Source organism: Tachyglossus aculeatus, chromosome X4 (genome assembly GCF_015852505.1).
Source record: "Tachyglossus aculeatus isolate mTacAcu1 chromosome X4, mTacAcu1.pri, whole genome shotgun sequence".
Taxonomy (NCBI): Eukaryota; Metazoa; Chordata; class Mammalia; order Monotremata; family Tachyglossidae; genus Tachyglossus; species Tachyglossus aculeatus.
The window spans coordinates 43,064,465-43,352,822 of record NC_052098.1 but is presented as its reverse complement, the minus strand read 5'-3'; the positions used below and the strand labels follow the sequence as shown (position 1 = coordinate 43,352,822).

Genomic DNA, 288,358 nt, shown 5'->3' with positions numbered 1-288,358 from the left:
AAGGCACTGACAAATAGAAATTGGATTTGATAAAAACAGGCCACTCCTGCCTCAACCCCATCAATGCCCTGACCTGGGTCCTAGGATCATGAAAGCTGCCAAGTCATTCTAGGTAAATGTATTTCCCTGCAATCAATCAATCAATCAATGGTATTTATTGAGCACTTACTAGGTGCAAAGCATTGTCCTAAACCCCTGGGAGAGTACAGTACAACAGAACTGGTAGACACACTCCCCACCCACAGCAAGCCTACAGTCTAGAGGGGGAGACAGACGTTAATATAAATAAATGAATTACAGACATACATAAGTGCTGTTGGGCCGAGGGTGGGGTGAATAAAGGGTGCAAATCCAAGGGCAAGGGTGACAGAAGGAACTGGGAGAAGAGGAGCAGCATGGCTTAATAATAATAATAATAATAATAATAATAATAATAATAATAATGGTATTTGTTAAGCGCTATGTGCAAAGTACTGTTCTAAGCGCTGGGGGGATAGAAGGTAATCAGGTTGTCCCACATGGAGCTCACAGTCTTAATCCTCATTTTACAGATGAGGTAACTGAGGCCCAGAGAAGTGAAGTAACTTGCCCAAAGTCACACAGCTGACAAGTGGCAGAGCCGGAATTTGAACCCACAACCTCTGACTCCCAAGCCCGGACTCTTTCCATTGTTGAACACAGTCCGTGTCCCAAATGGGGATCACAGTCTTAATCCCCATTTTACAGGTGAGGAAACTGAGGCCCAGTATAGTGAAAGGACTTACCCAAGGTCACACAGCAGACAAGTAGCAGAGCCAGAATTGGAAACCAGGTCCTTCTGACTCCTAGGCCTGTGCTCTATCCACTGGGCCACACTGTTTCTCGAAGCAAGGAACATTTAATTTTTTAGGAGCACTATTATTGGAAAGAGCACAGGCTTGGGAGTCAGAGGTTGTGGGTTCTAATCCTGGCTCCACCACTTATCAGCTGAGTGACTTTGGGCAAGTCACTTAACCTCTCTGCTCCTCAGTTACCTCATCTGTAAAATGGGGATGAAGACTGTGAGCCCCACGTGGGACAACCTGATTACCTTGTATGTATCCCAGCGCTTAGAATAGTGCTTGGAACATAGTAAGCGCTTAACAAATACCATCATCATCGAGAGGAAATGAGGGTTTAAGTTGGGGAAGTTCTCTTGGAGTAGGTGTGATTTTAATAAGGTTTAGAAGATGGGGAGTATGATCATCTGTCAGATATGAAGGGGGAGGGAATTCCAGGTCAGAGGCAGGATGTGGGCACGGTGTTGGCAATGAGATTGGACAGATCATGGTACAGTGAGTAGGTGGGCATTAGAGGAGCAAAGTGTGCCGACTGGGTTGTAGAAGGAATTCAGAGATAAGATAGTTGTAGGCAAGGTGATTGAGTGCTTTAAAGCCAAAGGTAAGGAGTGTCTATTTAATGCAGAGGTGGATGGGCAACCACTAGTTTTGTAGAAAAATGATCTGGACAGCAGAGTGAAGTATGAACTGAAGTGGGGAGAGATAGGAGGCAGGTAGATCAGGAAGGAGGTTGATGCAGTAATCAAGACAGGATAGGATAAGTGCTTGAATTAATATAGTAGCAATTTGGATATAGTTTTCACAAAGTGACATGCCCAAGCACCTTTAATCAGAGGCTATTTATAGATGTATCATTAAATACTGACTTCTGAAGAGCACCGATTCCATTGGTTTCTTCTCAACTCTAGAACGCTTATATTTCCATGTAACGTCTCTAAACTGCCCCACAGTTCAAAGACTTCCAATGTCTATATCCTCAGAGTTGACGTCTCCTAGGATGACGCGCAATCATAATGCCTCTCAAAGATGAACTGCAAATTCTAAAGCACCTACCAAGCCATTCCTCCCAGGAAATTAGTTCCACATTCATCTTGCAGGTTTCAGCTTTCTTCTGCGATTTCATCTCACCCTCAGGAATGCTTAAATCTCAAATGCACGAGTTCAGCTTGTTCCTTGATTTTTTGATCCCCCACTGTCAGTTTAAACTGCAAATAATGGAGAGGAGCAAATTGGTCTTTTAATATTTGATTTTCTAGAATTTCTAATAAAAACAGAAATGATTTTGTTAATTTGACATTCATTGTTCAGCAGAATTCTTTGCTAGAAATTAACATATAAATGGTGCTATCATAAATAGAAAATAATATTTGCAAAAGCTAATAATTTGATACACTGATTTTTTCCTTTCAATTTGCCCTTCTCCCCTGTCCTTTTAATCTTTTCATCTTTCCTTACTTTAATATCAGCCAAGGATAGTTGCATCTATACTCCTCCACCATTAGAGTTTAGGGTAAAAATTTTGATTATAAAAAAAGCAACCTAAGAACATTTTTTTTCCATAACTGAAATACAATTTGGTTCTCAAGTCCAAGGAAAAAGAAAAGGAAGATTAATTTTTGCTCCTACCAAGTAGGTTCACCCTTGGAATCAGGCTCTGATTTTAGCCCATCATGAAAATGCACCATTTGGCGGGGTTAGGGGAAGGTGGTTAGTCACACAAGAGCTTCCTTTCCATCTGGAGAAGGGAGGGCACGTGAAATGTAGCATGACCTACACAATAGCTCAGGGTGCTACACAGCCACTTGAGGAATTAATAATTTATAAACTATTGCTTCAGCTTTGTTTGGAATACAAATGAATATATTCCTGTCTCATTGAAATTGATGTCTTCCTCCAAGCTAGAGTTGTTTAGCACCTTTAATTCTGAAGACTTAGTTTTACTGTTGAGCCAGATTCCCAGGGGACTAGAATCCTGAGACCCTCTTGGGGAGTGAATCACACTTTACCTGTAAAGCATAAATAACTTTTTTTTCAGTTAGATGACATAATGGGTTGGAAAGAGAGCCCCCCCCCCCCATCCCCACCCTACTTCAAAGGAGCATCAGTTAGTAAAGAAATCCACTCCCCATCAGAGATTCGAGGCTATCATTGCATTGGATGCTAGCCACTTCAAGGATTCAAATGTAGTATTCATGTGGGTAGCAGACGTTCAACAGATACCTTTAGCAGCAACTAATGGGATTTTTCTGTGCATTACAAAAACCCGAATCCTGCCTATGCATCCCTTAATTGACCCAGAGAGGAAGCTCCAAATTGTGTGCAGCCAGGTGACCTTGTTTACATAAATCAATACAGAAGAGAGGCTTTTTCAGAGGCAGAAGTTGGGGTCAATCTGCAAATGTGTTTTATCCTTTGAAAGATTTCTATTAATCTGCCTTGCTCTCTGATGATGTTGATTTAGAGCATTCATTATAATGAGATTTTTTTCCATCAAACTGATGCAGCCACTTTTAAGGTGTATTATTTTGTCCCAATTACAGCTTTTAGAGGAAGATCTCTAACTAGGAAAAATTTATCCAAATGCTAAACACTACTGTGAGCCTCCAGGGATTGTGCCCTCGCAAGGAGAGATAATTTGGGCTGAAAAATGTCATTTTTTTTTCTAATAAAAGAAAATCTACTTGTGTGACCTGTGAACTGGGAGTGTTTTTGAAGTCTTCTCAAGTGGCCAGTGTACCAGCAAGAAGCAGAGAGGAGTCTTTAAAGGAGTATAAGACCAGTTGAAAATTTAGTACCTAAATATGGGTGTCATGAATTTTATTGGATGCTAAGGTTTCAGGGTATGGAGGGAAAAGAGGTACTCTCAAGGAGAAGCTCCTATTTAAGAATTTATTTAAGCTCCTATTTGAGAAGCAGCATGGCTCAGTGCAAAGAGCATGGGCTTTGGAGTCAGAGGTCATGGGTTCAAATCCTAGCTCTGCCAATTGTCAGCTGTGTGACTTCAGGCAAATCACTTAACTTCTCTGCGCCTCAGTTGCCTCATCTGTAAAATGGGGATGAAGACTGTGAGCCCCATGTGGGACAACCTGATCACCTTGCAACCTCCCCAGCACTTAGAACAAAGTGTTTAATAAGTTTAATAAGTGTTTAATAAATGCCATTTAAAAAAAAAGAAGAACATGGATGCCATCTCAAATGAAGGTTAGTCCATTGTCTTACAAAGCGGCATGGCCTAGCAGAAAGAGCACAGGCCTGGGAGTCAGAGGAACCGGGTTCTAATCCTAGCTCTGCCAATTGCTTGCTGTGTGAACTTGGGCAAGCCACTTTACTTCTCTGGGCCTCAGTTTTTTTATCTGTAAAATGAGGATTAAGACTGTGAGCCCCATGAGACATGGGGATTGTGTCCAACCCTATTAGCTTGTATCTACCCCAGCACTTAGAACAGTGACTGGAACACAGTAAGCACTTAACAAATATCACAATTATTATTATTGTTATAATTATTGTTATCTTGTATCTGCCCTAGAGCTTAAATACAATCTGATTGAATTCCTCTTGCACTGTGAGCCCTCAGACAGGCAGGGTCTGTTTCTAATCAATCAATCAATCAATCGTATTTATTGAGCGCTTACTGTGTGCAGAGCAATGTACTAAGCGCTTGGGAAGTACAAATTGGCAACATATAGAGACAGTCCCTACCCAAGAGTGGGCTCACAGTCTAGAAGGGGGAGACAGAGAACAAAACCAAACATATTAACAAAATAAAATAAATAGAATAGATATGTACAAGTAAAATAAATAGAGTAATAAATATGTGCAAACATATATACAGGTGCTGTGGGGAAGGGAAGGAGGTAAGATGGGGGGATGGATAGGGGGACGAGGGGGAGAGGAAGGAAGGGGCTCAGTCTGGGAAGGCCTCCTGGAGGAGGTGAGCTCTCAGTAGGGCCTTGAAGGGAGGAAGAGAGCTAGCTTGGCGGATGTTGGGAGGGAGGGCATTCCAGGCCAGGGGGATGACGTGGGCCGGGGGTCGACTGAGGGACAGGCGAGAACGAGGCACGGTGAGGAGATTAGCGGCAGAGGAGCGGAGGGTGCGGGCTGGGCTGTAGAAGGAGAGAAGGGAGGTGAGGTAGGAGGGGGCAAGGTGATGGACAGCCTTGAAGCCGAGGGTGAGGAGTTTCTGCCTGATGCTCAGATTGATTGGTAGCCACTCAACCCCGCACTTAGTACAGTGCTTGGCACGTCATCATCGTCAATCGTATTTATTGAGCGCTTACTATGTGCAGAGCACTGTACTAAGCGCTTGGGAAGTACAAATTGGCAACATATAGAGACAGTCCCTACCCAACAGTGGGCTCATAGTCTAAAAGGGGGAGACAGAGAACAAAACCAAACATACTAACAAAATAAAATAAATAGAATAGATATGTACAAGTAGAATAAATAGAGTAATAAATATGTACAAACATATATACATATATACAGGTGATGTAGAGAAGGGAAGGAGGTAAGATGGGGGGACGGAGAGGGGGACGAGGGGGAGAGGAAGGAAGGGGCTCAGTCTGGGATGAGCATTAACGTGGCAGCAGTTTGGATGGAGAGGAAAGGATGTAGTAAGCACTTAACAATCAACACTATTAGTAGTAGTAGTATAATCCACATGTTCTAACAATGGGATAGGACAGACACCTATCCCTTGAAACTGCTTCAGATATCTTTGTTGCAATGAGACTGAACTCTTTTTCTTAAAACTTCTCTGGATAATGATACATTTCCACACTAAGCAGCAAGCATCTCTGGCTTGCCAAAGAAAAAAATAGCCATCTCTGGCCACTGCCTTTCCTCCAAAAGAGTCTTGCTATAAACAGCCCTGGAAGATGATTCTGCTGATAGTATTCTCCCTATTCTAATTCATTCATTCAATTGTATTTATTGAGTGCTTATTGTGCGCAAAGCATTGTACTAAGCACTTGGGAGAATACAATATAACAACAGACACATTCCTGCCCACAGTGAGCTCACAGTCTCCCACTCTAGCCTCTCTCCCTGCTGGTATCACCTATGCACTTAATAATAATAATAATAATAATAATAATAATGGCATTTATTAAGTGATTACTATGTGCAAAGCACTGTTGTAAGCACTGGGGAGGTTACAAGGTGATCAGGTTGTCCCAAGGGGGGCTCACAGTCTTAATCCCCATTTAACAGATGACATAACTGAGGCACGGAGAAGTTAAGTGACTTGCCCAAAGTCATACAGCTGACAATTGGCAGAGTCGGGGTTTGAACCCATGACCTCTGACTCCAAAGCCCGGGCTCTTTTCACTGAGCCACACTGTTAGTTCTACTCTAAACACTTGGGTGTTCAGTCCACCTCCATCCCTGCCCCATGGCACTTAAGTATTTATACTTATAGTCCTTTGCTTTCTCTTCCTGTAGTTTATTTTAATTTCTGCCTCCCCCTCTAGACTGCAAGCTCCTTGAGGGCAGGAATCATGTCTACTTACTCTATTGTACCGTATTCTCCAAAGCACTTAGTACAGTGCTCTTAATGCAGTAAGCACTCAATATATACTATTGGTTGATTATTTGATTGACAGTGAGGCTGCATCCATGAATGCCAGTGGTCTTTGAGAGAGAATCTCTTGCATACCATGCCCATGAAAATATAGCAGGCATCTTTTCAGGCCCTTTGCCATTCTTGAGAGCTTTGTTCACACACCAGTGGTAAAGACCGGGAAAGGATAGACCTTAACACCAGCAGGACATGTGCTTGAGTTTGACATAATAATAATAATAATAATAATAATAATAATAATAATAATAATAATAATAGTATTTGTTAAGTGCTTACCATGTGCTAGGTACTGTACTAAGCCCTGTGGGGGTATACAAATTGGGTTGGACATGGTTCCTGGCCCTCATGAGGCTCAAAGTCTCAATCCCCATTTTACAGATGAGGTAACTGAGGCCCAGAGAAGTGAAGTGACTTGCTTAAGGTCACACAGCAGACCAGTGGCAAAGCTGCGATTAGAACTCATCATCATCATCATCATCATCAATCATATTTATTGAGTGCTTACTATGTGCAGAGCACTGTACTAAGCGCTTGGGAAGTACAAATTGGCAACATATAGAGACAGTCCCTACCCAACAGTGGGCTCACAGTCTAAAAGGGGGAGACAGAGACCAAACATACTAACAAAATAAAATAAATAGAATAGATATGTACAAATAAATTAAATAAATAGAGTAAAAAAAATATGTACAAACATATATACATATATACAGGTGCTGTGGGGAAGGGAGGGAGGTAAAATGGGGGGATGGAGAGGGGGACAAGGGGGAGAGGAAGGAAGGGGCTCAGTCTGGGAAGGCCTCCTGTAGGAGGTGAGCTCTTAGCAGGGCCTTGAAGGGAGGAAGAGAGCTAGCTTGGCTGATGGGCAGAGGGAGGGCATTCCAGGCCCGGGGGATGACGTGGGCCGGGGATCGATGGCGGGACAGGCGAGAGCGAGGTACGGTGAGGAGATCAGCGGAGGAGGAGCGGAGGGTGCAGACTGGGATGTAGAAGGAGAGAAGGGAGGTGAGGTAGGAGGGGGCGAGGTGATGGAGAGCCTTGAAGCCCAGGGTGAGGAGTTTCTGCCTGATGCGCAGATTGATTGGTAGCCACTGGAGATTTTTGAGGAGGGGAGTGATATGCCCAGAGCGTTTCTGGACAAAGATAATCCGGGCAGCAGCATGAAGTATGGATTGAAGTGGAGAGAGACACGAGGATGGGAGATCGGAGAGGAGGCTGATGCAGTAGTCCAGACGGGATAGGATGAGAGCTTGAATGAGCAGGGTAGCGGTTGGGATGGAGAGGAAAGGGCGGATCTTGGCAATGTTGTGGAGCTGAGACCGGCAGGTTTTGGTCACGGCTTGGATGTGAGGGGTGAATGAGAGAGCGGAGTCGAGGATGACACCAAGGTTGCGGGCTTGTGAGACGGGAAGGATCGTAGTGCCATCAACAGAGATGGGAAAGTCAGGGAGAGGGCAAGGTTTGGGAGGGAAGACAAGGAGTTCAGTCTTCGACATGTTGAGCTTTAGGTGGCGGGAAGACATCCAAATGGAGATGTCCTGAAGGCAGGAGGAGATGCGAGCCTGGAGAGAGGGGGAGAGAGCAGGGGCAGAGATGTAGATCTGGGTGTCATCAGCATAGAAATGACAGTTGAAGCCGTGGGAGCGAATGAGGTCACCAAGGGAGTGCGTGTAGATCGAGAACAGAAGGGGACCAAGCACTGAACCTTGGGGAACCCCCACAGTGAGAGAATGGGAGGGGGAGGAGGAGCCTGCAAAAGAGACTGAGAAAGAACGACCGGCGAGATAAGAGGAGAACCAGGAGAGGATGGAGTCTGTGAAGCCAAGGTCAGATAGCGTGTTGAGAAGAAGGGGGTGGTCCACAGTGTCAAAGGCAGCTGAGAGGTCGAGGAGGATTAGGACAGAGTAGGAGCCATGACCTTCTGACTCCCAGACCCGTGCTCTATCCACTATGCCATGCTGCTTCTCTACTTGTTTTTGCAGGAGGGGTGTTTGTTTGCACTGGGCCAGCCATGCTTTATCACCCAGTTCCTCTGTGCTTAGCAATACATATGGCTGTGGCTCCTGCTCTCTGTCACCGGCAACAGGCCAAAGCTGCAGGGAAGTGAAGGTGTTTCACAGTGGGAGGGGAAATGACTGGGGGAAGAGCTGCCTCCATCTGAGCATGCTTTAGGGTGTCTTTTGATGGGGGTCGGAGCGGCAGTGAAGACTCACACAGTTATGGAGCCCTCATTGTTCGCATGACACCCTCGTGAATCCAGACCAGCTGACAAGATCAGACCAATACAACAGGAAGCTGCCTATTTGTATTCCTATTTTCTTTATCCAACTCATTTCTCCTGTAATTTTGGTCCTAATAAACAGAAGTTGCAAAATGTTTTTCCTTTTGACAAGTCCAATGCAATTATTAATGGACGATCTGAGATGGTTTCAGTCAGGCCAGACAATTTCTCCCATCAACCCTTGGGCAATTCCATTTGTAAGAGGCTAATCTGATTGGCATTTCATCTGTCAAATTCGCCAGCCCAGGTTGGTATGATATCCATCATGCCAGCTTTCAAAATCTGTCTCACTGAGGCCACTAAATAAGAATTCCTGAGAAACATAAAGGGAAGTCACCAGGCTGTTGTATTAATAAAGAGCTAGCCAGCTGATCCCAGCCCTTCCTTATAAACATGAACCAGCCAGATGGACATTCCATGTCTCAGCCTGATTTTTAGAAATCCTGGAAAACAACAACCCTGCTTTATCACAATCTAGACTTCTAGGTACCATTTTAGCCCTTCATCATTCATTCATTCATTCAATCATATTTATTGAGCATTTACTGTGTGCAGAGCACTGTAGTAATGGTAATGTGAATGTATTTGAGGTCCTTTCACTAGGTAAATTTTCTCTGTATTAATTAACTTCCATTCTAATTCGGTTATTTAAGACGTACTTGCTGTTTATTCAAAAAATCATAATAAGTCCATTACATCAGCAACTAAAACCAAATACGATTTTAGAGGAGTCCAGGGGTTAAAGCGGAATTGTCAAAGTTAATGACCAGAAGGAAAAAGTTCTAACACTTCTGAAGATATCATTTTGGTCAAATCATTATTTTCAGATATTATTTCAAACTATATGGGGAGGACCCCCTCTCACCTCCCGACACCGAGACGATCAGGGGATAAACTAAAAGTCGACTGCTGTAAACTAAAGGTCTGCTGGCAGAGCTAGTTTTTCAAGCAAGGAACTCTATCTGTAAGTGGTAGGGCAACATACACTTCCATTGCTGAGGCTTTGCCACTACCACAACCCACTAGCCCAGCTATGGGCATTGGCTGGGCATACTTTTTTGCTCCTTCCTTCCACACTTTGGTTGCCACCCCCTGTTCTGCCTATCCAACTGCTCCAACAACCATCATTCCCAACTCTGCCACAGACTTTGTGGGACCAAAGCAAAGACAACGCTAGCAAGGAAACAAATAGGATACAATGGTTGGAGAGGATAATAATAACAATAATAATAAAGGTATTTGTTAAGTGCTTACTATGTGCAAAGCACTAAGTGCTGGGGGGATACAAGGTGATCAGATTGTCCCACGTGGGGCTCACAGTCTTAATCCCCATTTTACAGATGAGGGAACTGAGGCACAGAGATGTTAAGTGACTTGCCCAAAGTCACACAGCTGACAATTGGTGGAGTGGGACAGAGAGCAGGAAAGGAGGTGGGAGAGTGGATGGAAGGGAAAGTGGGAAAGAGAATAGGAGGGGAGAGTAGGAGGTGTGACCCTGGAGGTAGTTGTTGTCAGCAGCGGCAGCAGCTATTGAGCTCCTACTGTGTTCAAAACACTGGATTAGGCACCAGGGCATGTACAGTTAAAGCTGAAGTCACCCGCCCTGCCCGTGAAGTGCTTACAGTCTAATGGAGGAGCTTGCAAAGTAGTATTATGAAAGTACAGCTGGAAGGGCAGGCTGACATCCTCTTATTGCTGCCTGAAACTGCTGCTACTGGTGAGGTATCATTGCTACCCTCAAAAGTCACAGGCCCAGCAGCTTTTGGAGACTTAATTGAATTCCTTAGTACAGCCACCAGTTAGAGCAGAGGCCTGTAGTAATCCTCAGACAGCCTTAGGTCGCTCATTCGACTCCAGCTCGAAGGTCTCTGCACTTTCCTCTCTAGACTGTAAGCTCATTGTGGGCAGGGAATGTGTCTCTTTATTGTTCTATTGTACTCTCCCAAGCACTTAGTACAGTGCTCTGCACACGAGTGCTCAATAAATACAATTGAATGAATGAATGAACATAAGCCCTCACTCCTGAACCATTGAGAAGTCCTTAAAGGACTAAGTCCCATTCCCCAGCATCCTTCAGAATGTTCCGCATCCCATCAAAAACCTCTGATGGGCATCACAGGTTCGTCCCAGACTCCTTGGATCTGTAACTACCCTTGGATCTGTGACCTTTGGGCATTTGATATTCACCCCACCCACAACCCCACAGCACTTATGAACACGTTTTTAATTGTATATTCTAAATTACTTATATTAATGTCCATCTCCCCCTCTAGTCTGCAAGCTCGCTGTAGGCAGGGAATGCAGCTGCCAACTCTGTTGTACTGGACTCTCCCAAATGCTTAGCATAGTGTTCTGTAACATAATAAGTGCTCATTAAATACCATTGATGATGTTGACTGTGATGATGATGAGTGTAGTCTGTAATAATAATAATGATGATGGCATTTGTTAAGCACTTACTATGTGCAAAGCACTGTTCTAAGCTGTGGGGTAGATACAATCAGGGTGTCCCATGTAGGGCTCATAGACTTCATCCCCATTTTACAGATGAGGGAACTGAGGCCCAGAGAAGTTGTGACTTGCCCAAAGTCACACAGCTGACAAGTGGCAGAAGTGGGATTAGAACCCATGACCTCTGACTCCCAAGCCCGAGCTCTTTCCATTAAGCCACGCTGCTTCTGTAGACATTAACTGGAGGAGTCAGGGACCCATTTTCGTGGCAATAAAAGCCATGGTGAGGGTTTGGCCAATTGCTCCAACTCGACAGCTAGAACACCCTCCACTGGACACCTCAGATCTAATACTGATGTTACTGTGTAGTGGTGTGGGCGGTAGCATCACTGGCTCTTTGGGAGCACATGCTACTACAATGCCCCTTCCTCCTCTCATCCCCCACAATCTAGAAAGATGGCCAAGCAGTCTCTCTTTGGACAACCTCCACAACAGGAAGGAATCATCAAACCCTATCCACTTGGATTGCCTGAGTAGCCCCATTCCCGGGACTTTGCAAAATGCCTGCATGCGCAACTGTATTACCTAAGCCCACACTTTATTTTAGCATTGAAGGAGATGCACCAGGTGGGACTCAATTTATTAACTATCAATTCAGATCCTAGGGAGGGCCTCATGGCGCTAAATCCTGGATTTAACAGAATGCTAAATGACACCCATGCCAACATGCTCCCAGATTAGCATGCAGGAAAGACAGCACCAATTAATAAAACAATATGCCGACAAATGAACAGCATAGCAAAGCCACATTAGGAGAACATGCAGCCAGGATGCTTTGGGCTATGACTGGCTAATGCTTTCTCCTTTTCCCTATGGTTTTCTGTCACGTTCTTTGCAACAAATGGAAGAAAGGGGGGACAATAGTGATGTCTCTTTATCTTAAGCCACAAAAATAATGGCTCTTCTGACCTAGAGCTGGTCTGTTTGGTTTGTTGTTTTACTGTTTATTTTTCCACCCACCCTGCTAGGGACCTACTTAAGTCAGGTTCATTGTGGCTTCATGAGTTTTTTGTTGTTGTTGTTGTTGTTGTTTTATCATTTCTCCCTTTCCCCGATTAGTCTTTCTGGGGATGTCAGAACCTTGGGAATTAACCACAAATGATGATTGTAAGAAAACCACGGGGAAAAAAAACACCCATTCCACCAGACTTCATCTTCCCTCAGATCTGCTCAATCTCAAGCACTTAATATGGATTTTGAACAGTTTCAACACTGACTCCCTTAAGGTTTTGTCTTTAAGAAAAAATAAAAAAGAAGCCATTTAAACATCAGTTGGGGACCAACTCTGCAGTTGGATGACCACAGTGTTTCCAGAATGCTCTGTGCCTGCTGACTACGCACTCTGCTCTTTGACAATTTATGCCCTAAATCCCCTAAAAGTTTAATGAAAACAAAATCTTCCAAAAGGTATAATTTTAAGAAGAGCATTAGTGAGCCCATGGAGAAGTCCCAGTTTAGATCATTAGCCCCTACTGGAAGACCTATAGGCACAGAGGAAGTTACGAGCAATTCCAAAAGAGGAAAAACACTGAAAATCCAACTCAAGTGCTTCCTGAGATTTAGCAGCATTGCTGCTTCTCTGTTTTGCTCTGTTTTCTGAGCCCTGTCTCTGTGCAATCTGCCAGGGTCACTCGAGGATATATGTGGTGGCTATCATACATCCTCCAATATTCAATTCCCGGATAACACTGAAAGGTAACATGCAGGAGACTTTCTACCAATGTCAGGGAAGTCAGCCATGGTCAGCCATTGTGAGCTCCTCATAGGCTCCTCACCAACAGCGTGAGGTGGGGAAGGAGTGTAGGAGCCCCCAAAGAACAATGAAACTGAGGCAGCTGCCCCTTTTTGCCCTGTTGTTAAAGCATCCCCTCCTTCTCACCCAATACCCAGGGTTAGATGCATCTACCAAAGTCAAAAATCTGAAGTACGGAGGGGTCATATATCACACTATCCCCTTCCTGTCCTCCCTTAAAGGACTCTCAACTCTTTACATTCAGAATAAATATCTTGCCTCAAGCTCCAGTTTCTGGAGGGGTGGGGGGATCAGGTGGGAATGGTTTCTCGAAAGGAAAAGGAAGAATATTTTGGAGACTCAGCTAAATTTTCTAAACAGATTCATTTTCCTCCCATGTTTTTGTCCTGTTGTCAGGACTGGCCTAAAATAATTAACCAATCAGCAGCACTATGATTCAGAGGAGGCTAGCTATAGCTTAGAGGTGGCTTTCAACTCTACTCAACTGAACAAGCCTTACCTTTCCAAACCCTTCAGGATGAAGTGTGTCTGCTCTCAGGGGCTACAGAAAACAGGTGCAGTGTCTAAACCCCTGGAGCAGGGTTCAGAGGGAGGGAATCTACATAGTAAGGAGTACTGAGGAGAAAATTTGGCTGTTCTGCTGTTCTGTTTGCTGGGATCATTAGTTCGAAAGACTCAAATCATGAATTGTGAGATAGAGAGAGAGAGAGAGAGAGAGAGAGAGAGAGAGAGAGAGAACATTACATTCAATGTCTGAAAAGGAATTTTGACTTTGTGTTTATGTGGTTAAAACTAAGCCAGGGCTTTTTGTGTGGTGTAAAGAGCCAGGTTTCTGTCTTGTGCAGGGTTTAGCCTTCAGAGTAAAGAGGATTACCTCAGAAATGACTTTACTGAGTTTATTCTATGGGTAGACCCAGGAATCAGCCATTGTGCTTTAAAACCCTCACTTTATAACCAGATCAATTTCCTGCAGCCTGTGTTTTGGTAGAGGGAGAAAAGGAGTGAAAGCCAGGTCCTCATAAAATCATTTACTTCCCTGAATAACCACAATAAACCCTGATGTTTTCCCATTGCTATGTGAAAGGCAGACCACCCCAAAAAATTGACCACCAACATCTCACTGCCTGAGCTTCCAAAAACTGGGAATCTTTCAGAAGGGAGCCCCAGGAAGAGGCTTGGAGCCAAGCCCTGATTGTGCATAAATCTCACCTGCTGCCAAACCTATCATTGGCAGGATTTTACTAAACAATTCCTGGTAGTGCTTTAATAAAGCAAACCATTTCCTTGCATACACTGAGAAGCAGCATGGCCTAGTGGAAAGAGCACCAGCCTGGGAGTGAAAGGACCTGGGTTCTACTCCTAGCTCTACTAATTGTTTGCTATGTGACCTTGGGCAAGTCACTTAACTTTTCTGTGCCTCAGTTTCCTCAACTGTAAAATGGGGGTTAAATACCAGTTCCTCCTCCTATTTAGATTGTAAGCCCCATGTGGGACAGGGTGTGTATCCAACCTGATTAAATTGTATCTTCCCTAGCACTTAAACAATGCTTGACATCTAGTAAGCACTTAACAAATATAATAATAATAATAATAATAATAATAACAGGGTAGTCTCATTTCTAACCTCATAACAATCCTGAGAGGGAAGCATAAACAGGTTTCATTCTCCCCATTTTTCAGATGGGGAAACTGAGGAACAGGAAGAGTAAGTCACCTGGGCAGTGGCTGCTCAGACAATGCTTCAATTTGCTTGATGTTTTTCAAGTGAATCTGCCCTCTAGACTTTCAAAGAGTTTAGTTGGTTGTTCTCGCCAATAGCTTTAGTCATAACCACAGGCAATGGCTCATGTTCAATTGTGCCCCACACTTACCATTTTCTGGCAGATATCCCGGCCACACTCCAGGGAGGAAAATAAACTCAGTTGGAACTGAAACTTGGTTTTCTGTCCTTTGGGTCTTTCAGGACCATCAAAACCCCCCTCCTCCTGGGTTGGTTTAGCCTTCTGCTCTATTTAGGTGAGATTCTTTTTCTGTAGAACTGTAGGCTTAGAGGGCGCCCACCACCACCACCACCAGCCCCCTCCCCCCACCAAGGAAAAGAACTTCAGTACAGTTTCCATGTGTCCCCCAGTCAATCTAGAATTGGGAGAACCCTGGCTCTCTTTAGTTGGTGACCCATTCTATGCTGCCAGTTCCAGAAATCCATGGCCACCTACGCTGTGCCCATACAGCAAATTCTACCATTTTGTAACTTGCCTTTCAAACTTATGGATCTACCAGAGGAAGGTTGTTAGACACTCTGAAATCTTTGGACAGACACTTCACCTTTGTCACTGCTTATTGAAGAACATTTTCCAGGTGGATTTTGGACATGTCCCATCTGTACAACAAATCCTTTCCATGCATCTCTGATACTCAGAAAGAGAATGTTCGCCAAGTTGATGCTGGCTTGCAACGGACCAGCTCCTGAGAATGAATGGAGTTTTGCTCTCTTTGAAGATGCTGCAAAATGATTCCACTTAATAGAGCTGTTTAGGATGCCACACCTCCAAAGAGTCTTCCTGATATTGTGTAGTATTCTGGGTACAGCTGCACCCATTCACTAGACAGAGTAGGCTGACACTGGTGAACTCATTTGGTGAACAAATTTGGGAAACTCATTTCGAGGTCTGAAAGAATGGAAGTTTAACTCTCCAACAGTGAGACTCACACGGGTCCTTGGTTGGTCGGGGGAGAGGAGCACATTCTGTTACTTCAGGCCCTGTGCCAGATGAGCAAAAGTTGTTCCCCTTCTTTCATCCAGTCACCCAGCGTGGCTCGGATGACAGCTTTCCCCGGAAGAGCACAGTGCTGGAAAATTTAAAGTCATCATGCTCTTAGACGTAGGAAGAAACAGAGCCACTTTGCCTCCGGAAAATCCTGAAAACACCAGATGTTTGAAAAGGAATAGCATACATAAGGAATGCTCTATTTAGAGAAAGAATCTGAAGCCAACTCATCACTGACACTGGAGTGTTCTGGGGAGAAAACAGTAGAGTTATTGCTCTTGACAGACAGAGCATTGTGTACTTGAAAACCTTGTATCTACCGCAGAACTTAGAACAGTGTGCGGCACATAGTAAGCACTCAACAAATACCATTATTATTGTTGTTGTTGTTATCCCTAGCCAATTTGGGAAGAGGCGGGTACTTTTACCTCACCTCATGTAACTGAAGATGCTCATGTTGGAGGGAAAATTGAAAAAGGGAAGGACCCCTTTTTTGTCATTTAGGAGATGACCAACAAGTCAAATCTCAATTATTCAGAGATGGCTCTGGATGGATTCTTCTTACCAACATGCTCTATCTCTGCTGAGGCTGTTCTTGGGACGGTACCATCCACATGTACTCACAGCCCTTCCCAAAGCTCTTTTCTACAGAGCTGTTTTCTTAAGCTGTTTTCTACAGAGAAAGAGAAACCATGAAAAGGGATTGCTGCAGAATCCCCTTGGCCATTTGGGAAGCGCAGGTGCTGAGTCCCCATCAGCAAGTTCAAGCATGTGTAGCGTGCTGCATCTGTCACTGTCTGTCTCTACTGAGGCTGTCTCCTGGCACATGCTGAGCCCATTGCCTGCCTAGAGCTCTGAGATGCCAACGGTTCCACCCAACTCAAATTTCCTAGGCTGAGCAGAGGCAAAATTCTCTTTTATTTTATTTTATTGGTGGTGGTGGTAGGGGGGAGAGACACCTAACAGGAGCTAGGGAAATCCCCCACTGATAAAGGCAACCATGCCCCATCTCTCTAGGCAGAGACAACCACGCCGATAGTATTTCCAGCCCTTCCCCGAGGCTTACAGGGAAACCAGCAGAATGCAGAGATGGAGAGGCATCTCACTGAGTTGGTAGTCCTCAGGGATGGAGCAGACTAGGGGCTGTGGGACCTGCAGTGGCCTCAACTCAACACCTGGTTTAGCTTTCAGCAGCCTCAGATATGGTTTTATTATCCTTCTGTTTGACCAGTCTCCTCGCATTCTAAGTAATACTAGCCCTCCGAGGCTTCTGAAGCTTGTAAAGGAAAGAAAGTTATTTTAATTTTTTTCAAGTGAGCTCGAGGATGCTAGATTTGGTACACATCATACAAAGGAATGGAAATAAAAATGAAAAAGGCAGGTTGATCTATGAGAACCAAATTGACTTTTGTCTCAAGATGTCCCTTCCCTCCTCACCTTACCCCCAACTAAGAGGGCTTCTTTTTCTACTTTCATAACTCACACCCAAATTGGAATGTTGGGGAATTCCAGCCTCAAAGCACAGTTCTCGTTTTGGGGGTCAGATTCTCCTTCAACGAAAAGGAAGATATAACTCCAAAATGAGCCCCGAACAAGGAAAAAAAACAGCAAATTTTCTACAGGGCTGGCACGACTCTATCCGGCTCTAGATTCAAAAGCAAAATCTCCCCATTGCAATTTACCAATCCTGGATTATGTGTCCTCAAATTGGAATGAAAGTGGAAGAGGTGTTGGAAGCAGTCACAGGTTTCAAGTAAAATTTGCAGGTCAAGAATTCAATTTACAAATCGCCTAAGAGCAACTTACGAAAATCCAAATGCAGATAAAGATGGGCTACTCCTTTCCCTTCTCACAGTTCCCAAAGGATTAGAACCCCTGATTCTTGTCCTTCCCCCCACAACCAATTCATCCGAAACATATGGGAAGTACTTGAGCTGAACACAGTTATCTCCCCAAGCATTCTTTACTGGTTGCTACTGGTGGAGGACAGAGCCCCAAAATTCAGTTTCAACAGAGAACATAGAGAGCCCTCTGAATCTGATTCCATTCTCTAAAACTGTACAAGCTCTCTCCTCTCCACAGACAAAATTGTCCCCAAGAGATATTACTCTTGTCTCTATGAGCTCTTCCAGGACACCTATCACCAGCAAGCGGTGAGGCTCAGACAAAGAGCATCCTCAAGAATGGTCCTTGGAATATAAAAAAAGCTGCTGAAATGGGAGGGAGAGTAAAAGCAAAGGGAAATTATCTTTCTCACCAAATGGACGCTTAAGAAATACTATTACCACTATTACTACTACTACTACTACTTCTAGCCCACATCCTGCCTCTGGCCTGGAACACCCTCCCTCCTCAAATCCGATAGACAATTACTCTCCCCACCCTTCAAAGCCTTATTGAAGTCACATCTCCTCCAGGAGGCCTTCCCAAAATAAACCCCACTTTTCCTCATCTCCCACTCCCTTCTGCGTCACCCTGACTCACTCCCTTTGCTCTTCCCCCCTCTCAGCCCCACACCACTGATGTACAGATCTGTAATTTTATTTATTTGTATTGATGTCTGCCTCCCCCACACTAGACTGTAAGCCCGTTGTGGGCAGGGAATGTGACTGTTCATTGCTCTTTGTACTCCCACAAGTGCTTAGTACAGTGTTCTGCACACAGTAAGTGCTCAATAAATACAACTGAATGAATATCACTACTACTACTACTATTTTCCTACGCTGCTCCGGTCACAGCATCCCAAAAGCCACCTTAGCTTTTATTTATTCATAGATTCGTTTTTCCAAATTCTATACACATTTATCTCTATTTTTCCTCCTACTCCCACTGCATATATACAATTTGTGTCTGCCTGCCTCCCTCATTAGATTTTAAGTTTCTTGAGGGCAGGGACCAGATGCATAGTACAATCGATCAATCAATCAGTGGTATTTATTGAGTGCTTACTGGGTGCAAAGCACTGTGTAGTGGATAGAGCATGGGCCTGGGAGTCAGAAGGTCATGGGTTCTAATCCCCCTTCCACCACTTGCCTGTTGTGTGACGTTGGGCAAGTCACTTCACTTCTCTGTGCCTCAGTTACCTCATCTGTAAAATGGGGAACAGTGTCCAGTGCTTAGAACAGTGCTTGGCACATAGTAAGCACTTAACAAATACCATAATAATAATAAAGGGGATTGAGACTGTGAGCCCTACATGGAACAGGGACTGTGTCCAACCGATTTGTTGTATCTAATCTACCTAAGCACTTAGTACAGTGCCCAGCACATAGTAAGTGCTAAACAAACACCATAATTACTGTTATTATACTAAGTTATTGGGAGAGTACAATACTACAGAGTTGGGAAACACATTCCCTGCCCACAGTGAGTTTCCAATCTAGAGGGGGAGATAGATATTAACATGAATATACTACAAATAGGTACATGAATGCCATGGGGTGGCGGGTGGGGTGAATGTCAAGTACTTAAAGAGTACAGAAGCAGTGTGGCCTAGTAGATAGAACACAGGCCTGGATACTGCCTCCAACCCATGGGACTCAGCAGTAGGAACTGAGGTGCTGAAAATAAAAATCCTGATGCCATGGTACTAGTTGAAAACTGGACCGTTGGTTTTAAAGCTGGACAAATGACCACTCTTGTTTCAGTGCACCCAGAATTGCTTATTCCTGTTGGGACCCCAACTCGGTTTCTTACACTACCCCAAGCAGGGGGGTTGGGGGGGGGGGGGTGTAACAGCTTTACCGGAATCCAAGGTGCTCTCAATTGGTCCATCCCGAGGGGCCCCACCCTTTGCTCTGCTCCACAAGGTCAAAGGGCAGAAACAAGATCTTTTTCTTTTAGCCCTAAAGAGAGATAAAGTTATGTGTACTCTGCTAACTCAGAGGGAAAGTCATGCAACCCGTTTAGAGAAACGTGTGTCAGTCTCCTGCGTCCTCGTTTGAAAAAGCCAGGAACGAAGCCTAGCTCAAGTCTTCCTGAGGCTCAGACCTTTGCTTTACCTGCTGAGGTAACTCTTTCAACAATGAGTGCTGCACAGGCTTTGCTTTACCTTTCCCCTCCATGCAAATAAAACTGAGAATTTTCTCCCACTATACAGGTGACTCTCCCTTAAAACAGACCTGCAAAATCTCTAGAGGAAAAAAAAAAACACAAGAAAACATTGATGTAGATTTATATCAGTACGACCTCCAGCACAATATACAGTTTTGATTTGTTTTTCCCTTCTTGTTGTTTCTGTAGTATTCATATTCATATCCTGCAATGGAACAGTAATTCACTTAGAAACATGCCACTCTGTCTAGATTTAACTTGACTAATTAGCAAGCGGGGGCACCTATTGGCTTTGGAGTATTTCACCAACCTTTTCTCCTTTTCTGTGGAAAGCAATTTCCCCAAATAATGACAAGATAACTGGAAACTGGTGAGGGACACAGAGAACCCAGAGAAATGTCTCCACCCTTTTCAGGAAGCTGACATTTTCCTAGGCTGGGGTCTCTAATTACAGCACACATCAAATTCCATTATCATTGGGAAGCACCCTGAATTTCCAACTCGATAACTTTCTTTTCCCCAGCCACAGCGCAGGTAAAGCTCAATCGGGGAGAGGACTGCTTCAAACCCAAATGCAGTCCTGTGGCCTTCTCTACGGAATAATGATGTTCCACCCGTCATGCACTAAATTTCTGCCTGGCTTCAGATTGTTCTGGGTATGTCAGATGTCTAGCTTTAATGTGCTGCATAATGCTGGGGTGAGGGAGGAAAAGGCCTTGGAAAGGGAGGGTGGAGAAGAGAGGAGGCGGCTCGAGAGACCTTGAAAATTCTGGCTTCCTTGAAATCAAAGTGAACTGTCCATGAATTTTCCAGTATCTATGATTATATTAATTCCAAATGAAAACAAAGTTACATAATGCCTTAGATTTTCTAATTCCCGCTGACGAGGTTGAATTACAGGCATCAGGAAATGGAAATGGATCCCTAATAATTATGGTATTTATTAAGTGCTTACTCAGTGCCAAGCACTGTACTAAGCAACAGGCTAGGTACAAGATAATCAAAGCGGACAATCCCTTTCCACATGGGGCTCACAGTCTAAGAGGTAGGGAGAGTAGGTGCATCTGGTCCCTGCTCTCATTCATGTTTGCCAGCTATTTCGAGATTGCTACTGAGCTTGTCTACCTTGCAGGAGGTCTTAGGTCATTCTTTGGGCAAAAACCTTCCCCTACTTCTAGCTGTTATACCTGGGCCCCTTCCTCCCCCCAGGGACAGATAGAAGCTAATCAGGTTGAACACAGTCCGTGTCCCACATGGGGTTCACAGTCTTAATCCCCATTTAACAGATAAAGGAACTGAGGCCCAGAGAAGTGAAGTGACTCGCCAAGGTCACACAGCAGGCAAGTGGCAAAGCTGGGCCTAGAATCCAGTTCCTTCTGACACTCAGGCCCGGGCTCTTTCCACTAGACCACCCGGCTTGTTTGGTGGTTATGTCAATTTTATGCTGCATGTGTGCTGAAACAAACAGAATAATGATGGAGTCTCCTTTTAAAAAGGATGGACAAGCATCAGTCCAGTCACAAAAACGTCAGGTCTGAGAATTTAGGCCAAGGGATCCATTACAGTCCTAGTTGCACAGGATGATTCACATTTTTTTAATGGCATTTGTTAAGCACTTACTATGTGCCAGGCACTGTACTAAGCGCTGGGGTAGATACGGGGTAATCAGGCTTGACATGGCCCTTGTCCCATGTAAGGTCACAGTCTTAACCCCCATTTTACAGATAAGATAACTGAGGCCCAGAGAAGTGGAGTTACTTGACGAGGGTCACACAGCAGGCAAGTGGCAGACCAGGGATTTGAACCCATGGCCTCTGATTGTCAGGTCTGTGCTCTGTCCACTTGGCCATGCTGCTTCTCATCATTGTCATCATCAAATGACTAAGCATCTTCCCTCTAGTTCCCCCAATAATGACAACTTAGGAAGCATCTCTTCACCTATTTGTTGGGGGCAAATCAGCCCTTGTCCAGCCCCATTTTTTCATGGTATTTGTTAAGCCCTGTTAAGGGTTTCAAACACTGTTCTAAGCCCTGGTACAACTTAATTAAGTCAGGCCAAATCCCTATCCTGCGTGGGGCTCACAGTCCAAGTAGAAGGAAGAATAGATATTGAATCCCCATTTTACAGTTGAGGAAACTGAAGCCCAGGGAGTTAAGTGACTTGTCCAAGGTCACACAGCAAGAATTTGGCAGGGTAACATTAGAACCCAGCTCCTCTGACTCCCAGGCTTAGGCTCTTTCAACTAGGTCACACTGCTTCTCTAGGTACTAAACAGAACCCTCGATCTACACTCACTCCCTTGGTGACCTCATTCGCTCCCACGGCTTCAACTATCATCTCTACGCTGATGACACCCAAATCTACATCTCTGCCCTTGCTCTCTCTCTCTCCCTCCAGGCTCGCATCTCCTCCTGCCTTCAGGACATCTTCATCTGGATGTCTGCCCGCCACCTAAAACTCAACATGTCCAAGACTGAACTCTTTGTCTTCCCTCCCAAACCCTGCCCTCTCCCTGACTTTCCCATCACTGTTGACGGCACTACCATTCTTCCTGTCTCACAAGCCCGTAACTTTGGTGTCATCCTCGACTCCGCTCTCTCGTTCACCCCTCACAACCAATCCGTCACCAAAACCTGCCGGTCTCACCTCCGCAACATTGTCAAGATCCACCCTTTCCTCTCCATCCAAATCGCTACCCTGCTCATTCAAGCTCTCATCTTATCCCGTCTGGATTACTGTATCAGCCTCCTCTCCAATCTCCCATTGTCCTGCCTCTCCCCACTTCAATCCATACTTCACGCCACTGCCTGGATTGTTTTTGTTCAGAAACGCTCTGGGCATGTTATTCCCTTCCTCAAAATTCTCCAGTGGTTACCAATCAACCTACGCATCAGGCAAAAACTCCTCACCCTCGGCTTCAAGGCTCTCCATCACCTCGCCCCCTCCTACCTCACCTCCCTTCTCTCCTTCTACAGCCCAGCCCACACCCTCCGCTCCTCTGCCACTAATCTCCTCACCGTGCCTCGTTCTCGCCTGTCCCGCCGTCAACCCCCGGCCCATGTCATCCCCCTGGCCTGGAATGCCCTCCCTCCACACATCCACCAAGCTAGCTCTCTTCCTCCCTTCAAGGCCCTACTGAGAGCTCACCTCCTCCAGGAGGCCTTCCCAGACTGAGTCCCCTCCTTCCTCTCCCCCTCCTCCCCCTCCCCATCCCCCCACCTTACCTCCTTCCCCTCCCCACAGCACCTGTATATATGTATATATGTTTGTACATATTTCTTACTCTATTTATTTATTTTATTTGTACATATTTATTCTAATTATTTTATTTTGTTAATATATTTTGTTTTGTTCTCTGTCTCCCCCTTCTAGACTGTGAGCCCACTGTTGGGTTGGGACCGTCTCTATATGTTGCCAACTTGTACTTCCCAAGCGCTTAGTACAGTGCTCTGCACACAGTAAGCACTCAATAAATATAATTGAATGAATGAATGAATGAGTATGGGATGTCATACGACCAACATAATGCAGCAAAACACAATTATTATCAAAACAACTTAAGGGCATGACCCACTGACAGTAAATTACCCACAGGGGGCTCTTCCACACTCGATCAAAAACCCAGAATATTGATCATTCAGTCATTGATGAGGCAGCAGTGGTGTTCTGGGACACACTGGATAAACGGGCAACCCTATTTAGGGATGCACTCTTAGGGGCTAGAAAAGACACCATAACTATTTCCTGCCTCGTTCACTCAGATCAGGACCAGAGCACTGTGCCTGCTGAACTTTGCAGTGCTAAAACCAATAAAAAACTAACAAATCAAAGAAAATTAACATTGCATCATTGCTTCTACATGATGAGAGATGGCCCTTTTTGAAATTCATTCTCTAACTCCTTCTCTATGAAATTGAGATGAACACATTTTAATAACTTGGTTGACAAATGGTGATGGAAAAGAAATGAATCATCCTCATCATCACGAGTTAGGATTGAAGAGGACATTTGAGAACTCATCTAGCCCATCCTCCCAAGACCTTCAACCGAGTAGGGCACGCAACACAGTAATTACGATAGAAAATCTTCACTTGGAAAACTGGACAAATTCCCAGAATGCCAAGCCCCTGGGTGGAACTTCCAGGAGTATGGGGAATAGAATCATCATGTGTGACATTACTAAGGGGTAGGACTTGGGCCAGAGAAGCCACTGCTCCTCACGGCTCTTTGGAGAAAGCAGTTTATCCTCTGAGCCACTGGATAAATGAAATTGAAATGTACCTTCTCCCCAAATGCTTCCATCTCTATCTCTCTGATCTTTTCTCCCTCTATATCTCCATATCTCTCCATCTCCGCCTCTATCTCTGTCTCTCTCTGTCTTTGTTATACCTGACCAGAACATAGATCATCTTGCTGGTTTACCAGGTGAATCACCAACTCCTTTGTACTGGATGATAACAAGAAAGAAAAGAAACCACTCAAGGATGGCTTTTGGAGGAAATGAATAGCATGACTCATTCTAAAGTAAATAACCTTGTTCCATGAGCTCAAGGGGCCAGAGAGTGTCTTGATCCTAAAGCAGCTGTATTTTGAATCACCCACGTGCTAAACCTTATAAAACCTTACCCTGTGTTTTATATCAGTATTCCTCAAAGTAGGTGATACTTTTATCTATCCAATAGTAAACCAAAAGGTTTTAACTGTAGCATGTGTGAAGCCTGGAACAAATGTCTGTCAGGCTCTTTGACCTCTTCTACTAAGGTATTTCCTTTGCCATAATGAAGAAACACTCATCATGAGCAGCTCCAATTTCAGACAGATGAAGCTGATCCTCTGGAGAAGCCCTGTCACAGAGTGATTCCTCCCACAGAGAAAGGAAATCTGGAGAGGGAGAAGCAGCATGGCCTAGTGGAAAGAGCACTGGCCTGGGAGTCAGAAGACCTGAGTTGTAATCCCAGCTCTGCCACATTCATTCATTCATTCAATCATATTTATTGGGTGTTTACTGTGTTCAGAGCACTGTTCTAACCACTCGGAAAGTACAATTCAGCACTAGATAGAGACAATCCCTACCCAACAACAGGCTCACAGTCTAGAAGGGGGGAAACAGACAACAAAACAAAACAAGTAGACAGACATCAATAGCATTAAAATAATTAAATAATAATGATAATAATGGCATTTGTTAAGTGCTTACTATATGTGAAGCACTGTTCTAAGCGCTGGGGGGATACAAGGTGATCAGGTTGTACCATGTGGGGCTCACAGTCTTAATCCCCATTTTACAGATGAAGTAACTGAGGCTCAGAGACATTAAGTGACTTGCCCAAGGTCACACAGCAGACATGTGGCAGAGATGGGATTTGAACCCATGACCTCTGGCTCCCAAGTCCATGCTCTTTCCACTGAGCCACGATGCTTATATACACATCATTAATGAAATAAATAGAATAATTAATACGTGCATATATACACAAGTGCTGTGGGGAGGGGAAGGGGTTAGGGCAGAGGGAGGGAGGGGGTGATGGGGAGGAGAGGAGGAACAGAGGAAAATGAGGGCTCAGTCTGGGAAGTCCTGGGAAGTTTCAGTAGGGCTTTGAAGCAGGTAAGTGAGCTAGTTTGGAGGATGTGAGGAGGGAGGGCATTCCAGGCCAGAGGTAGGACATAGGCCAGGGCTCGACGGTGGAACAGACGAGAACGAGGCACAGTGAGGAGGTTAGCAGCAGATGAGTGGAGTTTGCTGGCTGGGCTGTAGAAGGAGAGAAGGGTGATGAGGAAGGAGGGACAAGGTGATGGAGAGCTTTGAAGCCAATAGTGAGGAATTTTTGCTTCATATGAAGGTTGATAGGCAACCACTGGAGATTTTTGAGGAGGGGGGTGACATGCCCAGAGCATTTCTGTAGAAAGATAATCCGGGCAGCAGCGTGAAGTACAGACTGAAGTGGGGAGAGACAGGAGGTTGGGAGATCAGCAAGGATGCTGATGCAGTAATCCAGTCGGGATATGATGTTGATTGTACTAACACAGCAGCGGTTTTGATGGAGAGGAAAAGGCAAATCTTGGTGATGTTGTGAAGGTGAGACCGGAAGGCTTTGGTGACAGATTGGATGTATGGGGTGAATGACTGCTGTCTGTTGCATGGCCTTGGGCAAGTCACTTCATTTCTCTGTGCCTCAGTTCCCTCATCTGTAAAATGGGGACTAGGACTGTGAGCCCCATGTGGGACATGGGCTGTGTCCAACCTGATTATTTTGTATCTACCCCAGAGTTTAGCACAGTGCCTGGCACATAGTAAGTGCTTAACAAATACCATTAAAAACAACAACAACAAAATAAAAGACTGGGAGATCTGGAGGGAGAAGTGGGGCTTTGACCTACCCAGATGCGTCCCAATCCTCCTCCTTGATATTTTTTAGAACAGATCCAATTCCACAAGCATCCTGGGAAAGCCCTACTTAATGGGTGAGCTGACAGGGCCCATACCCATCTTTAGGAGGCCCCAACATCAAAAGTGTGCACAAATGACTCCAAGAACTGAGAACTAAGATATAACCCGTCCAGAAATTATAAAAGGACATGTTAATGGGAAATATCAAGAAGATAGTGGGCTGGAAAACCCAAAACGTCATCACCATCATCAACAGAAGCAGCATGGCATAGTGAATAGAGCAAGAGCCTGGGAGTTAGAAGGTCATGAGTTCTAATCCCAGCTCTGCCACTTGTCTGCTGTGTGACCTTGGGCAAGTCACTTCACTTCTCCGGGCCTCGGTTACCTCATCTGTAAAATGGGGATTGAGACTGAGAGCCGCAAGTGAGATAGGGACTGTATCCAACCTGATTTGCTTGTATCCACCCCAGCACTTAGTACAGTGCCTGGCACATAATAAGGGCTTAACAAATACCATAATAATTATTATAACACTGACATTTATTGAGTACCTACATTGCACATGGTGCATGTCAGTCTCCCCTGTTGGAGTGTAAGTTCTCTGTGGGCAGGACACATTTCTTGTGCTTCTGTTGTACTTTCCAAGCACTGCACTCAATGGGAGCTCAATAAAAGCCAGTACTATTAATAATGAAAAATAATAATAACAATATTTGTTAAGCACTTACTATGTTCCAAGCATTGTACTAAGCACTGGGATGGATACAAGCCAATTGAGTTGGATACAGTCCCTGTCCCACGTGGGGCTCACAGTCTCAATCTCCATTTTACAGATGAGGTAACGAGGCACAGAGAAGTAAAGTGACTTGTCCAAGGTCACACAGCAGACAAGTGGCAGAGCCAGGATTAGAACCAATGACCTTCTGATTCCCAGGCCCATGCTCTATCCACTACTCCATGCTGCATTACTACTACTACTACTACTACTACTACTACTGCTACTGCTACTACTACTACTACTACTACAAACACTTGGGAACAAAGAAGATCTGAATTGAAGAAAGGCCCTGTCCACAAAGAAGCTTGCAGTCCAACACAAGAACGCAAACACCAAAACCATCATTAGTCAAAGATGACATGTCAACCAGGTGGAGTCATAAGAGTTGACGATAAGCCTGTACATATATAGTTACAATTGGCAAAATGTATTTAATTTGAGTTGTCATCCTCAGTGATACGGTGAGTACACCTAACTATGAGCTTTCGCCTCATTAGAGATCAGGAACAGCCTGATTGGCCATGACAACGAGGTGGAAGGAAAACACAATCTTTCCCAAATATCAAGCTTGATAGGGGTTTTGAAGTTCAGCCAAACAGAGACCATCACTGATTCCCCTTCTTTGAGCGCATTGAGAGGGATACACATGGGCAATCACCAGGAATCTTGTTGAGGGGAGCTCAACAGAGCCATCAACCCACAAGAGAAGTTTCGGCAACACAGAATAATAATAGCTGTGGTATTTGTTAAGCACTTACTATGTGCCGGGAACTGTACTAAGCACTAGGCTGGATACAAGTAAATCAGGTTGGACACAATTCCTGTCCCACATGGGGCTCACGGTCTTAATTCCCATATAACAGTGATGACACAACCTGCTGTCTGCCAGAGCCCCAGTGGGGTATGGCTGCTTAAAGGGGATGATTCCCTCAAAGTGGCTTTATCCCAACTTTCATTCATTCATTCATTCGATCAATCGTATTTATTGAGTGCTCACTGTGTGCAGAGCACTGGACTAAGTGCTTGGGAGAATACAAATAACAATTAACAGATACATTCCCTGCCCCAAACGAGCTTGGGGCAGAAGGAAGATGGGAGGAGGAACCAGCCTGTCACAGAGCTGCCAAATGAAGATTGACTGTTGGACTGTGGGATTCCTCCCTTCCCACCTCAGGTCCTGGTAAAATCTGTCATGGGGTGGGGAGGAGAAGGATGGGTGGGATTGAGGGCAGACCTGGCATCCTTTGCTTTCTGCCAGAGGGAATCACTGCTGGTTCTTTCCTCTCACGTGCTCACTCGTTCATTCTCCTGCACAATCTAAAGGGGGAGATGGACATTAATATAACTATAAATAAAGAAATACATAAGTGTTGCAGGGCTGAATGGGGGTGGAAATCCAAGTGCAAGGGCAGTACAAAAGGGAGTGGGAGAAGAGAAACTGGGGGCTTAGATGGGGAAGGCCTCTTGGAGGAGATGTGCTTTTAATTAGGCTTTGAAGGTGGGTAGAGTAATCATCTGTTGGATAAAGAGGGAGGGCATTCCAGGCCAGAGGCAGGACATGGGCAGGATGCATAGGTTGGCATTAGAGGAGGGAAATGTGTAGGGTGGGCATCAACATCCAACTCTATATATCTCTGAGTATCTCCTCATAGAGCTGGAGCTGGATTCCAACTTTCACACTCACTCTCTTGTCCTCTCCCAACAGCCAGAGTTCGAGTGGTGTTCCTTGCAATAGCCAGGGCACTTGCAGTGCTTTTGACTTTCTTCTAAGAGTTGGGTTTGGATTCTTGCTTTTTCCCTCAAGCAGACATTCACTCACTCTCCTGTCCTGTCTCCACAGCCAAGGTCAGAGTGAGATTTCTCACTGTAGCACAGGTGCCAGCAGGAAAGTGGGGATTTGATCACCAGGGATTCCTAGCACACAAGCTTCCTCCTCCCACTCTGCATGGCTTCTGCTCCCCTCATGGATCTCACCAGCCAGACAGCAGCAGACACCAGAGTTGTCCTCTCCCCTTGGGAAGCAGGAGAAGAAGAAGAAGGGAAGAGGCAGATTATACTTGATCACTGGAGAGAAGAGACAGGAGTTTGGGGAAGCCAGTTTGGTGTGTGTGGTGGGTTTGGGGAATGTTGGGGGGTAGGGTGGGGGGGCATAATAATAATAATAATGAATACTGATGGTGCTTGTTAAGCGCTTACTTTGTGTCAAGCACTGTTCTAAGTGCTGGGGCAGATACAAAGTAATCAGGTTGTCCCACACAGGGCTCACAGTCTTTATCCCTATTTTACAGATGAGGCTACTGAGGCAACAGGGAATTTAAGTGTCTTGCCCAAGGTCACACAGCAGACAAGTGGCGGAGCTGGGATTAGAACCCACGTCCTCTGACTCCCAAGCCCATGCTCTTTCCACTAAGCCATGCTGCTTCTAAGACAATCCTATCCAAGCCGCCAGCAAGAATTGATCCAGCACTGTATATAAGTGCCTGAAGTGCATCCTTTATTTTACTTGTACATATTTATTTACTTATTTGTACATATTTATTCTATTTATTTATTTTATTTTGTTAATATGTTTTGTTTTGTTCTCTGTCTCCCCCTTCTAGACTGTGAGCCCACTGTTGGGTAGGGACTGTCTCTATATGTTGCCAACTTGTACTTCCCAAGCGCTTAGTACAGTGCTCTGCACACAGTAAGCACTCAATAAATACGATTGAATGAATGAATGAATCCCCTGCTAGACTGTAAGCTCAATGTGAGCAGGGAACATGTCTACCAACTCTGTTGTATTGTATTAATCAATCATATTTATTGAGCACTTATTGTGTGTAGAACACAGGACTAAGTACTTGGGAGAGGACAATACAACAATGTAACAGGCACATTCCCTGCCCACCCGCAGTGAGCTTACAGTCTAGAGGACCAATCCATAATAGCTGCGATGGCATTCAGACAAGCAGAAGAAAGATCCAGAGCCTCATTCATTTTTTCACCGGGAGAGAGGGAAAGCTGTATGTTGCTCTAATAGTAAATATAGGGCAAACTTGGCAGACTTGCTTTGGTTCTCAGGAAGAAATGATAGCCCGGGAGGGTCTTTTTTTTAAATGGTATTTGTTAAGTGCTTCCAGTGTGTCGAACACTGAAGTTAATTAAGTTGGACACAGTCCCTGTCCTGCATGGGGCTCACAGCCCAAGTAATCACAACCTCACACATCACGGCGCATCACAAAAGCTCATGTGGTTTTAATGTCCGACTCCCTCGCTAGACTGAAAGTGTCCTTTATACACAAGGATCATATCTATGAACTCTATTGTTTATTATTTTCCCAAGTACTTAGTACAGTGCTCTGCATATGGTAAGTGCTCAATAAATGCTATTGATTTACCAATTGATTGTTTTTTTTGGTTTATTTTTGTGAGTGACCTGTGACTCTGATTTTAAAGTAGTAGTGGTAGAAGCAGCTGCATTTATTGACTGCCCACTCGATGCAGTGCTTTGCACTGAGCACTTGGGAAATGCAATCAACCAGTCAGTGGTATTTTTTGAGCGCTTACTATGCACAGAGCATTGTACTAAGCAGTTGGGAGAATACAATGCAACAGAGTTAGCAGACACGTTCCCTGTCCACACCAAGATTAGTCTAGAGGGGGCTTATAGTCTAGAGGGAGAGAGTGCAGAATAACAAAATGATACAGTCCTGCCTATGAGGAGCTTAAATGCTAACAGGGGAGATGAAAATATTTTCAACTAGAGAGGTAAAAATAGAGTGGACATTTAGACGAGAGTGGTGGACATAAATAGGTTCATTTATGTGTGAACATAATAATAATAGTATTTGTTAAGTGCTTACTATGTGCCAAGCACTGTTCTAAGCTCTGGGGGGGATACAAGGTAATCAGGTTGTCCCACATGGGGCTCACAGTCTTAATCCCCATTTTACAGATGAGGCAACTGAGGCACAGTGACGTTAAGTGACTTGCCCAAAGTAACACAGCTGACAAGTGGTGAAGCGGCATTAGAATCCATGACCTCTGACTCCCAAGCCAGTGCTCTTTCCACTGAGCCACACTGCAGGTCTAATACAGTTAGGATACTGATTTCCTCTGTGTGTATTGAGTTAATGAATTCTTCCAGCTGCAAAGTGACCTCTGGAGTTTGAGCCCCTGTTTCACTTCAATCGGTGCCAATGGAATTCTTGACAAACTGTTCTTTTCTGAAATATGTACAATTTGGGGTTTCAGTGTTAGGTGTTGTTACAGCTCTGGCACAGACTGGTCCCACTGGATCTTCATATCATGGTTCCACACACAGTTCTCCACCTGCAGAGTAATCTGAGAGGGACCAAATTTGTATGTGTCTGTCTCTGTGACACCATGTTTTACTTTCAAGATGATAAAGAAAAGATGATGAAGATGAAGAAAAGAGAAGCAGCATGACCTAGTGGAAAGAGCACTGATCTGAGAGTCAAATGACCTGAGTACTAATCCTGGCTCTCCCATGTGTCTGCTGTGTGACCTTGAGCAAGTCACTTAACTGTTCTGTGCCTCAGTTTCCTCAACCATAAAATGGGGATGAAATACCTGTTCTCCCTCCTACATAGACTGTGATCCCCATGGAGGACAGGGACTGCATCTGACATAATTAACTCATACCTACCCTGGTGCTTACAACAGTGCTTAAAAGGAGTTTTAACTTAACACACAGTAAGTGCTTAACAAATACCATTTTTAAAAAATGTCACAACTTCTCATGCCTCAGTAACCTCATCTGTAAAATGGGGATTAGGACTGTGAGCCTTATGTGGGACAGGAACCATGTTCAACCTGATTATCTTTTATCTACCCCAGCATTTAGTACATTGCCTGGTGCATTGTAAGCACTTAGCAAGAATTCATTCATTCTCTCATTCAATCATATTTATTGAGTGCTTATTGTGTGCAGAGCACTATACTAAGTGCTTGGGAGAATACAATATAACAATAAACAGACACATTTCCTGCCCACAAAGAGCTTACAGTCTAGAGGAGACAGGCATTAATATAAATAAATAAATTACAGATATTGTACACAAATGCTGTGGAGCTAGCAGGGAGGTGAATAAAGGGAGCAAGTCAGTGTAATGCAGAAAGAAGTGGGAAAAGAGGAAAGGAGGGTTTAATCAGAGAAGACCTCTTAAAGGAGATGTGCCTTCAATAAGGCTTTGAATTGGGGGGTGGGAGAGTAATTGTCAGATAGGAGGAAGGAGGGCGTTCCAGGTCAGAGGCAGGATGTGGGTGAGAGATCGGTGGTGAGACAGACGAGAACAAGGTACAGTGAGAAGATTAGCATTAGAGGAGTGAAGTGTGTGGGCTGAGTGAAGTACCATAATTAGTATTATTATTGTTGCTATTAATTTCAACAAATACACAGGCTGGGGAAAGTCATTCAGACTAAATTGAACATAGGCTTCCTCTTAAGGAGTACCAACACTGTAAAGGATTCTGCAAACCCCTAATAATAATTGTGATATTTGTTAAGCACTTACTACGTGTCAAGCACTCTTCTAAGAACTGCGGTAGACACAAGGTAATCAGGTTGGACACAGTCTCTGTACCACAGGGGGCTCACAGTCTAAGTATGAAAGAGAATAGATATTGAATTACCTACTTTGCTCTGTGGCACAGAGCAGTTAAGTATTTGCCCAAGTTCACAAAGCAGGCAGATCCAGGATTAGAACCCAAGTCCTCTGGCTCCTCAGGCCATCCTCTTTCCACTAGGCTGTATTGCTTCCCTACAGTTTGGTTTCGCATCTACAAATTCTAATCAGTTTTCATTCCATGAGGAATTCAGAGCAGGGTATCAGTTGAGAATTTTCATGGGGGAGTTGGGTGATGAGAAATAGTGTGGCCTAGTGGATAGAGCATGGGGCTGGGAGTCAGAAGGACCTGGGTTCTAATGCTGGCTCTGCCACATGTCTGCTGAATGACCCTGAGTAAGTCATTTATCTGTGCCTCAATTACCTCATCTGTAAAATGGGGTTTAAGACTGTGAGCCCCTTGTGGGACATGGATTTTGTCCAACCTGATTAGTTTATATCTACATCAAAGCTTAGTACAGTGCCTGGTACATAGTAAGCGAAAAACAAATACCTGTTCTCCCTCTAATTTTAAAAATAATTAATTTTTTTTAAAAAAAGTGTCCTTTCTGAGTCTTGACAGTAATCCGGGGTGTGCCTTGTTGACTGCAAATGTAGGCTTTTTGTCCAGAGATAGTGAAGTTCAGGGAGAGGGCTTGTCTATCCAAGCACTACCAAGACACAGGCAGGGCATCTTGGAGTAGCTATGGTGTGTCCAGTTCTCCAGAATTCAGTTCCCAGAATAAGTTGGGGGATTTCTTGGGAAGAAAGCTTCACCAGGCAAAGCCTCACTAGTACAAGAGATCAGAAAATGGCCCCAAATGCTCACTCACTATATAATCCCACAGGAAGCATATGCCTATTGATTTCCTAGTGGACCTCTTGCCTCTCTCTCTCTCTCTCTCTCTCTCTCTCACACACACACACACACACACACACAATGAGGTCCTCACTTGAGATCATTTTGGATGAATGGGAGATTCACCAGATTAGAAAATCCAACAGTGACAGTAATTTACTCCTAAGGAAAGGAGGTTCTCATATTCCAGCCCAAACTCAATGATCCATGGAAAAGGAGGATAACTGAAATCTCCAGGTAATACCAAAACCTCATTTCACACCTGAAATACACTCTCCTCTCCTACCAAACTTCATGTCAGAGCACAGTGGGTTTTCTTAACATGAGAAAAAGGGGTGTCTATAGAACTGTCACCTTCAGGATCGAAACCTGGCTGTAAGATTAATGGAAGGGGCAGAGACAGGCAATAATGTTGCCCCAGAGATCAGGGCTGGGAAGCTTAAAACAGCCACGACCAAACTGCTTTATTAAGCTCTCCAGCCCTGGTCTCTGGGGCAACATTATGGAGTAAACCTGCCCCTTCCAGCAAAGCTCCTTGGAAATCACAGTGTAGTGCATTGCACCCAGCAGATACTCAAGTATCATTACAACTCCTCTCTCCTTCTCCATTGCTCTCATCCCATTCTAGGCATCTGCCCTCCTGCTCATTCCGCTTACATGGGGCACTGATTGTGCTTTCCAGCTCCTTCATGAACAGCGTTACCAGGTCCTGTGTTGTCCCACAAAAATCAGCTTGTTTCCTGAAAACAAGCAAGAAAAACGGCCTGTTTTGCCAACATTTCACAGGCTTCTTCCCCGCATTCCTCCCCACCCCACCCCCCAATCTCCCTCTGTCTGCCCTTTGGTGGAGGCCTAAGGGGCTCTGAAATGACCAAAAAATAACAATAATAATAATAATAGCATTTATTAAGTGCTTACTGTGTGCAAAGTACTGTTCTAAGTACTGGGGAGGTTACAAGGTGATCAGGTTGTCCCACAGGGGGCTCACAGTCTTCATCCCCATTTTACAGATGAGGCAACTGAGGCCCAGAGGAGTGAAGTGACTTGCCCAAAGTCACACAGCTGGCAATTGGCAGAGCCGGGATTTGAACCCATGACCTCGGACTCCAAAGCTCGTGCTCTTCCACTGAGCCACGCTGCTTCTCTAATCATAAAGTGCAAGGAAAGAAGAGAGAGAGAAGCTAGCTGCCTGGATAATGAACCCACTGGATACTCTGCCCCTGGATAACTGGGAGATGATCATGTCCAAGAACCAACCAGCACAGCAGGTCCTAAAAGACCACCCACTTAATTCTGCAAGCTCAGGGGGATTTCAGGAAAGACATACTTTCAGGAATTGAATCTAGTTGAACCCAAGACCCAACCTGCCAAGGGTCATATATCGTTAGTTCCCTTCTTTGGGAGAATTAGACATGAGAGGGAGAATAAAATCTAAATATTTCCTTGTGTGGATCAGCTAAGGACTGAGACACTTTCACGAGAATGAAACCACCTCCTGGGCCTTGGCTACCCTGTAGTTGAGCCCACAGGACTCCAGATGACCTATTCAGTACAAAATAAAGATGGACACAAAGAGAGGCATCATAAATCCCTTTTCCTTAGATATTGGACTGGTATTTCTGTTGTCAAGAAATACTCAGCCTCAGACCCTCAGTGAAAAGGCAGAACACCAGGCAAGTGGACTTATGTCCATATCCAGAATTTATTTTAGCACCTGTCTCCCCATCTAGACAGAAAGCTCATTGTGGGCAGGGAACGGCTCTACCAACTCTGTTGTATTATACTCTCCTAAGATCTTAGTACAGTGCTCTGCACACAGTGAGTCCTCAGTGAATACCACTGATTGATTGATGGACTGACCAATCATGAAAGGTGTTGCTGAAACAGTCAGGGACCCTCCCTCAGGAACTGGGGTGATACTTCCAATATTCAGTTTTGATCTGAATCCTGTACTCCTCAAGTGGATAAAACCATTAAACCAAGTCACGGGAGTCCATTTCTCTAAGAGCACCTTTACTACTGTCAATCTGAAGTGAAGTCAGTGCTACATTTTGGTTTATGTCCTGTGGCATTTAAGACTTGAAAAGAAACGGTCTCCTTCCATAAATTATTTTTTGTATTCCAAATATTCCTGCATTTTCTCCCCAATAGAGTTTCTGTTAAGTGAATCATTAGTCGAAAAAGGATAAAAAAATATGCTTCCTGTCCAGACAGCTTAGCCTCCAAGTGTGATATGCTTTTAGCAGAGGAGACACCCCGTTGGGAGTCCAACATGATTACTGGCCTGGTTACACTAAACAATAACCAACCTGCTCCAGGAAACCCTGCAGGGAAATCTTCAAGTCCCATTAAGAGAAGCAGAAGCGATAGGATGGATGGGGGGAGGCAGTGACTCCAGGAAGCTCAGGTCCCCCACCAAACTGGATCAGAGGGTCAAAGGACATTCAGAAGCAAGGCACATCACTCTAAAACCAAGGCTCCCACGGCTGAAAAATAAAGACTTGGTCATTGCATTGTACTGCATTGTCAGAACAGTGAGTTCCTGCCAGACTTCTGTTCAATTTGATCTGGGCCCAACATTCTCCATCCCAAAAGGAGTCCATGATTTCAACTTTTGAAGACAGGGAAAGGGTATCTTGAAACTGAAAGTTTGGGAGGTAGGAGTCAGGGACAGAGGAAGCTCACACAATGCCTCTGGAGGAGGGAAATCTGATTTATTTGAAAATCGTGGGGAGAAAATGCATTTCTTAAAACAATCCTTTTGTTTCACTCCAGCCCTATCTGAGAAGAAAGCTTGGGATTCATTAAGATTGGCCTTGAAAATGCACAGCAGATAGGGGCAGCTCTATGGAAAACCTGGCCTTTTTTTTCAAGGTGGACCCCTGATCTTACAAGTATTTAATTTCAAGAGGTGGGGTTACCTTTGACTGGCAGAAAAAGATTTTCTGTCCCATCAGCTGCTACTAAGAATTCAGTCTTGGGAAGGGCTTTTTTTAGGTATGTGCATACAAATGGATCTATGTACTTATTTATTCATCCTTGGTTTGAATCAAGGAGTTTGAAAATGATATTAAAACCCAAATGGAGCAAAGGTCCAGTTGTTGTAGACAGGCTCACTAATCAAACACAGACTGGGTAATGGGTTCTGTGCTTCACTCGATAGGAAGTAATTACTATAACATTAGCTTTACAGTGTTTAAACAACCATTTCATTATATTTTTTCTACACTGATTAAATTTTCTCAGCGTTTATAATGCATCATTACATCTGCCTTCCACATAGATAATACCCAGCATTGCTGCTCATTAAAAATTCCCTGCTCTCTTTCATCATTTTAATAAATCTAATTTGGCTAGATTTACATAAAGTTTGATAAAGAGTGTAGAGTTCTTTGAGGACTTGTGTGCCATTGATCAGAAGCGTCTCACCTTTTGCTTGGAAAAAGCAGTTGTTTACAATTCAGAACTGGACCTTAATGGAGAGGAAACTGGAGATGACAGAGGCTCAGGCTATTGCCCGCGATGATCAGTGTTTTCAGAGGCTGGAAAGGTGTGGATGTGATTAGGACGGGGCCGTTTGGCCTGTTTCTTAATATGTTGCCCAAGGAATTAAGTGCTTGGAACAGTACCAAGTGCATAGTAAGAGCTTAACAAATACCATAATTATTAATTATTAATTCAAATACACAACACCACCATCCAAAACAATAAACTCGTCATCCTCGCTTTCTTCTTCAGAATTCCCATTCAGTTTCACCACTTAGTTGGAAACGTAGGTTCTGGCTTTGTACTAAGGAGGCACACGTGGACAGTGGCGGGAAATAAGGCATCTCTACCATTCTTTCATTCTCATAATGAGACAAGCAAACATTTCCAGCGTAAGAGAGATCACTGATCCTGTGAGATAACCATCAATAGGTGCTTACAGGAGCTTAGGCCCCTATTCCATTGGAATGAGAGAAATCTGCAGTCCTATAGGTTTTTAGCTGTGGAGAAAAAAGCCATTGTATTCCTGGGCTGGTGGATCAGTCTGGCTCATCTCAAAAGTCTACAAAGAACCGAGAGCCTCCAAGCAGAGCGGTAAAGAGTCAAAGATTCTGAGCAGAGCTAAGACCCAAAGTCAGGCAGGTCTCCCCAGTCCAACCCAAGCTCCACCTCATGATGAAAGACTGAGATTAGGCTTGCTTCCTCTATGCACTTCCCACCCCCCACCCTGCCACCTTCCAGAGCATAGCCACAATAGCAACTGTCTCCACCACCCCCTCAGTCAGAGGGAGAAATTACCTTTATAAACATCATGGGCAAGACCCCCACATCACGATCTCGCTACTGTTTCTGCTGTTACCACTGCCATTTCTGTGTCCAACCCAATTTGCTTGTATCCACCCCAGCTACAGTGTGCACAGTGCCTGGCACATAGTAGGAGCTTAACAAATACCATAACTATAATAATAATAATAATAATAATAATATTAATAATAAATTCCCTGCCCACAGGGAGCTTAAAGTCTAGAGGGAGCTCACAGTCACAGGCCCAAACAACTAAGCAAATAAATAACCCCTTCAGCAGGATTCAAACTGTTCCCTGGACTGGACTAACTAAATGCTGGAGTGGATACAAGCAAATTGGGTTGGACACTGTCTCTGTACCATGTGGGGCTCACAGTCTCTCTCCCCATTTTGCTGATGAGGTAACTGAGGCACAGAAAAGTTAAGTGACTTGCCCAAGGTTACACAGCAGACAGGTGGTGAAGCCGGGAATAGAACCCATAACCTTCTGACTCCCAGGCCCGTGCTCTATCCACTATTCCATGTGACTTCAAACCAACTCTGCTGCATTGTGCCGTCCCAAATGCGTAGTACACTGCACCACACATAATAACCACCCAATAAACATCTTTGATTGATTGATTGGTCTGCTTCAGCTAGTTTGGCTCCAGTGTACAATTTGGCTGCTTGGGCTGGTCATGTGTAGAGAGACTGAACATATTATTTTTGTTGAAACCTGAGATATTGGGTCTTATGCATTTTCCTCTCTCTTTGGGCAACCATGAGATGGGAGGAGGTGAGGGAGGTGTGGAGTTAAAGTCCCACAGAATACTTGAATGTCTTGGTCTAGTAGAAAGAGCACAGGCCTGGGAGTCAGAGGACTTGGGTTCTAATCCCAGCTCCATCTGTCTGCTGTGTGACCTTGGACAAGTCACTCAACTTTTCTGGGCCTCAGCTCCCTCATCTGCAAAATGTGGATTCAATACCTGTTCTCCCTCCTATCTAGAATGTGAGCCCTGTGTGGGATCAGATTATCTTGTATCTGCCCCAGTGCTTAGTACATAAGCACCATAGGTTCTTATGGTGCTTAGGTGCTTATTTGAACCCATAGGTCATGGGTTCAAATCCTGGCTCTGCCACTTGTCAGCTGTGTGACTTTGGGCAAGTCACTTAACTTCTCTGTGCCTCAGTTACCTCATCTGGAAAATGGGGATTAAGTCTGTGAGCCCCACATGGGACAACTTGATTACCTTGTATCTACCCCAGCACTTAGAACACTGCTTTGCACATAGTAAGCGCTTAATAAATGCCATCATTATTATTATTATTATTATAATGAGCACTTAACAAATACCACCACAGGTCCCAGAATGTTGGGACACTTAAACTGAGCATGAACTGAGCATTCTCCAGCCTGGACAAGGAAGTCCATGCATTTACTGTGAGCTAGAGAAGCAGTGTGGCCTAATGGCTAGAGCACGGGCCTGGGAGTCAGAAGGACCTAGGTTCTAATTCTGGCTCTGCCACCTGACTGCCGTGTGACCTTAGGGAAGTCACTTAACTTCCCAGAAGCACATTTAGGGCATAAGCCTGCCTCTGGCACCATTTTTATATTGTTCTGGTGTCAGGTGGTAGGAGTTTGTTCTCTGGGCATTGTGGTTATGCCACAAAATCCCTAAAATTTCTGGGGTAGCACCCTCAAGAAGGTAAGTAGGACAGGGGGAGCAGAAGGTGAGCAAAATGAGGAAGAAAATTGGATGAAGTATCACTGCCCTGCCATAGTAAAACTCAACAATGAAATGGGTAAGGTGAAATCCAATCCCCAAACGGAAGATGGTACTGTTTAAGCACTCTAGACTGTGAGCTCCCTGTGGGTAGGGAATATGTCTACCAACTCTGTTGTATTGTATTCTCCCCAAATGCTTTGTAGAGTGCTCTGCACACTGTAAGTGTTCAATAAATACGATTGATTTACTGATTGATCTAACCCTGGGCATCAGGGTGTTTACCAAGTACCTCTACAAGTCCCAGAATGTTGGGAGACTTAAACTGAGCATGAACTGACCATTCTCCAGGCTGGACTTTTGTTAAGCACTTACTATGTGCTAGGCACTGTACTGAGTGCTGGGGTAGATACAACTTAATCAAGTTGGTCACAGTCCATGTCCCACATGGGGCTCACGGTCTTAATCCCCATTTTACAGATGAGGTAACTGAAGAATGGAGAAGCTAAGTGACTTGCCCAAGGTCACAAAGCGGACAAGTGGCAGAGCCAGGATTAGAACCCAGGTCCTTTTGACTCCCGGGCTCGTACGCTATCCACTTAAGCCACACTGCTTCTCAGAAGGGCCTAGGAATATATGATAAAGCAATTGCCATTAAATGATAATTATATATTTGTAATTTTACCACCATACAGTTTATAAATTAGAAGATAAACCTGAAATTACTTCACTTAACATTCACATTTGAAGAATTTTGACCTTGCAGCACAAGAGATGGTGCTGTGTGTGCTTAATCCTAATCCAACTCTTAGCTCTCCCCTCCAGGCATGACTCCAGAGAATCTCAGTGTCTTGAACCATCTTCACATGGGAGCCCTGGACTTGGTGGGTGTACTGAGCAAAGTGCTTACTACAGTGCTCTGCACATAGTAAATGATCTATAAATGCCATCAATTGATTGGGTGAACTGGAGGGAGGTGGGGAGTGGGGGGTAGAGAAAGAGAAGTTAGAATGTGAAAATGGGTTTGATATATGGAGAATCACTTTTGTGACAATTTTTAAGGAATTGTCCTGTTCTCTTTATCAAAGGGTAACTTTACTGCTAGAACATGCTCGGCACATCAGTACCGCTATCACACTTTCAAGTATGGATTTTCTACATCTTTCATGGCTCAGCTCTTTTGACACTTTTTCTATCTAGGCTGTTAGTCTAGGTAGACTTGGGAGACTTACTTTTCAAAGTACTCCTTCCTAGTGGAAAGAGGCATGGGTCAAGGAGACCTAGTCCAAGCTCTAACCCTGGTGCCTCAGCTTCCTCATCAGTAAAATGGGAATAATAATAATACCTACCGCTCCCTCGCTCTTCGGGATACTGTGAGAACTAAATGAGATAATCAAGGTGAGAGTACTTCAGAATAAACACAGTATACAAATACGAAAGGTTTTTTTGTTTTGTTTTGCTGCAATTCCCTGCTGTTCAGATGACACAAAGTCTTGAGGCTGAGGACACGGCTACATTCTCTGAAATGTTGGAAAGAGAAAACTGGACACCACCTCACAGCCTAGAGCGATACTTCCAAAATTTTAAGAATGTTCAAGAAATTCAACTGCACAAGCCCCCTAAGAGGAAGTATAGCATTAGTCCCAGAAAAGGAAGTTGAGGCCCAGAGAACTGAGAGGCTCATTTGAAGTCACCACCGTGAGTGGGTGGTCAATGGAGAAATTGGACCCAGAAGTTTCCCATTCTTATCTGTGGGCTCAAGATGCAGACTCTCTGTTGTGAATAAAATTGTGGCTTGGCAAATATCCCTTCACTCTAAAATGCCTCGGTCGGCCAACCTCCCATCTCTATCGGGACCTCATGGTGGGAAAAAAAAATGCAACAGTCTTGAACTAAATCTGGGGAAGGTTTGCATGACTCTATCCCATCACCCATCACCCTACTGTTTGGATTTGGAGTACAAATCATAATTGAAATGCATCTGGCATTCACAGAGACCAGACCATGTAAAATCAAGTCAATGGTTGAGATCTGTTCATTCTAATTTGAATCTTCCTCCTTACCCTTGCCCAATCTATCAGAAGGCATTGCCAATATTCTGGAAAGTAAAGGCAAAGCTTTAAGGATGGTGGTTTCTTGTTATGGAAAAAAAAGCAGTCAGTCACTCATATTTACTGACTGCTTACTGTGTGCGGAGCACTGTACTAAGTGCTTGGGAAAGTACAATATAACAATATAACAGATGCATTCCCTGCCCACAATGAGCTTTTGGTCTAGAGGGGGAGACAGACATTAATGTAAATAAATTATAGATATGAACATAAATGCTGTAGGGCTGGGAGTGGGGTGAATAAAAGGGAGCAAGTCAGGATGACACAGAAGGGAATGGGAGAAGAGGAAAGGAGGGTTTAGTCAGGGAAGGCCTCTTGGAGGAGATGTGCCTTCAGTAAGGCTTCGAAAGTGGGGGAAAGTAATTGTTAGGTATGAGGAGGGAGGGTGTTTCAGGGCAGACACAGGATGTCGGTGGCAAGATAGATGAGATAGAGGTACAGTGGGAAGGTTAGCATTAGAGAAGCGAAGTGTGTGGGCTGGGTTGAAGAAGGAGAGTCGTGACCTGAGGAGGAGGGGGCAAGGTGATTGAGTATTTTGAAGCCAATGGTGAGGAGTTTTTGTTTGATGCAGAGGTGGATGGACAACCACTGGAGATTCTTGAGGAGAAGAGAAACATGGCCAGAATGTTTTTGTAGAAAAATGATCCAGGCAGCAGAGTGAAGTGTGCACTGGAATCCGGAGAGACAGTAGGCAGGGTGGTCAGAGAGGAGGCTGATACACTCAGGAGGTGGGATAGGATAATTGCTTGTATTAGCATGGTAGCAGTTTAGATGGAGAGGAAAGGGTAGATTTTAGTGATGCTGTGAAGGTCCAACCGACAAGATTCAGTGATGGATTGAATATGTGGGTTGAATGATAAAGAGGAGTTAAGGATAATGCCAAGGTTATGGGCTTGTGAGATAGGAAGGACAGTGGTGCCTTCTATGGTGATGGGAAAGTCAGAGGGAGGACAGGGTTTAGGTAGGAAGATACGGAGTTCTGTTTTAGACATCTTATGTTTGAGGTGATGGGAGGACATCCAAGTAGAGGTGTCTTGAAGGCAGGAAGAAATGCAAGACTGCAGAGAAGGAGAGAGATCAGGGTTGGAGATGGAGATCATCATCATCATCAATCGTATTTTTTGAGCGCTTACTATGTGCAGAGCACTGTACTAAGCGCTTGGGAAGTAAAAATTGGCAACATATAGAGACAGTCCCTACCCAACAGTGGGCTCACAGTCTAAAAGGGGGAGACAGGGAACAAAATCAAACATACTAACAAAATAAAATAAATAGGATGGATATGTACAAGTAAATAAATAAATAAATAAATAAATAGAGTAATAAATATGTACAAACATATATACATATATACACGTGCTGTGGGGAAGGGAAGGAGGTAAGATGGGGGGATGGAGAGGGGGACGAGGGGGGAAGGAAGGAAGGGGCTCAGTCTGGGAAGGCCTCCTGGAGGAGGTGAGCTCTCAGCAGGGCCTTGAAGGGAGGAAGAGAGCTAGCTTGGCAGATGTTGGGAGGAGGGCATTCCAGGCCCGGGGGATGACGTGGGCCGGGGGTCGATGGCGGGACAGGCGAGAACGAGGTACGGTGAGGAGACTAGCGGTGGAGGAGCGGAGGGTGTGGGCTGGGCTGTAGAAGGAGAGAAGGGAGGTGAAGTAGGAGGGGGCAAGGTGATGGAGAGCCTTGAAGCCCAGGGTGAGGAGTTTCTGCCTGATGCGCAGATTGATTGGTAGCCACTGGAGATTTTTGAGGAGGGGAGTAATATGTCCAGAGCGTTTCTGGACAAAGATAATCCGGGCAGGAGCATGAAGTATGGATTGAAGTGGAGAGAGACACGAGGATGGGAGATCAGAGAGAAGGCTGGTGCAGTAGTCCAGACGGGATAGGATGAAAGCTTGAATGAGCAGGGTAGCGGTTTGGATGGAGAGGAAAGGGCGGATCTTGGCAATGTTGCGGAGCTGAGACCTGCAGGTTTTGGGAATTTGGGAATCATCTGCATAGAGATGGTAGCTAAAGCAGTGGGAGTGGATGAGTTCTCCAAGGGAGTGGGTGTAGATGGAGAATAGAAAGGGGGTTAGAACTGAGCCTTGAGGGACACCCACAGTCAGCAGGTGGGAGGCAGAGGAGGAGCCTGAGAAAGAGATAGAGAATGAGCAGCCAGAGAGATAGGAGGAGAACCAGGAGAGGACAGTGTCAGTGAAGCCAAGGATGGATAATGCTTCCAGGAGAAGGAGGTGGTCCATAGTGTCAAAGGCAGCTGAGAGGTCGAGGAGGATTAAGATGGAGTAGAGGCCATTGGATCTGGAAAGAAGGAGAAAATTTGTGACTTTTGAGAGGGTGATTTCTGTGGAGTTAAGGGGACAGAAGCCATTCACTGAATTGACATTGATTTTCAAATCACCATTAGATCAATCAATTAATCATGTCCATTGAGCTCTTTATGTGTGCAAAACCCCCTACTAAGTGCTTGGGAGTGCAATCCAGTAAATAGACATGATCCCTGCCCACAAGAAGCTTTCAGACTGTAAGGGGAGATGGGCATTAGAATGAATTACAGATGGATATGTACATAAGTGCTGTGGGGCTGGGGTGAAAATCCAATTACTTAAGGGTTACAAACCCAAGTGGATAGGCCATGTGGAAGGGAGGGCAAATTGGGGATGTGAGAGTTAGTCAGGAAAAGCCTCATGGAGGAGATATGATTTAGAGGACTATGAAAATATGGGGAGAGAGGGGGTGTTGGTTATGAATAGGGGGTGGTTCCAGGCCAGGGAGAGGATGTTGACAAGGGGTCAGTGGTGAGCTACATGAGATAGAGGTACTGTGAGTAGGTTGGCATTAGAGGAGTGAAGTGTGTAGTTGGGATTGTAATAGGAAATTGGCGAGGTAAGGTGGTCAGGGGAGAGCTGAGTGCCTTAAGGATAATGGTAAGGAGTTTCTGTTTGATGTGGTGGTGGATGGACAACCACAGGAGGTTCTTGAGGAGAAGGGAGACATTTCTGGTATTTTAGAAAAATGATCAGTGCAGCAGAATGAAGTATGGACTGGAGGGGGGAAAGACAGGAGGCAGAGAGTCAGCAAGGAGGCTGATTCAGTAAGCAAGGCAGGATATGATAAGAGTTTGGAATGGTGAGGTAGCAGTTTAAATGTACAGGAAAGAGTGGATTCTAGAGATGTTGTGAAGGTAGAATCGACAGGATATGGTAACAGCCTGAATATGTGGATTGAGTGAGAGAGATGCATCGAGGATAATACCAAGTTGACAGACTTGCGAGACAGGGAGGATGATGGCGGTGACCACAGTTAAAGGAAAGTCTGGGGGAGGGCAGAGTTTGAGTGGGAAGATGAGGAGTTCTGTTTGGGACATTGAATAGGAAGAGGGAGATGGGATGATACCTGGAAAGAGCCATGGGGTAGGAGGAGGGTTTTATTTGTTTTTTTACAAGAGGGTATACATGAGCATGATGGAAAGCAGTGGGGAAGAAGCCACTGAAGAGCAAACAGTGGAAGATGGTGATCAGGGAGGGAAGAAGGGATGGGGCAAGAGTACTAATATGATTCAAAGAGATGGTGTTGGAGGTGCAGGTGGAGGGGTTTGATTCTGAGAGAAGGAGGAGATCTCTTGCAATACTGCTGGGAAGGATGGGAGAGTTGAAATGGGGAGTAGGAGGAATCTGGGACTGGAGAGGAGGATGGGATATTTTAGAGAGATCATTCCTGATGGTTTCAATTTAATTGGTGAAGTATGTGGCCAGATCATTAGGGGAAAGGAATTGCAGGAGAGGGGGTGGGCGGAGGCTGCAGGAGCTTGAAGAGGGAGTTAAAAGTCTGAAACATCAGTCGTGGGCAAGGGCATGGGAGTCAGTAATGATGGAGAAGCACTGTTGCTAGGAAGAAGAAAGGACAGAGTTAAAGCAAGTGAAGATGAGCTTGAGATGGACAAGGTCGGCCTGAAGTCTGGATTTCCACCAGCAGCATTCCACAGCTTGAGCATACGAGAGGAGGAAATGCCCTGTGGAGATCATCCAGGGCTGTAGGTAGGTGGTATGAGATCGACGAGGGACTTTTCTCTTTCCATTAATTGATTCATTCCAGCCAAATGATAGAGAAGGACACACACAAGGATAAAATACAATTGTACTTTTTCCCTACAGATAAAAGGTTCTGGAGCTGTCAACTGTCAAACCTGTTGGGATGACTTCAGGGAGAGGGAATTTCTCAGTGATGCTTCCCCAGAGTCCAAATGGTGGTTTGGGAGGGTTTAGGGCAAGGAAATTCTTAAAAAATCCTCCCTTTCTTCATTCACCTTTTTCTAGACTAGGATTTTTGTTCTGTCATTGACAGGGAATGTGTCTACCAATTCTGTTGCATTGTACTCTCACAAGCACTTAATATGGTGTTCTAAGGTAAGGGCTCAATAAATTTGATTGACTGTTAGTGTTTGTAATAATAATAATAATAATAATGATGGCATTTAAGTGCTTACTATGTGCCAAGCACTGTTCTAAGCACTGGGGTAGATACAAGGTAACCAGGTTGTCCCACGTGGGGCTCACAGTCTTAATCCCCATTTGACAGATGCGGTAATTGAGGCACAGAGAAGTTAAGTGACTTGCCCAAAGTCACACAGCTGACAAGTGGCAGAGCCAGGATTAGAACCCATGACCTCTGACTCCCAAGCCCAGGCTCTTTCCACAAAGTCACGCTGCTTTATTAAGCACCATCTGTGTATTTCTTGCTTCCCCTACAGAAGCACCCATTATTACAGAAGAAAACTCATGGGTTAAAGACAATCCATCCTAAGATTATATAAAACATCCACTATCATGGGAATTTGTTATTATTAGTATAAATCATATTTATTGATGTTTACTATGTGCAAAGCACTGCACTAAGAGCTAGAGAGAGTACAGTATAACATCAAATTCCCTACCCACAAATGCTTACTATGAACCATGCACTGTACTATGTGCTGGATAGATAGAGGATAATTAGGACAGGCATAGTCCCAGTCCCACAAGGGGCTCAGAGTCTGGGTAGAGGAGAGAGAAGGTATTGAATCCCCATTTTACATTCACAGAAACTCAGGCATAGACAAGTTAAGTGAGTTGCCCAAGGTCACACAGCAGGCCAGTGGGAGAGCTGAGATTAGAACCCATGTCCTCTGACTCCCAGGCCCAGGCTCTTTCCACTGGGTCATGCTAATACTCATCTCAATAAGCTTCTCATTTCAACCCAGAGGAATTCAGTAATGTTTTGAACATATTCAACCAAAAGTTCATATCCAATCAATATGTAAACCTATTATTATTTATATGATTTAGTATTATTTATGGTACATCTGTATTATTATGATCTTTCTTAAGTGCTTACAATATGCCAAATACTGTGTTAAGCCCTGTGGTATATTCACAGATGATCATCAATTCACACAACGGGCTTCTACTACACAAACAGTTCACAGTCTAAATGGGAGCAGACAGACATACAGAGCACCAAGAAGAAATTATGATCAACAGTGAATTACAAACAACAAAGAGCACATTTAAGATTGAACAATTCAAAAGAATAAAATTCAAGTAAGCAAATAAAGCAGCTAAGGCTCCTCCCTGTTCCAGGCAACAGTCATTGGTGACCACTTTGATAACTTTCTTCACTTCCAAAATCAGTATGGAGAAGACTGTGATTGAATAACCAGAATCATGATCTTCCCCAGCCCAGGGTACATGAACTAGGCAGAAGAGTCAAGCAAGAAGATGCAATCTCTACACTGGCCCATTTTATCCCTATTTTATTACAATCCTCATTTTCTCCTAAGATCTCTAAAATGGAGGAGCCCAAGCCAGAGCATAATAGTGCTGATCGCTTTTTTTTTAATGGCATTCATTAAGGGCTGGAGTAGATACAAGTTCATCAGGTTGGACACAGTCCCTGTCCCACATGGGGCTCACGGTTTCACATACAATCTCATTGCCTCTGTTTTCCCTCATTGCAGGAGTAAGATGTGCCTCCACCAGCACCATGCCAGGTCTTATTACAGACTGGTCCTAGATTGCAACTAAAGTAATAGGATTTCCCAAGGAGCGACATTGGGTATTCGGTTTTCCAGGTGGACAATTTCTGCTCAAATGGAACTTGATCCGACTGGACAATGAGATTGTGGTCCTTACCCTCAAACTCACTGGCAACATGAAATGTCATCAGCTAACACCCTGGTGATCTGCCAAGGCTCAAGGTGGATAGCTCTCTGAGGGATTTATTTTTAATGACTTTGAGGATGCAGGCTTACTGAGTATTGGCTGGTGACCTCAGGCAAGTCACTTAACTTCTCTGTGCCTCAGTTTCCTCATTTGTAAAATGGAGAGTAAATACCTGTTCTCCCTCTCCCTTAGACTGTGAGCCCCATGTAGAACAGGGGTCATGTCTGACCTGATTAGGTTGTATCTATCTTAGCACTTAGTACGGTGCTCAGTGTATGCTTAACAAATACTGTAATTATTCATTTGCCCTGGACTTGGCAGAGACATGAACCAAGACATCAAATCCAGGAAATTGTGAAATTTTCTTGGCACTGTAGAAATATCTCAACTGACTGGGTTTTCTCAGGGCAGACATAATTTTTGAATTGCATTTTTTGTGAGGATATTGTGTTTTCCCCATGTCTGCATGGAGCAAGCTGAATATATGATGTCAAGCAATTGCTACACGAAAAAAGTTTTGAAGTTAATGATGGTATTTGTTAAGCGCTTACTGTGTGCCAAGCACTGTTCTAAATGCTGGGTATCTACAAGGTAATCAGGTTGTCTGTGTGGGGATCACACTCTTAATCCCCATTTTACAGATGAGGTAACTGAGGCACAGGGAAATGAAGTGACTTGCCCAAAGCCACATAGCTGATAAGTAGCAGGATCAGGATTAGAACCCAGGACCTCTGACTCCCAAGCCCATGCTCTTGCCACTAAACCACACTGCTTCTCTATTAAGTTCCCCCCGCCACACCTACAAGCTTCCCTCACCCCAGGAATCTCCATTTTAACTGTCTGACTGTTGGACAGCATTTCAAGATTTTCCTACCCCTCATTCCTTCCTTCCCCTTTCAGGGTTGCATCTGGAGAGTTTCTAGTACTCTACCAGTCTTGACCACGGGAGGGGAGAGTCAAGCAGAGGCATATTCATTCCACTCCTAGCTTGGACAGTGGCTAGCAAGTGGAAGACAATCTGCTACGAGTCAAAACTCACGTGTTCTGGGCAGCACCAGCAGCATGGGAGAGAGTCGAGGGCAGAGATTCAAGTTTACTGTGCAGAAGGAGGTAATGGTATACCACTTCCATATTTTTACCAAGAAAACTCTATGGATCCACTACCAGAATGATTGCAGATGGAGGTGGGGCATTCTGGCAGAGATGTGTCCATGGTGTTGCTATGGGTCGGAGATGACTTAGTGTCATAAGACAAGAAATTCTTTCCTCCCAATATGGACACCTTTCAGGGCATCCCAGCATCGAAGGAACCCAACTATTCCTTTCCTGGCATCTAGGGAACCCAACCCAATTTGCATGGGAGAAGGGAAGTACTGAGCCCCAACCCAATGGAGAGCTCTATCAATGGGGCAAATTCCCCAGCTAATCAAGAAGCCCTCAGGAAGACGCAATTTCATGAGAAAAGTCAGCACTAACTCAAGCTAATATTTTGAGCCTAGCATGCTTAAACTCTGACAAAAACAATCCACATCATTTCCTACTAATTTTCTGGGTAACATGTAAGCTACTGAAATAGCCTCTAAAAGCAAGAGTAGTTGATTTTTTTTAAGCATACCACTAGGATCAACCAGTGCCAATATGACCACTGCTTCCCTATGGATCCTGAAACTGCCATCCCTAAACTAGTCTTTATAGCCCTGCACTCTGTTCAGACAAGGCATATTATTAGGAATAAAGAGGAATGCTAGATACTCCACCCATAACCATTATTACGGATGTTCAGAAAGGTAAGAACACCCAATTCGTCCAACTATCCTGGGGTCATTGTTAGAGACACAGTCTTGAGCTAGATAGTAATGGCATAGTTCATGGTGTTATGTTCCCATTCATTCACTAGATCTGTATCTCTTTATGCCCCATCAAATTTCATAGACAAAGGACTTTTCTAGAAAAGCATGACTGCTTTCTGGACATTTGGGCCCAATGGAATCCCACTGGGATAGATTTTTTATGCTGTGCACGCACTACAGAATAACCATCTGAGGCCACATCTGAGAACTGGAGATATGCAGGTAGGAACCTAGGATTCAGACTAAGGATTTCTGCAATGGTGCAATCAAAGAAAAGCAGCATGGCCTGGTGGATAAAGCACGGGCCTGGGAGTCTGAAGGTCACGGGTTCTAATCCTGGCTCCGCCATTTGTCTGCTGTGTGACCTTGAGCAAGTCACTTCATTTTTCTGGGCCTCAGTTACCTCATCTATAAAATGGGGATTGAGACTATGAGCCCCATGTATGACAGGGACTGTGCCCAACCCAATTTGCTTGTATCTATCCCAGTGCGTAGTACAGTGCCTGGCACATCTTAGCAGATGACTCTCCCCTCATGGAACAGAGGACTAAGGAAGAAGGTTGTAGTTGTACTTACAAAATGAAGACAGATCTTATAAAAAAGACTAACCTCCAAACAGCAGCTCTTCATCAACCACTGCCTCAAAAATCATCTTTTCATTGACTTTCCACTTGAGACATTCAGTAAACCCTCTACGCTCCACTATAGGCCATGGCAATAAAATAACATCTAGAACGATTCACAGGTGCGATATCCAGAAGATCACATCCAAAATCCAACCTGACTCAGAATGTTTGCTCTAATAGGAAATCTCTTCCTACTTAGAAACATCTGTTGTTGAAAAATGAACCAGATTTTCCTTTTACAGCAAAACCATGTTGTTCTGTTGCTCTATGGCTGAGAGAAAGAAAGAAGGAATGCTATACCTGAGTGGGGATTCGATAACCTGTTCTCCCTCTTATGTAGACTGTGAGCCCCACGTGGGACAGAGACTGTGCCCGACCTGATTATCTTGTATCTACCCCAGCCCTTAGAACAATGCTTGACACATAGTAAGTCCTTAACAAATTGGTATAATTAATTATTATTACCTGAGGCTTTTTGTTTCTTTTCTTTATGCCTAAAGAATTCTCAAAACATTTCAACTAGCAAAACTCCTGGAGAGCTCCCATGAGGTAATAATAATAATGATGGCATTTGTTAAGTGCTTACTATATGTGAAGAACTGTTCTTCTAAGCACTGGATATGGGGCAGGCAGAGAGCTGACATAGCCTATGGAAAATGGATGGCAGACAGCGGTGGTGTTAAGTTGCCGCACTCTCATCACAACATGACAACTATTTGAAGATCCCAAATTCTAGTTTCCATCAATTCCCTCAAAGCTCCTTGATGACCTCCATCCAACCCTTACCCCTAGTTTAAGAAATACTGCTCTAGTCCTTTTGCACTCCAGGTAAATCACTAATTCCTTATTCTCACTTAAGCTCAGAGTTCCTGCCTGTAAAATGGAGATAATAGTCACCAGTGGCCAAATAGCTTGTTGGTGTCTCAGATGAGAAATTGTTCTTGTGTCTACTAAAAATTCTTGCCACTTTTGGAGAATAGAAACCATGGTCTAACTGCTTAGACTAAAAAAATTGTATTTTGTAAATGTACAATAGCTGAAGGCTTTGTCATCATCTTGGCACTTATTTTCATATCTATAATTTATATATTTCTATTATTGTCTGTTTCCCCCTCCCTCCAAATTGTAAGCTCGTTGTGGGCAGGGAATATGTCTGTTTATTGTTGTATTGTACTCTCCCAAACGCTTAGTACAGTGCTCTACACAGTAAGTGCTTGATAAATGCAACTTAATGAATGAATGAAAAGTGGGAGTATTTCAAAATTTGAAATTAAATAAAGGAACTTTGAAGGGATAGCTTAGTTATAGCTAGCACTTTCACACAAGTGACTGCAATTTACCTTCACTATATCCCTATGACATAGGGAGAGGCAAGTGGTATTCTCCCATTGTCCGGGGGGGCTGAGGTCCACAGAGTTTGAGTGACTTGCCCTGAATGGCAGGCCAGTGGCAGAGTTGGACTAGGCCAGGGATGGGCTTCCCTAGCTGGGGTCTTTCCCCTAGGACATACAGGTTCCCCCTACTGCCGAGTCAAGGGTCAGTAAGTAGGGATGTGTTATTTGATTTGGAGTTTCATGCTCAAATTCACTAGCCCAGCTGACCTGAACCTCTCTATTGTGTGGGTACGCAATATCTATCTTTTATTTTCTGGTCAGCCCTTTGTTTCAACATGGAGCCTTTTCTTCTGGGAAAATCCAGGGGGGTTTTTATCTCCCCCGCCCCTTAGTAAATTATACTCTGCCTTTCAGCTCCCTGATTACATGCTGTGCTGACAGCCTTCATCTTTTATGGGAATTACCTGACAAATATTACAACAGACATAGCCGGTCTGAGCTCATTAGCTAAAGGCGGGAGTTTGATGCATTGTGCTCTGCCTTCAACAGCAATCTTGTGAGCAGGCAGCTATTCAGGACTGGTCAGTATCTTTATCTCCAGAATGTGCAGTTCTCTGTCCTCCCATCTCTGTCCAGGGGATTATTTAGCAGTTTCAATGTATTTAAACAACAAGATCCTTTCAAAGGCAAAATGTTGGCCCAGGTTCAGAGAGAATATTCCACCAAAGACCCATGGTTTTTGAAGTCTCTCAAAAAGTCAGGCTTTAAAAAAAACTCAAGATTGCTATGAGAGAGTTGTATTCATGGACAGGATACAGTAGGTTTTAGAAAAGGTGGGTGCCCAGAGGGTCTGGGTGGGGAGAGGGAGGGAGGGAGGGAAGGGGAGGGAGAGAGAAAAAAAAACAGAAAGGGAAGGAGAGAGAGAAATGGACCAGAGAGGAAGTAGAGTCTCCTCGTAATTTCATTCCATAGCTGTTCTCTGTAAGGTGCCCTTCCTGGTAGTTCTCTAGTTATTTACCCTACAAATGGAGCAGGAGAGAATTTTGCCCTTTGGAGAGAGCAGGCAGCTGGAAGAACAAAAGAATAATCTCCAGGAAGGAAATTAGAGATACCAGGTTGCTTAAGTAGAGCAGACTATACAAAAGCACTTTTGAAAAGTTGCCTTCAAAGTCAGGCTTTGGGAGTTTATTTGGCCATTTATGAAGCCAGCCGTTATGCCCAGACACAAGCATTTCTAAATGCAATCAACCAGTTGTCCCCGGGGTGGGGGGCCTTGGGGTTACATATAGACATTGGCCAAGTCTTCATGGGGCAGGCATATTTTTGGAGACGATTTTTACAGGGGAAATCTTGGGTTTTTTCCCAAACTAGCTCAAGAAAAATCAGCAGGAAGCTATCATTAAGAGGGCCTTCACCATGGAGACAAAAGAATGCTTTTGAAGCCCTCTCCTCATTTCACTCCAGAGCCTGCTCAGGAACCCAGACATCAGTATGGCAGTCTGATTTTGATGCTACAGTTCAGGTTTTTCCATTCCCCTCTCTCTGCCCTCCTTCTCTCTCCCTTCCCCCTCCCCCACCCCAAGGAATCCTATAAAACAAAAGCCCAAAAAGCCACTTCTAATGAGGTTTTCCCTGTTTACAAATTGAAGATTCTTATTAATCCTTAGCAGAGTCTTAGGGAACACACATTAGGCCACCAATAACCCAGTTAATGTTGGAATTTAGCACTCTATTCTTGGTGATCTTTGGATTGCAGCAGCTAAGCACTAGGTACAGTGCACTGCAAACAGTAAGCACTCAATAAATGCCTTTAATCTACGGACAACAGTGAATTAGGCAAGTTCCTGGGCAAATCAGGAGTGACATCTGCAAATGCCATCTCACAGACACAAGTGGTCCTTTCCACTTAACAGCAAAATCACTAGTTGTAAATCTTCCTTTCATTGGGATGAAAACAGGGCTATTTCTGTTTGTAAAATGCCACATTTCTTTCCCAGCACATTTTTGTTTTACCCTATGTAGGCTTAACTGGTGAGGACACACCAAATACTGTAGTCCAAGTTTAGCCTGTTTTCCTCATAGATGATATTAATAATAATAATAATAATAATGGCATTTGTCAAGCACTTATTATATTCCAGGCACCGTACTAAGTGCCAGGGTGGTTACGAGAAAATTAGGTTGGACACAGTCCCTGTCCCACGTGGGGCTCACAGTCTTAATCCCCATTTTACAGATGAGGTAACTGAGGCCCAGAGAAGTGAAATGACTTGCCCAAGGTCACACAGCAGACAAGTGGCAGAGCTGGAATTAGAAATCTGGACCTTCTGACTCCCAGACCCATGCTTTATTCACTATGCCATTGGTACTAGAAAGGGTACCTTAGCTGATCCTAATATGCTAAAACCCACCTGCCCCTTCCTTATTTCACAATCTCCTTTCTTTTGATACACTTCTTGAGGGATACATTTTGTGCTCTGGACTGTAAGCTCCTCCTCTAGACTGTAAACTCCTTATGGTCAGGGAACGTATCTACCCACTCTGTTATACTGTACTCTCCCAGGCACTTAGAACAGTGCTCTGCACACAGTAAGAGCTCAATAAATACGATTGATTGATTGATATGTTTCTGTGTCTTTTCCATGGTCTGAGGGGTGCTGGACTGGGAAAAATTATTGGAAAAGGCATCCAACCCAGATTGCTTTTGAGCATCACCCGTATGCACACCCTAATGATTTTCCATTATTTAACAGCCCTCACAGTCAACCATGTCTTACTTGTAAGTCATGTAAATCTCTCTCACTGCACCATGAAGCCATTTCCTCTTGTTCAATCCCCAATTGAAAGAGACCAGCTGGGCACCTTCCTCTTTGTAACAGCCCTTCATATACTTAAAGATTGCTGGAAAGCCCCCCTCTTCCTGTGGCTACTTAGTAAATCTAAGAATAATAACCAAGACATTCAGGGAGCTGATGGCCTCCGTCACCATCACCACTTAAGTGATCTAATTCACCATATGTTTCTCCCAGGATATTCAATGAGACACTACAGCTGTTTCCCAGTTATGTGCAAGAAGGCTTGGGTTGCCATGACTTAAATTCAGGGCAAATCCATCACAATTGTTACGAGTCCCAAGATTTCCCAGCCATCTGTAGAACAGTGCCTGGGCAGATTCTGGAAGCTCGGGATAGGGGCGAGGCAGTCTTTGCACAAATCCCCTTTCATCCAGTGCTGCCAATGTTTTTAGCACTTATTGTCATTGTTTTGTTAGAGTTCCAATCTGCAAATATGACAATGGGTGGGTGGGTGGGGTGAATTAAATGTGGCACTAGGGGTAAGTACACTCTGCAGCAGCAAAGGAACATGTTTCTTTTGGAGGAGGAACAGTCCTTTGTCAAGATTGCACACCTTACACACAAACGAAACACACACAGACACACACACACACACACACACACACACACAGACTTGGAACACTACGAAGGGACCCTCACAGTTTTGATAGTCAAGGGGGTTAAAGAGCATTGGAAGGCAAACTGAAAATCAGAACAATAGACAACTTTCAAGGCATTAGGGGGTCAGTCATCTTATCTCTTCAGCTTCCAATGCCCATGAAAATCACCTGGCAGCTAGGCAGGGAAGAGAGAGAGAGAGAGAGAGAGAGAGAGAGAGAGAGAGAGAGAGAGAGAGAGAGAGTGTGTGTGTGTGTGTGTGTGTGTGTGTGTGTGTGTGTGTTGTGAGGTGGGGGGGTTGTCAAGCAGAAAGCTCTGAGTCCTGACCCAGCCACTGAGGGACACTTCCAAATGCACCCCGGAGGCCACCCCGTGATAACCAAATTTGAAATCATTACGGTTTATAAATAAATTCACATTAAAGAAAAATCAAACTAACCCATAAGTGAAGCGACTGGAAGGCATGGCAGTCCACGGGATGGCTCTTATCGAGATCCATAAATCATTCTGTCAATTACCACTTTTATCCTTCAAAACTTCCCAAGCTTGCCTGAACTGATACAGCACTTGCAGGAGCTTGTTAAAGCTCCTTCTGTCCAATCCGGCTCTGTCCAGTGGGAATGTCATTTCACCCTCCTGCCAGAAAGAAAGCCAACATCTTCTGGGTTACAAACAACATCCAAAGAGGCGTGGAGTAGAAACTCATCTTGTGGACATGTTTAGAACCCTTAAATATCGTTATTTTGTCTTGAACTAACTGCAGCTTTGGCTAATTACTAAGGGGCTGGGGGAAGAACTTGTCTGGCCACTAGAGAGGCCAAGCAATCAATCAATTATATTTATTGAGCACTTACCATGTGCAGAACGCTGTACTAAATGCTTGGAAGAGTACAATAAAGCATTCCACAAGGAGCTCACAGTCTACAGGGGGAGACAGACATTAAAATAAATAATGGCTATGCATATAAGTGCTGAGGGGCTGAGGGTGGGGTGAATAAAGGGAACAAATCCAATTGCTAGGGAGATGCAGAAGGGAGAGGGAGTAGGAGAAATAAGGGCTTAGTTGGGGAAGGCCTCTTGGAAATGTGTTTTTACAAAGGCTTTGATAGCAAGCAAGATAACGGACTCCTGTGTTCCATGGAGCTAGACAATAGTTCATTTGGCCATTCTCAAAGCAGTTTGGCATGGTTAGGGGAGTGGTGGGCCGGGGCTTCTGAGAGAAGCTCAGAACCCCCTTCCCCAAGGGACATCCCCCCACCCCCTGAGAGGGGGTGTATGCCCGACAAAACGGAGCCCTCGGCCACCTGGTGGGAGTGGCCCCATTCTTCCGGGGGGCCCCCGATGGGCACTTAAAGCGGTTGAGGGACTGCCTTTGGAGAGGGGCGGAACTGGGCTCTTGGCCGATTAGCTGTCTGTCCACCCTTCTGGCCACCGAATGTCTCTTGGGCTTTGGGTCTCCCCCACCGCTGAGCCCTCCCGCTCCCCTGCTCCTCTTCTCCCACTTCACCCCAGCTTGTACCCTTCACCCCCCTCAAGCCAACCTAGGCACTGTGCCTCGTTCTGCTCTCTCTCGCCCCCGACCCCTTGCTCAGCTCTCCCCCCTGCCTAGCCTCCCCACTCCGGTGAGCCAGAAGATCAGTTTGAGGCCGTGGGAGAGGATGGTTTATTTTATTTTATTTTATTTTATTTTATTTTATTTTGTCAATATGATTTGTTTTGTTGTCTTTCTCCCCCTTCTAGACTGTGAACCCACTGTTGGGTAGGGACCGTCTCTATATGTTGCCAGCTTGTACTTCCCAAGCGCTTAGTACAGTGCTCTGCACACAGTAGGCGCTCAATAAATACGATTGATTGAATGAATGAATGAATGTGAATAATAATAATAATAATAAGGATGATGATTATAGCATTTATTAAGCACTTACTATGTGCCAAGAAATAAGCTAAACCCTGGGGGGGATATAAGACAATCAGATCAGGCCCACATGAGATTCTCTGTCTAAAAGGGGAGGGAGAACAAGGAGAACATCCCCATTTTATAGACAATGGGAACCGAGGCAGAGATGTTAAATGATTTGCCCAGATCATACAAAAGGCATTTGGTGAAGTCAAGATTAGAACATGAGTCTCCTGTGGATAGAGCACAGGCCTGGGAGTCAGAAGGTCATGGGTGCTAATCCCGGCTCCATCACTTGGCTGTTATGTGACCTTGGGCAAATCACTTCACTTCTCTGAGCCTCATCTGTAAAATGGGGATTGAGACTGTGAGCCCCAAGTGATTTGCTTGTATTCACCCCAGCACTTAGTACAGTACCTGGCATATCGTATGCGCTTAAAATATACCATATTTATCATTATTATTATTATTACAAATTGGAACCCCTAGGATGGTTGAGCTGGAAGTTACTGGTTGGTCCAGGCTAATCATGGTTGGGCGTGGGGGAGGGGTGTACTAGCAATGGAGTGATCAAATCTCTCCCTAACCTAAAAGGTGGGAATACTCTCATATCTGTTCCACTCCTTCTGTTTTGCAAATAGCTTCAGAGGTGGGCTCATTGTGGTGCTATAAAGGAAGCTGAAAAGGGAAGACAACAAGACCAAGTTTAAACATGAACAGTTTACATTTAGCCCAGTGCCCACCATAAACCTTCAATAGGTCCCCTCCCCATCACTGGTAAGCAAGGATGGAGTGTAGGGGGAGGACACTGGTGTATATTAGGGCCTAGAGCCCACTAAAACCTCATCTTGATGAGGAGGGGTGGGTAATGATAATTAACAATAATTCTGGAATTTGTTAGGCACTTATAATGTGTCTAACACTGTTCTAAGTATTGGGATAGATACAGGATAATCAGGTCAGGCACAGTTCAATCAATTGTATTTACTGAGCACTTACTGTGTGCAGACCACTATATTAAGCGCTTGGAATAGTGCAATATAACAATAAACAAACACATTTTCTGACCACAACAAGCTTACAGTCTGGGGGGGGAGACAGACATTAATATAAATAAATAAATTACAGATATGTATATAAGTGCTGTGGGGCTGGGGCCGGTGGGAGGGGAAGAATGAAGGGAGCAATTCAGAGCGGTGCAGAAGGGAGAGGGAGAAGAGGAAAGAAGGGTTTAGTCGGGGAAGGCCTCTTGGAGGAGATGTGCCTCCAATAAGGCTTTGAAGGGAGAGGGAGCAATTGTTTGTCGGATATGAGGAGGGAGGGCATTCCAGGCCAGAGTTAGGACATGGGCGAGAGGTTGGCGAGGAGATAAATGAGATTGAGATAGAGTGAGAAGGTTAGCATTAGAGGAGCGAAGTGTGCAGGCTGGGCTGTAATAGGAGAGCAGCAAGGTGAGGTAGAAGGGGGCAAGGTGATGGAGTGCTTTAAAGCCAATGGTGAGGAGTTTCTGTTTGATGCAGAGGTGGATGGGCAACCACTGGAGGCTCTTGAGGAGTGGGGAAACATGGCATGAACATTTTTGTAGAAAAATGATGCAGGCAGCAGAATGAGCTATAAACTGGAGTGGGGAGAGATGGGGGCAGGGCAGTCAGCAAAGAGGCTGCCACAGTAATCCAGGCTGGTAGGATAAGTGATTGGATTAATGTGGTAGCAGTTTGGATGGAGAGGAAAGGGTGGATTTTAGCAATGTTGTGAAGGTGGAATCAACAGGATTTAGATTTTGGATTGAATATATGGGTTGAATGAGAGAGAGTAGTCAAGGAAAATGCCAAGATTATGGGCTTGTGTGACAGGAAGGGTGGTGGTGTTGTCTACAGTGATGGGAAAGTTAAAGGGAGGACAGGGTTTGGGTGGGAAGAGAAGAAGTTCAGTTTTAGACATACTAAGTTGGAGGTGACAGGTGGGCATCGAAACCTGATCCACATGGGGCTCATGGTTTAATTAGGAGGAAAAATTTGTATTTAACCTCCATTCTACAGATGAGGAAATGGAGGCCCAGAGAAGTGAAGTGACTTGCCCTCGATCACAGCAGGTAAGTAGCGGAACCAAGACTAGAACCCAGGTCTTCTGACTCTTGTGGGTCTTTCCATTAGGCCACATTGCAAATATTGATTTACAGAGTCTCCTGTTTAGGCACTTACTTATTCATTTACCCAAAGTTCCATGCTCTTTATCCTCCCTATATATAAATTAGTTTGTGTTCATCTCCCCATTCGATTGTAGGATCCTTGAAACATGGGATCATACCTTTTACCTCTATTGTACTCTCCCAGGTACTTAGTACACTGCTCTGTGCAGAGTAGTCCTGGAGAAAATACTATTGATCCATTGGCTTTAACAGAGAAAGAACAGAGAAGAATTGTGGCCTAGTGGAAAGAGCATGGGCCTGGAAGTCACAGGACCTGGGTTCTAATCCTGACTCTGCCATGTGTCCTCAGTGTGACCTTCACTTCTTGGTGCCTCTTTTGCCTCATCTATAGAAAGGGGATTAAGACTGTGAGCCCCACGTGGGACATGAACTGTGCCCTACCTGATTTCTCTTTACCCCAGGACTTAATACAGCACCTAGCACATAGTGAGCACTTAACATTTTTTTAATGGTTTTTGTTAAGCACTTACTATATGCCGGGTACTGTACTAAGTACTGGGGTAGATACAAGCTCATCAGGTTGGATACAGATCATTTAATTCTATTTGTTCTGACGATTTTGACACCTGTCTACATGTTTTGTTGTCTGTCTCCCCCTTCTAGACTGTGAGCCCATTGATGGTTAGGGACCATCTCTATATGTTGCCGACTTGTACTTCCCAAGGGCTTAGTACAGTGCTCTGCGCACAGTAAGCACTCAATAAATACGATTGAATTAATGAATGAATGAATGAATAAAACACATAAACAAAAACTTACCAGGGCTCCAAATTTCCCAGAATCACAGCCTCCAAAAAGCCACTAAGTCACTACATTTGTCGACCAAGAGACCTTGCTTCTTAAGAGGCCACTCTGTCTATAAACTGTAAAGTATGTGTAACCCGAGCTCTGCTGTTCAAATCAGAGGTCATGGGTTCAAATCCTGACTCCGCCAATTGTCAGCTGTGTGACTTTGGGCAAGTCACTTAACTTCTCTGTGCCTCAGTTGCCTCATCTGTAAAATGGGGATTAAGATTGTGAGCCCCCCTGGGACAACCTGATCACCTTGTAACCTCCCCAGCACTTAGAACAGTGCTTTGCACATAGTAAGCACTTAATAAATGCCATAAAAAAAACTATTACTTTTGGCCAGGATCTTGGGGATACCTGAGGGTGCTGTTAGGGATGAGCTCAGAAATTCTCCATATTGGTTTATAAAAAGTCGTTCCTTACAAAGACATTACACTTCACTCCCGCTACAGGTTAATTTTCCCTTTGCAGATTTACCTTTTCCCATCCTTCCAATTTAGCCAAAACCAGTTTGGTTTCTGCCCCACCTGTCCATTATTCTGCCAAAGTTGAGTATTTAGAAAGCCAATCCCAGAAGGCCTGGACATCTTTACACATAGTGATAATGATAATCATAATATTAGAGCAGGTGGCTTGTTTAAGGTCTAGAGCCAGAGTGAGAAGTGACAGAGGTAGTTCCCTCACTAACAAGCTGGAAATTAACTTCGAGGAGCTCAGCAAAGGTGGTAACTGGTACCTGATGTCAGAGTTGATTACCAGCTTCTGCCAACTGGGCACTTGTGAGGCATTGAGAGATCCAAAATGGGAGTAGAACGTGAGCCTGTTGTTGGGTAGGGACCGTCTCTATATGTTGCCAACTTGTACTTCCCAAGCACTTAGTACAGTGCTCTGCACACAGTAAGCGCTCAATAAATATGATTGAATGAATGAAATAACCCATCGTTCCTACATTCAATAGCTTTAACTCAGTGAGCTTTTCAGGATGGCCAATTCTGCTTAATTCCCAGGCACTCAATAGGCCTAACCTCACTGATCTCCTACTACAACCCAACCTGCCCGCTCTGCTTGTCTAACACCAACCTACTTTCTATACCTCAATCTTGTCTATGTCGCTCCATTTCCTCATAGACTGTGAGCCCTATTGTGGGACAGGGACTGTGTCCGACCTGGTGGTCTCCTATCTACCCCAGCACTTGGCACGTGGTAAACGCTTAACAAAATACAACTACTATTATTACAATTACTCTTACTACTCTTCAAAGATAAATAGACCATTTGGGTGAATGAACAAGATGGCTGGCAGGGAAGCCAGGGACTAATCAATACTGAACCTGCCAGAGTGCAGGGTAGTGGTAGAAATACTAGAAAAGGTATTTATTGAGCACCATCTGGGTGCAATGCACTGTACTGAGCACTTGGGAAGGTATAACAGAAGCAGGAGACACATCCCCTGTCCACAAGGAGCTTATACAGAGGAGCAGCATGGCATAGTGGAAAGAGCACGAGCCTGGGAGTCAGATGGTCATAGGTTCTAATCCCGGCCCAACTACTTGTCTGCTGTGTGACCTTGGGCAAGTCACTTCATTTCTCTGTGCCTCAGTTACCCCATCTGTAAAATGGGGATTGAGACTTTGAGACCCATGGGGACAGGGACTGTGTCCAACCCAATTTACTTGTATCCATCCCAGCACTTAGTACAGTTCTTCACACATAGTAAGTACTTAACAAATACCATCATTATTATTATAAACTGGACACTGGTCTGTTCTGCACACCATAAGCACTCAATAAATTCCATATATAGCATATGAACAATAAGAAAAGAGGACCATTGGTAGCCATCTCTGGTGCAAAATCCCAAAGTATCCAAGGTGAGATGGTGAGATAAGCCCAAGTCTGCTCAGAAGTAGACCCAGGCTGATGACAAAGCCTTAAACATCCTTATTAGTCAATCCCCAGGGCATGCAGGAATTGTCTCCCTAACAGACAACCAGGCATTCAGAGACCATACAATGTCCGAGTGGGTGTGATATTGCCTGGTTCTTGGCACAGACTTGGAAACGTGTGAGGGAGACCTCGCCCTTTCTTCTCTCTAATAACAATGGTGGAGCCAGGGAAGGGCACAATCAGTCAATCAATCAACTGTATTTTTTGAAAGTGCTTACTGTGTGCAGAACACTGTACTAAGCACTTGTGAAAGTACACAATAATAATAATAATAATTATGGTACTTGCTAAGTGCTTACTGTGTGCCAAGCACTGTTCTTACAGTGGGGTAGATACAAGTTAATCATGCTGAATTAATCAGTCCCTATGCCACAGTGGGGCTCACATTCTTAATCCCCATTTTACAGATGAGGTCATTGAGACACAGAGAAGTGAAGTGATTTGTCCAAGATCACACAGCAGACATGTGGTGGGGCCGGAATTAGAACCCAGGACCTTCTGACTACCAGGTCTATGCTCTATCCTGTATGCCCAAGAAGGAAATCCTTCAAGCATACGTGGGGGGCTGGGGGGCAGGGGAGAGTGGGCATAGGTGCCAGAAACTCATTTTGAGTGGGGCAGAGGAAAGGAGGCATGGATTTTAGTGTGAAATAGGGACTGGGAGGACATAGGCTTTAGACTAGCTAGCAGGCCAGATAGCCACTATTTTGTGTCTTTTCAGTCCTGATTGGAAATTCTCAGGTTTTGCAAAGACCTGGGATGAACTAGGCTGGGAGACCTGCTCACAAAACATACTTGCTTCCAAGGAGTCGATATCTATGCTTCTATGCTGGGGCAGGCACGTGGTTTTCTGCTCTTCCTTACTTTCCATGCAGTACAGGGTTGTTTTCAAAGCTCCATGAGCCAGTCTTAGTTGGGAATGTTGGCTTTCCTCCCAGGAGACATGCCACAAATTCTTATAGGAATAACCAACACTCAATGAGACAGGAGGGTCTGGAGTTTAAAGGCATGCTGGGGGCGATGCGTATCAAAACTTCCAATTCATAAGAACCTGTGACTCCTTTTACTTGAGCTGTCACTGTCCTGAGAAGGATCTCTCATAACAGGGTCCGCTGGGTCACCACAGGGACTAAAGACATGTGCAAGAAAGCAGACATGATACATTTTAACCATTATTCACCCTTATTCCTTCGGGGAAAGAGAGATGAGAGGAAAAAATTGCTTGTTGTACCACAGGCTGACTTCTTTCCAAAGCTAATTCTACGCTTACTTCTCTTTGGCTGTCTCTCTCGGGAGATGAGCTGTTGGGGGTGTGAATTGCTTTTTCTTTTTCTTTCCTTTTTATCCTTTTACTGGGAAGTCGGGGTTTTTGAAACTACAGATGAAAACCACTGAATTTCCATAATGTGTGCATGTGGGTCTATTTCCGCAGGATAATTTCCTGACTATCCCAACCATGAAATGCAAATGGAGTTTTAGGGAATGGATTCTTGGTTTTTTAATTCTCAGAGCCTCAGACAACCTTCTCAACATATGGGGGGTATTGCAAATAACATGGGTCTTATTTTGTCAACAGTTCTAAATCATTCATTTAGAGCTCCATAGCCATCCTACTCCAGTTTGCGGCCAGCTGCCGAAGGAGAAGACAGCTGCCCCATTGACAATTCTTTAGCTAGGCAGTGGGGAAAAGGCTGGGAAGGGAGGAGGTGGAGAGAAAGAAGAAGGGGGAAGAGGAGGAATAGGAGGAGGGGAAGGAGGAGGAAGAAGAGGAGGAGGAGAAGGAGGCTAAGCAGGAAGAGTAGGAGAAAAGAGAAGAAGGAGGATGAGGAGAAGGGGAAGCAGGAAGAGGAGATGGGGAAGGAGGAGAAGAAGTGGAAGCAGGAAGGGAAGGGGAGGAGAAGGAGGCTAAGCAGGAAGAGGAGGAGGGGAGGGGGAGGAGGAGGGAAAGGAGGAGGAGGTGAAGGGGAAAAGGGTGGTGAAGGGGAAAAGGAAGAAGGAGAAAGGGAGAGAAGGACGAAGAAGGAGATGAAAAGGGAGGCGGAGGGGAAGGAGAAGGGGAAGCAGGGAGAGGAGGAGGAGAAGGAGGAGGAGTTTGATCAAAGCCCTAGCACATGTATAAGACCTTGTGCTAGCAGGAACCAAGTCCTGGAATCTGGCTTCAATGTCAATTAAATCTATTTCCAACAGAAAAGAAACGTTGAGGAAGAAAATTGGTGGCCCATCTTTTTTTAGAAAAAGTGAAGGAATTTTTTTTTCTTTGGCCACACTGATAAGGAAACTTACTTTTCTGAAGGATATTTTAAAAAGAGATTTTTAAAAATTGGCCCATGAGGAAAGTAAACTTTTAATGGTTGGTGACCTGAGATGGCCAGCTTCCGTTTTAGCTTCTTTTCCCGTTCCACTCGGTGGCCCAGATTGTTTCAATTGATAAGCAGCAGCTGAGCCACACACAAGGCTCCCGATAAACAGCAGTTACAGGAGGGAAGGAAACACAGGCCAGCTTCAGCTCCGTGATAGAAATCTCCAAATGCCAAACCTAATAAAGCCAGCGAACATGGTTCCTACAGTGCCCCCAAATGATGCCCTGAGGGGTTTCTCAGGTTAGTTTCTGTCACAGCCCTGAAGTTACTTAGATATATTTGGGGTTCTAACAGTGTTAAAAAGGATTGCATTTCCTGCTTTTCAGCCGTTCCCGATGGCTTCCATCTCCGGATTAAGATCTGGATGATCTCCAGGCTGCACATAAAAGTGTAAGCAGAGGAAGGAGGAGAAGGAAGGAGGTGGGGGAGGTGGAGAGCAATTTGCATTGCTCTTTATGTTTTACCCTTGTTTAATGTCCTATAATCCATCCAGTGGCAGATTCATTCATTCATTCAATCGTATTTATTGAGCGCTTACTGTGTGCAGAGCACTGTACTAAGCGCTTGAGAAGTACAAGTTGGCAACATATAGAGATGGTCCAAAGATAGCTGATGGGAAGAGTACTAAGAAGGCCAGCTTCAGTTAACAGTTGTGGGTCATGGTCAGGGAACCGCTTGACCTTTCCTGAATCCCACTGGGGAAGGGAATTGGCTTTTCTTACTGGCTGGCTTAGTATGAAGTGAGTCACCCATTTCCCTCTCCACCTGAGTTTCCTCCTGAGGAAAATGGGGTTGTCGATGTTCACCTCCCTCCCTCCCTCTGAGGGGCAGAATGGGGTTCATTTGATACTGCTTGGAGAAAGCACACACCCACATTCATTCATTCATTCAATCGTATTTACTGAGCGCTTACTGTATGCAGAGCACTGTACTAAGCGCTTGAGAAGTACAATTCAGCACTTAATGATTATACCCTTCCCAAATCAGTCATTTTTCAATGGGATGGTCAGTTTCTCCCTGGTTTGCTTTTTCACCCTCAGCCTCTCCAAGAGAAATTAACAGATTGACTGACTGGCTGCAGCTTGTTGTTCTCAGAAGGCCAAACGGGCGTGGACAAAACAGCGGGTTTCCATGTGACCATTACCGGAACTGCTGCCGATGTTTTTCTGTCAAGCTGCTCACTCTAATGGGAAAGGAAATGGCACAGACAGAAAGCGTGTTCTCACGCAGTTTCTCCTGAGTCTCCCAAGGGCTTTCAGGCATCTTTTAAATATATTCTTTAACCCCCCAAAAAATGCATGTTGGCATTTTTACTCATTGTTATGAGGAAGTCTGTTCATCCCAGGAAGACGGTGTAAACGATATCATTACCATTCAAGAAAATAAAAGTCGGCATCTTGGCATCTGGGGTGTGGGATTAGGTTGGATAGCCATCAAAACAAATGGGGGCCAGGAGAGGGCTCTTGAATTACCCGGAGAATTGCGGTCAGCATCCCCCAAGCCTTCCAAGACTAGAACCCATCCTAAAGGCAAGCAGCACACCTCAAACTAACAAAACCTTGAGTCTGAAAATACCTCCTTGGGGACCAGCTGCATTCCAGGGAAAGCGGCTGAAAGGCTCAGGGAAAAAGCACCCATCCACAGAAACAGCTCTACTTAACACGGTGTTAACAAAACACGGTTGTTTCGCTCTTAAACTGTTACAAGGATGCTAACAACCATTCTTTCTCTAATGTTCTAAGCTGTTGTCCATTTGAAAATACTTCAAGTGCCACCTTCTGGCGATCTGAATCTATTACATACTGCATTCCCTGTCCGATCATCCCTGAAGCCCAGAACACAGTATATGGAATCCCAGAAAATGGAGTGGAAGGGTCATTGAGTCCATGCACCTGTCTCCAGGAAGGCTCTGCATGAATCATATCACATATTTAAGAGGGATTCTGTTTCCTCTTTGGCTCCTTCATTTCTACACGCTAACCATCTTCAGTTTTCAGTGATCTTTTCCTAATACCGAGGGCAAATCCCTTGCTGTTATGGAAACCTTTCCCCATTCCTCAAGCAACTGCAGTGGTTGCCCATCCACCTCCACATCAAATAAAAACTCCTCACCATTGGCTTTAAAGCACTCAATCACCTTGCCCCCTCCTACCTCACCTCGCTACTCTCCTACTACAACCCAGCCCACACACTTTGTTCCTCTAATGCTTACCTTCTCACTGTACCTTGATCTCATCTATCTCACTGCCGACCTCTCGCCCGCATCCTACCTGTGGCCTGGATCACCCTGCCTCCTCATATCAGACACATAATTGGTCTCCCCCACTTCCAAACCTTATTGAAGGCACATCTCCTCCAAGAAGCCTTCCTTGACTAAGCCCTCCTCTCCTCTTCTCCCACTCCCTTCTGTGCTATTCTTACTTGCTCCTTCATTCATCCTCCTTCCCATCCCCAGAGCATGTATGTATATATCTGTAACTTATTTATTTATCTATTTATATTAGTATCTAGCTCCCCCTCTAGACTATGAGTACATTGTGGGCAAGAATGTGTCTGTTGTTATTTTCTTCTCTCCCAAGTACTTAGCACGGTGCTTTGCACACAGTAAGTGCTCAATAAATAAAATTGACTTCTTGCTGAAGGGTTGGAGAACATGTTGGTACTCTGCTCTGGCTGAGCAGAGTTTTTCCATCCGAGGGAGGAATGCTTTGCTGACAGATTTGGAAAATAATGAAGACTGTAAGCTCTACCAACTCTGTTATATCATACTCTCCCAAGCAGTTAGTACAGTGCTCTGCACACGGTAAGCACTCAACAGATGCTATTGATTGACTGAAGTAGGAAGGAAGATGCGGCACACTGCTACTTGGCTCTATGAACAGGGACAATGGAGGACCATCTCTCAGCTGGGCCTAGGCCTACATGATATTCACATTCATAAAAGGGCTATGGCACCTTATGCTCAATACCTACAAAGGAAAGGTGGCCATATTGCTGAATTGTACTTTCCAAGCACTTAGTACAGTGTTCTGCACACAGTTAGCGCTCAATAAATACGATTGAATAAATGAATGAATATGTCCAATTTTATCCTGACAGTCCAGTTTTCAGTAGCAGTGGTAGCAGCAGTGGTATTTATTAAGCACTTACCGTGCACGTAGCACTGTACCAAGCACTGGAAGAGAATACACAGGTGGGAATTAGAGATGGTCTCTGCCCCCTGGGGGGGTTCACAATCTAAGAGTATAAGCAGGGAGAAAGGACAGGAGATGGACACATCAGGAGTAATGAAACATTAAACCACAACACAAATATCCAAAATAAAAACAAAAATCGGTAGGGTGCTGTGGCTACAGGAGCAGATCGTCAGGCTCAGAGTCCACACCCAGAGTCACTTTCCTGCCTGAGGGATGAACATGTTTGATCCCCACCCCAGTGCACACAGAGCATGCTGGGAGCCGGGGTCTTCTGTGGCAAGAGGCAAACCGGTAGCTTTGCAGCTTTCTGGTGTGAATATGGCACATTAAGGTTCAGTATTGGAATTTTCAGCACCTGATCTCCCTCTTCCCTTTCCCTCTTCCTCACTTCCTGACAGTGGCTTGGAAGTAGCATTGATAGCCAGAGATCTGGGAAGGGAAGCAGAAGGATTGCAGATGGAGGTGGGGCGTTCTGGGAGAGATGTGCCCATGGCATCGCTATTGGTCGGAGATGACTCGACAGCATAAGACAAGACAAGGGAAGAGAACACAAAGGCTCTGGAGTCCTCCTGGAAATACAGTATAGGTTCAGGTGACTCCAGGTGTATTTCCACAGAATGACCTACAGGACATCATTATGCTATGGTATGTGTCCAGCAAAACTCATGTAACATCACATGAATCTCCTGCTATTTTCCTACTGGCCCACCCTACCCAGCCCCAAAAGGAAGAGTAGGCATGCTCCCCATGGGAGAAGAATCTATCTCTTTGGGATTAGAAAGAAGAGGGATTAGGTTTTCCCCACCATTGGAAAGGGGGAAGGGAGCACCCTAAGATACAGAGGCATCGGGGCAGAGTTTCTGAGATGGGCTGTGAGAAATCACAGTCACTTCTTTTTTTTTTAATGGCATTTGTTAAGCACTTATTATGTGCCAGGCACTGTACTAAGTACTGAGGTAGATACAAGCAGTGTGGCTCAGTGGAAAGAACATGGGCTTGGGAGTCAGAGGTCATGGGTTCTAATCCCAGCTCCACCACTTACCAGCTGTGTGACTTGGGGTAAGTCACTTAACTTCTCTATGCCTCAGTTACCTCATCTGTAAAATGGGGATTAATAATAATAATAATAATAATAATAATGGTGTTTGTTAAGCGCTTACTATGTGCAAAGCACTGTTCTAAGCGCTGGGGAGGTTACAAGGTGATCAGGTTGTCCCAAGGGGGGCTCACAGTTTTAATCCCCATTGTACAGATGAGGTAACTGAGGCACAGAGAAGTTAAGTGACTTGCCCAAAGTCACACAGCTGACAGTTGGTGGAGCCGGGATTTGAACCCATGACCTCTGACTCTAAAGCCCGTGCTCTTTCCACTGAGCCACGCTGCTTCTCTTAAGATTAAGATTGTGAACCCCACTTGGGACAACATGACCACCTTGTACCCCCCCAGCACTTAGAACAGTGCTTTGCACATAGTAAGCGCTTAACAAATACCATCATTATTATTATTATTATAATACAAGCTAATCAGGTTGGACATAGTCCATGTCCCACATGGAGCTCACAGTTTTAATCCCCATTTTACAGATGAGGCAACTGAGGCCCAGAGAAGTGAAGTGACTTGCTCATTGTCACACAGCAGACCAGCAGCAGAACCAGGATTAGAACCCAGGTCCTTCTGAGTCCCAGGCCCATGCTCTGTCTGCTAGGTCATGCTGCTTCTCTGTTTCTAAAGAGTCCTCTGTCTACAGGGGAAAGCTTATATCTACTCGCAAAAGATAGAGTCTTGTTAAAAACAGGTAAGAGTTTTAGCCCCTTCTTTCCTCGTCTTCTCCAGCTTGCCTACCACCCTATCCTTCCTCCACCCCTTGTGCTGCTTGAATGGTGATGGGGAAGAAAGGGGAAAGGATATCTTAAGCTATAAATATCTGACTATTAGTAATCCACTCTTGAATGAGACCATGATCAGTCAATCAATCAATCAGTGGTATTTATTGAGCACTTCCTGTGTGTGCAAAGCATTATACTAAGCACTTGGGAGAGTACAATCCAACAGAATTAGCAGATATGTTCTCTGCCCATAATGAGTTTACAGTCAAGTCCACCCAGCTTTGTATTGCCTCCCCCACCAGTGGCACTGGTAGGAACCAAGAGATTAATGCCCTCTTTGATATTCTCCTAATGGTTAGGAATGGATTCATTCAATCGTATTTATTGAGCACTTACTGTGTGCAAAGCACTGTACTAAGATAATCAGGTTGGATACAGTCCATGTCCCTCATGGAGTTCACAGTCTTAATCCCCATTTTACAGTTGAGGTGCAGTGTGGCTCAGTGGGAAGTGCATGGGCTTTGGGGTCAGTGGTCATGGGTTCAAATCCTGGCTCCATCAATTGTCAGCTGTGTGATTTTGGGCAAGTCACTTAACTTCTCTGTGCCTCAGTTACCTCATCTGTAAAATGGAAATTGACTGTGAGCCCTCTGTGGGACAACCTGATGACTCTGTAGCCTCCCCAGCACTTAGAACAGTGCTTTGCACATAGTAAGTGCTTAACAAATACCATCATTATTATCATTATTATTGAGACAACTGAGGCCCAGAGAGGTGAAGTGACTTGTCCAAGGTCACACAGCAGACCATGGATCTTCTAGCATCTCCAAGTTTCCCCTCACTTTTTCATTCATTCATTCAATCATATTTATTGAGTGCTTATTGTGTGCAGAGCACTGTACTAAGCACTTGGAAAGTACAATTCAGCAACAGATAGAGGCAGTCCCTACCCTACAATGGGCTCACTGTCTAGAAGGGGGAGACAGACAACAAAACAAAACAAGTAGACAGGTGACAAAACAAGTAGACGGGTAAAGGAGTGATTTGAAACTCTTTCTGAACTTTGCGGCATCCCACTTTTTTTACTTTTTACCTGGAGGGAGTCGGTGTCACTCCCTCACTCCCCTCCACCACAATCATCTGAGAGAAATTCTAACATTTTCCCACTGCAAAGCAAAGGGGCTGTCCAAATTGCAGTGACCAAAAACATGGGGCTAAAGTGGTGATTTGTAGATGTATCCATGGGGTTCACACCGGCAAACTCTCAAGCTGAATTATGTATAAGGTAGGCAATATGGCCCTTCTCAGGGTCGCACCTGGAGAGGTTCCAATACCCTACCAGTCTCGGCTACAGGAGGGAGAGTCAAGCAGTGGCCTACCCATTCCATTCCGAGCTTGGACAGTGGTTAGCAAGAGGAAGGTAATCTGCTACAAGTCAAAACTCACCCATGCTGGGCAGCAGCGGCATGGGAGAGAGTCGAGGGCGGAAACTCTAGTTTACTGCGAGGAAAGCGGCGATGGTAAACCACTTCTGGATTTTTACCAAGAAAACTCTATGGCTACACTACCAGAATGATTGCAGATGGAGAGTGGGACTTTCTGGAAGAGATGTGTCCATGGTGTCGCTATGGGTCAGAAATGACTCGACAGCAGAAGATAAGACAAGGCAATATGGAGAGGAGTTAATAAAGCGCTTTAGGATCGCCCTGGGAGGAAAAAACCTCCATAAGGATAGAATAAATACGATTGAATGAATGAACACAAGTCATTTTAAAATCATATTCTGTATTTCACACTCTTCCGCCTCATTCTCTTTCCACACAAAAAAGTGAGTGTGATCTGACAACTTTTTGGTCATTGCCCTTCAAGCCAAAGTCAACTCCAGAGAAATGTTGGAATCCATCTGGAAGGCCAGGCTGATTTTCCTTAGCTCAACTGTTGGTGTCCATATCCATGTTTATCTCCCCTACCGCCCCCCAACCCCCACTCCCCAATCAGCAGCAGTTCACATGGCACTGAGTTGGAGCATTGTTTAATGGGAGAAAGCTTTCAAAGTGCTCCTTTCTGAATGGGAATAAAGTGCCTATTGAAACTCAGAATGCTGTTTCATTGTGGGTCTGACCTTGGCTTCATTTTCTCTTGCTCTCTCCCTGCATTCCTCAGAGGTATGGACAGTAACGGGGCTGGGGAAAAGTCATCCAGCAGCTTTTTGAAAATAAAATTTGAGAAATTTGCACAATTCATACGGGGCTCATTGTTGGTGCCCAAGTTTTCTAGTTGTCAGCTTTTTATCTGGAAACACAGAAGAGTGGCAGAGACCATAGAATCCCAAGATGGGGGAGGTGGAGAGAGACCTGTGGTGCTATGAGGGGGCCTGCTTACAATGGGCCCCCTTTAATTCAGCAGAGCTTTAAGGGAGGCCTATGTTAAATAGGTCACTTAGACACCTTCCCCTCTGCTCCTGTCCCTTCCCACAGAAACCGGTAAGAAGGCTCTGATCCTAAGAAACCCCTCGGGACATTAATCGGTTTTGGTGGGGCACTGTTTTGTTGTACAATTTTAAATAGCAGTGCTATTGTAATGGACTTTGGCTAGTTCCTGCAGCAGTGGCACTTTGTCATTCCAGGAAACAGAAGCTGATACATCCATAAATACCACTCACTTCTAAACACATTGAAAGACTGCTCTCTCTGCCCCTGGAAGGGGACACTCAGGGACATGAAGAAGAGTAGACCACAAAGAGTAAACAAAAACTCCTCACTATTGGCTTTAAAACTCTCCATCACCTTGCCCCCTCCTACCTCACCCTCCCTTCTCTCCTTCTACATGCCAACCCGCACATTCCACTCTTCTGGTGCTAACCTTCTCACTGTGCCTCTATCTCACCTGTGCACCGACTTCTGGCCTGGAACGCCCTCCCCCCTCAAATCTGCCATATAATCACTCTTCCCCCCTTCAAAGCCCTACTGAAGGCACACCTCTGCCAAGAGGCCTTCCCAGACTAAGCCCTCTTTTCCTCAGCTCCCAGTACCTTCCACATCACCTTGAAGCTATAGTCCTCAAACTCCTCACTGCTCCAGGCAAGGCTGAAGTACTTACAACCTTCTCAACATTCACATGGTTTCTGCCTGCTCGACCCAGTAAGAGGGCTGAAAGGGTGGCAGACACCTCCCTGCAGAATCAGAGCCATGATGGCAGTCAAGCGCTTAGTACAGTGCTCTGCACACAGTAAGCACTCAATAAACATGACTGCATGAAGAGGAGACACCTTTTGTGGACTTCAAAGCCCGGGAACCTCATGGCACCTTCTGCCTGGTCTGCTCCCCTGAGGTCTGATGGCCTTCGAAACTTTTCATACTCACAGGCTCCTACAGCCTCTAGAGTGTAAGCTTGTTGTGGGCCAGGAATGTGTCTGTTATACTGTTATACTGCACTTTCCCAAGCACTTAGCACAGTGCTCTGCACACAGTAAGCACTCAATAAATATGATTGACTGACTGCTGCATCCAAATACCTGAAGCTCAGACATCAACACGAATCTATCCACAGTTAAACTACAGGAGGTCACAAAGAAAAATTCACAGGCAATTAAGAACAAGAAGAGAAGCAAACAAAAGACAAAACAAATGGTAATTCTCTAGGAAAAAAATACAGCGACAATTGGAAACACCAGAAGGTTAGAGAAAACACATGGCTTTCCAGCCTTCACTGAACCTCTCTACACCACTCTCTCTACTGAACTCAACTCACTCACTCCCCTATCCCTTTGTCGATCTAGTACCAATGACCTGCATCCCTGGATCACCTCCACATTTTGCTTCCTTCACTCCTGTGCATGCACCACAGATCGCTGCTGGTGGAAATCTAGATGCCAGGCTGACCTTATCCAGCTCCAGTTCATCCCTCTTTATTGACAGCTATGCCCACTGTCCTTGCCTGTTGTTCCAGATGCTTAACTCCATCCTCCCCAATCTGTCCCCCTGCCTCCCCTATCTCTTGCCACCTACTTTACTGAGAAAGTTGAAACTATCAGGCGTGATCCCCCTAAAATCTCCCCTGCTCCTTTCCAGTCCCTCCCTCCTCCTGCCTCTCCTTCAACTCTCCCATCTTTCCCAGTAGTATCTCTAGAGATCTTCTGCCTTCTCTCAAAATCCACCCCCTCCACCTATGCATCTGAACCCACCCCTTTGCACCTTATCAAAGCACTTGCCCCCTCTCTCTTTCCCTCGATGACCACCATGTTCCACTGTTCTCTCTCCAATGGTTTTTTCCCCACTGATTTCAAACATGCTGATGTCTCCCCTATCCTAAAAAAACTCTCCCTTGACCCCACAACTCCCTCCAGTTATCAATCAATCAATCATATTTATTGAGGGCTTATTGTGTGCAGAGCACTGTACTAAGCGCTTGGGAAGTACAAGTTGGCAACATATAGAGACGGTCCCTACCCAACAGTGGGCTCACAGTCACAGTTATCACCTCATCTACCTCCCTCCTACCATTCCTAAGCAGTGTGGCTTAGTGGAAAGAGCTTAGGCTTGGAAGTCAGAGGGCTTGGGTCCTAATCCCACCTCTGCCACTTGTCTGCTGTGTGACCTTGGGTAAGCCACGTAACTTCTCTGTGCCCAGTTACCTCATCTGTAAAATGGGGATTGAGACTGTGAACCCCACATGGGACAACCTGACTACCTTGTATCTACCCCAGAGCTTAGAACGGTGCTTGGCACATAGTAAGTGCTTAACAAATACCATCATTATTATTACTGATTATTATTATTATTCCTCTCCAAACTCCTTGAGCAAGTTCACAGAAACCACTCTCTCTCAAAGGTAACAAATGATTTCTTTCTTGCCAAATCCAATGGACTATACTCTATGCTAATCTTCCTCGACTTCTCAGCTGCCTTCAACACTGTTGACCACCCCCTTCTCCTGAAAACACACTTTCCTCTCCTGGTTCTACCTCTGGCCGCTCCTTCTCAGTCTCTTTTATGGGCTCCTCCTTTGCCTCCCACTCCCTAACTGTGGGAATCCCTCAACATTTAGCTCTGGATCCCCTTCTATTCTCCCTCTACACCCATTCCCTTGGAGAACTTATTCACTACAGTGGCTTCTACTACCACCTCTCTGAATATGATTCTCAAATCTTCATCTCCAGCCCTTATCTCTCTGCAGTCTTGCATTCCTTCCTGACTTCAATACATCTCTACTTGGACGTACCGCTGACACCTCAAATTTAATATGTCCCAAACAGAATTCTTAATCTTCCCACCCAAACCCTGTCCTCCCCGTGATTTTCCCATCACTGCAGACAGCACCACCACTCTTCCTGTCTCACAAGCCCATAAACCTGGCCTTACTCTTAACTCACCTCTCTCATTCAACTGACATATTTAGTCTATCGCTAAATCCTGTCAGTTCAACCTTCACAACATTGCTAAAATCCACCCTTTCCTCTCCATTCCAGCTGCTACCACATTAATCCAAGCACTTACCCTATCTTTATCCTGATTACTGTATCAGCCTCTTTGCTGACCTCCCTGCCTCCTGCCTCTCCCCACTCCAGTCCATACTTCATTATTCTGCCCAGATCATTTTTCTACAGAAATGTTCAGTCCATGCTTCCTCGCTCCTCAAGAACCTCCAGTGGTTGCCCATCCACTTCTGCAACACACAGAAACTCCTCACCATTGGCTTTAAAGCACTCAATCACCTTGCTCCCTCCTACCATACCTCACTGCTCTCCCACTACAACCCAGCCTGCACACTTTGCTCCCCAATGACACCCTATATACTGTAACTGGATCTCGTCTGTCTCGCTGCTGACCTCTCGACCGTGTCCTGCCTCTCACCTGGAGTGCCCTCCCTCTTCATAGCCAACAGACAATTACTCTCCCTTCTTTCAAAACCTTACTGAAAGTCCAGCTCCTCCAAGAGGCCTTCCCTGACTAAGCCTTCCTTTCCTTTTCTCCCACTCCCTTCTGCATCTCCCTGATTTGCTCCCTTTATCCACCCCCTCCCTCAGCCCCACAGCACTCTGGACTGTAAGCTCGTTGTGGGCAGGGAATAATAATGATGATATTTGTTAAGCACTTACTATGTGCCAAGCACTGTTCTAAGCACTGGGGGAGATATAAGGTAATCAGGTTGTCCCATGTGGGGCTCACAGTCTTAATCGCCATTTTACAGATGAGGTAACTGAGGCACAGAGAAGTTAAGTGACTTGCCCAAAGTCACACAGCTGACAAGTGACGTAGCCAGCATTAGAACCCACAACCTCTGACTCCCAAGCCTGTGCTCTTTCCACTGAGCCACACTGGAATGTGTCTACCAATTCAGTTATATTGTACTCTCCCAAGTGCTTAGTACAGTGCTCTGCACACAGTACGTGCTCAATAAATGTAATCGATTGACTGAACCTAAGATTAAACAAAACAAAATAGCTGGGTTCTTTGGCAGGACTCTTCTATCTACCCCAGCCTTTAATACAGCATTTGGCAAACACTTATCATATATCAAAATTATTATTATCACTGTGCAATCAAGAAGTAGAGATAATAATGAATTCTCAGGCCTGGCAAAGTTAAGTCTAAAGTGACTTTTGGCAAGAGTGGAGAACAGGGCTAAGTCTGAGATGGATGTGTCCTAAAATAGCAGATTGGAGGCTAGAGGAACGTGAGGAACATGAGAGGGAAAAGGATCAAAATGAAGTGGGCTGTGATGGGAATGAGAGAAAGAAGCAAAAGGGGATTAAACATCTCACAGAATTTACACGTTTGGTATTTGGAAAATGTAGTGTTTTGTGATTCACCCAGCATTATAAGCTCCTGGGATGAGAGAGATATTTCTGCCACAGAGGGTGTGTGGAAATGTCAAGGGTACTCAAGAACCTCCAACTGTAAACTACCCAGTGGCAAGAGCCTTCTGCAGGGTTGGCCCAAACTGGGCAAACTGGGCAATGGCTTGGAGTTCCATTTCCTTAGAGGTGCTTCGATTATCGAATACAATTATGGGCTGTGGGCAGGATCGGGTCCGAAAGAGTCTTCATGCTCCACCCACAGGTTTAAATCCACCTAAGGCACCCAATCAATCAATCAAACATATTGAGTGCTTACTGAGTGAAGAGCACTGTACTAAGTGCCTGGAAGAGTACAATAGAACAATATAACAGACACAGAACCTGCCCACAGCGAGCTTACAGGCTAGAAATAAATACATTGCAAATATGTGCATAAGTCCTGTGGGGCTGAGGGTGGGGTGAATAAAGGGGGGCAAATCCAAGTGCTAACTGGGCACCCAGGATTGTACTGAGTGCTCAGAACAGCACTCTGCAAACAGTAGGCACCCAGTACAGTGATCTGTTAGGATGACTATTGGACACGGATAACTTTTTAAAATTTACTTGGAGAACCAAAATACCCAAGGCTCGCAAAAGCTACCTGTGGCCAGAGGTTGAAAGGGGGTTGGGCCTGATTGAATAAGGAAAGGCAAGTGGAAAACCGACCACCATTAGCATGGTGGGAATCTGTTCAGTCATAACCTGCTCCAGGTCCTATTATTAATCTCCAAGGGGGAATAAAGAGGATGAGTGAAGAATGCATTAATCCCAACGTACTTATCGCGGCTCCGATTTCAAGAGCACTATTCACTAAAGCCTTTTCATTAATGTTCGGCAGGTGTGATATCCTCCTACTCTGAGACTCAGATGCTAAGAGGGAGAACAAATGGAATTAAGGACAGAGTGGGCCTTTCGCCTTTCGTGGCACCAGCAACAAGGCCGATGGGAAAAGCAAAAGCGTGATTTCAAAATCAATTTGGGCTTACATGGGCACTTGAGACAGTGATTACCACGTGGGAGGGAGAGGATAATATCTGCCAGGAAAAAGCCAGACCTTGTCAGACTGACCCAGAAAATGGTGGTAAAGGTGACCCAGCCACAGAAACAGAGCTAGTCTCTCTCCTGGCCTCCACCAAGTCGATGCTTAAGGAAGAGCCTCTGTCAAGATAAGGAATGATGGACAATGTGACAAATTAAAGAGGGTCAACAGAACAGGAGTCAGTACTCTATAAATTCCCAAAGCCCTGGTGAATTTAGCCCATCCTGTGTTTTCTCAGGATAATAATCAACTGGCTGACTCCTGTAGCCTAACAAAATTGACTTGTTTTTCCTATGTCTAATTGACCGATGCCTGCTATGGCATCAACCTTAGGGGTCCGGAAAGATAAAGACTTAATATCATCCCACAGAGTGCCAGAGACCTAATTAGTCTGGCAACCCAGAGGAGGGATAGCTTAGCAAGGCGAGTTCCCTTAGGGGAAAACAAGCACAAGCTTTGAATAAGGTGTTGTTGAACTGTGTAAGATCTTATTTGGGGGCTAGTCTATCCACATGGCAAAAAGATCCTTCAGGTGACTGAAGCCCAGATGAGCCCATGTCCCAGTAGCCCCGGGACATCTCCGATCACAGAGCATTGGGGACGCAGTCCAACACTGGTTTCTATCTGTTTCCAAATGAGTGGAGCTTGGGCACAGAAGAGTTTTTTCAACAAGTTGAAGGGACGAAGTTCACTGCCTTCCTTCAGGCAAAGGGATTATTCCAGGAAAGCCCCTCCCCTCAACCCAGGTGAACAATCAGGGGTTGATGGTCAATCATTTGTAAAGGGAATAGAGGAAGGAATATTTCAGTCCTGTGAGAAGTGGGGAAGCCCCAGGGGTGTTACTGCTGTTTTCTGTTCCTATGGAGGAAAGGAGTGCCACATGAGCAATATTGGCCTGTGGAGCAATAAAGACAGCGGAATCTGCTGCTGAGAAGAAACCACGGTCACAGACAAACCTGGCCAGCCACATCATTCATTCATTTATTCATTCAGTCGTATTTATTGAGAGCTTACTGTGTGCCGAGCACTGTATGAAGCACTTGGGAGAATACAATACAACAATAAGCAGGCACATTCCCTGCCGACAATGAGCTGACAGTCTAGAGGGGGAGAGGCAGACATCAATACAAATAAATAAAATTACAGATATGGACATAAATGTTGTGGGGCTGGGACGGGGAAGAGCCAAGGGAACAAGTCAGGGCGATGCAGAAGGTAGTGGGAGATGAGAAAAGGTGGGCCTTAGGGAAGGCCTCTAGTAGGAGATGTGCCTTCAATAAGGCTTTGTGGGTGAGGAGGAAGGAGAGTAATTGTAGGATTTGAGGAGGAAGATCGCTCCAGGCCAGAGGCAGGATGTGGGCTAGGAGTCGGTGAGATAGGCAAGACCGAGGCACATTGAGAAGGTTAGCACTAGAGGAGCGAAGTGTGTGGGCTGGGGTGTAGAAGGAGAGAAGCGAGGTGAGGTAGGAGGAGGCAAGGTGATGGAGTGCTTTAAAGCCAATGGCGAGGAGTTTTTGTTTGATGCAGAGGTGGGTGGACAACCACTGGAGTTTTCTGAGGAGTGGCATGCCATGCCCTGAACGTTTTTGTAGAAAAATGATCCGGACAGCAGAGTGAAGTATGGACTGCCCCTTCTAGACTGTGAGCCCGCTGTTGGGTAGGGACCGTCCCTATATGTTGCCAACTTGTACCTCCCAAGCACTTAGTACAGTGCTCTGCACACAGTAAGCACTCAATAAATACGATTGAATGAATGAATGAATGAGAGGCAGAAGGCTAGGAGGTCAGCAAGGAGGCCGATGCAGTAACTCAGGCAGAATAGGACAAATGATTGTATCAATGTGGTAGGAGTTTGGATGGAGAGGAAAGGGAGGATTTTAGTGATGCTGTGAAGGTGGGACTGACAGGATTTAGGAGGGATTGAATATGTGGGTTGAATGAGAAAGAGGAGTCAAAGATAATGCCAAGGTTACGGGTTTGTGAGACAGGAAGGATGGTGGTGACATCTACAGTGATGGGAAGTCAGGGGAAGAACAGGGTTTGGGTGGGAAGAGAAGTAGCTCTGTTTTGGACATGTTAAGTTTGAAGCAATAAGAAGATATCCAAGTAGAGATGTTTTGAAGGCAGGAGGAGATGAGAGACTGGAGACAGAGAGAGAGAGATCAGGGCTGGAGACATAGATTTAGGTATCATCCGCACAGAGGTGGTAGTTGGTACTGTAGACCATTGGGGAACTTGGGGAGACAGTGCAAATCATTCAGCATCATAATAATAATAATGATGGCATTTGTTAAGTGCTTACTATGTGCAAAGCACTGTTCTAAGCGCTGGGGAGGATACAAGGTGATCAGGTTGTCCCACGTGGGGCTCACAGTCTTAATCCCCATTTTACAGATAAGGTAACTGAGGCACAGAGAAGTTAAGTGACTTGCCCAAAGTCACACAGCTGACAGTTGGCAGAGCCAGGATTTGAACTCATGACCTCTGACAACATGACATGACAACAGATACACTTGTTTTTTAATGGTATTTGTTAAGCACATACTATGTGCCAGGCACTGTTCTAAGTGCTGAGGTAGATAGAGGGTAATCAGGTTGGACATAGTCCCTGTCCCACATGGAGCTCACTGGCCTAATCCCCATTTTACAGACGATGTAACTGAGATACAGAGAAGTGAAGTGACTTGCCTAAGATCACACAGCAGACAAATGGTGGAGCAGGGAGTAGAACCCAGGGCCTTCTGACTCCCAGGCCCGTGTTCTATTCACTAGGCCATGGTGCTTCTCACTTTATCTCATCACAACTCCTAGAAAGAAACACATCCTGTGTATGCCCTCCCTTTCCTTCTTCCACAGTCACACATCAGTCCTTTCAGTTACACCGATACATAGATAAAATTTCAACATCGGTATCATTATTTTTGAAACTAAGGGATATAATTAAATGCACATGTATAACAGGTTAATCATTCCTTATATGTCATTGTTGACCACGCAAATATGAGGTTCAGGGGTGTTCAACCTTCTATCTCTCAATCAGTCTTTCAGTGATATTTATTGAGCACTTACTATGTGCAGAGCACTGTACTAAGCACTTGGGAGATTACAATACAGCAGAATTAGCATTCACATTCCCTGCTTCTACAGAACCATGAGACTTGAACTTACCACGCAAGATATACCCAGCTTCTTAAACAGTTTAGACAGTGTCACTATGAGCCCTTTTCACCATCAAATGGCAGTACAGGATCACCAACCATGAAGACCTAAAATATGTCAGCTCAACAGCTTTGAGACACTGCTCATCATGGCATGTCACGGGAAGAGAATGGTTGGCAGCAAGATTACCGAGGCAGCACCTGTATGAGGAAGGTAAGGGAATTACACACATGCTGGGAAAACGAACTATATCATTTACAGACACAGTGAAACAGTCTCACGCAACACACGCTTTCTTTATGGCATTTGTTAAGCTCTTGCTATGTGCCAGGCACTGTTCTAAGCACTGGACACTATTCTAAGCTCTGGATAAGAAAGCAGTGGCCTTTTGGAGACCAGAGCAGAGCCAAGATTTCAGGAAGATCAGAGACCAAGAAGTAACCTTGAAAACAAAAACAATTGTAGCAAGTGACAAATACATCAAGGTGGCAAAGACCAATCGCTATGTGATTGGGATGGTTTGGGATGTCCTCCTGGGGTTCTAGATTGAAATTCCTCCGAGGTAGTCACCTGTGCCTGAACTATGTCTATCTGCAGCCCATATTAGACAAGACGTTCCTCCACCTCATTTGCCATTAGGGATTTTGTGATTCCAAGGCCCACAGCCTTCCACACTCCAAAGCCTACTTAGCAATTGGCAATTGGCTCTGCTGATTGCTTGCTCTGTGACCTTGGGCAAGTCATTTAACTTCCTCCGTGCCTCAGTTTCCTCAACTGTAAAATGGGGATTGAATCCTCCTCCATCCTAGACTGTGAGCCCCATGTGGGGCAGGAACTGTATCCAATATGAATGGGGAACACTGAAAAGGTACACTAAGATTTAAAAAAAGCATCTCACTATTGCTAAAGAGAGGTTCAAGCATTAGGTAAAATCACTCATCAGCATTTAGCAAGTTGGCATTGGAATTTCTGCTGTTGAATTATCTAAGTCAAAAGAGAATAAAATAAAATCCAGCCCCCAAATCAATCAATCAATGGTATTTATTGAGTGCTTATTGAGTGAAGATCATTGTATTAAGAGCTTGGGAGAGTATGATATAACAGAGTTGGCAGACACGTTCCCTGCCCACAACGAGCTTACAGACTAGAGGGGGTGACAGACTTTTATAGAAATAAATATAAATAAATATATTATAGATATATTAATAAAGTACAGATACAACAAATAAATTACAGTTATAATAAATATGCCATGCTTACCGGTTTCTAGATCTTCCCCTATCCTCTGGATCTCAGTTAATAATAATAATAATAATTGTGGTATTTGTTAAGCGCTTACTATGTGACAGGGAAGCAGCGTGGCCTAGTGGACAGAGCACGGGCCTGGAACCTGGGTAATGATCCCGGCTCCGCCACTTGTCCACTGTGTGACCTTGGGCAAACCACTTCACTTCTCTGTGCCTCAGTTACCTTATCTATAAAATGGGAATTAAGACTGTGAGCCTCATGCGGGACAGGGACTGTGTCCAACCTGATAAGCTTGTGTCTACCCCAGCGCTTAGAACAGTACTTAGTAAGCACTTAACAAATAGCATTATTATTATTATTATTAATAACTTCATTCCCTCCTCAGGGTATAGCTGTGGATTCCTAACACAATGCTGAGCTGGGACTGAAAGCCCCATGGAGGACAGGGACCGTGTCTGACTTGGCAATCTTGTATCTACCCCAGCGCTTAGTAGAGTGCTCAGCACATTGTAAGCACATAACACCATTATATTCAACACAACACTCCAGCACCACAATAACCACAGACCAGATCTGATTTGAAATGTTTCAGTCGTTGAGTCGTGTTGTATGTTTTTCCTCCCTTTGCATTTTCCTCACCCTGACAATCTCTTCTTAGTTTCTTTTTGTTCAGCCCCATTTAGTTTATAATCGGAGATACGGTTCTAATGCCTCTAATTAAGGTTTTCATTTTTCCCTAAAGTCTCAGATAAAACCACACAGACCGATGACGAAATGTCTCAAGGTGTTGTGCCACACTATCCACGGATTATCACTAGCCCAGATTGTTTGGTGACTAATGAAATCAGCTAATGAGTATATTTTCACATCACTGAGTTACAAGCGAGGATAGTTTTCAGGACTATAATCATTTGATGTGATTTCATAAATAACTTTGCTTAATGAGAGCGCAAACGATTTCCCTTTGATTGCCTCATGAAAGAAGATTGATGATTCCACATCCTAGAGAAACTTGACAGTTTGTTTGAATTTGGAAATGAAAGGAATCTGAGTACTTTTGTGCTGCTGAAGGAAATTACAACAGAAATCATCCAAATGGCCTTAGGAAAGAGCCAACTGCATTTGTGATCAGAGCCCTTTGAGAGCAGAGTCCACTTCAGGCAGTGAATTAGTGCGGGAAGGCAGGGCCAGTGTAGGGAGAAAATCTAGCTGGTAAAAATTCAAACTCATTCATTCATTCATTCAATCGCATTGATTGAGCGCTTACTATGTGCAGAGCACTGTACTAAGCACTTGGAAAGTACAATAAACTCATCACCCCCTGGGTCTCCCTAAAATATTCCTGGGCACTGGCCTGGGCACTTTTCCTAGTTTAATGTGGTCAACACCTCTCCATTCTCAACTGGGTAGGAGCGAAACCGATAAAGGTGTGAGAGGAATTAGAGGAGAAACAGCATGGCCTAGTGAAAAGAGCACAGGCCTGGGAGTCAGAAGGTCATGGGTTCTAATCCCGGCTCCGCCACTTGTCTGCTGCATGACCTTGGGCAAGTCACTTCTCTGAGCTTCCGTTACCTCATCTGGAAAATGGGGATTGAGACGGTGAGCCCCAAATGGGACAGGGACTGTGTCCAACTCAATTTACTCGTATCCACCCCAACGCTTAGTAAGGTGCCTAGCACATAGTCAGGGCTTAAAAAATGCCATCTTTATCTTAAGAGGAGGAAGAGGAGGAGGAAGGGGTTATCCACAAGTGGGTGCAGAAATACGAAGTCTGCACAGGGATTACCCGTGTGCGCTGCCAGAGAGAGAAGATTTTAGCAAATAACTTAAAGGTTCCCCACCGAGTTTGATTTATTTACGAGATAAATTCCCATTTTAGTTCTAGCCCCTGATGCCCTCTTCTGAGCCAGCCAGAGGTAGTATTTCTGGAGGAAGGCTTAGTTGAGAGAGGCGCCTCCCACAGTGCTTAGCGCTTAGAACAGTGCTTGGCACATAGTAAGTGCTTAACAAATTCCATCATTATTATTATTATTATTATTATTATTGAAGTCAGGCAGTAGATGTAGCTATCGGCAGGTAGGACTCTGTAATGACGGCTGGGAGGCAGCGTCGGATAGTTGGCGGAACATGGGACCCGCAGTCAGGTGACCTGGATTCTAGTCCCAGCTTGGCCACTGACCTGCTGTGTGACCTTGAATAAGTCACTGTCCCTCAACTCCACCAGCTGTCAAATGGAGCAGAGAATATCAGGGGGATGTTGTGAGACTAAAATGAGACAAAGGTGTTTAAGTGCTTTGAGTTCTCAGAAAGAAAGGTCCTTTAGAAACCTTAGATGTAATGCTTATCCCCGGTGCTCAGAAGCCAGTGGGGTCTGTCTCCCACTGTGGGCAGGGATCACATCTAACTGTGGTATTTGTTAAGCACTTAATATGTGCCAAGCACTGTACTAAGCACTGGGGTAAATACGAGCTAATCAGGTTTACAGATGGGGCTCAGAGTCTAAGTAGGAGGGAGAAGAGTTGCTGAAGCCCCATTTTACAGATGAGATAACTGAGGCACAGAGAAGTGAAATGACTTGTCCAAGGTCACACAGCAGGCAAGTGGCGGAGCCGGGATTAGAACCCAGGTCCTCTGACTCCCAGGCCCGTGCTCTTTCTACTAGGCCATGCTGCCTTCATGCTGCATCTACCAGCTTTATTGTACTGTGCTTTCCCCAGCGCTCAGTACAGCGCTCTGCACACGGTAAGTGTTCAATAAATACCATTGATCGATTGATTGGAGTGTGAGTCTTCATGTGCAGGTGAAGTTCAATTCATGTGCCCTCCCCACCCCAAATCCTGTTGCCTTCACCTTCTGATGCCCTCCCTCAAGGCGATTTCAATTTTCAAAAGCCACTAAAAATTGACGAATTTACTTTAAAAGTCCATTGTGCAACATACGATGTAGAACACTCAACACTCAAATACATTCAAAGACTAAATACCCACTGCCTCGAAAGAAAGAGCATTAAAGCAATGTGTCATGGTCTCCCATAAAACCCTCCAGATTCACATTTAAAGTGGCAGTGGGAACATAGCCACCTTTGTTCCCGTTCCTGCGAAAGCATTCATAAATAATGTTCGATATAAACATTTTGGGGTCAGCTGAAGAACAATGGAAGATGAGAAGCCTCTAAATCTAGGGCTGATCAGATCAAGTGCTTAGTATGGCTCCATTAACTTTGCAGCTTAGTGTCGTAACTTTGCAGCTTAGTGTCGTCGTTCCCTAAGAGACAACTAATGAACATTCGAGCTGTTTCCCCGCCTCAAATAGTTTCCGTGGACTCCTGGATGCCAGTTTCTAGCAAGTATTGCTCCTTCACTGATTTCTCATCTTTGAGTTTTTGCTTAACTACACCCACCGAAAGCCAGTGTGTGCACCTGAAGAACCGAAAAGCTCTGACAGCCGCAGAATGTGTCCTTGCCCTAAGCAGTCTCATGAACATCCATCCTGATCACAGGAATTGTGGGCAGCGAACATGTCTGTTTATTGTTGTACTAGACTTTCCCAAGCTCTTAGTATAGTGGTCTGCACACAATAAATACAATTGAATGAATGAATGAAAAACAAAACAGAGCATGTATCAACGCACCTCCCCTTCAGCGGTAAGCAGAGTGACCGTCCAACTGACAAAATGCAGGGAAGGCACACATCACAGACAGTACTCCCAGATCTCCTTGTGCCGTGAGGTCCCTGAGGTTTTTCGATCAATGGTATTGATTATGTACTGTGTGCAGAGCACTGTACTAAGCAGTTGAGAGAATACAGTGTAACAAAGTTGGGATTTTCAGGAAAGTGGCTGGGAGAGTACGCACACACACACACACACATGCATGCACGCACACACACACCCGTACATACACACACACACACACACACACACGTACACACATCCCACCACCACTACTTCATGAACAAAATAACCAGGTATTTCTGTTAGCCTGTACACAAATGAGGAAGGATGCAAAATAGGCAGACAGATTTTCAAAATGTTGCTCCCTGGCAGCACTTATGTATATATCTGTAATTTATTTTTTTGTATTGATGTCTGTCTCCCCCGCTCTAGACTGTACGCTCATTGTGGGCAGGGAATGTGTCTGTTTATTGTTTTATTGTACTCTCCCAGACACTTAGTACAGTGCTCTGCACACAGTAAGCGCTCAATAGATACAATTGAATGAATGAATGAAGGTGGCCAGACAGAGTCTTCCAGCTGGGATTCAAAACCCTGGAACCTGGAACCTGGATTCCATTCACAGGTCCCTAGGGCAGATTTAGGCATTCAGTCTTTGGAAGGCCTTAATCTTAGAGCTGTCAATCCTTACCTCCGCCCCACCCGCAACCACCACAAACTGCTTTCTCTTCTTGCAGTCTTCCCAGGATTCAACTCCTAGCCTGACTGTCAAGTCTCTTCCAAGGCTCAGTGTATCAGCTTCCCCAAGGGATTTCCATTGGAAGATTTCTCCATGGGCTAGGTTAATGCTCCGCACCCTTCTACCAATGCCAATCCATTAGCCGATGCATCTTCACCAGTCAGCCAGAGGCAGATGCAATTTAGAGATCGAGGAGGAGGGATTTGTGAATCTCCAGTGCTTAAGTTTAAGCAGCAAGCTTGGCCTTTCACTCAGGAGGCGATGCCCATATTTAAAAACTCAGTCCACTGCCCTGAGTGATATTTTCTCTTTTCTGCCTTTGGTGCCGGCTGGACCCTCTTGAGAGATAATATGAATTTTGTCAATCATTTCTTAAGGAGTTATGGGGAGAAAAAACCCATCAGTGACACTAGATTTGAGATGCTGCCTTGGGATTTGTGCAGAATTTCAACAGGATGTTCGTCTGTTTTAAAGGGAGCCTGTCAGGGAGCTGAACCAGCTAATTCATGCTAGGGGAAGAAGACAGCTCTGGCCAATTCCTGAGGATTTCTAATGAATGTGCAAGTGAAGAAAATTCTCTTTTGCACATTTGTTTGAAATCCTTGTGGTGCGAATGAGAGAGAGAGAGAGACCTGGTTCCCCACCACACTGGGACCCCCAGATGCGATCTCACCATCCCCATCTTGTGCTGTCGCTGAACCCCAAATGATAGAATAATTAGGGGAAAGCCAAGTGCATAATGAGGATCCCCCTGACTTACAAGCTCACGGTAGCAATCGGGGCCTGGTTTGGGCCTGGTTTGAGATGTCTCAAACACTGTTCCTGTGCCTCACTGTGGGACAGGACTTTGGCTCTGGAGTGCTGGGATACCGCACTCATCAACTGAGCACTGAAATGGTGTGGTACATTTGCCCCCCACCCCCCACCATTCTCTGACAAGTATTTCTCCAATAAAGCATTACCAGTTAATTTTGTCACACATGCTACCCTCGTAAGGGAAATTATGGACAAACTCTTGAGATTTTCAGAATAATAATAATAATGATGATGGTATTTGTTAAGCACTTACTATGTGCTAAGCACTGATCTAAGCACTGGGGTAGATACAGGGTAATCAGGTTGTCCCACATGGGGTTCACACTTTTAATCTCCAGTTTACAGATGAGGGAACTGAGGCCCAGAGAAGATAAGTGACTTGCCCAAAGTCACATAGCTGACAATTGGTGGAGCCAGGATTAGAAAACCACGTCCTCTGATTCCCAAGCCCATGCCCTTTCCACTAAGCCATGCTGCTTCTCTGTCCCTTCAGAAGGGACAACATGCTTGACATCGGTCCCCTGTGGGGGTCTTTACTTTCTAACTTGGCTGCTTGATTTCTGATTTTTCTTCAGCTGTCCCTACTCTTGTTCACTTGGACAGAGGTGGATCATGAGAAGGAGGGAGGAAGATGAACAGTGAAGGCTGCTCTCTCTAGCTTATCCTGCCTCAGTGATTGGCCGAGGAGCCACCGCAAATTTTACATGAGAAGCGGCGTGGTGTAGTAGATGGAGCACGGGCCTGGGAGTCAGGTCATGGGTTCTAATACCAGCCCTGCCCCTTGTCTGCTGTGTGACCTTGGGCAAGTCACTCTACTTTTCTGGACCTCAGTTACCTCATCTGGAAAATGGGGATTGAGACTGGGAGCCCCACGGTGGACAGGGACTGTGTCCAACCCGATTTGCTTGAATCCAGCCCAGTGCTTAGAACAGTGCCTGGAACATAGGAAGCACTTAACAAATACCATTATTATTATTATATTTTTATTAACCTCAGGACTCCCTGTATCCAATTCCATAATGCTGAGGCTACCCCAGCTACTTCCTGTCTTATTTTAAAGCTGATAGAAAGAGCTCTTTTGAGAACTCTGACTGCAGCACACCAAAATTCCCATCAGGATGTTGAACCCACTCTCTCAAAGACCCCTCTACCTGACCTACCTTATTAAATTTTTAAAATGGGCACTAGGAATATCATGCATTTTACATAGGATCTTCTGGTTCCAACATGATTTCCTCATTGGAGTCACTGGTCAGTGAGCTACTCGCTACTCTCTTACCTGAATTATTCATGTGGTGTTTTCTTGTAGAAATCATCAACTTAACTGGAGCAAAACTGCTCTGCAGGAAAACCCAGTGAACATACTTGGTTTCTTTGGCTGAATTAAATTCTGATGTTCATCAAGCGCTGTAGCTGAAGAAAAGAAAATCAATTTTCCTCATAAGAAACTTTTGAGGAAGCTTTTATTCATGGCTGGCAGGGCATGTTGTGAGCAACATCCTGAGCCCTTCCCCCATCCCTATAAAGAGGCTGTGGAGACGTGACCTGGTTCCTAAAAAGACAAATTAAGGAAGCAATTCAGGAAAGACCATAAGGATGGGGATAGAGTTGAAAATAGGTCTAAAATCAAGTATGATCAGAGTAGCATCTTTAGAATTCTCCAAGCTGGTTTCCTGCACTAGGTTAGGGGGATACGAAAACTAGGCAGTGAAACTAAAACAAAATATACATTTCTTTTCCTGAGAGAAGGTACCGAGATTACCACCTTGTTTTTCCAGAAGGTTCTTACAGCTGGAAAGAGAAAATTAAGTAGACAGATTGGAAAAACTGATTGCTTTTCCCTCCAGGGGACGGCTTTGGTAAAGAAAGTGAGAAGCAGCGTGGCCCCGTAGAAAGAGCACGGGCCTGGGAATCAGAGGACTTGGGTTCTAATCCCGGCTCTGCCACTTGTCTGCTGTGTGACCTTAGGCAAGTCATTTCACTTCTCTGTGCCTCAGTTCCCTTGTATGTAAAATGGGAATTCAATACCTGTTCTCCCTCCTACTTAGACTGTGAGCTCTTTTCAGGACAGGGACTATGTCCAGCCTAATTAACTTCTACAAATATCAGTGCTTATAACAGTGTTTGACACACAGTAAGCGCTTTAACAAATACCTTTTTTTAAAAAAGTATCGGTGCTACAGAACTCCCTTTCGGAGCTGCTCCAAGAACTTCCCTAGAACAGAAATTCATAGGCTCTCAGAGCCCATACCTCTTCACCTGCCTTTCAAGATTTGGGACTTCATTAGGAAGTCTGAAGAGCAGCAGCCCAAGTAGGTCTACTGATGACAGGAGTCTCACAGTGGGGCCTGGGTCTGCTCCTGGTATTATGACGTTCACAACAGCCAAAGTACTAGCCTAACTCCAACAGATAGGCCCCAAAACCTTCTGCTCAGCTGCCTCTCATTTTGTATTAAAACAAAGGTACCAAATCAGGGTGACACAGAATAGAGTGGGAGAAGGGGAAAGGGAGGCGGGAGGGAATTCAGGGAAGGCCTTTTGGAGAAGACGTGCCTTCAGTAAGGCTTTGTTGGATTTGAGGAGCAAGGGCGTTCCAGGCCAGAGGCAGGATGTGGGCGAAAGGTCGATGGTGAGATAGGCGAGATAGAAGCACAGTGAGAAGGTTAGCATTAGAGGAGCCAACTGTGCGGACTGGGATGTAGTAGGAGGAGAGTAGCAAGGTGAAGTAGGAGGGGCCAATCTTCCTCAGAACTTGTGACTATTATGTATGATCAACTGTACAGTCAGGGGTTTATTCTGATTATCTCTCTTTTGAAGATTTTTATGACTGTCTCCCCCATTAGAATGTAAGTTTCTTTTGGACAAGGAACTGGTTTTGTGATTCTGTTGTAATTTCCCCAGCATTGTGCCTAGTACAGTGCATTTCACCTAATAAGTGCTCAATAAATACCATTTTTTATGGTATTCATTAAGTGCTTAATATGTGCCAGGCACTGTACTAAATGCTGGGGTAGGCACAAATTAATCAGGTTAGACACAGTCCCTGCCCCACCTAGGGCTCAGTCTTAATCGCCATTTTGCTGGAGGTAACCAAGGCACAGAGAATAATAATGATAATAATGATGATGGTATTTGTTAAGCGCTTACTATGTGTCAGGCACTGTTCTAAGCACTGGGGTAGATACAAGCTAATCACATCCCACCTGGGACTCACAGACTTAAGCCCCATTTTACAGATGAGGTAACTGAGACCCAGAGAAATTAAGTGACTTACCCAAGATTAGCAGAGGCAGAGCCAAGATTAGAACCAAGGTCCTTCTGACTCCTAGGCCTGTGCTCTATGCACTAAGCCACACTGCTTCTCATTACTACTCTCTACGGCACTGTTCTAAGCGCTGGAGTAGATACAGGGCAATCAGGTTTTCCCACGTGGGGCTCACACTTTTTCCCCATTTTACAGATGAGGTAACTGAGGCACAGAGAAGATAAGTGACTTGCCCAAGGTCACATAGCAAACAAGTGATGGAGGCGGAATTAGAACCCACATCCTCTGACTCCAAAGCCTGTGCTCCTTCCACTGAGCCATTTAGCAAGTCCTTTGGTTTTGAAGAAGATTCTACATATCTGAAATATTAGTAGTACAGAGAGTACAGAGAGCTTAGTACAGTGCTCTGCACACAGTAAGTGCTCAATAAATACGATTGAATGAATGAATGAATTATCCATGGGAGGCTGTGCCTTATAAGGCCTCTTCACTTGACTGACGCTCCTTTTCCTCATGATGTGGAGGCTTCCGGAAGCTTCTACCAGATGAGAGCTATACTTCTCCTGATTGTCCTATGCCAGACTGGCTTGTCTGCTATTGCTGTCCTTTATGAGTCAGCTGCAATGCTGCTTTGTTTGAAACCATGCTTCATTTGTTTCGCCTTCTCTGCTTGCGTATGCCATTTCAGTTCCCCATTTTGCTGTCCCAAATGAAGGTGAGTTTCAAAGAACATTGCCTCAGGGCAATCCTCGTCATTGTTGGATCCCAATTTGCAGTTTGCACCCTGAGTCTTTGTAAATAGAATAATGCACATTTTTCCGGCACCTTTGCTCAGACATCAATGGTGGCAAGACACATTCTTGAGTTACTTTGGTGGTAGTGGTGATGACGTGCATTGAAACATAATAATAATAAACCATCATGGTATTTGTTAAGTGCTTACTACATGTCAGGTACTGTACTAAGCACTGGGGTGGATACAAGCAAATTGGGTTGGACACAGTTCCTGTCCCACCTGGGGCTCAGTCTCAACCTCCATTTTACAGATGAGGGAACTGAGGCCCTGAAAAGTGAAGTGACTTCCCAGGGTCAGCCAGCAGACAAGTAGCAGAACAGGGATTAGAACCCACAACCTTCTGACTCCCAGGCCCGGGCTCTATCCACTAAGCCATGCTGCTTCTCTTACAGCCTCTCACCCCTGGGCACAGCAGCATGTATTGCATAAACATGGCAGGGAGAATGGGTGCAGTCTATGGTCACAAGACAGAATTTCTCAGAGACCTCAAGGGCAGCAGATCCCACCCTGCCGTTACACATTTGGTAAGCCACCAATAAGTGTTGGCTTGGTAAGCGTTTATTCATTCAATCGTATTTATTGAGTTCTTACTGTGTGCAGAGCATTGTACTAAAAGCTTGTGGGATAGCACAATACAGACACTTTCCCTGCCCAAAATGAGCTTACAGCCTAGAAGGGGGAAGACTGACACTGAAATAATAAATTACAGATAGGTACATAAGTGCTGTGGGGCTGCGGGGGGCGGGGGGGAAGAACAAAGGGAGCAAGTCAGGGCGCCGCAGAAGGTGGTGGGAGAAGAGGAAAGGAGGTGCTTAGTCAGGGAAGGCCTCCTGGAGGAGATGTGCCTTCAATAAGGCTTTGAAAAGGGGGAAAAGGGTTGGGAGTTTTTTTCCTGTTTTACTATAAAAACCAAGGGGGGGGGAGTACAAAAAAAAATGGGACCAACAATAAAAAACCCCCAAAAAACAACAAAAAAATTCAGTTGTCTTCATCCAACACAACCAGACAGACTATCACAAGGAAACAGCTGGGGCATCAGAGCAAGGCATAAGCAGACAAGGGTGGTTGTTTCAGTGTTGTTTCAGACAGTCACTTCCACCTCTGGATGGCCTGACTCCTGCCCTTGCATTTGACTGGGAAATCATTCCCGTGTCAGCGATTGCTCTGATGAGGAAAGACTTCTCTTCAAAAACACTAGCCATCCTCCCTCAGGCCAAAAAACAAGGCCCCAGTTCAACGATATCGACTCCACACCTAGCCACATGTGGAATGACACCATGTTTCTTGGGCAATGAATTTTCATTGTCGCACAGCACCCCACTCAGAAGGGAGTACAATATGGAAGTGATACCTCTAGATAGTGAGGGGGAAGGATGGAAAAAGTAAAAAAAAAATCACACACTAAACCACGCCAGTGAGGAAGCCAGGAGCCGGGAAACTAGGATTCACCAGAATCTCCCTTTTTTGGCAGGGGAGGTACGTGCCAGTGAAAGGACACAAGACAAGAAAGAGTGCTTGGGAGGGTACAATAGAGTTGGCAGACATGATCCCTGACCACAAGAAGCTTACAGTCCACAAGGAGAGTCAGACATTAAAATAAATTACAAATAAGGGAAACAACAGTTGATAAGGATATTGATATAAGTGCTGGGAGGCTGGCTAAAGTGAGTATCAAAGTGCTCAAAGGTTACCCAGCCAAGTACTGTTCATCTACCTACTTATTCCCTTTACTTTTGATTCTTCTATTTCTTAATGCACCCCTTGTCTGCTATTGGTCATCTGTAACTTATTCCTCTTTTCCGTGTCAGTTCTCCCCGACATAGTTTTTTTAGCCTCCTGTGAGGCAAGGACTGAGTCTGAATGATTTATTTCATATTCAACCCAGTGCTTAGTATAGTGCTTGACACATAGTAGACACTCCTCAAATACCATAACTAACAATATCAGTTCCTTTGGCAGCGGAAAACCAAGAGACAGTCTTCAATTCAGTGATAGACGTTGCAAGGAGCAAACACAGCAATGAGCAAGGAGCTATCTTGCGTGCACCCCATGCGGAAGGAATTGATGATGACGAATGCACCAGTCTTTCTAGCTACACTCTCCCTCTTGGTTAGGAATTCTGCATCAGCATCAGCATCTTTGAAAGCGGAGAGCTAAACATACACATCTGGGCACGGCAATGGTGGGAGCAGCATATTTGCTTATGAATAAGTACATTTTCAAACTCAAATTGTTATAGTATGACCACAAATATCTGGATCAACAGTGACTTGCTACCTTTGTTCTTTCCCGCTCCCAACCCCACAACACAAGTCCATAGCTGTAATTTATTTATTTGTATTGATGTCTATCTCCCCCCACCCACACCGTCTCCCAGACTGTAAACTCACTGTGGGCAGGGAGTACATCTGTTCTACTGTTATACTGTACTCTCCCAAGCGCTTAGTATAGTGCTCTGCACACAGTAAATGCTCAAGAAATACGACTGAATGAATGAAAGAATGAATGAATGACTGAGCAAGACCAGGATATACAAAAATCTGTGGAGTCCAAAAGAAACTTTCTCTTTCCCCGTGACGTGTTTCCAAACAAGAACCACTATACACAAGAGAGGAACAGTAAAACGAGGCACTGAGTTGCGGAGGAAGGCCCAATTGACTGCAAGACCCGGTAATTTTGAACACATCCATCCCTGAAAAGATATTAAATGACTAACATAGGCCCAAGAGACAAAACCTTTGATACCAAATAACACAAGAACTAGATCAACCTGAGACCAATCAGGTCAGGGGGTAGGTATACAGCACTGACGTGCATTTGCAAATCACTATTAAGCTTCAGATTATGCTGGACACTTCTAGGCACATACTCCCTATGTACCTGAATATTGAAGACATTTTAATAGTGGAATTAACCCAAAGCAACAAGGCAAAAATCAAACCCAGCATGTAGAATCCCAAGATTTTTCACAGCCTCTTTCGACCAGAGATAATTCAATCTTTGCCTTAAGTCATATGACATAAAAGTGTTCCCTTAAAGACGGAAGTATGAAATTGCATTCATAAACTGAATTATCTGTTCAGAAAAATCAATATTATTAATCACAAGTGACTAATTTTTAGCTAATAACCACTTACTATACCACTGCCTTCCATTAGCACAACCATTAATAATGTATTCTAATTAAAGTGATGACAGCAATACTGCTGCATTGGTGACTTTATTTCAGTTAAGTAAAAAACTCAAAAAGTCATAATCCGCTTTACTTACCTTAACTAAACCAACAGATAATATCCCAGGAAATTGACATTACTTAAAATAATGATAATTTCCTTCTATCTTAAAATCAGTTGACCTCAAAATCTGTTTCTTGAAAACATGCCCATTATTTCTGCCAAGCTTCCATTTTTCCCTCGTCACCAAATGATTCACCTTCTTTAGAATAAAATAGGCAAATTAATATCAAAATTGATGTGCTTTCATGAATCAGTAGAGCACCTACAAGCACTGTGATGTATGCCTAGCCCAGAAGAGTGGTGCACAGATCATCTTTCTGACTCGGCCCACATCTCTCCTTCTCCTCAAAATCCTAACCCTCCTCCGCCCCCAGCGCCTCTGACATCAAACAAAGGTCCTCCCAGTTGACTTCATAGCTGTGGGCCATCTGGCTCCTCCTTACCTTTCTACTCTGTTCTCCAGCTATTATCCAATTCACCATCTTCATTCTTCCCAAGCCAAACTTCTAGTTGTTCCTCTCTCTCAACTCTCCTGCTTCCATCTTCCCCTTCCCCTCACCGAGCTCAAAATGCCCTCCCTCTCCATGTCAGAAGGGCCTTAGCTCTCCCCACATTCAAATCCCTCCAAACCCCACCTCCTTCCACAAGTTTAATTTCCCAGCACACTTTTGTCCAACTTTGGCACTTATGAACTGATTTATACCAATCCTAAACCCTCCTTTTCCCTCTCAGGGTTGCACCTGGAGAGTTTCCAGTACTCCACCAGTTTTCATTCATTCATTCATTCAATCATATTTATTGAGCACTTACTGTGTGCAGAGCACTGTACTAAGTGCTTGGGAAGTTCAAGTTGGCAACGTATAGAGACAGTCCCTACCCAACAGTGGGCTCACAGTCTAGAAGGGGGAGACAGAGAACAAAACATATTAACAAAATAAAATAAATAAACATGTACAAATAAAATAAATAGAGTAATAAATACGTACAAACATATATACATATATACAGGTGCTGTGGGGAGGGGAAGGAGGTAAGGTGGGGGGGGAGGGGGAGGAGGGGGAGACTATGGGAGGGAGGCCCTTTTGACTCTGGGAGGGAGAGTCAAGAAGAGGCCTACCCATTCCTAGCTTGGGTAGTGGCTAGAGAGTGGAAGGCAATCTGCTACAAGTCAAAACTCATATGTGCCGGGCAGCAGCAACATGGGAGAGAGTCGAGGGTGGAGACGCAAGTTGACTGTGTGAAAGGAGGTGATGGTAAACCACTTCCATATTTTTACCAAGACAACCCTATGGATCCACTACCAGAACGATTGCAGATGGAGGTGGAGCGTTCTGGGAGAGATATGTCCATGGTGTTGCTATGGGTCAGAGACGACTCGATGGCATAAGACAAGACAAGCCCTCCTATAAACCCGTGTACTCAATTATTCAGTGCTCTGCACACAGTAAGTGCTCAATAAATACCACTGAATGAACAAATTGTTCATTTTGAAACTCTAGCTGTAAAGATGTTTATGTTTGTCTCTCCAATTGAAAGTACAAGCTCCCTGAGGCTAGGAATGTGCCACTTCTTTATTCTGTACTTCTCAAGCATCCAGAACAGTGAGTGCTCAAAAAATATGACTGCTATTATTTGGGCAAAGCCAGATTTAAGGGCTTGTCAAGTGGGTCTCCAATTTGAAGTGGCTGTGCTTTTCGGCCTAGCCCACCCCCTAGGTAATTTCCCTACCTCTTTCCCCTTTATGCGATTAGTGCAATTCCCAGGCTGGGGTGGAGTGTGGCCAAATGCCTCAAAGACTCCACACCTTGGTTTGACTTCACTTTTCTTCCTCATTGCAGAACACTGATTTCAACCAAAGTTGAAAAGCAATTTCATTCTACAGTTGAAGAATCCAAAATATTTGCAGACTTTTCAAAAATCCCTATCTGAACACCAATTATAGGACATTCTAGAGGTACATGTAAATGCAGATATTTACTTTGCTTCACAATTGCATCATGAGATCATCCGTTTCAATTAGAGAAAAACAAAAATACAGAACGATCCTAAACAAACTTAAAATGATGTTTTCACATATATAATGGTGTTAATTGTGCTTAAATTGCTGCAATTCTTTTTTCAAGCCCTTCTGCATTGTTCTATGCTTGATGCTGGAAAGTAAACCGGAATGGTTTACTTCTCAGTTCATGTAAAGCGAAGGCTCAGAACTGTCATTTTGGTTATTTTATTTCGTTAGGATTATTTGGAGGGAGTGGTAGTGGTGGTGACAGCAGTGGGGAGCGGTGCCTCTAGGCTGGAGAAGGGATTTGGGGTCCGGTCCTGTCCTGTCACCACCATTGGAACCAGAAACCAGGCCACGGGAGAGGGCAGAGGTGGCAAAGATTGGCAATGGACTGCATGTGGGATGCCTCCAAATAATAATAGTTGCGGTATTTGTTATGCACTTACTAGTTGCCAAGCATTGGATTGAGTGCTGGGGTAGATATAAGATAATCAGATACCACATGGGACTTGCAGTCTAAGGAGGAAAGAGGAGAGGGATTGAATCCCCATTTTGCAGATGAGGGAATGGAGGCATAGAGAAGTGACTTGCCCAAGGTCACACAGCAGGTGAGTGGCAGAGCCGGGATTAGAACCCAGGTCCTCTGACTCCCAGGCCCGTGCTCTTTCCCTCAGACACTGCCCATTGCTGCTTCCCTAACCTCATTTCACCCCGAGTCCAGTTTCCAGGGTGAGAGAGGTGACGGTGACCTACTCGCTCCTTGCCTTCCTTATTCTGATGCTGCCGCTACTCCCGAGGTGTTCCAGGGAGGAAGAGGGAGAGAACTCCAGTCCAGGCCGTTGGAGCTAGCCCAACCCTACAGCCTTTGTGTGACCCAAACGGTCAGTCTGTGCTTCTCCCACCGGGCTGCAGGGAGAACCTGATGCTATGGGAGTTACAGTATGAAATATTCTTGAATTTTAGTACTGTCTTTGCTACATAATAAAAAACCCTGCAGAAGATCAAACAATATTTCATTCGAATAATTGTGATATTTGTTAAGTGCTTACTATGGCCAAGCATTGTACTAGGTTACAGGATATATGAAAGATAATCAAGCTGGACACAGTTCTTGTCCCACATGGAAATAGAAGTCTAAGGAGGAGGGAGAACAGGCATTGAATCACCTTTTACAGATGAAGAAACCGAGGCACAGAGAAGTTAAGTGACTCGTCCAGGGTCACACAACAAGCACGTGGTGGAGCTGGAATTAGAACTCAGGTCTTCTGACTCCCAGGCCCATGCTCTTTCCACTAGCCCACACTGCTTCTGTTTTGCTAATAAATATCATTTTGCTAATGAATTACTTGGAAAAAAAATAGATGAATATTTTGCATTCGATTCCATAAAATACTTCATAAGACATTTTTCAGGTAGGCATTTTTGAGCTAGAGTTTATTTTTATCAAGTTTAATTCTGTAATAAAATTCTAAATAAAAGATACAGTAAGCAACACAGCACAAATACTTTGTTAGTCAAAGGGTACGTGAACAGTACAGAAAAAAATGTGTTGGCTAAAAAATTGTCCACCAGTTAAAGCTTATGCAATATGCTCCTTGTGAAATCTAACAGAGGACAAAATAATGAGACCTAACATAAGAAAGCAACTAGACCTCCAAAACTGAACTAGATCCAAGCTTTCACCCTCTCTCCGCCTTTATTTATGTCTGTCTCCCCCTCCAGACTGTAAGCTCATTGTGGGCAGGGAATGTGTCTATTGTTATATTGTACTCTACCAAACGTTTAGTACAGTGCTCTGCACACAGTAAGCATTCAGTAAATATGATTGATTGGCTGACTGGACTGGCCAGAATAACCAACAGAGAGAGACACCATCCACCTCAAACTCACCCTCACCTGCTATAACTTAGCCCTTCCTTCTGCTCAGCAACAATACTTCTCCTTCCTCACTGACGTCCATTGCCCGCTTAGCTGTTTCTGACTTTGCCTTCTCAAACTCCAGGCCCCCGCCTTCTCCATCTATTGCCTTTCATGACCTGGCCACCTATTTCGACAACATTGAAACCATCAGGCATGGACTTCCTAAAATCTTCCTTATACTTCTGCAGTCCTGACCTCCTCCTACCCCCTCACTGACTTTCATCCTTCCCAAACTTCTCTCAAGAGATCTCTTGCTTCCTTTTGAAATCTACCACTTCCACCTCAGCCTTTATCCCCATTCCTTCGCATCTTAAATACTTGCTCCCACTCTCCTTCCCTCCCTGATTCTCTTCAGCCACTTGCTAATAGCTTCTTCACTTCCGCTTTCAAACTTGCCCACATAGCCCCTCTTAAAAAAACACCCTTCCCCCAACACTCTCCAATTATCTCTCCATCTCTCTCCTACCACCCCCTCCAATTAGTTTTTGCCCATTGCATCCACTTCCTCTCCTTCAGCTCTCCCCTTGTGGGGGTCCCTGAAATCTGGCTTCTTCTCCCTTAACTCCACCAAAACTTTTCTAAGACCACCAACGATCTCCTCCTCGGGAAATCCAGCAGACTTTTCTCCTTTCTAATCTTCCTTGACCTCTCAGGAGGCTTTGACACGTGGACCACCCCTTCTCCTGGAAACACACTCTAACCTCAGCTTCACTGATGCTGTCCTCTCCTATCTCTCTGATGCTCCTCAGTCTACTTCATCAGCTACTCCCCTGTCTCCCACCAGGCTCGGTTCTCGGTCCCTTTTTAGTCTCCATTTTAGATCCACTCCCTCGGGAACTCATTTACTCCCACAGCTTCAACTACCATCTCCATGCAGACGATTCCAAATCTACCTTTCCAGTCTCCATTCTCCCCTTCAATCTCACATTTCCCCCTGCCTTCAGGCTATCTCTACTTGGATATTTCACCATCACCTCTCATCTTACCTCCCAAACCCTGTCCTCCCACTGACCTCGCCAGTACTGTTGATACCACCACCGTCCCCCCTGTTTCACAAGTCTGAAACCATGGCATAATCTTCAACTCATCTCTCCCCTTGAAAGCTCCTTGAAGGTAGGGATCATGTCTACCAACTCTATTATATTGTGCTTAAACTCTCAGGACAGTGTTCTGCACACAGTAAGCCCTCAACAAATACCAATCATTAGCTGATTAACCCACATACTGTCACTAAATCTTGTCAGTTCTATCTTCGCAACACCTCTCCATCCCTTTTCTTCATCCAAACTGATACCATGCTGATCCAAGCAGTTATATCCGGTCTCAACTACTGCATCAGTCTCCTTGCTGATCTCCTTGCCTCCGGTTTCCCCCTTCTCCAGTCCTTACTTCACTCTGCTGCCTGGGTTACTTTTCTAAAATACTCCTCAGTCCACATCTCCCCTCTCCTCAAAAACTTCCAATGGCTGCCCATCCAACTAAACGTCAAACAGAAACCCCTCGTCATCACTTTAAGGCACTTGATCGGCTCTCCGCTTCCTACCTTACCTTGTTATTTTCTTACTATGACTCAACCTGCACATTTCACCCCTCTAATTCCAACTCATTCTCTGTACCTTGATCTCGTCTATCTCCTGCCAACCCCTTGCTCATATCCTCCCTCTAGCTTGGAACTCTCTCTGGCTTCATATCCAACACACCATCACTCTATCCACCTTCCACCTCTACTAAGGGTAATAGTATTAGTATTCATTAAGCACTTTGTCTTTGCAGAGCACCGTACTAGCACTGGGAAAGAATTCATAGGTATGAATTAGACTCAACCCCTATTAAAATCATATTTCCACCAGGAATAATAATAATTATAATATTTATTAAGTGAATATTATGTGCCAAGTACTGAACTTAGTGCTGGGGTAGATACAAGATAATCAGGTTGGACATAGTAGGCAAGGAATGTGTCAGCTATATGGGTATAGTGTACTCTCCCAAGCGCTTAGTACAGTGCTCTGCACACAGTAAGTGCTCAATAAATAAGATTGACACTCTGACTCACAGTCTAAGCCTTCCCTGGCTTTCATCTCTCCACTCCTCCTTCCCTTCTGTGTCACTTATGGACTTAAGTCTATGCACCCTAAAAACCTTGATACTCACCCCCACAAATGCTTAGGTACTTGTCCTTATACTCTGATGCTTCCTCTACCTGTAATTTATTTTGTCTGTCTCTCCCTCTGGACTGTAAGCTCCTAGAGGGCAGAGATCGCCTCAACCGACTCTACTGAATTGTACTCTCCCAAGTGCTTAGTATAGCACCATCTACGCAATTGCTCTCCTCCACTTCAAAGCCTTGTTGAAGGCACATCTCCTCCAAGAAGCCTTCCCTGGCTGAGCCCTCCTCTCTTCTCCCACTCCCTTCTGCACCACTCTTACTTGATCCTTCATTCATCCTCCCTCCCATCCCCACGGCACATATGTATATATCAGTAACTGATTTATTTATTCTTCTATTTATTTATATTAATGTCTCGTTCCCCCTCTAGACCGTGAGCTTGTTGTGGGCAAGAATGTGCCTGTTGGCTGCTATACTGTACTCTCCCAAGCACTTAGTACAGTGCTTTTCAGACAGTAAGCTCTCAATAAATACTATTGAATGACTGACTGACAATGAATAAGCACTCAATAAACACCACTGATAAGCATCACCCATTAATATATGTTAGTCTGGTTGCCTGGACTGATTTTATTTAAAAAATGTCAAGGTTTAGAGTCAATATTGAAATCTTCTGTGAGTTTCAATGTATAAGTACCTAACCAAAGTTCCCCAAATAAGTCAGAACAACAAAAACCGCTATTTGGCTTCTTTTGATGACATCACTGAAACATCTTGTCTCGTCTTATGCCGTCGAGTTGGACACCTCTCTCCCAGAACACTCCAACTCCATCTGCAATCGTTCTGGTAGTGCATCCATGGAGTTTTCTTGGTAAAAATACAGAAGTGGTTTACCATCACCTCCTTCCGCACAGTAAACTTGAGTGTCCGCCCTCGACTCTCTCCCATGCCGCTGCTGCCCAGCACAGGTGAGTTTTGACTTGTAGTTGATTGCCTTCCACTCGCTAGCCACTGCCCCAGCTAGGAATGGGTAGCCCTCTGCTTGGCTCTCCCTCCCATAGTCAAGACTGGTAGAGGACTGGAAACTCTCCAGGTGTGGCCCTGAGAGGGAGGTACACTGAAACATAGTGTACATGCATACATCCACAATGGCAACAAGTCTATAAAATTGGGTTGGCATCAGTGGGTATGCGAAGGAAGCATTCACCACAGGGTAAAGTGGGTGGAGGAGGCAGGATTAGCGGGTCGACTGTAGGGTGGCTGATGCGGTTGAAACAGCTAAGATGCAAGGTGGCCTAGTGGGTAGAGCACGGGTCTGGGAGTCAGTAGGATGTGGGTTCTAGTCCCGGCTCTGCCACTTGTCTACCGTGGAACTTCTCTGGGCCTCAGTTCCCTCATCTGTAAAATGGGGATTAAGACTGTGAGCCCCGGTTGGGACAAGGACTGTGTCAAACCAGATTACCTCACATCAACTCCAGGGCTTAGAACAGTGCCTGGCACATAGTAGGCACTTAACAAATACCATAAAAAAGGGTACCCAGCCCAAGTGAACAGAGGCGGAGAGCATAATGGTTCTGGAACAATGAGGGGAGATCAATGGTATCTCTCAATGCCCACAGGGGAAACATTCTAGGTTTGGCGATTCCAAAAGGCTCCTGCGTGACATCATTTCATTTTCCTCCAAGCACAAACAGCGTGATGTGTTGGTGACGTGCAAAATGGGGCGTGAGGCTGTTGTATGGAACGGGAGGATACAGTGAATTGTTTCGTGACTCTGGCGACCAAATATCTACTCCAAAGAAAGATTTGGTGTGACGCAGAGAGCAGCAGTATTTGAGAGGACAGTGAAGAAAGGGGCAAGCCAGAGTTTACTTGCATGTCTTACCCATAAATTGCCAAACATTTTTGGTAGCTCATAAATAGAAAAGAGATCACCATTAAAGGAAATGACTAAAACACCAGTTCATGCATTCACTTGGTATGAGGGGAGAAGAATTGGATGGGCTCGCCTTCTGAGAGAACAGATAAAATGATAACTGAAAGAAGGGACTTCTAAATTTGGAAAATGTGAGCTTTCAAATATCCATCAATATGTAGAAGTGTTTCAAATAAATAAATGGTTCATGTTTCCTGTTTAAATCACTGTGAAAATCACCTTTCAAAGGTTGCAATATACACATTGCCAATTTAAATCTAGTAAATACAACATTTTAAATGGTCATCTTGATGAGGAATGTGATCTTGAGCTTGAGTGAGTTAAAGGAAAATCTTAAAAAAAAACTCAAACAAAACAGAAACCAAAACAATATTCCAGAAAATATCAGTTATGCTTCCTCAAAGTGGAGTTTGGGAATCCAAATTGATTTGATTATGAAAAATGAATATGAGACTACTTTAACCTATTTTGCTTGAAATTTGGAAAATTATATCGATCTGACACATAAATAAGGCTAAATCATTGGTATAAAAGTGAAATACCTGGAGTAACTGATGAGCTAAAAAGTTTACCAAAATCCTTGAGAAAATGAAATATCGAAACAAAGACAGGGAACCATGATATTCTTTCACTTTTAGAAAACATTTTTTGCATAGAAAATGTACCTGCAGGGCAATTCCTAATGGATATTTTAGTTCTGTTAGAAATTCTTCATCCTCCAATCAATCAATCAATCATATTTATTGAGCGCTCACTGTGTGCAGAGCACTGTACTAAGCACTTGTGAAGTACAAGTTGGCAACATATAGAGACAGTCCCTACCCAACAGTGGGCTCACAGTCTAGAAAGGGGAGACAGAGAACAAAACAAAACATATTAACAAAATAAAATAAATAGAATAGATATGTACAAGTAAAATAAATAGAGTAATAAATACGTACAAACATATATACATATATACAGGCGCTGTGGGGAAGGGAAGGAGGTAAGGCGGGGGGATGGAGGGGGAGAGGAAGGAGGGGGCTCAGTCTGGGAAGGCCTCCTGGAGGAGGTGAGCTCTCAGTAGGGCCTTGAAGGGAGGAAGAGAGCTAGCTTGGTGGATGTGGGGAGGGAAGGCATTCCAGGCCAGAAGGATGACGTCGGCCAGGGGTCGACGGTGGGACAGGCGAGAACGAGGCACGGTGAGGAGATTAGCGGCAGAGGAGCGGAGGGTGCGGGCTGGGCTGTAGAAGGAGAGAAGGGAGGTGAGGTAGGAGGGGGCGAGGTGATGGACAGCCTTGAAGCCGAGGGTGAGGAGTTTCTGCCTTCCAGAAACCTTCAATCCAGGCAGTCATACCATACTGACTGGAATGTATTTTGAGCAAGTATTTTCAATCATTCATAAATATCAAGAAAAAGCAGTAATTGTCAAACTTCCAGAGTTGGGATCTTTGTCCCTTCAGGTTGAAAAGTTGGTTATTGTTGCTACAAATTAAGTACCAGGCTGTCGGAATGTGTATTATTTTCTATTGTCTCAGAAATGGTAAAAAAAAAATTAAAAACTGTCAAGAAATAAATTTTTCCATGTCAGCCAGTATACTTAGCCCACTCTCAGGTTCCAGTAGCCTAGAGTACAGAGATTAAATTTAATTACTACGTATCAGATTCGAGTTGATTTTGTTTTCAGTAAGGGGCCCGATGACAAACCATTACCTAACCCAAAGGACATATTTATTAAGTTGATATGCGATTTCATCTGTTAAGGTGGTTGACATTTGAGGTTGAGGGTAAGCGGCTGATGTATATATGAAGTTTTGGGGGTTCTCAAACTGTATGTGTGAGTAGTACGACCAGACCTCAACAAGCATGAGATGATCCCGTCATCTCCGGAAAGAACGACAAAACCACGACAGAAGGGAATGTCGAGGAGCTATCGAAAGCATTAATCCCAAAAGGACAAGAAACACCCCTCCACACATACACTTCCAGATGATCAGATGAGGGTTCTCTGCAAGTACCGATGTTATATTCGCTAAATTGACCATGACCATTTGTAGGACTGCACAAGGAACACTCCAAAATATGCAGATGCACTTCAGAAACACCCCCAGACCACCCAAAAGTGACATCAGAGATGAGCTTACAGTCCTTTAGACTGTAAGCTTGTCGTGGGCAGGAAATGTGTCTGCCAACTCTGTTGTACTGTACCCTCCCAAACGCTTAGTAATAATAATTTAAGAGCTTATTTTGTGCCGGGCACTGTACTCAGCGCTGGGATGGATACAAACAAATAGAGTTGGACACAGTCCTTGTCCCATGTAGAGCTCACAGTCTCAATCTCCATTTTACGGGTTAGGTAACTGAGACCCAGAGAAGTCAAGTGACTTGCCCAAGGTCACACAGCAGACAAGTGGTGGAGCTGGGATTAGAACCCATGACCTTCTGACTCCCAGGCTCATGCTCTATCCACTATGCCATGTTTAGTATAGCACCCTGCATATACTAAGTGCTCAATTAATACCATTGATTGATTGATCATTGACTGATGAGGAAAGCCGCCTCCAGGGGAGGGGCCTGGGACAATAGAAAGCGGAAAAGAGGGATTTCGGAGGAAAGAAGGAAAGCACCAGCTGGAGATGCCAGGGTAATGTGGAGGAGCTCCAATACCTCTGTTACCAATAGACAACATTCCTTTGAACCCTTTCGCCTCTCAGCTCATTCACTGGGTATCTGCCAGGATAGGGGTGGGGGTCGGGGGAGGGGTCATGGCTCTTGGGAGATTCTCTTACTGGGATCCTGGCATGCTGTCAATGAGACATCAGTTGTCGGCAACAAAATCATGCCACATGAACTCGACTAATTTCCAATCATGAGCCATTCCCTTAAATTAGGACATTTTTCTGCCATTTGCTCCTTTAAAATTCAAATGACCTTAACTACCACCATTCCTTCTTCCATAAGCATTATTCAGATGGTTTTGCGATTTTTTTCATATCCTATTTTTGATTCGTATTCAGATTGTTTTTGAAGATAGCTTTTTTTTTTGGCCAACAAAACTTAGTACAGTGCTTTGCACAGTGATTGAATATGATTGAATGAAACCTGAATGCTGAATTTTTAAAATCAAAACATTTCTCATTAAGATTGCATCTGAAAATATATATGTACATTTTTAACATAACTCCAAAACATATAAAATAACATGATTACTTCTCCAAATAAGTTCTCATGGCCCACTGTCACTCGTGTTCCACGTTCTGTAATGAATAGAAATTCCGTCTCCTTTCTATATAACGATCTCTCATTGAAACGAGAATGAGTTCACACATGAACTCATGAGTTCAATTTCAATGCTTTGCCTGATTTTTTCCTAGGCCAACACCAACAATCCAGTAGCAGAACTATGCCTGATTCATCTACATGAGAACTCACACAGAAGATGATGTACTACTACTACAACTAATAATAATAATGATGGTATTTGTTAAGCGCTTACTATGTGCCAATAGCGTGGACTTGGTTGAACCTCTATGTGGCACGCAAGACATGACCCCCTTCCTGGTTTCCCTTCCTCCTTCTCCTTCTGAACCACCACCATGGCCAGTGTAGGAAGAGGAGATGTCAAAGAGGCAGCGCCAGCAATGAGAGCCCCATTTACCACAATTTTTTTATGGCATTTATTAAGCACTGACTATGTGCCAGGCACTCGTACTAAGCACTGGGGTAGATACAAGCTAATCAGGTTGGACACAGCCCAGGTCCCACATGGGGCTCACAGTTTCCATCCCCATTTTACAGATGAGGTAAGTGAGGCCCAGAGAAGTGAATTGACTTGCCCGAGGTCACACAGCAGACAAGCGGCGGAAGCAGGATTAGAATCCGGGTCCTTCTGACTTTCAGGCCCGGGCTCTATCCACTAGGCTATGCTGCTTCTTGCACAACAAAATATACCAGTTCTGCCAGGGCCTCTCTCTCAGAAGTATATGTACGCATTTTGGTTCTAACATTATGGAGACTTAAGAATGTCCTTCTGACAACGTGCATTTGTCTGGATACAATACGCTGCAGTATTGGAAGAAAATAGTGTGCACATGTGCACTGTTAGACATAGACTGAATACTACAAGGTGAGTTTTCCTCAACATAAGGGTTCTACAGGAATGCAATCCTCATGCTCTACAAGAATGGCATGAACAAGACTGCAAAACCGATCCAGACATGAAAGAAACGGTTCTGCTTCAAATTAGGCACTACATTTTCCCTTCTTTTTCGAAAAGGATTCACCTTGAATGGAGAACCTAGATGAAAACCACTGGTTGGCCATGTCTCATTGGGATTCCCAAAATGAATAGCCACATTCTTGAAAGGACCAAAGTACAAAATCTTGCCTTTTACATTACTGAATCATGGCTTTAATGGCTATTGGGTTTATTTCCTTGCTGTAGGTCAGATTCTGATTTTGTAGTACTCTACCTCGAGTTCTTCTATGGAGTCAGCCAACTCCGTGAGTTACAAAGAAAGAGAACTTGGACGGTTACTGTCCATTGCAAAAGGATAAGTACAATAGCACCGAGCACCAGGTGGTCAATCTCACTAAATTTTAACATTGTTCAGTAGAAGTTCCATTTTCCTGAGCTTGCGTTTATTCTTAGGCAAGGGTTTGTTGTACAAGCCATTTTTCAGAAGATGTTCCTTGCTGTGATGGATCTGAGCACCATGCTGAAGTTGGAAGGAGCACAAAGCTTGAAGAGGGCGTAGCAAAATCTGTCAAAAAAAAAACCAGGAAGAAAATAATGCATTAATAAACATGCCTCGCATTCACCATAGCATCTGGTCTGGACACGTGCACCTGATTTTTCGATTGGCTCCAGGCTGGTGACTTTCTTCTTGGCTGAAGGACTGGATGGGATTTGACTGGGTTGCTAATGATTCCACACTAAGGTTACAGGAATGGTTGACATTTGACCATTAGCTGTTAGAAATTCAGCACTTGTGTATATATGTACATATTTATTATTCTATTTATTTTATTAATGATATGTATATATCTATAATTCTATTTATTTATATTGATGCTATTGATGCCTGTCTACTTGTTTTGTTTTGTTGACTGTCTCCCCCCTTCTAGACTGTGAGCCCGTTGTTGGGTAAGGATTGTCTCTATTTGTTACCAAATTGTACTTTCCAAGCGCTTAATACAGTGCTCTGCACAGAGTAAGTGCTTAATAAATACTACTGAATGAATGAATGAACATTAATAGTCACTAGGCCACAGGCAATCGCAGTTCTGTGCTTTTGGCAACTTGGATAAGAAAGTAGTGAAAACTGTTACAGTCTCTAAAACAGCTCATATACAAGTTCCTTTCCATAAAAACAACTTTCTTTGGCTCTATTTTACTCCAATACTTTTAACCTCCTTTTTGTTCAAGGGTGACTTGCTAGTAACCAGAAGACCTGTGCTCACAGGAGATTTTCTTTAAAAATACAATAATATATTGTCAATACTTTAATAGTAAGCAACATAATCAATGCTGGTTTGGAGGGGGAGGGTGCAACTCCTTTGATCAACTCAGAGTAAATAGTTTTTCATATTAAATGCCTTGCTTCAGTCCTTAAATGAAAACTGATAAGTTGTTCTACAAAAAGTTACACAGTATAAAATGGTTGCGAGCACGTAAAATGACTCAGAAAGGGTATGCCTGTTCAATTCTTTTGCAAGCACAGGATCACTATGATTAGAACGGTGTCATTATTAAGCATAAATAGATTTACTGGAGAAGAAGAGATTACTGCACAAAATAATTTCCTTACAGGTTATCTTTACTAAGAGAACAGAACACTTACTAAAATGGGTGTAATGAACTATTTCCACTAGCATTTCCATCAAAGTTTCCTCTATTTACCCCATAGTGGGTGCTCAAATGTAGCTGGTGATGATGATGATACTAATCATAATTGTGGTATTTGTTAAGCGCTTACTATGTTGCCGGTACTGTACTAAGCACTGGGGTAGATACAAGCAAATCAGGTTGGACACGGTCCCTGTCGCACGTGGGGCTCAGCATCTCCATCCCCATTTTCCAGATGAGGGAACTGAGGCCTAGAGAAATGAAGTGACTTGCCCAAGGTCACACAGCAGACAAATGGCAGGGCCAGGATTAGAACCCATGACCTCTGACTCCCAGGCCTGTGCTCTATCCACTGTGCCATGCTGTTTCTCATAATGAAAATACACAAAGGATAATCATTCACTGGTAAGATTTACAGGGTTTTGTATCATTTAAACAGATTTATCAGAGAACCAATTCAAAGCCTTGGTAATATTCAGCCTTCTGGGTCTAGCCCAATTTCATCCTCATGTGCCAAATTGCTCTCTAATTATTTCTCGTTTAGGTGCTGGATGACATTACAGCCCCAGAAAAATAGATGGCTTTTTTCTGCGGGCAACCGTATTTTGGTTAGGAAAAGTAAGACGGCTTTAAATCTATTTTGAGGCAGTTGGATGATATTGATGGGAAATTTATTTTCCCATTCCTTGGGTGGGAGAATTGAGGTCAGAGAAAAGAAAAATCTTTCCCTCTTCAGGTTTCAATTTCCTTTTATGATTAGCCACAGCCAGACCTTTTCACGGTGTCAAATATTCGCAAAAAGATATTCATTATTCCTTGGGAGGAACTCTGGGCCACATCTTGTCACCCAGGAATTCACTCACTTTTATTAACTGTCAAAGGATTATATTTATGAGGAGGAGCGTGGACTAGTGGAAAGAGTATGGGTCTGGGAGTCAGAGGACTTGGGTTCTAATACCAGCTTTGTCGGTTACCCGCTGTGTGACCTTGGGCAAGTCACTTCACTTCTCTGGGCCTCAGTTTCCTCATTGGCAAAATGGGGATTCAAGGACCGTCTCCCCCTCCTACTTAGACTGTGAACCACATATGGGATAGGGACTGTGTCTGGCCTGATTAATTTGTGTCTACCCCAGTGCTTAGTACAGCGCATGACACACAGTAAGCTCTAAACAAATACCATAACACTAATAATGATAATAATAATTTTGCATGATGAAAAACTTAGAGTTTCCTTTCCATACAATAAAATCCAAAGTTTCTTTTCCCGTAGGAGGTGCATTCATTGGTGTCCTCAGATGTTTTTTAATCTAGTTTTTGTATCTGCTTAAGGAGAAAATGGTTGTAAACTTGGAGAGAAAACAGTTTCAGAGTTGCCATGTCCCATAGTTTCTTAACTGAAGTCTTTACTGATGCTTTCCTATGACCTAAGGCTGTTGTTCCATGCTTTTTCCCCAAGAATTTGGAAACTGGCTGCTCTTGAGGCCAAATGGAAAAGACACCCAGCTGACCCTTAGGAATTCCAGTCAATTAGGATCAACGAATCCCACTGAGGAATGTATAAACAAACATAGGCACAGTGCCAGATTCAGGAAAAGTTCAAGGATGATTATCAAGAGCCTTATGCTCTTTTCATTGATGTGACAAAGGCACTGGATACTGTCGGCAGGTCTGGATTCTGGCAGTTACTCAATAGGTTAGGCTCCCAGGAAAGTTCTTAAAAAAAAAAACAACGGCATTCGAGAGGCAAGAACGTTTGTTCTTTGAGCTGTTCAACATTGCCAATGGAAAGAAGAAAGATGGTAGAGTAGGGCCAATTCTCTTTCCTCGATTTTCCACAGCAGTAGTCCAGAGGGCAATGGTGAGCTTGCTTGGTTTGGAATGAGGTCATGAAAAACTCAACAAGAGGGAAAGTGGAGAACAAAGAAGAAGAGTGATTCTACTGACTCCACTCTTGGCCATAACAGACTTGCCAGTGGATAGCCCTAACATTCTAAGGTGGGGGCCCAATCCCTAACTTCTGCCAAACGGATCTAGTTACAACCTCCTCTGACTCCTGATCTCTATCACTCTCAGTCTGGATCCTCACAAAGTAGAGACAGACAAACTGAGATTCTCAGATCGAGGGCAATGCTCATTACAGCGTGGTTTCATGCAGGGAGCACATGAGGAAGATGGAAGATAACAGGATCCCCAAATAGCTGCTGTTCACTGAACTGAAAGCGGGCACACACAAGATGGCAGGGCAGGGCAACCAAAGCGCTACTCCACGCTGTGCGCATGGTAAGACTGCAGTTCTTGTTCTTATTCTCTAATCTGCCTCTTGGTCTCCTGATATCCCCTCAGGCTATGCTCTTCGGAATTCTGCTCTTAAACCGGTATGACTGCCGCAGCTGCTTTCCAACAGTTCACTGATAAAACACATTGTTTGAAATTGTCCATTGCTGTTTCTTGAAAACACTGATTCTGCCACCCCATCTTGCGTATGCTCCCTTTCAGTTCACTATACAGCAACTATTTGGGTATACCGCTATCTTTTATCTTCCTCGTGCATTCCCTGAGTGAAACCATGCTGTAAAGAGCATTGGTTGCCCTAAAGCTGCTGAGCTAACTTCGTGGCAGAATTTTATTGTCAGTAAAACTGTCTCGTCATTTGAGGCTGAATATGATTCACAAGCAGCGCTGACGAAACTGAGCGAGAAACTGAATAAACCTACTAAACCTTGGAGTCCCAAGAGATAGAAGATTAGATACCAGCCCAGCTTAAAAGATCTGCATCTTGGTATGTTGTCAAGCTCTGTCTGCCAGTCCCCTCAAGGACAGGCTGACCACCTAAACCTGGTTTTCTACTTCTTTGCCTATCTGTGCATCACTGAATAGCATACCCCCTATTTATATGTTGCTGATTGAAACTCTGGCTCAGGTTTACAGTTTGCCTGTTGTGGGCTGGAAAACACCTGGGTCCGTGGGAGGGGAAGGAGCTTACTGGCTATCCATAGTGCTGCACTGATCTTGTAAAGCACTACAAAATCAGCAGCCTGTTTTCTTGGGAATGTACTTTCAGAGAACACCAGCATTGCAGCAGTTCCAGGATGACTGACTCAAAGGTTTTCACTGATGCTCAAGGCATGTTGAGATAGAAGAACTTCCCAGTACATTGGAAGCAAATTCTGACACTGGCTTTGAGGTCTCCCATTGCATCCCCAACAATGGAGGCGTAGACTAAGTTGAATAGGATGGGACCTAAAACACAAACCTGCTCCACTCTGATGATGGTGATGATGGGGAAAGGATCAGACAGGGAACTTCCAACTCTGACTCACCAACCATAGCCTATGGATCTTGGTGAGTTCCCCAAAGCAGCCAACTTACTTAGTAGTCACCAGAAACCGGAACTAATTTTTTTAATGGTATTTGTTGAGCACTTACTATGTGCCAGGCACTAAACTGAACCCTGAGGTAGATACAAAATAATCAGGTTGGACACAATCCCTGTCCCATACATGGGGCTCCCAGTCTTAATCCCCATTTCACAGCTGAGAGAACTGAGGCCCAGAGAAGTGAAGTGATTTAGCCAAGGTCACATGGCAGAGAAGTGGCAAAGCTGGTATTAGTCCCCATTTCACAGCTGAGGGAACTGAGGCCCATAGAAATGAAGCAAATTGCAGCAGCTGCATGTATTGTTTTCTGTGTGTGTGATGGGATTGTAGTGCCCACTTGAGAACACAGCACAAATGTGCCCGGGAGTCAGAAGGTTGTGGGTTTTAATCCTGGTTCCACCACTTGACGACTGTGTGACCTTGGGAAAGTCATTTCACTTCTCTGGGCTTCAGTTTCCTCATCTGTAAAATGGGGATTGAGACTGTGAGCCCCACATGGGGCAGGGACTGTGTCCAACCCAATTTCCTTGTATCCACCCCAGCACTTAGTACAGTGCCTGGCACATAGTAAGCACGTAACAAATACCAGAATTAGTAGTAGTAGTAGAAGTAAAATAATAATAATTTTGGTATTTGTTAAGAGCTTACTGTGTGCCAAGCACTGTTCTAAGTGCTGGGGGGATACAAGGTAATCAAGGTTGCCCCATGTGGGGCTCACAGTCTTAATCCCTATTTTACAGATGAGGGAACTGTGGCACAGAGAAGTTAAAACAGTGCCTAAGACCCTGTTCCTGTCTTTGAGGAGTTTACAATCCAATGGACATGGACCTACCTTACTGCTGATGTCAAATGCCACCCTAAGATCTACCAAATGCAGTCTAAAAGTCTTGGGGTTGCTCCCTGCCCTTCTGATTCCATCATGCTCCAGAGATCCTTAAAAGTTTTTGTTGGTCTGCTAAATCCTCTAAATTCCCTGTCTTGTGCTGGGATTTTTACTTCTGAAAAGTATTTAAGATTTTTAGGGATCAAAAGATTCTGCCAACAAACTGGATTTAGCTATTAAAACACCCAAAGTCAAAAAAGTACTAAATAAAAAGCTATGAAGATGCCATTTCGGTTTCAACCTGCTGATTACCTCATCACTCAGTGCCAGCAAATCGCTAATAATCTAAATAACCACGAACTCTTGTGAATTCAAGAAAACAAAATAAGGACATGATTACAGGTTCAAATTTCTTTATATTTGCAAGCATTTTCTCCATATCCTTGGTTGGCGGTATCAATCTCTTCTACACAGTGAGCAATGTGACCTAATGTAAATTTATAAATTCCCAAGGTAAAAGCATGAGTGCAGTGAGTTTTCATTTTCGTACAGATTGTTAGTCTAAAACTTAGAGAAAAGGCAGCCTCTAGGGAAAATAAAGTTGGGCAAAAATGAAACCTACCAAATATTCAAAAGAAAAAAAAAACCCTCATAAGGGGCTTAACTGACTGTTGCACTACTCGTATGCTATTTAGCTTATTACAAATGCTGTTTGAACAGGTAAGGGCAAATATTTATCTCGGGACACAGTCCCTATCCCACACGGGGCTCACAGTGGGGAAGGAGAACAGGTATTTTATCCCCCTTTTTTGAATGAGGAAACAGAGGCACAGAGAAGTTAAGTGACTTGCTCAAGGTCACAGAGCAGGCAAGTGACAAAGGTGGGATTAGAACCCAGGTCTCTAGGCTTCCAGTCCTGTGCTCTTCCCATTAGACCATTCAGTCATTCATTCAATCGTATTTATTGAGTGCTTACTTTGTGCAGAGCACTGTACCAAGCGCTTGGGAAGTACAAGTTGGCAACATATAGAGACGGTCCCTACCCAACAACGGGCTCACAGTCTAGAATTTCAATGTTCCCTGTCACTTGTTCCATAGTTTATGTTCAAAAGTATCAAGTCCACTCTTTCTCTATTGTCAAAAACTCATACTATATAAGCAAACCAGCCTTTCCTAAAAGAGAACAGAAAGTTGTTCCAAACATACCTCCTGAATGTCATCATTTTTCTCCACAATGGAAAGAGCTATTGCAGCACATTCTAGTGTGGAAAGGCACCTATTGGTTGGTTGTGTCCGAATTACATACTGGCTGGAGATGCTGGTTTTAAGCTGCACCTGTAAATGAAAAATAGTGGCTGAAAAAAATGCCAAATATACTTTGGCTACTCCATCGTTTGTCCCTCTGGTCTAAAACACAAACCTCCTTGAGCTAGCCAGGACTCGCTTCAGAAATACATGAATCCATCTTTTTGTCTCACTCCTTGCATTTCCTCGGTTAAGATTTCTATGAGACCTAAAGTTATGAAAATCATCAGGCCAACACAGAGTGCAATCCAGGAATGCTACCGACAAAACTGTAATGACACCCTAAAGATTGGTTAGTCTAACACGATCAGAATTATCATACATTTTGATAAAATGGTTTGGCATAGGTATCTTCAGTCCATTTATAAATGTAGAATTCTAACAATAAAATTTACAGATAGCTGTGCATTGCTCTGTGAAAGGCTTTTGAAGTAAATCTGAGTGCACTGCCCTAGCCCCCATTTACTTCCCTCTGTTTCTTGAGGTGACATATCTGCAGTTTTGCCATTCCCTCCAGACTTGTGACTATAAAGTCTCATTTACCAATAATCTCCTTCCTGCCACCTTCCATTGAGCGGTTCGAGGCCCAGATCCTACAGGATACTTTCAGTGACTAACCCGCCCTATCTCTAACCCATTGGGACAACGACTATTTCACACCTTCCCTTCAATCCCCTCTTGTAATTACTGTATATTTGTATTTATTGAAGAAAAAACCGGCGAACCTTAAGCAACAAAAAATGGAAAATGTGAGCTATAGTTGGGGTGCCTTAGAATATACTGTCTGTAACTCCTGCCACGAGATTTTTGGAAAATTTACTGGGAAGGCTTAAGATGTGTTGAATTAGAAAGATTGGATCAGGCCTAAACTGTGAGTTTGTCCTCTAGACTGTGAGCTTGCCTCCTACTTGACTGTGGACTGTGGCCTCCTACTTCATTAACAAAATTAAATCCATCAGGTCCGACCTCCCCAAAGTCTCTTCCCCCCTTTCTCCAACCCCCCGGCTCTCAACACTCTCTGCTACTCTCCCATCCTTCCCAGCGGTATCCTCAGAGGAACTCTCCTCCCTCCTCTCAAGTGCTACTCCGGCCACCTGTGCTTCTGACCCCATTCCCTCTCATCTTATGAAATCTCTCGCTCCATCCCTTCTCCCCTCCTTAACTTCCATCTTCAACCGCTCACTCTCCACTGGTTCCTTCCCCTCTGCCTTCAAACATGCCCATGTCTCTCCCATCCTAAAAAAACCCTCTCTTGACCCCACCTCACCTTCTAGTTATCGTCCCATATCCCTCCTACCATTCCTTTCCAAACTCCTTGAACGAGTTGTCTACACGCGCTGCCTAGAATTCCTCAACAACAACTCTCTCCTCGACCCCCTCCAGTCTGGCTTCCGTCCCCTTCATTCCACGGAAACTGCACTCTCAAAGGTCACCAATGACCTCCTGCTTGCCAAATCCAACGGCTAATACTCTGTCCTAATCCTCCTCGACCTCTCAGCTGCCTTTGACACTGTGGACCACCCTCTTCTCCTCAACACGTTATCTGACCTTGGCTTCACAGACTCCGTCCTCTCCTGGTTCTCCTCTTATCTCTCCGGTCATTCTTTCTCAGTCTCTTTTGCAGGCTCCTCCTCCCCCTCCCATCCTCTTACTGTGGGGGTTCCCCAAGGTTCAGTGCTTGGTCCCCTTCTGTTCTCAATCTACACTCACTCCCTTGGTGACCTCATTCGCTCCCACGGCTTCAACTATCATCTCTACGCTGATGACACCCAGATCTACATCTCTGCCCCTGCTCTCTCCCCCTCCCTCCAGGCTCGCATCTCCTCCTGCCTTCAGGACATCTCCATCTGGATGTCCGCCCGCCACCTAAAGCTCAACATGTCGAAGACTGAGCTCCTTGTCTTCCCTCCCAAATCTTGTCCTCTCCCTGACTTTCCCATCTCTGTTGACGGCACTACCATCCTTCCCGTCTCACAAGCCCGCAACCTTGGTGTCATCCTCGACTCCGCTCTCTCATTCACCCCTCACATCCAAGCCGTCACCAAAACCTGCCAGTCTCAGCTCCGCAACATTGCCAAGATCCGCCCTTTCCTCTCCATCCAAAACGCTACCCTGCTAATTCAAGCTCTCATCCTATCCCATCTGGACTACTGCACTAGCCTTCTCTCTGATCTCCCATCCTCGTGTCTCTCTCCACTTCAATCCATACTTCATGCTGCTGCCCGGATTATCTTTGTCCAGAAACGCTCTGGACATATTACTCCCCTCCTCAAAAACCTCCAATGGCTACCGATCAATCTGCGCATCAGGCAGAAACTCCTCACCCTGGGCTTCAAGGCTCTCCATCACCTCGCCCCCTCCTACCTCACCTCCCTTCTCTCCTACTGCCCAGCCCGCACCCTCCGCTCCTCCACCACTAATCTCCTCACTGTACCTCGCTCTCGCCTGTCCCGCCATCGACCCCCGGCCCACGTCATCCCCCGGGCCTGGAATGCCCTCCCTCTGCCCATCCGCCAAGCTAGCTCTCTTCCTCCCTTCAAGGCCCTGCTGAGAGCTCACCTCCTCCAGGAGGCCTTCCCAGACTGAGCCCCTTCTTTCCTCTCCCCCTCGTCCCCCTCTCCATCCTCCCGTCTTACCTCCTTCCCTTCCCCACAGCACCTGTATATATGTATATATGGTTGTACATATTTATTACTCTATTTATTTATTTATTTATTTATTTTACTTGTACATTTCTATCCTACTTATTTTATTTTGTTGGTATGTTTGGTTCTGTTCTCTGTCTCCCCCTTTTAGACTGTGAGCCCACTGTTGGGTAGGGACTGTCTCTATGTGATGCCAATTTGTACTTCCCAAGCGCTTAGTACAGTGCTCTGCACATAGTAAGCGCTCAATAAATACGATTGATTGATTGATTGATTGCTGTGGGCAGGGAATGTCACTCTTAATTGTTGTACTGTACTTTCCCAAGTGCTTAGTACAGTGTTCTGCACACGGTAATCGCTTAATAAATATGATTTAAAGAATGAATGAATTCCAGGCATCACTGACGGGCTCCACCTTGCTAGATACAAGCTAATCAAGTTGGACACAGTCCCACGTGGGGATCGCAATCTTAATCCCCATTTTACAGAGGCGGTAACTGAGGCCCAGAAAAGTCAAATGACTTGCCCAAGGTTTCTGCAGAGATCAGGCAGAAACTCCTCACCCTCGGCTTCCAGGCTCTCCATCACCTCGCCCCCTCCTACCTCACCTCCCTTCTTTCCTTCTACAGCCCAGCCCGCACCTTCCACTCCTCTGCCGCTAATCTCCTCACCGTGCCTCGTTCTCGCCTGTCCTGCCGTTGACCCCCGGCCCACATCATCCCCCTGGCCTGGAATGCTCTCCTCCCAACATCCGCCAAGCTAGCTCTCTTCCTCCCTTCAAGGCCCTACTGAGAGCTCACCTCCTCCAGGAGGCCTTCCCAAACTGAGCACCCTCCTTCCTCTCCCCCTTCCCCCCTCAATCCCCCCCGCCTTACCTCCTTCCCCTCCCCACAGCACCAGTATATATGTATATATGTTTGTACATATTTATTACTCTATTTATTTATTTATTTTACTTGTACATATGTATTCTATTTATTTTATTTTGTTAATATGTTTTGTTTTGTTCTCTGTCTCCCCCTTCTAGACTGTGAGCCCACTGTTGGGTAGGGACCGTCTCTATATGTTGCCAACTTGTACTTCCAAGCGCTTAGTACAGTGCTCTCACACAGTAAGCTCTCAATAAATATGATTGAATGAATGAATGAATATGGCAGACACGTAGCAGGGCCCGGACTAGAACCCTTTTCTTAGGCCCATGCTCTATTCATTAGGCCACACTGCTTCTCTCCTCTTATCAGGCACCCCAAAAATCTAGGCCATAGGGGCGGCTGTAGAACCTTGGTTAACCAGAAACCGAGGGGTTGGCTCACCCAGCTGTCCACCAGCTTCTGGCCCAGTCTGGTATCCAGCCCTGGGTCAGCCTGACCAAACTGGGTAGCAGGTACGGTGAGGTTGGTGAGCTACTACCATGCTAGAAGTGAACCTGGACAAGGCGAAAAAGGGCTACTGCACATGCACATTGGCTCAGGAACCTCTGGGGAGAAGTGGCAGGGCGGATGGCCCCTGGAAATGTGTTCTAGGACATTTCTAGCTTGGCCTGACTCCCTTATGATTCAGCACCAATCAATCCATGGTATTTCTTGAGCTCTTACTGTGTGCAGAGCCTTGTACTAAGCGCTTGGGAGAGTACAATTGGACAGAGTTAGCAGACACGGTTCCTGCCCACAACGAGTTTACAATCTAGAGGAGGAGGAGACAGATGGCAAAATAAACACCCCACCCTTCCTTCCCCACTTCCTTCTATTATTATTATCAAGTGCCGTAGAGTCATTTCCGATTCATAGCGACTCTATGGATGTATTTTCTCCAGAATATCCTGTCTTCTGCCATAATCAACCTTTCTAACGTTATCGTCGTTATGGTCTCTACGTATCTAGCTGCTGGTCTGCCTCTTCCATGTTTTCCCTGGACTTTTTCTAGCATTAGTGTCTTCTCTAGAGAATTAGTCCTCCTGATTATGTGTCCAAAACATGCTAATCTAAGTCAAGTCGTTTGGCCTTCCAAAAATCACTTTGGCTTAATTCGCTCCAAAATCCATTTGTTCGTTTTTCGGGCAGTCCGCGGTATTCGCAAAAGCCTTCTCCAACACCACATTTCCAAAGAATCAATGCACTTCCTTCTCCCCAGCCTGATAACACATCTGGGAGTGACCAAAGCTCTCAAAATCTGGCCCACATCAGACCAGGTTCAGCTTTTGTTGACCTGGAATCTTGCGACACCGCAGATCTGATGGGCTGACTTACTCTGTGATCCTCACGTGGGACCTGATTATCCTGTATCTACCCTAGCGCCTAGTACAGTGCTTGGCATATAGGAAGAGCTTAAAAAATATCACAATTATTATTATGATCATTATGATTATCATTATTGTGAGACTGCTTCAGGCTGAGAACATAACCTCTCTCCTTGGACTCCACCCCCATAGAATGTTCAGATCCAAAACAACGAGGTGGTTAAACAGATCTAGTTCCTGCCGTCTTACAATCTAAGACCCTGAATCAAATGACTGACAGGACACTATGCCAAAAAGGGAAGGTTGTCTAAACAATCATGGCCTGATCTTAATACTGTTAAATGGACATCTTCTGGTTCCATTTTTTAAATAAAGGTGCTATTACATCTCCAGAAAAATCTCATGAAATAGCCCGATCTGGCAGAGCGAATATCAGCAGTTGAGATTCTCATGTACATTTCAAGGGGTTTTGAATGCCAGTTGGATTGGGTTTGGGGGTGGGGGTGAAAATTGGGGTGTCTCTCACTTTTTCTTAATCAGAACATAGCAGCCTTCAATGTCTTGGGCCCCAAGACTCCTTTGCACAGTAGAAACTCAAGGCATGGAAGTCACGAACAGACTTGTTTATGACCTTAATAGCGAGGATGGTTATTCATGGATATTTACTGCAGGTAAAGCAATTACTCATGAGTGTAGTTGGGATGCCTAGTAAGGACATTCAGCTTCAGTGTCATCCATCTTAAGATGATGGCTCTATCCTTTGAATCGGTTGCTGTTAAGAACATTATTCCTTTGATTAAGTTGCCAATGGGAAAGAGCTCCCAAAGTCCTTTTTGAAGTCAGGATCTGCCATCTTTATTCCTTCCTGCCAACAATAAAGTCAGTAACCTTGTGAAACAAGCAAATTTGGCATGACTATAATTTGTCAAATTCCTGTTGGCTGCTTCTTGACATTCTGTTATTCTCCAGATGCTTGCAAATTGTTATTTCAATGAATTACTCCAGAATCTTTCCAAGGATGAAAACTAGGCTATTTTGGAAATTCCCAGTTACCCCCTTTCCCTTTACAAACACCCAAAACTATTCGACAATGAAGTCGGAATCTGCATTTTAGATAGGCACTCAATAAATACGATTGATTGACTGATTTTTCCAAGTAATCTGGGATTTCTCCAGTTGCGCACCAGACCTCAAACAGTTACGAATGAATTTGAGATTTCAAGCAGCCAATAGGTGGATCGTGGTAAAGTGAACAGGTCAAGGTCCATTACATTTCTATTTCAGCTTGTGTTCATAGGCCTTGGGGGAAGCAGGAGAGAGTGAGATTTAGACAAGCGTTCTCTTCACAGAAAATGTTTTGGATGTGAAATTGAATAAAAAAACATCATTTTAGCTTTCAATTTTCTGGTGAATGCTGCTCTTGTTCTCCTTCTTCACTAATTAGCAAACTTCCTTTTTCTTCCTTTGCCTTCGATATATTTATAAAACCAATCGATCAATTCACGGTATTTACTAAGTGCTTACTGTGTGCAGAGGACTGTACTAAGAGCTTGGGAGCGTACAGTACAAAAGAGTTGGCAGATACATTCCCTCCCCACAAGGAGCTGAGGAGCTGACACAGTCTAGAGGAATATAAAATGTTCTCCTCTTACATTTTATACCTCTTTGTATTTGAAATTTAATTTGTAGCTTGGCCTTTTCCCTTCATCTTGCTTACTATTTTTTTTCCATGGCTTCTGAGTTTGTGATCTTTTTGAGTGGAATAGACTTTAACTGCAGCCAGAATTATCTAACATGCAGATGGACTAAAATACCCCCTTAAAATACAAAATGGAGATGTCACCTTTTTACTCTCCTATTTTTATTAATGCTAGATCAAAATGATCCCAAAAGGGAATTTTGTTTCCACCCACTTTTATATTATCCACTGAGATGGAATTTGTCCAATTTAGGTATTACTTAATGATAATAATGATGATAATAATAATAATAATAATAATAATAATAATAATAATGATGGTATTTGTTAAGCACTAACTATGTGTCAAGCACTGTTCTCAGCACCGGGGTAGATACAAGCTTATCGGGTTGGACATGGTCCCTGTCCCACATGGGGCTCAGTCTTAATCACCATTTTATTGATGAGGTAACTGAGGCGCAGAGAAGTTAAGTGATTTGCTAGAAGTCACGCAGCAGACAAGTGGCATTGCTGGGATTAGAAACCAGGTCCTTCTGATTCTCAGGCCCATGCTCTCTCCACTAGGTCACACTTCTAGACTGTGAGCCCATTGTGGGCAGGGATTATCTCTATTTGTTGCTGAATTGTGCTTCCCAAGAGCTTAGTACAGTGCTTTGCACACAGTATGCGCTCAATAAATACGATTGAATGAATGAATGATTAAAAAAATAAAAACAGGTTGTAATCAAAACTAACCTACATCATTTATTAAGGCACTGATGAGAAATGTATTTACTGACCGAAAGGATGTTTTAAACTGATCTATTGGCTCTGGCTAATCTATCACACAAGTTAAACATTTTCTATAAAAGATAAATGTCACTCACCCAATTAGGCTGCCTGTTTTATCAACTCCTAAAGCTTTTATAAACAGTTGTTGAGAAATGCAATCCTAATAACATTGGTGGGAGACAACTGCCATATTATTTATTTACTATCGTTGTTTCCATTATCAGAAATGGTTGTAATTTTTTAATGTCGTTAAATGATTTGAGGACTTTGCAAATTGGCTGTTCTATTATAAATATCCGTTTTAAAAGTGTGGATGACAGTGTTGTCCATGCTTTCTAGGCATAATGGAACAAATTAGTGATTTAACAGCTCTTTGAAAACATTGAAAAAATTTTGAATCCCCCTTAATTCTAAAAATTATGCAAAATTTCACTAGCCTAACCCAAACATGAAATTCATCACGAATTCTGATTCTTCTTCTCAGTATCACTACAGAGAACTGAAGAGTTTGCCCTGCAGCCAAATACAGAGTTTACTACCAATACAAACGACCATGAAAATTGAACTGAAAAATAACAGCGAGGAGAAACAACTTATTACATTTCCTGGAAGCACCCCACCTGATGTTCTCTAGGCCCAGTTTGATAATACTGAAGGATGGAGTAGGTAATCACTTGCTATTTTATCTGATTTCATTATTGGTTCCATACTATAGCTAGCCTGGGCCCAAATTCCCAACTCCTTCTGAAAAAGAGCCTTCTTCTCTATACCTGCTCCCTCTACTGATAATCAGTCAATCAATGGTATTTATTGAGCATTACTGTGTGCAGAGCATTGTACTAAGCGCTTGGGAGAGTACGATACAAAAGAGTTGGTAGACACATCTCTTGCCCACGAGTTCACAATCTGTAAACTTCCATCTCCTCGGTGCTTTTTTTTCTATTTCCTAAACCATCCTAGCTTCAGGGCTCATTTCATTCATTCATTCAATCGTATTTATTGAGTGCTTACTGTGTGCAGAGCACTGTGCTAAGCGCTTGGAAAGTACAAGTTGGCAACATATAGAGACGGTCCCTACCCAACAGTGGGCTCACAGTCTAGAAGGGGGACACAGAGAACAAAACAAAACATATTAACAAAATAAAATGAATAGAATAAATATGCACAAATAAAATAGAGTAATAAATTCGTACAAACATATATACATATATACAGGTGCTGTGGGGAGGGGAAGGAGGTAAGGCGGGGGGATGGGGAGGGGTGGAGGGGGAGAGGAAGGAGGGGGCTCAGTCTGGGAAGGCCTCCTGGAGGAGGTGAGCTCTCAGTAGGGCCTTGAAGGGAGGAAGAGAGCTAGCTTGGTGGGTGTGCAGAGGGAGGGCATTCCAGGTCAGGGGGATGACGTGGGCAAGAGGTCGACAGTGGAACAGGCGAGAACAAGGCACAGTGAGGAGATTAGCGGCAGAGGAGCGGAGGGTGCGGGCTGGGCTGTAGAAGGAGAGAAGGGAGGTGAGGTAGGAGGGGGCGAGGTGATGGAAAGCCTTGAAGCCGAGGGTGAGGAGTTTTTGCCTGATATGTAGGTTGATTGGTAGCCACTGGAGATTTTTGAGTAGGGAAGTAACATGCCCAGAGCGTTTCTGGACAAAGACAATCCGGGCAGCGGCGTGAAGTATGGATTGAAGTGGGGAGAGACAGGACGATGGGAGATCGGAGAGGAGGCTGATACAGTAATCCAGACGGGATAGGATGAGAGCTTGAACGAGCAGGGTAGCGGTTTGGATGGAGAGGAAAGGGAGGATCTTGGCAAGGTTGTGGAGGTGAGACCGGCAGGTTTTGGTAACGGCTTGGATGTGAGGGGTGAACGAGAGGGCGGAGTCGAGGATGACACCAAGGTTGCGGGCTTGTGAGACGGGAAGAATGGTAGTGCCATCAACAGTGATGGGAAAGTCAGGGAGAGGGCAGGGTTTGGGAGGGAAGACAAGGAGTTCAGTCTTGGACATGTTGAGTTTTAGGTGGTGGGCAGACATCCAGATGGAGATGTCCTGAAGGCAGGAGGAGATGCGAGCCTGGAGGGAGGGAGAGAGAGCAGGGGCAGAGATGTAGATTTGGGTGTCATCAGTGTAGAGATGATAGTTGAAGCTGTGGGAGTGAATGAGGTCACCAAGGGAGTGAGTGTAGATCGAGAACAGAAGGGGACCAAGAACTGAACCTTGAGGAACCCCTACAGTAAGGGGATGGGAGGGGGAGGAGGAGCCTGCCAAAGAGATGGAGAATGACTCCACTCTTCCAAGTGGTTAACAAAAATCACTGATTAATGCATTCATTCATTCATTCATTCAATCAATCAATCATATTTATTAAGAATTTACTGTGTGAAGAGCACCGTACTAAGCACTTGGGACAGTACAACAATAAACAGTGACAATCCCTGCCCATGATCTAGCTCCCCAATTAAATCAATGAAGGTATGCTTCATTTGACTAACCAATTGCCGAGAAGCAGCGTGGCTTAATGGCTAGAGCACGGGCCTGAGAGTGAGAAGGACCTGGGTTCTACTCCCGGCTCCACTGCTTGTCTGCTGTGTGACCTCGGGCAAGTCACTAAGCAGCATGGCATCGTGGAGAGGGCACAAGTCTGGGAGTTGGTAGGTCATGGGTTCTATTTCTGGCTCTGCCACTTGTCTGCTGTGTGACCTTAGGCAAGTCATTTCACTTCTCTGGGCCTCAGGTCCCTCATCTGTAAAATAGGGATTGAGACAGTGAGCCCCACATGGGACAGGGACCGTGTCCAACTTGATTAGCTTGTATCTATGCCAGTGCTTCGTACAGTGCCTGACACATAATAAACACTTAACAAATACCATAAAAAATCCAAAAAACAAAAACTAAACAAAATAAATGAATGAACACTATAAGCTTGGATGGGAAATACCAGAGTGAGAGGAGAGCAAAATGCTGAAGAGTAATTTGCCAAATTTCAAATTCAAATTCCTCTGAACATTTGTATGCTCACTTAACCTGAAGATATTTTATTTGCACCACTAAATGGAAAATTATTTGCAATAAGCATGAGATGGTAAGGAGAAAGCTCTTTGTTCACCTCCACATGTAAGTGGGATTCAGGTCTGAATTGAAAATAGATCCAGGAGGAGGAGATGGAGGGCTTCATTATTTCCAAGGTTAGCTACTAAAGTTTCTTGAAGTCAGAAGTCTCCTGGATCATGTACTGAAGACCTTGACAATAATGAAAAGGCTGTTAGTTAAACCTTTGATTAGTTGCAGTAGAATTCCATTCCAAATTGATTCAAAATGTTTCTTTTCTATGGGGTTCTGTGCTCAAAATATCCAAAAGTCCAAAACACAAACATACGCACACACACAGAAACCCAACAGTCTATTTCCTACTTGATTAATCCAAAATTCTCCCCCAAAACGCCAAACTGTTATTTTCATTTCACCTATTCAAAATATATTACAGAAGCTTTCAGAGCAATTATGTTCTAAAATTATGGAAACAGCTTCCACTTGAAACCTTTAGAGCTAAATCTTTGTCAGCTTTAAAATATGAATCAAGTTTAAACTTGATGAGGCTTTTATCTAGTCTGGAATTATAAAGAAGCTCGGGGTTTAGTGAAGAGTGCTACTTAAAAACACTTTGCTGTGATTGTTACATTAGCTCAGTTCAAAATTATACTGGACCATCTTATTAGTTTACCAGCCACAGCTTTTCCATATTTTTAGAATTCAATGACTTCTATCAGTGAAAATACAGAGTGAGAACGATAGTCTTAAATTTTGTTCAAAGATACTCCACAACAGATATAGAAAAGCCAGATGAGACCATTTATTTTCTACATGAAAGGTGTCTAGTTTTCAAAACCTCCATTTGAGATAGTGTCAGCACAGGTGTGAAAGGAGGGCAGGGAGGCTTCATGGAGCTAATAGGTCAGAAAACCATCACTTAGGGTCTTTTCAGCCCTGACTGGAAAGTCTCAGCTCTTGTCAGAGAACTGGGATAGGCCAGTCTGCAAGTCTGGCTCGGAAAACCATGGAGGTGACTGCTGTCACCCTGTAGAGTGGACCCCTATGGCTTGGCAGGAAAAATAAAAAGTACCACCCTTATGCCCCTCTCAGGGTCGCACCCGGAGAGTTTCCAGTATTCTACCAGTCTCAGCTACGGGAGGGAGAGTCAAGCAGAGGCCTACCCATTCCATTCCAAGCTTGGCCAGTGGTTAGCGAGTGGAAGGCAATCTGCTACAAATCAAGACTCACCTGTGCAGGGCAGCAGCAGCATGGGAGAAAGTAGAGGGCGGAGAATCAAGTTGACTGTGCGGAAGGAGGCAACAGTAAACCACTTCCGTATTTCTAACAAGGAAACTTTATAGATCCACTGCGAGAACAATTGCAGGTGGAGGAGGGGGGTTCTGGGAGCGAGGTGTCCATGGTGTCTCTATGGGTCGGACACGACTCGACAGCATACGACATAAGCAACTCACCCAAGGTCACACAACAGACACCTGAGCACTGTACTAGGTGCATTGCACACAGTAAGTGCTCAATAAATATCACTGATTGATTGATTGGTCCAGGCAGCAGCTGCACACCCCAAGGCCCTGGTCTTAAGGGGTGCTAAATCTCATGTCACTCGGGGAATGGAACATCACACAAGGTATCTTGAGTCACTTGGGGAGAGACTTGTTCGGACATTGGACAAAGAACCAGAGCCACTGCCTTGTTAGCAAAGGCACCGCTTCTGACCTGCCATACTTGGTGGCAGAAGCCGAAACTGAGAGCTTTTATTATTTTTATTATTAATGTTAATAATATTAATGATTAATCATTATTAATAATAACAGTATTTGTTAAATGCTTACTATATGCTAAGCCCTGCCCTAAGCACTACAGTGGATTCAAGTTAATCAGGTCGAGCACAATCCCTGTCCCCCATTGGGCTCACGGTCTAAGTAGAAGGGAGAACAGGTATTTAGTTCCTGTTTTACAAAGGAGGGAACAGAAGCACAGAAAAGGTAAGTGACATGTCCAAGGTCACACAGCAGGAAAGGAGCAGAACCGAGATTAGCACCCAGGTCCTCTGACTCCCAGGCCTGTGCACTTTCCACTAGACCATGCTATTTCTCTACACTTTCAACCCTTTTAGATTTTTCAACTCTCACCGCCCCTTGACAGAGCAACCTGAAGAAACTGCCTCTCTTTACTTACCACCTGGTACTAGTAGTAGTGGCATTTACTGAGCACCCACTGGCTGTGACACTGAGCAGTTCAAAGAAGTTCAAAGCAAATAGGTCTCAGCTCCGCAACATTGCCAAGATCCGCCCTTTCCTCTCCAGCCAAACCGCTACCCTGCTCGTTCAAGCTCTCATCCTATCCCGTCTGGACTACTGCATCAGCCTCCTCTCTGATCTCCCATCCTCATGTCTCTCCCCACTTCAAACCATACTTCACGCCGCTGCCCGGATTGTCTTTGTCCAGAAATGCTCTGGGCATGTTACTCCCCTCCTCAAAAATCTCCAGTGGCTACCAATCTGCGCATCAGGCCGAAACTCCTCACCCTCGGCTTCAAGGCTCTCTATCACCTTGCCCCTCCTACCTCACCTCCCTTCTCTCCTTCTACAGCCCAGCCGGCATCCTCCGCTCCTCTGCCGCTAATCTCCTCACCGTGCCTCATTCTCGCCTGTCCTGCCATCGACCCCTGGCCCACGTCATCCCCCTGGCCTGGAATGCCCTCCTCCCAACATCTGCCAAGCTAGCTCTCTTCCTCCCTTCAAGGCCCTACTGAGAGCTCACCTCCTCCAGGAGGCCTTCCCAAACTGAGCCCCCTCCTTCCTCTCCCCCTCGTCCCCCTCTCCATCCCCCCGGTCTTACCTCCTTCCCTTCCCCACAGCACCTGTATATATGTATATATGTTTGTACATATTTATTACTCTATTTATTTATTTTACTTGTACATATCTATTCTATTTATTTTATTTTGTTAATATGTTTGGTTTTGTTCTTTGCCTTCCCCTTCTAGACTGTGAGCCCACTGTTGGGTAGGGACTGTCTCTATATGTTGCCAACTTGTACTTTCCAAGTGCTTAGTACAGTGCTCTGCACACAGTAAGCGCTCAATAAATACGATTGATTGATTGATTGATTGTACTTCCTAAGCGCTTAGTACAGTGCTCTGCACACAGTAAGCACTCAATAAATACGATTGATTGATTCCCTTCCCACAAAGAGCTTACACTCTAAAAGGGAGGAGATTCATGAAAGTACTTACAGACAATCAAAGTGAATAATTGAATGTTCAGTTGAAAAAGCATACGTAAGTGCTGAGGATGGGTAAATGGGTACATATAGAAGGATTGAAATGGCTATCTAGAGTCATCCCACACGTAATTTAGGATGTTTGGAAGCTAATCAGGGAGGGTACGTTAGAAGCAGCATGGCCTGGTTGAAAGAGCACGGGCCAGGAAGTCAGAGGGCCTGGGTTCTAACCCGACTCTGCCACCTGCCTGCTGCATGACCTTGGGCAAGTCACTGGATTCAGTGTGGCCTAGTGGATAGAACCCAGAAGTCCAGCCATGTGACTGGACTTTCTTTTTTGCATTTCTTTTTCAGGAGGTTTCAAGGAAAATTTCTTGACATCCTCACTAATTTACTTCAACAGCAAGTGAAAGCAGAGTCATGTTCATCCTACATTTTATTACAGGAGGCGGTAAATACCATGAGTATTTGTTTTCTTAACATGATACTGTGCGATATTTACAGGTTCTAGTTTACTTTCATGATAACTGCATTACCATCTGCATTTCACCAATAAGAGCCTCTCCTATTGAGATAAGTACTACTGCTTTGAGAATTATGGCCTTTTAACCATACAAAAGTTATCTATTTCTAAATTGTGGGTAGGGAATGTGTCTGTTATACTGTACTCTCCCAAGCACTTAGTACAGAGCTCTGCACACAGTAAGTGCTCAATATGATCAATTGATGAAAATTATAAGGTACATGTATATATATACACATATATATACACACATATACATACACATATGTATATATATACATGTGTATATGTATATGTATATATATATACATATATATATACACACATATACATACACATATGTATATATATATATACATGTGTATATGTATATATAAAATTTTAAAACAACCATTTAAAAATCTTAAAAAATTGCTATGTACAATGTGCTCCATGTACTATACGACAATTTTAAATGTAGAATGTGGCAATCTGAAGACATCTATGAAATGGAAGAGGGAAAACTATATCAATCCCCTCATCAACATTCACTCATCTAGTCTCACTGAAGAGCAGGTACGGTGTGCCAACTCCTGGAAACAGGATCAGTCAAAATAGAGAAAACAGAGAAGCAGCATGGCTCAGTGGAAAGAGCCCGGGCTTGGGAGTCAGAGGTCATGGGTTCTAATCCCAGCTCTGCCACTTGTCAGCTGTGTGACTTTGGGCAAGTCACTTCACTTCTCTGTGCCTCAGTTTCCTCATCTGTAAAATGGGGATTAAGACTGTGAGCCTCACGTGGGACAACCTTGATTACCGTGTAACCCCCCCCCAGTGCTTAGAACAGTATGTAGCACGTAGTAAGCGCTTAACAAATACCAGCATTATTAAAATAACCTGCCACTATTCGCCATGACTGAAAAAAAAACCCAAAATGATCAATTGGTTTAAAAATATCTGAGTCAGCTAACACTTCCTAAGATACCTGAGAATATGTTCTTTTATGCATTATTCTTTGTCATTTTCTAAAATGCAAAATTTCTTCCATCTTTGAGTTCCTACTAGTGCCTGTGTGAAAAAGAAAAAAATTCAACTGGAAGAAACCCCAGAATAGCTTTGAAAATTACATCAAGATAATAAATAATTTATTTCCAACATCCAGGCTTTAATCTAGACTGACATTTTAAGAGCTTTCTTTTTTTCAAATTCTAAAGGGAATACCTAACATGAAACTGAAGTAAAGAAACAATCAGAAAAATCAAGGAGATATCACAAAAACCTTTCCAAGTTTCACCATGTTTTTCTGATTGTATTTATCTAGGTTAATATGTTTACACCTTCATTTGGATGAAGGTTGCAGGGTATGCCTAAATATCAGACAGCTAAATTTTAAGATATATATTTCTAAAGCCTTAATATCCTATTAAAAGGGAGCAAACATCTGACTACACTTAAATAATAAGTGCGCTATATTTTGAAAATCTGATTTTCAACCTTTGGGTTTTTTTTTTTCTAGAAGGTAATTAGGTATCTTGTACTCTCTTCTGCAGAGCTACTTGGGGAAATTTCTCCTGAAAGGATTCACCTTTATATTTCATTATCTTTTCTAAGGATATCAAGCATCTTGCAAAAAAAGGATATTTGTTTTTCAGTTTTCTGAAATCTGCTTTTGAATCTTTGAGAAAATGCTACCTGGCTTCATTCGGCATGTACAGCTAAGTATTGTACTAAGTATGCAACTATGTAAAGGGTAAATGACTCATCTTCCTGGCTACAACCCACTGCTTACTACTTGAAAACAAATTATAATCATTTTTAAATTCTGAAGCTGGAGTGAAAAACATTCATGGACCCAGATTCTTGTTTTACACGCATCTGGATGAAAGGTTTAGAGATGCATCTGGATGAAAGGTTTAGAGAGTTTGAGTTTCAATCTCTCTTCTCTCAAACCTATTAGGTATCTGAAATCTTTTCCTCAAACTCTTAGTGCTCATCTATCTTATTAGCCTAATTTGTTGAACCAAAGTGTCTCCTCATCTTCATTATCAAACAGTACTGATTAAGTGCCTTTCATCCCACAGTGCTGGATTGGGCCCCAAACAAAGCAAATTAAACAGGCTCCGTCTCTTCCTTTAGCAGCAAAAAAATCTAAAATGAACATGAATAGCAAACAGCTAAATGAGCTCAATATACATTGTAGAAAATACGAACACACGTGCAGTTAGAGAGTGATTAGGGATAAATAATAACAGGTTTTGAAAAAAATGACCATATTATACTAGATTCAGCTTTGGAAGAACGTGGAGTGATCTGTAAACCTGGAAATTTCAGCCTACATTTCCTCTTCTAGCTCATTTGTGAAAATGTTGAATAAAATCAGCCTGAGCATTAATCCCCTGGGGACCCCACCATTCACACTTCACCATCTTGAATAATGGCTGTTGTCCTTACCCTTCATATCCTATCTTTCAGGTAGTCTTCACTCCATTACGGAACATTCCCTTTAATCCCATAATCACTCATTTTTTAACAAGCCCTTGTACTTTGTCCAAAGCCTTTTTAAAATAGACTGATAAAATATCTTCTGCTTCCCCACAACCCACATGCTTACTGATCCCTTTCTAGAACTCATGCTTTCTCCCACATTTTTTCTAAATTTGTTGTACTTTTTCTAAGGGCTTGCTGACACTAGAACTGACAATAGATTCTCCAATTTCCAGCTAGAGATGTGATACTCCTTAGTCTCTAAATTCCAGAGTTACCTCTGCTACCTTTTCACAAGTGGGAGTTATACTGGTGATCCACCAGTCTTCTGATATAGGCTATACATTCTTCCTGGTTGAGCCGCAATTTATCTTTTTGTTTCCCTCAAAACTCTTAAATGGATCAATCAATCGATCGATTGCATTTATTGAGCACTTACTGTGTGCAGAGCACTGTACTAAGTGCTTGGGACAGTACAATAGAACAGAATTTGTAGACACGTTCCCTGTCCTCACCGAGCTTACGGTCTAGAGGGGGAGACAGACATAAATATATATAAATTACAGATATGTACATAAGTGCCGTGGGGCTGAGGGAGGGATGAAAAAAGGGAGTAAATCCAAGTGCAAGGGCAATGGATGCCAAGTTGCCAACGCAAGCGGGAAATGGATGCCAACGGGTCCCAGAAGTTTGTTTGCAGCAAGCTTATTACTATGTTCTAAAGCAATCTGTGTGGTTACCATATTCCCTGAACTCTCTCCCACACACATAACACACACACACACACTATATGTGCATATAAGTATGTGTGTATATATATGTATATTTTTAAAAAATAGTATTTGTTAAGTGCTTACTATGTGCCAAGCACTGCACTAAATGCTGGGGTAGATACAAGTTAATCAGCTTGGACACAGTTCCTGTCCCACACGGAGATCACAGTCTAAGTAGGAGGAAGTAGGACTTAATCCCCATTTTACAGATAAGGAAACTGAGGCACAGAGAAGTGAAGTGGCCGGCCCAAGGTCCCACAGCAGACAAGTGGCAGAGCTGGGATTAGAACCCAGGTTTTTTGACTCCCAGGCTCGTGCTCTTTCCACTGGGCCACACTGCTTCCCATTTGCTAACTGGGTATGGGGAATATCCATAACATTCTCCTCAATAATTAAGATTGACTGAAAAAAAGCATTAACCCTCTTGGTTATCTCCTTATCCTCTCAATATATATATTTTTTGCTTCTCAATCCACAAGTGTCTTTGCTTTAAATATTTTGAACATTTTTTAATGGTATTTGTTAAGTGCTTACTATGTGCCAAGCACTGAACAGAGTGCTCGCGTAGATATAGGGTTGGACACGGTTCATATCCCACATGAGGCTCACATTCTTCATCCCCATTTGACAGATGAGGTAACTGAGGCACAGAGAAGTGATGAAGTGAACTTGCCCAAAGTCACCTAGAAGGCAAGTGGAGGAGTCAGGATTAGAGCCCAGATCCTCTGACTCCCAGCCCTGTGCCCTTTCCACTAGACCACGCTGCTTTCCATTCTTTTATTATTACTTTATCATCCTAAGCAAAGACCTCTTCAACCTCCATTCTGTACCACCCTCCTATTTGCATCTGACCTGTCACTGTTATAGACTTTCATTAACATTACTAAGAAGCAGCATGGCCTATTGGATAGGGCACGGGACTGGGAGTCAGAAGGTCATGGGTTCTAATCCCAGCTCCACCACTTGTCCGCTGTGGGACCTTGGGCCGGCCACTTCACTTCTCTGTGCCTCAGTTTCCTTATCTGTAAAACGGGGATTAAGTCCGACTTCCTCGTACTTAGACTGTGATCTCCGTATGGGACAGGGACTGTGTCCAACCTGATTAACTTGTATCTGCCCCAGCATTTAGTGCAGTGCTTGGCACATAGTCCCTTCACTTCTCTGGGCCTCAGTTACCTTAACTGTAAAATGGGGATTCAGACTGTGAGCCCCACATGCAACAGGGACTGTGTCCAACCCGATTTGCTTGTATCCACCCCAGCACTTAGTACAGTGCCTGGCACACAGTAAGTGCTTAATAAATACCACAATCATTATTATTATTACTAAGTTTTATTGAGTGGCTACTCTATTCAGAGCACTACACTAGCCGCTTGGGAGCATACAAAAAGACACAATCCCTGCCTTTGAACCTTTCCCAATTTCCTCTTTATTTTACTTAGATGAACCTTCTATTTTGTTAAGGAATGACTTATTTTCTATGTCGGCTTCTGCTGCAGGCTGCACAAACTAAGAGGGACGTGGTATCTTGGATCCTGAGTTCTACTCCCGGCTCCACCACTTGTCTGCAGTGTAACCTTGGGCAAGTCATTTCACTTCTCTGTGCCTCAGTTAGCTTATCTTTAAAATGGGGATCGAGACTGTGAGCCCCACATGGGACAGGGACTGCATCCAACCCGATTTGCTTGAACTCACCCCAGCTGTTAGTACAGTGCCCGGCACATAGTAAGGGCTTAACAAATACCATGATTATTATTGTTGTTATTTTCTCAGCAGTCCTAAAGTAAGGCACAATTGTCACTTTTTTTTTTTTAAGTGGAGCTTGAAAGTAGACAGTCAAGAGAAGAGCCAACTCAGCAGCCTGGAGGATGAGTAAAAGTATTCAGAACAGAGCAGGGCAGGAACGGAATGGCATGGCATGGCATGAGGAGGGTGTGGGAAGGGAACTGATTTTCTGGCAGCGATTGGATTCAATGTCAGGCAGGGCTTATGGCGCCTCCTTGATCAATCGGTGATATTTACTGAGTTCCTCCCGTTTGCAGAGCACTGTAGTAAGTGCTTGGGAGAGTACAACAGAGTCACACACCTTGCTCCCAGAGAGCTTGCACTCAGGTGGGGAGACAAGCAAGCATAAATTATTTACACACAATGGGAGCAGGATGGTGAGAAAGGTTATAAATGGTACCAGGGGACTATGGAAGGATCTAATAAATGAATAAACAATGCATGAATGAATGAATAAATAAATATTAAATGCACATACATACATACATAACTGCTGAAGATGGGTGTAAATATAGAAGTGTAAAGGGTAGCTGTTTGGAGCTACTGGTTTTACACAGAGAGGTAAAAAGTAATTAGAGAAGGCTTCCTAGAAGAGATACGATGTTACGTCTTTGAGGAAGGGGAGAGGCCGACCGGACAAGCGGCCTGGGCCAGGGGCTTGGTGGCTGGTGAGTTGAGAGTGAGAAATGGCTTAGAAGGTGAGATTGGGAAGAGTGGAGGCCAGAAGCTGGAGAATAGCAGGTAAAGACGGCTGATACGTAAGGTGGAGAGAGCTGGTGGAGAGTTTGAAGCCAAGGATAGGTTAGGATTTTAGGTCGATGCATAATAATAATAATTGTATTTGTTAAGCACTTAATATGTGCTGATCACTGTGTTGAGCACTGGGGTAGGGATGAGATCATCAGGTGGGACACAGTCCCTGTCCCACATGATGCTCCCAAGTCAAAGTAAATAAAATCTGCACTGCTCTCCCTTGTCTTCCATTTTATTCACTCTTAGCCAGGTCTGTTCTGTTTCTAAGAGAAAACATGGCAAATGAGCCTGTCAAAACTGGAGCCCTTTGGAGGGAGTCTGGGTTTCTGAAATGGACTTTGAAATTCTGGAATATGAATTTCTTTAGTGCAGAGATTGCCCTGTTATTCTCCACTGGGCTCCAGTGCATGCTCCTTATTCTTTGCAGCGCAAATCCCTGCAACAAAAATTAGCCCAGATGGGGCAAACAAAAACAAAAACAAAAAAAAAAGGGAAGGCTAAGAAGAAGAGCACATCAGATTCCATCCCGCTGAATTTAAGCCACTACAACAGACTGGACAAGCAACGATAACGTCAATCTGGAAAATGACTGTAGTTTTCCTATTTTAAAAAAATCTTGGAAAGGTGTTGGGGATTTTGTAGAAAATGCAAGACAAATAATTTAAATTTAAATTTTAAAGATAATTATAATTATACGCTCTGCCTGTAGTTAACAGTTAGAAAAATACAATAGACAAATTATTTTCTAGAAAAATCTCCTCTTTACGGGTCACAGTATGTTTATTAACAGAAGATAAAGCTAGTGAAAGGTTCCTGATATTACCTCTTGCCCTGCTTATATTTCAGAAATGAATATCAGGCAACAGATCAATATTTAATGCAGTGCTCTTCTTTTAATAATTAATGCAGGAGGAAAGTGCTGTGAGGAAATTCTGACAGAGTAGAATAAGGTTCTAGTGAAGAGAGTCATGAGACAAAGAAAGAAAATTTAATTACACACACTGCCACAGCTATTTAACTTTAATTACCTGCAAATACCAGAAAACTGAAAAACCCTAGAAGAAAGAGGAAATCCTTGAGTGTCAGAAGGTCATATCTGTGAATAGATATTTTTCTTTGATGCCCCAAAATGTCTTCGGTTTCTAATGACTCTTTTGTTCTTAATCATTCAAGAAAGTAAGGTACCAAGACTGGAAGGAAAAACAAATGTAACTGCTTTCCTTACAACAAAATCTATTCACCACTTTTATGACCTACTCGAATAGAAAAAGCAGCACAATCCTGATTAAGTTAAGTTTGCCCCACTTACAAAAGCATCCTAGCATTTAATGTTTAAAAATATGCCAATTCCCAGTGCCAAATAGTGACACCGAAACAATGATGACACAAAAGCAAGTTAGCATTCTGAAGCTGGCCATGTGCTCAAAACCCAGAGAGGTATTTCTGACATCTGGTACCTGAGACTTTTTAGGAAGAAAATATTACCAGCGTAGTGAAAATGAATACAGCTAAGGTAAAATGGGACAACGACCACCACTAATATATTTAGACTCAGAGCAAAGTTGCTTTCTAAAGTGAATTCTTTTGTCTGTCAGCATTCTCTAAGATTTTGGTTCTTAGTGGCTAAAGTGAACATTTTAATATGATTATGACTTTTTAATAAAAATTAACACATTTCTTAACATATGCTGAAAAAGCTGTACTAGGCACGTAGCTGAGATATTTTTGGCAAGCTGCACTGGGAATTCAGAACTACAGGTTTGGGCTCATGAGCCTGGCTCCGTTAACTCCTTGGGACATGGATGCTTCAACCCCTGCTCTCTCTCTCCACTCAGGATAAAAGTAAATTCCTGGTGACTAGGACCATCCACTAGAGCTTCTGAACAAATGAGAGGTAAAACTCGTTTTACACAGTATGGGATATTCCCAAGGAATCTTTGGACGCAGGAGAAGACCTGCAGAAAGAAACCAATCATTCTCATCAACGAAACTGGCTCCACACCTTTGTGTGCCAGAAACGATACTAAGCATGTAAAGAAAGCACAAAAGTTGTAAAAGACATCATCTTGGCCTCGAGGAGCTCACAATCTAATGGTGGAGACAAGTAGGTAGCAAGTACCAATAGGTTCAGGATGGATTCAATGAATTGCTCTCATTCTTTTTCCCTCCTTCACTTCCATCCTCAACCTCTCACCAGTTTCCACATCGGCCCGGTAGAAATCCCTTCCTTCAGAAATGTTCTCTCCCTAAGTTTCTGCATCAATCAATCGATGGCATTTATTGAGCCTTTACTGTGTGCGGAGCACTGTAATAATAATAATAATAATAATGGTATTTGTTAAGCACTTACTATGTGCCAAGCATTCATTCATTCAATCGTATTTATTGAGAGCTTACTATGTGCAGAGCACTGTTCTAAGCATCAGCGTAGATACAAGGTAATCAGGTTGTCCCATGTGGGGCTCACAAGTCTTAATCCCCATTTTACAGATGAGGTAACTGAGGCACAGAGAACTAAAGTGACTTGTCTAAAGTCACACAGCTAAGTGACAAAGGTAGGATCAGAACCCATGACCTCTGACTCCCAAGCCTGTGCTCTTTCCACTAAGCCACACTGCTTCTCACTAAGCACTTGGGAGAGTACAATGTAACAGGTGCGGTTCATTCTGTAGCTTAGAATTCAATGTATCGGTATTGTACCACTAATGTTATTTGCCTGCCCCACAGACACCTTACAGTCTAGAGGGGAGATTGACACTGCATTTGCAGATTCACTAGAAAGGAGCACCCCTCCCCACACGGATCTCCATGCCCCACCACCATCTCCCTACCCCTTCCTATTGCCCAGCCCAGGACTTTCTGTTCCAACTGAATCTTGAATTTACCCACCTCCTCTGGCTCTTCAGTTCCCTTCCCCGCACACTCTCCTCCCCTGTGTTCACCCCCTACCCACATTGCTTTTCTAGTTTTTTTTTTTTTTTTTTTTACCTCTTATGTGTTTCTGAACAGCTCCTATCACTGCTGCCATTGCTACTACCACTGTTGGTGGTCATTTCTGTGGTTTGAAGTTCCCAACCTCTAGGTCTGCATCGCCAGGGGGCCAAGGACAGGAATGGAGGATGGGAAAGTCAGATGGCAAGGGTGGCGAAGGAGTTTCAAAGTCAGAGAAGGAGAAGGTCCGGGAGGGGACACAAGGTAATCACCTTCCCGCCACGGCTGGGGCTGGCCGGCATGAAATAATCTCAACAGAAAAAACAGTTCAAACAAATCCAAGAAAGAAACCTTCTAAATGTAATTCCATTTTTAAAAAAAATTCTTACAGAATGTGTTTAAATCCATTTAAGGCTACTATGGAGGACATTAAACTTGAACCAATTACCTAAACAAATATTTACATTTTCTGAAACTAGACTAGTCAATGTCATTGCAGTCCAAAAGTTCAAAGCAATCCTAAAGTGTCATATTCCTTATTCCTTTTTGTGCTGAAACCCCTTCCCAATTCCCAGCAAAGAAAATGACATTTAAAATTGATGAGCTACAGTAATCACATGTGGTGAATTTCTGCATCTTTCTTATGTCAGATGAGGAAATCTCTATGGATTGCTCATTTCAGATGCACCGTAGGACTCCGCTTGGCATAATCAGAATGATATTCATGTTCAATTAAAAAAAGAATAAAATGAGAAATGTGAAATGTGATTTAAGAGGACTGTGGCAAATAACATTAGTGGTGCAATACCGATACATCGAATTCTAAGCTACAGAATGAAGAAGAGGATAGAGTGTTTCAGATGCCCTAGTTTGGTCTGAATTTCTGATGCCCAGCTCAAAACCCTGCCTGCATTTTGTACCTTTCTTAGACTATGAGTCCCATGCAGAACAGGGACCATGTCCAACCTAATTCATTTGTATCCACCCCAGGGCTCAGAACAGTGTTTTTCACATAGTTAGCGCTTAACAAATGCCATAAAAAAATGGCCACGATGACACAATGGCCACAAAATATCTCCATCTCCAGACTGGGATCCACCACCATGACACTTCCTTGGTTGAAATCCCCATTAGTCTTAAGAGTCCCTGGAGTACGTTTCACCCAAGAAGCCTTTCATCATCATCATCATCATCATCATAATAATAATAATAATAATGGTATTTGTTAAGTGCTTACTATGTGCCGAGCACTGTTCTAAGCGCTGGGGTAGATACAAGGTTATCAGGTTGTCCCACGTGGGGCTCACAGTCTTAATCCCCATTTTACAGATGAGGTAACTGAGGCACAGAGAAGTCAAGTGACTTGCCCAAAGTCATACAGCTGGTAAGTGGTGGAGCCGGGATTAGAACCCATGACCTCTGACTCCCAAGCCAGTGCTCTTTCCCCTAAGCCATGCTGCTTCCCAAGCCACGCTAAGTGCAGATCCTAATTGTAAAAAGAAGGAATGAGAGCAAAGGAACATCAACCTAAAGATGAATCAGGCTCACTCTAGGGATGAAACATGGCAGGGGCTTTGTTCTCTGCATGTGGGATGAAGTTCCAAGTACCATCAGAATTTAATGTGCAACCAACTGCTTCCTTCTTCCCTCTCTTGTTCTCTCTATCTTCGGGAACTTCTCTCCTAATCAACCAATCAATCCATCAATGGGCTTTATTGAGCATTGACTGTGTGCAGAGCATGGTACTAAGTCCTTGGGAGTGCATGATACAAGAGAGTTGGTAGACTCTGTCAATCTCCCCCTCTCCCGCTATGGCCCTCAACCCTCGTCTTGGTTTTTCCGGTACTCTTCCTCTCCATCCTGGCTGCTATCACCCTAGTACAAGCTCTGGTGCTGCCTTGGCCAGACAACTGCATTAGCCTCCTCGCTGATCTCCCAGCCGCCAGCCTCCCTACTGCCCCTGCTCTGTTGCACGGATCATCTTCTTGAAGCTTCGCTGGGCCCACATCTCTCCCCTCATCAAAACCCTCCCCCTTGGGTCTCTTCTCATAGTACTGAAACGTCTCACAGTTGGCTTCCAGGCTCTCTGCCATCTGGCCACCCTATTCATCTTCTCTCTTGGCCCACTGGTACCAAACTCATTTCTCCCAAGCTAACCACTTAGCTCTACCTTGCTCTTGACTCTCCAGCCTCCTTACTCTGGCCTCACACTGTTCCCTCCAATTGGAATTCCCTCTCTCCCCACATTAGACAGACTGCGGATCTTCCCATATTCAAATCCCTAACATCTCACCTCCTTCAAAGAGCCTGCCCTTACCGATTTCCCAGCACCCTGAGCCCTATCATCCCTTCGACCAATCCGAGCATTTACCATGTGCAGGAAGCCTGTCCTATAGTCTCCCCCATACTGGGAGGGTACACTACAGCTGATATGGTCCTTGCCCTCAAGGAATTTATGGTGTAGTGGGGGATGGTCGACGTTAAAATAAATTACAGGTAGGGAAGCAACACCCCCTCTCAGGGTCGTGCCTGGAGAGTTTTCAGTACTCAACCAGTCTTGGCTACGGGAGGGAGAGTCAAGCAGAGGCCTACCCATTCCATTCCTAGCTTGGCCAGTGTCTAGCAAGTGGAAGGCAATCTGCTACAAGTCAAAACTCACCCACGCTGGGCAGCAGCGGCATAGGAGAGAGTCGAGGGAGGAGACTCGAGTTTACTGCGTGGAAGGTGGCAATGGTATATGCCAAGAAAACTCTATGGATCCACTAACGGAACAATTGCAGATGGAGAGCGGGCCGTTCTGGAAGAGATGTGTCCACGGAGTCGCTATGGGTCGGAAATGACTCGATGGCATAAAACAAGACTAGGGAAGCAACAGAGTATAAAGTTATATACCTAAATGTTTCGGGGTGAGGTGAGTACCAAAATAATCTGGAAATGAATGGGTGATGCCGAGGGGAGGGAGAATAGGGTGGTGGGATAAGAGATTGTTCAGGGAAGGCTTCCTGGAGGAGATACTATTTTAGTAGGGCTTTAAAGATGGGGAGAGTGGTGCCCTGTCACATATTAAGGAGGAGGCGATTCCGAGCTGAAGGGAGGGCATGAGCAGGGGGCTGATGGCAAGAGAGACGAAAGCGAGAAACAGTGAGTAGACTGGTGTCCAAAGTGATTAGCTCATATCTACCACAGTGCTTAGTACAGTGCCCGGCACATAGTAAGCAGTGAACAAATTCCAAAAAAAAAGGAAAAAAGGTGGGTAGGGAAGCAGTGAGGCCTAGTGGAAAGAGCATGGGCCTAGGAGTCAGAAGACCTGGGTTTGAATCCTGGCTCTGCCACTTACCTGCTTTGTGACCTTGGGCAAGTCACTTAACTTCTCCGTACCTCAATTCCCTCACCTGTAAAATGGATTCAATACCTCTTCTTCCTCCAACTTAGAATGTGAGCCCCACGTGGGATTTTATCATCTTCTATCTACCCTGGTACTTAGTACAGTGTTTGGCAAGCAATAAGCATTTTAGAAAAACCACGGTTATTATTATTATTTTTAGGGAAAAGAGAGCATGGAGTGCTTTAAAGCCAATGATGAGGAGTTTCTGCATGATGCAGAGATGGATGGGCAACTATTAGAGGTTTTGCGCAATGGGGAGACCTGAGCAGAATGATTTTTTTAGACAGATGGTTCAGGCAGTGGAGTGAAGTATGGAGTTGGAGGGAAGAGCCTGGAGGCAAGGAGGTCAGTGAGGAGGCTGATGCAGTACTCTCATACTTACAAACCTCTCTCCACCTTCCTTAGCACTCACTATATATGTCCACTCAATTTATTTCTAACCATTCCACTTGCAAATATTTTATGTTTGTCTCCCTCAGAGTGTATGTTTCTTGTGGCCAGGGACTGTGGCAATTCTGCTGGGGGTTGTCGATATAGAAGGTGGTAGGAATTTGGAATAGGCAAATGTCTCCGGGGATCAATGACAAAATGCCATCAGAAAGGACAGGGTGGGACAGCAAGCTAGGGGCAGCAGGGAATTATCTTCTGAGTAAAAAAAATAGAATATGAATCAAAAAACAAGGGAGGATAAAGGGATACTAAGTGCTTGGGAAAGTACGACAGAAGCAGAAGACACATTCCCTGCCCACAAGGAACTTACAATCTAATGACAGTAGCCTAGATCATTCCAGCATTTGGTTTCTTAGGCTTACAATAACTCAGTTTTCCTGTAAAATCTGCATTAGCCCAGCTCATATTTACAAATGCTGTCTTCTCTCCTAATGGTTTTCTCCTAGTCTCCAAATGGAATAAGCAAATGCAAGCATCAAAAATGCAAAAATGCATTGAAAGTTGCCTTCCAGCCAGAAATCCCCATTAAATCTGAGTAAAAAGAAGGGCAACATATATTAATGTCTCTCAGGAGAACTGCCTGATTTTAGGGATAAGTTATGTGGGTCAACGCTCAATTTCATCACTGGTCATTTTGTTTCACATTTCCCTTGCTACTCACTTTCACGTTTCAGAAAATTTTCATCCCCCAAATCCATTAGCTGAACACACTATTTGAAAATATTTCTTGTTAAACTTGTACAAAATGTACCAACAGCAATGTCTTGCTCCAATAAATGAATTCATGTTTCCGTAAGCCACATAATGTGAAATGGAAGACAATCCCATTGTAATCAGCATTCACTCAACTTCTACGGTATGCAGATACTAAAGTAGGAGCTCAGGAACATAAAATAGAAGATAGTCTCCCCGCTCTCAAGGAGGTTACATTTCAATGGAGTTAACGTTCTAGATATCTGTGGCTTAGTGGCAAGAGCATGGGCATGGGAGTCAGAGGACATGGGTTCTAATCCCGCTGCTGCCACTTGTCCGCTGTGTGACCTTGGGCAAGTCACTTAACTTCTCTGTGCCTCAGTTACCTCATCTGTAAAATGGGGATTAAAAGTGTGAGCCCTCCGTGGGGCAACCTGATTACCCTGTATCTACCCCAGCACTAGAACAGTGCTTGGCACATAGTAAGCACTTAACAAATACCATAATTATTATTATTATAACTGAAACAATGTCCTTGTGTTTGTGAGATGGGAAGAATGCACTTGTTTTAAGAGGCGAAGGATTGGCTTAAATGAAAGAGGACTTGGGTCAGAGGTAGTGTAGGACCAAAGGTGAAGGTTTAAGCACTGTGCTCGATACGATACCTTAAAATTTAATTTATACCCTCTTTAGCATTTAGGAGAATTGAATTCAGTGACCTTAACCAGAACTAAAACAAACTGTAGTGATAGCTGAGTCTTCATTACAATTAACTAAAAAAATAATAAATGGCTCAGTGTCCTGATTTTGAGGTCCTAGAATCATATGATGGTTGACAGAGACAAAACTACGGTTTGGATTGACAAACAGGATTTAAGTGATGAAATGAGAGCAGACAAGGAGACGGCACAACTTGAAAAGGAATATTACAGTTATCCCGACTTAAGCAGAGTTGAATGCAAGATATTCCTGACCAGTGTATGTAGCTAACTATAACTGGTATAGCCCGTTCTCCTATAATGCTCACTTCCTCAAAACAGGGAAAAGTTATGCTCTAGAACTCACCCATTCCAAGTGGTTTCTTCAATAACATCATATTGCCAAGTGACAATCAAACAATCGTATTTGTGGAGCACTTTCCCTAACCTCCTAATCGTGTTCTATCCAAAGCGTGTTCTGAAATAGTGTTTCGGTAGAACTGAATGCATACCTGATTTAACAAATAGGTTCAGCTGTGTATAATAGGAATACATATTCTAAAACTAAAGAATTTGAAACGTCAGAGGGCCTCAAAAAGTGCTGTCGGTTCGTTGCTTAAATCTAATAACTTTTAAATTCTGTTGCTAAAATCTAGTAAGCTAATGATTAATCATCTTTCATTTCTAAAGCTATGACCTTAGATCATTCAAATGATCATCAATAACTCTTCCTCACCTTTTCTGGCATTCTATCAATCATTCAATGGTATTTATTGAGTGCTTACTGAGGGCAGAGCAACGTACTAAGCCCATGGAAGAATATAAAACTCTAGAGTTAGTAGACACATTCGATTGTGGATATGTAGGTAAGTGCTGTAAGGGCTGAGGGTGGGGTGAATATCAAGTGCATGAGGGGTATAGATCCAAATGCACAGGGGCTGCAGAAGTGAAAAACACAGATGGAGAAGGGGAAAGTAATCAGGAATGGCCTCTTGGAGGAGATGTGATTTTGATAAGGTTTTGAACGTGGGGAGAGAGAGGTGGTCTGTCAGATAAGAACAGGGAGGGAGTTCCAGGCCATAAGGAGGATGTAGACAAAGACGAGATCGAGAAACAGAGTAACTGCATGCTTACTGTGTGCAAGGCACTGTACTAAGCATTTGGGAGAATACACTATCAATCAATCAATCAATTAATTGTATTTACTGGGCACTTACTGTGTGCTGTGCAATATACTAAGTGCTTGGGTGGGGATCCAAGGGCACAGGTGTTGCTGAAGTGGCAGAGTGGTAGTGTGGTGGGTGTGGGGAAGAGCATGAGCGATGATTAATCAGCCTGGAGGAGAGGGCTGTCATCAATAATTTGTTGGACCAGATACCAGCAATGTTTGCAGGCACAAGGGAAACAGATAGTGTTTGCCCTGGTTAAACAGGCTGGAATGGAGGCCTTGAAGGCGGGTTCCAACTCGGGGAGGCAGTCCCAGAGATGGGGTGCTTGGGGGAGATCTCAGGACCGGAGGAGACTCAGTAGCCCTCCGAACGTTAGGATTTGGAAAATTGGCCTACTGGAAAGAGCACGGGCCTGGGAGTCAGAAGATCTGGGTTTGACCCTGGCCCTGCCCACTGCCTGCTGTGTGTCCTTGGGCGAGTTATTTAACTTCACTGTGCCTCAATTTCCTCATCTAGAAAATGAGGGTTAAGTAACTGTTCTCCCTCTAATTAGACTGTGAGCCTGATAAGGGACAAGACAAGCAGCGTGACCTAGTGGAAAGGGCACATGCCTGGGAGTCAGAGGTCCTGGATTCTAATCCCTGCTCTGCCCTTGGTCTGCTATGTGACCTTGGGCAAGTCACTTAACACTCACGTGCCTCAGTTTCCTCAACTGTAAAATGGGGATCCATTAGCTGTTCTCCCTCTTAGATTGTGAGCCCCTGAGGGACAGGGACTGTGTGACCTGATTAACTTGTATCTACCCCAGCACACAGGACAGTGTTTGACAAATAGTAAGAACTTTACAAATACCATCATCATTATCATCATATCATCAAGGACTGTGTCTAACCTACAGCTGCTCCAGTGTTTAGTACAGTGCTTGGCACATAGCGTTTAAATACCATCATTATTATTACACTTGGATCTGTAATAATAATAATAATAATGATGATGGTGTTTGTTAAGCACTTACTATGTGCCAAGCATTGTTCTAAGTGCTAGGGTAGATACGAGGTAATCAGGTTGCCACACATGGGGCTCACAGTCTTAATCCCCATTTTACAGATGAGGTAACTGAGGCACAGAGAAGTAAAATGACTTACTCAAGGTCACACGGCAGATAAGTGGTGGAGCCGGGATTAAAACCCCATGTGGGACAGGGACTGTGTCCAACCTGATTTGCTTGTATCCACCCTGGTGCTTAGTACAGCGCTTGGCACATAGTAAGCACTTAACAAATGCCACGATCACTCTTCTTTTCCCTTCAAAGCCCTACTGAGAGCTCACCTGCTCCAGGAGGCCTTCCCAGACTGAGCCCCCTCCTTCCTCTCCCCCTCTTCCCCCTCCCCATCCCCCCGCCTTACCTCCTTCCCCTCCCCACAGCACCTGTATATATGTATATATGTTTGTACTTATTTATTACTCTATTTATTTATTCTATTTATTTTATTTTGTTAATATATTTTGTTTTGTTGTCTGTCTCCCCCTTCTAGACTGCGAGCCCGCTGTTGGGTAGGGACCGTCTCTATATGTTGCCAACTTGTACTTCCCAAGCACTTAGTGCAGTGCTCTGCACACAGTAAGCGCTCAATATGACTGAATGAATGAATGAACCTCTGACTACCAAACCCACTCTTTCCACTAAGCCACACTGCTTCTCTACCCTTTAAGCACTTAATATTCACTCCACCCTCAGCACTTATGACTGTAAGCTCCCTGTGGGCAGGAAACATGTCTACCAACTCTGTTGTAGGGTATTCTCCCAAGTACTTAGTACATTGTGCTCTGCACACTGAAAGCGCTCAAAAAATACCACTGACATTCATTATTATGTAATTTTAGAAGAGCCTTAAAGATGGGAAGAGCGAGCGGTCTGCCAGATGTGAAGTGGGAGGGAGTTCCAGGCCGGAAGGAAGGCTTAAGAGAGAGTGAAAGAGACAAAAATGAGGCACTGTGAATAGGCCGGCTTGAGAGAAGCAAAGCGTACAGGCTCAGCTGAATGGGAGAAGCCCACAAATGAGTACAAGAAAGAGAGCTGATGGAATATCTTAAAGCCAATGGTCAGGACTTTCTGCTTGGTGGAAAGAGAAATGTTCAGTGACTGAAGAACTGTGAGGAGTGGGGAAAACAAAGACTTCAAAAAATGATCTGGGCAGCAGAGCAAAGTATGGGCTGGAGAAGGGAGGGACAACACACAAGGTCAGTGAGGTAACTGATGCAGAAGTTGAGGTGGGATGTGATAAGTGTCTGAATCAGCATGATGGCAATTTGGATGGAGAGGAAGGGGAGGATTTGGGGAATGCTGCAAAGACAGAAGGGCAAGGATTTGGTCCCTGAGTAATGTGGACTGACAAAGAGAGGTGAGTCAAAGATAATGCCAAGGTCGTAGGTTTGACAGATGGGAAGGATTGTGGTGTCAAAAGTGATAGGAAAGTCCAGGGGAGGCGAGGATTTGGGAGGGAAGATGAGTTCCGTTTTGGACATGTTTAGTTTTAGGGGTCTGCGGACCAACCAAGTAGCATATGCCGGAGACGGAAGGAGATATGATCTTACACGGAGCAAGCTGGTGAAGTAGATTTATGAAAAAAAAAACCCTTCCTAAGCTTCATGTTTTTAATTCTTACAAAAAATGATACTGAATACATTTTTGAAATCCATCAAGTACTGCATATCGCTAAATCTCAGATGGCTTTTGAGGGACATTACTTCTACAACACAATCACATATTCATTGAGTTACAAATTTCATTTGGCCTTAAATCTATAGGATATTAAACATGAAGAGGTAGAGTAACACGTTAAAAAAATTCATTGTACATACGGATGCTTGCTTTTCAAAAAATAAGATTTGGGTTTATGAAAGTTGGACCTGATTAGATATGCACTTGATTTGTCAAATAGCAATAACCACAAGTAGAAAATAATGTTTCTGTCTAATGACTTACCAAAATGACATCAAACTTTTATTTGTTTGAGAAAACCAAAGCAAGAATTCATCATTGCCAGTCTGAGAAGATAAAATCACTTCAAATGGTAAAAAAAAGAAGCAGAGAATAAATAAAACTGACAAATGATGACACCTGGAAGTGATGGTGTTGTGAAATTTACAAATATTTATGCTTGTGTAAGTAATGAGTTGGAAAGTTTGAGAATAGTGTCTTTTCAGGGCTACGCACCTGAAGTCTGTAAATTTATAAGGGAGCATTCTCCATCCACAATATGAACTAAAAGAAGCCATGGGGAGAGGCCAGTGTAGCCATTTCTACCTGCTCTTTATTCAAATATGCAAGAATACATCATAATCAATTTTCTCCAAAAACAGTAGCATATCAAAAATGTCATTTTGTATTTTGCTGATCTATGTGCATAAACATACAAATATACTGTATGTTGCTTCACTTACATGCATGGGTACAATTTTGAGAAATCACGTTCTTACATACACACACCCCCACAAGATTCGACACTATCCAAAACTCTTCATTCCAACTGATCATTTCTGAAAAGTCAAAATTATATCTGGCCTAGCAATCAATCAATGGTATTTATTGAGCACTGACTGTGTGCAGAACACAAAACTAAGCACTTGCAAGAGAACAATATAACAGTTAGACACATTCCCTGCCCACAATTTCAAGGCTACAACATGAAATCACCAAAACTTCCCTAACTTCCACACTTACTCCTTTCCTTTCGTCAGTTATAAATAGAAGCAGTATTTACCCCAAACCCACTATGTACAGAGCACTCTACTAGCTGCTTCTGAAAGGTGAGAAGATGAGCTTGTACAAGGCCCCAACTGCCAGTCAGAAAATACATCAGGAGAGAAAACGTCATGAAAACAAAAACACGAACAAAATTCTTCAGGTTACGTACAGAAAAAAGATATCACACACAAAAGAAATAGTGGTAATAGAGAAGACGACAAACGATTCATTCAGTCGTATTTATCGAGCATTTACTGTGTGCAGAGCACTGTACTAAGTGCTTGGGAGAGTACAATACAACAATAAATGGACACACTTCCTGCCCACATTGAGCTAACAGTTTAGAGGGGATAAAACCACACCAACATTTTCTGAAGAGATAGACATAAATGCTGAGAGTTTTAAAGAGAAGGGTTTTATTGAGGGTGAGAGGTTTTAGTAGAGCTTTCAAGGAAGAAAGCGTTTGGGGAAGATAAGGGAAGAGGGGGTGGAATGGATCAAAGCAGGGCTGTAATTCCACTCTTTGACTTCTCATTCCTCCACCCTCTAGGAAAGTTGAGGGGACATGTCCTAAATGCACCTGTGTAAAAAAATCGACCAAAGGGGAACCCATGTCATCAGCAAAAGAGGTGGAAAAGCCCTGGAATTAGGACAGTGGTTCCAATGATCTCCGGGGGTTCCTGGTATTCTCCCATCCCAGTTTCATAGAGGGGAAATAATTGTGGTATTTGTTCAGCACGTACTATAAGCAAAGCACTAGGCTAAGTGCTGGGGTACAATCAAGATAATCAGATCAGGCACAATCCCTGAACCACAGAGTGCTCACTGCCCAAGGAGGGTGGAGAATGGGTCATTTTCAGATGAGGAAACTGAGGCACCGAGACATTAAGTCTCTCTCCAACACCTACTCTCTCCTCGACCCCCTCCAGTCTGGCTTCCGTCCCCTACATTCCACGGAAACTGCCCTCTCAAAGGTCACCAATGACCTCCTGCTTGCCAAATCCAAGGGCTCATACTCTATCCTAATCCTCCTCGACCTCTCAGCTGCCTTCGACACTGTGGACCACCCCCTTCTCCTCAACATGCTATCCTACCTGGGCTTCACAGACTCCGTCCTCTCCTGGTTCTCCTCTTATCTCTCCGGTCGTTCATTCTCAGTCTCTTTAGCAGGCTCCTCCTCCCCCTCCCATCCCCTTACTGTGGGGGTTCCCCAAGGTTCAGTGCTTGGTCCCCTTCTGTTCTTGATCTACACTCACTTCCTTGGTGACCTCATTCGCTCCCATGGCTTCAACTATCATCTCTACGCTGATGACACCCAGATCTACATCTCTGCCCCTGCTCTCTCCCCCTCTCTCCAGGCTCGCATCTCCTCCTGCCTTCAGGACATCTCCATCTGGATGTCTGCCCGCCACCTAAAACTCAACATGTCCAAGACTGAACTCCTTGTCTTCCCTCCCAAACCCTGCCCTCTCCCTAATTTTCCCATCTCTGTTGACGGCACTACCATCCTTCCCGTCTCACAAGCCCACAACCTTGGTGTCATCCTCGACTCCGCTCTCTCTTTCACCCCTCACATCCAAGCCGTCACCAAAACCTGCCAGTCTCAGCTCCGCAACGTTGCCAAGATCCACCCTTCCCTCTCCATCCAAACCGCTACCTTGCTCGTTCAAGCTCTCATCCTATCCCATCTGGACTACTGCATCAGCCTTCTCTCTGATCTCCCATCCTCGTGTCTCTCCCCACGTCAATCCATATTTCATGCTGCTGCCCGGATTGTCTTTGTCCAGAAACACTCTGGGCATGTTACTCCCCTCCTCAAAAATCTCCAGTGGCTACCAATCTGCGCATCAGGCAGAAACTCCTCACCCTCGGCTTCAAGGCTCTCCATCACCTCACCCCCTCCTAAGTCACCTCCCTTCTCTCCTTCTACAGCCCACCCCGCACCCTCTGCTCCTCTGCCGCTAATCTCCTCACCGTGCCTCGTTCTCGCCTGTCCCGCCATCGACCCCTGGCCCACGTCATCCCCCGGGCCTGGAATGCCCTCCCTCTGCCCATCCACCAAGCTAGCTCTCTTCCTCCCTTCAAGGCCCTACTGAGAGCTCAACTCCTCCAGGAGGCCTTCCCAGACTGAGCCCCTTCCTTCCTCTCCCCCTCGTCCTCCTCTCCATCCCCCCCATCTTACCTCCTTCCCTTCCCCACAGGACCTGTATATATGTATATATGTTTGTACATATTTATTACTCTATTTATTTATTTATTTTACTTGTACATATCTATTCTATTTATTTTATTTTGTTAGTGTGTTTGGTTTTGTTCTCTGTCTCCCCCTTTTAGATTGTGAGCCCACTGTTGGGTAGGGACTGTCTCTATATGTTGCCAACTTGTACATCCCAAGCACTTAGTACAGGGCTCTGCACACAGTAAGCGCTCAATAAATACGATTGATTGATTGAGTGACTTGCTTTTGGTCCCATGGCAGACAAGTGGCAGAGCTGAGATTCTGAAGCCAGTCCTCCTAACTCCCTGGCCGGCGCTCTTTCCACTAGCCCATGCTACTTCTAAGCCTGCCTTTTATCTCTTTCACGTGTTCTTGGGTGTGCCTGGGTTTATGTGACTAGTGCCCTAGAGAATTCCCCAGCCATCTCTTGCTTTTGTGCTTTGGCTGCTAGGAGAAAGGATTGTTGCTGTGCTTCAAATACGGCACAACAACTCTTGCTTGAGTGGTATTTACTAAGTGCTTCCTATGCGCTCTACACACAATACTAAATGCTTAGGGGAATGAATACGATACAAGATCCCTGCCCACAGGAACTTACTATCTAGTTCAGTGCTCTGCATGCAGTAGGTACCTAAAAAATGTGGTTGATAATGATGACAAACATGATCCTTTTTTTAATGGTATTCATTAAGCACTCACTATTGTCAGCACTGTACTAAGCGCTGGAGTAGATACAAGCTAATCAGGTTGGACACAGTCTAGCCCCACATGGGGCTAACAATCTTAATCCCCATTTCACAGATGAGGTACCTGAGGCCCAGAGAAGTGAAGTGGCTTGCCCAAGGTCACACAGCAGACAAGTAGTGGAGCCGGAATTAGAACCCATTACCTCTGACTCCCAAGCCCGTGCTCTTGCTACTAGGCCATGATGCCTCATTACAGATACTGTCTGCCCACAGTAAGTAGTCTTGAAGATCATTTTTTTTGAAGAAAAATATCAGGTTTGGGGTGGGAGAATCCAGACAAATTTAACGATAGTGGAGGCAGGGGGCCCAAGCTGACAAAAGAACGTTTGGGGCACCCCGTACCATGAGTCTCCTTCCCACCCCCAGACCCTAATTCACATGGGCGGCGGTATTTTCAACATCTCAGTTACCTCATCTGTAAAACGGGGATGAAGACTGTGAGCCCCACGTGGGACAACCTGATTAACTTGTATCTACCCTAGCGCTTAGAACGGTGCCTGGCACATAGTAAGCACTTAACAAATGCCATCATTTTTTTTTTCCACCACCTCCTTGCTGCCACCACAGAATAGCCGCAGGAAAGCCAAGATTCCATGGAGGCTTAGTACAGTGCTCTGCACACAGTAAGCGCTCAATAAATACGACTGAATGAATGAATGGCGGAGAGATCCAGGAGAGGACGGAAGCCAGCAGGCATCAGTTGGATTAGACTCCCAGGCCAAACGGGATGTGTGGCTGGGGGTGCGATCTCGCCGCAAGAGCTCGGCTGAACACTTTTCAGTGACTGTGGTGGTAAAACTTCCTAACTGGCAAATCCCTCTAAGCAGCTGAAGCCACAACGAAACACCGTTTCTAATAATGTGGCACAGCCTTGGACTGACTGCTGAGAATTGAAAACAGCTGACAGACCAGCCTAACACGTGGCAGTCAAAATAGAGGGCTTCCCAAACCAGAGGCTTTCAGATACCAGCAGCATTCAGACTGTAAGCACGTTGTGGGCAGGGAATGTGTCTGTTTATTGTTCTATTGTGCTCTCCCAAGCACTTAGTACAGTGCTCTGCATACAGTAAGCGTGCAATAAATACGACTGAATGAACAATACTCCCGGTTGTGCCCTAAAGGAAGTAGGGTATTTGCTAAGTGCTTATTATGTGCAAAACACTGTACTAAGTAGTAGAGTAGTCACAAGATTATAAGGTTGGACAGAGTCCCTATCCCACATGTGGCTCACAGTCTAACCAGGAGGGAGTAACAACAATTAAAATAAATATGGTGTTGGTTATGCACTTTCTATGTGTCAAGCACTATTCGACACATTGGGGTAGATACAAGTTAATCAGGTCAGGCACGATCCCTGTCCTACATGGGGCTCACAGTCTAAGAAGGAGAAAGTAGGACTTAATTCCCATTTTACAGATGAGGAAACTGAGACACAGAGAAGTTAAGTAACTTGCCCAAGGTCACACAGCAGACAAGGGGCAGAGACAGCATTAGAACCTAGGTCCTCCAACTCAACTGATTGTGTGTGTGTGTGTGTGTGTGCATGTGTGTGTGTGTGTGTGTATGGTGTGTGTATGTGTGTACATGTGCAAATGTGTGGTTGTCCCTTTATATTTGAAGATGAGGACACTGCCAGTGAGATTTTTATCCCAAGTGTGGGGAAATAGCTGAAAAGACCAAAACGTGGCTGATAATACCTTCAATCAATCAATCAATCAATCAATCGTATTTATTAATAATGATGGCATTTGTTAATGATGTTAATGATGGCATTTATTGATCGCTTACTGTGTGCAGAGCACTTTAGTAAGCGCTTGGGAAGTACAAGTTGGCAACATATAGAGACAGTCCCTACCCAACAGTGGGCTCACAGTCTAGAAGGGGGAGACAGAGTACAAAACCAAACATATTAACAAAATAAAATAAATAGAATAGATATGTACAAGTAAAATATATAAATAAATAAACAGAGTAATAAATATGTACAAACATATATACATATATACAGGTGCTGTGGGGAAGGGAAGGAGGTAAGACGGGGGGGGATGGAGAGGGGGACAAGGGGGAGAGGAATGAAGGGGCTCAGTCTGGGAAGACCTCCTGGAGGAGGTGAGCTCTCAGTAGGGCCTTGAAGGGAGGAAGAGAGCTAGCTTGGCTGATGTTGGGAGGGACGGCATTCCAGGCCAGGGGGATGACGTGGGCCGGGGGTCAACAGTGGGACAGGTGAGAACGAGTATTTACTGAGCACTTATGTGTGCAGAGCACTGTACTAAGCGCTTGAAAGTGTACAATGCAAAAGAGTTTCTAATCCTGTAGTTCCTGAAAAGATATAATATCACAATGCATTTATATGAAACTGTGACATTATCCTTTCAATTCCTTTAATAACGGGGTAAATGATAGTTTGGTGGCCCTCATAATTAATGTATACAACCTTGCAAGGAGTTGCATATTACTCTTCCAGAAGTTCTGAAATTCATAACATGTAAGTCAATGGGGAAACGTATCTCAAGATACCAAAATGGGGATTAAGACTGTGAGCCCCATGTGGGACAACCTGATTACCTTGTATCTCCCCCAGGGCTTAGAACAGTGCTTGGCACATAGTAAGCGCTTAATACCAAAATTATTATTATTATTATACAATCGCTTACTACGTAAAGAACATAACCCAGTTGTAATGTAGGGTAGACCTGAATACCATTATTTAGAACCAGAATTTGGAAAGCAGAAAGCAAGTATTCCAAAGATATGACCAGATTTTAAAATCTAGCCGGTCCTTTGGTTTGTTCATACCTCATGGGAAGGACGGAGGGTCAGACTGTAATTTATTTCAACATTTGTCATATGAATTTTTAGAGCATTGTGCTGAATCAACCGTTAAAGTGAGAATAGGAAATTCTCATGTGGAAATACAGAAATAATGCTGACAGTGAGAAAATGCAACTTGTGCTAGATATTGGAGGTGACAGAAAAGAAAAGGAGTTCCCTGGTGGCAGAAACTACAAAAGATTTATAAAAGTGCAAGAAAATAATTTTGTAACCAAGGCATGGTGGTTAAAGGGAGAAAATAAGAAATTTGGAAAAACAGAAAAATCGATGCATTTTAGTAAAGACCAGAAAAATGAGTTATCTTTAAAATGTCTTACAAGTTGAAAGGTCACACGTTTCAACGACAGTTCAATATGCCACTCACGTTATGCAAAGCTTTCATCTCTGTTCTCATCCTGCCTGCCTGAATTTCCTTAGAGAATCCTAGACTGCTAAGGATGAAGCAACATGGTAGAGTGGGAAAAGCACGGGCATGGGAGTCAGGGGACCTGCGTTTTAATCCTGGCTCTGCTTCTGATCTGCTGTGTGAACCTCGGCAAGTTGCTTCACTTCTCTGTGCCTCAGTTTCTTCATCTGTAAAATGGGGATTCAAAACCTCTTCTCCCCCTCCCTTAGACTATGAGGCCCATGTGGGACATGGCCCACGCCCAGTCTGATTATGTTGTATCTACCCCAACACTTAGTAGATTGCTTGGCGCATCGTAAGTGCTTAACCAAAACTATTATCATCATCATCAATCTCTATATGTCTGCTAATCTAGTTCTGCAATGATATGAGATAAATACAGGGGAGATTAGCTATTTGCACTCAACTTGCCTCCCTTTTACGATGCAGTGGTGTCATTCACTCTCAAAATTCATAGATGGATCAATCAATAGTATTTATTGAGCACTTACTCTGTGCAGAGCACTGGACTAAGTGCTTGGGAGAGTACGCTACAAAGTTGGTAGACACATTCCTTGTCCACAACAAGCTTACATGTCCAAAATAGAGCTCTTCATCTTCCCACCTAAACCCTGTCCTCTTCCTGACTTTCCTACCACTGTAGACAACACCATCACCCTCTCTGACTCACAAGGTCATCACCTTGGCATCATCCTCAACTCGTCTCTCTCACTGAACCCACATATTCAGTAGGTCACCAAATCCTGCCGGTTCTACCTACAATACTGCTCTCCACCCAAACTGCTACTCTGCTTACCCAGCACTGATCGTATCCTCTCCTCAGAGCGCCCCCATAGACGCCCCCTGATTCCCCCCCCCCCCCCCCACTTAAGCGACCTTCCTTAAAGTGCCCCCCACACCCCCGTTCCCGGTCTGGTCCTGACTGACTCTCCCCCCACCTCCCCCGGGAAAAAGGCCCTTGTTATCACCAAGTTACATTAAGGACAACCTCATTCGCACCTACTCAGCCCTCCCATGCTAGTTGGCTGTTCACTCCTCTCCCCAGGTATCTCTGCTCCCTGACCCCCTTAACAGGTCCACCCTACTCCAACACATAATAGTTTGTATCTGCTCTCTGTGACATCATTATCTGCCAATTTTATTATTGCCATAGCATGTTAATCGTTAACTACCCCCTGTGATGCCATCCCCTATTTATATCATTGCTACTGTTTTATCGCTTCTGCATCTCAATTGTTAACCTCCTGCTGTACTGTCACTCACTCGACTGACCTCACCATGAACTTTCAATTCCCTTGCTCCCAACTGCCATTCCCATTCCTCACCTTCCCCTTCCCCTCTCCCACCCAGCTTTTTCCCTCCCTCTCCCCCACTAAGACCACTCCCCCTCACCCCCTACCAAGGATCCCTCTGTACCAGGGCCAATCCTCCACTCCTCCCTCCCAGCCCCCTCCCTCCCCTCCTCCCCGCCCCCACCCCATCCCAGTTCTCCTTTCCCATCAATCAATCGTATTTATTGAGCACTTACTGTGTGCAGAGCACTGTACTAAGCGCCACCCCTCTTCCCACTCTCCCTGCCTAGGCCCCCGCCAACTCATCCCAATCCAAACCCTCCCCACCCCTCGCACCCTTCCCCCTCCCTCCTCTCCCTCAACAGCTACTGCCAAGTGTGGCCTCTGGAACTCCTGCTCCGTTTTAAGTAAGATCCCTTTCATCCTGGACCTATTCCTTTTCAGCTTTCTATTCCTCCTTGCCCTAACTGAAAGAAACATGGTTGTCTCCGGACGACACGGTCTCTTCTGCAGCTCTCTCCAGTGGAGGCCTCTTCTTCTCCCACTCCCCCAGACTCACCGGAAAAGGAGGAGGTGTCGGTTTCCTTCTTGCCCCCCAATGTCGCTTTCGCACTATCCCTCCTCCCCCTTCCCTTTCCTTCCCTTCCTTCGAAGCCCACATTATTCGCCTCTACCACCCCCTCCAGATTCTTGTAGCCGTCATCTACCGCCCTCCGGGCCCCACTTCCAACTTCTTTAACGATTTTGACCCCTTCCTCACCTTCCTTCTCTCCTTCTCCATGCCCACTCTGATCCTCGGAGACTTCAATATCCACATGGATATCCCTAACGACTCCTCTGCCGCCCGCCTTCTATCTCTCCTTGACGCTGCCAACCTCTTCCTCCACCCCACCTCACCCACTCACCAACTTGGTCATACCCTCGACCTCATCATCTCCTACCGCTGCACTGTGTCCACCCTCACCAACTCTGTAATCCCTCTCTCTGATCATAATCTTCTCACCTGCCTCCTCACTCACACTCCTTTCCCCTGTAAATCCGTATTACTCCCTCACAGAGATCTCCGCTCTCTGGACCCCACCCATCTTTCAGAGCGCCTCACACCCCACCTCGCCGCCCTCTCCTCTCTACCCAGTCTTGATGATCAGATTACTGCTCTCAACTCTACCCTTTCTACTCAGCTAGACTCGCTCGCTCCCCTCTCCCTTCGCCGCTCTCGCACCACTAACCCACAGCCCTGGATCACTGCCACTGTCCGCCTCCTTCGCTCTTATGCTCGAGCTGCCGAACGCTGCTGGCGAAAGTCTAAACACCATGCCAACCTCGTTCACTTCAAGTTTATCCTTTCCTGCCTTAACTCAGCCCTCTCTTCTGCCAGACAAAACTATTTCTCCTCCCTTATTGACACCCATGCCCATCACCCCCGCCAGCTCTTCCGTACATTCAACTCCCTTCTCAGGCCCCCGGTTCCTCCCCCTTCTCCTTCCCTCACCTCCAACGATCTGGCCTCCTACTTCATTAACAAAATTAAATCCATCAGGTCCGACCTCCCCAAAGTCTCTTCCCCCCTTTCTCCATCCCCCCGGCTCTCAACACTCTCTGCTACTCTCCCATCCTTCCCAGCGGTATCCTCAGAGGAACTCTCCTCCCTCCTCTCAAGTGCTACTCCGGCCACCTGTGCTTCTGACCCCATTCCCTCTCATCTTACGAAATCTCTCGCTCCATCCCTTCTCCCCTCCTTAACTTCCATCTTCAACCACTCACTCTCCACTGGTTCCTTCCCCTCTGCCTTCAAACATGCCCATGTCTCTCCCATCCTAAAAAAACCCTCTCTTGACCCCACCTCACCTTCTAGTTATCGTCCCATATCCCTCCTACCATTCCTTTCCAAACTCCTTGAATGAGTTGTCTACACGCGCTGCCTAGAATTCCTCAACAACAACTCTCTCCTCGACCCCCTCCAGTCTGGCTTCCGTCCCCTTCATTCCACGGAAACTGCGCTCTCAAAGGTCACCAATGACCTCCTGCTTGCCAAATCCAACGGCTCATACTCTGTCCTAATCCTCCTCGACCTCTCAGCTGCCTTTGACACTGTGGACCACCCCCTTCTCCTCAACACGCTATCTGACCTTGGCTTCACAGACACCGTCCTCTCCTGGTTCTCCTCATCTCTCCAGTCATTCTTTCTCAGTCTCTTTTGCAGGCTCCTCCTCCCCCTCCCATCCTCTTACTGTGGGGGTTCCCCAAGGTTCAGTGCTTGGTCCCCTTCTGTTCTCAATCTACACTCACTCCCTTGGTGACCTCATTCGCTCCCACGGCTTCAACTATCATCTCTACGCTGATGACACCCAGATCTACATCTCTGCCCCTGCTCTCTCCCCCTCCCTCCAGGCTCGCATCTCCTCCTGCCTTCAGGACATCTCCATCTGGATGTCCGCCCGCCACCTAAAGCTCAACATGTTGAAGACTGAGCTCCTTGTCTTCCCTCCCAAACCTTGTCCTCTCCCTGACTTTCCCATCTCTGTTGACGGCACTACCATCCTTCCCGTCTCACAAGCCCGCAACCTTGGTGTCATCCTCGACTCCGCTCTCTCATTCACCCCTCACATCCAAGCTGTGACCAAAACCTGCCGGTCTCAGCTCCGCAACATTGCCAAGATCCGCCCTTTCCTCTCCATCCAAAACGCTACCCTGCTAATTCAAGCTCTCATCCTATCCCGTCTGGACTACTGCACCAGCCTTCTCTCTGATCTCCCATCCTCGTGTCTCTCTCCACTTCAATCCATACTTCATGCTGCTGCCCGGATTATCTTTGTCCAGAAACGTTCTGGGCATATTACTCCCCTCCTCAAAAACCTCCACTGGCTACCGATCAATCTGCGCATCAGGCAGAAACTCCTCACCCTGGGCTTCAAGGCTCTCCATCACCTCGCCCCCTCCTATCAATCAATCAATCAATCAATCGTATTTATTGAGCGCTTACTATGTGCAGAGCACTGTACTAAGCGCTTGGGAAGTACAAATTGGCATCACATAGAGACAGTCCCTACCCAACAGTGGGCTCACAGTCTAAAAGGGGGAGACAGAGAACAGAACCAAACATACCAACAAAATAAAATAAGTAGGATAGAAATGTACAAGTAAAATAAATAAATAAATAGATAAATAGAGTAATAAATATGTACAACCATATATACATATATACAGGTGCTGTGGGGAAGGGAAGGAGGTAAGACGGGAGGATGGAGAGGGGGACGAGGGGGAGAGGAAAGAAGGGGCTCAGTCTGGGAAGGCCTCCTGGAGGAGGTGAGCTCTCAGCAGGGCCTTGAAGGGAGGAAGAGAGCTAGCTTGGCGGATGGGCAGAGGGAGGGCATTCCAGGCCCGGGGGATGACGTGGGCCGGGGGTCGATGGCGGGACAGGCGAGAGCGAGGTACAGTGAGGAGATTAGTGGTGGAGGAGCGGAGGGTGCGGGCTGGGCAGTAGAAGGAGAGAAGGGAGGTGAAGTAGGAGGGGGCGAGGTGATGGAGAGCCTTGAAGCCCAGGGTGAGGAGTTTCTGCTTGATGCGCAGATTGATCGGTAGCCATTGGAGGTTTTTGAGGAGGGGAGTGATATGTCCAGAGCGTTTCTGGACAAAGATAATCCGGGCAGCAGCATGAAGTATGGATTGAAGTGGAGAGAGACGCGAGGATGGGAGATCAGAGAGAAGGCTAGTGCAGTAGTCCAGACGGGATAGGATGAGAGCTTGAATTAGCAGGGTAGCGGTTTGGATGGAGAGGAAAGGGCGGATCTTGGCAATGTTGCGGAGCTGAGACCGGCAGGTTTTGGTGACGGCTTGGATGTGAGGGGTGAATGAGAGAGCGGAGTCAAGGATGACACCAAGGTTGCGGGCTTGTGAGACGGGAAGGATGGTAGTGCCGTCAACAGAGATGGGAAAGTCAGGGAGAGGACAAGGTTTGGGAGGGAAGACAAGGAGCTCAGTCTTCGACATGTTGAGCTTTAGGTGGCGGGCGGACATCCAGATGGAGATGTCCTGAAGGCAGGAGGAGATGCGAGCCTGGAGGGAGGGGGGAGAGAGCAGGGGCAGAGATGTAGATCTGGGTGTCATCAGCGTAGAGATGATAGTTGAAGCCGTGGGAGCGAATGAGGTCACCAAGGGAGTGAGTGTAGATTGAGAACAGAAGGGGACCAAGCACTGAACCTTGGGGAACCCCCACAGTAAGAGGATGGGAGGGGGAGGAGGAGCCTGCAAAAGAGACTGAGAAAGAACGACCGGAGAGATAAGAGGAGAACCAGGAGAGGACGGAGTCTGTGAAGCCAAGGTCAGATAACGTGTTGAGGAGAAGGGGGTGGTCCACAGTGTCAAAGGCAGCTGAGAGGTCGAGGAGGATTAGGACAGAGTATGAGCCGTTGGATTTGGCAAGCAGGAGGTCATTGGTGACCTTTGAGAGCGCAGTTTCCGTGGAATGAAGGGGACGGAAGCCAGACTGGAGGGGGTCGAGGAGAGAGTTGTTGTTGAGTTGTTGTTGTTGTCCTACCTCACCTCCCTTCTCTCCTTCTACTGCCCAGCCCGCACCCTCCGCTCCTCCACCGCTAATCTCCTCACTGTACCTCGTTCTCGCCTGTCCCGCCATCGACCCCCGGCCCACGTCATCCCCCGGGCCTGGAATGCCCTCCCTCTGCCCATCCGCCAAGCTAGCTCTCTTCCTCCCTTCAAGGCCCTGCTGAGAGCTCACCTCCTCCAGGAGGCCTTCCCAGACTGAGCCCCTTCTTTCCTCTCCCCCTCGTCCCCCTCTCCATCCCCCCGTCTTACCTCCTTCCCTTCCCCACAGCACCTGTATATATGTATATATGGTTGTACATATTTATTACTCTATTTATTTATTTATTTATTTATTTTACTTGTACATTTCTATCCTATTTATTTAATTTTGTCGGTATGTTTGGTTCTGTTCTCTGTCTCCCCCTTTTAGACTGTGAGCCCACTGTTGGGTAGGGACTGTCTCTATGTGTTGCCAATTTTTACTTCCCAAGCGCTTAGTACAGTGCTCTGCACATAGTAAGCGCTCAATAAATACGATTGATTGATTGATTGATTGTGGGCAAGAAGTTTTAGAAACTGAATTTACACTCCATTGACCTTGACGGGTTCCTAAGAGTCACTGCCATTGGATAAATCAATCAATCCATGTCATTTATTGAGCACTCAGTGTGTGCAGAGCACTGTATTAAACGCTCGGGAGAGTACAATATACAGAATTGGTTGACATGTTCCCTTGCTCACAACGAACTGGGCACCATTCATGCTGAAACTGGTCAGTGTGGAAAGGGCTACTTTACATAGTACAACCTGGTTTAAAAAAAATTGTTTATGGACTTTAGATTTTCAAAAGTCTCCCAGTTTGCTTTTCATTTTCAAGGCGCAAATTACTAGAAACCACACATCATAATCAAAGTACATTAAGTATTTGTAAAAGGTATAGGTGAGATCTGAAAACATGTATCACAGAGTAATGAAAGCAAAGAAAGTAGGATCTACCCAGGAGTCAGGAAACCTTGTTCTCTTTCCGGGCTCCTGCGTAGATCCTATTTTCTGCCCCCCACTCCCCCTTCCCCCCCCCCCCCGCCCCCGCAAAAAAAATCATAATTAGAAGTCAGAACATTCTACTTCAGAGAGAGAAATGATTAACTTCCTCACCCACACCACCACCACCTTCCAGGTTATAATAATAATGGCATTTGTTAAGCGCTTACTATGTGCAAAGCACTGTTCTAAGTGCTGGAGGGATACAAGGTGATCAGGTTGTCCCAAGTGGGGCTCACAGTCTTAATCCCCATTTTAGAGATGAGGTAAATGAGGCTCAGAGAAGTTAAGTGACTTGACCAAGGTCACACAGCAGACACGTGGCGGAGCTGGGATTCGAACCCATGACCTCTGACTCCAAAGCCCGTGATCTTTCCACTGAGCCATGCTGCTTCTTATACCATATGCTCGGGCTGATGGAGGGGCATGACCAGGAAGTTGGAGGGAAGGAATTGGTCAGGAAATTCCCCCTGGAGGAGGCTGCTTTTTAGGAAGGCTTTGAAGGTGATAAAAGCCATGGTTTGGTGAAGAGGGAGGGAGCTGCCCCCAGAGGGGAAGGATTTTACAGGAAGCAGAGTGGCTAGTGGAAAGAGCACGGCACTGGGATTCAGAAGGACCTGGGTTCTCAACCCGGCTCCACCATCTGTCACTACACTTCTCTGAGCCTCAATACCCTCATCTGTAAAATGGAGGATTAAACAGATTAAGACTGTGAGGCCCAAGTGGGACAGGGACTGTGTCCAACCTGATTAGCTTGAATCTACCCAGCATTTAGCACAGTGCCTGGCACATAGTAAGTGCTTAACAAATACCCCATTTGTTATTATTATCATTAATAGTAATATTACACAATGGGACAGAGACGTGAGAGTTGAAAGCTATAATAGCTAAAGGTGAGAATAGGATGAGTGAAGACTGCAAACTGAGTGTCAGCAGGAAAAGAGACTGAGTGCATAGGAAAAAAGTGTATGGTGTCTATATACGCTGTAAGTTCCTTGAGGGCAGGAATCATGTCTACTAACTCTACTGTATTTTCCCAAATGCTTAATACACTGCTTTACCCAGAGCCAGCGCTCAATAAATACCACTGACTGCTTATCAAGGTATTTTGTTAACCATTTTAACCACCACTGCACAATGACTCAATTATTTGGGGGAATTAATTGACGACGCCCAGATATTTTTTTCACTTGTGAATGGGACCAAAGAGTTCCTTCATTCATCCATTCAATTCAATCAATCATTCATTCCTTCAATCCACCCTTTCCTCTCCATCCACACACTTATCCCGCATTGATCACTGCAGTAGTCTGCTTGCTGACCTCCCTGCCTCCTGTCTCTTCCCATTCTAGTCCATACTTCACTATGCTGTCTGGATCATTTTTCTATAAAAATATTCAGGCCATGTACTCCCACTCCTCGAGAACCTCCAGTGGTTGCCCATCCACCCTCCGAATCAAACAGAAACTCCATACCATCAGCTTTAAAGCACTTAAACACCTTGCCCCCTCCAACCTCACCTCGATTCTCTTCTGCTACAACCCAGCCCGCACACTTCACTCCTCTAATGCCAACCTTCTTGCTCTACCTCGATCTCGTCTATCTCACCACCAACCTCTCACCCACATCCTGCCCCTGGCCTGGAACGCTCTCCCTCCTCAAATCCAACAGACAATTACTCTCCCAACTTCAAAGCCTTATCGAAGGCCTGGCTCCTTCAAAAGGGCATCCCTGACTAAACCCTCTTTTCCTTTTCTTCCACTCTCTTCTGCGTCGCCCTTACCAGCTCTTTTTACTCATCCCCCTCCCACCCCCAGTCCCATGGCACTTATGAACATATCTGTAATTGTATTTATTTATATTAATGTCTGTCTCCCCTTCTAGACTGTAAGCTCACTGTGGGCAGGGAATGTGGCTGTTATATTGTACTCTCCCAAGTGCTTAATACAGTGCTCTGCACACAGTAAGTGCTCAATAAATGATTGACTATGTGCAGAGCACTGTATTAAGCACTTGGGAGAGTACAATACAACAGAATAAACAGACAAGTTCCCTGCTCATAATGAGCTTACAGTCTAGAGGGGGAGACAGACATTAATATAAGCAATTTATATTATATAATTTGAAGATATGTGCATAAGCGCTGTGGGGTTGAGGATGGGGCGAATATCAAATGCCCAAAGGTCACAGATCCAAGTGTATAGATGATGCAGAGGTAGCTGGGGAGAAGAGGGCTTAATTGGGGAAGGCCTCTTGGAGGAGATGGGACCTTAATACTGCTTTGAAGGTGAAGAGGGTGGTGGTCTGGTGTATACAGAGGGGGAGGGAGTTCCAAACTAGGGGGAAGATGTGGGAAAGGGGGCGGCGGCAAGCTAGACGAGATTGGGGCACAGTGAGAAACTTGGCACTAGAGGAGTGGAGTGTGCGGGCTGGGCTGTAGTAGGAGATAAATGAAGTGAGGGTAATAGCTATTGTTGATCTTCTATAGACTTGGTATGGAGAAACTGGTGACATTAAAATACTTCCATCTTCCCAGCCTTCTGGCCTAAAAATATTCAGCCTAAATACTCAGGGCTAAACACAGTGATCTCTTCTGCCTGCCCATCCATCTGTGGGAACTAATTCCACCAGCTTTCCACCCACCGGATATGTGTTTGAGAGCAATTATTTAGAGGGCAAATGCTTAAACTGAAGAAGCAGTGTGGCCTAATGGAATAAGCACAGGCCTGGAAGTCGGAGGACCCGAGTTCTCATCCCAGCTCTGAGACGTACCTGCTGTGTGACTCTAGGCAATTCACTTAACTTCTCTATGCCTCAGTTCCCTCATCTGTACAATGGGAATCAATGCCTGTTCTCCCTCCCACTTAGCCTTTGAGCCCCATGTGGGACCTGATGATCTTGTACCTTCCCCAGTGCTTAGTACAGTGCTTGGCACACAGTGAACCATTAACAGATACTGTAATTATTATCATTATTATTCTTACTTGCCAGCGAGTTTTTCTTTTCGATGCTAAAAACGGCCCCAAGATGTCTCTTGATTTTGGAGTATATACATATAACTGCAACACTGTATAACATGGGTTTATTTTCTTTTAAATATATGCTTTATTTATTAGCCAATTTTTAAAAAGCATTATTTTTACTAAACAGGGATTTTTGCGGTATACATACGGAACAGGTGGGTGACAAGACACATACTGTAATTTCATTTTCATAATGCTTGAACAACAGCTCTAAGAAAAGCTGTCTCAAGGTAAACTATGATGGGTAAAACAGACTTGTAACGGAGTCTCAACTGGGTGGTACACCATTGTCTCATTATACCTCTCCATAATGAGGTATTTACTTGTTAATGCATTGGAGATAATTAAAAAATAACTCATTTCCTGCTGGTAAGGATAAACCTAGTTTCCTGCAGAACATGCTTCTCTAGCTAATTTGTATCACAGTGGCAAATAGCTCATTTTCACCAGGAACTTAGATTTCACTTACTAGTTACAATTTTGTTGACGCAAACTATTACAGACCACACAGCCTTCAAACTTTTGAATACAAGAAGCTAAAGGATCCAAGACCTGTTAAAGAAATGCAATTTCCTTTCTCCTTTCTTATATCAAATCAACATGTGAACGCAATATCCCAACAAAAGAATGTTTCCATCACCAATTTTTGACTGTTCGCCCGGATTTGTCCACCCCATGATCTCCAAACTGTACACATAAACTTTACGCTCTAAAGACTCTTCATTTTAAAGAACATACTCATCAAAATCAATTTTTGCTTTAGAATCTGATAGTAATAATGCCAACAATAACACTACTAAAAAGATAAGCTTGGATTTTTGTAAGGAGGAGATCAGTGCTTTCGCCTAAGGCAAACACTAAACCACTAAGGAAAATAATAACATCCAAGAGAGATTGCAAGCAGTAATAACAAGGCAAACCTTGAAGGGGATATTGAGAAAAAGGAACTGAGATAGTGACAGAACAGTGGATGTTTCTGACATCACCAGGCATCTTTGGCCGTTAATGGAGATTTGCGAGTACGCACTCGAGAAAACTAACCCCAATTCCTTCCATAGACTAAACGGTGAACATTTCTGAGGAAATCGTACGGCAGGCACAATTGAAACAAAATTCCAGCGAGTACAAGACTAAGGGTAGCCTGATGCTGACAAGCACCATACTTGTTACCCAACACACTAGACGAAACTATGAGCAAACATAATGTTTCCTGTGGTTCGACAGACTGGAATCAGGGCTTACACTTACAGAAGCAGCGTGGCCTAGTGGATAGAACACGGGCCTGAAAGTCAGAAGGATGTGGGCTCTAGTCCTGCTGTGCTGTGTGACCTTGAGCAAGTCACTTCACTTCTCTGTGCCTCAGTTACCTCATCTGTAAAATGGGGATTAAGACTGTGAACCCCATGTGGGACATGGACTGGGTCCAACCTGATTACCTTGTAACTACCCCAGCACTCAGAACAGTGCCTGGCCTACAGTAAGCACTTAAGAAATACCATAAAAACCAAAAAAACCCCAAATAAAAACCAACAAGGGGAGTACATCAACATCAAGAAAAAAAGAATAAAAAGAGCAAGGGTGTTCACCCTTAAAATGGATAAAAGCATTTTTGTGCGATATAGAACACCGATGGAATAAATGACATTTATGAACCCTAGTTTGCCATGACTGTCACTATCATCCAAGTCTGACTACACAAGCTGGAATTCTAAAGCTCTCTCAGAAGTTCTGAGATTTCAAATTGGGCTTGACCTATCATTGAGGTCCCCACATACCTTGATAACATTCTCAACGACTTTCCCCCCAGTGAACACTAGGCAAAAGGATTCAAACCAAGGACATCTTTTAACCTTTGACTCTTTGGACCGTCTTTTGACACTTGCATTCAGGACAGTTTCCGACCCTATTTATTTTTTAATTCTCCGGTTTCATAATTTTTTTTTCTTTTCATGAATATGGTGAAGAAATAGAAGGTCAAATGTGTCTTAGCCATCTGTCCCCGCTATGCCACCCGCATTGCTTCACAAACAGATCGCTTCCTACAAATGTACCGACTGTATCAAGCCAACTCGTCCTTCTCTCTGAACTAATTGTGTCCACCGGGCCGATAATGCAATGCTTCTCCGGGCTCGCTTTTGCCAAATGCGACAGCTGTTGCAAGAAAACCTGCAGTGCATACACTGCGGTTTGTGGCTTTTACATCAGTTGCGGCTATGCCAAACATCGAGGATAATGTGCTTTTCTTAAGGGGTGCCAGCACTTAGAGATCTAAACACAATCGACATAATCACGGTGCTCCCTACAAAAGTCCTCCTGAAGTCACAGCTTGCATACATATGCATTCATTTCTCCTTCTACACTCTACCCTTACTTTGAGGCGGTTAGTTGCGATTCGATAAGAATGTCTCGACCCAGTGCATTTTTATTAGACATGCCCAAATAAGAGATTATTACCCCTGCAAAAAAAATCAAGGCAATCCAATAGTGGATAAATTACTATTAGTTACTACTCAGCTTCCTCTCTGAGAAAAAAGTTGGAATTTTGGAAGCTCCAACTTGAAAGTTCACTTGGCCCAACTGCAAGAGAGGAGAATTGTAGCCTGCTACTGATCTCAAATGAAGGATCAACCTGAACCACATATTAACAGAATGGAAGAGACCCATAAAGAGTAAAACAGACCCAATTTGCTGTTAAAAAGAAACAGTTTAAGGATCAATGTTTATTTGCCTTTTCCCTAAACTACACGTTTAGGTGTTCATTTTTTCCCCATTTATATACAAAAAGGACCCAATTATTGACAAATGTTAAACTGCTCGGTACCTGAACTTCCAAAATTCCAACTTTTTTCTTAGACACGATCATTTTGAAAAGATGATTTTAATTAGTAGTTAAGCACAACTGAAAATTATCAAAAGCACAGAGAAGCTTTTATATAGTAGTTGTTCACCTTTGGCTATGCATATCGATCTTTATATTAAATGGAAAATCGACTAATGTATGTACCAGGAGAATTATCTGAACAGAAACATGACGCTCAACTGCCTGGGTATTTTAAAACTTACCCTGACAATTTCCCATCAAAGGTTTTTAAAATTGGCACCTCTTTCCTTCATCATTCAGTAACCCCCATTTTTGTTTTTATAATTGTTATTCTCAGGCTACTGCCATATTGATACTCCCTCAAATGCTCTCATGCTGAAAATGATTTCCTATATTTCCAAATATGCTGCTCTAGTAGCTATTGATGGTTTTTTTTTTCCATTTTTTGCAACTGCTACCATCTTCAAGTTTGGGCTAAGCATCAAGGACCAAGAATAAAATTGCTGCATCTCTCAATTTACAGCTTAACCACACAGCCTCAGGAAGATATGATAGCCTTGACCATCAGTGGACAGTCATTAACTTGGCCCCCTGGTCTCTCAATCAATCAATTAATGGTATTTAGTGAGCACTTACTGTGTGCAGTTCTAAACACTTGGGAGAGTACAATATAATCTAGATGGGGAAGCAGCTTGGCCTAGTGGATAGAGCCTGGGCCAGTGAGTCAAAAGGACCTGGGTTCTAGCCTCAGCTCTGCCACTTGTCTGCTGTGGGACCTTGGCCAAGTCACTTCACTTCTCTGTGCCTGTTACCTCAATTGTAAAATGGGGATTAAGACTGTGAGCCACATGTGGGACATGGATTTGGTTCAAACTGATCACCTTCTATCTACCCCAGCACTTAAAACAGTGCCTGGCACATAGTAAGCACTTAGCAAATACCATTAAAAAAAAAAAGTTGGTAGGTATGTTCCTTGCCCACAACAAGGGGGAGACAGACATGAATATAAATAAATTATGGATCAGTACATAAGTGCTGTGGGGCTGAAGGAGGGGGTGAATAAAATTGTGCAAATCCAAGTGCGAGGGCGATGCAGAAGGGAGTGGGAGAAGAGGAAATGAGGGCTTAGTCAGGGAAGGCCTCTCGGCAGAGATGTTTAGACAACAGAAAGCTAGTGAGACCTGAAGAATTCCTGCTCTCCACAGCAACAGCAGACTGCAGTCACCACCCCTTCCCTGGAGTTCTGCCTCCACCTATCCTTGAGAAGAACTGTCAACAGGCTTCAAGATGGGTAACAATAATAATAATAATAATAATGGTACTTGTTAAGCACTTACTATGTGCCAAGCACAGCTCTAAGCAGTGGGGTAAAAACAACGTAATTAGGTTGTCCCACATGGGGCTCACAGTCTTAATCCCCATTTTACAGATGAGGTAACTGAGGCACAGAGAAGTGAAGCGACTTGCCCAAAGTCACACAGCTGACAAGTGGCAGAGCGGGGATTAGAACCCACAACCTTTGACTCCCAAGCCCCTGCTCTTTCCACTAAGCCATGCTGGGTGCTCTTGGCTACTCCTGTTTACTGTTTTCTGTTGTTTCTGTGCACCTTCACACTAAACAGGTTTGAGTAAGCTATTGAGGGTCTGTGAAATGTTTGCCGAGCTTACCCGTACATATGTCTCAACTTTTTTCTCCCTTAACAGCCTTTTCTTCTTCCTCCCTATTGTACCTAACCCACTTCCTTTCCCACTTTGAGGGCCAGAAATCTGGTCACTTTTAGATGATTATTTTGCCTAGTCCAAAAGATGCCACCTAAAAACCGGGCTTCCCCAAAAGAGACTAAGACCCCCTGCTCCACAGGGAAGCAGTATGGCTTAGTGGACAGAGCACGGGCTTGGGAGTCAGAGGTCATGGGTTCAGCTGTGTGACTTTGGGCAAGTCATTTAACTTCTCTGTGCTTCGATCTAATCATTCCTAGTCACGGCACAATCTCTATCCTCACCAACTCTGAAATCCCTTTATCCGACCGTAACCTCCTCACTTGCCTTCTCTCCAACACACCTCTTCCCCGTGAATCTGAACTGTTCCCTCACAGAGACCTCCGATTTTTTTGACTCCATCCAATTTTCTCAACTCATCATGCCCCACTTAGCCTCAGTACCCGCTACCTTCCCTTGATGACTAAAGTGATGCTGTCAACACCACCCTCTCTACTGAACTCAACTCAGTCACTCCCCTATCCCTTTGTCATTCTCGTACCAAATGGCAGCCCTGGATCACCTGCAGTCCACCTCCTTTGCTCCTGTGAACGAGCCACAGAGAGCTGCTGGTGGAAATCTAAATATCAGGCTTTGTCCACTTCAAATATATCCTTGCGTGCTTTAACTCTGCCCGGCAAAAGTATTTCTCCACCCTTATTGACACCCATGCCCATTACCCTATCCAGTTGTTCCAGACATTTAACTCCCTCTTCAGAACCCTATCCCCTCTCTTCCCCCCATCCCTTGCCCCCCAGTGACTTGGCCACCTATTTTGTTAAGAAAATTGACACTCTCAAGCGTGATCTCCCTAAAATCTCCCCTGCCCCTCCTCAGTTCCTCCCACTCCCGCCTTCTCTTCAACTCTCCCATCTTTCCCAGCAGTATCTCTAGTGGCGACCTCCCGCCTTCTCTCAAAACCCACCCCCTCCACCTGCGCATCCGACCCCAATCATTTGCACCTTATCAAAACACTTGTCCCCTTCCTCCTTCCCTCCCTAATAGCCATTTTCAACTGTTCACTCTCCAATGGCTTCTTCTCCACTGCCTTCCAATATGCCCATGTCTCCCCTAACCTTAAAAAAAATCCTCCCTTGACCTCACAGTTCCTTCCAGCTATCACCCCATCTACCTCCTACCATTCCTCTCCAAGCTCCTTGAGCGAGTCATCTACATCTGTTGTCTCAAATTCCTCCCCTCCAACTGTCTCCAGGACCCCCTCCAATCTGGTTTCCGTCCCCTTCACTCCACAGAAACTGCCCTCTCAAAGGTCACCAATGATCTCCTTCTTGCCAAATCCAACGGCCTCTCCTCCATCCCAATCCTCCTCGACCTCTCAGCTGCCTTCGACACTGTGGACCACCTCCTTCTCCTGGAGACATTATCCAACCTGGGCTTTACTGACTCTGTCCTCTCTTGGTTCTCTTCTTATTTCTCTGACTGCTCATTCTCGGTCTCCTTCCCGGGCTCCTCCTCTGCCTCCTAACCCCCTAACTCTAGGGGTCTCTCTAGGTTCAGTTCTGGGTCCCCTTCTATTCTCCATCTAGACCCATTCCCTCAAAGAACTCATTCGCTCCCATGGCTTCAACTACCACCTCTAGGCAGATGACACCCAAATCTACATCTCCAGCCCTGATCTCTCTCCCTCTCTGGAATCTCACCTTTCCTCCTGCCTTCAAGACATCTCTACTTAGATGTCCTCCTGTCACCTCAAACTTAACATGTCCAAAACAGAACTCCTTCTCTTCCCACCCAAACTCTGTCCTCCCCTTGACTTTCCCATCACTGTAGATGGCACCATCATCAATCATTCTAACTCACAAGCCCATAACCTTGGTGTTATCCTTGACTCATTCAACCCACATATTCAATCCATTACTAAATCCTGTTGTTTCCACCTTCCTAACATCGCTGAAATCTGACCGTTCCTTTCCAAACTGCTACCGTGTTAATACAATCGCTTATCCTAACCCACCTTGATTACTGCATCAGCCTCTTCGCTGACTTCACTCTGTTGCCCGGATCATTTTTCTACAAAATCATAAAGGACACGTTTCCCCACTCCTCAAGAAACTCCAGTGGTTGACCATCCACCTCCACATCAAACAAAAACTCCTAACCACTGGCTTTAAAGCACTCAATCACCTTGCCCCCTCCTACCTCACCTCACTTCTCTCCTTCTACAACCCAGCCCTCACATTTGGCTTCTCTAAAGCTAACCTTCTCACTGTACTTCGGTCTCATCTATCTCACTGCAGACACCTTGCCCACATCCTGCCTCTGGCCTGGAACGCCCGCCCTCCTCAAATCCAACAATCATTCTCCACCGCTTCAAAGCCTTATCGAAGGCACACCTCCTCCGAGGGGCCTTCCCTGACTAAGACCCCCTTTCCTCTTCTCCCACTCCCTTTTGTGTCACCCTGACTTGCTCTCTTTATTAATCCTCCTTTCAAGCCCCACAGCACTTATGTAAATATCTGTAATTTTATTTATTCATATTAATGTCAGTCTCCCCCTCTGGACTGTATGCTCATTGTGGGAAGGGACTGTGTCTGTTTCTTGTGATATTGTGCTCCCCCAAGCACTTAATACAGTGCTCTGCATACAGTAAGCGCTCAATAAATACAATCAAATGAATGAATTAAAAGGGGAATGGCTTAATCAATCCACGGAATTTACTGAGCGCTGAGTGCAGAGCACTGCACCAAGCAACGGGAGAGTATGACACAAGAGAATTGAGGACATGATCCCTACCCTCAAAGAGCTTAGAGTTTAGTAGGGGAGATGGACATTAAAATAAGTTTCAGATAGGGGAAGCAGCAGAGACTAAAGATAAGGAAAAAAGTGCTGTAAGGCTGGGGCTGGGTGGAGTAATAATAATAATAATGATAGTAATGATGGCATTTGTTACGTATCAAAGTGCTTAAGGAGTACAGACCCAAGGGTATAGGTGATGCAGAAAAGAAGGTGAATAGTAGAGAAGCAGCGTGGCCTAGTGGATAGAGCACAGGCCTGGGAGTCGGAAGGTCTCGGCTATCCCGGCTTTGTCAGCTGTGTGATCCTGGACAAGTCACCTCACTTTTCTGTGCCTCAGTGTCAGACTAGGAAGGAAGGCACCAGCTTCACACAAGCAAACATATGAGGAGGTTGTTCAACAGAGGATTTGCAGTTCGTGGAAAAGAAAGCTGCGGTCCCCAGACATGGCTCAAGGTTGAAGATAACGGAATAAGTAAAGGAACAGAGGGGCGAAACACCTGGTCAAATCTCCACCCGAGTGGCTTAAGCCGACAACAGCTCGGCGTTGCTAGTGAGGGTCTGCCACGTAACATTACTGCTTTGTTTTAGCTGAATCGCGAACGGTCACTCCCCACCCAGTCCCCTCCGGTGTTGCCAGAGAATGGCGATTGGGGTGGGTTTGCTTGCAACGACTGCTCACTGTTTAAAGGTATTGCTTGCTGGTGGGATATCGTTGTAATTCTATGGGAATCCGTCTCAGTGTAGATTGGATTTCCGGGTGGATTCTACTCGGGGGTTTGTGCATAATAGCTTGCTTTGCATGCATTTTCGATAAGTTCCGTCCATGGGAAAACAAAGAAAATCACTTGCCTAAACACCATTCCCTAGTCACTGTCCGAGTCTCTTTCTGTTCGGCCGGCACATCCCAAACCCAGGTTCAGAAACCAATTTTTAGGGGTTTGACACTCGGTTTCTACATTCGTAAATGGGGATTAAGACTGTGAGCTCCAAATGGGGCAGGGACTGTGTTCAGCCCGATTTGCTTGTATTCGCCTCAGTACTTAGAACAGTGCCTGGCACATAGTAAGCACTTAACAAATACTACAATTATTATTATTACTAGTAAGGGAAGGATTCTTTTTATGGCAAGTTACTGAGTGCTTACTGTGTGCAGAGTACTGAACTAAGCATTTGGGAGAGTCCAATTCAAAATTCAACAGAGTTGGTAGACACATTCCCTACCCACAAGGAGCTTACAGTCTAAAGGGGGAGAAGGATGATTTTAGTAGGGGTCTGAAGACAGGGAGGATGGTGGGCTCAAAAGGAAATTCTCCTGTGCCAGCAGCATGGTGTAACGGAAAGAGCATGGGCCTGGGAGTCAGAAGGTCATGGGTTCTAATTCTGGCTCCACTGCTTGCCTGCAGTGTGACCTTGCACAAGTCACTTTACTTGTCTGTGCCTCAGTTACCTCACCGGTAAAATGGTGATTGAGACTGTGATCCCCACATGGGACAGGGACTGTGTCCAATTTGATTTGCTCGTATCCACCCCAGTGCTTAGTACAGTGCCTGGCACATAGTAAGTGCTTAACAAATACCACAACTATTATTATTGTTATTTGGGGACAATTTTGGCCAGAAGGACCCAGGTGTTGTGGAGGGAGGACTCCCAACTGGCATGGGCTACCAAATGTTGTGATGGCTACATTTGTGGTCCTAGAAATAACATTTTTTATTATTATTAATAATAATAATAATAAGAATAATGGTACTTGTTAAGAGCTTACTATGTGCCAGACACTGTACTAAGCACTGGGGTGGATACAAGCAAACACAACGGGACACAGTCCCTTGTCCCGCATGGGGCTCTTAATCCCCATTTTACAGATGAGGCAACTGAGGCACAGAGAATCAATCAATCAATCAATCGTATTTATTGAGCACTTACTGTGTGCAGAGCACTGTACTAAGCGCTTGGGAAGTACAAGTTGGCAACATATAGAGACAGTCCCTACCCAACAGTGGGCTCACAGTCTAGAAGGGGGAGACAGAGAACAAAACCAAACATATTAACAAAATAAAATAAATAGAATACATATGTACAAGTAAAATAGAGTAATAAATATGTACAAACATATATACATATATACAGTGAAGTGAAGTGACTTGCTCAAGGTCACACAGTAGACAGGCAGTAGAGCTGGGATTAGAACCCATGACCTTCTGCCTCCCAGGCCCGTGCTCTATCCACTACGCCATGCTTCTTTTGAGACCAGCTAAGCTACTAAGGGAAAAGTCATGCCACCTGTACAGTAACAATCGGAGAAGCAGTCTAAAGGAAGGCTTGCATTTGACTTGTCCTGAAACACACGAAATGAAAAAGGATTACATATTTTAAGAATTTACACCAAAGAAAATAAGGCTGACCAACTCTTGCTGGCCCAAGTCACATGAATGCATTTAAAGAGCTAGTTTTGGTATTCAAAGTTGACGCTATGGATGAGGATTCACAAGGGTGGATGAGGTTGAAAGTACTCCTTTGATTTGTTTGTACTTGCAATGGCCGGCACTGTTTTGGAACCTACCTGTTCATCTCCCAACCTTACACAAGCCTAAATTCCGGGAGAGCAACCCCTCTCCTGATTATCACACACCAAGGTGCCTCTCGCTGGCTACTGCTTCTCAATAGTCTGTTGCTACACCACAGTTTAAGACTGGACTTCCAAGTGATGGTTCTCTCCTCCACTCGATTCACTCAATCGACAGTACTTACCGAGCACCTACTCTGTGCAAAGCACTGCACTAAATGCCAGGGAAGGATTCGATGAAGGATATTCATCAGGGGGGCTCACAATATAAAAGGGAGGGGGGTAGAAAGGTTGGATGTGTGACAGGCACATGAGCACTGTACTAAGCCCTTGGGAGAGTACAATACAACAGAGTTTGTAGACACATAGGCATATGTGTCTTCCGACTCTGTTATATTGGACTCTCCCAAGTGCTTATGCAATGCTCTACACACTGTAAGTGCTCAGTAAATACCATTTTTTAATGGTATCTGTTAAGCACTTAATATGTGCCAGGCACTGTTCTAATCAGGTTGGACACAGTCCCCGTCCCACATGGGCTCACAGTTTTATATCCCCACATTGCAGATGAGGTAACTGAGGCCCAGAGAATAATAATAATAATAATGGCACTTGTTAAGCGCTTACTATGTGTGAAGCACTGTTCTAAGTGCTGGAGGGGATACAAGGTGACCAGGTTGCCCCACGTGGGGCTCACAGTCTTAATCCCAATTTTACAGATGAGGTAACTGAGGCTGAGAAGTTAAGTGACTTGCCCAAGGTCACACAGCATACATATGGTGGATCAGGATTAGAACCCACAACCTCTGACTCCCAAGCCCGTGCTCTTTTCTCTGAGCCATGCTTCTCAAGAAGTGAAGTGACTTCCCCAAGGTCACACAGCAGACAAGTGGTGGAGCCGGAATTAGAACTCAGGTCCTATTGACTCCCAGGCCCAAGCTCTATCCACTAGGCCATGCTGCTTCTTATTGATTTAACGATGGATGGCGCCTCCAACTCCTCACCAAACATCTGTGACCGACCTGACTTATCTTCTATCTCTCCCAGCACATAGAAAGCATTTAACAAATAATAATAATAATGGTGGCATTTGTTAAGCGCTTAATATGTGCCAAGCACTGTTCTAAGTGCTGGGGTAGATTCAAGGCAGTCAGTTTGTCCCATATGGGACTCAGTCTTAATCCCCATTTTACGAATAAGGGAACTGAGGCACAGAGAAGTTAAGTGACTTGCCCAAGGTCACACAGAAGACAGGTGGCGGAGCCGGGATTAGAGCCCACGACCTCTGACTCCCAAGCCCGTGCTCTTTCCACTGAGCCACGCTGCTTACCAAAACCATTACTTTATTATACGGTTATTGTGATTCCTGCACCCCAACATTAAAATGCCTACCTACCCTGTGGTCTTGGCTACAGGAGTGTCCCCCAAACATCTCTCATAGTCACTGGATGAGCTATCCACCAGGATCCCCAGGACCCCAGATTTGGAGCCTGGCAATGGAGAGTGCAGAAAAATCTCACCAGGACACCCGGAAGCAGTCAGACTCCAGGTTGCACTCAGTACAGTGCTCTGCACATAGGAAGTGCTCAATAAACACCACTGACTGACTATTTACCAGATCACTCAAAGCCTTATTACGGTCACATTTCCTCCAAGAGGGCTTTCCTGATTAAGCCTTCTTTTCCCCAGCTCCCTCTCCCTTCTGTGTCATCTCTGCACTTAGATCCAGCGCTTAGAACAGTGCATTGCACATAGTAAGTGCTTAATAAATGCCATCATTACTATTATCTGTACCCTTTGGGGACACTTGATATTCGCCCCACCCTCAGTTTCCCAGCTCTTATATACATAGCTGTAATTTATTTAGGAAGCTGAATGGCCCTAGTGGCTCTACCACGTGCCTGCTGTGTGACCTTGGGCAAGTCACTTAACTTCTCTGTGCCTCAGTTCCCTCATTTGCAAAATGGGTATTCAATACCTGTTCTCCCTACTTAAGAGTGTGAGCCCTATGTGGGACCAGATTATTTTGTATCTACCCTAGCACTTAGTATAGTGTTTGGCACATAGTAATCACTGAACAAATACAACTATTATTATATATATATGTAGGCATACAGTAATGTCTATCTCCCCCTCTAGACTGTAAGCTTGTTGTGGTCAGGGAACGAGTCTACCAACTCCGTTGTATTGGACTCTCCAAAGCGTTCAGTACATTGTTCTGCACACAGTAAGCACTCAATAAATACCATCAATTGATCAATTGGTAGTTGTAGTAGTAGCATTTATCAGCTAGGTGAAAAAACTGAAAATTGTATACCACATCTTCACCTCCCTTAATGGAGGTGTGACTTGGGGGTCCTGGGCAGGCTGCTGTCCCTTTAAAAACTCTCCCCAAACTGAGCACAAAATAACTGGGAAAGTGACTTGTGAAAGAACCTATTTGAAGGACACACAAGAAACTGGATTTTATTTATTCATTCAATCGTATTTATTGAGTGCTTACTGTGTGCAGAGCACTGTACTAAGTGCTTGGGAAGTACAAGTTGGCAACATATAGAGACGGTCCCTACCCAACAGCAGGTTCATAGTCTAGAAGGGGGAGACAGACAACAAAACAAAACATATTAACAAAATAAAATAAATAGAATAAATATGGATAAGTAAAATAAATAAATGGAGTGAAAAATACATACAAACATATATACATATATACAGGTGCTGTGGGGAGGGGAAGGAGGTAAGGCGGGAGGTTGGGGACGGGAAGGAGGGGGAGGGGAAGGAGGGGGCTCAGTCTGGGAAGGCCTCCTGGAGGAGGTGAGCTCTCAGTAGGGCTTTGAAGGGAGGAAGAGAGCTAGCTTGGCGGATGTGCAGAGGGAGGGCATTCCAGGCCCGGGGGAGGATGTGGGCTGGGGGTTGACGGCGGGACAGGCAAGAATGAGGTACAGTGAGGAGGTTAGCGGCAGAGGAGCGGAGGGTGCGGGCTGGGCTGTAGAAGGAAAGAAGGAAGGTGAGGTAGGACGGGGGCGAGATGATGGACAGCCTTAAAGCCAAGAGTGAGGAGTTTGTGCCTGATGCGTAGATTGATTGGTAGCCACTGGAGATTTTTGAGGAGGGGAGTAACCTGCCCAGAGCGTTTCTGCACAAAGATGATCCGGGCAGTAGCGTGAAGTATAGATTGAAGTGGGGGAGAGACAAGAGGATGGGAGATCAGAGAGAAGGCTGATGCAGTAATCCAGTCGGGATAGGATAAGAGATTGAACCAGCAGGGTAGCAGTTGGATGGAGAGGAAACGGCGGATCTTGGCGATGTTGTGGAGGTGAGACCGGCAGGTTTTGGTGACGGATTGGATGTGAGGGGTGAACAAGAGAGCAGAGTCGAGGATGACACCAAGGTTGCGGGCTTGTGAGATGGGAAGGATGGTAGTGCCGTCAACAGTGATGGGAAAGTCAGGGAGAGGGCAGGGTTTGGGAGGGAAGATAAGAAGTTCAGTCTTGGACATATAGTTCAGTCTTGGATTTGAGAGAATAAAGATTAAGCTGCAGTTCCCAAAGAGTGACACGGGTTATAGAAAGCCAAAATGCAGGTTTGCTGGAATGAACATTGTAAAAAAGAGAGTCGAATGGAGGAGATGAAGTAACAAAGATGGACAGGTTTGTTTCATCTATCTGCCTCTCCCTACGTAGGTGGGTGAGTGGGGGGGGGGGGGTGCAAATGTATGTCTACGTGTTATCTCTAGACTTGATGTGGGCAGGGAGTATGTCTATTGTTGTACTGTTTTCTCCCAAGTGCTTACTACAGTGCTTTGCACACAGTAAGCACTCAATAAATACAACTGAATGGATCTCTACCTCTCAAGGCTGTACCTCTGCCCATCATCTTTACCTCTCCTTACTCCTACAATTCCTTGAACTATTGGTTTGTCCCCTTAAAGCACTTTAAAAATTAAAAGCAGATGGTCTACAGATGGATCTAGAAAAAAGGTCACCTGACAAAGCAAAAGTAGCAGAAGGAGTTGCATTGAATGATACGGGCCAGGATTATTTATTGAATACTCACTGAATAGTCCCCTTCCATTAACTTACAGAATCTGTATTTAACTTAATAATAATAATAATGATAACTGTGGTATTTGTTAAGCGCTTACTATGTGCCAGGCACCGTACTAAGTGCCGGGGTGGATACAAGCAAATCAGGTTGGACACGGTCCCTGTCCCACATGGGGTTCAGTCTGAATCCCCATTTTATGGATGAGGGAACTGAGGCCCAGAGAAGTGAAGTGACTTGCCCAAGATCACCCAGCAGACAAGTGGTGGAGCCAGGATTAGAACCCATGACCTTCTAACTCCCAGACCCATGCTCTATCTTCTATGCCATGTTGCTTCTCCAGTAATTTCCAGTTACTAGATTGCCAGTGTGCCCTTGATGTTATTATCAATGCTACACACCTGGAGAGTTTCCAATACTCTACCAGTCTCAGCTACGGGAGGGAGTCAGGCAGAGGCTTATCAATTCCATTCCTAGCTTGGCCAGTGGCTAGAGAGTGGAAGGCAATTTGCTACAAGTCAAAACTCACCCGTGCTGGGCAGCAGCGGCATGGGACAGAGTCGAGGGCGGAGACTCGAGTTTACTGCGCAGAAGGCGGCAATGGTAAACCACTTCCGCATTTTGGACTCACTACCAGAACAACTGCAGATGGAGAGCAGGGCATTGCGGGAGAGATGTGTCCATGGTGTCTCTATGGGTCGGAAATGACTAGACGGCATAAGACAAGATCCATAGTTTAGTTCGCCAGGTATAGCGTAAATGCTTCTCCCCACTCAATCTCACCATCAGTGAGGTCATTTTCCAACCCGAGGAACAGCTACATGGCGGTAACGGCCCCAGTCACCGAGAAACACTGATCCTAGTTGAAAACTGCGTAACTTGTTGGTGTCAGAAGCCCTGTGGGATTCAGTAAGTCTCAGTGTTTGGCTTGGACCTCTAGCTCACCCCAAAGCAGCTGAAATACCTAGGGGACTGGAAGGCAGGTCCAGGATAACAATAATAATAATTCATTCAATCGTGTTTATTGAGTGCTTACTGTGGTGGTACAGAAGCCTTTACTATGTGCCAAGCACTGGACTTACACCCTGGGACTGATACAAGAACAATCAATCAATGGTATGTATTGAGCGCTTACCGCTTGCAGAGCATTGTACTAAGCACTTGGGAGAGTACAATATAACAGAGTTGGTAGAAACGTTCCCTGCCCCCAATGCGCTCATCAGGTTGGGCACAATCCTCATCCTACATGGGGCTTGCAGTCTATGCGGAGGGGCAACAGGCATCATCCCCTTCATCTCCATTTTACAGACGAGGAAATTAAGGCACGGAGAAATAAAGTGACTTGCCCATGGTCATACAGCGGGCAAGGGGCAGAGTTGGGATTTGAACCCAGGTCCTCTGACTCCCAGACCTGTGTTCTTTCCACTAGGCCACTCCGCTTCTCTTCTCCCTAGGCCCCCCTGCGACCAAAACAAAGTAATAATAATAATAATACTTGTGGTATTTGTTAAGCGCTTACTATGTGCCAGGCACTGTACTAAGCTCTGGGGTAGACTGCAGCAAGCAAATTGGTTTGGACACATTCTGTGTCCCGTGTGGGGCTCCCACTCTCAAGCCCCATTTTACAGATGAAGTAACTGAGGCACAGAGAAGTGAAGTGCCTAGCCCAAGGTCACACAGCAGACAAGTGGCAGAGCTGGGATTAGAACCCATGATCTTCTGACTCCCAGGCCCGTGCTCTGGTGAGGAATCCTCAGTGGTGCCCTAGGATGGACCAGCCCTATTCCAACTCCGAAGGATTCAGGAACCACCAGAGCAATTGGGTGGCTTTACCAAGTAAAAGAAATCATTTGACTCACTGAAGTTCACTTCCTGATGATCGGCATACCCTGTCCAGATCAATTCTTCTCAGAAAAATAAATCTCAGATCGTGCAGTTGCAATCACTGATAACCCAACTTGAGCACTACGTAGGATTAACTTTAAAGAAAAAAAAACAAAGCTCTTTAAAAAGGGAGTTTGTGTGGGTGTCATCGTAGAGCCGATGAGACACGGTGAACAAACTGAAAAACACTTCTACAGAAAGTACTCCAAAGAGCCTAGCAGTTCAATAAACACATTAAAGAATTAGCCCCGTCCTCTGTTCTGCCTGAGAAATATATATATTTTGGAAGATACTTTGATCCCAGTAGAATCTGAAATGTAAAATGGAGAATCTATCTTCCTGATTATAACACGGCCAGAAGATGAATTCACAATTATAATCCTCTCTTGGTTCTGCTGCTATTCGCGGATGTTTACTTCAAGAATGTTTGCCTGCGGTTCGATAAAAATCTTCTTCCTGTGCTCACCGCATCCTTTCCTTCGGCTTCTGGAGAAATTCTCATTGAAGTCACAGGCAATGTTACCTGAGTATGGAGAGGATAAGGAGGACTGTTCTCCCTGCACTACACACCGAAAGTGCTCAAGGAATACGAGCCATCGACTGATTGGGGGAAACGTAATAAAAGAGGAGTAGAAAGGATGGGGTGGAGGGGCAGCTTGTTGCCAGCAGTAAGGGAGAAAGAGAGGATCGCCTTCTGAGTAAAATAGATTGTGAACCTCAGAAAGGCAGAGCGATCTGGTTACCTTCAAGAAAAAGATCGACCCCAGTCACAAAGGACAAAAGAGGATTGCCCGTGAGCGATGGAGAATGGCGATTATGAAGATGCAGAAGAGTGACAGTCACATAGGAAGATTCCTTGGGGATCTATGTTTGTCTTCCTCATTGGAGTGCGAGCTTCTTGTGGACAGGGAATTTGTCTTGTGCTTTCCACTTAGTACAGGGCATTGCGTTCATTTGAGAAGCGGCGTGGCCTAGTGCAAAGAGCATGGGCCTGGGAGTCAGAGGACCTAGGTCCTAATGCCGGCTCTGCCACTTGTCTGCTGTGTGACCCTGGGCAATCACTTACCTTTTCTGTGCCTCACTACCTTGGTAGTGTTTTTAGAGCTGTGCTCACTCCTTGCAAAGGCTTATAAAGATTTGAATAGATTTCCTATCAAATTCTTAGAAATAACAATTATTTTATGCTAACTCTGAAGTTACTCAGAGGGATTCAGTCTGTAAGCCCCACGTGGGACATAGACTGTGTCCAACCTGATTATCTTGTAACATCCCCAGTGCTTAGAACAGTGCCTGACACGGTAAGCACTTAACAAGTACCATAAAAACAAAAACAAATTCTCCTTGACAAAGGTCATGACAGCTGAACTGACAGTGACCTTATAAAACAACTCCATAAAATCTACCCAGAAGGCGGGCAGGGGAAAATGGGTTATCCACCACCTCTACATGCAACCCTCAGCCAGAAGCACCCCAAATTCATTCATTCAATTGTATTAATTGAGCACTTACTGTGTGCAGAGCACTGTACTAAGTGCTTGGGAAGTACAAGTTGGCAACATATACAGATGGTCCCTACTCAACAACGGGCTCACAGTCTAGAAGGGGGAGACAGACAACAAAACAAAACATATGGACAGGTATCAAGTCATCAGAATAAATAGAAGTAAAGCTAGATGCACAACATTAACAAAATAAATAGACTAGTAAATATGTACAAGTAAAATAAATACAGTAATAAATCTGTACAAACATATATACAGGTGCTGTGGGGAGGAGAAGGAGGTAGGGTGGGGGATGGGGAGGGGGAGAGGAAAAATGGGGCTCAGTCTGGGAAGGCCTCCTGGAGAAGGTGAGCTCTCGGGCTTTGAAGCAAGAGAGCTAGCTTGGCGAATGTGCGGAGGGAGGGCACTCCAGGCCAGGGAGAGGACGTGGGACAGGGGTCGACGGCGGGACAGGTGAGAACGAGGCACAGTGCTTAGCGGCAGAGGAGAGGAGGGTGTGGGCTGGGCTGTAGAAGGAGGGAAGGGAGGTGAGGTAGGAGGGGGTGAGGTGATGGAGAGACTTGAAGCCAAGAGTGAGGAGTTTTTGCTTGCAAATTATCAATGATCTCCATACCTGGCAACCCAAGAGATGTTGGAGACAGGGTGGATCTGTCTTTGGGATGGAACCTGGAAGAAGCAGCATGGCCTAGTAGAGCTCAGGCCTGGGAGTCAAAAGGACTTGGCTCCATCACCTGTCTGCTGTGTGACCTTGGACAAGTCACCTTGCTTCTCTGCATCTCGGTTACCTCATCTGTAAAATGGGGGTTAAGACTATAAGCCCCATGTAGGACAGGGACTGTGTCCATCCTGATTAGCTTGTATCTACCCCAGGGCTTAGAACAGTGCCTGGCGCATAGGAAGCACTTAAAAAAATACCATGAAGTAGGAAAAAAAAAAGACTCATTAGCCACAGTGCCAATGTGGAATGGTCATGCTCGCCTGTTTCTAATAAACTGCTTCACACCCCCTGATCAATCAATCAATCATATTTATTGAGCACTTACTGTGTGCAGAGCACTGTACTAAGCACTTGGGAAGTACAACTAAGCTCTAGGGAAGTACAATGTGTCAGCTCGTTATTTGGATAAATATACTGAGATGCTGCGGGAGGATTGTGGGGTTTTTGGGGGGATGGGGGGTTTCAATTTACAGGGCCCCCTTATCTTGATGATGAATCCGGAGAGCTATCCATTCCCCATCGCCAGTGACCTTTTTGCAGCCCTGAAGCCCTTAACCAAAGAGGCTTTCACATGACAGCATGTATGAAGAAAATCTCCACATATATGCATCCTAAACAATAGGATGCTCTTTTGCCAAGAATTCAGTCTCCCAAGAAGTGAACATTAAAAATGCATTTTCCAGAGTTGCCCTTTGTTGTATGGTCTGAAAAATCCTGCAATACTCTAGCCTTGATTAAACAAATCACTGGAAGACCTATATGGTTCCCTCAGCTCTCCCAGTGGTCCTAATCCTGGCAGGGAAGACTTGGATTCTAATCCCTGCTCTGCCACTTGCCTGTCGTGTCACCTGGGTGGGTCACTTCACTTCTCTGCGCCTCTGTTTCCTCCTCAGTAAAATGGGCACTTGCTATCCGTTCTCCCTCCTCTTTAGACTAAGAGCCCCATGTGGGACAGGGACGGCATCTGACTGCATTGCATCTACCTGAGGGTTGGTCACGCAAATAATAATAATAATACTGATGGCATTTGTTAAGTGCTTACTTTGTGCAAAGCACTGTTCTAAGCGCTGGGGAGGATACAAGGTGATCAGATTGTCCCACATGGGGCTCACAGTCTTCATCCCCATTTTACAGATGAGGGAACTGAGGCACAGAGAAGTGAAGTGACTTGCCCAAAGTCACACAGCTGACAATTGGCGGAGCCAGGATTTGAACCCATGACCTCTGAATCCCAAGCCCATGCTCTTTCCATTGAGCCACACTGCTTCTCATAAGCAGCACAGCGTAGTGGATAAAGCCCAGGCCTGAGAGTAGGAAAGGTTCTAAAGCCGGCTCTGCCACTTATCTGCTGTGTGACCTTGGCCAAGTCACTTCACTTCTCTGTGCCTCAGGTACCTCATCTGGAAAATGGGGATTGAGACTGTGAGCCCCACGTGGGACAGGGACTGTGTCCAACTCGATTTGCTTGTATCTACCCCAGCACTTAGTACAGTGCCTTGCACATAGTAAGCATTTGAAAATACTATTATTATTATTAAGCTATCAAAAACTACTCTACGACTACTGTTACACACTCTTATTATTTCTGAAGTAACCCTGATTCTTCTCATGTCCGCTTGAGTGACAATCAAAAAACTCTATGGTCTCCCACCTCTCAACAAGACTTGTAGCACTTGCATTTCCTAGGACTAATACTAATTCGATATGTTCTCTCAATGAGACCAAAAGTAATTTGGCATCTGGGGTTCATGCGTGCAGTGCTGCTAAAGTGGGCTGCCCTCAAAGGCTTGAGCATAGGATTGGCCCAAAGCAGCAGTTCTTTGAGCCGAAGTCACCACAGTAAAGTTAAAAGGATTGCTGGTAATCTCGTAATTTCCAGCTGCGATAAGTAGGACACCTGTGAATTCAAATGGACCATTTTCATATTTTATGGGACTTACTGAATCAAGAGTTTAATGCCATTAACCATGCCCATGAACCAGGCTATTCTATCGAGGGGAGAACACGTGGAACTGTCCTTCCTACCCTACTATGATGGCAATTCTATGGCTGCATTAACAATAATTACTCTTTCTAAGAGGAAAAATAATGAGACATCACATTGCTAATAAACTGCACCAAGTACATAAACTTGCAAAATGGAATTTATCGAGACAGCAAAGTGGACTACCTTCTTGATGAGGACCCTCTCCATTTACCCTTTTTCTGAAAAACAACAAAAAACAAACACACTCAGATTACTGTCAGTGAATATAATGACTTTTCATCTTGTCACGGTTTCCCATACAACAGAACCAGCTCCCAGGAGGATGAGCTGTGGCACAACAAAAAATATGCTCAAATCAACCAACCAATGAATGGAATTTATCGAGTGTTTACTGTGTGCAGACCACTGAACTAAGCGCTGGGGAGAGTACAATATAACGGAGTTGGTAGATACATTCCCAGCCCACAAGAAGCTTACAGTTTAGAGGGGGGAGACAGAAATTAAAATACATTACAGATAGGCATGTAAGTGCTTACTGTGGTATTAGTTTGTTTCTGTAATTTCATATACTTATTACTGTATAACAATAAAAAAATTAGAAAGTGTTCAAATTACTCTCTTCACCCAGTATACATCCAACTGTATCACTAAGTGAAAAAGATTGCTTTGTCCTGTGACACCCTGATTGTACATTCTGTAGTCACTCAGTCGACTGTATTTATTGGGAACATACTGTGTGCAGAGAAAGTACGATCTAACAATGTAAAAGACACATTCCCTGCCCACGATAAGCTTACAGTCTGGTGGACAGCATACATTCTGCATGAATAAGATAGGAATCACACGGTATTTATGGTTTCAAAGAGATAGCTTTAACTGGATGTGGTGATTGGGTCATATTCGAAAGGTTTCTGAACTTGGCATTTGCCAACAAGTATTTACATTTTCGTGGGCAATATTTAACCGCTGAATTTTGCCTCCAAAAAGTGCTAAAAATTATCTATTTATATCGATGCTACTGATGCCTGTTTACTTGTTTTGATGTCTGGCTCCCCATTTCTAGACTGTGAGTCTGTTGTGGGCAGGGATTGCCTCTCTTTGTTGCTGAATTGTACTTTCCAAGCACTTAGTGCAGTGCTCTGCACACCGTGAGTGCTCAATAAATACGACTGAATGAATGAAAAAAAACATTTCAGTAGTTTTTTTAGAGCTCTGCTCCCTCCTTGCAAAGGCTAATAGGGGTTCGAATAGAGTTCCTATCAAATTCTTAGAAATAACAATTATTTTATGCTAACTCTGAAATTACTCATATCATCACTGCCTGAAAAAATGTCACAACATAATAAATACATGGACACCTCCGAATAAGAGTGCTTGAATAAATGAATTAATGAATAGCAATTCAGGGTTTTGGCACACAATATTTCTGCAACTGCCTGTGTCTATGGCAATAGTGATTCCTCTGAAGGAAATTACAGTCATCATGTGATGAAAGAAAACTGAGAATGTTAATGCATGAAGGCATGTGACTTTAACACAATATACAATTTTGACAAGCCTACAGCCTCAAGAAATTCCAAAAATGTGGAAGAATGCAAAACAAGGCTAACAATGCTTAAAGAAACACTGAGTGATCAGGCAGTTCCCCAAAACCAAACAAAGATTCACCGCGGTGAGCTCAACTCCGGGTTGTAGAACTCAGACCCTCAACTAATAACAACTGTGGTAGTTAAGCGCTTACTATGCGCCAGGCACTGTTCTAAGCGCTGGGGTAGATACAAGATAATCAGGTTAGACAGTCCCTGTCCCACACAGGGCTCATGGTCTTAATCCTCATTTTACAGATGAGGTAACTGAGGCCCAGAGAAGTGAAGTGACTGGCCCAAGGTGACACAGCAGACAAGTGACAGAGCTGAGATTAGAACCCAGATCTTTCTGACTCTTAGGCCTGTGTTCTATCCACGAGGGCATACTGCTTGGCAAGCAAAATCCAACAGGAAAAACATTGAAGGGCACCGAACTGTGCCAAGCGAGTTTGGATCTTGAAGGTGAGCCAACATTCTGCACACTTCATATCTTCCCATATAATGTAGACTGGAAAGTGGGAAAGGAATGTGCCCCCTTCCTCTCCTTCAAGGGGATCAATCAATCAATCAATCAATCGTATTTATTGAGCGCTTACTATGTGCAGAGCACTGTACTAAGCGCTTGGGAAGTACAAATTGGCATCACATAGAGACAGTCCCTACCCAACAGTGGGCTCACAGTCTAAAAGGGGGAGACAGAACAGAACCAAACATACCAACAAAATAAAATAAGTAGGATAGAAATGTACAAGTAAAATAAATAAATAAATAGATAAATAGAGTAATAAATATGTACAACCATATATACATATATACAGGTGCTGTGGGGAAGGGAAGGAGGTAAGACGGGGGGATGGAGAGGGGGACGAGGGGGAGAGGAAAGAAGGGGCTCAGTCTGGGAAGGCCTCCTGGAGGAGGTGAGCTCTCAGCAGGGCCTTGAAGGGAGGAAGAGAGCTAGCTTGGCGGATGGGCAGAGGGAGGGCATTCCAGGCCCGGGGGATGACGTGGGCCGGGGGTCGATGGCGGGACAGGCGAGAGCGAGGTACAGTGAGGAGATTAGCGGTGGAGGAGCGGAGGGTGCGGGCTGGGCAGTAGAAGGAGAGAAGGGAGGTGAGGTAGGAGGGGGCGAGCTGATGGAGAGCCTTGAAGCCCAGGGTGAGGAGTTTCTGCTTGATGCGCAGATTGATCGGTAGCCATTGGAGGTTTTTGAGGAGGGGAGTAATATGTCCAGAGCGTTTCTGGACAAAGATAATCCGGGCAGCAGCATGAAGTATGGATTGAAGTGGAGAGAGACACGAGGATGGGAGATCAGAGAGAAGGCTAGTGCAGTAGTCCAGACGGGATAGGATGAGAGCTTGAATTAGCAGGGTAGCGGTTTGGATGGAGAGGAAAGGGCGGATCTTGGCAATGTTGCGGAGCTGAGACCGGCAGGTTTTGGTGACGGCTTGGATGTGAGGGGTGAATGAGAGAGCGGAGTCGAGGATGACACCAAGGTTGCGGGCTTGTGAGACGGGAAGGATGGTAGTGCCGTCAACAGAGATGGGAAAGTCAGGGAGAGGACAAGGTTTGGGAGGGAAGACAAGGAGCTCAGTCTTCGACATGTTGAGCTTTAGGTGGTGGGCGGACATCCAGATGGAGATGTCCTGAAGGCAGGAGGAGATGCGAGCCTGGAGGGAGGGGGAGAGAGCAGGGGCAGAGATGTAGATCTGGGTGTCATCAGCGTAGAGATGATAGTTGAAGCCGTGGGAGCGAATGAGGTCACCAAGGGAGTGAGTGTAGATTGAGAACAGAAGGGGACCAAGCACTGAACCTTGGGGAACCCCCACAGTAAGAGGATGGGAGGGGGAGGAGGAGCCTGCAAAAGAGACTGAGAAGGAACGACCGGAGAGATAAGAGGAGAACCAGGAGAGGACGGAGTCTGTGAAGCCAAGGTCAGATAACGTGTTGAGGAGAAGGGGGTGGTCCACAGTGTCAAAGGCAGCTGAGAGGTCGAGGAGGATTAGGACAGAGTATGAGCCGTTGGATTTGGCAAGCAGGAGGTCATTGGTGACCTTTGAGAGCGCAGTTTCCGTGGAATGAAGGGGACGGAAGCCAGACTGGAGGGGGTCGAGGAGAGAGTTGTTGTTGAGGAATTCTAGGCAGCGCGTGTAGACAACTCGTTCAAGGAGTTTGGAAAGGAATGGTAGGAGGGATGGGGACAATCTAATGAAAGCCTGAATAGATTAAGGTTCTGTGCATCCAACGAGGCATCTCTCTTGCTCTGGCCCCATCCCCTTGCCTACCTCTGGACTTAAAATTGGTTACAACACTTGGAGTTTCCAGGAAGAACAGTACTGAATAAAAGCAAACAACATTCTGACTGATTAAACATGCTTTCTAGTTCTAGAGAATAGAACTAGAGAGAGAATAGGGTGTACACATTTAGATGGACACAGCTTTAAATTAGATATTATAAATGCTTTATTTAATGCCCGTCTCCCCCTCTTAACTGTAAGTTCGTTGTAGGCAGAGAATGTGTCTGCCAACTCTGTTGTATTGTACCCTTCCACGAGCTTAGTACAGTGCTCTGCATACATTAAGTGCTCCGTAAATACCATTGATGATGGTGAACAGGGTGGTTTTAACTTCTTTCCATTAAAACTGTCAACATCCTTTAATAATTTCAATTATTTTAAGATGCAACTACTCCAAAAAAACTCATAGAGCAGTTGTTCTCCAAGTTTGGTCTGCAAAGCACTAGTGGTCTAAGGGGATCCTCCAGAGAAAAAGAAAAAGGAGGAGGAGGAGGAGAATTGTGGTATTTGTTAAGTGCTTGCTTTGTGCCAAATAACTAAGCGAAGGTGTAGACACAGCATAATTAGATCAGACACGGCCCCTGTTCCACATAGGGCTTACAGTCTAAGGGGAGGGAAAACAGGTATTTTCCCCTGTTCTCCCTCCCAGGTATTTTATTGTCAGTTGACAGATAAGGAAACTGAGGTAGAGAGAAGTTGAGCATCTTGTCCAAGGTCAAAACAGCAGACAAGTGATAGAGCTGGGATTAGAACCCAGGTCTCCTGACTCTCAGGGCTGTGCTTTTTACATTGGGTCATGCTGCTTCCCATAGTCCATGAATATTAAATGACCATGGTTATACCCAAATTATCCAATTGTGGCCACAGACCTGGTGGGAAAGCAGCATGGCTTAGTGGAAAGAGCCTGGGCTTGGGAGTCAGAGAACATGGGTTCTAATCCCGGCTCTGCCACTTGTTTGCTGTATGACCTTGGGCAAGCCATTTAACTACTCTGTGCCTCAGTTACTTCACCTGTAAAATGGGGACTAAGATTGTGAGCCCCATGTGGGACAACCCAATTACCTTGTATCTACCCCAACACTAAGAACAGTGCTTGGCACATAGTAAGCACCTAACAAATACTGTAATTATTATTATTAAAATAAGATAACATCCTCACTTTTCACTTTCCTGCAGGAATAATGTGGGAGGATATATCCCCACATCACAGCTCCGGGGTTAGCTGAGCCAGCAATTGTGGTACTGGTAATCTCTACTGATGTGAAGTTTAAGCAGCACTGACGCAAGGAAAAAGATGAAAAGCTTGGGTGGGGGGGTTGGGGGTGGTCGTGTGTGTGTGTGTGTGTGTGTGTGTGTGTGTGTGTGTGTGTGTGTGTCAAACACCTTCCTCTCCCTCTCAACCTCTGAAGTATTTTCATTGATTTGAAACAAGTGATTAAAGCCCATCTCAACATACATTAAATAATGACAGGTCTATTTAGCATAGATAATGCAGAACTCTAGTCTATTAGCACTAGGTACCTTCTTGTGGCAAAGAATGTAAAGAATACCACATTGAAAATTGAGAAACCATACATATTTACAGAGCTGACTAACTAGATCTGTTTTTATCAATATTTTAAATATCTTTATATTGTGTTGGTAAAATGCACACACTTTATGATAGTTCCTATAGGAAACTCTACTGCATTTTGTTTAGAGCTCTTGCACTTAACACTATCTTCATCGGACCAATTAAGAATGTTATCCATGGCATAGCTATATGTACTTATGTGTTCAGAAAGAAACAAAGTCAGAGCATGCTCTTTGAGAGACAGAGAGTGAGTCTACTGTGCAGCAAACCATGCTTTATAGAGCAGAAATAGCATTCACCCTTTTATACATTATAAGAAAAGACCAACCACAGACATGATATCCAACTTCTGCATTCAAGCATGCTCATTATCATCACCTAACTGCCATACTCACCTCTCAGGGTCGCACCTGGAGAGTTTCCAGTACTCTACCAGTATCGACTATGGGATGGAGAGTCAAGCACAGGCACAGAAGCAGCATGGCGTAGAGGATAGAACCCGGGCCTGGGAGTCAGAGGTTGTAGGTTCTAATCCCGTCTCCGCCACTTGTCAGCTATGTGACTTTGGGCAAGTCACTTAACTTCTCTGTGCATCAGTTACCTCATCTGTAAAGTGGGGATTCAAACTGTGAACTGTTGTCACCTGATTACATCGTATCTCCCCCAGCACTTAGAAAAGTGCTTGGCACATAGTAAGCGCTTAACAAATACCATCATTATTATTATTATATTATTATATCCATTCCTTTCCTAGCTTGGGCAGTGGCTAGCGAGTGGAAAGCAATCTGCTACAAGTCAAGATTCACCTGTGCCAGGCAGCAGAAGCATGGGAGAGAGTCGAGGGCGGAGACTCAGGTTTACCGCATGGAAGGAGGCGATGGTAAACTGCTTTTGTATTTTTACCAAGAAAACTCTATGGATATGCTACCAGAACGATTGCAGATGGAGGTGGGGGCAATCTGGCAGAGAAATGTCCATGGCGTCGCTATGGGTCAGACACCCAGAGCGATGCCATGGACACATCTTGACAGCATAAGACAACAACAATGACAACTGCCATACTAAACATCGAATGACGAAGCAGGATCACCAACAATAAATATGTCAGGGCACGGAACAGTTGGGATGTATCAGTGGTACTCGGACAATGACACCATGGAATGCAGCAACCGCTCTTTGAAAAGTAGCTTCTAGACGATCGTGAGGCAAAAACGAACACCCTAAAACAGTATTTCAGATAACAGGTGCAATACCGCAATAAAGGATCATCTTAGACTGTGAGCCCACTATTGGGTAGGGACTGTCTCTATATGTTGCCAACTTGTACTTCCCAAGCGCTTAGTACAGTGCTCTGCACACAGTAAGCGCTCAATAAATACGATTGATGATGATCATCATCATCATCTGTACAATCTTTTTTTTTCATTTGTTAAGCGCCTACTATGTGCAAAGCACTGTTCTAAGCGCTGGGGGGGATACAAGGCGATGAGATTGTCCCACATGGGGCTCACAGTTTTAATCCCCATTTTACAGATGAGGTAACTGAGGCTCAGAAAAGTTAAGTGACTTGCCCAAGGTCACACAGCAGACATGTGGCGGAGCCGGAATTCGAACCCATGACCTCTGACTCCAAAGCCTGGGCTCTTTCCACTGAGCCAAGTGTGGGAGAGACAGTGGGTTACACATTCGTCTTCTCAGCATAGGTAGATCCATTTTTCTGTCTAGTGCCGTCTTTGAACACAGACGAAGAATATCTAGGTGTACCTTATTATTCGCTAACTTTGCCACAGCAGCAAACAATTCAACCATCAACACCGGGCTCTATGTCTCCCTGACATACTTTCTTCCAGGCCCATGTAAGGACCCTTGACCACAACACGGGCCTGGACACAGGCTTCAGTGGTGGGGACGAGTTTTGGGGAACCAAACCCTATTTTAACAATAATGTTGTTAAACTGCCATTTACAGTTTATACACTGCTACTGCTACAAAAGCTAAAATGGAACCGTGTTGGTCACTGAAAATCAGCAAAACTCTTGAACTGGATAGCCTCAGTCTGCAAAGGGTTATAAAATGGAGGGAAAAGATGCAACAAATAGACATAAATGTGCAACAAAAGGTTATTTTTCTATACCTGTGGCATGTTCAAAGACCAATTTCAGACAAATGTTACCTAAATCTACCTATATTGTAACTAGAGAAGCAGCATGGCCTAGTAGCAAAAGCTGTTGCTTGGGAGTCAGAGGACGTGGGTTCTAATCCCAGCTCTGCCACTTGCTGCTTTGTGACCTTGGACAAGTCACAACTTCTCTGTGCCTCAGTTACCTCATCTGTAAGATGGGGATTAAGACTGTGAGCCCCACATGGGACAACCTGATTACCTTGTATCTACCCCAGAGTTTAGAACAGTGCTTGGCACGTAGTAGGTACTTAACAAATACCATAATTATTGTTATTATTATTAAATCATCATCGAATAAAAAAGGTGGTGCATATTAATTTGCATTTTCTTCTTGGAACATTAACTATGTTTTGAAAACTTTTGAAAATCTACATAACCAGTACTCTTTAAGGCCACGTTGAAATTAGATAAGAATCCATAGGATTTTGTCAAAATGTAAGGCCTATGTGACCATTCAAGTGTGATTTCTTCTTGGGGCTGTTTATATTTTCCCTCACATGACTCATTTTTATTCCTATCATATACAATTGAGGACATTTCCCAACTATTCCTAAAACTTCATATCATTACCAATAACGCATTAAAGCATTTTTTTCAAAGCAATATATCCCCGAGAGACCGAAATGTGATTTGTGGAAAATGGTTCTTAATTTTCAATGACTGTCCAGATAGAAATCCCAGGTAAATTTTATAAACGTTGCCAGAAAAGAACATAATTAAATTACGAGGTCAACAATACTAATTCCTAATAACTGAATTGAAATGAATACGGGCATGTGAACTGGAATGGCTCTGAGTTGAATGCTAGAGAAAATCATTGGAAACTACTGCTAAGGTTTTCATTTCACATGAAAACCTTAAGTGAAGTGAATGAAAGCTCTGACTTTGCCTCATAACGCAAAATTGAGCTCTTAATGCACAGGTCAAGGCTGCTAGAAATTACTTTTAACTAGCACATCAAAGTCCCCTGAACCTTCTTTCTAAAATGAGTTGCCTTTGAAGGATTACAAAATCTCTGCAAATAGTAGCCTTCTGAAAGTTTTGGGGGAGATGAGTTTTCTGACATATATTTGGTCATTCATTCTGTATATGGCACCCACGGTCATCATTTCTGTAAAGAAGGAAAGGCCTAAATTCAAAAAATACAAATCTCTCCATAAAGTATTCTCCCCTAGTGATTCACAAAACGTTATGTACTGGAACCCAAAATACCATAGGAAAATCAGCAGACAGAAAAATATGAATGAATTACAGTAATAGTATCCTAAAACTGAAGGCAGCCAGAGATTTTTGAACTCCTTTTACTCACTCTGTACTGTCAACTGGTCCCCTTTTTTAACCTACCAACCTAGGTAATGTTATAGAAAACATTTTCTTTTTGAATTTTAAATATTATACTTTGGGAAAAGGATGAATGAGAGGCAGAGTGCAGTATGTAGCAATTATTCTTAAACCTTTTGAAATCTTTTCATGAAGCTGTGCATTAGAGCATTTTCTGCATTATCTAGATATAGTATGTCATTAATTTGAAAGTTCCACGTCAACTACATATGTAAACCACATTTTATTCTGAAGAAAATTCAAGTGTTGGTTAGAACACCACTATTTCACATATTTCTGCACAGAAATAGGAGATATTTTTCTTTATTGAAAAAGGCTTTCCAGTGCCCAGGCAAATGACATATTTTAGTTTTTTTAATAACTATTTCATTATTACATTCTGATGAACTATCTAGGCAAAAGTGACCATTTCCATTAGTCTTAAATAAATCATGCCTGTTTTAAAAAAATAAGCTATTCTTTTCTGGCTATGTTTATTCTTCATTCTGCTTCAGAACAAAAGAATGGCTCTTTTTAGTCTTGAAATCAAGGCTCTTTTGTTGGAATTTCAGATATTTACAGCCCTGAGCTTTTAGAATCAAGACCCTGGGAGACATTTATGGCCCTCACTTTTACTGAGATGACAAAAGATGGATACATGAGTCTTCCGATCCTCAGTAACAGGGATGATCAAAACCCGCAACATTCAAATAAAGCTATGCAATTCAGCAAATGCCCCCAAAGAGGGCTGTATGGAAAAAACGAGAGGTTAAGAACTTACACATTTTGCAGGACATTAGCATTTACTTCCAGGCATGAAACCATTCACTGGGAAATTTTAATGAGAAAAAAAACTCCTCAAACTCATTAATAAGTAATAGATAATGGGAAGTCAAAGTGCTTTCATTCTGAAATTCACCCAGTTACAGAGTTCTGGGGACTGAAAGGGAGAAGACATTTTCCCGAAAGCCTGGGGGTCTGGAAGAGTTTTCCCCCTGCTTTTCAACTAGCAAATCGTTGTACTTCCCAAGCACTTAGTACAGTGCTCTGCACACAGTAAGCACTCATTAAATATGATTGAATGAATGAGATTCACATATTTGTCAGATCCTTTTAGTGCCTTCTTTATCCAGCTTTGCCATAACTACTAAAGATGGGCTTGGGAGTCAAAGGAGAGGGGTTCTAATCCCGGCTCCGCCACTCGTCAGCTGTGTGACCTTGGGCAAGCCACTTAACTGCTCTGTGCCTCAGCTGCCTCATCTATAAAATGGGGATTAAGACTATGAGCCCCACATGGGACAACCTGATTACCTTGTATCTGTCCTGGTGTTTAGAACAGTGCTTGGCACATAGTAAGCGCTTAATAAATACCATAATTGTTATTATTATAAAGGACCTCTGCCTGCCCTCCTTGACTCTAACAGAGTTCCATTTTCAAGGTCCCAAATGAAGGAAAGGGAAATAAAATAAAAATTCATTCTTATTATATAATATTCATTGTGACCATGCAAAATTAATGGAATGAATTCCTAGTGAATCTGTTTATCGAATTTATCCAATTTCTGTATTGAAAGACCCAAGTATATCATTTAAAATAACACATGTCAAAAATTGTGAAACAGAAGACAGCCATGCTATAGAAATACTTTCAAAAGTGTTTCCTCTCTGGTACCTGGAGGTCTTAATTTATTATTATTATTATCACTTTAGGCAGAGAGTTGATACTATGCTGAAATAAAAATTGGTCTAGACTATATCAAAAGTGACTTTCTGGCCTTTTATTCCAGCAATTTACCTCTCTATTCCAAATATCCAATATTCCTTAGTGCAAGTATATGAAGTTTTCTATTATGTGGTAATGTTACTCCTTTATTATAAAGAAAACTGACATTCAGCCATTTGTGCTTCTTACCCTGACCCCCTCCACCTGATGCCTGCAGAACAATGTGCTCATTGTGTTAGGGAAATTGGATTAATTTGATTCACTGAAAAACATGACAGCTGAGGAAGAGCTGCTGCTCTGTTAGAGACACCAAACAATGTATTCTACTTAGAAATACGGCTATTTGTTTGGCTAGTGCAAGAAAACTTAAAGGGTAACCAGCAAAGACAGAACCACAGGTTAGGTAGTTTTCTTAGCTATGCTAGCAACCCAGTAAATAGCACTACCACCAGTATTACCTTCAAAAATGAAGGATTAATACAAATGTATGTGCATTGGGACAGCAAGGAATTGTTTAAAATAAATGGACTAAACTCCAATGGGACAAGCCGCGTGGTCTGGTGAAAAGAGCGTCGGCCCGGGAGTCAGAGGACCTGGGTTCTAATCCCCATTCCACCGCTTGTCTGCCAAGTGGCCTCGGCCAAGTCACTTCACTCCTCTGGGCCTCAGTTCCCTCCTCTGTAAAATAGGGATTGAGATCATGAGCCCCGTGTGGGACTGGCACTGTGACCAATGAGCAGCTTGTATCTACCCCAGTGCTCAGTACATCACGGCACGTCGTAAGCCCTTAAGTAATACCATTAAAACAAAACAAAACACAAGATCCAAAATAGAAATGAACGTTCAACAAGTTCACTAGAGGTTAGGAGGGCCCCTGGCTACAGTGGGGGTTTAGCACTCCCTCATCTCTCGGCATTCCTTCTTTAGCTACTTTAGGTCCCGTTCTTTTCCTTTTCTTCCTCTTCCTCCACTTCAGCCTCTGCTCCTACATATCCTGCTGCTACTGCTCCTCACCTTCAAACTACTGACAATGGAGCTTCTTGTTCCTCTTCTGTCCACTTGCTTGTTGGTTTTTGTTGGGGGTTTTTTCATGGTATCTGTTAAGTGCTTACTATGTGCCGGGCACTGTACTAAGCACGGTGGTAGATGCAACCTAATCGGGTTGGACACAGTCCATGTCCCACATAGGGCTCACAATCTTAATCCCCATTTTGCAGATGGGGGAACTGAGGCTTAGAGAAGTGAAGTGACTTGCCCAAGGCCACACAGCAAACTAGTGGCAGACTCCCAGGCCCGTACTCTATCTACTAGACCATGTTGTTTCTCTGTTCTTCTTCCTCCTCTGCTAGAGCTCTTCCTTCCATCAGTGAGGCTTCTGCTTTGCTTCCATGCTCCTGTTCCACTGAGATCCAAAGACATTTGCCTTCTCTTGTGTTAGTTTTAACCACTGGCAACATACGGGAACAGCATACCAAAGCTGGAGTGTTGGAAAAGCTGGAGTGATACCAATAGGGAAAGAGGATGGAAAAAGAGGAGAAACAGGAGAGAGGCAGAAAAAAGAGCAGTAATTGAGCGACCTTGGTGAAGAAGACGGTGAAGAGGAAGATCAGCAGGAAGAGGAGGTAGAAGAAACAGAGGAAGAGAAAAGAGAAGAAAAAAAATAGGAAGAGGAGATAGAGGAAGAGGAAAAGGAGAAGGGAAGGAGGAGTAAAGGAAAACAGAACAGAAGCCATAGTGGACATAGATGTGAGAAAAAAGTGGCAAGAACAGCATTCAATCGACTCTCCAAAACCTGCCAGTTCTTCCTAGATGACATCTCCTGAATGTGCCCCCTCCTCTCCCCACAAAGTGCCACCACCCTGGTGCAGGATCTTGTCATATTGCTGCTAGACTATCGCATGAGCTGCCTCACTGGGCTTCCCGCCTCCAGCTTCTCCCTCTCCTCCTCTGCCCCCAATATGCTTCCTAGACCATCATCTCCTCTAAGTGATGCTTGGCCAACAACTCTTCTCTCCTCAAATCCTTCCACTGGCTTCATGTGTTCTTCCCCGTTAAGCAAAAACTCCTCGGAATTAACTTCAAGGCTCTCCACCAACTCGCCCCATCTTACCTGTCTGCTCTCTTCACCTACTGTTCCCCACTTTCCTCTCATCATTCCAGGTGGGCAAACCTAACCGTACCTCATTCGACTCTCCCGCCTCCATCCCCTTACTCACACCATGCCCCCCAACTCGAAGCTCCCTTCCTCCCCGAATGTCAAAGTTGACCCCCACACTCAAAGCCCTCCTAATATCCCCCACTTCCTACAATTAATTCCCAGAACTCTGCCTCGCAGAAACCTACCAGCCATCTTCTAGCACTGATGAACTTATTTATACTCATACGCTGCACCTTTGTATATACATGATTTCAACTGAACATTCAAATATTTATCCTGATGACTCTATTTATAAACATTTCTGAGTCTGACTTCCCTCCTTCGAGTGTAAAATCCTCATGGGATTCTTCTAAAGCAACATGGAATCCAGCTAACACGTGACAATTGATAGAATATGTAGTATAGATCGCGGCAAATCACTATAACATTGCACGAACCCTGTAATTCAATTACAGACTACTTCAAAGACTACATTAGAGTAAGCTGTGAATCACCTGCCAAAGATGACTAGAATTAGGAATCCCTAAGAACCCGCACGAATCTCTGCTACCATTCTTTTGCCCAGCAGTGAATGTACTGAAATGGAAATACCACATCAAGCGAACTGCACTTGAATTGGATAAAACAAAAACAAGATTTTCCACAAAAACAGCTTCCTAAAACTGAATATCATGGGTTAGGAAAGTACACAGGAGCCTCAAAAAGTGTTTTAAAAATGTGAGAAACAATCCACATTACCTGCTTAGGCAGTCGAAACAGGGAGTTCTTGTAGAATATGTCTTTAGCCTGGCTCCACGTCCCATCAATAATGATGATGCTCGAAGGACAATTAGGAAGACTTGGTGCCAATTCCTCCAAATTAGCTGCTTCTTCACCCGGATACAAAATCAATGTACTGGAGTTTCGGCAAATGGCTGACAGTTCAGGATCTCTAAAACCAAGGATAAAGCTGTTTAATGCCTTGGGCTAAAAGCAAAACAAGTGTATATGTGTTTATACAATAAACATATTCGGTCAAAGCTTTGGTATCAACTAGAAAGCTCTACCAGCCAGCATTTCTGATGACAGCTAATTCAAAGGTGGATCTATCACTGAGGAGGCACAATTCAGGTGTTTATGATGACGAGAATAAGCTTGAATCCTCCCCACGGTAGTGAGGGGGTTGATAAAGCCGAGTTGAACCCACAACTCTCCTGGAGCCCCGGGTGGAGTCTCTCTTGGGAAGTACCAAAGATGGGCAACCCTCATGCAACTGCTGCCCATCAGGCTGGTCTGTCAGCTGCTTTCAAGGGCCTCTCCGGCTTACCATATAGCAGCTGCTGGGGAAACCTGTTGCCGGCTAATCTCCTCACATGTTCTACGCGGCAAAGCCATTTTGCTAGGAGCCCTGCTTCGATCCCAAGGGGCTGATTATGTCCCAGGACCTCACTGCTGGTAATCTTGTCCCCCATTTTGATGCTGAGTGTGGTGGAAGTGCAGGGAATGTGTCTGTTTATTGTTATCTCTCCCAAGCGCTTAGTACAGTGCTCTGCACACAGTAAGCACTCAATAAATACCACTGGCTGAACGACTGACTGCAATAACTCTAGATGCTGGATGCATCTGCCATATTCGGTCCCGGTCTCCAACCCCGAGCCGGCCTTATAGTCCTTTAACATGGTATGGACTTTGATTTCGCGTTGCCACCATGCTCTGGAGTGCAGGAGGCAGAAAGCTACGCTGCCCTTTATGATCCTAATTTCTATCTCTTTGTCTCTCCGTGCATTGCTGCCTAGTCTGGGGGTAGCAGAATTGGATGGCAGTGTTACGTTCCATCCCGGCCAGTGAAAATCATTCGTTACGTGAGGGGTAACCCTAGGCCTCTTCTGACTCACTGTCAGCCTGTACTGCTGTGCCAACTCTGCAAAGCGATTCAAACTACAGACATACTAATCACCCCTCAAAATAATAATAATAATAATTATTATTATGGTATTTGTTAAGTGCTTACTATGTGCCAAGCGCTGTTCTAAGCGCTGGGGTAGATACAAGGTAATCAGATACAAGGCTCACAGTCTTAGTCCCCACTTTACAGATGAGGTAACTGAGCCACAGAGAAGTTAAGTGGCTTGCCCAAGTCACACAGCAGACAAGTGGCAAAGCCAGGATTAGAACCCACGTCTTCTGACTCCCAAGCCTGTGCTTTTTCCACTAAGCCACACTGCCTAAAAACAACCACTCCTGTAAGTTCGATCCAGTGGCTAGATCCAATTTGATCCAGTGGCTACAGCCTGGACCTGGGAGTTAGAAGGACCTGGATTCTAATCTTGTCTGTTGTGTGACCTTGTGCAAGCCACTTCACTTCTCTGTGCCTCAGTTACCTCATCTGAAAAATGGCGATTAAGACTGTGAGCCCCATGTGGGTCAGGGACTGTGTCCAACCTGATTAGCTTCTACCTACCCCAGCGCTTAGAACAGTGCTTGACACATAGTAAGCACTTAACAAATACCATCATTATTATCATTACCTCCAGGATACAACCTGGCTTGTCGGATGGGTGCCTTATTCCACAGACATGCCTGACCAGCCCTGATGTTCCAGCCGAGTTCGAGTCAATCCACCCCCTCCGCTCTGGGATGAAATTAAGCAATCAACAATGAATGGATCTGGGAGGAAGCAGTGTCTACAATTGTCAGCTTGTCAATGCAGTGAAGAGGCGCCTGTGAGATAACCAAATTAGTTGGTGAAACAGAGAGGCAACTTAATTCAGGAATGGAGAGGCTTGTCTAGTGGGAGGCCGGAGAACTGGGTTCCAACGTTGACTCCGCCACTTTCCTGCAGCACGACTTCATGCTCATCCATGGCCAGGGCACGTGTCTACCAACTCTGTTCTATTGTGCTCTCCCAAGCGCTCAGTACAGTGCTCTGCTCACAGAAAGTGCTCAATAAATATCATTGACTGATTGATGACCTTGGGTAAGTCACTTAGCCTCTCTGTGCCTCGATGTCTTCACGTGTAGAAGAGGGATTAAAAACCTGTCCTTCCCCTTATGCTACGAGGTCCATGTGGGACAGGAACTGGCTGTATTTGTATCTACCCCAGTGCTTAACACAATACATGGTGTATCTCATTGAGGAACCGCTATCTAAAAAGGTCCTCATTGAACTTTGATGATCCAGTACATCATGAGCATTCATAATGCTGAACCAGATGAAGAATTTAGGATTTAGGATGAAGATTTAGGATTTTGCCATTACTAAATCCTGTCAGTTCTACCTTCGCCACATCGCCAAAATCACCCCTTCCTCTCCATCCAAACTGCTACCACATTAATGCAAGCACTTATCTTATCCCGCCTTAATTATTGTATCCGCTTCCTTGCCTACCTCCCTGCCTCCTGATCTCAGTCCATCCTCCATTCTGCAGCCCGAATCATTTTCCTTCAAAAACATTCAGACCCTGTTTCTCCACTCCTCAAAAAACTCCAGTGGTTGCCCATCCACCTCCGCATCAAGCAAAAACTCCTCACCATTTGCTTTAAAACACTCCATCACCTTGCCTGCTCCTAACTCACCTCACTGCTCCCCTACTACAACCCAGCCCACACACTTGGCTCCTCTGGTGCTAACTGTCTCACTGTACTTAGATCTCATCTATCTCGCCGCCAACCTCTCACCCACATCCTACCTCTGGCCTGGAATGCCCTCCCTCCTCATATCAGACAGATAATTGCTCTCCCCCACTTCAAAGCCTTATTGAAGGCACATCTCCTCCAGGAAGCCTTCCCTGACTGAGCCCTCCTCTCCTCTTCTCCCATTCCCCTCTGAGCCACTCATACTTGCTCCTTCATTCATCCTCCCTCCCTTCCCCACAGCACGTATGTATATATCTGTATATACCTGTAATTTATTTATCTATTTATTTAGTTATATTAATGTCTGTCTCCCCCTCTATACTGTGAGCTCGCTGTGGACAGGGAATGTGTCTGATGTTATATAGCACTCTCCCAAGCACTTAGTAAACTACTTTGCACACAGTAAGCGCTCAATAAATACAATTAATAATAAGAAGAAATTAGGGTCCTTCCACCACCAGCTAAAATTTTGGAACCAAAACGTCTTATATCAATTTATCACTTCTCTGCTGTGTGACCTTGGGTAAGTTGCTTCACCTCTCTGGGCCACAGTTTCCTCATCTGTAAAATGGGGATTGAGACTCTGAGCCCCATGTGGGACAGGGACTGTGTCCAACCCGATTTGCTTGGAGCCACCCCAGAGCTTAGTACAGTGCCTGGCACATAGTAAGCACTTGAGAAATACTACGATTATTATTATATGAATATGAATCTGGTAGAAGAAGAAAACCATCCCGATGGAGAGAGAAGTTCAAAGGGGCGTAGGTGTTCAGAAAGAATCTACCTGCTTCAAAGTACTCTGTGAAGAAAAAAAAGCTGATCTTCCACAACCTAAATTGGCCAGATCTTCATAAGCTTCTACTTCTGCAGCCTCCTGCAAAGATCCATAATCATATTACAACTTCTCATTTAATACTGTAATGTTATGTTTCAATTCCTGTAATAAAGATTAAACAATCTTTAAAGACGTTTATCATTAGAGTATGTAGCATGTAAAGGAACTTCATATTACTTTCCCAGAGGTTCCAGAGCAGATCCTAATTTATAATACGGAAGGCTGGGGAAACAAATGCCACAATACAGGTAATCACAATAGAACTGCACTCTCAAGAAATGACATTGTGATTGTATTGTGATTAGGCCTGAAATTCCCTCTTTTTTTGGTTTTTATCATTTGTTAAGTGCTTACTACGTGCAAGGTACTAAGCGCTGGGGTAGATACAAGCTAATTGGTTTGGACACAGTCTATGTCCCGCAAGGGGCTCACAGTCTTAATCACCATTTTGCAGATGAGGTAACTGAGGCCCCGAGAAGTGAAGTGTCTTGTTCAAGGTCATACAGCAGACAAATGGTGGAGCCAGGACTAGAACCCAGGTCCTTCTGACTCCCAGGCCCAAGCTCTATCCACTAGGCCATGCTGCTAGGACTGATATTTAGGGTACAGTAGCAAAGGAGATAAAGTAGAAGTAGAGCGTCAAAATGCAACAACTGAGCAGAATAAAGGGAAGAAGAATGAAACAATTAGAAAAGAAAAACAATTCAGGAGACAAAAAGTAAAAAGTGGGAAGCTTAATGTCACTGCACAAAGCCCCCTGGATGTTCAATCTGCTTAGAAATCAGAAGCAATGGGATGCTTTCATGGAAATGTGATTACGGAGCATGGCGTCTTTTTTTAAAAAAAACAAAGCTCTAGAAATCCAGAGAGTTATTTATACTTTTCACTCCGTTTGATCTGTCTTGAAAATTTTAAGCCTGCCTTCTTCCAAGTCGCCAAAAAAGCCTTTAAACCAAACCCTGAAAATAGTTTCAAGTCACTACTTGGTATTTTGAGCTTTTCCCTGAATAAACAAAACAGCTTGGCCTACTGGTAAGGGCATGGATCTCGGAGTCAGAGGACCTGCATTCTAATCCCAACTCTGCCACGTGCCTGTGGTGTGACCAGTCATTCACTTCTCTGTGCCTCGGTTTCCTCATCTGTAAAAATGAGGATTCAATATCTATTCTCCATATGGGACAGGGACCACGTCTGACCTGACGCTGCTGAGGAAGCAGTGTGGCTTAGTGGAAAGGGCATGGGTTTGGGAGTCAGAAGTCGTGGGTTCTAATCCCGGCTCCGCCACTTGTCAACTGTGTGATCTTGGGCAAGTCACTTAACTTCTCTGTGCTTCAGTTACCTCATCTGTAAAATGGGGATTAAGACTGTGAGCCCCATGTGGGACAACCTGATTGACTTGTATCTGCACCAGTGCTTAGAACAGTGCTTGGCAAATAGTAAGCACATAACAAATATCATCAGTATTATTATTACTATTATCCGGCATCTACCACAGTACTTGGGACAAAGTAAGCACTTGACAAATACCATGAATGTTACTGTAAACAGCATTTACAGCACAGAGAGTGTGGCTCAGTGGAAAGAGCCCGGGCTTTGGAGGCAGAGGTCATGGGTTCAAATCCTGGCTCTGCCACTTATCAGCTGTGTGACTTTGGGCAAGTCACAACCTATCCGTGCCTCAGTTACCTCATCTGTAAAATGGGGATTAAAACTGTGAGCCCCCCATGGGACAACCTGATCACTTTGTAACCTCCCCAGTGCTTAGAACAGTGCTTGGCACATAGTAAGCACTTAATAAATGTCATTAAAAAAAATAAAATTTATGCTTTACGTGCTTCATACTGCACACCGGTTTATGTCCTGGTAAGTGGAACTCTATGGTGGCTATACTATTCACCATATGGTAAGAATGCAGAAACAAAAGCCAATCTGTCTGGGGCACAAACCTAAAATTCTTGTTTAGAATATAACACAAATACTGAATGAATTGGAATAGCAGAAACAACATTTAATTTTGGCAATCTGTCTGGATATTTTGCAAACAAAACTTACTGACAATTTCAAAAGCTCAAAGAGAAGTGAGAAAACATCCTATTCCTGTCACTGACTCACAGCACCACTTTCAATATGTTGCAAACTGATGGGCCAATACTGTATTTATGCTATTTTGAATGCTGAGACACAGTTTGCCTTTTTATCTTTTTTTTTTTGGAATTTTGTCAACTCTGTCATTGGAATTACCTTATATTTCTGAAACATAAACCACACTGCCAAACTACGATTTGAACCAGTAAATATTCTGGGACTTCCCATGCTTTAGTATCACAGGTGCTGGGAGGAAAACCCGAAAAATGCCCATTTTGATCTGTCTCTCCTCCCAGGGCATGTACCTTTTGCGTACTGCCTTATGGCTGTTCCTTACAGTGGAATGTCAAACTGTAAATTCTGAAAGTAAGCCATACACAAGTCCTCCTTCTAGCTACTAAAATCTCACAGAAAATGGAGAAACTCCTGACTATAGATGAACAAACTAAAATTTGGATCAAACAAATGGTACCCCAAATGATATAGTGAACATCTTATCAGAGGGGCCTTTGGTGTCAGACTCCCAGGCTTGCTCCTCCCAGGTCTCTGATAAGACACGAGATAATAATAATAATTATGGTATTTGGTTAAGCGCTTACTATGTGCCAAGCACTGTTCTAAACGCTGAGATAGATACAAGGTAATCGGGTTGTCCCACGTGAGGCTCACAGTCTTTATCCCCATTTTACAGATGAGGCAACTGAGGCACAGAGAAGTTAAGTGGCTTGCCCAAGGTCACACAGCAGACAAGTGGTGGAGCCAGGATTAGAACCCATGACCTCTGACTCCCAAGCCCGTGCTCTTGCCACTAAGCCACAGTGCCAGTCCAGGCCTAAAAGACCCAAAATGGTGACTCGTCCCCAACTAAAGTCCCTGCACCCTTTTCACCCCCACCCTCAAAATGAAAATCAATCAATCAATCAATCGTATTTATTGAGCACTTACTTTGTGCAGAGCACTGTACTAAGCACTTGGGAAGTACAAGTTGGCAGCATATAGAGACGGTCCCTACCCAACAGTGGGCTCACAGTCTAGAAGGGGGAGACAGAGAAGTAAAATAAATAGAATAATAAATATGTACATATATACATATATACAGGTGCTGTGGGGAAAGGAAGGAGGTAAGACGGGGGGATGGAGAAGGGGACAAGGTGGAGAAAAAGGAGGGGAGGGGGAGAGGAAGTTGGCACCTATGCTCTCTATCCATCTTAAAGACAAGCATGGTTACAATAAAATGTATTTCTTTTTCATTTAGAAAAGCAAGCCTCATATTCCCTCAGAGGCTCTCTCTATCCAGTCAATCACACTGAACTCACACTGGTGGTTGAAATCCCTCCAGTGGAAGATGCAGTTTTTCAGTTCGGCACTTTTATCCCCATTCATGTGACTGCACCCTTCCAGGCAAAACAGCCATTGGTCTTCCGGAGATTCACCTCTAGCCCACCTCTGTTGGCTTCTCTGTTGAGAAGTAGCATGGCCTAGTGGAAAGAGCATGGGCCTGGGAGTCAGGGGACCTTGTCTGCTGTGTGACTTCGGGTAAGTCGCTTCACTTCTCTATGCCTCGGTCTTGTCAACTGTAAAAACAGTGATTCGAAACCTGTTCTCCCTCCTACTTAGACTGTGAGTCCCATGTGGGACAGGGACTGTGTCCAACCCGATTAACTGTTTCTACTCCCGAGCTTAGAACGATGCTTGACACATAGTAAATGCTTAACAAATACCCTAAAATAAAAACCCCTCTGTGACACCTAGGCAATTCTTGTATTTTCCTCCAATTCTGCTGTATCCATTGAAAAAGTAAATAATCAGAGGTACATCAGTTCCTCATTAGCTATACTGCTTCCCTCTTCCCTCAGAAGAGTTTTGTTGAATAGCAGCTCTAACATGACTGTAATCAGTTTCATTAAGATCACGCCTCCCCACACAGATTTATACACCATGGTAGTAATATTAATAATAATGGTATTTACCAAACACCTATTTTGTAAGGCATTTGTTAAGCGCTTACTATGTGCCAGGTACTGTACTATTAGATACAAGCTACTCAGGTTGGACACAGTCCATGCCCCACATGGAGCTCAAAGTCTTAATCCCCACTTCACAGATGAGGGAACAGAGGCCCAGAGAAGGGAAGTGACTTGCCCAAAGTCACACAACAGATAGATGGCAAAGCCGGGATAAGAACTCAGGTCCTCTGATTCCCAGGGTGTGGTCTTTCCACTAGACCATGCTGCTTCTCGAATTAATGTGATGCCCTGTCGGAGAGCACGAGGCACATTTCCCGTCCACGAGAACCTTGTTCTGTAAAGAGGAAGACAGAAAAATACCCACAAGTAGTGAAATAAGCGCAAGTGCCGAGGAGGGACATAAATAAATAAATTCCTAAGCATAAGATGCGGCTGGAGAATTGCTACAATTCAGGGTATGGTTAATTGGGGATGGCTTGTGGGAGGAGGTGGGGTTCTAAGAGGCTCGAAAGGTGGCGAGGGTTTTGTTCTGTTTGTTTTGTTCTGATTTGGGGATGGAGGGAGTTCCAAGCCAGGGAACAGCATAAACAACGGGTCAGTGACAGGCAAGGCAAAAGCCAGAAACAGCCGGCAGATGGGTTTGGGAAGTGTGAAGAGTGCGAACAGAGGACCAGCAAGTGAGGAGAGCTGATAATAAGATGGAAGGAGCAGGTAGAGAGCCTAGAAACCCTTGGTAAGGAGCTTCTACATCACGTGGAGCCATTTTAGACTTTTGAGGAGCGGGGAGGTGGGTTCAGGAGGATTGAAAAGGGAAGAGGCTGGAAGCAGAGAAACTGGCAAGGAATGAACAGTTGAACTAGTGCAGTGGCAGAGTGGAGCAACAGGAAGGAATTGTGGAATACCACAGTATCAATGCTCATTATTGAGCACTCGCTGTGTGCAGAGCACTGTGTACTAAGCCCTTGGGAAAGTACAATACGATAGTCAGTAGACTTGGCCCCTGCCCTCAAGGAGCTTATGATCTAGTGGGGGAAATGGACATTAAAGTAAATTGCCTGTCGGGGGAAACGACAGGGTATAAGGATAAATACCTTAGTGCTGTGGGGTGAATATGCAGTACTTAAGTTCAGATCCAAGTGCATAGGCACTGCAGAGGAGAGGGAGGAAAGTGAGGACTTAGTCAGGGAGGGCCTCTTGGAGGCGATAGGAATTTAGGAGGGCTTTGAACATGGGGAGAGCGGGGGTCTGTTAGATATTCATTTGATCGTATTTATTGAGTGCTTACTGTATACAAAGCACTGCACTAAGTGCTTGGAAGAATACAATTTAACAATAAACAGACATATTCCCTGCCCACGACAGGCTTACAGTCTAGAGGATATTAAGGGGGAGGGAGTTTCCAGCCAGAGGGAGGGGCAAGACAGACAAGATGGAGGAGAGAGGAGGTTAGTGTCAAAGGAGCCCAGTGTGCGGGTTGGATTGTAGGAGGATACAATGATGATGATGATGATGATGATGGTATTTGTTAAGCGCTTACTATGTGTTGGGCACTATACTAAGAGCTGGGGTGGATACAAGCAAATCAAGTTGGACACAGTCCCTGTCCCACGTGGGGCTCACAGTCTCAATCCCCATTTTCCAGGTGAGGTAACTGCGGCCAAGAGAAGTGAAGTGACTTGCCCAGGGCCACACAGTAGGCAAGTGGCAGAGCCAGGATTAGAAACCATGACCTTCTGACTCCCAGGACTGTGCTCTATCCACTACATGCTGCTTCTCTGGGATGAGGGATATGGAGCAGCTGATGGGAAAGAGCTTCTCTTCCATGGGGAAGTGACTTCATGAATTCCGTTACAGAACTGCAACATTTCCTCTGGGATGTGTATTTAGAGAGAGTCAATTCCACTTTCATCCAGCCTATTGAAAACAAAGTTCGATCTCATTAAGCCCAATGATTTCCTAGAGTTGAATAGGAGGCAAATGCTGATTTGGTCTTCCTGTCATTTTTCTCTTAGTAATAATAATAATAATAATGGCATTTATTAAGCGCTTACTATGTGCAAAGCACTGTTCTAAGCACTGGGGAGGTTACAAGATGATCAGGTTGTCCCATGTGGGGCTCACAGTCTTAATCCCCATTTTACAGATGAAGTAACTGAGGCACAGAGAAATTAAGTGATTTGCCCAAAGTCACACAGCTGACAAGTGGCGAAGCCAGGATATGAACTCATGACCTCTGACTCCAAAGCCTGGGCTCTTTCCACTGAGCCACGCTGCTTCTCTAGTAGTAATGGTGAAGGTATTTTTTGAGCACTGGCCTTCAAGACTCTGGACAATCAGTGTGATGCTATTACGAAACCAACAGGTAAACAAGAGTACTGAAAAATCGATCCCAGTTTGCCTCTACCAAAGCAGGCCAACCTCCGTTTTCTCTTTTCTAGTTTCCTTGTTTGTTTGCTACTTTTCATAAGTAGAAAGTGGGAAATGAGCAAAAATATAGTTCAGCTGTTTCAAATAAGGCTACAGAAAAGCCCAGGGTAAAAATACTACTAATTAATGAAAACATGTCTCTATCAGTATAAAGATTGTACTGAACTTGTTAAAAGATATTGAAAATGGAACAAGTTTCCGAAGACACTAATGGATTTTTGATGTACCAGATCTGATTAATCAATCGTATTTATTCTATTACTGACCTGTACACGGGCTGACAGTTTGATTGCATGAAATTTTCTATACTGATTTTAGCAAGCTAAAATTTGATAGAATTTGAAAAAAGTTGTACATCTTTTCCACATGATTTTAATGAAATATCCACAAAAATTACACAGCCTAATTATTTCCAAATTTGAAAACACCTCTGATCTAGATTAAGGGGCCGCTCTGTCCTGATGGGGTGATTTGGACCAGTCAGAACTGGAAATGAAATCTAGAATGCACACCTTCCAACATTTCTTCCAAAGTCTATTGTACTTACCACTCCCAACCAAAAAAAAAAAAGGTGGGGGGTTGGGGGGCTAGGGATTAAAACAGGAAATGAAAAAACATCTTCCAATTCATCCAGATTAAAATAATTTCCCTCTTTATAGGAAATATTCTGGGACAGAAGACAACATTTACACTGTACTAAGTGCTTGGGAGAGTACAATATAACAGAATTAATAATTGTGGTACTTGTTAAGCACTTACTGTGTGCCGGGAACTGTACTAAGCGCTGGGGTGGGTTCATTCATTCAATCATATTTATTGAGCACTTACTGTGTGCAAAGCACTGTACTAAGCATATCGGGTTGACCCAGTCCCTGTCTCACACGGGGCTCACAGTCACAATCCCCATTTTACAGATGAGGGAACTAAGACACGGGGAAGTGAAGTGGCTTGACTTGGGTAACACAGCAGACCAGCGGTGGAGACAGGATTAGAACCCACAACCTTCCAACTCCCAGGCCGCTACTCTATCCATAGATGTGTTCCCAGGCCAGTGAGCTAACAGCCTAGAGGCCTAATTTGTTGAATAGGGCATTTAGGACAGAATAAACCAAACCAGACATCATTTTTGCCTTCCTATAAAGCCAGGATAACATTATCCTAAACACAATGGGAATGTAAAACACAGTATTACATTCCCATTGTGTTTAGGATAATGTTATTGAATTAGTAAGCTGTACTTTATCTGATGACAAAATGTCCTTCAATTGAGAAAATCATGCAAAAACCTGTGGAAAAAACTTCAAAAAAGTGCAACACCCTGCTACTGAACTGTGTCACATGAGATGGTGTGAAAAAGGTAAAGGCATGTCCGGACGTGGATTCAAAAGCCATCCCAATCACTGGAAATTGTATAAACCCTGCAGCACGATTACGTGTTTTCATCGATCAATGGTATTTATTGAGTGCTTACTGTGTGCAGAGCACTGTACTAAGTGCTTGGGAGAGTACAGTATAACAGCATTGGTAGACGTGTTCCCAGCCCACAGTGAGCTTACAGTCTAGAGGACGTTTCATCATCAGCTAAAGTAACAGCTTATTTGGTCCTAAACACAATGAGAATTTAAAACACAATATCCTAGGTGTGGCTATGCCCTGGCTTTATATGAAGGCAAAAATGATATCTCGTTTGACTTATTCGACCCTAACTACCCTATGCCAGGAACTGAGATAAATCCAAAGAAATTTAAGGCAAGATCCAGACCTTGAGGAGTTTAGAGTTAAATGAGAGAGCCAAAGCAAACGTAAGAACACAGATACATACTTACTGAAACTGAGGCACAGAAGTGAAGTGACTTGCCCAAGGTCACATGACAGGTAAGTGGTGGAGCCAGAATTAGAACCCAGGTCCTCTGACACCCAGGTCTATGCTCTTTCCATTAGGCTGCACAGCTTTCCAGGCACTTTGTGCCCTCTTTTATGCTGTGCCTATGAAAATGTAATAACCATAGTAATAATAATAATAATAATTGTGGCACTTGTTAAGCCCTTACTATGTGCCAGGTGCTGTACTAAGCCCTGGGGATGATACAAGAGAATCCGGTTGGACACAGTCCCTGTCCCACGTGGGGCTCACAGTCTCACTCCCCATTTTACAGGTGAGGGAACTGAGGCTGAGAGAAGTGAAGTGATTTGCCCAACATCACATAGGAGACAAGTGGCAGAGCCAGGATTAGAACCCAGGTCCTCTGACTTCCAGGCCCATGCTTTTTCCACTAGGCCACACTGCTTCCCAGGTACGCTGTGCCCATGAAAATGTAGGGGGGGGGCGCATTATTCTGGCCCTGTGTCCAATCAGAGTAGCACTGAGACCTTAGGGTTCCCTTCTCTGAAACCAAAGCCACTGCCATCTCTCCCTGAAGCAAGTACCTATGTACCCATTTTTCCCCCTTTGGGAAATCACTGGATCCAGAAGAACAAATTGGCATTTTCTTCCAAATAGACCACTCGGCTTCCCTCGTAAAGACAGAAGCTTAGATGGCGTTTTGGGGTAAAATGGGAAGTTGCAACTCATTTGCATCATAAATACAATGCGATTTCTCAATCGGGTTGAGTACCAATTCTTATGGTAGTTATGCAAGTTATACAATTAATTGAAAACACTCATTGGCAGCGGTGGAAATAAAAGTTATTTACTTTGGGAATCTGTTGAATCATTTATCTATGCCAACGATTTGCATTCTGGTGGAGCAATAAGGTCCCAGAACTGTTGGTCAGTGAACAACCAGTCCCCCATCTAGATCCTCATTTCCATGACTGCGTAAATTAGGAAAATGAAAGACAGAGTTAAGCTCGGACTGAATGAGATCTTATTCGAGAATGAGAACTTTGGTCTATTTTTTTCTCTATGCAGCACTTCCATGCTGAATAATGAATTAACCGTGGGCTCCAAGAATTCTCAAGGATTATTGCAGGCAGTGGTTTTTATTTACAATTTAAACTCTGCTTGACTTTCAACAGCATATGAGTTTGGATCTTACATTTAAACAATACTCATTTTTCCCCATGATGAATTTCACTCCAAGAATAACATCGACCTTCTTTTGTCTCCCTTGAATGGTTTACCGGGGAAACACCCCTAGTGTCGGCATGTGACTAAAAGGAAGAAAAAGGAATTAAGCTTTTCTGACAGCTTATGCGCAGACAGCGAGTGCCATAGCCTACCAGCGATACATTATTCAAGACCGCCAGCCAATCTGATTTTGAAACCAGAACTCGGCCCTGAAATTACTGAGGAGCAAAGGAGAGAGCACAAGGAAAAGGCCCACGTAGACCTCGACTGCCGAACTGAGAGGAATAAGAAAAGATATTAAACATAGTGTACCATTCCAAAGGGAACTGCTTAAGGTTCCGTTTGGTCAAAGGGCTATTTCCGCTATGATAAACTGTTATTTTTCCTAAGGAAGGCCTGAAATGGAGCCCTTCCTGACAATGACGAGATCTGCACGGGTTGTTTTTCCAGACTTTATCCACGGGGAAAATCTCCAAAGGCAGCCATCTTGAGGAAAATTTGGAGCTCATGAATCAGAGCCCAGTTATGGCACCTGAAGGTGGGTCAACGGGCCTTTGTCTAGGGGAGTAGTTTCATTAGCCGCTACTTCTGGTACTGCTGCTGGGTTGAGAGGATGGGGTTTCTCTATCTCTTCCCAAACAAGGGTGTGTTTTCCATGCCTTTCTACCTGACCCACGTAAACGACTACCAGAACCACGAACTCAAAGTCAGCCAGTCGGTCAGTCGTATTTATTGAGCACTGTCTGTGTGCAGAGCACTGTATTAAGCACTAGGGAGAGTACCACGCAACAGTAAATGGACACATTCCCTACCCACAATGAGCTGAACCCGCTGTTGGGTAGGGACCGTCTCTATATGTTGCCAACTTGTACTTCCCAAGCGCTTAGTACAGTGCTCTGCACACAGTACGTGCTCAATAAATACGATTGAATGAATGGAGGGGGAGAAACTCAAAATGTGTCTGCTGCTTCTGCTTCTCTCTCACACACTCAATACAGTGCTCTGCACACAGTAAGCGCTCAATTCATACCACTGATTGATTTACTGATTCAGCTCCAGCTCACTGGTAACTAGAGAGCTTAGCACAATCCTCCTCCTTTACCCTCTAACGTCAGCCATATTTAATGTTCTTTTTTACGGCAGAGACTGAAGCCCTGCAGAAGGGGAGGACGGGCACAACATACCCTGAATTTGGGAAGTCTGTTCTATGCCACATGGCATTCTCATGAACAAAGTAGAGAATGAGTGCAGACCACATGAATGATAGATAGTTGGATGCAAAGCTCACTGGAAGATCAAACTCAGAGAAAGAGTGAATGAGGGTGCTATGGATGATCACACTCTGTCAGGCTTCAATTGAGTGTAGGTGGGCAGGAGGATGGTAGAAGGTGGAAGAGTACAAAGGAAAGGGAGAGAGAAGTTGGGCGGGAAACCAGGAAAGAGAGCACAAAGCAGTCAGTAGTGGAAGAAGGTGCTCAATCACTCATCCTATCCTGACTGAATTACTACATCAGCATCCTTGCTGATCTCCCAACCTCCTGTCTCTCCCCACTTCAGTCTACACTTCACTCTGCTGCCCGGATTATCTTTCTATAGAAATGCTCTGGGCATGTCACTCCCCTCCTCAAAAATCTCCAGTGGTTGCCTATCAACCTTCGTATGAAGCAAAAATTCCTCACTATTGGCTTCAAAGCTCTCCATCACCTTGCCCCCTCCTACCTCACCTCCCTTCTCTCCTTCTACAGCCCAGCCTGCACACTTCACTCCTCTGCCATTAACCTCCTGACTGTGCCTCGGTTCTTGCCTGTCCTGCCGTCGACCCCGGCACATGTCCTACCCCTGGCCTGGAATGCCCTCCCTCCTCACATCCACCAAACTAGCTCACTTCCCCCCCTTCAAAGCCCTACTGAAAGCTCACCTCCTCCAGGAGGCCTTCCCAGAATGAGCCCCCCTTTTCCTCTGCTCCTCCTCCCCTCATCACCCCTACTCCCTCCCTCCGCTCCAGCCCCCTCCCCATCCCACAGCACTTGTGTATATATGTACATATTTATTATTCTATTTATTTCATTAATGATATGTATATACCTACAATTCTATTTATTTATTTTGATGCTATTGATGCCTACTTGTTTTGTTTTGTTGTCTGTCTCCCCACTTCCAGACTGTGAGCCTGCTGTTGGGTAGGGATTGTCTCTATCTTTTGCCAAATTGTACTTTCCAAGCACTTAGTACAGCACACAGTAAGCGCTCAATAAATACAATTGAATGAATTAAATATGGTTGATTGATTGATTGATTGATTGATTGATACTAGTAACAGCATTTAGTGAGCAGCTCCAGATTGCCGCACACTCTAATATGCTCCCGGGAGACTAAGAAGGAAGCAAAATACATGCTCCCAGGCCTTGAGGACCTTAAAGTACCCAGGAGGAGGGAGCTAAAAGAGGCAGAGAAAACAACTTTTGCCTTTATATCATTAATTTTCCCTCTAAGATCCCACAGCACTCGTGTTATTTTCATTATACTCTTTTGGCTTCCCCTCTCTGTAATGTTTTTGTAGCGTCCACCTGCCGTCAACCCCTGGCCCATGTCCTACCCCTGGCCTGGAATGCCCTCCCTCCTCACATCCACCAAACTAGCTCACTTCCCCCCTTCAAAGCCCTACTGAAAGCTCACTTCCTCCAGGAGGCCTTCCCAGACTGAGCCCCCTCCTTCCTCTCCCTCTCCTCCCCATCCCCCTCACCTTATCTCCTTCCCCTCTCCACAGCACCTGTATATATGCATATATGTTTGTACGTATTTATTACTCTATTTATTTTACTTGTACATATTTATTCTATTTATTTTATTTTGTTAATATGTTTTGTTTTGTTGTCTGTCTCCCCCTTCTAGACTGTGAGCCCACTGTTGGATAGGGACCGTCTCTATATGTTGCCAACTTGTACTTCCCAAGCACTTAGTACAGTGCTCTGCACACAGTAAGTGCTCAATAAATACGACTGAATGAATGAATGAATGAATGCTGGACTGTAAACTGCTTGAGGGCAGGGTCTACTAACTCTGTTGTACTCTGCCAAGCGCTCAGGGCAGTGCTCTGCATACTGTAAGCACTCCAATACTGAGTGAGTGACTGATAGACTGATTGATAAATGGCATTCCTTTTGTTTTAGAAAGAGAGCCTTGTTGTCAGTACTCATTTGTATCCAAAAATGACAACCTATGTATAATAATAATAATAGTGGCATTTGTTAAGCACTTACTATGTGCCCAGCTCTGTTCTGATGCACATGGGTTGTCCCACGTGGGGCTCACAGTCTTAGTCCCCATTTTACAGATGAGGTAACTGAGGCACAGAGAAGTTAAGTGGCTTGTCCAAGGTCATACAGCAGATGAGTGGCAGAGCCGGAATTAGAACCCACGTCCTCTGACTCCCAAGCCAGCAGTCTTTCCACTAAGCCACACTGCTTCTCTATTACAATACAGTCTTTGTTTCCTCTTATTTTACCTAGGTTCTGAGCACACTTGAGCAAGAAGTGGGAATGGATGAATATTAAGACATACCTGTTATACTGAGAATTCACCTGTAGTAAAGGTAAGAGAGATGGGGGCAAATGCACACAGATAAAAATATTTATCAGTAAAGCCACTTTAGTTTCTAAATCCATCTATTTACCCATCTTTTTCTGACACATCTACCAATCAATGCCAAATAGTCTACTAAGCACTTGGGAAAGTGAAACAGAAGCAACTCACATGGCGCTTAGGTACCACTTTGAATCGGAATCAATCGATCATATTTATTATTATTATTAATAATAATAATAATGTTGGTATTTGTTAAGTGCTTACTACGTGGCAAGCACTATTCTAAGCGCTGGAGGGGATACAAGGTAATCAAGGTTGTCCCATGCGGGGCTGACAGTCTTAATCCCCATTTTACAGATGAGGGAACTGAGGCACAGAGAAGTTAAGTGACTTGCCCGAAGTCACACAGCTGACAAGTGGTGGAGCCGGGATTAGAACCCATGACCTCTGACTCCCAAGACCGTGCTCTTTCCACTGAGCCATTCTGTGGAAATTATTGCCACTATTGAAGCCATTATTGAGTGCTTTCTGTGTGTGGAGCACTGTATTAAAGCACTTGGGAGTGAATAGCAATTTTTGTCCCAAAGAACTTTCCCAGCAATTAAATCGTTTGGCCCTCATGATAACCCTGTGATAATTTTACAGATGAGAACCCTAAGGCACAGAGAAGCAAAGTGACATGGCTAGGGTCACAGCGCAAACCTGCCATAGACTGGTCTGCATTGTACTTTCCAAGTGCTTAGTACAGTGCTCTGCACACAGTAAGCGCTCAATAAATATGACAATGAATGACTACAACCCATATCATTTAACTGCCAGACCCAATGCCTTCAAATGATTTTCATCTTCATCCAAAAACTCATCCACAGGGAACTGAGCAGGAAGCATTTTTTTAAATCATCATACCTCAGAAGTTGAATTCAAAGTTTGATTTACCTGTCTTCATTGAAACGTCGACCAATCTTGACCTTACACTTATCTTGGGGGAGGCACGCTGCTAGCAAAGGCACTGTCCGCAATACTCGATTTTCCTTTAATTCAAAAATGTTAGATTTTAGAAAGACAAACACACTTCTTCAGGCTCTTATGATGCATGTTCAATTCACTATTTTTTTTTACTACTTATTCTCACAAACATCCCACAGTTTGTCACTAAAACAGCAAATTTAGAACAAAATGCTTTAACGAATTTGAAGTTCAGAATTTCTATACTACCAGTTTGGCTTATTGTGTACTATTCAATTTAAAAAAAATCTAAGAATGAGAAGCAAAGCTTTCTGACACTTTGGAGAAAGTTCAAAAATTCTACCGTACTTGTCTGAAAGATTTTTCTTAAAAAAGCAATTGACAGTCGTTCCCCGGGTTCACTCACAGCTTTAAACATTTTTTTCTAGAACATATAGGACAAATGGTGAAACCAATTTAACTTGTATCCTTATTCTCTCCCGTTTCCCTGATCTGTAATATACTTTAATGTCTGTCTCCCCCCATAGACTGTAAGTTCCTTTTTTTTTTTAACAGTATTTATTAGCCAGGCACTTTTCTAAGCGCTGGGGTAAATACAAAGTAATCCGGTTGGACAAGGTCCCTGTCCCAGGTGGGGGCTTATAGTCTCAATTCCCATTTTACAGATGAGGTAGCCGAGGCACGGAGAAGTGAAGTGACCTGACACACAGCAGACAAGTGGCGGAGCCGGGATTAGAACCCAGGTCCTTCCGGCTCCCAGGCCAGGTTCTATCCGCTGAGCCACACGCCACCTTGTGGCTACCAACTCTATTGTATTGTACTTCCCTATGTGTTCAGTACAGTGGTCTGCCCAAAGTAAGTCATCAATAAATACTATTGATGGATTGACTGATCCAAGTTAAATCTGAGAATTCAAAAACACTGGACTGTCACTGGTGGGCTTCTTGGAAGAGGCACTCTTTTCCATAGTCTCTAAAATAATTGGTTCTCCGCTGTTTCTAAATCAAAGACCACCTGACTCCTCTTTCAGAGTTCTTAAACATAGTTGTAATGAAAGGCAGGGATAAGAGCATTACAGGATTTTCAGATGCCAAAAACCCACTACTACAAGTTAAAAATGCCTTTGAAAACCCTCTGTCTAAAGCTCCAGAACGGGAGTCAAAATTAAAAGAATAAATCCTTATCTCTTGCAATAAATTTCCTCTCCATCTTGAGTAATCGAATACTCTGTTGTGGGTTTCCAATAGCACTAGATGACTATAACGATCACAAAACAGCTGAGTGCATCTGAGTATGCCGGTCGAGTCACGATTGACCTTTGCAAATTGGCAACTTAACAGGGAAGCTTGAGAATAAAAGCATTTCTCTTCAGGAGGTGAGGCTCTGAAAATATTTCACTTTGTATTCATACTTTAAAGTGATGCTCGTCTTTGGGAACATTAGTTAGAATCAACACACAACATTTCCTCTGCTATTTGTAGGATTCCGTATACCCTAGTTCATCCTTAGACTCTCCATATACGAGAGCTCATTTGGGTCCAGATCAGGTATTCCTCATAATTCGACTCTCCTTCTTTAGTTTGAATTAACCAATCACCTGTCTATACTGTGATGTTCTTAAACTTTTCAGGACAGCCGAACTTTTTCAATAGTTTCTGGAGCCCAGGTGACATTTGACAGTTCTTAAGAAAACTGATCTGTCTACTGGGATTTCTACAAACACTAAGTCGGGCACGGGTAAAATATTTCGTAGAGAGGTGCCAGGAGAACGGATGTGGCTAAGACCTTTGAGACTCTTGTATGAAGATAACTATACAAATGCAAAATTCTTATTAAGTATTATTATTTGCTCACATTCATTCTCTGAGAATTGCCAATAGTTTCATGACTGTGCTTGGGGAAATTATATGTAAAGTTTCCCTGCTTGGGGGAATTTTAAAGAACTTGGAAGCAACGTGCTTCATATTTATAAGGCTAAAGAAAGAATGAACATTGCAAATGAAAGCTTTCTTCTTCAACCCCCAACTCCAGTTGTGGCAGTATTTCCAGCTATTCGCACCTTGTTCAGGGGGAGAGATTCATTCCTAAGTAACCCTCCCTGAGGGAAGTTTAGTCAATGCCTTATATGATGTTAATTTGTAACCATTCGGAGGGAAGAATTGGAAAGTAGGGGGGCTGGGTGGTTGAGGATGAAGACCCTTGGCCATCTGACGCAAGAAATGGGAGCCGTGTTCGTGGGAGAGGAGAGGACAGAGAAAGATGGGAGCGGTGACCCTGGAAGAGAAGCAGTGTGGCCTCATGGTTAGAACATGGGCCTGGGAGTCAGAGGGACCTGGGTTCTAATCCCCATTCTGCCACTTGTCTGCCGTGTGACTTCGGGCAAGTCAGTTCACTTCTCCGGGCCTCAGTTACCTCATCTGTTAAATGGGGACTAAGACTGTGAGCCCCATGTGGGACAGGGACTGTGTCCAAACTGTACCTACCCCAGCACTTAAAACGGTGCCTGGCAGTAGTAAGCACTTAAATACCATTTTTAAAAAAGCGAGATAAAAGAAAACTTAGGGCATATGGAGGGATTAGAGAGGATGATCCCAAGGAGGGCTAGGATACCCTGAAGGTTCGGTGTCCAGAAGACTCCAGAGGTGCAAGCCTCCTGCCCATGAGAGGCAGAAAGGACCAGGGTAACCGGAGCACAGGATGCCTACAGGAAAGATCAGAGGCTTCTGGGAGGAAAAGTCTTAGACCTAGGGATGAGCAGTTTGAACAGGAATTCTGTTTGATGGTTACCTGACACAGAATACTTGCAAGAAGACGTTGAACCATTATCAATATCTCTGATCTCAATAAGTAGCAATAACGAACACTGATTGATCGACCTCGCTGTCTGCTGCAGTATGGCTTGAGGAGACGGGATCTGAGGTATACTAGACAGGAATCCCAACCTGTTGGTCTCGAAAAGAGATGAACTTAAGGGTCTTAGGATCCCAGGGGAAGCTAACTGGGGTCCACGTGCTCTCAAATTAACATGGGGAGGAGTAATTTCAGCTCATCTCTAGACAGTAAGCTCACTGTGGGCAGGGAGCATGTCTACTAACTCGGTTATATTGTACTCTCCCAAGTGCTTACTTCAGTGCTCTGCAAGTACTCAATAAATACGACTGATTGATTAACCAGCAGAGGCAGAATGCTTAGATGGTTGTGACTGTTGGCCTCTAGACCAGCCTCCTGAAGTGATGAACAGCTGGAAAATTTCTCCTTTAGCCGTACTGTAGCTATTACTCTTTCCACTGCTGGCCTTGTTTTCTTTAGTTTTGCCATGTTTTTCATCTCTTCAACCACTCCTTGTGTGGCTGTCTCTACCTCTAACATTTATTCCTGCATTGTAAGGCCCCTGTATCATCCTTGAACTTTTCCCCAGAGTTTAGTAAGATGCTCTGTAAAAACCGTTGAATAAATGAATGCCCATTTTCATTTCTCCTCTCTCCCTCTTTAGACTGTAAGCTCCAAAGGCAAAGACTGTTTCTTCTATTTCCTTTGTAGCCAACTACAGCAATTAGTACAATCGTCTGCACAGAGTGGATCTTCGATAGACGTTGTAGTTGATGACCCATCACTATAAAGATATCCAGATTTCCATTTCTATCACTTACAAAACACTGTCCCCCTCAAAAATCCCTAGGCATAACCAAAAAAGACATAAGAAAAATATTAACTAAAATTAAAGCACATAAGATGGTCATTTGGGTTTTTAGGGCTATGCATGGTGGATGGGTTATTTTGGTAACTTTAGGAGTTGGGGAGGGGATATCGGTAAATACGGGGGGGGGGGGGCAGAGAGAGAGAGGAAGAGAGAGAAAAAGACAGAGAAAAGACTAAAAGAGCATCTGAACAAATGATAGCAAAATGCCAACTTTCAATCTCCAAGTCTCCCTCTGGAAAAGCATTTACTAATAACAATTTGGAAAATATCATTTTTTCTTCAATGAAATTGAAAATGATTCTGTAAACTGAAACTTTGAGTGGTTGAGAACATACAAAAGAACAGCTATTAAAACTTGAGAAGGCAATGTCTGGAGAGGTTGTAGTAAATAAGTGTTGAAATTTGATATTGGGGGTTTTGTGGAAATGGTGATATATTTTTCTGTATATTTGAGCTAATCTCAGGCCTCAGCAAATATAAGCCACTCCCCATACCATTGCTAATTTAGTTTTATGACTTGAAAAATAAAGGCTTGTCATCGTCCATTAATATCTAGCCTGTGTGAAGGTACTTGCAATCTGTCTGTCTTTGTTTTTTGTCATCTATTTGTGGGTGGAGCAGAGTCATGCAAGTGTCCAGGCTCCTATTGGAGGGAGAACTGAGGCAGAGAATGGCATGAGTATATTTCATATGTTTAACATATTTAGTCCCAAACCCACCCTAAGCCCACAGAGTACCTTATCCTGGGGCCTATGGAGAGAGTTTGGAGTTCACAGGGTCCTGCGGGGAGAGAGAACAGCTTATTTGAGGGTGGGAGGTGGGAGGACGGTTGTCTTGTACCTGTTCCAGTGCTTTATATAAAGTGAGCTCTTAATGAATATCACGATTATTATTATTATTATTATTATCGTTGGTGTCATCATAGGTAAGGGGTTGGTGGCCAGGGAATGGCAGTTCGGATTTGGTGAGGTAATCAATCAATGGTATTTATTGAGCGCTTGCTATGTGCAGAGCACTGTACTAAGCACTTAGGAGAGTACAACACAACAGAATTAGTGGACACATTCCCTCCCCCTAACGAACTTACAGGCTAGAGGGGGAGGTAGATCTCAATAGAGACAAATAATTAATTAGATATGTTAAAGATGTGTACATAATTGCTGTGGTGTAGGGGGGAATATCAAATGTCCAAGGTACGAAATGGTCCAGTGAATGTTGATGAGGAGATTCTGTGTGACCCCAACTTGATGTGTGGATGAGAGGGGGTGAGGTAGGAGGTCAACAGTGCTGAATAGTATAAGGAAACGGTGACTGGGGTTGCCTTGTTGACTTAGACTATACAAGAAGTAATAATATTGAACATATAACGCTCCTCCACCCAATGAACTCCAAAGGGAAAAGTGGGTGGAGAGGCAAAAAGCCCTAGTAGCCGTGGCTGAAAATGGCCATTATTCTCTCCGGAATTCTGAGTGTTTGAGCAAGTATTACAGTTGGAAAAAATAGAGACCATCAACTAGAAATTCACCAGACTGAAATCTAAACTGCATCCACCAGGATTACTTAGGAGACAAAGTGACTTAACTGTTTTTTGTTGAAAGAGAGAAAAAGAGAAAGGGACAGAGACATAGACAGAGAGAGAACACCTTACCACATGTATCAAAGCAATGCGGGGATTTATCTTCCTGGTAGGATTCCAGGTAGGCAGACACAGAACACGACGTAGCCCATCACGTCTATTACAAACCTTCACCAAAACTTCCTCTGGCTTCACCCTGAACAAGCATGGTTCACTAATTTTCAGATCCTAGGACATCTTAGTTCTCAGACACAGCATGGCCTAGAGGAAAGAGCACAGGCCTGGGAGGCAGAGGACCTGGGTTCTAATCTAGACTGTCAATTGTTTGCTGGGTGACCTTGGGCACGTCATTTCATTTTTCTAGGCCTCAGTTTCCTCAGCTGCAAAATGGGGATTCAATGCCTGTTCTCCTTCTTACTTAAACTGCGAGCCCCATGTGGGACAGGGACTGTGTCCGACCTGATTAACTTCTATCTACCCCAGCGTTTAGAATAGTACTTGACACATGGCAAGTGCTTAACAAATAAAATAATGACAATAATAATAATAATAATAACAAATGTCCTAGCAATGTCGTCCAGAGTGAGCCACATCTCAATTAGTAGGAGTGAGTGGGTCAGGAGAAGATGGACTAGAGCGAAGAAGAGTTAACTCATGGTGGAATGTGTCTGTTTATTGTTGTTTTGTACTCTCCCAAGCGCTTAGCACATTGCTCTGCACACAGCGCTCAATAAATACCACTGAATGAATGTACTTCAGTGTCTGCCTCAGAGTGCTTCAAATATGTCTGACGAGAGCATACATTTTTCTCTTGTTCCTCAACCAGGCCCAAATTTCACTGAATGCCGCATAGATAGCGATTGCAGTTTGTAGTCCAAATCCTTGATCCAAGTCATTTTAAAGGACTCCAAGTCCAACGTTACTACAGTAAAGGCAAAGTTTAAGGTTAATATTGGTAAAAAGGCCTAGTGATTCAACTGTTTCAAACTACATGATTAATCAAATAAATTCAAATCTCTTCCATGAATAGCTGCATTGCCTCTGGACTGGAAAAGAAAAACATGGATCAAACTCAGTGTTACTTTGAAGAATGGTATGATAGGAGCTACAGCCAAATTACACTCCCTGATCGCAACATAAAACCCATAAAGTGAATAGGCTTATTTTTCCTTCCAACTGGCCTGACTTCTCTGTAATCACTCATCTTACAAAAGGCTTTTTTTTTTTTTTTTTGCAATCTGGACGTATTCAGTTTACATTTAATTTAAATAAACTAAATCATAAAGCTAGCAGGTAAGGTCTACTCATGCATTGGTTAAAACAGCCGAAACAACTGTTGCAGATTCTCCTGTTGAACTAAATGACTCCTTAAGAAGTTTGGGAGGAAGATTAGCAGAAAGAACATGGGCCTCAGTTCCAACCCTGGCTCTGCCACTTGCCTGCTGTGTGACCTTGGGCAAGTCACTTCACTTCTCAGTGCCTCAGTTTCTTCCTCTATAAAATGGGAATTAAATACCTGTTCTCCATCCCTCTTAGACTGTGATCCCTGTATGGGACAGGGGTTGTGTCTGATCTGATCGTATTTTATCCAGCCCAGTGCTTAGTACGGAGCTTGGTACATAATAAGCCCTTAATCATAATCATTTTAGTCATCTTCGCCTGAACACAAACTTTAGATTTCATAGCACCTCTGATCCAACAACCTCAAAATTCATTTCAAAGGTCAATTTACTAATCCTCACAAATGTCAAAGAAGAGAGATATGTGAAACTAGTTCTCTCCATTTTAGACAAGCAGATTTGGGGGTTAAAAAGCTTTCCAGAGTGCAGATTATTTACAAAAATTGAGAAGAGAATGAGTCCGCTAGCTGTCGGTGATGTGTTATCTCCATTAGAGCACAACCAAACACCATATGTGAAACCTGCACATTCCAGGATTACCACCTTCAAAATATCATAAGAAACAATCCTCTGGCATGGAATTTATCAGACATGGGTCACAGACAGTTATGGTTTTTGGCTTACGGCATGGCCTAGTGGATAGAGCACGGGCCTGGGAGTCAGAAGGATCTGGGTTCTAATCCCGGCTCTGCCACTTGTCTGCTGTGTGGCCTTCAGCAGGTCACTTCTCTTCTCTGTGCCTCAGTTACCTCATCTGTAAAATGGGGATTAAGACTGTGAGCCCCACCCGGGACAACCTGATCGCCTTGCATCCCCCTCAGTGCTGAGAACAGTGCTTTGCACATAGTAAGTGCTTAACAAATACCATCATTATTACTATTAAAATGGGGAATTAAGATAGTGAGCCCCATGTGGGACAGGGACTGTGTCCAACCCGATTTGCTTGTAGCCACCGCAGCGCTTCATACAGTGCCTGGAACATAGTAAGCACTTAACAAAAGCCACAGTTATTATTATTAGAATATTATTATTTAAAGTGAGTCCAAGGACCCAGCTCAAAGGGCCAGAGCTCAGCATGAGTGCCGCCCCAAAATTGAATGAGGGAGGAAAGCAGGTCTGATATAGCCTACCCACTCACAGGACGCTGGACATCCCTTGAGGCTACTGACTCCACCTTCAGGGGCCTCCATGACATCCTCTGGGTTTCTAAAACCGAAGCAGTGTGGCCTAGTGGATAGAGCACAGGGCTGGGAGTCAGAAGGACCTGGGTTCTAACCCCTGCTCCACAGTCTATCTGCTGTGTAACTGCAGGCAAATCACTTCACCTCTCTGTGCCTCAGTTACCTCATTGGTAAAATGGGGATTGAAACAGGGACTGTGTGACAGGGACTGTGTCCAACCCAATTTACTTGTATTCTCCCCAGTGCTTAGTACAGTGCCTGGCACATAGTAAGTGCTTAACAAATACCACAGTTACTATTATTATCATCTAACAATAAGCCACGCTGCCAGCATTCGCAGCTTGCTTTTCATGCTGCTGGGGTGACTGCTGTCAAAATTGTGTCTCATAGCTAATTGCTTCTCTTCCCCCAAAAGTTGGGAATTAAAATTTCCTTTCTTGATATGAAGATTACAAAATCAACCACAGTATGTGTGAAATCATAACCCTTGGAGGAAAATACAAAAACAACCCATTTCCTAAATCTTAGTGCTTACACTCCCACCCCAGTAAGGGAGGGCAAAGATCACAGATTTGAGGAAACAGCACACTACAAACAAGAAATCACATGGCTTGTAACATGGGAAAAATATTTCCCATTAACTGAGAATCATAACTGCTTGAAGAGCTAAAGGAAGTTGTAGAGACATCTGCTGTGGGTGGTTTCCTCTCGCCCTTTCTCATACTCTCAAGTCTGTTAGCCACTCTTTGAACTTTGGCCCTTCCCATAGACACGCTCACCTCTGCTGGGTGCTGAATTATGTACAAGTAAGTGGAGACGTTGAGAGGATGGATTGGCAGGAACGGACACAAGCACACCTTCTGAGGACGTCTAAAAGATGGAAAGAAGAGAAAAGCTGTCAGTAATTAAGGAAACCCAATAACGTTTTTGGACCCAAATCACAGGAGAAGGAGCATGGCTTAATGGAAAGAGCCCGCTTTGGAGTCGGAATTCACGGGTTTTAATCCCGGCTCTGCCACTCGTCTGCTGTGTGACTTTGGGCAAGTCACTTCACTTCTCTGTGCCTCAGTTACCTCATCTGTAAAATGGGGATTAAGACTGTGAGCCCCACCCCCCCGCCCCCGGGACAACCTGATAACCTTGTATCTCCCTCGGTGCTTATAACAGTGCTTGGCACACAGCAAGCATTTAATAAATATCATCATTATTATTATTACAGGTGACACCAGGTATTATTCTTGTTATTATTATGATGCTTCAGTAAACCCTTACTATGTGCCAAGCACTGTACTAAGTGCTGGGGTACTTAGAAGTTAATCAAGTTGGGCCCGGTCCCACATGGGGCTCACAGTCTAACAAGAAGCAAGCATGATTTAATCCCCATGAGGGAATTGAGGCACAGAGAAGTGAAGTGACTTGCCCAAGGTCACACAGCAAACAGGTGGCAGAGCCGGGATTAGAACCCAGATCCGATGACTCCCATGCCCAGGTTACACAGGTACTGTTCTAATAGCTCTTCTCAGCATCCAAGAGCCTAGAGACAGAGATTTCCAGTCACTGCTACTGGAACTTTGAATCCAATATACATAAGTTGGAAACCCATGATTAGGAAGATCCTCAAAGAAAGTCTGTGAAGATTAAAAAAAAAACAACAAAACAAAACAAAAAAAACCAAACAACTAAATGAATTCATTTAGAATTCATGAAAGAGCACGGGCTTGGGAGTCAGAGGTCGTGGGTTCTAATCCGGGCTCTGCCACTCGTTAACTGTGTGACTTTGGGCAAGTCACAACTTCTCTGTGCCTCAGTTACCTCATCTGTAAAATGGGGATTAAGACTGTGAGCCCCACGTGGGACAACGTGATTACTTTGAATATACCCCAGCGCTTAGAACAGTGCTTGGCACATAGTAAGCACTTAACAAATACCAACATTATTATTATTATTATTATTATTATTATTATTATTATTATTTCCTTCATCCACTTGGGATTTTAGGACATTGAGTCCTTCTTGTGAAAAGCAAGCAACACTTTCAACTGCAGAGAAGAGATCCGGTGTGTGGGACAAAAACGACAAGGTTAAATGTGCCGTAACATATATTCTTGAAACAATATGTAAGTGTGAAAAGAAAGAGAGAAGCTGATGCTTCTGAACTATAATCAAAAGTGACAACATTATTATGTTCTAGCAGTATTGTTGAGGTCAGGCCTCAGACTCAATATTTTCAAGAAAAGTTAGATGGGTGCTTAACTTAAAAGAGACATTCCTCAGTTGACTAAGTCTAAGAATGAAAAGTAATGTGGCCTAATGGATAGAGCAGGCGCCTAGGAATCAGAAGGACCTGGGTTCTAAACCCAATCTGCTGGGTAACCTTGGGCAAGTGACTTCACTCTTCTGTGCCTCAGTTACCTCATCTGCAAAATGGAGATTAAGACCGTGAGCCCCATGTGGGACAGGAACCGAGTCCACCGTGATTAACTCACATTCACCCCAGCGCTTAGTACAGTGCCTGGTTCAAAAAAACATTTAAAAAAAAAACCTCAGCTGAAGAATCTGAAGAGTACACTAAGTTGACCCATTCTCACTGATGCAAAATATGAATCAATACTGGAATTCTGTATAAACGATTAATCATTGAAATATTTTATTCCTCTTTCGACATAGAGTGAAAGCACCAGGAGAGAGAAGGGCAGGGTGAAGAGAAAGAACCTTAAATGAGCCAGAAGCAGGGGGAGGAAGAAAGGGGATAAGAGATTAAGAATTTCCTGAACATGTTTTGTTGGTTTTAGCTCCTTAATGCCAAGGAGTTACATCACCCTACCATCTGAGCAACTAATAAGCTAAGAACGGAAGGCTTAAAGAGATCAAAAGACCAAGAGAGATCAGTGCTAGTGAAAACGCTTGGACGAGTCCAAATAACAGAGTTGGTAGACACGTTCCCTGACCACGACGAGCCATGGTGCAAGAAAGGAGCACAAGGGTCTGCGGAAGGGAAACACTCACAGTGGCCAAAAATGTAGTAGTAGTAGTAGTAGTATTTATTGAATGCCCACTTGGTGCAGAGCATGGTATTAGGCCCTTGGGAAGCAAAGAATAAAGAATAATAATAATAATACTAATGATTATGTACCAAGCACTGTTCTAAGTGCTGGGGTAGATACAAGGTAGTCAGATTCTCCCACGTGGGGCTCACAGTCTTAATCCCCATTTTACAGATGAGGGAACTGAGGCACAGAGAAGTAAAGTGACTTGCCCAAGATCACACAGCAGACAAGGGGCAGAGCGGGATTAGAATCCATGACCTCTGTCTCCCAAGCCCGTGCTGTTGCCACTAAACCACGCTGCTTCTCCCTACTTGCCAACAACTTACACTCTAATGGGGAAGACAAACATAAAAATATTTACGGGAGTAGTCAAAATAAACAATTAATAATAATTCATAACTGTGGTATATGTTAAGTGCTTATTATGTGCCAAGCACTATAGTCAACACTGGGGTAGATACAAGATAATCAGGTCCCACATGGGGCTCAGAGTCTCAGTAGGAGGGAGGACGGGTCTTGAATTCCCATTTTGCTGATGAGGGAACTGAGGCACAGAGAAGTGGAATGACTTGCCCAAAGCCACACAGAAGGTAAGCGGCTTCGCTGGAATTAGAACCTGGGTCCTCCAACGTCCAGGCCCATGCTCTTTCCGCTAGGCTGCTCTGCTTCCCTAGTATACAGAGTATTCAGTTGATGCTGAGGTATAAATAAGTCTCTAAGTGCCAGAGTGGGCTGATAAGTTTGTAGGCTCAGGGTGAATTCATCAGGGAAAGTTTTTGGGAAGAGTGGAATTTGAGGAGGGCTTTGAAGACGAAGGAAAAGAGACAACACTATGACAGATTTGGGAACAACTACCCCAACACCTAGTATAATTACCACTATTATCATTTCCAATGTTAGGAAGGATTCCTGGAGCAGACACAACACTGACAGTCTTCATATCCTTAATCCTCATTCGTCTGGATGGGATACTATTTCCTTGGATTCCTCTAAGTGACAGAATTCTAGCATACCTACTAGCTTGCCTTCCTTCAAGAAACTCTTAGACTACACCTCTTCAGACAAACCAGGCTGACTGCTATGGTCTGTTGGATTGGGGAAGGAAGCATAGGGGACCCGGAGAAGCAGAGACGGGGCTCAGCGAGGTCAAAAAAGGGGGGATCACAAGGGAGGGGAAAGAAAGGAAGGCTTAATGCTTGACGACTCGTGTGGCCACACTCAGGGTGGATTAGGCTGGCAAAATGCAAGACTCTCCAATGCGGCACACAAAAATCATTAAGCTCAGATGGGGAGACAATCCTCACCCAACTTATCCGCTTTGCACATAGTAAGCACATAACAAATACCATAATTATTTTATTATTATTGTCATTCCATTCATTCATTCAGTCACATTTACTGAGCGCTTTCTGTGTGCAGAGCACTGTACTAAGCGCTTGGGAGAGAACAATATCACATTAAGCAGACACATTCCCTTCCCATGGTGAGCTTACAGTCTACGGTCATTTTTAAGGGCCACTAAAGAAACCTGCTTTGCCTTTGCAACATGCCCACTCTCGGCCCCCTAAGGGAGGGGGCCTGAAGGAGGGCTCCATCAGGTTTCCCCTACTCTTTAACTACTCTGAAACCCATCAGGATGAAATGGGCCATTTCCTACTTTTCACGTCAGTATTTCCTATCCCGTTCCATTTTATCTAAGTCACAGCACTGGTTCTGTTATCTAATTTAGCTGCCCAGAGTTTTCCTGCATGCTGGCACTGGAAAGTCAAATGGCCCAGGGTTCTGTTGGTCGGGTCAAAGCCGTTTCAAAACATTTCCTGTTCTCACCAGTTCCCAGCACAACAACTTCAGGAAAGGACACACAGGCGAATCACTAAGTTTGGCACCTTAGGAAAAGTTTAAAAAAAAAATACTGGAACAGGTGCACGCAGAATGTTTATGGGAGGTATCACACGACTGGTTTCCTGTACAGAACCTTCTTTTTTTCTGATTTGACATGAAATTTACCAGGAAAAAAACAATGGACTGAAGTTAGAATTTGGTTTATTCTGTGAAAAGAGTGGCATGCTAATATTAACATGGGCATTTTGCTAAGAACCAGGCTCGCTACTGATTTTTGCCTGGGTAATTCATTTTGAATATTCATATTCAATTTCTGATTTTCTCTGTGTACTTTATTACATTCAACCAACACACTGCCAGAAACCACCTGAGGCTCCTGAAATCATTTATATAAATCATCACGCAGCTACCTGACTACTACTTTCCATCGCCCTCATTATCAGTATTTACGGAGAACCCCTACTGAAAGCTCACCTCTCCAGGAGGACTTCCCAGACTAAACTCCCCTTTTCCTCTGCTCCTCCTCCCCTCCCCATCACCCCGACTCGCTTCCTCTACTCTACCCCCTCCCCGTCCCACAACACCTGTGTATATATGTACCTATTTATTACTCTATTTATTTTATTAAACATGTGTATATACCTATAATTCTATTTATATTGATACTATTAATGCCTGTTTACTTGTTTTGATGCCTGTTTCCCCCCTTCTAGACTGTGAGCCCGTTGTTGGGCAGGGATTGTCTCTATCTGTTGCTGAACTGTACTTTCCAAGCGCTTTGTACAGTGTTCTGCACACTGTAACCGCTCAATAAAGACGAATGAATGAATGAATTTCTGTTGTTGTTTCTGTTGTACTTTCCTCTGTGCTTAGCCCAGGGCATTGCACCCAACAAGTGCTCAATAAATACCATCACTACTACTATTAGAAGACACAGTCTTCTAGAGAGGGAGGGAGCGTGCAATCCAGTCACTGCTACCTAGGTACACATGTAGTAACGTAAGAAGAGTGCTTATGTACAGATCTATCATTTATTTAGATTAATGCCTGCCTTGTGGACAGGGAATGCATCTACCAACTGCTCCACTGTTCTCTCTCAAGCGCTCTGCACACGGTGCTCTGCTCAATCTGTACTGCTGATTGATAGGACCAGTTCAGAATCCGTGCCCTGCGAGTGAAATGCTTCTCTGCTGATGCCCATTCCCTTGCTCTGTACCCACACAGATTACATATTTGACTTCAAGATAACAGCTGGAGCTGTCAGAATCTCAAACCAGTGGGTAATCTTGATACGTTAGACTAGCTGGTTTCCAAAACTGCTTGTCTAATGAAACCACACTTAATTGAAAGAGTACAAATCTCAAGGCACCTGATGAGAGGGCTGAATTTTTTAATCAATAAGATGGAAAGAACAAGAAAGGAGAAAAGGACTTTCATTTTTTTCCCCTTTTGTCATTTCCGACATTAACTTCATCCCCCAGAGTAACCCTGCAGTCTTCATTTATTTAGCTAAAAACCAATCCCATTGGGTCATAAATGGAACCTTTTCAAAGTATTCTCAGTTTATCAGAATGGTTTGTTCAGGGATTCTGTTTTTAGATTGTGCCACTTCTGGATTGTACATTCTTAGAACTGGTATCATGTCTATTTTTTATGGTCTTTTGCACTTCTAAGGTACAAGTGTTTTGGGTTTGGGTTTTTTTTTTTCATGGTATTTGTTAAGTGCTTACAATGAGCCAGGCCCTGTACTAAGCCCTGGGGTAGATACAAGAGAGTCAAGTTGAATACAGCCCCTGTCTGACATAGGGCTCAAGGTCTCTATCCCCATTTGACAGATGAAGTAAATGAGGCACAGAGAAGTGACTTGCCCAAGGTCACACAGCAGACAATGGGCAGAGTGGAATTAGAACCCAGGTCCTTCTGACTCCAGGCCCACGCTCTATCCACTAGGCCATGCGGCTTTTCCAAGGTGCTTTGTAATACTATTTCTAGGACACAAACACAGTAGAGTTTAAAACTTTTCCAAAGGCCAAAAAAAAGCATATAAATTAAAGAAACAACTTTGCATCATTCTCTCCCAATCTGATCCCAAAATAAAATGACAAAAGGAAAATTATCCCATCAAAGTAAATCATGATGCAAGGTCCTGATATTTATGCCTTGCTAAACTGTAAATTCTGCTTACGGTCTTTGGGGAAATTATTCTGGCTACTGAAAAGAGAAGACCCAAATGCACAATGATTAAACCGATCATCCACCATTCAGTGAGACGGTGGGGGCAAGGTGAAATGTCCGAGCATACGGGGGAGAAAAAGAGGAGGATGGGATGTGAGGGGAGGCAACAGAAAGACCCACAGAGACAGAGCCAAAGGGAGAAAGACAGACCCCACTCAGACACCCTCACAATTGTGATGGACGTCCTCAACAGAGAGCAGCAGAAGCAGGTACTTCACTCCTCTAATGCTAACCACCTCACCGTACCTCCATCTCGTCTATCTCACCTCCGGCCCCTCGTCCACGTCCTGCCTCTGGCCTGCAATGCCCTCCCTCCTCAAATCCAATCGACTCTACCCCCACTTCAGAGAATTACTGAGGGCACACCTCCTCTGGGCGACCTCCTCTGACTGAGCCCTCCTTTCCCCTTCTCCCCCTCCCTTCTGCATCACCTTGACTCGCTCCCTTTATTCATTCCCCCTCCCAGCCCCGCAGCACTTACGTACAGATCTGACATTTATTTATTTATCTTAATGTCCATCTCACCCTTTAGACTGTAAGCTCGTTGTGGGCAGGGGCTGTGTCTGTTTATCGTTACGTTGTACTCTCCCAAGCGCTTCGTACAGTGCTCCACACAGAGTAGGTACTCAATAAATACGACTGAATGAATGAATGAATGAAGGTAGAGCAGAGATTTAGCTAAAAACCAATCGCATTGGGTCATAAATGGAACCTTTTCAAAGTATTCTCAGTTTATCAGAATGGTTTGTTCAGGGATTCTGTTTTTAGTTTTAGAGTGTGCCACTTCTGGATTGTACATTCTTAGAACTGGTATCATGTCTATTTTTTATGGTCTTTTGCACTTCTAAAGGTACAAGTGTACCTTAGTGAACCAAAGAAGTTCCTCTTTCCACGGCTATTACCACCTAAGGCTCTTTTAGCTTAACTGCCCAGGACACAGCCCTTAAGGGCCATCAGACAGATGCAGAGTCTGGAAGACAAGCAATTGATGCAAGTGGCAGAGGTGGGCGTATCGTCTCATCCATACTATATCATATCACCGGTGTCATCCACTCATTTCCATTACCGTCCGTCTCCCCCTCTAGACCGTAAGCTCGTTGTGGGCAAGGAAGGTGTCTGTTGCACTGTTAGACTGTACTCTCCCAAGCACTCACTCCAATGCTCTGCATATGGCAAGCACTCACTAAATACGATTGAATGAACAGCCACCAATTAAATCAAATTTAGCATTCAGGTTGTGATGTTCAAATGGCCAATTTAGCAGATAACCAAAGTGCTATGGTGTACTTGAACAGCACCTGCTAATTATTTTGCTGTCGCTTGCAAACCCTTTAACGTTTGCTGCATTACTGCATTTCAGATATTTCTGTAGTAACTTAGCTTCTGGAAGCAATGTGGAGGAAATTGTTTTGTTCTCGTTTACGGATTGAGTGGTGTGAGTTTTACCGACATGAACTGTGGAAGCTAATCATGAATGGTCTGTTAATCTGGTTTGTCCTCCAACTACTCAAACGGTTCATGGCAAAGACTACAAGACAGTGGTTCAACAGACAATTTGCACAGAAGAATCGACTCAAGCAAGTACAAGAAAATTTGGCTATGAAAGCCACAAGCAAAAATCTCCATACATATGTTGGCTTACAAACAAGAGCAAGCTACCACTGGGAAGCACCATGGTGACTACTGCCATGGATTCTAATCCTGGCTCCGCCGCATGTCTGCTGTGTGACCTTGGGCAAGTTACTTCACTTCTCTATGCCTCAGTTACCTCATCTGTAAAATGGGGATGAGACTGTGAGCCGAGACTGGGACTGTGTCCAACCCAATTTGCTTGTATCCATCCCAGTGCTTAGTACAGTGCCTGGTACCTAGTAAGAGCTTAACAAATACCACCATTATTATTATTATTGTTGCTAGGTTTTTAGGGTCTCTCTTCCAGCACTGGAGAGGTCAAGGAGAGCAGCAGGGCCTAGTGGAAAGAGCATAGGCCTGAGAGTCAGAAGGACCTAGGTTCTAATCCCATCTCTCCCACTTGTCTGCTGTGTGACCTTAGGTGAGTCACTTCACTTCTCTGTGCCTCAGTGTCCTCATCTGTAAAATGGGGATTAAGACTGCAAGCCCTATGTGGGCCAGGGACTATGTCCAAGTTCATTAGCTTGTATCTACCCCTGTGCTTAGTACAGTGCCTGGCACATAATAAGCACTTTAAAAATGCCATTAAAAACAAAGAAACAAACGACCTGGGTTCTAACCCCGCTGCTGGAGGACCTTAGGCAAGTCACTTAGCTTCTCCGTACCTCAGTAACCACATCTTTAATATGGGAGTTAAAATACTCCTCCCTCCATCTTAGATTGTGATTCCATTTGGGACAGAGACTATGTCCAACCTGATTACCTTGTATCTTTCCCAGCGCTAGTACAGTGTCTGGAACATAGTAAACGCTTAACAGGTACCATTTAAAATAAAAAAAAACCCTGCTTGAACTGGTTGTAGTGTAGCACTAAACACTAGCAGGAACACTGGGGATTCAATTTGAGAGAGCACTTGAGGCCTTCAAAACCCTGTCTTCCCTTTCCATCATTACTCTGCTCTTAGCCCACCGAAGTCTTTCCAGTGGCTTCTATTAGGCATATCTCAAAGAAAACCGAAAAGGCGGCAACTACATTTCATTAGTTCTTCTATAACATGTTTTCACTACACATTTTGGATCAGTCTTCCAACAGTTCTTGTGTCAGATAGGATCACTGGATCACACAATACCAAAAGTAGTCTTTGTGCATGTGTGTGCCATTGGTCAGAGCTGAGTACAACAGCACGATTTTTTCTTGACATGGAGTTCTCAGAGAAGGCAACCCCTGCATTACAGGAGAGGGGACTAAACAGCCAACACTCAATCAGTCAAGTTAGTTGCAAGCACGGCTGGATGAAAATGACTTAAAATCACAAATAATTAACAAAATGCAAATTGGGCAATGAATTGCATTATTCATTGAAATTGCCATTTTAAATGAGTTTTAAGATGTAAACCTTCCAAACGGAAGGAATCCAAGTCTGTTTTCATTTCAAAAAAAGTACTTCACAGTAAAAGAAAAAAAAAAACATTCCAAGCACAAGAAGGGTGAAGTTTTAGTCAAGCCAGAAACTGACAAGATTAATGTAGTGGTGTTACTGCTTGGACATGGGCAAATTTCTTCATGCTATGGAAAGATGTTAGTGAAGAGCCACACACTAGATCGACTTTGGCCATGCTAATTTCATCCTCACTTATAACTGCCCCTTCCTCAGAAAAACAACCTCCCCTCCCTTATTGACTCCCATGCTCCACTGATTCAGAGAAGCAGCGTGGCTTAGTGGAAAGAGCACGGGCTTGGGAGTCAGAGGTCATGGGTTCTAATCCCAGCCCCGCCACTTGTCAGCTGTGTGACTTTGGGCAAATCACTTAACTTCCCTGTGCCTCAGTTACCTCATCTTTAAAATGGGGATTAAGACTGTGAGCCTGAAGTGGGAAAAGCTGACAACCTTGTATGTACCCCAGCACATAGAACAGTGCTTGGCAAATATTAATTCTTAATAAATACCATCATTATTATTATTACACCAACAATTCTAGACATTTAACTCCCTTCTGTAACCCTCGGTATTTTCACATTCCCTTTCTCTCACCTCTGAAAACCTTGTTAAAAACAGTGGTGCCTACTCTTCTCTCTCTGACCACCATATTATTATTATTATTATTATCATTATCAGTATTCTATCATCTCCCCCTAGACTGCAGGCTCCTTGTGGGCAGGGGACATGTCTACCAACTCTGTTGCACTGTACTCTCCCAAGTGCTTAGTACAGAAAGTATTCAATAAATATACTTGATTGATTGTGGAATTTGTTAAGTTCTTACTACGTGTCAAGCACTTGGGTACCTACAAGTTAATCAAATCAGACACAGTCCCTGTCTTACTTGAGGCTCACGGTCTAAGTAGGAGGGAGAACATGAACTGAATTCCCACTTTACAGATGAGGAAACAGACACAGAGAAGTTAAGGGACTTGCCCAAATCCATACAGCAGACAGGTGGCAGAGCCTGGATTAGAACCCAACTCCCCAGAGTCCTAGGTCCGTTCCGTGCTCTTTCCACTAAGCCATGCTGCTCTTCAACCCATCTCTCTTTGGTGACTCCTTCCGCTCTGCTTTCAAACACACCCACAACTTCCCGATCCTAAAAAAAAAACAAAAAAACCCCAATGACCTGACAAAGTATTTTGTTGACGAAATCAAAACCATCAGATATAAACTCTCCAGAATCTTCCCCTCATCTCCCCAGGCCCTTCTTACTCCTCTCATCGTCTCTTTCATCCTTTTCTGACCACGTCTCAGGAGAACTACTGTCTGCTTTCAAAATCTCCTCCACTTATGCCTTTGACCTCATTCCTTCAGCCCTTACAGAAACACCTGCATTAAGTCTCAGTCTCTCCCTGACTGCCATCTCTGATTGTTCTTTCTCTACTGAATGGTTCCACCCACACTGCTTTCAAACGCACCTTTGTGAATGTCCCCTATTCAAAAACACCACTCTCTCAACCCCACTGCACCATCCAGCTATCCACTTCCTCTCCTCCAACTCCCCCATCGACCCTCTAGAATCTGGCTTTCACCCCTTCCCCTCCACTGAAACCTCTCTCTCCCCCAGATCACCAATACTCTCCTTCCCAAATCTAAAGGACTGACTTGTCTCATCTTATGCCGTCGAGTCATTTCCGACCCATAGCGACACCATGGACACATCTCTCCCAGAACGCCCCGCTCTCCATCTGCAATCGTTCTGGTAGTGTATCCATAGTTTTCTTGCTAAAAATACGAAAGTGGTTTGTTTACCATTGCCGCCTTCCTCGCAGTAAACATGAGTCTCCACCCTCAACTCTCTCCCGTGCCACTGCTGCCCAGCATGGGTGAATTTTGACTTGTAGCAGATTGCCATCTGTTCGCTAGCCGCTAGCTAAGCTAGGAATAGAAAAGAATGGACAGGCCTCTGCTTGACTCTCCCTCCCATAGCCGAGACTAGTAAAGGACTGGAAACTCTCCAGGTGTGACCCTGAGAGGAAAGGATTTGCTAATCATCCTCTTGATTATCTTTGATACCGTGGAAGAACCCCTTCTGCTTTTTCTGGCACAGACCTCTTTTAGTTCTCTTCCTATCTCCCTGGCCGCTCTCTCGGTCTGTTTCTCCAGCTCCTCCTATGCCTCCCGCTCCCAACTGAGGATGTCTCTCAAGCCTCACATCTGTCCCTGTCCCTGTCTCTTCATCATCTACACCCAGTCCCTTGGAGAAGTCTTTGCACAACTACCATCTCTATGCAGTCGATTCCCAAATCTCCATCTCCAGCCCTGACCTCTCTCCTTCTCTGCGGTCTCCCATTTCCTCCTGTTTTCAGGGCCTCTCTACCTGCATGTCCCACCGACACCTCAAACTAAACATGACCGAAACAGATCTCCTCATCTTTCCACCTGAACCCCGTCCTACCGGTCTTTCCTATCACTGTAGACAACACAACTATCCTCCCTGCCTCACGAGCCCACAACCTTGGCATCATCCTCAACTCATCTCTCTCTTTCAACCCACGTATTCAATCTGTCACCAAACCCTGTCAGATCTACCTTCACAATATCACTAAGTCCGCCCTTTCCTCTCCGTCCTAACGGCTACTACACTTACCCAACCACTTTTCCTCTCCCATCTTGACTACTTCATCAGTCTCTCCCCCTCCAGTCTTTGCTTCACTCTCTACCCAGATCGTTTTTCTAAAAAATTGTTCAGTCCACATCTCCCCACTCCAAGACCCTCCAGCGGTTGCCCATCAACCTTCATATCAAACAGAAACTCCTTACCATCAGCTGTACTCAATCAACTCTCCCCACTCCTACATCGCTACGCTGATGTCTTACTACAATCCAGCCCACTCACTCTGCTCCCCCAACACCAACCTACTCGCTGTACCTCAATCTCAGCTAGCTTGCCGTCAACACTTTGTCCATATCCTCTCTCTGGCCTGGATGCCCCCTTCCTATTCATATATGATAGACCACCACTCTCCCCCCCTTCAAACCCTTATTATAATCACATCTCCTCTAAGAGGCCTTCCCTGACTAAGTCCTCATCTCTGCTATTCCCTCTCCCTTCTGGGTCACCCTTGCACTTGGATTTATACCCTTTAAGCACTTGATATTCACCCTTCCCTCAGCCCCACAGCACTTACGTGCGTATCTGCAATTTAGTTGAATACCCGTCTCCATCTATAGTCTGTAAGCTCTTTGTGGGCAGGGATTGCATCTCCTAATTATGTTGTACTGTACTCTGCCAAGTGCTTAGTACAGTGTCGTGCACCTGGCGAGCACTCGATAAGTACCACCTATTGATTGATTGGTTAAACACAGTTACCTCATCAGGATTGAGATAATGCCCATAGCAAAACACCTTCTCTGGGCAGGACATCTGAGGAGAATGGGAGAGGGCAGGAAATCCCAGTAGCTGCTTTATGTGTCTGATGATGTGTTACAGAGGTGGGAGAAAACCGTAACCGCCAAATTCCCCTGGAGGGCATCAGCTAGGTGAGGGTTATTCTGACTGGAGGCTTCGCGAAGATTAGGGTACCAAGAGGCAGGCTCGAAAACAGACACAGGCCCTGTGTGGGACAAAAGCATCAGCACAACACAGAACTGCCTTTACGGGCACATAATGTGAAACAGAGAGAGGGTGATGCATATGTAGAAGCAGTATGGCGTAGCGGATAGAGCCCGGGCCTGGGAGTCAGAAGGACCTGGGTCCTAATCCCGGCTCTGCCACTTGTCTGCTGTGTGATTTTAGGTGAGTCATTTCGCTTCTCTGGGCCTCAGTTACCTCATCTCGAAAATGGGGACTGAAACTGTGAGTTCCACGTGGTACGGGGCCTGTGTCCAACCTGATTTTCTTGTATCCATCCCAGTGCTTAGTATAGTACCTGGCACATAGTAAGTGCTTAAGAAAATCCATGGTTATTTGTATTATTATTATACATCTTTTCAGCCACACCCACACAAGTGGATAGGACTTCCTAGTCAGTAGCATTACCTTTGAAAAGTGAAGGGCAGCTAGATATACAGAGGAGGGCATAGAGGAAGAGTGGGACTGTGTCCATGCAAGTCATTAACTAGGGAACAATTTAAAGATTAGTAGCCATTAATAAAAATGAACAATGGAGAAGCAGCGTGGCCTAGTGGATACAGCACGGGCCTGGGAGCCAGAAGGGCCTGGGATCTACTCCCGGCTCCACCACTTGTTTGCTGTGTGACTTTGGGCAAGTCGCTTCATTTCTCTGGGCCACAGTTACCTCATCTGTAAAATGGGGATTAAGACCGGGAGCCCCATGTGGGACATGGACTGCGTCCAACCTGATTACCTCGTATCTACCCCAGTGCTTAGAATAGTGCCTGGCACATAGTAAGCACTTGACGAATACCATAAAAACATACAATAACAAATTTGAACATATTAAATATTAGAAAAAAACTGTTGCTACTATTTTTGTAACTTATTTTTCTGTTCTGAGGGAGCAGATTTGGGGGGAGAGGGAAGGTGACCTGGTTTTGGAGCAATTCAGTAACTTGAAAAGACTCCAGAATAAAAAAAAAAAAGATTACATTTTCTTTTTACATTGGTGATAAAGCCAAATACTGATGAGTCTAAGGTTATAACATTTTCAAGCATCTTGACTTCAGAATCTGGCATGATATTTGGCTTGCTGAGAGGATTCAATGCCAGAAAGTGAAGAGAGTTTTAAAGGTGTGGAAGTAGCATTTACATTTAAGCTTAGCCATCAAGATTAAGATATTAAGGTACAGTGTCAAATTTCCAGTGTTAACGGACATCTCATCTCCATCTCGGAAACATGGCGTTTTGACTGGATGACATGAATAGACTGAATTAATTCTTTCAGAATTGCCTTGTGAAAATGTTAAGAATCAGAGGGGATACTAATGGAGAAAATGTTGTGATTTAATTGGAATGAAGAGAGGGCCATGTTATTTTCAGGCAGAGATAATGGGCTGGTGTAATCATAAATCATGAATACCTATGCTCAGAATGTGGACCTAAATTCCCAATTGGAATAAACCATATTCTCTTGGCAAGGGGAATTTGCTCCCTAAATACTCATTTATATTAACTCTTTTAAATTGTTACAGTTGCCATGGTGGCATAAAGGATTTATTTACCTGGTAGCATTCATTCATTCAATTGTATTCATTGAGCGCTTACTGTGTGCAGAGCACTGTACTAAGCGCTTGGGAAGTACAAGTCGGCAACATATAGAGACGGTCCCTACCCGACAACGGGCTCACAGTCTAGAAGGGGGAGACAGACAACAAAACAGAAACGGGCACTGTATGAAGCCCTGGGGTGGATAGAAGCAGAGCGGGTTGGACACAATGGGGCTCACAGTGTCCATCTTCATTTTACAGATGAGGTCACGGAGGCACAGGGAAGTGAAGTGACTTTCCAAAGGTCACACAGCAGACAAGTAGAACCCATGAGCTTCTGGTTCCGAGGCCCGGGCTCTATCCATCATGCCATGACGGCCGACCCCAGCTAACTGGAGTGTACACACTCTCAGACAGCGTGGCCTAGTGGATAGAGCATGGGCCCGGGAGTCAGAAGGACCTGGGTTTTCTAATCCCAGCCCTGCTACTTTTCTGCTGCATGACCTTGGGCAAGTCACTTCACTTTTCTGGGCCTCAGTTACCTCACCTATAAAATGGGGATTAAAGACTGTGAGCCCCATGTGGGCCAGGGAGTGTGTCCAACCTGATTAACTTGTACCTACCCAAGTGCTTAGAACAGTGCTTGGCACATAGTAGGTGCTTAACAAATACCATCATTATTATTATTATTATTACAGTGCCCCGCATGTCATAAGTGCCTAAATTCCACAATTATTATTATTAGTATTGTGTAGATCTCAGTAATCTATTTATTTCTAATAATGTGTCCCTCCCCTTCTAGACTGAAAGCTCGTTGTGGGCAGGGAATGTGTCTACCAACTCTGTTATACTATACTCTCCCAAGCGCTTAGTCCAGTGCTCAGCACAAGGTAAGTGCTCAATAAATACACCTGATTGACTGCATTCACTCTGAAAGATGTCGCCATTCTGACCTCATCATTTCCCCTCTATCGCCTCCCGCTGATCACCCCCATCCCTGTCCTTCCTTTCCAACACTCGCTCATCCCACTGCTCCCCACAACCTCATCCTGTCCCCCCTTTCCCCTCCCCCACCCCATCTCTGTCCTTCTTTCCCATCAATGTCCCACATCCCTCGCCCACCACACCAACCCAACCACTCTGCACCTCTCCTACCATTCTCTCTACACTCTTCAACCCCATAACCCCAACAAGTGTGGCCTATAGAACACCCGCTCCACCATGGAATGGTTCCCCTTTATCCTTAACCTGTTCCTGACCCAATCGCTCCTCCTCCTCTCCACAACTGAAATCTGGCTCTCCCCAGACAACATGGTTTCCCCTGCCATCTTCTCCAGGGGAAGCCTCATCTTCTCCCACTCCCCAAGGCTTGCTGAAAAGGGGGATGAGTCAGCTTCCTTCTTGCTCCCCAGTGTCAGCTCCTAAGGGAGAGGGAATTCCAGGCGAGAGGCAGGACGTGGACAAGGGGTCGTCGGCGAGATGGACGAGATCGAGGTACGGTGAAGCAAGCCAGCACCAGAGGAGTGAAGCGCACAGGCTGGGCCGCAGTAGGAAATTGGTGAGGTGAGGTAGGAGGGGGAGAGCCAATTGAGTGCTTTAAAACTAACAGTAAGGAGTTTCCATTTGATGTGGAGGTGGACGGACAACTACTGGAGGTTCCTGAAGAATGGGGAGATGTGGACTAAACTTTTTTTTTTTTTAAGAAAAATGATCCAGGTAGCAGAGTGAAGTCTGGAATGGAATGGGGAGAGACAGGAGGCAGGGAGGTCAGCGAGGAGGCTGATCCAGTAGTCAAGGCGGGATAAGGAAAGTGCTTGGATCAATGTAGCAGCAGTTGGAGGGACAGGAAAGGGCAGATTTTAGTGATGTGATGGGAGAAGTGACGGGATTCGGTGACAAACAATATGTGGGTCGAATGAGAGACAGAGAGAGAGAGGTGAGTAAAGGACAATGCCAAGGGTTTGGCCTTGTGAGACAGGGAATACAGTGGTGCAATGATGGTAAAGACAGGGGGAGGATAGGGTTTGGGTGGGAGGATGAGGAGTCTGTTTTGGACATGTCAAGTTGGAGATGTCGGTGGGACATCCAAGTAGAGATGTACTGAAGGCAGGAGGAAGTGCGAGACAGCAGAGAGGGAGAAAGATCAGGGCTGGAGATGTAGATTTGGGAATCATCCACATAGAGGTGGTAGTTGAAGCCACGGGAGCAAAAGAGTTCTTCAAAGGAGTGGATGGAGATGGAGAATAAAAGGGAACCTGAAACTGAGCCGTGAGGGACCCCCACAGTTAGATGGTGGGAGGCAGAGGAGGAGCCCATGAAAGAGACTGAGAATGAATGGTCAGAGAGATAGGAGGAGAACACGGAGAGGAGGGTGTCAGCGCAGCCGAGGTTAGAGAATAGTTCCAGGAGAAGGGGGGTGGTCCACGATGTCAAAGGCAGCTGAGGGGTGGAGGAGGATTAGGATGGCGCAGAGACTGTTGGATTTGTCAAGAAGGAGGTCACTGGTGGCCAGAACTACTGATATACCTGCAGCTCTTTAAAAGTCTGAGAATTTCTTATTTTCATTCTCTCCATTTATTATAAAAGGAAATCCGACACTAAGGGCTTTTTAATTACATTATAACAAATTCAAAGAACACAAAGTCAGTCAGCAAACATTAATTGAGTTCCTGTTGTGTGCCTGACATGTGTGCCTGACACTGACTAGGTGCTGTGGGCTGTTAGATGATACAAATGGTTTGCAAACATTAATTAAATCTTGTATCACCACTGGAGTTTGGGCAACATACTCGTGACATATGGTCAAATAGATACAGAAGTTTAGTGACTTTGGTGAAGATACTGTGGGTATAATTTAATAATCCCAAATCCCACTGCCTGGCTTCTAGCTCGACGCCTCGCTCCTCAAAATGACCTTCTCTGGCTTTCCCTTCCTTCTACTTATGTTAGATCTCTAGTACTAGGGGTTGATTTATTATTTAATGAGCCCTTAAAACACACACAGGCTTGAATGGTACAAAAGACGGGGTCACTTCATTTGAGGAATGAAATTGTCTTTTAAACAGAAATGCTGCATTAGCGATTTCAATGAAAACAAAATTATCTGCTTTAAAAACAGGTTTCTGTGATGGGAAACAAGATCAGGACTGGGACTGGACAAGCGCTTAGTACAGTGCTCTGCATACAGTAAGTGCTCAATAAATACGATTGAATGATTCTTTTCCGGTGAATTACCATTCTTTTCGTTCTATCGGAGACCAACTTTTTCAAGAACGGTAGGGAGTGAGGTCAAAAGTTAATGAAGAACCACGACCTAATCCAATGGACACAGGCCTGTGATACTGGCACTGCTGGGTGACCTTGGGCATGACCCTGAGCCTTTTGTGTTTCTTCACTGGTAACATGAGGACAATAACTCTGACCCAACAGCCAGAACGATTATAAGGATTAATGATTGCCGAGCACTGAAAAATGATTAAGCAATCTACAAATATTTATTTTTTTTATTGCAATGCTGATTTAGCCTAGATGGACTAAAGGTGTAAGGTTTTTCCCATACCTTTCTGCAACAAATGCAGAGATTTTATTTTGTATCATCACTTTTGAAAAACTAAACATAAATTTGTTTTTAAAGAGCTTAATATAAACTAATTTTACTTCCAGATTTAAAAAAGGAAGTCTTCATAAAATTTCCTTGGGTAGAGTAAGTTTTTTTCTCCTTCTGAATGCATAGGCATGGATGCTTTTATCACAAAAATAAATATGGATGCTTTCTGACTAAAATCTACTTCCTTAATAAGTGGGTTCGATAATATAAAGGGAAATCTGTCACACTTAGCTACCTATATTTGACGGCATATAGGCACTCGAAATCATACCGGCCTAGAGGTCCTGAAACCATTTCTATTATGAGAATGTGTTTTTTTTAATGAATAGGGTTCTTTAACAGCTTAGGTTTCATAATATATGTACAGCAATGGTAAACAACTATCTCTCCGAAAGCCAGCCGCTTATTACTGTTTTTCACAGTACTGATTTTTACCAAGATCTCGTACATGCAAACTTTAATTAAAATAAAATGAATCAATAGCTCCATTCATACAGAAATACTTTTGTTAGGAAAAATGTTTTACCTATTAAATGGTAGCAGAGGAAGGTAGGATTGAAAATATGTATGTGTATATATAAAATGTATGTGTGTAGATATATGTATATCTACACATATATACATTAAAAAAAAAAGTTTTCCAGTAACTATGCTGTGGAAAAGCAATGAACAAAGAGTTTCACAGTCTTTCACAGGGCTGTTGAGTAGACACACTGCACAACATAAAAATGTCAACAACTTTCTAGTCATCACTCCTTGAATAAGAAAACTAAATACCACAGTGCCCTCTACTGCCAGTTTTTTTTTCCAAAACCTGTCCTGCAGTGCTGTATTTCGTGATTCCCGCTTTCGAAACCGTATGTCTGAAAATGGCACCGGTTGTTTTTAACAAAAGAGAGGCACAATGAAAGGAGAAAACAGTACAGCAAATGATTTCTTAAATCTATCCGCCTTACACTTCCACGAAGGAGTCTGACAACGTAATGTATGCCTGGCTTGATTTCGATTTGGCACTACATTTTACTTCGAAGGCCTCGGCACCAAGGGGAAAAGGCACAGATAAAATTCAACTGCAATATCCAGGTCAGGGACATAAGGCTCAGTCATGAGAGCAGCTTGCAATCAAGACAGTCGATTGTGAATATACAAAGGATAGGGCCGATGCCTTAAAGGAATGGCAGAGCTCCCAAAAGCCAGTTTCCTGCTTTTTGGATGAGGAAAAGGTTGCCAATGCTACGTGGAGCAAATCTATCTGAGGAAACGGAGCGTATTATTTACCGCCAAGGCACTCGCTCTCCTACCGAGGGTATCAAAGCATGTGTGGATGTCGGGGCCTCCAAAGTAAATCATGATGCAAAAAAGAAGTTTTAGAAGGCAGGGAGTTGCAAGGGATTCCTGTTTTTTGAACTGTTCAGAAACCAAGAAGGCTACAGAGTCTTTGGTGTTCAATGAAATGTTAGAAAAAGTTTTCCAGGGTTAACTCACAGTGTATTCATTTATTTTCCATCTCATAATGAGCACTCCTCCCATGGTCTCTAAGTGGACTTCCATCCATTTTTAAAATAGCTGATAAGGAGTTGGCAACTATTCCAAATGGTCCGATATTTCAGTTGGGCTGTTAACGTCGATTTTATTTTTCCCACTGAAATAACGGGAAATATACAACAGGCCAAGACTGAAAACTTGTAACAAGGAGGAGTGTGCAAGCAACTGAAAAGCCACCCCCCTCCGCAAATTTAGCAATTTTGTGATACATCGTGTGCATACTAGGCAAATAGAACAGCCCAACGTTCATCAATGTCCTTTACGGTACACGTTTAGATCTAACCTGCTGAAAAGGGAAAGTGTGTCTTGGTAGAGAGCAAGCAAGCATCTCTGCTTTAAAAGGGGTGTTCTGAACTGTCCAGAGGAAGCCGGGAAAATTGGAGGAGGATAATCCGGTGAGACAGATTAAGAGTCAAGTCCTGAGGGTGAGGACTGAGGTATGAGGATCTGTGTCAGGCTATGATGACAGCGGGAAGTAGCACGGCCTAGTAGTCAGAGGACCTGGGTTCTAATCCTGGCACTACCACTGGTCTGCTGTGTGGCCTTGGACAAGTCATTCAATTCCTCTGTGCTTCAGTTTCCTCATCTGTAAAATGGGGATGCAATTACCTGTTCTCCCTTCTACTGGAGAAGCAGTGTGGCTCAGTGGAAAGAGCCCGGGCTTTGGAGTCATAGGTCATGGGTTCAAATCCCGGCTCCTCCACTTGTCAGCTGTGTGACTTTGGGCAAGTCACTTAACTTCTCTGTGCCTTAGTTACCTCATCTGTAATATGGGGATTAAGACTGTGAGCCCCACGTGGGACAACCTGATCACCTTGTAACCTCCCCAGCACTTAGAACAGTGCCTTGCACATAGTAAGCACTTAATAAATGCCATCGTTATTATTATTATTATTATTACTGGGACTCTAAGCCCCATGTGGGACCTGAATATTTTGCATCTACCCCAGGGCCTAGTACAGTGCTTTCTTTAGGGTATTTCTTAAGCGTGTATTATGCACCAGGCACTGTTCTAAGAGCTGGGGTAGATACAAGATAATCAGGATGGACACAGTCCCTGTCCTACATAGGGCTCACAGTCTTAATCCCCATTTTACAGATGAAGAAACTGAGGCACAGAGAAGTGAAGCGACTTGCCCACATGCAGACAAGTGGCAGAGCCGGTATTAGAACCCAGGTCCTTCTGACTCCCAAGCCCATGTTCTATCCTCTAGGTCATGCTGCTTCTCATGACACATAGTAAGCACTTAAATACCAGAATTACTACTGTTATTATTATTATCCTCCATATGCAGGAGTCATCTAAAGATGTCACATTTATGGGGGTCTTGGGGTGCAGAAGATGAACCCAATGAGGATGCGGCTGTGCCTCAAGAAGAAGGGGTGCCCTGGGATTACTATTCTAGTAGAGAGGTTGCCAGGTAGTCCTAGAAGAGACAACGACAAGGAGATCAGCTATGATTGAATCAGGGACTCCCTAGGAGATAGAGAAGCAGTGTGGCTTAGTGGAAAGAGCATGGGCTTGGGAGTCAGAGGACTCGGGTTCTAATCCCGGCTCCACCACTTGTCTGCTGTGTGACCTTGGGCAAGTCACTTGACTTCTCTGGGCCTCAGTTACCTCATCTGTCAAATGGGGATTAAGACTGTGAGCCCCGTGTGGTACAACCTGATTACCTTGAATCAACCCCAGCACTTAGAACAGCGCTTGGCACATAGTAAGTGCTTAACAAATACCACAATTATTTATTTATTATGATTATACAGTAATTCAATGGTATTTATTGAGTGCTTACTGTGAGCAGAGCACAGTACTATGCGCTCGGGAGAATACAATATAATAGACACATTCCCTGCCTACAGAGAGCTTACAGCCCGGAGGGATCGTGAGCATAGCAAAAATGAAGGCAAATCAGAGCTCTGGTAAAACTTCCATCATACCACCATTGTTGGGAAGGGAGCAGATTTGGCTATGCCATGAAGCAAGAGAAGGTTCCCTGCACCCCACCCCCAGGTCAGAAAATGCCCCCTATTATGCCACGGTGACAATCTAAGGCAGAAGGATGATCTAGTTCCCCAAACCCACATTATAACCCACGTTTATTATATAGGGAAGCCCTCCTCTCCTCTTCTCCCACTCCCTTCTGTGTCACCCTGACTTGCTCTCTGTATTCATCCTCCCTCCCATCCCCACAGCACGTATGTGTATATATATATATATATATAATCTATTTATTTATATTAATGGCTGTCTCTTTCTCTAAATTGTGAGCTCATTGTGGGCAGGGGAATGTGTCTGTTGCTATATTGTACTCTCCTAAGCACTTAGTACAGTGCTTTGCACACAGTAAGCGCTCAATAAATACAACTGAATGAATGAAAGAACATCTTAACTACACAGGCTTCTTACCACTTTCCAAGGCAAAAAATTGGTCTCTGCCTTAATTTCTCCTGCAAACTCCTGCTTTCACAAATCACAAGGGAACCGAGATTATGCATCTGTTCCCCAATCAGCGATATTGAAAATTCACCATTCCCTTTGCCCAGCACACCTAGATCCCATTTCAGATGTAGTGGCCCAAGGCATCAGCAGGAGGCTACACACTTTGAGGGATGGAAGGGAGGGAGAGGGCCATGAGAGGGAAGGGCAGGGAAGACGAGAGAGAGAGGAGTGGAAAGAAAGAGAAAAATGGGGAAAGGGGAACTAGGGAGGAAGGGAGAGAGAGGAAGAATGGAAGAATAAGAAGTCCAAGTTGGGATGGAAAGGCCAGGGCCGGAAATGGTGGAGGAAAGGGAAAAAGGAGAATGGAAGGGAAACCAAAGGGCTAAAAAAAATCTCACAAATACAGCTTCTGTGAGTGGAAAAGTGAAAGCTGCTTTAATTGTGGGATTTGACAAGACAGCATAGTGAAATGCAAAGTAGAATGCAGTAGTGTTTGCACTGACAACTAAAGATTCCAAGCAAGAATTTTCCCTCATAATTCAAAGACAACCGAAAAAGGACCCCAACATCTAAAATCTTCCCTCCCCAATAATTTAGTATTTGGAAAGCATATTCATTCACTGTCGTATTTATTGCGTGCTTACTGTGTACAGAGCAATGTGCTAAGCGCTTGGGAGAGTACAATACATCAATAAACAGACACATTCCCTGCCCACAACAAGCTTACAGTCTAGTATATCAGACTAGGGGCTTAAATCCTCTTTAACAAGGACACAACTCACCCTGTGCAACCTGTCAAGACACGTCTGAATGTATCCAAAATGTATCCTCATCTTCCCACCACCCTGCCCTCCCTGTAACTGCCCCATCACTACAGACAGCACCACCATCCTGTCTTGCAGGCCCATAACTTTAGCATTATCCTTGACTCATCTCATTCATTCAACCTCCCTATTCAATCTGTCACCAAATCCTGTGGGTTCGACCTTCAGATCACTAAAATCCAACGTTCCCTCTCCATCCAAACTGTTACTGAGCATTTATCACATCCTGCCTTGACTACTGCATCAGCCTCCCGTCTCTTAATAATAATAATAATAATAATAATGATGATGATGGCATTTGTTAAGCGCTTACTATGTGCAAAGCACTGTTCTAAGTGCTGGGGAGGATACAAGTTGATCAGGTTGTCCCACGTGGGGCTCACAGTCTTAATCCCCATTTTACAGATGAGATAACTGAGGCCCAGTGAAGTGACTTGCCCAAAGTCACACAGTTGACAAGTGGAGGAGCCAGGATTTGAACCCATGACCTCTGACTCCTAAGCCCGTGCTCTTTCCACTGAGCCACGCTGCTTCTCTTCCCTCTCTAGCCCATACTTCACTGTGCTGCCCAGATCATTTTTCTTAAAAAATGCTCAGTCCACATCTCCCCACTCCTCAAGTACCTCCAGTGGTTGCCCATCCACCTCCGCATCAAACAGAAACTCCTTCCCATCCGCTTTAAACCCTTCGCCCACCTTGCCCCCGCCTACCTCACCTCCACTACTCTCCGCCTACACTTCAACCCACACACTTTGCCCCTCCAATGCCAACCTCCTCACAGTACCTCCATCTTGCCTAACTCGTCACTGACCGATTGCCCACAGCCTGCCTCTAGCCTCATCCGTCACATCCGATAGATGATGGCAGGGCTTAGTGGAAAGATCACGGGCTTGGGAGTCAGAGGACAAGGGTTCTAATCCCAGCTCCACCACTTGTCTTCTGTGTGACCTTGGGCAAGCCACTTTACTTCTCTGTGCCTCAGTTACCTCGTCTGTAAAGATGGAGATTAAGACTGTGAGCCCCACGTGGGACAGCCTGATTACCTTGTATGTGCCCCAGTGCTTACAACAGTGCTTGGCACATAGTAAGCACTTAACAAATACCATCATTATTATGATCGCTCTCTCTGCCTTCAAAGCCTTTTTACAATCCCATCTCCTCCAAGAGGCCTTCCCCAACGAAGCCCTCATTTTCCTTACTCCCTTTCTGTGCCACACTTGCACTTGGATTTGTCACCTTTAAGCAACTGATATTCACCCCACCCCCAGCACTTCTTTACATATTCCTAATTTCTTTGAATGTGTGTCTCCCCCTCTGGACTGTAAACTCCTTGTGGGCAGAGAACGTTTCTAGCAACTCTGTTCTGTTGTACTCTCCCAAGTGCTGACTACAGTGCTCCGCACAAAGGAAGTGCTCAATAAATACCACTGCCTGACTGATCGATTGACTGTCCATTGTGCCTCTCACGTTTTGCCAGATCTTCTCTGGCGAGGCCTCGGGTAAAGACCTCGATCTTAATAATGATGGTATTTGTTAAGCACTTACTATGTGCCCAGCACTGTTCTAAGCGCTGGAGTGGATACAAGGTAATCAGGTTGTCCCTCGTGGGGCTCACAGTCTCAATCCCCATTTTACAGATGAGGTACCTGAGGCACAGAGAAATGAAGTGACTTGCCCAAAGTCACACAGCTGACAAGTGGCAGAGCCGGGATTAGAACCCATGACCTCTGACTTCCAAGCCTGGGCTCTTTCCACTAAGCCATGCTGCTTCCAAGTCACTTGTTATCTGCCATGTTTATTGACATGGAAGATACTGACTGGTCTGCTAGGAATTAGACTTTGCTGATTTGTTCACTTAATACAGGCCACCAAGCAGCCAGAGTAACTGCATTTGGCCTCTACCCACCCAACTGTAACCTAGCATGACTAATTCCTGGGCATTCCCACCTGACTCTCTGACCTGAATAAGTCATAACAGTTATTTAATATTAACTAAGCAGCTCCATAAAGGAAGGGGGAAAAACAGCTAAACTTTTCTTTGCCGGATTTTCTTTCGATGGGCACGAAAATGAAGTGGCTATCTACTTAATGATTATCTGCCAGCCGTTGCTCTATGCTTGGGTGGCTCAGCTCCTTTCAATTTTGGGAACCTCACCGGAGTTGCCTGGAAGATCGTTATCGACTGCGGTCATGGGGTAAAGGAAGAGATTCTGGAGAAAAAGTTGGACCCGTTTCAAATGAAGAGTATCTTTAAAATGAAAACGAGGAATCAATTTAGTCCATAAAACAGTAAAGGATCCTATTTTCATTTATCTTTGAGATCCTCAAAAAAAAAAAGGCCTGCTGGCACAATTTCTCATATTGGATCTTAAGACGGGAAATGTTTGGGGATTTTTGGAAAAATGTCCTCTAGGATATACATACCAAAAAAAGACTAGAAAACCTGCCTTTTTTTCCTCTGATTCTCTACATAATAATGATAAGAATGATAATTGTGGTATTTGTTAAGCGCTTACTATGTGCCAAACACTGTTCTAAGTGCTGGAGTAGATGCAAGGTAATCAGGCCAGACACAGTCCCTGTCCCACATGGGCTTCACGGTATTAATCCCCATTTTCCAGATGAGACATCTGAGGCCCAGAGGAGCGAAGCGATTTGTCCAAAGTCAAACAGCAGACATGTCGCAGAGCCCAGATTAGAACCCACGTCCTCTGACTCCCGTGCCCGTGTTCTTTCCGCTACACCATGCTGCTTCTCCTAACAGGTGGAAAGGAGAAGGTAAGCCACTCAGGCTATACGAAGGAGGGATAGAAGGAAGCATGATTGCAACGTATTGGCTCCTTTCCTTTTCCAAGAATCCAAACTCATGTTTGGCTTTCAGCCCTTCTAGACTTTAAGCTCCTTGAGGGCAGGGAAAATGTCTCTGCTGTATTCTCTCAAGCGCTTAGTACAGTGCTCTGCAAGCAGTAAGCCCTCAATAATGCTTAGAACAGTGCATTATATTCTCTCAATCGCTTAGCACAGTGCTCTGCAAGCAGTGAGCCCACAATAATGCTTAGAACAGTGCTTGGCACATAGTGGCTTAGTGGAAAGAGCACGGGCTTGGAAGTCAGAGGACGTGAGTTCTAATCCCGGCACCGCCACCTGTCTGCTGTGTGACCTTGGGCAAGACATTTCACTTCTCTGTGCCTCAGTTACCTCATCTGTAAAATGGGAATTAAGACTGTGAGCCCCAAGTAGGACAACCTGATTACCTTGTATCCACCCCAGCATTAGAACAGTGCTTGGCACATAGCAAGTGCTTAACAAATGCCATCATTATTATTATTATTATTAACATATACCATCATTAATTAATAAATATGATCAATTAACTGATGTGAGATGATTGGGAGAGAGTAGAGTGGGCAAGTAAAAAGAAAAAAGCATTGCCTAGTGGATAGACCACAGGCCTGGGAGTCAGAAGGATTTGGGTTCTTATCCCGGCTCTGCCACTTATCTGTTGGGTAACCCTGGGTAAGTCACTTAACTTCTCGGTGTCTCAGTTATCTCATCTGTAAAATGGGGATTAAGACTGTGAGCCCCATGAGGGACATGGACTGAATAACTTGTATCTACCCCAGTGCTCAGTATAGTGCCCGGCACATATTGAGCACTTAAAGACCATAAAAAATAAATAAAAGAAGGGAATTGGTGACATCCTCTGCTCATGTATATTTGATCATTTTTCTCAGAAGCAAAAGGGGCATTCTTAGATTCTCAGACAACTTTTTCTCCTGCCATCAGCTGCACGCAAAATTATCTTCACTCGCAAAATGACTTTGTCTTCAAATTTCAAATTTACTATACACGTATTAAAATCCAGCAGCTGCATAATCCTAAATGAGAAATGCACGCTTCTTGCTGGATTTTCATTCTGGAACTGAACAGATTTTTGAAAAAATACACTCCTTTACTTTTTGTCTCTAACAATAGCTCATTTACATAAACAACTCATAATCTAGTAGAACGTTTCTGAAATCATTTATAAAGCCCCTTGCTCTGGACAAAGCACTCTTGGCTCACTCTGACGAGGCTCATCAGAAGTAAAATCGAACGCAGACAACAACGCTGCCGACACAAATACAAAAGGGCAAGGAGGGGCTCGCTTTAAGCGCACCTAGCAAGGAAGGGCCTGCTTTGGTCTTCCCAAATTTCTCTAGCATCAGATTTGAGCAGCAGGATTAGCTCCAAATCAAGGGTTTCTGAAGGGACTTAAGAGCCTCTGTGTGATTAGGCAATGCCCCCTGCTGATCTTCGCTAACCAGAATGTTGGACTCAACCACGTGGAAGGTAACAAAGCTTTTTGGGGACAAGCTTTTCACCCTGTCATTCTTGGAAGCTTTCCCTCCACACACTTAGAGGAAAAGAGATAGCCAATTTTTCCACATTGGCGCTAATTAGGTGGCACAGACCAAAGCAGGAAAATATTAAGAAATGGTTGGGACATTCAAATTTTAAAATTCAAAACATCTGCCTTCACCCATTGTCTTATACACAGACATACACCTATACCATTTTCTCTGTGAAATCAGTCTGGGTTCCAGAGTCATATATATTCAATATGGCCTGCTCTCGATGCTTGTATCTCCTCCTGCCTTCAGGACATCTCCACCTGGATGTCTGCCTGCCACCTAAAGCTCAACATGTCCAAGACTGAGCTCCTTATCTTCCCTCCCAAATCCTGTCCTCTCTCTGACTTTCCCATCACTGTGGACGGCACTACCATCCTTTCCATCTCACAAGCCCGCAACCTTGGTGCCATACCTGACTCCACTCTTCCATTCACCCCGCACATCCAATCTGTCACCAAAACCTGCCGTTCTCACCTTCACAGCATTACCAAGATCCACCCTTTCTTCTCCATCCAAACCACCACCTTGTAGGTTCAATCTCTCATCCTATCCTGACTGGATTACTGCATAGCCTCCTTTCTGATCTCCCATCCTCCTGTCTCTCCCCCATTCAGTATATACTTCACTCTGCTATTAGTATTATCTTTCTACAGAAACGCTCTGGACATGTCACTCCCCGCCTCAAAAATCTCCAGTGGTTGCCTATCAACCTTCGCATGAAGCAAAAACTCTTCACTACTGGCTTCAAAGCTCTCCGTCACCTTGCCCCCTCCTACCTCACCTCCCTTCTCTTCTCCAGCCCAGCCCGTACAGTCCGCTCCTCTGCTGCTAAGCTCCTCACTGGGCCTCGTTCTCGCCTGTCCCGCCATCAACCCCCGGCCCACGTCCTCCCCCTGGGCTGGAATGCCCTCCCTCCACACATCCGCCAAACTAGCTCTCTTCCTCCCTCCAAAGCCCTACTGAGAGCTCACCTCCTCCAGGAGGCCTTTCCAGACTGAGCCCCCCCTTTCCTCTGCTCCTCCTCCCCTCCCCACCACCCACTGCCTCCCTCTGCCCTTCCCCTCCCCATAGCACTTATGTATATTTGTACATATTTATTATTCTATTTTATTAATGAGGTGCATACATCTATAATTCTATTTATCTATTTTGATGGTATTGACACCTACTTGTTTTGTTGTCTGTCTCCCCCTTCTAGATAGTGAGCCCATTACTGGATAGGGACTGTCTCTGTTGCCAAATTGTACTTTCCAAGCGCTTAGTACAGTGCTCTGCACACAGTAAGCGCTCAATAAATACGACACTGAATGAATGAATATAGGGATTCTATTCAGTCGCAGTTAAAATCAGACCTATCTAATTCTAGCAAAGTTAAAATAAAGGCTGGCTGACTTCTAACTTCTTAATGTTTCAACTGCAAATGTGCTGACGTTGGGTCAGTTACTGGAAATGAGCATGCCAGCAGTAGAGGATTCGTTCATTCTTTCAATTGTATTTATTGAGCGCTTACTGTGTGCAGAGCACTGTACTAAGTGTTTGGGCAAGTACAATACAACAAAACTTGGATACACTCCCAGAACCATTGCAAATGGAGAGCGGAGCGTTCTGGGATAATAATAATAATAATAATAATTGTGGTATTTAGGCACTTATGACATGCGGGGCACTGTAATAATAATAATAATAATGATGGTATTTGTTAAGCACCTACTATATGCCAAGCACTGTTCTAAGCACTGGGGTAGGTACAAGTTAATCAGGTTGGACACACTCCCTGGCCCACATGGAGCTCACGGTCTTTAATCCCCATTTTATAGGTGAGGTAACTGAGGCCCAGAAAAGTGAAGTGACTTGCCCAAGGTCATGCAGCAGAAAAGTGGCAGGGCTGGGATTAGAACCCAGGTCCTTCTGACTCCCAGGCCCGTGCTCTATCCACTAGGCTATGCTGTCTGAGAGTGTGTACACTCCGGTTAGCTGGGGTCGGCAGTCATGGCATGATGGATAGAGCCCGGGCCTCGGAACCAGAAGCTCATGGGTTCTACTTGCCTGCTGTGTGACCTTTGGAAAGTCACTTCACTTCCCTGTGCCTCCGTGACCTCATCTGTAAAATGAAGATGGAGACTGTGAGCCCCACTGTGTCCAACCTGCTCTGCTTCTATCCACCCCAGGGCTTCATACAGTGCCCGTTTCTGTTTTGTTGTCTGTCTCCCCCTTCTAGACTGTGAGCCCGTTGTCGGGTAGGGACCGTCTCTATATGTTGCCGACTTGTACTTCCCAAGCGCTTAGTACAGTGCTCTGCACACAGTAAGCGCTCAATAAATACGACTGAATGAACGGGAGAGACGTGTCCTTGGTGTCGCTATGGGTCGGAAATGACTTGACAGCGAAAGACAAGACAAGCAGATACGTTCCCGGCCCCAAATGAACTTACAGCCTGGTGGGGGGGGGGGGGGGGGGGGGGGGTGGCTACAGAAGAAAAAGCCTCAGGTGGGGAGGGAAAAATAAGGCAGTCTCTGTGGGGAAGTATAGAGATGGAATGGACTGGCAAGACAAAAATACCAGGAAAAAAAAAGTGTGTTCCATGACAGTGACAATGAAACAAAAACAAGTCAGCATATGAAAAGAAAATATTAGAAAGCCAATACAAGAAGACTGGCAAGGAAAACAGCCGGGAAAAAGAAAAGGAACATAGTCTATTTGCCCTTGAAATGGAACAGATATTCTGATTAGCTTGTAACAATCATAATTTACTGAGAACCTGCCAGGATGAAGCATTAAAACTAAATAAGTAATGTGAATTTCATTAAAATATTGTATGAGAAAAATCAACATTAATTTAATCTCTCATAGCTACTATGAGCAGCTAGCTACATCACCATAAGGATTGGTTTGGAAAATAAAAACCAGTAGTTTAAAAAAAAATGAAGCCATCCGGACAACAAAAGCATATATTTTCCTCTACAAATGGTATTTGTGTGTGTCTGTGTGAGAATCTTTGTATATAAGATTCTGAAATTAAATCAGGGGTTACTCTGCATCGTTGAAATAGTACAGTAGTAGCAGTAGTGCAGTGCTCTGCACACGGTAAGCACTCAATAAATATGATTGAATGAATGAATGAAATCACTAGTCCACCACCACACACAAGCAATTTCATAGCATTAGACTGTGAGCCCACTGTTGGGTAGGGACTGTCTCTATATGTTGCCAACTTGTACTTCCCAAGTGCTTAGTACAGTGCTCTGCACACAGTAAGCGCTCAATAAATATGATTGATTGATTGATAGCATGACCCCTGCGCATGGATGACACGGAAATTTGTGAAGCATTCCATATTTTTTTGTACCTACTCCAGTGCTTGGCACATATAGTAAGCGCTTAACAAATATCATAAGGAAATTCCACATATTCAGAATGGTACTCTGGCTACTTCTTCATTTGTACCTTAGTCTTTTCTGGTTGATACAGGCTTGGCTCCAAATACAGGAGTTTTAAAGCAATCCCGGGCTGATCTCTAGAGGCCCACAGAAATTAAAATGGTCTGAAATCTCATGACCCACACACATTAAAGCAGTAAGTCATTTAGGTAACATGAATTTCTAATTATGACCTATTGAAAGAAATGTCTATAGTTAAGCTGAAATTACCAACTCCCTAAACTTCTACTAGTCAAAATAAATAAATGTATATGTGTGCGCGCGCGCGCATATATATACATACATATGTATTCCTTCATGAAAAGGCTCTGCCAACTAATCAGAAAAAGATGCAAAGTACAGAGGCAGTCCCCAAGAACAGTAAATTCTATGTTAGTTGCCAATCTGCAAACAGGTCAGGTCCATTTATGCATGAATTGCCAACAAATCACTGAGCCTTTTTCTGAAAAGTACTGGTTTCCTTCTTCATTGCTGTTGGCTCATAATCCCATTCACTCAACTTGATTGAATTCGGCAATTTACTCGCACACATAATGCAGTGACTGGCCAAAAGCACTGGGGAGCAGAAAATAGCAAGGATTTGAGCAGCATCCAATTTACCGGTCTTAGATTATTTTTCCATTTATTCAAGATCAAATCACAAAACAAACTAATTTAGGGCACATCCTTGACTCAGGGCTTCCACTGCGATGTTCATGTAATTAATTACACAAATAAGAAAACGGCAAGCTATGCCTTGCATTCTGAATACAAGATATCCAACTTTGCTTCTGCCTCAAGGACATCTATTCTGAATTCACAATGCAGATCAATCAATCAATCAATCGCATTTATTGAGCGCTTACTGTGTGCAGAGCACTGTACTAAACGCTTGGGAAATACAAGTTGGCAACATATAGAGACAGTCCCTACCCAACAGTGGGCTCACAGTCTAGAAGGGGGAGACAGAGAACAAAACCAAACATACTAACAAAATAAAATAAATAGAATAGATATGTACAAGTAAAATAAATCAAGAGTAATAAATATGTACAAACATATATACATATAATGCAGAAGTAATCAATCAGTCAACGGTATTTATTGAGCGCTTACTATGTGCAGAGTACCATACTAAGAATTAGCAGACAAGTTTCCTACCCACGAGGAGAGTCTAGAAGGGGAGACAGAGGTTAATGTAAATAACACTGAGAAACTTTAAAAATTCAAACATGATAGTTCAAAAATCGATAATCCTTGGAACCGTGCGATGCATAGATTTGAGTTTTTACATTTTTTAGATCATAGGGGCCACTGAGGAGTGTTCTGCATACCTCAGATAGGTTTGAACTGACATCTTCTAATATTAGTAAATACATACATAAAAATCCTACCCCAAAAAACCCTTTATAGTCCATGTTTCACACCTAAACGATTCATTTTCCTGACCCGAAAAACTTGCAGATGCATACGTACAGTTCTTTTAAATCAAAAGAAAAAATTCTAAAGAACTGTGCAATTGTGGCCCATATGACTCACTACTAGGTGATGATCCTGTCCCTAATGCCAAGAAAGCCAACATGCCATAAGGGGGTGAAGTGTCAAAAATAAACACATGGTGTTGATCTGTGCATATATGTGTAGGCAATCAGTCAATGATATTTGAGCACTTACTGTTTGCAGAGCACTATACTTGAGAGAGTCAAAGAGAATTGGTAGACATGATCCCTGCCCACAAGAAGCTTACAGTCTACAGGGGGAAACAGACATTAAAATGTTACAGATGGGGGAAATGACAGTGTATAAGGATAAGCATTCCTAGTGAGTAGGAATCACGTCTATCTACTCGAACTCTCCCAAGCGCTTAGTACAGTGCTCTTTGCACAGAAAGTGTTCCGTAATGGGGTGACAATTAAGTGCTTAGGAAGTACATGCCCAAGTGCATAGGTGATGCAGAGGGGAGGGCGAATCAAGTGGGGGGTGGGGGGGAATTAGATGAATCTGGGAAGGCCTCTTGGAGGAGATGTGATTTTAATATGGCTTTGAAGGTGGGGAGAATGATAGACTGTCAAATATGAAATGTGGACAAGGGGTGAGTGGTGAGATAGGCGAGATGGAGGTCAAGTGAGCTGGTTGGCATTAGAGGAGGAAAACATGTGGGCTGGGTTGGAGGAGGCCATCAGTGAGGTGAAGCAAATCAATCAATCAATGGTATTTACTGAGCGCTTACTGTGTACACAGCACTGTACTAAGCTCTTGGGAGAGTACAATATAACAGAAGGGCAAGCTGATTGAGGCCCTCAAAAGAGTTTCTGTTTCATATGGAGGTGGGCGGGCAACCGGTGAAGGTTTTTGAGGAGTGGGGGGATGTAGACTGAGCATTTTAGTAGAAAAATTATCCAGACAGCAGACTGAAGAATTGACTGGAGTTGGGAGAGCTCTCTTCCTCCCTTCAAGGCCCTGCTGAGAGCTCACCTCCTCCAGGAGGCCTTCCCAGACTGAGCCCCTTCCTTCCTCTCCCCCTCGTCCCCCTCTCCATCCCCCCATCTTACCTCCTTCCCTTCCCCACAGTGCCTGTATATATGTATATATATTTGTACATATTTATTACTCTATTTATTTATTTATTTTACTCGTATATATCTATTCTATTTATTTTATTTTGTTAGTATGTTTGGTTTTTTTTTTTTCTCTGTCTCCCCCTTTTAGACTGTGAGCCCAATGTTGGGTAGGGACTGTCTCTATATGTTGCCAATTTGTACTTCCCAAGCACTTAGTACAGTACAGTACAGTGCACATAGTAAGCGCTCAATAAATATGATTGATTGATTGATTGATTGAGAGGCAGGAGGCTGGGAGGTCAGCAAGGAGGCTGCTGAGAGCCCTTCAAGGCCCTGCTGAGAGCTCACCTCCTCCAGGAGGCCTTCCCAGACTGAGCCCCTTCCTTCCTCTCCCCCTCGTCCCCCTCTCCATCCCCCCCATCTTACCGCCTTCCCTTCCCCACAGCACCTGTATATATGTATATATGGTTGTACGTATTTATTACTCTATTTATTTACTTATTTATTTTACTTGTACATTTCTATCCTATTTATTTTATTTTGTTGGTATGCTTGGTTCTGTTCTCTGTCTCCCCCTTTTAGACTGTGAGCCCACTGTTGGGTAGGGACTGTCTCTATGTGTTGCCAATTTGTACTTCCCAAGCGCTTAGTACAGTGCTCTGCAAATAGTAAGCGCTCAATAAATACGATTGATTGATTGATTGATGCAAGAGATTGTTCAAGAGTCTGTGTTTGCTTTACAGTACCGTACTTCCGCAAACCCTAAAAGCAGCACAACGGCATCCAAAAAATGTGCGTTAAGGACATGAATATATGCAGGTGGGGCAATACGGAATTTGGAAAACAATCCCTTATTTCCCACAGAAGGAGTAGTTTGCAATGACAGATTTCACGAATAACCAGTTCTCTTAGAAATCCATCTGCAATCGTTGGAGAAGGGCTTCGGTAGAGGATATGAAAACTTGCCAGAGCCAAAGCGAAAAGTTGATGGAATGTTCTTGTAAGGCATTCAATTAAAATATCTTGTAGTTACACCTCCGCACTTAGGTCCTTGTATATAATAGTCCCTGGCAAATGTAATGTCTTCTTAAGAGAGTTTGTTATGAGCATAAATCAGCATTTGAAAACTGTTCTTTCAATGGGAGATCTCAGCTGCCACTCCTAAGCAGATGACTCCTAAAAACTCCTCCAGCCCTGACCTCTGCAACCTCGTATTTCCTCCTGCTTTCCCTACAATTCCATCTGGCTCCTACTGGCAACTTCAACTTAATAAGGACATTCCCCCACAGTACCGCTTGTGATGCACTTCTCAAACACGTGGCTGGTTTCGTGGGGTGTACCTTTTCCTATAGACCTTACGTACAATTTGTCAAGCTCCTTTCCAGAACCAGCCCCAACAGGATGACGGCTAAGTAAAACCAATACCTGATACTGTAAATCTCTCCCCACTGCACCCTCCCCTCATTCACTCTAGACTGTGAGCTTCTCATGGGCAGGGAATGTCATCGTTTATAGTTATACTGCACTTTCCCAAATGCTCTGTACAGTGCTCTGTACGCAGTAAGTGTTCCTTAAATACGACTGAAAGAATGAACGAATGAATTTATTCCTCTCCTCTTTTCAGCCCCATCCCGTACCCTAGACTTGGGCCTTCCTCCCGTGACTCCTAACCCCTAACACCCCCAGTTGTTGTTTTTTTTGGTCATCGTTGGTGTGGCTTGCTCCATCTCGTCAGCCCTTCCTACCTCCCAGCCTCGGTCAGGGAGGGGAGAAGAAGGGGAGGAAGGAGTGGTGGTTTGGGATCGGGAGGTAGGAACGCACGGGACACGATCACACTGAGAAAGAGCCAGCACTTGGTTGGCTTCCTGGCACAGGGGTGGGGGAAAAATGGGCTCCAAACAGCCACACTTGTGAATTACTGGCAGTGGGGGCAAATGCATCTTTAGTTTCAAAATACTGGGGTGTATAAGGATGTGAGGGAGACAGAGAGGAGGATGAGCTCAGGATGAGGGGAAGGGGGAGGAAAAAAAACTGCATCGAACAAGGGAGAGTGGAAATGGGAGTGTGTCAGGGGGAGGTAGGGGACTGACCTCTTCAGTGACTGGATACAACATTCCAGTGGGGCTGACAAATCCTCAGGGATGCCAGCCAACAGTGTGGGGCATCTCTCCAGATTGTACGTACTGGGAGGTATTCAAATCTGGGATATAATAATAGTAATAACAATGGCATTTGTTAAGTGCTTACTATGTGCCAAGCACCATTCTAAGCGCCAGGATAGATACAAGGTTATCAGGTTGTCCCACGTGGGGCTCACAGTCTTAATCCCCCTTTTTCAGATGAGGTAACTGAGGCACAGAGAAGTGAAGTGACTTGCCCAAAGTCACAGAGCTGACAAGTGGCAGAGCTGGGATTAGAACCCATGACCTCTGACTCCCAAGCCCATGCTCTTTCCACTAAGCCATGCCACTTCTCAGACTGCGTGAAACTGCTACAGGAGCCAACGAGGTGTCCAGATCTCGGGGCTATTGCTATGGAAGTCGAACACATAGAAAGAGACCCAGAATTGAGCCTTGAATAACACGTAGATGTGTTTAACATGTCATTCAAGGCTCAGTTCTGGGTCTCCTTCTATTCTCCTTCCACACTCCCACAGCTTCAAATACCACCTCTATATGGGTGATTTTCCTACCTACCTCTCCAGCCTTGACCTCTCTCCTTCTTAGCAGTTTCATATTTCCTCCTGCCTTCAGGACATCTCTGCTTGGATGTTCCATAGACACCTCAAACTTAACATGTCCAAAACAGAACTCCTCCTCAACAGAACTCCAGTGCAGACAGCAAGCACTCAATAAATCCTATTACTAAGTATGGTTTAATACAGGCAGGATAAGAAAGGTTGGGAGCATCCAATTGCTTTCTCATCCTCATTCTATCACAGATCCCGTTACGCCCACTTCAGGATCTCCACCTTATTCTTCCTTCCTTGGCTCTTTACTTCTATCTAGTAACAACACCTGAGGATTTTTTTTTAATGGTATTTGTTAAGTGCTTACTATGTGCCAAGCAGAGCATTCATTCATTCATTCAAACGTATTTATTGAGCGCTTACTGTGTGCAGAGCACTGTACTAAGAGCTTGGGAAGTACAAGTTGGCAACATATAGAGACGGTCCCTACCCAACAGCGGGCTCACAGTCCAGAAGGGGGAGACAGACAACAAAACAAAACATGTGGACAGGTGTCAAGTCATCAGAACAAATAGAAATAAAGCTAGATGCACATCATTAAGAAAATAAATAGAATAGTAAATATATACAAGTAAAATAAATAGAGTAATAAATCTGAACAAACATATATACAGGTGCTGTGGGGAGGGGAAGGAGGTAGGGCGGGGGGATGGGGAGGAGGAGAGGAAAACGGGGGCTCAGTCTGGAAAGGCCTCCTGGAGGAGGTAAGCTCTCAGTAGGGCTTTGAAGGGAGGAAGAGAGCTTGTTTGGCAGATGTGCGGAGGGAGCACTAAGTGCTAGGGTAGACACGAGCTAATCAGATCAGACAGAGACCCTGTCCCACCCGGGACTCACGGTCTTCATCCTCATTTAACAGATGAAGTGACTGAGGCAGAGAAGCAAAGTGACTTGCCCAAGGTCACATGGCAGACAAGTGGTGTTGAGCTGCCTAGAAATGTGCAGGCCATGTCTCCTCGTACGGTGCTCTGCCCAGAGTCACTGCTCAATAAATACTACTGACCGAATGAATGAAACAAATCTTCACGCAACCACCTATCTGCAATTTACTCTTCACCAAACTGAGCAAAGCTTAACACTTGAACAACTAATACCTGTTAATGCCTTTTGACGGCACATCCAAGTGCAGATTTTGAAACACTGTGTCTCATGAAGAAGGAAAGCTGCCTCAGAAAATGGAAGGCTAAAGGGCCTACTGATTATGGAAAAGATTTGTCCCCTTCCAAGCCTTAGCATCCACGAATTCATTCAATTGTATTTACTGAGATCTTACTGTGTGCAGAGCGCTGTACTAAGCGCTTGGAAAGTACAATTAAGCAACAAATCAACAGTATCATCGGTCAGTCAATCAGTGGTATTTCTTGAGTGCTTACTGTGTGCAGAGCACTGTACTAAGCACTTGGGAGAGTATGATACAACAGAGTTAGCGGAAACATCCCCTGCCCATAATGAGCTTAAGGCCTAGACGGGGAATCACTGGGTAAAAGTAAGATGGGCTGAGGGACGGATTGATGCTGAGGCAAAAGGCAAAGAATGAGGAATGGAGAATCAACTGCCAATATTTCTTTTCATTTTCTTCATCTAATGTTCAACCTGAACCGTTTCAAAGCGGTTTCGTACTAGGTACAAGACTAACTCTGTTGTACACTGAGGCATTTAATACAACACTCTGCACAAAGTGCTCCACAAACACTGTCGACTGGTTGAATTTAAGACCAATGGAACGTTCCATTAAGTTACAACTCTAAGTCAGGAGTGAAACAGAACCTCCAATGGGAATTCAATATAAGTGCTACTTCCTTTTATGACTGGTGATGTGTTCGAGCAAACCTCAACAATGCAACACCTTCTGACTCCTCAAGGAATACCTCGGTGGGTCCGCCCAGATCTAATTTAATCAATGCACCTGCTGAGCAAAAGAGTTCGTCCAGGGGTCACGTACCAAAAGAATCCAACTGAGTAAAGGTGAAATGACTATGTGGTAGAAAGAAGTACAACTGCAGGCTCAAGTACTGGACGCTCATGGAGAACATCGAGAAGCAGCATGGCATAGTGGAAAGAGCCCGGGCTTGGGAGTCAGAGGACGTGGGTTCTAATCACAGCTCTGCCACCTGTCTGTTGTGTGACCTTGGACAAGCCATTTAACTTCTCTATGACTCGGCTACCTCATCTGTAAAATGGGGAATAAGACTGTGAGCCCCACGTGGGACAACCTGATTACCTTGTATCTACCCCAGCGCTTAGAACAGTGTTTGGCACATAGTAAGCACTTAACAAATACCATAATAATAATAATAATAATAATAATAATAATAACATTAGTGGGATGAGAAGCAGCGTGGCCTAGCGGAGAGAGCACAGGCCTGGGAGTCAGAGGACCTGAGTTTTAGAACCATGACAATTATGGTATCTGTTAAGTGCTTACTATGTGCCAAGCACTGTCCTAAGTGCTGGGGTACATACAAGGTTATCAGTTTGGACACAGTCCATGTCCCACATGGAGCGTCACAGTCTAGTCACTTGTCCACTGTGTGACCTTGGGTACGTCACTTCACTTCTCTAAGGCCTCAGTTGTCTCACCTGTAAAACGGGGATTAAGACCGTGAGCCTCATGTGGGACATCTCAGGTCTCTTATGAATAAGACTGGTGGTCAGTGATGTGGCAAGAAAGATTTGGCTTCCTTTAGGCTGGAGTTCTACCTTGCTCTATGACATGTATTCAGTGCAAACATAATAATAATTGTGGTACCTGTTAAGCGCTTACTCTGTGCCAGGCACTGGACTAAGCACTGGGGTGGATACCAGCAAATCGGGTTGGACACAGTCCCTGTCATTCATTCAATCGTATTTATTGAGCACTTACTATGTGCAGAGCACTGTACTAAGCACTTACTATGTGCCAAGCACTGTTCTAAACGCTGGGGGGGATACATGGTCATCTGGTTGTCCCATGTGGGGCTCACAGTCTTAAACCTCATTTTCCAGATGAGGGAACTGAGGCCCAGAGAAGTGAAGTGACTTCTACTCAAAGTCATACAGCTGACAAATGGCGGAGCCAGGATTAGAACCCACGACCTCTGACTCCCAAACCCAGGCTCTTCCCACCAAGCCACGCTGTTCCACGTGGGACTTGCTGTCTCGATCCCCAATTTACAGATGAGGGAACTGAGACGCAGAGAAGCGAAGTGACTTGCCCAAGATAAACATATGTCACAGTCATAGCGTTTGGTCTTTCTCCGACAGCCCAACTGCACATGTGTTGGGAACTGGCCGGTTAATCCGACGAGAACCCCCACCACGGTGGAGAAATAAACAACTGTGCCATAATATTGTGGCTGCCTAAGGCGGGTCATTTGTCGTAAAATTCTGTTCTAATAAATGGTCAATTTACCTGGGGATTTGGAGCTGGCGCTCTGCCACACCACAGGTCATCAATAAGGTTGTCAGAGACAAATGGTCTATTCCAGAAGAACAAAGTAGACTTGCAATTACTTGTGAATTCACTTGTAGCTTAGTGGCATTATTCCTCAACTGACATAAAACACCTAAGAAAATTTCACCACTTGCCTCTTTACCCTCCGAGATATTGCACTAAGCCAAGGCTTCAACTGTGAGCCCCATGCGGGATGGGAGCTGTGCCCGACCTAATTACCTTGTGACCTACTCCAGTGCTTGGGACAGTGTTGGACACATAGTAAGCACTTAACAGATACCGGAGAAAAAAACAAAAAAGGCCTGCTATGCCCGTCAGGTGCTATGTAGGCAAGAGGACAAGAGAATGAATGAGGCAAGCATTATGTTCAGCAAAGACTCCTTAAAGGTTTGACCTGACTGTGCCTTAGTTTCCTAGAGAAGCAGTGTGGCTTAGTGGCAAGAGCCCGGGCTTGGGAGTCAGAGGATGTGGGCTCTAATCCCGCATCCGCCACTTGTCTTAAGCCTCATTTTCCAGATGAGGGAACTGAGGCCCAGAGAAGTGAAGTGACTTCTACTCAAAGTAATACAGCTGACAAATGGCGGAGCCAGGATTAGAACCCACGACCTCTGACTTGCCTTGGGCAAGCCACGTCACTTCTCGGTGCCTCGGTTACCTCATCTGTCAAATGGGGATTAAGACTATGGGCCCCATGTGGAACAACCTGATTACCTTGTATCTCCCCCAGCACTTAGAACAGTGCTTGGCACATAGTAAGCGCTTAACAAATGCCATCATTATTACTATTTCCCTGTGATATTCTGGAAACAAAAATCACATAGATACACAGTTGTCTTTCGTGCTTGAAGTTATTGCTACTGATGATGAAATTCATATCATGAACTCACACGCAGCTCGTCGCTAGACAGTAAGCTCGTTGTGGGCAGATAATGTGTCTGTTTATTGTTACACTGTACTCTCCCAAGCATTTAGTACAGTGCTCTGCACACAGTAAGCGCTCAATAAATACAACTGAATGAATGAATGAATACCGTGCACACCCAAAGACCATACTTTGTTGAGCTGTCACATTTGCACACCTCCCAGCACTTAGCATAGTGCCCTGCACACAGTAAGCACTTAGGGGAGCAGCGTGGCCTAGTGACTAGAGCACGGGCCTGGGAATCAGGAAGACCTGGGTTCTAATCCCGGCTCCACCACGTGTCATCCGGGTGACCTTGGACAAGTCACTTCACCTCTCTGTGCTCCAGTTACTTCATCTGTAAAATGGGAATATGGACTGTGAGCCCCATGCGGGACAGAGACTGTGTCCAACCTTGTATCTTCCCCAGCGCTTAGTACAGTGCCTGGCACATAGTATGTGCTTAACAAATCAAAAATTAATTAATTAAAAAACTGACTCGAAGAGGAGCTCTGTGTTTTGGTTTCCCAGGTGCAGTTCACCATTCAGCAGCTGTTTGAATGTCTTGCTACCTTCCTTTCTTCTCACACATCCCACTCAGCTTCGCAGAGCTCGGTTTTAAGGTGAGCATAGCTTCACTGCTAAAAGACTGCCTTGGTTCTAGAGCTTCGTGGTCTGTGATCCTGTACTGCTTTGGCGTCATCCTTGACTCCTCTCTCTCATTCAACCCACATATTCACTCTATCACTAAATCCTGTCGGTTCCACCTTCACAACACCACTAAGATCTGCCCTTTCCTCTCCATCCAAACTGCTAACATGATAATATAATCACTCATCCTATCCCTCCTGGATGACTGCAACAGCCTCCTTGCTAACCCCCCAGCCTCCTGTCTCTCCCCATTCCAGTCCATACTTCACTCTGCTGCCCGGATCATTTTTTGACAAAAACGTTCAGGACCTGTCACTCTGCTCCTCAAAAAATTCCAGTGGTTGCCCATCCACCTCCGCATCGAAGAAAAACTTCTCACCACTGGCTTTAAAGCACTCCACCACCTTGCCCCCTCCTACTTCACCTTGCTGCTTTCCTTCTACGACTCAGCCCACACACTTTGCTCCTCTAGTGCTAACCATCTCACTGTTCCTCAATTGCACCGACGATCCCTAGCCCACATCCTGGAATGCCCCCCCTCTTCCTATCTGACAGACTCTCCCCACTTTCAAAGCCTTATTGAATGCACACCTTCTCCAAGAGGCCTTCCCAGACTAAGCCCCACCTTTCCTCTTTTCCCACTCCCTTCTGTGTCCCCAACTGCTCCCTTTATTCTTCCCCCCTCCCAGCCCCACAGCACTTATGTACATATCTGTCATTTATTTATTTGTATTGATGTATTTATTTGTATTGATGTCTGTCATCATCCCCTCTCTCCCCCCTGAAACTAGACTGTAAGCTTGTTGTGGGCAGGAAATATTTCTATTTACTGTTGTACTCTCCCAAGCGCTTAGCACAGTGCTCTGCACATGGTAAGGGCTCAATAAATACGATGGAATTAATGAATGATTTAGCCCATAAACAACACAGATGGAATTGGTCAGGGAGTCGGATATGGCATCTGTGAAGCGTCCAGATCTCCCAGCTGGAGAGAAGGCGGGCTAACACTACAACTTTGTAGAGAAGCAGCATGTTGTAGTGGATAGTGCACGGGCCTGGGAGTCAGAAGGACTTGGGTCCTGATCCCAGCCTCACCACTGGTCTGCTGTGTGACCCTGGGCAAGTCACTTCACTGCTCTGGGCCTTAGCGCTTAGTACAGTGCTAAGCACTTAGTACAGTGCTCTGCACATAGTAAGCGCTCAATAAATACGATTGATGATGATGATCATCTGCAAAATGGGGATTGAGACTGTGAGCCTCATGTGGGACAGGGACTGGGGCCAGCCCGAGTTGCTTGCATCCACTCCACCGCTTAGTACAGTGCCTGGCACATAGTAAGCGCTTAACAAATACCATTAGTTTTATTATTACTATCTTAAGTTTGGTATGGTTCCCGATACCCCGCTGCCACCATATTCCGTTGGACAGGTTCCCAAAGGAGGTGCTGACCTTGGCTTCAACTTTCCAATTCCTTATTCACAAAGGGTGGTATCATCTTTAATAGGAAGAACTATTCACACACCAATAAACCCTTTCAACGTCACCCCACCCCCAGAGCACTCATGTAAATATCCTCATACTCTGCTGCCTCCCCTTTTGGGTAATTTATTTTATTGTCTGTCTCCCCCACTTGACTGTAAGTTCCTTCTACCAACTCTATTAGACTCCCTACATTGAGATGCAGTGTGACCTAATGAAAAGAGCACGGGCCTGGGAGTCAGAGGACCTGGGTTCTCATTCGTTCATTCAGTCATTCATTGAATCGTATCTGTTGGCACTTACTGAGTGCAGAGCACTGTACTAATCACTTGGAAAGTACAATTCAGCAACAAATCAAGATGATCCCTGACCACAACGGGCTCACAGTCTAGAAGGGGGGAGACAGACATCAAAACAAGTAAACGAGCATCAAAAGCATCAATATGAATAAACAGAATTATAGATCTATACACGTCTTTAACAAAATAATAGAATAATAAATATGTACATATATACACAAGTGCTGTGGGGCAGCGAAGGGGGTAGAGCAGAGGGAGGGAGTGGGGGGGACGGGGAGGGGAGGAGGAACAGAGGAAAAGGGGGGTTTAGTCTGGGTTCTAATCCAGACTCCTCCACTTTACCTGCTGTGTGACCTTGGGCAAGTCACTTCACTTCTCTGGGCCTCAGTAACCTCATCTGTAAAATGAGGATTAAGACTGTGACCTCCATACAGGACATGGACTGTGTCCAACCTAGTTATCTTGTATCAACCCCAGAGTTTAGTACAGTGCCTAGCATATAGTAAGCGCTTACCAAAATACCATTTTAAAAAAATAAAATTAGTAAGCACCTAAGCACTTAGGTTCTCACAACCCCTCCGAGCTCTTGTGCACATATCTATGTATTCTATTACTTCCTTCTATCTCTAGTTCATTCTAGTGTCTGTTGCCCTTGCCAGATTAAGCCCCTTTTGAGGGCAGAGATTGCATTTACTTCATTCATTCATTCATTCAATCATATTTACTGAGCGCTTACTGTGTGCAGAGCACTGTACTAAGCACTTGGAAAGTACAATTCGGCAACAGATCGAGATGATCCCTACATCTCTCAAGCACTAGGGACAGTGCCCTGCACACGGAGGGTGCTCAATAAATACCGCTGCTTGATTGATCAGCAGTGCCTACAAATATGAGGAATTATAATAATAATAATTATTATTATTTTTTAATTGCTTACTATGTGCCAGGCACAGTTCTAAGCATTGGGGGCGGGGGGGGGGGGGGGGGAGGGGGGGGGGAGGGAATGCAAGGTAATCAGGTTGTCCCACGTGGAGCTCACAGTCTTAATCCCCATTTTTCAGATGAGGGAACTGAGGCCCAGAGAATCAATCAATCGTATTTATTGAGCACTTACTGTGTGCAGAGCACTGTACTAAGCGCTTGGGAAGTACAAGTTGGCAACATAAAGAGACGGTCCCTACCCAACAGTGGGCTCACAGTCTAGAAGGGGGAGACAGAGAATAAAACAAAACATATTAACAAAATAAAATAAATAGAATAAATATGTACAAGTAAAATAAATAGAGTAATAAATACATACAAACATATATACATATATACAGGTGCTGTGGGGAAGGGAAGGAGGTAAGACGGGGGGGATGGAGAGGGGGACAAGGGGGAGAGGAAGGAGGGGGCTCAGTCTGGGAAGGCCTCCTGGAGGAGGTGAGCTCTCAGTAGGGCCTTGAAGGGAGGAAGAGAGCTAGCTTCGCGGATGGGCAGATGGAGGGCATTCCAAGGCCGGGGGATGACATGGGCCAGGGGTCAACGGCGGGATAGGCGAGAACGAGGCACGGTGAGGAGATTAGCGGCAGAGGAGCAGAGGGTGCGGGCTGGGCTGGAGAAGGAGAGAAGGGAGGTGAGGTAGGAGGGGGCAAGGTGATGGAGAGCCTTGAAGCCCAGGGTGAGGAGTTTCCGCCTGATGCACAGATTGACTGGTAGCCACTGGAGATTTTTGAGGAGGGGAGTAACATGCCCAGAGCGTTTCTGGACAAAGACAATCCGGGCAGCGGCATGAAGGATGGATTGAAGTGGGGAGAGACACGAGGATGGGAGATCAAAGAGGAGGCTGATACAGTAGTCCAGATGGGATAGGATGAGAGCTTGAACGAGCAGGGTAGCGGTTTGGATAAAGAGGAAAGGGCGGATCTTGGCAATGTTGCGGAGCTGAGACCGGCAGGTTTTGGTGACGGCTTGGATGTGAGGGGTGAATGTGAGAGCAGAGTTGAGGATGACACCAAGTTTGCAGGCCTGTGAGACGGGAAGGATGGTAGTGCCATCAACAGTGATGGGAAAGTCAGGGAGAGGGCAGGGTTTGGGAGGGAAGACAAGGAGTTCAGTCTTGGACATGTTGAGTTTTAGGTGGCGAGCAGACATCCAGATGGAGATGTTCTGAAGGCAGGAGGAGATGCGAGCCTGGAGGGAGGGGGAGAGAGCAGGGGCAGAGATGTAGATTTGGGTGTCATCAGTGTAGAGATGATAGTTGAAGCCGTGGGAGCGAATGAGGTCACCAAGGGAGTGAGTGTAGATAGAGAACAGAAGGGGACCAAGAACTGAACCTTGAGGAAGCCCCACAGTAAGGAGATGAGAGGGGGAGGAGGAGCCTGCAAGAGAGACTGAGAATGAACGACCAGAGAGATAAGAGGAGAACCAGGAGAGGATGGAGTCTGTGAAGCCAAGGTTGGATAGCGTGTTGAGGAGAAGGGAAGTGAAGCGACTTGCCCAAGGTCACACAGCAGACAGGTGGCAGAGCTGGGATTAGACCCCATGACCTTCTGACTCCCAGGCCCGTGCACTATCCACAAGGTCGTGCTGCTTCTCTCCACCAAAATACTATAGGTGATATCCAGTCAGAAGGGTGAGGCCTTTAAACACCTGCCAACCTGGCTCCATGTTTATCCGGTTACCTCAGGCAGGAAATGAGGCAGTGAAAGAGCAGAATCCAAAAATGGGGAGCGCAAAAGACCTTGTTACCCAACCCAGGTACCAACACGCATTCCCCAGTTAACCACGTGGCACTTCTTATGGTGACTGGTGGATGAATAATTCACAAAGTGCTGGAAACATTCCAACTTCTTCCCAACATGGGTTACTAACACAGCCATGAATGATTACCAGAAGTACTTATTTCTAGCTTACCTAAGTTAACTTTGAGAATTTACGGACTTGGAGGTTTTTCTGTTGAAAGGCACTACCACGTAACTGAGGGATAATGTAAAGTTTGCATTCCCTCGAGAAAAAATTGGAGTGCAGATACAGAAAATACAGATGAAGACATAAATCGGTCATTATCCTTTGGGGACTTAAGGGGAAGACAACATTCCTCCCTCGCATACGTGAGCTACGTGTAATTTCAAGCATATGGAGAGACAGTGCACTCATTTTCTCAATCAGCTTTTTCATGTAAATTATGAATAAATGATTTCAAAGAATGAACATATACGTTGTCTCAACATGACGGCAATATTGCAGAACAAATGAATGTCATCATTTTTCTCTCTCGGTTGACAGAGACCACTTGGATTCACAACACCACTTCCCGAAATGTGGTTTCAACAGTCCATTAAAATCCCAGTTGATTTCTTAAATAGCCAAATAATTAGTGTTTTAGAACTCTAATTAGCAAATTAGCATTCAGATATGCATCAATCAACTGCGCGACAAAGGATAAGTACATGATTTTGTGATGTTTGTTTCTCAATCTTACTTACAGCACTACGCTCGCAACAGCCTCCGGGTTGGATATTTGCTGAGCCTACGGCCCTCTGTACCAAAATCTAGACAACCAGTGTCTTGAAATTAAGCAAGTTCCTTCACTAATTGTGACTTGATTTCCTCATCTGCTAAATGAGGATTAACCTCATTAACCGGAGAATCATGAAAAACAACTTAAAAAGTACTTGACTGCTGCAAGATGATGAATTAAATAGAATGAATAGATGGCCGGTGTTATCAAAATAGGCTTAAAATAGGGCTGAAGGGTGCCAACGCCTGAAAAACTTCCCCCAAGGTGTAGGCCCGGCAAAATTTCTCTCCGACCAGCTCGACGCGTCAAAGGCGGGGATTTCAAAATAAACTCAGCAATGACAGCAAGACGGAATGGAAGGGCTTAGTCTGCACAAACAGAAACGACCCTGAAAGCTTTGGCCTTTCAGGTAGCTGTGATTTCAAATCGTTTTAACCACCAGCAGTGCTCGAAGCTAATTGATACACGGGTAATACTAATAATAATTGTAGTATTTAAGTGCTTACTTTGTGCCAGGCACCATACTAAGCACTGGAGGGGAGTGGAATACAAGCAAACGTTGGCTGCCGTGACCTTGGGCTAGTCACTTCACTTCTCTAGGCCTCAGTTACCTCAGCTGCAAATGGGGATTGAGACTGTGAGCCCGCATGGGACAGGCACTGTGTCCAAACCGATTCGCTTGTATCCACCCTGATTTGCTTGTATCCACCCCGTCACTTAGTACACTGCCTGACACATAGTAAGCGCTTAACAAATACCACAATTATTATTATTATTTTTGTTCAATAAACACCACCGATTGATTGTGATGCTAAGACAGCGGAGGTGGATTCTAACTTCAGATGGGTCAATATTTCCTGAGAGGTCTCTTGTTATGAAAACCTAAAATGATCAATATGTGCATGCATATTTAATAATAATAATAATGGCATTTATTAAGCGCTTACGATGTGCAAAGCACTGTTCTAAGCGCTGGGGAGGTTACAAGGTGATCAGGTTGTCCCACGTGGGGCTCACAGTCTTAACCCTCATTTTACAGATGAGGTAACTGAGGCACAGAGAAGTTAAGTGACTTGCCCAAAGTCACACAGCTGACAATTGGCGGAGCCGGGATTTGAACCCATGACCTCTGACTCCAAAGCCCGTGCTCATTCCAGTGAGCCACGCTGCTTCTCAATATTTATCTGTTCAAAGATGACACTACTGATGGTGAGATTCTTTATTGAAATGTGTGAATGTGGCTGAGGAGACCAACGCAATGATTTTCACATAGCGACGTATCGACATATCAATGGTATTTATTGAGTGCTTACAATATAAAGTGGCCCCTTTCACCGTCACATTTGTTACCAACATGAGGGTCAATAATAATAATAATGATGATGATGGTATTTGTTAAGCGCTTACTATGTGCCAAGCACTGTTCCAAGCACTAGGGTAGATACAAGGTAATCAGGTTGTCCCATGTGGGGCTCACAGTCTTAATCCCCATTTTACAGATGAGGGAACTGAGGCCCAGAGAAGTGAAGTGACTTGCCCAAGGCACACAACAGACAAGTGGCAGTGCTGGGATTAGACCCATGTCCTCTGACTCCCAAGCCCGTGCTCTTGTCACTAGGCTTCTCAAGCCTACATGTTTTTCCTCAAAGCTTTTAATTAGTCAAACATTCAGCTATTTTCCAGTTCTTCAAAATTAGTCCCTTTGATTCACTTCTTCCCTACATACTGTATTTTCCCACATAACGTCCTCCACCACATAATTCCCCCCACCAGCCCTTATTTTTGAGGAGAAAATAAGATTATTTTTGTACACAGGAAGTGGGGGGGGGGGGGGCAGAGAGAAGAGGTCAATTCAATGAGTGCCTGTTTTATGCAGCACTTGGGAGGCAGTCTCAAGTTACTCCTTACCTTTCTCTTCCTCCCCTTCTTTCCTCCTTATTTTAACTCTTTTTTAGTCTGATTTAATTCCCCATATAATACCCCTTCCCTTATTTGGAGTTGTAAAAGTTATGAAGAAAAGTGGGGCAGAAATAAATACGGTATCTCCTATAATCCCCATAAATCCATATAATCATCAACCTCCAAAGCCTCAGTTCTGACCAGACATGTACAAATGGTCAAATCTTGGGTGGAGAGGAGTAGAAGCAGTTGCTCTAGATGCATGCTTCAGACATCCTGACATACAACAGGCTGATATGTATTGATCTCTATGTACCTGTAATTTATTTATCTATTTATATTAATATCTGACTCCCCCCTAGACTGTGAGTTCATTGTGGGCAGGGAATGTGTTTGATGTTACACTGTACTCTCCCAAGTGCTTAGTGCAGTGCTTTACATACAGTAAGCACTCAATAAATACGATTATTATTAATAACAATAATAATAATGAACACAGACACCAGACCCAGATGTAGTGAATCAACTTTCATAGCACAGTTTTTTTTATTTGTTTTTTATGGTATTTGTTAAGTGCTTATTCTGTGCCAGGCACTGTGCTAAGCCCTAGGATAGATACAAGCTTATTTCGTGCAGAACACTTGGGAGAGTACGGTATAACAGAGTTGGTCGAAACATTCCCTGGCCATAAGTACAGTACTCTGCATACAGTAAGCGCTCAATAAATACGACTGAATGAAATAATGAGCTTACAGGCTAGATGGAGAAACAGACATAAATATCACTAAATAAATTACAGATATGTACATAAATACTGCTAGTTAAGTTCTTACTATGTGCCAAGCACTATACTCAGTGTTGAGTAGACACATGATCACTTTTTTTAAATGGCATTTGTTAAGAGCTTACTATATGACAGGCACTTTACTAAGCAATGAGTCGATATAAGATAATCGGGTAAGACACACTGTTGTATTTTTTTTAATGTTACTGGCTGAGCGCTTAAGTGTCAGGCATTGAACTAAGCACGGGGGTAGATACAGGTTGGACACAGTTCATGCCCCACACGGGCTTGCAGTTTTAATCCCCATTTTACAGATGAGGGAACTGAGACACAGAGAAGTTAAGTGACATGTCCAAGTCGCACAGCAGACAAGTGGCAGAGCAGGGATTAGAACCCAGGTCCTTCTGACTCCCAGGCCCGTGCTCTATCCACTAGGCCATGCCAGAATCCAAACTTTCAGGCACATTAGAAGAGAAAACTATTTCCACCACCTAAGTATTCTATTTTTTTTTCTTTCCTTAGTAAATCAACATACCAATATAAAGCATCTAGTGTTTCCCTGGGGACAAGAGGGGCAGGGCATGGCTGTTAGGGTTTAGGGGTGAAGAGGAGGAGGAAGAAGAGTGGGAAGTGAAAAGGAAGCAGCCCCTTGGGGATTAGTAGCAGGGGTTGTTTCCCCCAACTCATCTCCTTCCTAGCCCTCATTAAAGTCCATTCATTCAATCGTATTTATTGAGCACTTACTGTGTGCAGAGCACTATAAAGTTCACTAGGCTATAACCAGTAATCATTTTAAACCTCATTAGAGGGACTCGTATTCTTTCACTTGCCTGGATTGTAACCACAAATAAAAAGGTTGTGAATTCGGAAACCCTGTTGCTTAGCCAGCATTCAAATCACGAGAGCATTGACTCGTGTTAATTCCAACTAAGGTTAATTGGGGTTACCTATGCACATCCTTCACAGGCCAGTGGGAGAAAGAACCATGGCCAGCTTTTCTGTTTTAGAAGATGATTCTCAGTCTTGTCATCATGCCTCAGAGTTGCCAAAGAAGCACATCTCACAGGGAAAAGGAATCATCTGAGCATTTGCAAAAAACATGCCTGTGGTCATCGGTTAAACCAGACAAGATGTGTTTTGAGACATCTGGGGAGGGGCAGAGCCGGATGGTTTTGTAGGTAACAGTAAACGCAAGGCAAAGTAATGCCCTGCATCCATGGACGCACCTCTAATTTTCGAGTCCCGTTATGTAAGTTCAAAAGAAGCAGTCTAGCTCCTTTAAAATGAAAATGCAATGTTCAGCTCATGTCCGGGTGATATTGCTGGTTTATCGGATGACTGTCAAGATGCAGCTGTGAGGTGCAACGGAACAAAACCAATTTTGGAAACTTGTGAGGCTGGGACAACTGGGGCAATGAGACTGCCAAAATGAAAAATGTCTATCCAATGGGGCAAATAATGTCTACTTATTTTCAACCAAACATTCCAAAGATGCTTTGGAAAACTCATAGTGAGCATGGCACGAAGCTAGGCCCTTCCAACCTGTAGAAATCAAAATAAACTGCTGTCAATTATTTTACATTTGGCTGCAAGGTGCCAAGGGTTCAACTGTGTGATATCCAAGGTCCACTTTGGCCAATTGACATGAGTAAATCAATAAGCATGAATTTCAAAAGAATCTATTAGAACCCACGTATTGTTCCAATTTTAGCATATATGCTATCAAAGCGTGCACAGAATTGTGCTGTGTTTTGTTGAACTATCAGGTCTCTGGGCTTGCCTAGTCACTTTTGGCGTGGCGGGGGGTGGAGGGGGGGAGGCAGTGAGAAACGCATCCTTTGCAAAAGACCTACCAGTTGCAGTGTGCAACAATGGAATAGAGTAGCAGACACTCATTTGCCATTGAGAAATAAAAAAAATTGCCCCAGGGCCCTGAGAGGATTGGATTAGAGTCCTAGTCAATCAATTCCTATAACTTCAGACAGATCATTAATTTCTTTCGCTCATCACCACCAGACTACAGGGAAGCTATCGTTCCCCCTCCTTCACGTGACCTTGCCATTCCCCATCTAAAGTAATTTTCATCCCATTCTAATAAATCCTAATTCATGTCTTCAATGTTAATATGTTAATAATAATTTTATGTTGACCATAAAATATTTCAAGGCTCTTATTTAAAATAAGGAAAAAGAACAAACTCTCAATCGCTGTTCCAAAATGACAATGACTTGTACTTCCCAAGTGCTTAGTACAGTGCTCTGCACACAGTAAGCACTCAATAAATACGATTGAATGAATGAATGAATGAATGACAAGATTACTAATGATGATAATAATCATAATTGGGGTATTTGTTAAGCATTTATTATGTGCCAGGCACTGTATTAAGCGCTGGGTAGATACAAGGTAATTGGGTTGGACATAGTCCCTGCCCCACATAGGGCTCACAGCCTTAATCCCCGTTTTCCAGATGAGGGAACTGACGTCCAGAGAAGTGAAGCGACTTGTCCAGTGTCACAAAACACACCATAATAGGGCCGGAATTAGAACTCCATCTAAAACTCAATATGTCCAAGACTGAACTCCTTATCTTCCCTCCCAAACCCTGTCCTCTCCCTGACTTTCCCGTCACTGTGGACAGCACTACCATCCTTCCCGTCTCAAAAGCCCACAAACTCGATGCCATACTCAATTCCGCTCTCTCATTCACCCCACACATCCAATCCATCGCCAAAACCTGCCGTTCTCACCTCCACAACATCGCCAAGATCCGCCCTTTCCTCTCCATTCAAACCGCTACCTTGCTGGTTCAATCTCTCATCCTTTCCCTATTGGATTACTGCATCAGCCTGCTCTCTGATCTCCCACCCTCCTGTCTCTCCCCACTTCAGTCTATACTTCACGCTGCTGCCTGGACCACCTTTGTACAGAAATGCTCTGGGCATGTCACTCTCCTCCTCAAAAATCTCCAGTGGCTGCCTGTCAACCTACAAATCAAGCAAAAACCCCTCACTTTCGGCTTCAAGGCTCTCCATCACCTCGCCCCCTCCTACCTCACCTCCCTTCTCTCCTTCTCCAGCCCAGCCCACACCCTCCGCTCCTCTGCCGCTAACCTCCTCACTGTACCTCATTCTCGCCTGTCCCGCCGTCGACCCCCGGCCCACATCCTCCCCGTGGCCTGGAATGCCCTCCCTCCACATATCCACCAAGCTAGCTCTCTTCCTCCCTTCAAAGCCCTACTGAGAGCTCACCTCTTCCAGGAGGCCTTCCAGGACTGAGCCCCCTCCTTCCTCTCCCCCTCCTCATCCCCCCGCCTTACCTCCTTCCCCTCCCCACAGCACCCGTATATATGTATATATGTTTGTACATATTTATTATTCTATTTTACTTGTACATATTTATTCTATTTATTTTATTTTGTTAATTTGTTTTGTTGTCTGTCTCCCTCTTCTAGACTGTGAGCCCGCTGTTGGGTAGGGATCGTCTCCATATGTGGCCAACTTGTACTTCCCAAGTGCTTAGTACAGTGCTCTGCACACAGTAAGCACTCAATAAATACGATTGAATGAATGAACAAGCACTGAATCCCCATTTTACAGATGAGACAACTGAGACACGGAGAAGTTAAGTGACTTGCCCTAGGTCATACAGGAGGCAAGTGGCAGAGCCGGGATTAAAATTTAGGTCTCCCGACTCCCAGGCTCATGTTCTTTCCAGTAGGCCATACTGTTTCTTGAAGAAAATGAACATTCTGACTTCTCCTCTAACAAAAGATCAATCACTGGTATTTATTTGGCACTTACTCTGTGCAGAGCACTGTACTAAGCACTTGGAAGAGCACAATTCACCAGCGTTGATAGCTACGTTCCCTGACCAAAAAGAGCTTATGGTCTAGAAGGGGAAGAGATGTAAATATAAATAAATTACAGATGAGTACATAAGTGCTGTGGGACTTATGCTGTGGGGTGAATGTCAAGTGCTTAAAGGGTAAGTGACGCAGAATGGAGAGGGTGAAGGAGAAAAGAGGACTTAGTCAAGGAAGGCCTCTTGCAAGAAATGTGATTGTAAGAAGGTTCTGAAGGTGGGGAGAGTGGTGGTCTGTCATAAAGGGGAAAGGAGTTCCAGACCAGAGGGAGTTCATGGGCAGGGGATCAGAGGAGAAAAGCAGCATGGCCTAGTGGACAGAGCATGGGCCTGAGAGGCAGAAGGACCCAGGTTCTAATCCCAGCTCCACCACATATATCCAAGTGGACAAGTCACTTCACTTCTCTGTGCCTCAGTTACCTCATCTGAAAAATGGGGATTAAGACTGTGAGCCCCTCGAGGGAGTGGGACCGTGTCCAACTTGATTTGCTTGTATCTCCCCCAGAGCTTAGTACAGTGCTTGGCACATAGTAGGCTCTTAAACAGCATTAAAAAAAGAGATAAACAAAATCAAGGTACGATGAGCGCGTTGGTGTTAGAGGAGTGAAGCATGTGGGCTGGATTTGGCGACAGACTGAATATGCAGGCTGAATGAGAGAGATGAGTCCAAGGTAATGCCACGGTTATGGGCTCCAGAGACAGGGTGGATAGTGGTGCTGTCCACGGTAATGAGAAAGACGGGGGAAGACAGGGTTTGAGTGGGAAGATGAGAAGTTCTGTGCTGGACATGTTTAGTTGGAGGTGATTGTGGGCCATCCACGTAGAGATGTTCTGAAGGCAGGAGGAAATGCAAGACTCAGAGACGGAGAGAGAGATCAAGGCTGGAGAGGTAGATATGGAAATCATCCGCATAGAGATGGTGGCTGAAGCTATGGGAGCGAATGAGTTCTCAGAGGGAGTGGGGGCAGATGGAGAATAGAAGATAACCCAAAACTGAGCCTTGAGAGCCGAGGAGGAGCCAGTTTCCGTGGACCAAAGGGGGAAGGAAGCCATCTCAGAGGGGGGCAAGGAAAGAATCGGAGGAGAGGAAATGGAGGCAGTGGGTGTAGACAACTCAGTCAAGGAATTTGGAGAGGAATGGTAGGGGGGAGCCGCGGGGTCATGGGAGGATTTTTTTAGGATAGGGGATTCATGGACAGGAAATGATAACAGAGGGACAGGAAATTGTTTGGAAGGAGAGGGTGCTATTCTCCCCCCAAGGAATGTCTTGAAATGAAACCGACTTGCTTCTGTTTCATTTTTCTTTTTTCACATATTTTGACAGTATAATTTCAAAACACATTCGCTTTCTGGGACATTCCTTAAATGGCCAGTCTAAAAGTTCAATTAATGTAGCGATTCCTTAGGACATAAATAATTGAGGAGCTGGGTTCTAACCCTGGCTCTGGATTCTAACCTTGGCTCTGCCAGTTACCTGCTCCATGACCCTGGGCAAGTCACTTCATCATCATCATCAATCGTATTTATTGAGCACTTACTATGTGCAGAGCACTGTACTAAGCGTTTGGGAAGTACAAATTGGCAACATATAGAGACAGTCCCTACCCAACAGTGGGCTCACAGTCTAAAAGGGGGAGACAGAGAACAAAACCAAAAATACTAACAAAATAAAATAAATAGAATAGATATGTACAAGTAAAATAAATAGAGTAATAAATATGTACAAACATATATACATATATACAGGTGCTGTGGGGAAGGGAAGGAGGTACGCTGGGGAGGATGGAGAGGGGGACGAGGGGGAGAGGAAGGAAGGGGCTCAGTCTGGGAAGGCCTCCTGGAGGAGGTGAGCTCTCAGCAGGGCCTTGAAGGGAGGAAGAGAGCTAGTTTGGCGGATGGGCAGAGGGAGGGCATTCCAGGCCCGGGGGATGACGTGGGCCGGGGGTCGATGGCAGGACAGGCGAGAACGAGGTACGGTGAGGAGATTAGCGGTGGAGGAGCGGAGGGTGCGGGCTGGGCTGTAGAAGGAGAGAAGGGAGGTGCGGTAGGAGGGGGAGAGGTGATGGAGAGCCTTGAAGCCCAGGGTGAGGAGTTTCTGCCTGATGCGCAGATTGATTGGTAGCCACTGGAGATTTTTGAGGAGTCACTTAATAACTTAATTGAGTCACTTAATAACTTCTCCTCTATGCCTCAGTTTCTTCATCTGGAAAATGGGGATTCAATAGCTGTTCTCCTTCCCATTTAAGACTGTGAGTCTTATATGGGATAGGGACCGTGTCTGTCCTGATTATCTTGTATCCACATCAGTGCTTAGTACAGTGGTTGGCACATAGTAAGCACTTAAAAAAATGCCACAACTATGATTAGTATTAACACTACTCATGTAATATTATCATCTCGCTACTCATGCACAAAGGTGAGGATACCTCTCAACATTTAGCATAGTGGATACAGCACAGGCCTGGGCGTCAGAAGTCATAAATTCTTATCCCGGCTCCGTACGTGTCCACTGTGTGACCTCAGACAAGTAGCTTTTCTTCTCTGTGCCTCAGTGACTTCATCTGTAAAATGGGGATTGAGCCCCACGTGGGACAGGGACTGTGTCTAACCCCATCTGCTCATATCCACCCTAGCCCTTAGTACGGTGCCTGGCGCATAGTAAGCACTTAACAAATACCATAATTATTATTATTTAGGCCCAATAACCAGGCATTCGACTGCACTTTGAGCCAGTGTTCTGTGTAGCAACAGCTAATTTCTTTGCATCTCCTGAATTCTCCAAGGGTTCTGGTCCCGTACATCTAAACCAAGTCACTATAGATAAGAGCAAAAATCCTAGGCTGTGTGATCTTTGGTATTAAAGCTTTTGCGTCTTACCTCCATCTATCCTATAGACTCACATGAAAATGCTACTTTACGGTTCACGGTTTCTACAATACCCTCATAGCAGAGCTTAAAATCACAGTGCCATTTCAGCACTCTTTGAACTCGTTGTGGGCAGGGAATGTCACCGTTTATTGTATTGTACTTTCCCAAGAGCTTAGTACAGTGCTCTGCACGCAGTAAGTGCTCAATAGATACAAATGACTGAACTACAACCCAGGTCACCTTGCTTTGGCCTAAACTTGGGTAGCAACCGGGGTTACATTCGAAAATGTCCTCTGGGTTAAACTCAAAAATACAGTTTCCGCTTTCAGTATCATGACTTTAGAAATGTATGGCCTGCATTCCCTGCCAAATGCTGTGCAAGTGCAGGTGATAGGGCAGTGTCATTTATGAAGCTTTTCATAGTACAGTCGGCAAGTGCAATAGTTGACAATAGTGAACAACAGTTCAGGAACAAGAAACGTGAGCGGAAATAATAGAGGAAATTTCTCGGTGGCAATTGGTAATATGCGATGCAAACTGTCTGGGTGGAATCCTTTTAGAATAAAGCATTACCGGACATGTATTTTAATTTGGCCCTATATGCCACTGTATTAACAGATATCCCTATCTGTTAAGAACACACAGGTGAGGTGTAAGATGTGAAATGGTGGGCCCTAGCCCAAAGTGATCAAAAAGACAGTGGAGCTAAGAAGTGCCCACTCTTGCCTGGTGACACTACCTGGCAATGACTAGGGGGAGAGGGAGGATCAACAGGATAACCCTTTGACACAAAACTGGGGTACGATATTTAGCATGTCGGGCTAAGAGAATTGGACGCCCAAAAAACGGAATGGGCCAAAGGCCATGAGGAAACTGCAACATACTGGGATCAAGGGAACTAAGAAGAACGTAGATTATGAAAGTTGGGAGAATGTTTGGCTATGAATGCAGAACAAAACAAGATACTTTGGCAACAAAGAGAAAAACAAGAGATAAGTTGCAAAAACAACATGGTCCATTTAACCGAGGTGACATTCTAGAAATGTAACATTAATTGGCTACGATAAGAAATGAATCGCAACGAATAAAAAAAGAATATCAGCACCTTTCGGGGAATACGAATGAGGCTGTGACTGTTCCTTTTTTAGAAAGGGGAAAAAAATTCCCCAAAATAGCAAGAGAGGGAGGTAGATTCCAGGGAGAGAATAATAGTTTCCTTTCACCTGTAAAATGGGGATTTAGAGTGAGAGCCCCATGTGGGTCAAAGACCGTGTCCAACCTGAACTCGTATCCACCCCAGCACTTAGAAGAGTGCTGGTCACATAGTAAGCGCTTAACCAGTATCATAATTATTATTATTCCTTCATCTGAACCACTGTCAGGAAGACTGGGTGGTCGTCTAATGTGTTTCTTTTGTGGTGAGATTTTACCTATAGAATTTTTGATGCCCATGTATTTATTTACTTCATTCCTAAAGGTGCACGGGCCTGGGAGTCAGAAGGACCTGAGTTCTAATCCCGACTCTACCACTTGTCTGCTGTGTCACCTTCACTTTTCTGTGCCTCAGTTACCTCATCTGGAAAATGGGGATTAAGACTGTGAGCCCCATGTGGGGCAGGGACCGTGTCCAACCCGATTTTGCTTGTATCCACCCCAGCAATTAGAACAGCGCCTGCCACATAATAAGTGCTTAACAGACACCATAAAAAAAACTAAAAAGGACCAGATTTAGTGCTGATGTTGCATCAGTTCCTGCCCCAGACTGACACCCGGGGCCTGAACTGCAGGTATGCCAGCCAAATATAGTGTCATCTGTTCCTGCGGTGAGTTGGCATGGCTTGGGGTGTACTCCAGGTGGACAGGGGAAGGCTGGACCGTGTTCTTGCTGCGCCCTGGGGAAGTTCCAATCGACCGATCGGGCGCATTTATTGAGTGCTTACTATGTGCAGAGCACTGTACTAAGCACTCGGGAGAGTACAATACCACAGAAGTAGCAAACACTTTCCCTGCCCATAACAAGCTTGCAGTCTTGTTCCAGACTGTTCCAGGGGAACGAAGAAAGGGAGATCAAGAAGGTGGGAGACAATGAGATCGGAGGCACGCACAGGAGTGGATTTTGACCATTATCTTCATCTGAGCACTCTGACAGCTCCTTCCAATCAACCAGTCGTATTGAGCGCTTACTGTGTGCAGACCACTGTACTAAGCGCTGGGGAGGGTACACTTTAACAGGGTCGGTAGACACGGTCCCTGCCCACAAGGAGCTTCCAGTCTGGAGAGAAGCTTACTGCCCGAAGATGGTCCTATGCTAAAAAAATCTTCTCCGGATGGTCTCAGCCCATTTCCGTGAACCCAACACTGTCCAATCTCCTCCCTGAATGAGCTGCACACACTCTCTGCCTCCGCTTAATTTCTTCCACATCGCTTCTTGACCCGCTCCAATCTGGTCTCCGCCGGATACCCACACACCATTTTGTGGAAAGGTTCCTTAATCATTCCCGGGAGGAATCCTGGTCTGACACTGGCAATGCCCTTCACAGTGCCGCAGCAGGTCCAGTGTGGCCACAGCCACGCAATGGCTTGGGAGTGGATGTGGGTGGTGTTCTTCTTGCCCCCGCGGTGCCAGGCCATACGGTGGGCATCTATAAGTAATGATAATGATAGTTTTTGGTAGGCGTTTACTATATGTGCCAGGCACTGCACTAAGTGCTGGGGTGGATACAAGCAAATCGGGTTGGCCCCAGTTCCTGTGCCACGTGGGGCTCACCGTCTCAATCCCCATTTTACGGGCGAGGTCACTGAGGCCCAGAGAAGTGACTCGCCCGAGGTCCCGCAGCGGACAGGTGGTGGGTGCAGAATTAGAACCCATAACCTTCTGACTCCTAGGCCCGGGCTCCCAGGGCCACACTGCCATCGCCCCTCCAGGATCTGGTTCCAAGATCTCAACCGTGTTAAACGGGTCACTTCGGTCCCACTGTCGTCTTTGGGAAGGGCGATGGTCATCTTGGAGGTGGAAACGGTGTGGCAGCTATCTTTGGCAGGGCAAGGGTAGAACTCTCAAGCGACCACTTCTTTGATTTTCTATGGGGGGACAAAGGGGGACGTTTGGGGGATGAGAGGGAGGGAGGGAAGTTAGGAGGAAGGATTGTGTGGCTAAGAGCGTGAAGACTGGAAGGCTTCGGGGCCTAGTCCGCCTTGGCCCCCCTCCCTGCTTCCAGCTCCTGTTCCTCCTCCCCTCCCCCACCGTGGCCCCGCCCCCTGGCGCGCGGCCCCGCCCTCACCTGCACCCATTGCATTCCGGCCTGCGCACGGCCGTTTCCACCGGCAGCTCCCAAAGTCCGCCGGCGTCCTCACCGCCGACCTCCCCGCCTGCCCGCTCCCGGGCCTCCGCCGGGCCCGCCGCTCGCCCGCCCGGCCCCTCCGCCGCTGCCGCCATGGATCTCCGGCGGGGCGCTGGCGGCGCGGCGGCGCTAGGTGGCGCTAACCGACAGAGCGACGCCGCTCGAGAAGCGCCAGAACCTGGCCGGCAGAGGGGCACGTGACGCGGGGAAGGCGCGCGCATGTGCGCGCCTCGGGACCGGAAGTGACGTCCTTGCTGACGTGTGGAGGGGCTGAGGAGACGGAGCCGCGCAACAAATGGGGCCATTAAAACTGCCACCAGGTTGACACGTGGAAGAGGTCTTGGCTGGGCTTCGCCTGAGTTGTTTTCACAGAGTCTCGGGGCTCTAGACAGTTGCCTTCCAGCTTCTCCACTTCTCTGGCCTGAAGGTCCCAGGGGCCTAATCTTTTACCACACGCCCACTCTGGAGTCAGTCGATCGTATTCATCGAATGCTGACTGGAGGCAGGGCCCTCTAGTAATAGTCATGGTATTTGGTAAGCGCTTATAGTGTGCCAGGTACTGTACCGAGCACTAGGGCTAGCGTATATACAGCCCTGCCCCACATTGGGCCCACAGTTCTCATTCCCCGCTAAGCAGATGAGGGAACTGAGGCCCAATGAAGGGGCTTGCACAAGGTCACACTGCAGACCAGGCGTGATTAGAACCCAGGACCTTCGGACTCCCAGGCCCCTCTTAAAAATCCCCGAGGTTCCCAGATGGATCCCCTTTTTCCTCTCCTCCCCATCCCCCCGCCCTACCTCCTTCCCCTCCCCACAGTAGATTTGTTACTCTACTTATTTTACTTGTACATATTTCCTATTCTATTTATTTTGTTGATGTGCATTTAGCTTTAATTCTATTTGTTCTGACAACTTGACACCTGCCCACATGTGTTGTTGTCTGTCTCCCCCTTCTAGACTGTGAGCCCATTATTGGGTAGGGACCGTCTCTATATGTTGCCAACTTGTACTTCCCAAACGCTTAGTACAGTGCTCTGCACACAGTAAGCGCTCAATAAATGAATGAATGAATTATTTACCATTAGTCAATCGTATTTATTGAGTACTCGCTGAGTGCAAAGTGCTGTACTCAGCACTTAGGAGAGTACAGTACAAGTTGTTAGACACGTTCCCTGCCCACAAGGAGTTTAAATACACCGCAAGAGAAGTGACACATTCCCTGACCGCAAGGTTCTCCTCTATCCAGATCCCTGCTGGTTAGTAAGGCCCAATTTCCCCTTTCAGAAACCCATGTTGTCTTTCCTCCAACAGACTGGGTTTTTCTTGTGCTCAATTAATTAACCAATCAATCAGTGAATGGTATTTACAGAGGACTTACTGTGTGCACAGCACTGTACTAAGCTCATGGGAGTATACAATACACCAGAGTTGGTAGTTGCTTGGTGATACTAAACATAATTATTGATTCTGCTCATTTTCAATAATAATTATGGTTTTTGCAAAGCGCTTACTGTGTGCCAAGCACTGTTCAAAGCACTAGGGTAGATACAAGGTAATTTGATTGTCCCACATGGGGCTCACAGTCTTAATCCCCATTTTACAGATGAGGTAACTGAGGCACAGAGAATCAATCAATCGTATTTATTGAGCGCTTACTATGTGCAGAGCACTGTACTAAGCGCTTGGGAAGTACAAATTGGCATCACATAGAGACAGTCCCTACCCGATAGTGGGCTCACAGTCTAAAAGGGGGAGACAGAGAACAGAACCAAACATACCAACAAAATAAAATAAGTAGGATAGAAATGTACAAGTAAAATAAATAAATAAATAAACAGAGTAATAAATATGTACAACCATATATACATATATACAGGTGCTGTGGGGAAGGGAAGGAGGTAAGACGGGGATGGAGAGGGGGACGAGGGGGAGAGGAAAGAAGGGGCTCAGTCTGGGAAGGCCTCCTGGAGGAGGTGAGCTCTCAGCAGGGCCTTGAAGGGAGGAAGAGAGCTAGCTTGGCGGATGGGCAGAGGGAGGGCATTCCAGGCCCGGGGGATGACGTGGGCCGGGGGTCGATGGCGGGACAGGCGAGAGCGAGGTACAGTGAGGAGATTAGTGGTGGAGGAGCGGAGGGTGCGGGCTGGGCAGTAGGAGAGAAGGGAGGTGAGGTAGGAGGGGGCGAGGTGATGGAGAGCCTTGAAGCCCAGGGTGAGGAGTTTCTGCCTGATGCGCAGATTGATCGGTAGCCATTGGAGGTTTTTGAGGAGGGGAGTGATATGTCCAGAGCGTTTCTGGACAAAGATAATCCGGGCAGCAGCATGAAGTATGGATTGAAGTGGAGAGAGACACGAGGATGGGAGATCAGAGAGAAGGCTAGTGCAGTAGTCCAGACGGGATAGGATGAGAGCTTGAATTAGCAGGGTAGCGGTTTGGATGGAGAGGAAAGGGCGGATCTTGGCAATGTTGCGGAGCTGAGACCGGCAGGTTTTGGTGACGGCTTGGATGTGAGGGGTGAATGAGAGAGCGGAGTCGAGGATGACACCAAGGTTGCGGGCTTGTGAGACGGGAAGGATGGTAGTGCCGTCAACAGAGATGGGAAAGTCAGGGAGAGGACAAGGTTTGGGAGGGAAGACAAGGAGCTCAGTCTTCGACATGTTGAGCTTTAGGTGGCGGGCGGACATCCAGATGGAGATGTCCTGAAGGCAGGAGGAGATGCGAGCCTGGAGGGAGGGGGAGAGAGCAGGGGCAGAGATGTAGATCTGGGTGTCATCAGCGTAGAGGTGATAGTTGAAGCCGTGGGAGCGAATGAGGTCACCAAGGGAGTGAGTGTAGATTGAGAACAGAAGGGGACCAAGCACTGAACCTTGGGGAACCCCCACAGTAAGAGGATGGGAGGGGGAGGAGGAGCCTGCAAAAGAGACTGAGAAAGAACGACCGGAGAGGTAAGAGGAGAACCAGGAGAGGACGGAGTCTGTGAAGCCAAGGTCAGATAACGTGTGAGAAGTGAAGTGGCTTGCCCAGGGTCACACAGCAGAGAAGTGGCGGAACCGGGATTAGAACCCATGTCCTCTGGCTCCCAAACCCGTGCTCTTGCCACTAAGCCATGCTGCTTCTGTAACGTGAGTTTTTAGTAGAGTTTTGGCCAGAAATTGGTAGGGAAGTAGGAAATGGTCTTCTGGCAAAGTTAGCCTGTTGGAATAGAGCCCACCATGATAGAGAAGAAGCAGTCTGTGCAACTGTCCATGGCGTCAGAGTGAGTATTAGAGTGTGCGTTTTGGTCAGGAAGGCTGGAGTAAAGCAATCTGCCAGCATAGCAATGTTACATATTTGTGTGAGGAGTGCGACAGATTTCCTCTCCTAATTCCTTCAGAACTCTCAAGGGGCCCAGGGATTTGTTTATACTTTAACTGATCCATTTGGTCCCAAACATCCATCCATTGTAAAACCAGTATTCAACTGTGGAATCTTTCTAACACTTTTATTCCAGAATGCACCCCTTACCTCCAGTAGTTAAGGGATCATCCCGCTGATTCCCTTATCTGTTTCCTGATTTTGATGAATTTGAATTTGTTTTATTCTCAATGAATCAGTCAAACAGTGGTATTTATTGAACATTTACTGTGTGGAGAGCACTGTACTAGGTGCTTGAGAGAGAACAATACAGCAGGTTTGGGCTTTCCTTTGAAGGTGATTTTTATAGTCCTTGTTGGCCCCCTGAATTTCCTTTTTGCATCTGGTCTGTCATTCTTGATGCTCTAAACTGTCCTCATTTAATACATTTCTCCTGCACTTCTAAGATGATGGTTTTTAAACCACCTTCTAGTAAGTCACTTTCTTTTAACTACTGTTTTCAGCTTCTAAGGTACACATTTTTGTCAAGAGTTTCCTTGTCTAAGTTTAAATATACTTATGTTGTCTTTTACCAATTTTTATGAAATTGATCATTTAGTGGTTGGTTTAGTAACTCAAAAGTTTTTTATATTTCAACTTCCCTTTTTGGGGAAAGCCCCAGAATTCTGCATCAGAAACATTTCCACCAAAGCAAAAGGAATGAACACAAACACACACACACCCGCTCCCCGCCCCCGCCCCAAACCTGGTTTTGCTGATTCCTCAGCATGGCTTAGTGGAAAGAGCACAGGCTTGGGAGTCAGAGGATGTGGGTTCTAATTCTGCCTCTGCCACTTGTCTGCTGTGTGGCCTTGGGCAAATCACTTAACTTCTCTGTGCCTCAGTTACCTCATCTGTAAAATAAGGATTAAAAGTGTGTGCCCCATTTGGGACAATCTGATTACCCTGTATCTACCCCAGCGCTTACAACGGTGCTTTGCACAAAGTAAGCACTTAATAAATACCATCATCATTATTATTATTATTTGTTGAGTGCCTACTGTGCACAAAGCACTGAACTAAAAGCTGCAGAAGAATACAGTGTGTAGGCTAAATTGGGCGCAACCAGGAGTTTAATGTAGGAATGGGGACAGAGGAGGAGAGATTGAAATCATAAAGACAACAAAATCGCATAAGACAACGTAGAAAACAAAAATAAGCAGAACTAATATAAGTTATGAATAAAGGTTCATCAGTACAGCAGACCAGACTAGAGTCCAGCTGGACAAACCCTTCCTGACATTCCAAATGCTTCTACAACTTCTTCCTTTCATTCATTCGATCGTATTTATTGAGCGCTTACTGTGCGCAGAGCACTGTACTTACTAAGTGCTTGGGAGAGGACAACAATAACAGACATGTCCCCTGCCCACAGCGAGCTGCTCAGACAGACAGACTTCAGAGGGCTGTGGCTTATTATTATATTAATCATAATTATTAACTAACTATTACTAGGGCCGTGGTTCTCTGATTATACATTATTGACATTAACTTAATTGCTATTAGTAGTCGATAACTATTGCTATAAAATAAAACACCAGCCACCTGGAAGTCATTTGATCCCATTTATGTCTGCGCAAGCAGGTACAGAGAGACTCTCGGGTGTGAAATCTAAAGAGCAAGTGTAAAATGAAAATCCTTCCCCTCCCTACATTATGCTCCAGTGCACTTATAAACCTCACCATTTTAGGTTCTTTCAAGTTTTCTAGAAGACATATTTTATTATACCCGGTTGCAGAAATAGTTTAAAACCCCTCAGCAGAAGGAAAGTTAAAAATGATCCTGTTAAGCAGATGCCACAAAAAAGGGTGAGAAAGCACATGTAAATGAAAGCCTACTTTAGCGCACCAGATAGGAATGTGTATAAGCAGTAACAGTAGTTGACTGGGGCGGACCCATTTGGTGTGTTTTAATTACCTTTTAAAATCTCCTTTTTGGTCTATGCTACACATAAACCTACAGTTCAAGGAACGTGTAAAAGCCAAAGTTCTTGTAAAATGTGGGAAGTGAAATACATTACTCTTTTCAAAGGGATGGCAAGCTCCTTTTGACATAGTAGGCCAGAGAATGGAGAGAGGAGTGTCACATCCCTCTTCTGAACACCACGTTGTGTCCTAAGCATAATAAAAACTGGAAAGTAAACCATTGTCGGTACACGGCTTTTTGAAAAACTCCATTAATATCAATCAATCAATTGTAGTTATTGAGGGCTTACTGTGTGCAGAGCCCTGAACTACTAAGACAGTATGACAGAGTTGGTAGACACATTCCATGCCCACACTGAGCTTACAGTCTAGAGGGGGAGACAGACGTTAATAGAAATAAATTATAGACACGTACATAAGTGCTGTGGGGCTGAGGGAGCCGTATTGTTCTTTCCCAAACGCTTACTACAGTGCTTTGCACACAGTAAGCACTCAATAAATGCGACAATAAATGAATGAAAGGGAGCAGGGTGATGCAGAAGGGAGGAGGAGAAGAGAAAGTGAGGGCTTAGTCAAGGAAGGCCTCTTGAAAGATGTGCCTTCAGTAAGGCTTGAAGGTGGGGAGAGCAATTGTCTGTCAGATATGAAGAGGGAGGGCGTTCCAGGCCAGAGGCAGAATGCAGGCAAGAGGTCGGCAGCGAGATAGATGAGACTGAGGTACAGCGAGTACGTTGGCATTAGAGGAGCAAAGTGTGCAGGCTGGGTTGTAGTAGAAGTGTAACAAGGTGAGGTAGGAGGGGGCAAGGTGATTAAGTGCTTTAAAGTCGGTGGTGAGGAGTCTCTGATGCGGAGGTGGATGAGCAACCCCTGAAGGTTCTGGAGGAGCAGGGAAACATGGCCTGAATGTTTTTGTAGAAAAACGATCCAGGCAGCAGAGTGAAGTATGGACTGGAGTGAAGAGAGACAGAAGGCTGGGAGGTCAGCAAGGAATCTGATGCAGTAATCAAGGCAGGATAGGATAAGTGCTTGGATTAATGTGGTGGCGGTTTCGATGAAGAGAAAGGAGCAGATTTTAGTGATGTTCTGAAGGTGGAACCCACAGGACAGATCCAATATGTGAGTTGAATGAGAGAGATGAGTCAAGGATAACGCCGAGATTACAGGCTTGTGAGACAGAAAGGATGATGGTGCTGTCTACGGGAATTAATATCATTAATTATTATTACTATTATTGACCATAAATGATCATTTAAATTTCTAAATAACAATTTTAAATTATTCATTGGTATTAATAAGCAATGTCACTATTAGCTACTGAAGATATTAACGACAAGTATTTTTAAGGTTAATTTTGCTGGAAATTGATAGATAATCAGTGGCATTTATTAAAGCATGTACTCTGTGCAGAGCACTGTACTCAGCTCCTGGAATTGTGCAGTACAATAGAGTTAGTATATATGCTCTCTGAGCTTACGAGC

General features: G+C 44.6%; 1 protein-coding gene and 3 non-coding genes across 4 annotated transcripts; 3 read left to right on the top strand and 1 right to left on the bottom strand.

Annotated features, from left to right (window-relative positions):
• Positions 1–48,591: 48,591 nt before the first annotated feature.
• Positions 48,592–48,730, top strand: LOC119948446. The gene has a single exon (XR_005456841.1). It is a non-coding gene; the product is annotated as a small nucleolar RNA SNORA7 (small nucleolar RNA).
• Positions 48,731–105,812: 57,082 nt separating this feature from the next.
• Positions 105,813–281,724, bottom strand: DTWD2 (DTW domain containing 2). Its single transcript, XM_038769851.1, has 6 exons — positions 281,506–281,724; positions 222,439–222,529; positions 213,773–213,867; positions 195,991–196,183; positions 113,199–113,327; positions 105,813–106,707 (listed from the first exon to the last, which is right to left on the bottom strand). Exons 1-6 carry the CDS (start codon positions 281,658–281,660, stop codon positions 106,537–106,539), a joined length of 834 nt encoding a protein of 277 aa, XP_038625779.1. The 5' UTR covers positions 281,661–281,724; the 3' UTR covers positions 105,813–106,536.
• On the top strand, positions 124,769–124,906 carry LOC119948355. Its single transcript, XR_005456756.1, has one exon. It is a non-coding gene; the product is annotated as a small nucleolar RNA SNORA7 (small nucleolar RNA).
• Positions 138,648–138,785, top strand: LOC119948318. Its single transcript, XR_005456723.1, has one exon. It is a non-coding gene; the product is annotated as a small nucleolar RNA SNORA7 (small nucleolar RNA).
• Positions 281,725–288,358: the final 6,634 nt, after the last annotated feature.

What these genes read in the sequence shown, in the direction of transcription:
- DTWD2 (XM_038769851.1), bottom strand. Translation starts at nt 281,660, where the DNA reads ATGGCGGCAGCGGCGGAGGGGCCGGGCGGGCGAGCGGCGGGCCCGGCG. An exon ending in CGACGTTTCAATGAAGACAG is followed by an intron (nt 196,184 to 213,772) that starts GTAAATCAAACT and finishes CCTTGGTTTTAG; the next exon opens with AGATCCTGAACTGTCAGCCA. An exon ending in TGTTTCGACTGCCTAAGCAG is followed by an intron (nt 113,328 to 195,990) that starts GTAATGTGGATT and finishes TTTCATTTACAG; the next exon opens with GTGCAGCTTAAAACCAGCAT.